The following is a 207,982-nucleotide window of genomic DNA, read 5'->3' as shown; positions in this document are numbered from 1 at the left end:
AATTAAATTTCTGATGTTTGTTTTTTTTTTTTTTTTGCCAGTCCTGGGGCTTGGACTCAGGGCCTGAGCACTGTCCCTGGCTTCTTTTTGCTCAAGGCTAGCACTCTGCCACTTGAGCCACAGCACCACTTCTGGCCGTTTCTATATATGTGGTGCTGGGGAATCAAACCGAGGGCCTCATGTATGTGAGGCAAGCGCTCTTGCCACTAGGCCATATCCCCAGCCCCGATTTCTGATTTGTTTTAGCATTTAACTATTAGAAAGTTTGAGCTGGGTGCGGGTGACTCACACCTATACTCCTAACTACCCTGGAGGCTGAGATTTGAGGATCATGATTTGAAACCAGTCTAGGCAGAGAAGTCCATGACACTCTTATCTCCAATACACTGTTCAGAAAAGGCTAGATGTGGCGCTGTGGCTCAAGTGGTACAATGCTAGCCTTGAGCACAAAGAGGTTCAAGGCCGAGTGCTGACAGTAATCAGTCCCTGGACCAACACACACACACACACACACACACACACACACACACACACACACACACACACACACACACACACACACACACACACACACACACACACACACACACACACACACACACACACACACCCAGAAGTGGGGTTAAGCCTCAAATGGCAGAGAACCAGCCTTGAGTGAGAAAAGCTCAGGGACAGTACCCAGGTCCTAAGTTCAAGCCCTAGTGCACAATAATAAATAATAATAAACAGTGGTAAACAAACACACACATGCAAATCTGGCTAGAGCTCTATTAATAGCAGAGGAACAGTGTGCATTTGGGGCACTGATTGACACTCTGGGCAAGTGGGAGAGAGGAAGGGACCATGTGAATGATCTTCTGAACGGAGGGTTTGTCTCTAAGCCTCACCTGCGGGTCAGGCCCGGTGAGATTAAGGTGAGTACATTATGTGTGGACCCTTCCTTGTGAAGCTCGGGTCAGGGAGACCACCCAAGGAGGCCGACCTCACTTCCAGATCTGTTCCTAATTTACTGGAGGATCCGTGCCAAAACCTTCTGAGCTCTCAGAAGAGAAAGCAGGCATGAACTCTGCTAACTTTGCCGAGACAGTAAAAAGAAAAATACATCAAAGAGAATTTGGAAAAGTCCAGCCGGGCACTGGTGGCTCACACCTGTAATTCTAGCTACTCAGGAGGCTGAGATTTGAGGATTGTGGTTCAAAGCCAGCCCGGGCAGGAAAGTCCACGAGACTGTGATCACCAACTAATCAGCAAAAAGGCAGAAGTGGAGCTCTGGCTCAAGTGCTAGAGCGCAAGCCTGGAGCAAAAATGCTCAGGAACGCTAAGTGCCCAGGCCCTGAGTTCAAGCCCCAGGACTGGCAAATATATATATACAGAGAGAGAGAGAATATTTTAAAAAATGTTATCTCCGGGGGCTGGGAATGTGGCTGCTTAGTGGTAGAGTGCTTACCTAGCATACATGAAGCCCTGGGTTCAACATATATAGAAAAAGCCAGAAGTGGCGCTGTGGCTCAAGTGGCAGAGTGCTAGCTTTGAGCAAAAAGAAGCCAGGGACAGTGCTCAGGCCCTGAGTTCAAACACCAGGACTGGCAAAAAAAAAAAAAAGTTATGTCCATGTCAAAATGACTTGAGTGACTTCTGTCTCAGTATTCTTCCTAATTAGAAAGAAGGTGAACGATTAGATCACTTGTAAATTGTATTTGTCATGGATTTGAAAAACGACATAAAGAACCTATCCACAACTTAAGAGGCTGAGCGAGTCACCCCTCTAACCACGCAGTCTATCTGTGCTTGATCGTTTTAAAAGGGATAAAGAGCTGGGTGCTGATGGCTCACGCCTGTAATCCTAGCTACTGAGGAGACTGAGAGCTGAGGTTCATAGTTCAAAGCCAGCCTGGGCAGGAAAGTCCATGAGACTCTTATCTCCAATGGACCACCAGGAAACGGGAGGTGGTGCTGTGGCTCAAAGTAGTAGAGCTCTAGCCTTGGGCGAAAGAGCTCAGGGAGGCGCTCAGGTCCTAAGTTCAAGCCCCATGACCTATGACAACAAAAAGGGGGTGGTGGTGGTTAAAGAAGCTGTGTTCCATTAGCTGAATAGATTTCCAAGCCCCCAGAATTTTGACAAATAAACTTCAGAGTGAGGTTCTTCCCCCTCACCCCCCGCTGCCCCCCGAGGCTGGGAGAGGGTGCTCAGAAAAAAAAAAAGTGATGATCATTCTGGAAACGATTCTCTAAGCTCAGAGAATTGTGGGCTCTCTTTAAGGAGGAAACACATGTAATTTTCTGAAACCTCAGTTACGCGTTTCCCCTTGGCTGCAAGCGCGTTTATCCCTGCCTCTGCCCATGACCAGCAAGCATCTTCCTAGTAAGTAATTCAATCTGGGGACGCATTTTGTGGGCCAGCATGGTGAAATCTTTCTCCTACACAAAAGCCTCAAGTGAAATCTTATGCAGACAAAAGAAATTAAACCAGAACGCCACCACCCACACCAGAACCCCTGCCTTGACTGTGTTCTCTGGCTCGGAGATTGGTTTCAGGTAAACAGTTTAGAACCAAACATCCAGGCTGGACAGTTGATCTTCTAGCCCTTCAAGTCTTTCCTTCAACTTGAGGGAACTGTTCCTTTTTCTAACGTTCACCAATACTGAAAGTGGTGTGTATGTGTGTGTGTGTGTGTGTGTGTGTGTGTGTGTTTCTGTTGGGGCTTAAAGTCAGGGGCTTTGCACTCTTACCTTTTTGTTTTTTTTGGCCAGTCCTGGGGCTTGGACTCAGGGCCTGAGCACTGTCCCTGGCTTCTTTTTGCTCAAGGCTAGCACTCTGCCACTTGAGCTACAGCGCCACTTCTGGCCGTTTTTCTGTATATGTGGTGCTGGGGAATCGAACCTAGGGCCTCGTGTATCCGAGGCAGGCACTCTTGCCACCAGGCTATATCCCCAGCCCCTTACCTTTTTGTTTTTAACGCATGCTTTATACTTGAGCCACATCTCCACTATCAGCTTTCAATTGGAGATAAAAGTCTCACAGACTTTTCTGTCCTGGATGGCTTCGAACTGTGCTCCTCCAGATCTCAGTCTCCCAGGTTCTAGGAATACAGGCATGGGCCATGTACCTGGCTTAGAATTATGTGTTTGCTTGTCTGTTCTCTGCAAACCATCTGCCTTTTTTCCATCCTTTCCCAAGTCACCACTTAGATGACATTCCATACAGATGTTGATAATTTTGATTGGCTTCCTGAAGTGTGTGGCAAAATGTTCTTGCGAGGGGAACACGCTTGTTTACTGATGAATCCCGTGTCTACCCCGTCTTGGATTCACTTCTTCTTGCCGGAAGGCTGCGTCTGCCCTGGTACCATTTTCAGGCTGGCAGTCCCGTTTCTCTCACTGTGGTTGCAGCAGGAGACTTGGGCTATCCGCACAGGAAACTTGGGGTCTGCACCTTGCCTTTGCCCTTCGTCTTCTTCACTTTTAACTGTGCTGCTACTAGGACTTGAACTCAAGGCCTCGTGCTCTCACTCTGCCTTCTCGCTCATGGCTGGCACTCTATCTCTTGGACCATGTCCCCAGTCTGACATTTTTGCTGGTTCTTTAGAAGATGAAATCTTGCAGACTTTTCTGACTGGGCTGGCTTTGAGCCATGAACCTTCAAACCTCACTAACCTCATAAGTTAGGACTATAGGCGTGAGCCAATGGGGTGCCCACCCCTTCAGTCCCACAAGTTTAAAATTTAATGCCTTCCCCTCCTCCCCCCTAGTCCTAGGGCTTGAACTCTGGGTCTGGGCACTGCCCCTGAGATTCTTTGGCTCAGGGCTAGCACTCTACCACTTGAGCCACCCTCGCAGAGATAAAAGTCTCGTGGACATTCCTGCCCAGGACTTGCTTTGAACTTGGGTCCTCAGATCTCAGCCTCTTGAGTAGCTACCCATGCCCACAGGAAGAACGTTAACCTGCCAGCCAATCCCAGGCCCACTGGCTGATGTGCATTCTCTATAGCTGCTCACTATGGATGGGGACACAGCTCAGGGACTTTCTACAACCTGTATCTATTTATCTGTGCTGCTGTTTCATCCCTTGGGATCCACTCATGAGTTGCCTCTGAGGAATCCCTTGCTTTATGTCACTCCCCCCAGCCCACGGGGCCACCTGCACTGCAGACAATGACAGGGCAGCTTCCGGGCTGAGGATATGGCCTAGTGGCAAGAGTACTTGCCTTGTATACATGAAGCCCTGGGTTCAATTCCCCAGCTCCACATATACAGAAAATGGCCAGAAGTGGCGCTGTGGCTCAAGTGGCAGAGTGCTAGCCTTGAGCAAAGAGAAGCCAGGGACAGTGCTCAGGCCCTGAGTCCAAGCCCCAGGACTGGCAACAAAAAGAGTCTCGTGGACAGGGCAGCTTCCAGCTCCCCGTCAGAGGGCCCCCCTGCCCATTATCCATGCCTCTCCCACAGTCTCCCCTGCTGCACCCCAGGAGGAGTGATCTTCACCACCCTCCGTGTCTGGCTTTCTCTGATAAGCCACCATCATCCTGGTTCCCATCGATTCCCCAACCCCTCCGTGCTGCAAGGGGCTTTCCTGGAGGCTGGCTTCCATGTTTTGTGCATTTCCCCTTTCCCCCAGGACCTTCAGCATGGGGTGGCCTCGCCCTCCACCCCAAGGAGCCACACACAGCCAAACTGTTCCTCATGGCTAGTGTTGCTTGTTCAACACTTAGCTCTTCCAAGTCTCTGAGCTTCCTGAAGGAAGCAAAAGAGAACCTTCTAGATGCCTCACGGTTCCTTTACACACCTTAACCATCCATCCACCATCCATATTTATTCCCCAATCTTATGTATGCATGTATGTACGTATGCATGCATCTCTCTCTCTCTCTCTCTCTCATATGCTGGGATTAGGGCTTGAACTCCAGGACTCTTATTCTCATTTTACTTTTTCTGCTCAGGACTGGTGCTCTACCACTTGAGCCACAGCGCCACTCCCACCTTTTTGGTGGTTACTGGTAGATAAAAGTTTCAAAGGACTTTACTGCCTACGTTGGTTTTGAACCTCAATTCTCAAGTCTCAGCCTTCTGAGTTGTGGGGATTATAGGAGTGAGCCACCAGCAGCCAGCATCTTTATATGATTTCAAAGCTCAGCCTTTTGTTCATGGATACCAGAGCCATCCCACATGCAGTAGCAGCTACGAGGGGCCTGACCCAGGGCCAGTCTGAACTGAGATGTGCACTGAGATAAAGCACACTGGACTTTTGAAGACTTAGTATGAAAAAACAGCTCAAGCTGGGCACTGATGGCTCACGCCTGCAATCCTAGCTACGCAAGAGGCTGAGGTTTGAGGACCGTGGTTAGAAGCCAGCCCGGGCAGGAAAGTCCATGAGACTCTTATCTTCAATTGACCAGCAAAAAGCTAGAAGTGGAACTGTGGTGAAGTGGTAGGCACAAAAGATAGTACCCAGGCTCTGAGTTCCAATCCCACAAAAAGAAAGAAAGAGAGGGAGGGGGGAGGAGGGGAGGGATGGAGGGAAACGGGGAGAGAAAAGAAAGAAAAGAGTTCACTAATAATATTAAGCCAGGCTCTAGTAGTTTATGGCTGTAATCCTAGCTACTTAGGAAGCTAAGATCTGAGTATCATGGCTCAAAGCCAGCGTAGGCAGGCAAAGCCCTGAGATACTTTTTTTTTTTTTTGCCAGTCCTGAGCCTTGGACTCAGGGCCTGAGCACTGTCCCTGGCTTCTTTTTTGCTCAAGGCTAGCACTCTGCCATGTGAGCCACAGCTCCACTTCTGGCCATTTTCTACATATGTGGTGCTGGGGAACCGAACCCAGGGCCTCATATATACAGGACAAGCACTCTTGCCTCTAGGCCATATTCCCAGCCCTATCCTGAGATACTTCTATCTAATTAACTTGCCAAAAGCCAGAAGTGAAGTAAAAATAAATAAGTAAATAAATATGGATGGGCTTTATATACTTATATAAAAATAAATATATTACATATTTATATATCAATGGGTTTAATTACACACACGCGCACACACACACACACACATATACACACAGAGTAGTCTTAGCTCTTGGGCTGTACCAATTAAGAGCAAGGAGAGGGGGTGTTGGCTTGCCCTGCCTTCTGACAGGAAGACATCATTGGCTGCGATCTGATGGAAGGTGGATCTGCCCTCTCCTGCCCCTCCCAGGTGGAGGGTGGATTAAATCCCATGCCAGTAGGCTGGGCTTCATGATTCTGCTTCGGGAGAGCTCTCAGAGGGAGAATAGCATCATCCTTAGACCCGCATATTAACGCAGTGTATCCAGTCTATCTCCAATTCTTTTTGGTCTATTGGTTATTTCATTTTGTAAAGTGAAAACTGATTCCCTGTGGCTAAGAGTTTATAATCATGGTCAGGAGGGTGCGGGGGTACATACCCGTTATCCCAGCTACTTGAGTAGGAGGAGACTGGAAAGATCTTAGCTCAAGGCCAGCTCAAATGGTAGGGAGCAAGACCCCTTCTCCACCAACAAGCTTGGAATGGTGGTGCACACTATAATCCCAGATTACATAGAAGATGTAAGTAGGATGATTGTAGTCCCAAGCTGGTCTTGGCAAAAGCGGGAGAGCCTATCTGAAAAATAAACTAAAGCAAAAAGAGGTGGAGGCATGGCTCAAATTTGAAAGAACTTCTCTAGCAAACACAAGGTCTTGAGTTCAATACCCAGTACTGCCAAAAAAAAGAAAAGAAAATTATTATCACTTACGTCAGATATAAGCTTAAGGTTGTGCTGAGAATTACATCACCCAGAATACTGGCTTAAGAACACTTCTACTTAACAAATGAGTCACACTTTTGTTTTTAAAATTAGAATACAACTTTATTTTTGGAATTGAGCTTTTTAAAAGTGATTTCATACTTTAAAGTAGGCAATAAGTTTTGATACATCAGGATGGATATATATTTAGGGTAGAAAATCTTTTTTTAAAAAAGAACAACAACAAAGATTCAATAGTTTCTAATTAAAGTAAATGGTTAAACTTGATGTTTATATGAAAATAACTTCAAAATTATAAATAAAAGATGGAAACAGATGGCATTTAAAATAGCATTTGTAATATAATTTAATGCACGTTAATTTGTTTTGTTTAGAGAAAAGTGTAGGTTAAAATACTTTTCTAGAAAAGTATGATGCCCTTGCTTTATTAAAAATAAAAATAAGCTGGGCACCGGTGGCTCACGCCTGTAATCCTAGCTATTCAGGAGGCTGAGAGCTAAGGATCATGGTTTGAAGCCAGCCCAGGCAGGGAGGCCCATGATACTCTTATTTCCAATTAACTACCAGAAAAAGCTGGAAGTGGAGCTCAACGGGTAGAGAGCACTAGCCCTGAGCAAAAAACAACACTCAGGGACAGCGCCTGGGCCCTGTAAGCAAGCCCCAGGACTGGCATCAAAAAAATAAAAATAACTAAAAATAAAAGAGAGCCTCTCCTGGGTGCACATTCCTGTTGGGGTAGTGTGGATTCATAGAAGTTCCCTCCAGACTGGCAGCCCACTCCTGGGAGACAGAGATGGCGGTGGGAGGGAGCAAGTCTGACCTCACGAACCCCAGGGTCTGAGTCACAGGTCATTCAAATGAGTCCATTGGTCAGATGAAAAGAAAGCTTGGTGTTTTCTGAACCTCTGAGAGCTACGCCTTTTCATAGGAGTGACATTTAAACAACCACAGAGCCGGGCACCAGTGGCTCTTGCCTATAATCCTAAGTACTCAGGAGGCTTGAGACCAAAGGATTGAGGTTCAAAGTCAGCCTGGGCAGGAAAATCTACGAGACTCATCTCTAACTACAAAAGCTGTGGCTCAAGTAGTAAAGCACTAGTTTTGTGCAAAAAAAAAAAAAAAAAAAAAAAAAGGCTAAAGGGCAGCGCGTAGGCACTGAGTTTAAGCCCCAGTGCTGGCACAAAAAAGAATTAAAAAAATAAAACCTTGCTTTCCAACAATGACTTTTACATTCCGTACTACATAATAAGCACATTTCCAAATGGATCGGCCCATATTGATATTACTTTGCTCTGGTGGAAAAACTGAATCAGGATTGTGACGGGTCCTAACACACACCCAGAGATGCGCACGTAGTATCAGCCAAGCCCCGACTTCCCCAATCCCCGATACACTTTCAACAGAAGCAATTCTTGGGGAGCACCTGATCTGACAGAATCTGATGGCTAGGCGAAAGCTTCTTCAGACTAGTGCTTTCCAAAGTCTTTTCTGATTTTTCTCCGGAACTTGGCATAATTCTGCATGGCCACAGGGCGGGCACTGTTCTTCTGATTGACAGATGAAGACAAAGGAGCCCAGAGGGGTTCAACAACTTGCTGTGGTTCACCCAGCCAGACTAAATAAAGGCGGTCCTGGCCTGGCAGCCCTGCTGGTTGACATGAGGGAGAGTGTACGATCCATCCAGGCTGGGAGGAAGTTTGGCAAGTGGCTTGCTGACCATGGTCAGAAATCTCCACCAGGGGATGGCAGACCCCAAACAAGCGTAAGCGAGTGGCCAGAGGTCTTTGGGATAAGTCTCTCAGAACATTTATATAGATTTCAGAATGTTTGTAACACATATTTACAATTATTCTTACATCACCGAGATAACCATACTGAGAAATAGGCTTAGTATTGTTTTTTGTTGTTTTTTTTTTAATCATAGCATTGTCTAGAATTTTTCTATATAACCATTCCAATATATGATAGGCAACATCTCCACACAGTCTTGGCACAATTTATTTTCTGCAGGTGCACTGGGACCTAGAGTATCTTTTCACTTTGTTCTGGCTCATTCCTATGACGGCTGGTTTGCAAATTCATTTGTACACATTTGTCATCTCCTTGAGGATGAACACTGAGCTACAGTTCACTGCTGTTCAAGGACCCTGATCCCAAGGGCTTACACAGCATTGTGCATACACAGGCACTCAGGTCACGTTCCCTGAATGCATGCATGCGGCGTGGCCTTTATGTACTTCCACAAAAGTAGATGTGAAGGCAGGAGTCCGGAAGGATTTTGGCTTTATAGCGATAATAGTAGTAATAATAACTCATCATTTTCATCGTAAGCAGTATTTTGTAGAAGGCCTAAGAAATGTGGTCACAAATGTAATAGAAATGATGCACTGAACTACTGAGCTACTCTTTGGCTATCTGAACAAATTATTTGGTTGTATTTTCTTGAATACGAAAGTGATTCTAAAAAATATTTTTAAAAAAAAATGCCACTACAGAAATGAGCTTAAATCTGTAAACATAATCAACCCTGTAAACATGGACATACTACATAATTGTGCAAGTGTAAGGGCAGCAACGATACAATGACCTCAGTTCTTCACTGTGTGTGCAAAAGCGGCTGTGATGTTCTCTCGTTGGAAGGAGGAATTCTAACTTCCTTCTCCATTAAAACGCCCAGGCCTGCCCCACAGGGCACACACTTCCTTATGAGCCACTTGGGGTAAGGCTGTGTACGAACAAGTGCCAAATACTTTGAAAGTGAAGAAAGTGCCGGGCGCTATGGCTCACGCCTGTAATCCCAGCTACTCAGAAGGGTGAGATGCGAGGATTGTGGTTCAAAGGTAGCCCGGACAGACAAATCCTATCCCTAATTAACTAGCGAAAAGCTGCACTGGGGCTTTGGCTCAAGTGGTAAAAGAGTACCAGGCTCGAGTGAAGTGAAAGCACGAGGCCCTGAGTTCAAGCTCCAGGACCAGCACGCACACACGCACGTGTGCACACACACGTGAAGAAAGTAAACACAATTTTTTTGCAATAGGTAACATACTTTCCAAAAGTTCTCCCAAAAATTCTGGCAATAAGGGGCATTAATTAGGCCAGTCTACAGAAGAATAAATACTGGCATTAACACTAAAGACAACTTAAACACGCCGGTGTTTCCTTAATATGAAAACAATTGTTCTCCCAACTTCAGTTTTCCTTCTCAAAGAAAATAAAATAAAATAAAAAAGCATCCATTTGTTTTTCACACATGACACTTATCACAGATACTTCACAGTTACGTTTTCAGTAGTTAAAAAACAAACAACTGCCTGGCAAATACTGCAAAAAAGAAAAAAAAAAGAGGTAAGTGTGAAGGAAAAAAACTCACTGTGTCAGGTTTCAGGACTTGTAAATCCTGGCGTGGAAACTCACTCGTAAAGACAGAACGAATGCTCTGAGACACGGTGGAAAGAGGAAAGTGGTGGCAAGCTGTCATGCTTTTCTTTCTAGTTTTTTCTTTCGGTAACTTTTCCTGCGCTAGCTGGGGGCCGACGCAGTGGCTAGGTTTTCAGTCTTTTCCCAGACACATGTAAGGTAAGATTTTGCTTATGAAAATTGCAGGGGGGGGGTGGGGGGAAGGAAGATACCACGGCTGGTTTGGCTTAATCAACTCCATCGAAACCCTGAGTGTTTTCGATCGCCATCTGCAGCTTATCCCATAATTCTTCAAAGGAGCCATAGGGCGGCAGGTCCAAGCGATTGAAGCTGAAAGGAGAAGACACGGAAGCGGGTTAGGAAGGTCTGCCCAGGAAACCCAGCCGCGTGGCTTCCACGAGAGAGGATGGCTGGGAGACTCCAGGGAAGCGGTGTGGGTGTGGGGAACTCTGCGGACTCCGATCTAGCAAGGGCTCAGACTCGCTCACCAGGTGTGTGCTCGGGGCAGCTTCTCAGGGGCACCCCACTGCTCCACCGTAAAGGACTGTGGTCCATTCGAGCCTGCAAGGAATAAGAGGTGCTTGCCATCTGATCCGTGAACAGCATGTCCCTGGTCCCCTGGAGCACCTTCAGTGTTGTCACGGGTGTCTGTCTTACCGCTCTTGAACACCACTGCACGGCCACCGGTGAGTTTTCCACAGGGGCACAGGGAAAATGGGTGTTCTTGGAATTTTCTGTTTTATTTTTTTATTTTTTTTTATTTTTTATTTTTGGCCAGTCCTGGGGCTTGGACTCAGGGCCTGAGCACTGTCCCTGGCTTCTTTTTGCTCAAGGCTAGCACTCTGCCACTTGAGCCACAGCGCCACTTCTGGCCGTTTTCTGTATATGTGGTGCTGAGGAATCGAACCCAGGGCCTCATGTATACAAGGCAAGCACTCTTGCCACTAGGCCATATCCCCAGCCCTGGAATTTTCTGTTTTAATGCTGGTCCTAGGGCTTGAACTCAGGGCCTGGGCGCTGTCCCTGAGTGAGCTTTTGGGCTCAAGGCTGGCGCTCTACCCCTGGAGCCACAGCTCCACTTCAAGCTTTCTGGGTGGTTAACTGGAGATAAAGAGTCTCATGGATTTTCCTGCCTGGGCTAGATCTGAACCACAATCCTTCGATCTCACCCTCTTGAGTAGTTAGGATTACAGGTGTGAGGCACCAGGGTCTGGTTTACATTTCTTTTTTTTTTTTTGGCCAGTCCTGGGCCTTGAACTCAGGGCCTGAGCACTGTCCCTGGCTTCTTTTTGCTCAAGGCTAGCACTCTGCCACTTGAGCCACAGCGCCACTTCTGGCCGTTTTCTGTATATGTGGTGCTGGGGAATCGAGCCCAGAGCCTCATGTATACAAGGCAAGCATCTTGCCAGTAGGCCATATCCCCAGCCCACTGGTTTACTTTTTTTTTTTTTTTTTCCCGCCAGTCCCGAGGCTTGAACTCTGGGCCTGAACATCGTCCCTGAGCTTCTCCGTGTTCAAGGCTAGCGCTCTACCACCTGAGCCACAGCGCCACTTCTAGCCTTTTCTGAGTAGTTTATTGGAGATAAGAGTCTTACGGACTTGTCTGCTCAGGCTGACTTCAAATTGCTATCCTCAGATCTCAGCCTCCTGGGATGAGCCACTGGCACCCAGCTACATTTTTCTTTTATTACAAATAATTCCAGAGACTTTTCTCTGCTCCTCGGTAGTCACAGTTCTTCATTTCTTTTCCTCCCTTCCTTATTTATTTATTGCCAGTACCAGGGCTTGAAGTGGACTTTCACTCAGACTTTTCACTCAAGGCTGGCACTTATACCATCTGAACCACAGCTTCACTTCCAGATCTTTGCTGGTTAACTAGAGATGAGTCCGTCAACTTGGTCTGCCTGAGCTGGCTTTGAACCTCCATCATCAGATCTCAGCCACCTTAGAAGCTATTATTACAGGTGTGAGCTCACTCTTGGTTGTTTTTTTTGGAACAGAGTATCAATACATAGATGAGGTTAGCCTTGAACTTGAAATTTCCTTGGGTTCTATCTCCCATGAGCTGAGATCACAAGTGTGTCACCATGCTCAATAATCCTTGTGTTTTTTTTTTTTTTTTCTTTCTCAAATTTTTATTATCAAACTGACGTACAGAGTGGTTACAGTATCATACGTTGGGCATTGGATACATTTCTTGTACTGTTTGTTGCCTTGTCCCTCATGCCTCCCTCCCTCCCCCCCTTTCCCTCCCCCCCCAGGTGTTCAGTTCACTTACGCCAAAGAGTTTTGCAAGTATTGCTTTTGTAGTTATTTCTCTTTTTTTACCCTGTGTCTCTCGAATATGGTATTCCCTTTGAATTTCCTACTTCCAATACCAGTAAACACGGTTTCCAATATACTCAGATAAGATTACAGAGATAGTTGTGTTTTTTTTTTAAGTTAAGCTAAATGTTAGTGCCGATGACAGAACCCTGAAGACATTACATGAGTGATGAAGAGCAAGCTGGCGCGGTCACGCTCTACGGGAAATCATTACCGTAGAGCTCGGCAAACCCGTTCATGGGCACCCGGGATGTGCCGGTGACGAACTGCAGCAGCCGTATTCTCTTCTCCGAGTCCATCATTAACACGGCCTGAGAGAGAGAGAGAGAGAGAGAGAGAGAGAGAGAGAGAGAGAGAGAGAGAGAGAGAGAGAGAGAGAGAGAGAGAGAGAGAGAGTCAGCACTTCATTCAGGAGACAACACTTGGGGGGTCGGGGGTGGAGGTGGGAGTCCAAAAGCTATACTGAAAAATATGCTGCTAACACTGACTTGGAGCATTAATCACCATGGACTAAATGGGCAGGCTGTTTTAATTAAATCTGTCTTCATGTATGTGGTTTATAAAGCTCTTGAAAGTCTTATGTCCAGGCTTCATGGAAACTTTTGAGCGTGCGTACGCGCGCGCGCATGTGTGTGTGTGTGTGCGCGCGCTATTACTGAGGCTTGAGCCCAGAGGCTTGATGCTGACCTTTAGCTTTTCACTCAAGTCTAGTGCTCTAGCACTTGAGCTACAGCTCCAATTTTGGCTTTTTGGTGGTTAATTGGAGATAAGAGTCTCACAGATTCCCCCCCCCCTCACCTAAGCTGGCTTCAAACCTCCGTCCTCAGGTCTCAGCCTCATGAATAGCTGGGGTTACAGGCATTATTAGGCACAGGTATCAAGCTAACCATGATCCTGCTGACAATCTGCTTCCTTAGTAGCTGGGATTACAGGCATGAGCTCACTAGTGCTCACCTCTATGGAAACTTGTTGTTGTTGTTGCCAGTCCTGAGGCTGGCATTCAGGGTCTGAACACTAGCTCTGAGCTTGTTTTGCTTAAGGTTAGCACTCTAGCATTTGAGGGACAACTCTATTTTTAGATTTTTTGTGGTTTATAGGAGATCACAGTCTCACAGACTTTCCTGGATGGGCTGGGTTCAAATTATGATCCTCAGATCTCAGCCTCCTGAGTAGCCAGGATTACAAGCATGAGCCACCAGTGCCTAGCCTATGGTAATTCTTTTTTTTTTTTTTTTTTGGCCAGTCCTGGGCCTTGAACTCAGGGCCTGAGCACTGTCCCTGGCTTCTTCCCGCTCAAGGCTAGCACTCCGCCACTTGAGCCACAGCGCCGCTTCTGGCCGTTTTTCTGTATATGTGGTGCTGGGGAATCGAACCTAGGGCCTCGTGTATCCGAGGCAGGCTCTCTTGCCACTAGGCTATCTCCCCAGCCCTATGGTAATTCTTTAGAATGGAATTACACCCTCATGAAATAGAATTTTCTTTTCCGATATAATTTACAGCTTAAAAAAATTACATTTATTGACATTACTGAACAGCACACATATTTTCAGGGAAATCTGAAGGAGCCATTAACAATGGAGAACCTCTACTTCAGTAGGAACTAAAGGCAGATTTATCACAGCCACAAACACTGCATTAATGCCTTTGGAACACACTGCTTATCTTTAATATGTATGAAGGATGGGCTGTGTCCAGAGAAGAGGGCCAAGTTCAATCACAGAGGGGTATTGCTCTGAATTATCTACATATAACCCACTAAGATGGTTCATCAAGAGTTCATGTACAGGGCTGGGGATATAGCCTAGTGGCAAGAGTGCCTGCCTCGGATACACGAGGCCCTAGGTTCGATTCCCCAGCACCACATATACAGAAAACGGCCAGAAGCGGCGCTGTGGCTCAAGTGGCAGAGTGCTAGCCTTGAGCGGGAAGAAGCCAGGGACAGTGCTCAGGCCCTGAGTCCAAGGCCCAGGACTGGCCAAAAAAAAAAAAAAAAAAAGAGTTCATGTACAGCCAGGCACCAGTAAATGGCTCACTCCTGTAATCCTAGCTACTCAGAAGACTGAGATCTGAGGATCGGGGTTTGAAAGCAGCCCAGGTAGGAAAGTCCATGAGACTCTTATCTCCAATTAACCACCAAAAAGTCAGAAGTGGCGCTGTGGCTCAAAGTGGTAGAGCACTAGCTTTGAGCTAAAGGGCTTAGGGACAGAGCCCAGGCCCAGAGTTCAAGCCCCATGACCAAGAACAACAACAAAAAGCTTAGAGACAGTACCTAAACCCTGAGTGCAAGCCCCAGAACTGGCACACACATACACACAAACAATTGACATGTATATGATTTGATCTTGCCCTGAGGAAGTGAGGTAATTTTCGATTACCTTCCAGAACCACTGGATGACTTGGTGATTGGCACAGTAGCCGTTTTTATACTTGGTGTGTTCTCTCCAGTCATTCACATCGACGTCCCCCAATCCACACATAAGGAGCTACGGCGGACACACACACAGGAAGGTTGGAAGCCAGAAAAAAAAAATCACCGGTTCAAAACCACGTTAGCACAAACAGTGCTTCTTATTCCTACCTCTAGTTCATTTTCATCGAAAATTTTGATGAGATCCTGTGGTATTAGTTCAAAAAAGCCCTAGAAGAAAAAAAAAAGTATTAATCTTGGTTAGCAGGCTCAAGGAACTGATACAGTTCCTACATGTCAACCAAGTGGGCTGTTCATAGAGCTACTTTTTTTTTTTTTTTTTTTTTTTTTGCCAGTCCTGGGGCTTGAACTCAGGGCCTGAGTATTGTCCCTGGCTTCTTTTTGCTCAAGGCTAGCACTCTACCACTTGAGCCACAGCACTACTCCTGGCCTTTTCTGTATATGTGGTGCTGAGGAATTGAACCCAGGGCTTCATGCAAGCACTGTACCACTAAGCCACACTTCCAGCCCCATGACAGAATTTTTTTTTAATATAAAAGTATAACTTGCATGGTTTTGTCAAGCCATGTATCTATTTTTCTAAGCTATAAGGAAGCCCGGTACTGGAAACTTAAGGACAGTACTTGGAAACTGTAGAAGAGCAAAAGGAAGAAAATGAAAGAAAACAAATACCTCTTTAAAAGCAGACATCTGCTTCTGGATTCGGTTGACAAACCGCCATTGTATTACAAGGCTAAACACAAAAACAAAAACAGAATCCCATGTTTGGGTATTTTACACATGAACCAAGGAAAAACAATCTTAAGACATCTTTATTCTACTTAGAAACAGAACATAAAGATGACCAAAGCAGAAAGAAGTTGAATATAATCAGTTACTATTACTAATATATCTCTTTAATATATCTCTTAATATCTATCTATGTCTTAATATATATGTTTTAAAATCTCTCTATATATCTATATAGATATAAAAACTAGCTATGCCTAAAGTAAAAACTGGAATATAATTACAATTCCTTAATATTATATCATTACTGTAATGAGTTACAATTATGAACTATAATTAAATTATAGAATTTGTACTATAATAAATTATGATCATTATATATTATTTTCTAATCATTACACTATTATACTAATATGTTAAGTACTAGCACATATTACAGCTAATATATAAGATATGTTATATATGTAACCAACAACATTAGTATTTAATAATATCCAAATGTACACAAATACATGAGAATGTAAGGACATATGGTACTAGGGATTGAACAAAGGGTTCTGCGCTTTGCTATATACTGTGTTTTCCATGAGAAAAAGAGTTTTGGGCTTCTGATGATAAAGAAGGAAAAAGAAAGAAAAATCCCAGAAGAAAGTACAAAATTATTTTGAGGAAAATACTTAGATAATAACATACTCACTAAATATATTCCTTTTTGTTCTTATTGGTGACCACGATTTCTGATCCGCCATTTTTCAACTCATGTTGATGTGTCTGAAATTAAACATGATACCTGGATATGTTATTTTAAGGAGAACACATTGAAAAAGTATACAGATGATGTGCCAGCACCTGGTGTTTTAATTTAAATCCATTAAAAACCCAAATGCTAAGAAAATCTAAATATTAGTTTTACTAAAATAAACCAAGAATGAGTCAAATGTTAAGGATGACACAAAGTCTGACTGAGGACAGCCTCTGTAGCCGGAAAACAAACGTAAAAATAGAGCCCAGAAATGTGCCTGAGTGTGTATATTCAGGCTTAAACTTAGGTTATGATTATTTAATAAATTCTATTTTTTTTGGTGCCAGTCCTAGGACTTGAATTCAAGGTCTGGACACTGTTCCTTAGCTTTTTCACTCAAGGCTGGTGTTCTACCCACTTGAGCCACACCCTCTACTTCCAGCTTTTTGGTAGTCAATTGGAGAGAAGCGTCTTATGAATTTTCCTGCCTAGATTGGCTTCGAACCCTGATACTCAGATTTCAGCCTCCTGAATAGTAAGGATTTTAGTTATGACCCACCAGTACCTGGCCTTATCTCAGAAACCCTGCAGCATTTGGAAATTCACACACCTGTCCAAAAAGTTCCTCGTCGATGATGAACCTGAGGTCCAGTTCTGTTGGATCATTTTCAAGAATCCATCTTAGCGAATTATAATATTCACCATCCTGGAAGGGGAAAATTGTTTTTTTTTTTTGAAAATTTGTGTCCAGTTATGTAACAGATTATTTTTGAGAATCTGAGTAACTAGAGCAAAATAAAAGCATGAGCTGGATACCTTTTCCATATGCATCTACACATAGTACATGTATACACAGATAATAGCGGAGTACAGTGGCTCACGCCTGTAATCCCAGCTATGTGGGAGGCAGAGATGAGCAGGATCGTGGTTCTGAGGCCACTATGGGCAAAAAAAAGTCAAGAACAATCCCCACGTGGCTCAGGAGTATATACAAAGGCCCTCAGCTTGTTCCCTAGCATTACAAATCATGAACAGGCGGCAACAACAGCAAATCCTAGTTCTGCAAACCGCGTGGCTGCCTGCTCGAATCATACTGTAAGTGAACTCAACATACCACTGACTCCATGTCATGAAGCGTTATGGGTTTCTGTAGCATCATCTTGTAGAAAGGGCGGATGAAGAAACCTTGCCAAGGAGGAAACGCATGAGAAATAAACACCCAATGAGAGAACACAGACAATGATGGACATTGAAAACCTTTTACAGCTGAACACTAACCATCTAAGAGTTTGCCATGATAAACAGCCATCCCGGCGACCCGACCAATGAACTTGAAGTAAGAGAGATGATCTTCGTTACACAGGCCCGAGTTAGGGTTTATCTGTAGGGTGTAATTATCCCTGTAAAGACAACCACATTGAAGTACAACTTGGGAATAATTTTGTTGTGTTTCGTTTGCTTGTTCTTTGGTTGGTCTTGGGACTTGAACTCTAGGCCTGGGCGCTGTCTCTGAGCTCTTCTGCTCAAAGGCTAGTGCTCTAGCACTTTGAGTCACAGCGCCACTTGCAGCTTTTTCTGTGATTAACTGGATGATAAGAGTCTCACTTACTCTAAAGACTGTAGCTCAAAACAAACAAAAACCCAACTTGGATATGGTAGCATGCACTTGTAATCTCAACACTCAAGAGAAGAATTGTGAGTTCAAGGCCAGCTGGGTCTACTTAGCAAGACTCTATCTCGAAAAATAAGAAAAGACACTTACGTAGCGGAATATTCAAACAATCCATAGTAGGGGTTAAACATTTCTTTTGAGATGAGGAAGAACCATTCTCTGGCGACTCCTCCATAGTCCAAGCCCTTCTCCCCATCGAACTCGATCCAGAGCCGAGCCTTGAGGAGGTCGGTTCTCTTGACACTCATCACTCTCCGGTAGGACTCCTCTAGAACCGTCGCCCGGCGGAGCTTCATTTCAAATTTGTTTGGAATGTCATTCTGCAGAGGCAGAGAAGAGGAGCCCAAGCCTCCAATCAAGCTAACAGAAGAGACATGTTCCTCTCTCGGGAAGTCCTGACAGGCAATGAACACCTCCTGTACCCCAGTCTCCTGTACTCTTTTTTTATGTGTGTGCCAATCCTGGGGCTCGAACTCAGGGCCTGAGCACTGTCCCTGGCTTCTTTTTGCTCAAGGCTAGCACTCTGCCACTTGAGCCACAGCGCCACTTCTGGACTTTTCTATATATGTGGTGCTGGGGAATCGAACCTAGGGTTTCATGCATGCGAGGCAAGCACCCTACCACTAAGCCACATTCCTAGCCTGTCCCCTCTAGATTTTTGCTTTTTTGTTTTATTCATCAATGATAGTGTTCTACTGATTTTAAGCCACTGCTTCACTTTTGGCTTTTTTTTTTTTTTTTTTTTTTTTTGCAATTAACTGGAGCTAAGAGTCTCCTGGATTTGTCTACCCAGGCTAGCTCTGAACTTCAATCTTCAGATCCCAGCCCTGTGAGTAGTTAGGATTAGAGGCATGAACCACCACCCAGCTGACACACTTACTCTTTAAGAAAAGTACTTAGGGGCTGGTACTATGGCCTAGTGGTAGAGCGCTTGCCTTGCATACATGAAGCTCTGGGTTCGATCCTCAGCACCACATAAGCAGAAAAAGCCAGAAATGGTGCTGTGGCTCAAGTGGTAGAGTGCTAGCCTTGAGCAAAAAGAAGGCAGGGAGAGTGCTCAGGTCCTGAGTTCAAGCCCCAGGACTGGCAAAAAAAAAGTATATAAATATTTTATTACAGCATCACCAATGTGAATTAAAAAAAATAAGACTATATTTCATTTTTGTTAACATTTTGGATGACTTGCCATCTCGAATCCTTGGCAAAGCAATCCTTGGGTTCAGAACCTGAGGAAGTGTAACCCAATGTAGCCACCTAGTGGTAGAATCCCTAAACTGCAAGGAGTGGGGAGCCAGAAAAGGAGCAGAGGAGGAAGGCATCGAAAATGTTGGTCAATAACCAACAGAAACCCAAGAGACCGGTGGGTGATAGATTCCATATCAAGCAGACTGAAGTTGTGATGCTGGGGGAGGTATACCGAACACACTGAATATATATATATGGAAAAAGTATGGAGGGCCATCCACTAAAAGTTCCATTCGTGTGTGTATGTGTGCACGCTTGTGTATATGCGTGTGCCAGTATTGGGACTTGAACTCAGAGCCGTCCACTCTGACTGAGCTATTTCCCCCAAGACCTGGGCCAGATTCAAACCACGATCCTCAGGTCTGAGCCTCCTGAGTAGCTGGGATTACAGACATGAGCCACCTACACCTGGCAGGAATTCATTTCTTATTTCTTGCGGTAGATATAATGATCATTCATAATTTGTATTATAAACATCACTAACCTGCTTCTTCAATTTTCTTCGGAAGAACTCATACTTTCTTTTGTAATCTCTGGAGTAAGGTACTGCCTGCAGGGGAAATTAGGGGAAAATAAAGAAGGTTTCGATTATTTTGATTCTGGAATCACTTTAGCAGTTCCCCCGTTGGTATTTTATGAAGGTAAGTTAAAAATACTAAAAGAGAATGATTTGGAAATTAAAAGTTTCATTTGAAATGAAACAAATATCAAGCTTTAATTTTTAAAAATAATTTCTCCGTTTAAGATAAAACTGTATTCAGAAATTCCTCTGGCTGTAACTTTCATCCTACAATAGTTTTGAAATGTGACACGCCAGAAACAGGACATTTCTTCCAAGGAGAGAAATATTAGAAATAAAAATTTCCATTACTAAAAAGGTATTTCAAAGTGAATCCTCCTAAAGGAACAATTTGAAAAATGTACTTTTTTCCTTGAACTGCTTTTTTTTTTTTAACCTAATATTTCAAAGACTACCCACTGAGAAATGCAACAGAAATGTATTTTTAAAAAGTTCCACGCAAGCTGTGGTGCTGCCTGTGTGCTCGTTGGGAGCGGGCCGGGGGCCTCTTTTGTGAAACGGCATCTGAGGAGACTCCGGCGCTCGCGATGGCCGGCGAAAAGCCCAAGGAAGGAGTCAAGACTGGGAACAACGATTCTATTAACTTGAAGGTGGCGGGGCAGGATGGTTCTGTGGTGCAGTTTAAGATTAAGAGGCATACACCCCTTAGTAAACTAATGAAAGCCTGTTGTGAACCACAGATGAGGCAGATCAGATTCCGATCTGATGGGCAGCCAATCAATGAAACACACCCGCACAGTTGGAAATGGAGGATGAAGATAGAATGGATGTGTTCCAGGAGCAGACAGGAGGTGTCTACTAAGAAAGGGAACCTGCTACTTTGCTCCAGAACTTTGTTCTTATAGACCAAGAATACATTCTTAATTAGAAAAAACTGCAATTTGGTTCCACCACACCCTGACTACTACAGTATAGTTTTCTCTATTCTTTCATTTTCCCCTTCCCCATTCCTTTATTGTACATAAAGTAACTGGTGTATGTGCACAAGCATATTGCTTTTTCTTTTCCTTTTTTTTTTTTAAACTAAATGGCCAGTGGTATATTTTGACTGACATCAAATGGAGATGGGATGGGGAAAAATACTGGTTCTGTGAAAATATCCCCCTTCTCCATTAGTGGCATGCTCATTCAGCTTTTATCTTTATATTTCAGTAAGTTATTTTGCTCTCACTGTTTCAACAAAAAAAAAGAAAAAAAAACAAAAATCCTTGCGTATCTTGTTTAATTGGAGAATTCTAATGTCTTCATTTATCATTGTAAAACCAAGGACAATTTTATAACTTTTTTGTACGTAGCTGTTATATGTAGGGCAATCTGTCTTTAAGTAGGGATAAATTACTCTTAAAAAAAAAGAATCCTAGATAGTTTTCCCTTCAAGTCAAGTGTCTTGTTGTTTAAATAAACTTCTTGTTATTTTTAAAAAAGTTCCATGCATTCTATTTTTGTTATTTTTTGTGCTAGTACTGGGGCTTGAACTCAAGGCCTAAGCACTGTCCCTTAGGTTTTTCACTCAAGGCTGTGCTTTTCCACTTGAGCCATGGCTCCAATTCTAGCTTTCTGGGGATTAGTCTCACTGGGCTTTTCTGCCTGGGCTAATTTTGAACTGTGACTGTGAGATTTCAGCTTCATAAATAGCTAGGATTATAGGTACAAGCCACGGGTGCCCAGCTTAATCTTATTTCATCTTCTTTTGTGAACTAGAAAACAAAATCTGCATTTAACAAAAAAAGGGACAACTTAATTACAGAAGAGAGGAAAACAGATTTCCCTACCATCATCCTGACTCAGAAGTAATATAACCATTCTACTAGGATGATAATCATTACACTTTGGTAATCATTTGAGAAGCATTTACACATTGGTGGTGCTATATGCAATAGGCTGCTTCTAGAACGTTCGCCAATCACTGAGTTGACAAGATGAGGTATCATATCTGGATGCGCCCTTCGCACCTTTCCTTTACATTCAGGGCTCTCAACACTCCCCTCTCCCCTCCCCCACAGGGTGGCAGGGACCACTGGCCCCAAACCCACACATCACCCGAGGCTGTGGGGGATGGTAAGGGTGATAGACGGTGACTTCTGGCGGTCCTATCAAGTAACTGGGGTTTGGAGGAGGGCAGTGGAGAGGAGACGGCCCAGCATGCCTTTCACCCAGCGCCCTTGAGTGTCTGAACAGGGACGACAGGGCAGGGTAATGCCATTGTAGGGCACTGACCCACACCAACTTACTGGTCCAGTAATGGCGACATGCTCCAAGCGAGGGTCTTCCCACTGGGTTCTTTTTATATCTGAAAGGAAAAAAAACAAACCAACAAACAAGTCATTCTTTCTCATGCACAAAGTCTTACAACACCAAAAATGATGTGCTAAAAGCTGGGTGCTGGTAGCTCATGCCTGGGATCCTAGCTACTCAGGAGACTGAGATCTGAGGATCGAGGTTCAATGCAAGGCCAGGCAGGAAAGTCCCTGAGACTCTCATCTCCAATTAATCATCAGAAAACCAGAGCTGTGGCTTACAGTGGCTACAGAGTGCTAGCAAAAAAGCTCAGGGATAGTGCCCAGGCCCTGAATTCAAGCCCCACAACTGACAAAAAAAAAAAAAAGTCATAAAAAACATACTGTGATTTATGTAGAAGATCCTTCCATCCGTGTGGGTCCTTTCTTCCCATCCTGGCTATAATTACAAATATATTTCAATTATTTTTAGGAGAGAGTTTTAGATGTCCCAAAGGGGGGGGGGGGGAACCCAGCAGTAGTTAGGGTTCCTTGAATTGGTTGAATTGAGTAAGATGAATTGTATTTGCTTTCTTGGAAGAAGACATTGATAATTTAATAATATGAATTATAGTTGTTAAAGAACTACCAAATCCCAGGGTAGGAGCTGGTGAAGGTGGACTGGGAGCAGGTCTGTGCACTTACAGGTAAAGGTCCTAGATCGTTAGGTGGGTCCAATGAAGGTTTCCCTCTCAGATGAGCTGGGATTTTCAATCTTGGATCTTCCTTTTTTGGTTGAGTAAAAATAAATAAATAAATAAATAATATACACACATTTGAAAAGAATGCAAATCAATATGCTACAAGGTTTTCTAATATCAATGTGTACTTAAAATATTCTTCTAGGGGCTGGGAATATGGCGTAGTGGCAAGAGTGCTTGCCTCGTATACATGAAGCCCTGGGTTCAATTCCTCAGCACCACATATATAGAAAAGGCCAGGGCTGGGAATATGGCCTAGTGGTAGAGTGCTTGCCTTGTATACATGAAGCCCTGGGTTCGATTCCCCAGCATCGTGTATATAGAAAAATCCAAAAGTGACACTGTGGCTCAAGTGGTAGAGTGCTAGCCTTGAACACAAAGAAGCCAGGGACAGTGCTCAGGCCCTGAGTTCAAGACCCAGGACTGGCTAAATAAATAAATAAAATAAAATATTCTTCTAGCTGTGTACCAGTGGCTCATTTGCTACTCAGCAAGATGAAATCTAAGGATCGTGGTTCAAAGCCAGCCCTGGCAGGAAAGTCTGTGAAACTCTTTTATGTATGTATGTATGTATGTATGTATGTATGTATGTATGTACTTATTTATTTATTTTGTGAGACTCATCTCTAATTAACCATTAAAAAGCCAAAGGTGGGGCTGGGAATATGGCCTAGTGGCAAGAGTGCTTGCCTCGTATACATGAATACATGAAGCCCTGGGTTCAATTCCCCAGCACCACATATATAGAAAATGGCTAGAAGTGGCGCTGTATCTCAAGTGGCAGAGTGTTAGCCTTGAGCAAAAAGAAGCCAGAGACAGTGCTCAGGCCCTGAGTTCAAGGCCCAGGACTGGCCAATAATAAAGAAAGAAAGAAATAAAAAAGCCAAAGGTGGATCTCTCAAGTGGTAGAGCACCAGGTCTGAGTTCAAGTCCCAGTAACGTCATAAAAGTTTTTTGTCTTTTAAAGTACATGTATACTTCATTTCCTTAACACATGACAATAATTTCTCTTAAAATCTGTCACGCTAGGTCTAGAAAAATGAGAAATAGGAAATAAACATGACAATCTCCAAGGTAACAGTAAAAAGAGTACCTCAAGTAACAATAATATTAAGAACTCAACATATTTTCAATATCATTTAAAGATGAGAAGGAAAGGGGAGGCATGGCTCAAGTGGCAGAGCACCTACTTAGCAAGTATGAGGTCCTGAGTTCAAACTCAAGTACTGCCTCCTACCCCAGAATGGCTGGTGAGGGACATAGCTCAAAGCAGTAGGTAGAGTACTTGCTAGGCCAGAAAGAAACAGCATTAAAGACCTGTAAGCGTTTGCTAGGAAAACACTCCAGGCGAGGAATTAGTTACCCAGGTGGTGGTTTTGGTGTTGTGGTCAATAAAGAAGGGCCTTCCATTTGGTGCATGGCGGACTTCCCAGCCTGTCGGAAGGAATCCTTGTTCAACTGCGGATGGTTTTGTCACTTGCAACACTGGGTCACTGGCAGGAAGCAGCGGCTGAGGGCCGGCAGAGCTCTGGCTAGTCGGCAGCTGACTGGTCTCCGTTGTGGCCTAGTGCATTGAATAAGTTGTTAGGGAAAAAAAAAATTATTATTGTGCTGGTCCTGAGGCTTGGACTAGAGGCCGGGGCACTGAGCTTTTTTATTTGCTTAGGGCTAGTGCTCTACCACTTGACCCACAGCTCCACTTCTGGCTTTTTTGGAAGTTAAGTGGAGATAAGAGTCTCATGGACTTTTCCTGCCCAGGCTGGCTTTGAACTCTGATTCTCAGATCTCAGACTCATAAGGAGGTAGGATTACAGGCAAGTAAGTACCCAGCCACACTGTATAATTTTATGGAGAACTTACAAAATAGCCCTAGTTACAAAGACAGCTTAACCAACACACACAGAATACACACTTGCAAATAGGCCGTAAACATTTGAGGCTTGTTTTCAAATGTGGTTATGACATAATTTTAATTTTTCCCTAATTTTTTTGGTGGGGGAGAGGGTTATAGGGCTTGAACTCAGGGCCTGGGAGCCGTCTTTGAGGTCTTTCACTTAAGGCTAGCACTTTACCATTATGGTTTTCTGGTAGTTAATTGGAGATGAGTCTCATGGGGACTTTTCAGCCTGGGTTGGCTTCAAGCCACAATCCTCAGATCTCAGCCTCTGGAGTAGTTAGGATTACAGGCGTGAGCCACTGGTATCTGGCTTTTCCCTAACATTTTTTATGACTTTATTCCTTGAAATTTTTTCCAATGGAGCATTTGGGTAAACTTTGTTTTTATTTTTTGGTTTTTATTTATTTATGTTGTTGGTCATGGGGCTTGAACTCAGGGCCTGGGCACTGCTGTCCTTGAGCTTTTTCACTCAAGGCTAGTGCTCTACCACTTTGAGACACAGCTCTACTTCTGGTTTTCTGGTAGTTCACTGAAGATAAGAGTCTCACAGGGGCTGGATATAATATGACCTAGTGGCAAGAGTGCTCGCCTCGTATACATGAAGCTCTCGGTTTGGATTCCCCAGCACCACATATATAGAAAAGGCCAAAAGTGGCGCTGTGGCTCAAGTGGAAGAGTGCTAGCCTTGAGCAAAAAGAAGACAGGTCCTGAGTCCAAGGCCCAGGACTGACAAAAAAAAAAAAAAGTCTCACAGACTTTCCTGCCCAGGCTAGCTTTGATCCATGAATCTCAGGTCTTAGCTTTCTGAGTAGCTAGGATTATAGGCATGAACCATTGGCACCCCACTTAAACGTCATTGTTTCGTTGTTGCTGCTGTTTTTTTTTTTTTTTTAAAAAACAATACTGTATGTTTTCTCAAGCTAATTCTCAACAGTAAGATAGTACTTAACCATCTTGTGGGTCTGTGTGACTAAGGAATGCACAGCCGGGGGGCAGAGCAGCTCCAGCTGCAAGGAAGCATGGCTTCTTGATACTTATGTCTAGAAAAGACACAGTTTCCAGAGAAGGAGGCCAGCTTTGCTCCCAGAGACTCACAGACCGAACATAGTAAGTGGCTTCAAATATTGGTAGAAAAAAGAAAATATGCAGTACAGGAAAGGATAACTGAGCTGAGCATAGTACTACATGCCTGTAATCCCAGCTACTTGAGAGGCAGAGACTGGGAAGATTATGGTTCAAGACCAGTCCAGAAAAAAAGTTAAGAGAGTTCCTATCTTACTATCTATCCATTAACCACTAAGATGATCTTTTAGCACACATACATACAAAAAGATCTTCACCTTTTAAATTACAAAATCATCCAATGATTTACAAGGTCTTCTCAATCTCATTTGAAACTTTTTTTTTCCAGTCCTGGGGCTTGAACTCAGGGCTTGAGCACTGTCCATGAGCTTCTTTTTGTTCAAGGCTAGCACTCTACTACTTGAGCCACAGGGCCACCTCTAGCTCCTTCTGTTTATGTGGTACTGAGGAAGGGAACCCAGGGCTTCATGCATGCTAGGCAAGCACTCTACCGCTAAGCCACATTCCCAGACCCTCATTTGAATCTTTTAAAATAACAAATGGTAACTTTCAGCTGTACTTGAAATCCTGGGGAATGGTAGACATTTAGCATCAGTGTCACAAACTACATAGACGATGACAAAAAATGTGCAGAATCAACTGAAAGCTATCAAATGGTGTATACAGAAAGGAGACAGGGAAACAAGTTAAACCACAGACAGTGGCTCACACCTGTCATCTGAGATCTAGAGGATCAAGATTCAAAGCCAGCCTGGTCCATGAGACTCTTCTCTCCAATTAATCAGCAACAAGCTGGACTAAAGGTATACTTCAAACAGTAGAGCGCTGGCATGGGCAAGCAAGAGTACAAGCTCAAAATAGAGAACTGGAAAAACAAAAGCAAACCCAAGAAAGAAAGAAAACAAGCTGACATGCAGGGTGTGGGTACCTGTGTGGTGGGCTTTGCCCAGGTGGTGGTTCTAGAATTGTGATCGACGTAATAGGATCTTCCTCTTTCATCTTGTTTCTCTTCCCACCCAGGCGGCAATCCGAACGAAGTAGGCAGAAGCTGAAGTGCAGAATACCAGAATTACATGGGGAGGAGGAACGAAATAAGAAGGGCCACGTGCTCTCTAAAGCTGAACTATGTTTTATTTTATTTGAAACTAAAAGTGCTGATTACAGTTAGAAAAGTAGACAAATGGTGCGTTTCAATTTGGGACCATGAATACCATTTTAAATTACCTAGCAAAGAATACAGAATGAAGCGTTTCGCCTTTCACTTAGGAGAAAAAAAATCACAACGGACAAGAATGAGGGGAGAAAACAATAAGAAAATGTGTCAAGTGTTAAGAGCGAAGCACGAAGTGCTGTATGACAGATCATGTCACTTAATCTATACATAAATCTTCTCAAATCTGCCAATACTGGGGCTTGAACTTGGGCCTCTCACCCCTGCTCAGCTTTCTTGCTCATAGTTGGTGCTCTATCACTTGATCTATGCCTCCAGTCCTGCTTTTTCGTCATTTGTGGGCTTGAACTCAGGACCTGAGTGCTGTCCTTGAGCTTTTTCACTCAAGGCTAGCATTCTACCACTTGGAGCCACAGTGCCACTTCCACTTTTCTGGTGGTAGTTAGTTGAGGTTAAGCGTCTCACAGACTCCTGCCTGGGCTGACTTTGAATTGCAATCCGTAGACCTTAAGACTCCTTAGTAGCTAGGGTTAGAGGTGTGAGCCACAGGTGCCTGGCCAGTCCAGCTTTTTGCTGATTAACTGGAGCTAACAGTCTCTTGGAGCTGGGTACCAGTGGCTCATGTCCGTCATCCTAGCTACTCAAGAGGCTGACATCTGAGAATTTGATTCAAAGCCAACCTGGGCAGGGAAGTCCGTGAGACTCTTATCTCCAATAAACCACCAGAAAACCAGAAGTGGAGGTGTGCCTCAGTGGTAGAACGCCATCCTTGAGTGGAAAAGCTCAAGGACAGTACCCAGGCCCTGAATTCAAGCTCTAGTACCTGTATGTGTGTGGGTGGGTGCGTGCGTGTGCCAACACACACACACACAAGAAATTAAAAGATGCTAAGTTACATTTTTTATGGATGACTAGGCAAGAGGATTATTCAAAACTCACCACAGGAAGTGTAGGCTGTTCCTCAAAAGAATAGGTTTGTAAACTGCCTCTTCTGCTGGAATGATTCTTGTTAAAAAAAAAAAAAAAGAAAAAAACAAGGAAATAATACTGTTAGGTGTGTTTTTAAATGGCAGATGAGAGAGTGGGAGCAGGCTCACAGGCGCTGAAAGGAAGCAGGTAAACACGGAGGTGAGAGATGGGGGCCAGCCCGTCAGTGAGCCTGCACCACCCCACGCCAGCTCTACGCAGCCCCGTTTTCCACCCAGGGCCCAGCACAGCAACTCCGCTGCCCACTATCTAGACCCAGCCACATTCACTTCCTTCTATCCGGTCTCTTTTAACTAGCTCTCCAATGCATTCAACTCTCCATGTTAGTACAGGTAGGCCTTTTTACTTTAAGAAAGGAAAATTCACGTTTTCCTTGGTTTGTCATCTTGATGATCCACAGCAGCAATGTCCTAGTAAGTTTCCCCAATGAGTTCAAGTCTCATTTCCTCCAGCGCGTGCTCTAGGATGGAGCCAGAGAGCCTTGTGTGACACAGGCCCTGGCCTGTCATTCTCTGGCTGACATCCTTCAAGGTCGGAAGACAAGTACTGAATGAAATCAGGATGTAACACAACAGTTCCTGAGCTGCAGGCCCCACCCCTTCCTGATCTCTTTGGCTACTTCCGGCTTCACATTCCCCCTAGATCACTTATTTCCTGGAAATCCCATCCTCTTCCTTTCCTTTTGCCTTTACATACTTGCTGTTGCCACACTATCTGAAACACTGTTAGTACTATCAGAAAAATCTTAGCTTTGTTATTAAATGGCATCAACATTTACCCTGCACATACATAAATTAAGTCAAAATATCCACTGTGGGATCATTTGAAGTAGCTGAGAATCGTAAACAATCTAAAATTCTGTCTCTATAGGAGACCAGCGCCCAAATGTCTTAAGGATGACTTTGTACAACATCAAGAGCTTGATGACTGTTTTTTATTTTATAAAAGGAATATGAAACAGGGTCTTCTTGGGGGCAGGGTACCCCCCGAGGGTAAGAGCTGCATGGCGAAGGTGAATGAGGGGTGAATATGACAGAAGTGCTTTATACACATGTATGAGAATACAACAATGAGGCATGTTGAAACAAGAAATCTTATTGCCCTCTGGGTGCTGTAGCACAAGTCTGTAATCATAGCTACTTGGGAGACAGGGATCAAAAAACTGTGGTTCGGGCTGGGAATATGGCCTAGTGGCAAGAGTGCTTGCCACGTATGCATGAAGCCCTGGGTTCGATTCCCCAGCACCGCATATATAGAAAATGGCCAGAAGTGGCGCTGTGGCTCAAGTGGCAGAGTGCTAGCCTTGAGCAAAAAGAAGCCAGGGACAGTGCTCAGGCCCTGAGTCCAAGGCCCAGGACTGGCAAAAAAACCCCCCAAAATACAAAAAACTGTGGTTCTAGGACATATCAAACAACAAAAATGTTTGTGAGACCCTATCTCAACCATATATATGCATACATGTATGTATATATGCAAATATAATAATATATATGTATTATATATCATTATATATTATATAAAACATATAATATACAACACACGTAATATGTATACATATATATGTATATGTAATATTGAGAATTATATATTATATATATATATGTAGATAATATAAAGTCCTGAAGCCATAAGAGAATCAAAAAGCGTCTTACTGAGCTGGACATGGGCTGGCTGGTAGCTGAATTGCCATACATGGTGAGTCTGGAATTCAATTCTTCTGCAAGGTGAAAGTGAGTGTCGGGGTTACTCGATGTCGGCGGTGATGGGAAGGACTGACCACTGTACATGGCGGCTTCATCTTCTCTTATCACTTCCCAGTTCTAAGATGAACAGAAGCAGCTTAAGTTATGTGTATTTTTTTTTCACATGAGTACCAGTACTGGGGCTTGAACTCAGGGCCTGGTGCTATCACTTGGTGCTTTTTGTTGTTGTTTTTTTGCCAGTCCTGGGGCTTGGACTCAGGGCCTGAGCATTGTCCCTGGCTTCTTTTTTGCTCAAGGCTAGCACTCTGCCACTTGAGCCACAGCGCCCCTTCTGGCCATTTTCTGTATATGTGGTGCTGGGGAATCGAACCCAGGGCCTCATGTATATGAGGCAGGCACTCTTGCCACTAGGTCATATCCCCAGCTCCTCACTTGGTGTTTTGCTCAAGGCTAGTGCTCTACCACTTTGAGCCACAGCACCACTTCAGGTTTTCTGGTGGTTCATTGGATATAAGAGTCTCATGGAGGGCTGGGAATATGGCCTAGTGGCAAGAGTGCTTGCCTTGTATACATGAAGCCCTGGGTTCGATTCCCCAGCACCACATATGTAGAAAACGGCCAGAAGGGGCGCTGTGGCTCAAGTGGCAGAGTGCTAGCCTTGAGCGGGAAGAAGCCAGGGACAGTGCTCAGGCCCTGAGTCCAAGCCCAGGACTGGAAAAAAAGAGTCTCATGGACTTTCCTGCCCAGGCTGGCTTCGAACCATGGTCCTCAGATCTCAAGCCTCTTGAGTAGCTAGGATAACAAGGCGTGAGCCACTAGTGGGCCTTGAACCACAATCCTCAGCTTCAGCCTCTGGAGTAGCTGGGATTATAGGTGTGAGCTACCAACACCAGGAGAACTTACACGGTTCTGACTGACAGAGACAGCAAGTCCCTACCCACGAGCCCCACGGGCTGCTGTACCTCAGAGGTGTCCCGAGGATCCAGGCCTTCCGCTTCTTCGGATATCTGCCTCCGGGTAGTGAAGGCTCGCTGTGCTTGCAGCTCCATGTCCCCGTCCTCAGCATCCGTTAGGTCATCCCTGTGTTGGGAGAAATCAGAGCCATTGGGTGCACCTCGAGATAGATGAGAGGAGAGTCAAGATTTGGGGGTTCCTTCAAAATGCTTAACAGCCATTCAATCGCAATAGGTTGTTTTGTTGTCTCATGTCCTGTGGACAGGCGGGCACCTTCGGGATATCTTTTATGAAACCCGTAACACGTCTGATATTCTCTGTCCTGTTCATTTTGTTAGCTCTGGGCCTCACACTCTCAACTCTGCTTTCTTGCTCATGGATGGAGCTCTACCATCGGAGTCATGCCTCCTGTCAAGCTTTATGCTAGTTAATTCAAGATAGGGTGTTGTGTACTTTTCAGCCTGGGATTGGTTTAAAACAACCATCCTCTGATCTCAGCCTACTGAGTGGCTAGGATTACAGGTGTGAGCCACTGGTGCCTGGCCTTGGTTTTAACATTAGTTTTAAGTTGACACTTAGTAATTGCATAACTGCCTTCTTGGGGACTGTATCATATTTGGGAACAGGTACACATGTGCAATAATCAAATCAGAAATCTAGCATGTGAATCATCATTTTTCTTTTTTGTGCCAGTACTGGAGCTTGATACTGGTTCTTGTTTGGCTTTTTCATTCGGGGCTGGTTCATTACCACCCGAGCCACAGCTGTACTCAGCTGTACTCCTGCAATCACACACACACACACACACACACTTTCTCAGCTGGATGCCAGTGTCTCACACCTGTAACCCCAGCTACTCAGGAGGCTGAGATCTGAGGATCACAGTTTGAAGCCAGCCTGGGCAGGAAAGTCCATGAGACTCTTAACTCTAATAAACTACCAAATGGCTGGGAATGTGGCTTAGTGGTAGAGTGCTTGCCTAGCATGCATGAAGCCCTGAACTCAACTCCACAGCACCACAAAAACAGAAAAAGCCAGAAGTGGCGCTGTGGCTCAAGTGGCAGAGTGCTAGTCTTGAGCAAAAAGAAGCCAGGGACAGTGCTCAGGCCCTGAGTCCAAGGCCCAGGACTGGGGGGAAAAACAAAAAGACCTGGGTTACAATAGTCTTGGCTTTCTTAGAGTTGATGGATCCTAATACCACTATAATATAACTATGAATTCATTCACTTCAGACATGACTTTGAAAAGAAAATCAACAGTCAAAATGTATGCAGGGGGCTGGCTGTGGTGGTTCACATCTGTAATCCCAGCTACTTGGGAGGTGGAACACAATAGGGAGCCCCATCTGGATAAAGCAGGTAGGCATGAAGTATGTCTGTGATACTAGCCCTGCAGGAGGATGAGTAAGGAGAAACTCAGGTCAGCCCAGGCAAAAAAAAGCCTAAGACCTTATCCAAGAACAATCAAGAGCAAAAATAAAAAAGGAATAGGGGCGTGGCTCCAGTGGTAGAGTGCTTGCTTAGCAAGCGCAAGGTCCTGAGTACCAACCCAGTACCACCCAAAAGAAAAAGGAAAAAAATTCTACCACCAACGTGGGAGCTGGCAGCACGTACCGCAGAGTTGGTCTTTTCCACTGTGTTCTCCGTGACGCATGGTTTACGTAGTAGGTCCTTCCCAGGACGTCCTGCCTCTCTTCCCATCCTGGGGGAAGAGGAGAAGGTTCTTGCTGCTGCTGCAAATGGCAGGCAGCGTCTGGTTGGTCCAAAACAACCCAGCCAGGCTGTAAAACAGAATAGGAACAATTAACTTTGTTGTTTCGTGGTTGGTCATGGGGCTGGAACTCTGGGCCTGGGTAATCTAGCACTCTACCACCTTGAGCCACAGCATCTACAGAGTAAAATTTTATTTCCCTGGTTTAATTTCAAAAGCAGGTGAACTGCATTGTTATGTTACTCTTTTCTGAAAGATTAACTTGATTTCTTTGTTGAACTTGATCGATTTTTTTTTTCTGTCAGATAAGAAGAGACATACTACATAGTGGGAAAAGGAATATAGAAATGTTCAGAGCCAGGAAAATAGTGCCTAAAGAATATTTCTTCAGAAGCTAAATCTCTTAGAGATCTACTTCATACTATCCAAATAAATGCAAGAAGAAATTTAAAAACTTCCATCTAATTAGGACCTCTATTTAAAAAAAAACACCTGTTGCAAATGCCATTTAGAATCACACTCTTCATTTTTCTAGACAGAATTCTTCCTTATTAAACATGAATTATCTACATTCTCCACAAAGTAATTCCTCCCTGTCCTTCTCCCTCTCCCTCTCTTCTGCATTGAACCCTGGACTTTGGCCAGGCAGGCACTCTACCACTTGAGCCATACCTCTATTCCTATAAAATAATTTTCTAGGAATCAATGACCTTTACTGAAATTACTTGTCATGCTGGGTGCCAGTGGCTCATGCCTATTATCCTAGCTACTCAGGAGGCTGAGATCTGAGGATCATGGTTTGAAGCCAGCCCAGGCAGGAAAGTCCCGGAGACACTTATCTCCAATACTCATAAAAGCCAGAAGTAGCGCTGTGGCTCAAGTGGTAGAGTGCTAGCCTTGAGCAAAAAAACGCTCAGGGACAGCACCCAAGCCCTGAGATCAAGCCCCAGCACTGGCAAAAAAGTAAAAAAAAAATACACGTATAAATAAATAAGTTACTAGTCTTAAAGCTAATACTCAATTGCCTAAAATTTAATGGGAATCCAAGAGAATAAGAAAGATTTCAGAGCTATGAGAAATGTTACATGCTAGTCTTGTAAAACACATCCAACTATCCCTAAAGTAAGCAAGGATATGAAAACCAAATGTTCAATAATTACACATTGCAGTCACACTTTACCAAGGAAGACAAACTGCCTAAGATTATTTTCTTCAAACAGTAAAGTTGACACATTTAGTCCCAAACTAGATGTCAGAGGACCAGACCAAGATTTATCTCCTCATTATATGCACAGATAAATAAGCACAAGTTCATGTATTTGAATTCCTAGGGCCTTTTTTTTTTTTTGCCAGTCCTGGGGCTTGAACTCAGGGCGTGAACACTGTCTCTGGCTTCTTTTTGCTCAAGGCTAGCACTCTGCCACTTGAGCCACAGCGCCACTTCTGATTTTTTCTATCTATGTGGTGCCGAGGAATCAAACCCAGGGCTTCATGTATGTGAGGCAAGCACTCTACCACCAGGCCATATACCCAGCCCTCCTAAGGGCCTTTTGTAAATAAATACCTACATGCTGAACAACTCCTGAAATCGTAAGGTAGACGCTGAGGAAGTCAAGCAGTGAAGCCGGGGACCACAACGAACTGTCCTGAGTTGGCTATGATTCGTGTGGGGGTGGGATAGAGGCGGCTGGTTGGAGCACGTTACTAAGTAATAAAATGTTCTTAATTCTTTTAAAAGTTACTAAATACAGGATTTTCTTCCTTTCCAGCAGACACTCTGCCTTTCACACAGAATTCCATTATGCAAGACACTCTTTGCTACCAGCATGCCAGGGAGAGAAATTGTAGTAGTAAATCTCTTAAATTTTCTTTTTTTAAGTAAAGAGCTTTTTAAATAGCCAGGCACTAGTGGCTCATGCCTGTAATCCTAGCTGCTCAGGAGGCTGAGGTCTGGAGGACTGGTAGTTTGAAGCCTGCTAGGACAGAGTAGTATGTGAGACTCTTCTCTACAATTAACCAGCAAAAAAAAAAAAAAAGCCAGAATTGGCTTCGCACTTACTCTACCTCTACATCCACACACATGCCCGGGTCTCCATCCAGACACGTGAACTGTCCTCTCCTTTTATCCTGTCCTCTTTGAATTGGGACAAATACCACTTGCTTCAAATAAATGTGGGTTTTTATTTGATCATTGGAAATCAAGTCACCTGAATTCTACTCCTCTCCCTTCTCGTCAGGCCCGTCTCGACCAGGACAGGAAGGAATAAGAACGGCATGTCAGAAAACAGTTTCTCATTGGTTGACTTTTTCATCTTTTTTTTTTCGGTTGGTTTTTTTTTTTGGTACTGGGGATCGAACCCAGGAGGCTATACTCTGTGTCCTCTTAAAATGTCCAAGTGACAAATATTCAATTCTTACTTAAAGTATATGACACAGTTTTAGAAATGTGGGACATGAGAAAGTTAATGATTTCATTAAAGAAATGATTTCGTTCTTAAACATTATAATCTCGTGTGTGTGTGTGTGTGTGTGTGTGTGTGTGCACGCGCGCGCGCGCCAAGACAGGGGCTTGAACACGAACTGAGCACTGTGCTATCCTTTTGCTCTTTCACTCAAGGATGGTCTTCTACCCTTGAGCCACAGCTCCACTTCTGGCTTTTTGGTGGTTAATTGGAAATAAAGAGTCTCTTGCCGGGGTTGGCTTCAAATCATGATCCTCAGATCTCAGCCTCCTGAGTAGCTAGGATTAGAGGCGTGAGCCACTGGGGCCTGGCTTACTTCCTAGTCTTTAACATCATTAATTATTCAGAAACATCCTTTTAGAGGAAAAGAATTATTCATGAATGCCTGGGTGCAATAAATGTTCATGTAAATAATATTTATTACACACATTTCATTGGGTAATTTTCCCCCAGAGTACAGTAAAATATCAAATTAGACATTTTATTTTAGTTTCTCCAAATATTTATAACATCTCACCTCTAATTCCTCTGCCTGTTCAGCATTATCTTCTTCTGAGCCGCTGGTTTTAGGTAAATAAGTCATTTTTAATCTCAGATAACCTTTCACTCTTGATTTATGACTGTAGGAAGAGAACAATTATTCACAAAACTTGAACAATAAAAAACAAAAGCATTCAATAAGTGAGTTTACTGAACACCTACATACATTGAGGGATTTACCCGGGAGATTCGAAGGCAAGATCTTCAGATCTCAGCCTCCTGATGAGGCCGGGATCACGGGCGTGAGCTACGAGTGCTCTGCTCAGAAGCCATTTTACATGAAAAAAGTTTACTGTAAATTCCCCACCTCACATTTTCCTAATGCATTCTCGAGAATAGAAGACACGATAAATACTGTTTAAAAACAAAATCTTATTGCACTTTGATTTTATATTACTGACCTTCTTGGGTGAAGAACAAAATCCTTAAATGTATATGGTCTCTCCATTCTTGGATTTTCTGTCTAGAATGAAACAGTAGGTTTTCAAGACATATCCGTAACATCAAAACCTTAGGGGGCTGGGGATATGGCCTAGTGGCAAGAGTGCTTGTCTTGTATTCACAAGGCCCTGGGTTCAATTCCCCAGCACCACATATACAGAAAATGGCTAGAAGTGGCGCTGTGGCTCAAGTGGCAGAGTGCTGGCCTTGAGCAAAAAGAAGCCAGGGACAGTGCTCAGGCCCTGAGTCCAAGGCCCAGGACTGGCCAAAAAATAAAAATAAAAAAATAAAACCTTAGGTACTTTTCAAGAATATTCATGAACTACGACCTAAGGCATCGCTGAAATTAAACATGACAAAATGGTCATAAGCAGTAATGTGACAACGCTTTTCCTTTCCTGCACAAGAGTTCCAAGCTGGATGCCAGTGGCTCACGCTTGCAATCCTTGCTACTCAGGAAGCTGAGATTAAGTCTGTCAGACTCTTATTCCTAATTAACCACCGAAAAGCTGGAAGTGGAGCTGTGGCTCAAGTAGTAGAGTACTAGCCTTGAATCAAAAGGCTCAGGAACAGCGGGTAGGCCCTGAGTTCAAGCCCCTCTACTGGTGTGAATGCACAGACACACACACATGAAATAAGTCAGTATGACAACACAAGTCTCTCTCTCTCTTTCACACACACACACACACAAAATAAGTCAGTATGACAACTCAAGTCTCAAACTAACTGAGTCAAAAAGCAAGACAGAGGACAAGCAGTAAGTAAAAGAATATGGACAGTGTCAGCATGTTGGCTTGGCTGAAAAATAATCAAGTCCAGGAGAACAAAAAATGTAAATAGCTTGGAAAGTAAGACTGGATGAAATAAATTACTGAAAACTAATGATCTCCAAACACTAGAGAGAGCCAGTTAGTATCTCAGATGACTGACAGTGAAAAGGTCTTTTCTAAAGGCTCAATAATTGTTAATTTTTTACAACATAAATAGTTATTGTCTATTTTAAATATTTACTTATTAATTAAAAATTATCTTTAGTTGTACCAAGGATTTTCAATAAAACACAAAACAATCATTTATTATTATTTTATTTACTTATTTCTTTTTTTTGCCACTACTGGGGCATGAACTCAGGGCCTGAGTGCGATCTCTTAGCTTTTTTGCTCAAGGCTGGCACTCAACCACTAGGATTATAGATTTCAGCCACCAGTTCCTGGCTGTATGTGAGGACATGTTACAGAAGAAATTGCAATGAGAAATTGAACTAAATTTCCATATGCTTAAGAAATAAACAAGCTGGGCTCTAGTGGCTCACGTCTGTAATCCAAGCTACTCAGGAAGCTGAGATCTGAGATCATAGTTCAAAGCTAGCCTGGGCAGGAAAGTCAATGAGACTCATCTCCAATTAACCACCAGAAAACTAGAAATGACACTGTGGCTCAAAGTAGTAGAGCACTAGTCTTGAGTAAAAAGAGTTCAGGGACAGTGAGCAGGCCCTGAGTTCAAGCCCCAAGACCAAAAAAAAAAAAAAAGACAGCAGAAAGAAGAAAAGACAGAAAAGAAGTAAACAGAACATATACTTCATAAATCAAATAATTACATTATTTTTTTATATATAAATTTTAAATGAAAAAAGAATACACATAAAGAACAAAATCATGGATCCTATACCAACCGGTAATGGATACAGAGGAACATCCACTTGACCTAGAAAATCATCTCTTGTCTATAAAAGAAAGAAGAAATAAGATTACTTATACACTCAATTTTATTAGAAGACTTTGATAACATATTGTTCTCCTTCACAGAAAAATGTTGGGTTTTTCTGTCCTGTATAAACTTATGGATTCAACATCAGTGGATTAAATCAGTCAGAGGATTGATTAGTGATAAAAATAATCAATGGGTTGGTTAAACACCCATCAATGGATTAAAGTGTCAATGGCAACATCGATGCAAAATAAAAAAACCATAACATGACACAACTTCTGATCATGATAAGCAATAACATTAAATTAGTTCTCCTGCAGATAATAATTATGGACTCAGACAAAATACAAAAAAAGCAACTATTTGAAAGCAGAAGAGAGTGACCAAAATCAAGCAGAAACTGGAGGGAAATCAATCCTTCACTAACAGGAAAAACACAGTTAGGATTCATAAATGTGGGTTGTCACAGGTAGGGTTGTATTTGTATCTTTTGTCACCTGGCATTACCCCACTGTCCATACGGAACAGAGCTCATCATGGGGCTGGGAATATGGCCTAGTGGCAAGAACGCTTGCCTCCTACACATGACAGTGCTCAGGCCCTGAGTCCAAGGCCCACGACTGGCCAAAAAAAAAAAAAAAAAAAAAAGAAAAGGAAAACAAGGTCTTAATGAATGACCAGATAGGGGGAAACTTATCAATGAAATTAAAATTATAAAAATGAGTCAAGGGGCTGGGCATATGGCCTAGTGGCAAGAGTGCTTGCCTCGCATACATGAAGCCCTAGGTTCGATTCCCCAGCACCACGTATATAGAAAATGGCCAGAAGTGGTCCTGTGGCTCAAGTGGCCGAGTGCTAGCCTTGAGCAAAAAGAAGCCAAGGACAGTGCTCAGACCCTGAGTTCAAGGCCCAGGACTGGCAAAAAAAAAAGAGTCAAATGTACACTTTAGCACAAATAAGTACCATATATGAAATCTTTAAAAATCAGTAAAGGCTTGGCATATGACTAAAGATGACTGGAGAAGAGTTCTATGAACTTGAAGCAAGATCAATAGAACTTATCCAGAATGAAAAGGAAAGAGGATTTGTGGGGACGTTCAAGCAGTCTAACACATGTGTAACTAGAATCACAGAAAAGGAGTGGTGGGAAGAAATAGACAGAAACTTAGTGGCAGCCGTGGGAGTGGGGTGGGGACAACAACCCAGAAAAGGCAAAGATTTTCCACATTTGGAAACACAAGCCTAGATATTCACTGAGCTTCATGAATTAGAGCAGGCTGAAGATAAAGGAACATGTGTAGGCACATCATTCATAAATGCTAAAGGGGAATGGGAAAACTCTGAAAGCAGCCAAATAGAAACACACAGGGGAACGATAATACAATAACTGACTACATGTAACAAACAATGGAAGTCAGAAAAAAATAGAATAGTATCTATTACAAAGGCGAACAAAAGTATCTTGTCAGGCAATTAATTGTGGCTCACATCTGTAATCCTAGTTACTCATAAGGCTGAGATCTGAGGATTGCTGTTTGAAGCCAGCTGAGGCCGAAAAGTCCATGAGACTCTTATCTCCAATTAACTACCAAAAAAGCTGAAGTGGTACTGTGGCTCAAGTGGTAGAGTGCTAGCCTTGAACACAAAAGCTCCAGGCCCTGAGTTCAAGCCCCAGGACTGGCACACACACACACAAACACACACACACACACACTCACACACAAATATACTGAATTCTCTAGTGAAAAAAACAGGAATCAAAACAAAAGACAGAAAGTTCTTCAGGCCGAACCAAAATGGCAACAGCCTGGAGTGAATAAAGTTAAAGGACAGTGACCAAACCCTAAGTTCAAGCCCCAGTACCCACCAAAAACAAGGCACCAGGAAGAAAATCAGATAGAAGGAAGGAACACCAAAAGTGGTGGATTATATGGATGTTTTTAAAACATTCAATCTCAAGGACAGATTGCTATGTAGAAAAAAAAAGTATCACTTTAGTATGAGTTTAAAACGTAAGAATGAAGCCAGGTGCTGGTGGCTCATGCCTGTAATCCCAGCTACTTAGGAGAATGAGATCTGCGGATTGCAGTTCCAGGCCAGCCCATGCAGAAAAGTCCTTGAGATTCTTTTTTTGCTTTCTGGTCAATCATGGGGCTTTGAACTCTGAGCCTAGGAGCCATCCCTGAGCTCTTTTTGCTCAAGGATAGCACTCTACCACTTTGAGCCATGGCTCCACTTCCGGTTTTTGAGTGGTTAATTGGAGATGAGTCTCCTGGGGACTTTTCTGCCCAAGCTGGCTTCAAACATTGATCCTCAGATCTCAGCCTCCTGAGCAGCTAGGATTATAGGCTTGAGACACCAGCATCTAGCTCGTGACTCTTCAATTAACCACCAGAAAACTGGAAGTGGTACTGTGGCTCAAAGTGGTAGAACAACTAGCATTGAGCAAAAGAACTCAGGGACAGCACCTAGGCCCTGAGTTCAAGCCCCACGATCAACAAAAATAAAAACATGAATGTAATGACACTCACAAAATACAAGTGGGATAAATAAATCTCCTTTTGTAAGACTCTTATGTTTTGCATGAAATGGTATGATTTAGGTAAATTAGCAATAATTGATTGCAGAGCTAAAACACCAACGGAAGAATTTAAATGCAGTATTACAAATACCTGATTAACCTAAAATAAGGCAGGAAGAAGGAAACAAAACCCAGATGTGACAAACAGAAAAACAGCTAAGTTTGAGACGTAAATCTGACCATATAAATATGACAAACAATAGTCCTTTTTGTTGTATGTGTGTGCTGGGGCTTGAACTCAGGCCCTGGGCACTGTCTCTTAACTTTTTGGCTCAAGCCTAGCACTCTACCACTTGAGCCACACCCCTACTTCCAGCATTTTTGCTGGTTAATTGTAGATAAGATGCTAACAGAATTTTCTGCCTGGGCTGGCTTCGAACTGCCATCCTCAGATTTCAACCTCCTGAGTAGCTAGGGTAACAGGTGTGAGCCACCTGTGCCTGACCTCAACGGCTGTCTTGTAAGTAATCCCATTCTTGTCTCTAGTACTTCTGGTATGGTAAAATACGTTCTAAACATTTCTGGTAACACATTATCTTCCGTCTTTAAGGCCAACGATCTGAACTGAGCTCCCTAACTTGCATATCCAATCGAATGATCCCAAAGCACTGTATTTTCCAGATTCAGGGTCAGAATGCGTGGTCCCGGCAGGAACTGGGGAAAGTCTGGGGCATGCGGTTGTTAGAAATCGAGGACAATTAAAGGTTCTTTTTCCATTTACAAAGGAAAAAAGTAAGAGCTTGAGACTCATTCCTGGGAGGCAAGTCAGTCTGTGATGTTCATTAATGTTTCCTTAGCCAACCAATTGTTCCAAATTCTGAATGCCAAGCATTTCTTTGCAACAGTTATTTCCTATGTTTGAACAGCTAACCGCTTTCTTCAGAAAAGGGCATTTGCATTCAGTAAAAACACAAGTTATTTAAGAAGGCCAGTCTGAAAAATCTGAGAAAGGATTGAGACTGAGACCGAGTGCCATGTTATTTTTTTTTCTTTTAAAACACTACATCTGTAGTGAGTGTGGTTAGGTTAGTAAATAGTACTTTTTTCTAATTGCTTAATTATATGAATTTCAGTTTCCTAAAATCTTTCTTTTTTTTTTGGTGCTGGTCCTGGGGCTTGAACTTGGGACCTGGTGCTGTCCCTGAGCTTTTTATGCTGCAGGCCAACACTCTACCACTTGAGCCACAGCTCTACGTGCAGCCCTTTGGTGGTTAATTGGAGATAAGAGTCTCACAGACTTTCCTGCCTTGGGCTGGCTTTGAACCGCCATCCTCAGATCTCAGCCTCCTGAGTAACTAACATTACAGATGTGATCTACTAGTGGCCAGCCTGAAAATCATTTTTAAAACATAAAAATGAAAAATAATTCAAATTCAATGTTTTTAAAACTACAGTTAGAGCAATAAATGCTCTGAATTGGGCTGGGGATATGGCCTAGTGGCAAGAGCGCTCGTATACTTGAAGCCCTGGGTTCAGTTCCCCAGCACCACAACACAGAAAATGGCCAGAAGTGGCGCTGTGACTCAAGTGGCAGAGTGCTAGCCTTGAGCAAAAAAAAAAAGAAGCCAGGGACAGTGCTCAGGCCCTGAGTCCAAGGCCCAGGACTGGCCAAAAAAAAAAAAAAAATGCTCTGAATTTAGGAAGAAAAACTTATTAACGTTGTTAGGAAAGAATGCTACCTGAAATACAGAGAAAACAAAGGAAGTAATGTTTAGCTTTAAAAATAGGCACGTGTGTTTCTGTGGTCAGATTTAAATTAATTCCTAGTATACGGACAATTGCACCTGTGAGTTCGGGTGTCAGGTGTTCAAAACCTGCCTGAAGTAGACATTGCACTGTTATTACCTATTATCCCACCCCATTTTCTGTGAGCAATGGGGCCTTCCCACCTCCAGTCATAAGCTCTCCAAATCCAGGAATAAGTTTCTCCACTTATGGCAGGCGCATATTCTATTTCGGATAAATACTTGCTAAATTAATTTGCTTTGAAGACGACTTGAGTTTCCATTAAGGGCTGTGACTCTTGAAGAGGTTTCAGCCTTGGTACAAAAGTAAAGGTCATTCACCGCTAAAACAGTTACTTGAAACTCCAGGAACCTGTCTGGGGGAATCCTACCTCTAGTTTGAAAGGAAGTTATTTTTATGAACCTATGATAAAAGCAAAATCGAATGGCTTTCCGTCTCAATACCACTTAGAAGTTCTTTGTCCGTTCGATGGTCTTTTTAAGAACACTCGATGTGAGCCTCTCCCCAGATTCGCAGCTCTTCAGTACCAGTTAGAATATGTAGGCTATGAATCAGACTCCACTGTGGAAACGAATCGTTGAGTCACGATCATAATATTCCACTGGCATCCGCCCCAGGGAGAAGGTATTCATTTGAGAGTGCCATTCTTCCAGGCACACGACGAAGGATCACCAGCCATCACTTCAATAGCCTAGTTTGGGTATCCACGCACAGCTCTCTGCTCGGCCTCTCCAGATCCTGCAAGCCTCTCTGCCCTGGGAGTTCCTCAGGGGCTCTGGCTTGGCTGGTTCATTTAAATACATACTTATTGACCACCACTCTTCTCCATCCTGGGCATATGCAGACACAGACGAATTAAGAGGATTGTATTCCAGCCGGTTCTAGTCCAGAAACGACAGCAACTACTACTTGTTTAATCTCTTCTCCTTCTCTGATCAATTCAAGAAAAATTGACATTTCCTCTGCCTGCTTGTTTGCCTCTCTACTTTCATACCCCACCTTTAACTTTTTTTTTCTTTCTTTCTGGTACTGAGGCTTGAACCCCAGGCCTTATGCTCTGACTTGGCTTTTGGCTCACAGCTGGTGCTTTATCATCCACGTCATGTCTCCAGCCTGGCTTTTTGGTGATAAACTGGAGCTAGGCTTTTCTGCCTTGGCTGGCTCTGAACTTCAATCCTTTAGCTCTCAGTCTCCTGAGTAGCTAGGATTATAGGTGTAAGCCCCTGGCACCGGATCCAAATGCTATTTTAATATGTCATTCTTCAATGGTGATCCTTCTTAAATGGTTAGAATACAGGCTATAAACAAAAACTTAACAGAAAAAGTAAAGAAGAAAACCAAAAGGGCAACAATCATAGATCATTTTAACAATATCATAAGATGCTCCATTCACCTTTTGTGAGGGAAAGGATAAAGGATTAAAAAAAAACTATGAATATTTCTGTACTTAATGATCACCTAAAACTGAACATAAGAGATAATATCCATGGCTCAATCAATATCCTATGGCAATTTTATTTTTGTGCAGTGGGGTGTGTATGTGTATAATTATCTTGAAGTAGTTATACAAAAGGATTTTAATTCAACAAATCAGTTTATAAGTACAATGTATCCTGATCAATGTCACCCCTTCCATTCTTCTCTCCCTTCTTTCCCAACCCCACAGTATATTTTTCTATTATGACAGGTCAAAACGTTCTACAGTGCTTGGTTTCACAATATTTCTAAGTTCAGTGAAGGGCTAGCCTTTCCTTCCGATGACACCCAAGAGCCTACCTGGAAAGGCCATGGATTTGCTTTGTTTAAGGTGCTCTTTGTTGGAACTGGCTCACAAGTGGAGCTACAGGATACAAAGACACATAACCTACTTGCTTTCCACCTGCCCAATGTCAGCAGTTTGATTAAATCTTAGCAAAAAAGCTCATGCCTGTCATCCTAGCTCCTCATGAGGCTGAGATCTGAGGATAAGATTTTGAAGCCAAACCAAGCGGCAAAGTCCACAAGACTCTTACCTTCAATGAACCACAAGAGCAAAACAACAAAAAGAAAACCAAAAACCCCGTGAGCCTCGAGTGAAACAAGGCTGAGAAACAGCAGTCAAGCCCTGAACTCAAGCCCCAGTAGCGGCACAAGGAAAAAAAAAAAAAAAGTAAGAGTCGCCTGGTCCCCGAGTAGTTTCTAGGAGAGGGCCTTAAACACAGGCTTGCTTTGGACATGGCTGTATTTTGTTTTGTTTGGTGCTTGGCGGCTGGGAGGGGACTGTGGAAATCACAGCCCTGCTGTCCCACGGGAGCTGGGACTATTCATAGGCAGTGTCAGGTTTCCAATTTTCTGTCTCCTTCATTTGATTTCCCTTCAGTTTTCACTGCCCAGATGCATGTATTCTACTGCCGCCTTTGATCAAAGCTAACATTCTACTTCTTTGAGTGCATTTCCAGTTTTGTGATGGGTCATCAGAGATAAGAGTTTCACAGACATTCCTGTTTGGGGTGGCTGTCATCGAACCATGATCCTCAGATCTCAGCCTCCTGAGTAGCTAGGATTGTAGGCCTGAGCCACAAGGGCCCAACCTATAGTGATTCTTAATATGAAAAGAATTTTGAGCCCAGGGGATGGATGACAATACCTGGAGATGTGTGTGTTTGTGTGTGTGTGTGTATGTGTGTGTGTGTGTGTGTGTGTGTGTGTGTGTGTGTCTGGGTACCAGGCCTTGAACTCTAAGCCGCATGCTCTCACTTGGCTTTCTTGCTTATGGCTGGCACTCTACCCACTGAGTCATGCTTCCAGTTCAATATTTTGCTGGTTAATTGAAAATAAGAGTCTGTGGACTGTTCTGCCCAGGCTGGCTTTGAACCGCAAGCCTCCAGGTCTTAGCCTCCTGATCAGCCAGGAGAATAGGTATATATAGTATATGGCACAGCATGCTGGTGTGTGGCTTGGTTGGCATCTGGAGGGGGGCGCTACTGGCATCGGGTGGGTGGAGGCCAGGGCTGTGCTCAGCATCCTAAAGGACACAGGGCTGCACTAGGACAAATGGGTATCCAGTGGCCCCCTGACCCCATAGTGCTGCAGGAAGGACCCCGCCCTGGAATTTCATTCTGGATGTTTCTGCCTGGCAAACTCCAATCCACCCATCAAGACTCAGCTTGCCAGTCACTTGCCCCGTGATGCTTTCCTCGGCTAGAACAGGCTCCTTCCTCCAGGAATATATCGTCCCACACTGCTCTTCTAGCACACCACACACTCATTAGAATGGAGACAATCCTCTGTCTACCCATGTGTCCCTATTACTAGGAAGAGAGGGCCCCCAGTATAGGTGGTCAACTCTATTTGATTATTTTATGTGCCAGTATGGCGGCTTGAAACTGTCTCTAAGCTTTTTTTTGTTTTGTTTTTCTTTTTGGCTCTGGCTTTTGGTGGTTAATTGGAGATAGGAGTCTCATGAACTTTCCTGTCTGGGCTGGCTTCGAACTGTGATTCTCAGCTCTTAGCTTCTTCAGTAGTTAGGAGTGCAGGCATTTGCCACCAGTGCCTGGGTTGCTTCCCACGTTTTGCTGGTTGATTGGAGGTAAGAGTCTTACAGAGAGACTGGGCAGGCTTCAAACACTGATCTTTAGAAGACCTCAGCTTCCCGAGTAGCTAGGATTACAGGTGCAGGCCACTAATTCCTGAATTTTAATGTTTTTATTCTTAGTGTTTGGCACTTAAATTTATGCCTGATGAATAAGTTAATGAAGAACTGTCTGTAGAGAATACAAAGTATTTCCAAGCAAACAACCCAGCCCCCTGAACCTCTCTGAAGTTAATATTATAATTCTCTAGTTTGAAGAAATACACATTTATATATGTATTTGTATTATATGGGAATTATATAGAAATATATATATAATCAAACCATATAATCAAATATATATTTATATAAAATTTATAAACCTGGTCATTGTTGCATCATTATGAATTACATTGCTTTTCCTAGGAAAGACTGAATGTGATTCACATAAACCTAACCAGATGTCTTAAGCTATTTGGCTTGATGACATAAAGTCCTTATAAAATCAAGAGTGAAAAAAATAATTGGACACTAAAATAGGTATATATTTAAGACATTTACCTTGGAAAAATAACCAAAGAAATGACTGGAATATATAAAGCTGAGATGAGCATTTTCCAAAAGTTCTACTCAGGAATAGGTAACAGATAATAAAAGGAAAAAATATTAAAAACACCTATGTAAGTAGAAGATAGAAGAAGTATAAGCTTGGGCAAAATTCTAAGGCCTTGAATGACATAGTCATAATATCTAACAGAGAACCCAGACCTTCACTAAACAACAAATAGGGAAAAGATACTCAGAGTAGGCTAAGTACTAGAGAGATTTAAGCCATACCCAGAGAAACATAGGCTCCATGGTTTCCCTCATTTGTAACAATTAGTATATATGCCTAGGATAGTCCTAGCAGAGGATCACAATAGCTCAATAGTTATATGTACATGTGACCATATAAAATGATCCTAATCGAAATGAACTCCAAGATATGGAAACAAGGTTTATTTGTTTGTTTTTTAATGTACTGGGTGAAGTTATTTTCTTATTCTTTCCTTTGTTTTTTGGTTTTTTTTCTCCCTTTGGTTTATCCCCTGTTGTCACTGTTTTTGACTGTGGCACCCTGTGTCGTGTATATATGTTTATCTTATTTGGCGAAGGAAAGTGGAATAACAAAATGGTGAGATGGGACAAAGGGTGAACCAAATGCAACAGTGATACTCACAAGACACTAGGTTGGAAATTAACTTGACAACTTGAGGGGGGGAGCTGGGGAAGGGGGGAGGGAAAGTGGGAAAAAAACGAAGGTGTAGGTAACAATGTTCAACAAGAAATGTACTCATGGGGGCTGGGGATATGGCCTAGTGGCAAGAGTGCTTGCCTCGTATACACGAGGCCCTGGGTTCGATTCCCCAGCACCACATATACAGAAAATGGCCAGAAGTGGTGCTGTGGCTCAAGTGGCAGAGTGCTAGCCTTGAGCAAGAAGAAGCCAGGGACAGTGCTCAGGCCCTGAGTCCAAGCCCCAGGACTGGCAAAAACAAAAAAAAAATAAAACAAAAACAAAAAAACAAAAAAAAAAAAAGAAATGTACTCATTACCTTACTTATGTAACTGTAACCCCTCTGTACATCACCTTCACACAAAATAAAATTAAATTAAAAACAATAGAAATCTCAATAGTAACAATCCTTAACCTATTTGTTGATTGAGCTGACAAACTATTTCATGCAATATTAAAACATGAAAATTCCTATTTGTAGATCAAGTCACTCGCCTGCCTTTAAAATGCAGTATTGCATTTGTAAAGGCATGCATTACAAACCTTATTCCCGCTATTGTTTCGGCATAAACATTCTCATGCAGACAGCCAAAGTTCTGTCTTCCTCCTAAGCTATAAATGCAGTACAGATTCTGTCTCCAATCTAGGTAAAATTTTTCATTAGATATGAAAACATCATCAACGAGCTGTTGATTATCAGGAGCTAGTCTGTGGTTATAGGCTGGTAACAAAACATAGAAAAGAATCTGTAGACCTTTCTAGGCCTTAGGAAGCAGTGGTCTCTGACCCACACAGTGATTTAATTTCACGGCTGCCGGGTACAGAGAGTTGACATGGCTAAATGCTACTCTAATATCAACTTGTTAAAAGTGAATACAGACTCAGCATATCAGAATACGAACCCAGACTCACTGGAGACATGGGAAATATTTTGGGAGCTGTTTATTTATAAGTGAGTTACAATATACCACTATAATTAGATTGATATATAATTATTGATAAACACAGGATTATTTCTACAATCTCATAACTGTTGCCACTGCTGTGTTTAGAAAAAGCAACTGTACTGTGACTCCCCAATAAAATAAGCTTTTAGTCATGTTTTAAAACTATTTATCAATTAGGTAAGTTTAGACTCAGCATACACTGAAGTTAACTGTTATCACATTGTTTATAATACTCTTAGGACAAAAAGTTGTTCAATTAACATGGAAAGAAGAACCAGTAGCCTTCCAACAAAGTGCACACTTCTAGACTATTCTATAATCCGATAATCTCCCCCCAAATAGAACTGGCATGAAACTAGTCCTTCAATTATTTGTTAGCTTACCTATGTTAAACTAAGCCCCATGAAAATGTATATTGGGGGGAATATAACAGGCAATTATTTCATTTAAAGCACATTTAAGCAAAACATGGATGTAGCCTTTTCTTTCCCTAAATGACAGAAAGAATAATAAAATGAAATCTAGAAGAATAAACTTGTAAAAACAAAAAAAAAAGAAAAAACACATAATTACTCTTGGTGAGAAGTATCAAGAAACTCAAAAATCAACTATTTCAAGGATATTTCTATAACTAATTTTTGCTGAGTTATTCCTTTCAGATTATTTCATTAAATGTAAACTAAATTTATAAGTAATAGTCATTCATTACCTGTTCCTTTGTTTCCTCCTAAGTACCAGTTAATTGGGAAAAAAGGAGGGAGCAGCTGAAGGCCTTACAGTCTTTTCCTTTAGAAGGTGTTTTAAATGGAATCAATAATTCAAAAAATATAGATTGGAATTTGAAATGTAATCTCTTTTTTTATCTTTAGTAATTACTTACATTGTCTGGGCATTTGTAACAACAACTATATTTATCAGATTTCAAAAGAGAGAAAAACAAACTACCAAGTACTTAGTATTCCTTTTGCCTAAGCTACTCACCCAGTTTTTCTCCCCCTTTCTTATCTTTAGTACAGACATTGAATGATACATAAATACAAATATTAAGTGATATATAAATACAGATAAGCAGGTAGAGCCCACTCTCAACTCTCTCCCCAAAATAAAACTATATTCTGCCAGCTAGGATAAATTAAGTCAGAAAAAATTTAAGTTTCCTGCAGTCTAGCAAGACTGTCTTCTAAACACAGAATTAAAAATGAAAACTATTTCAGTCCAAACTATTTTAAAGACTTTTGAAAGGCCAAATTATATACACAACTGCTTTGGCTAAGATTTAAATTACTACTATAATAAAGTTGCCCGAACAAGAAATTAATATGGTAAGTAGAAAATGATGGAAAATGCCGAGTGATTTCAGGCAAATTCACACATACAAAATTTAGAAATCAATATTGAGAGAGAATGACCTACATTTTAGAAGCCAGTATTAACTATTAGCTGAAGGAAAATAGGGCAGAAACAAAATTCCTGTGGTTGGGGTATACACAAATGCCAATACCATTTCTTTTTCTCTGTTTAAGCATGCAATTATAATAGTTTCTATCAATGATCTTATGTTTACATGCATGGTAGAGAAATATTCGTATGTGCCTTTATAACAAGATCGTCACTTCTTATATGCTTTGCTTCATATCTCAAATAAGCACTCTATATTTTACAATGAATAAAGAGAAAGGGAAAACTATAGGAATACTGAATATTATTAAATACTATTAAATTTTAAATTATAATATGTATCATTCCTATTTGGAAGTAGGAATAATATATGAATATATTAGTAATATATGAAATACTCTAATTGTGTAATGTTAGATATTTATAATATATATTGAATAACACATTAAAATACTGTGCAATGTTAAGATACTGTGTAATATTAACAGTATTACCAATGCCACTATTAATAATATATTAAAGTACTTCAAAGAAAAATATACCAAGATAAAATGTTACAAATTTGTTATTTAAATAGTTTTTTTTTTTATGCTACAGGAGCATTTTACAGCTTAAATCACTTAGGAAAGGTTTGGATTTTTTAAAATACATAATTTGTCCACTGAGGAAATAATATAGTGAAAACCTTTGTTTTGAGGAGGGGGTTCTCCTGATACCAAATGAAAAGTGGTAGTAACAAACTTTTTGAAAGCTAACCACAAGAAACCTCTATAAACTGCTGCTGTCATCAACTGCAACCAAACGTGCCATTCAACTATGCTAACACAAGGGAGCATTTCAACGAGACCCAAGGCAACTTACCTTGTAAGCATGAGGCAGTTGGCTGGTGAAATCTCTGCTGCTCCCTCTTGATAACTTATCCACTTTCACCTCCCTTCCAGATGCAAATTTTATATGTAACTGCGATGGTCCCCCCTTCGAACAACTGTGCCTCAGGCTGGATAAGCAGGAACTATTGGGATAGGACCCCCCCAGTGAAATACTCCTGTGCAGGGCGGCATGGTTTCTGTGCAGCTGAGACTTTGGTCTTTCCAACTCCGGTAGGCAGACGGAGGATGCCCTAGGCGGGCACTGGGGATGCCCGGGCTGGGGAGGAAACTTCATGTCCGGCCGCTCTGGTTTCCCATCCCCCTGCGTGGTTGCCGCTTCGCCCTCCGACGGGGTGGCTGGCTGCTGTTGGGTGAACTGCACCGACAGTCGAGCATAGGCTGGGGCCGGCTTCTCCCCGGCAGCCTTGTTGGGGGAGGAGGAGGCCTTCGTGTGCAGGGGCCGGACGTCTCTCACTTCTCCTGCGGGGGTCCCGGGGGTCTTGGATAACCGCAGGCCATTGACGGCCGTGGACAGGAATCCCTTGGCACCGGTGCCATCTTCCTGGTGCCCGGCGTCACTGGGAGCAACCAGCAGCTGGTGGGAGGTCTGGTAGGCTCCCCGGCCGGGGGGGAGCCGCAGCCCCGTGGTGGTGGGGGAGGTCGGCGGCGTGCTGGAGGGGCTCCTGGGGAAGATGACCAGGGAGGAGCAGCGTTTGAGGGGGGCCTTCGTGGTCCCGCTCACGGGCCGGGAGTCGTCGTCCCGGAGGAGGATGGGGACCACCCCGGGGCTCCTGGGGGGGACCTCGCAGGGGGCGGTGCGCCCGGGGGCCGGGGTCGCGCTCGGGGTCGACGGCGGGGACGCGCCCGCGCTGCTGTCACTGAGGGCGCCCGGGGCGCACGAGCCCGCGCTGGCCACGCTGGCCCACGACCCGTCGTCGCTGCCGTGGCTGCTGCCGCTGCCGCCGCTGCACGATCCGGGGTCCCCCAGGCTCCCGCTCCTCCGAGGGGCCGCGCGAGCCCGGAGCTCACGGTCAATCACGGCCAGCAAGACCACCTCCTCCTCCTCCTCCCCGTCCTCCTCCTCGTCCTCCTCCCCGCGGCCGGGCTGGAGACCTCCGCGGGCGTCCCGGATGGGCTGGAGCGAGATCTGCAGGCGGCTGGTCTTGGTGTGCGCCCCGTCGAGGGGAGGAGGAGGAGGGGGAGGAGGAGGGGCGCGCGCGGCGCTCTCCCCGGGCGTCGTCCCCGGGTCCGGCGGGCACCACGGAGCGGCGGCGCAGGCGGCGTGTCCGCGACGGGCCAGGTTCATCCGGACGACTGCGGGAAGCCCGCGCCCGTCCCCGTCCCGCGGCGGCTCGTCGGGGGCGGTGTGGGGCGGCGGCGGGGCCGCGCCGCTCCTCCCGGCCGCCGCGGTGAAGTGCAGTCGCAAGCTCTGCGCCATCTGGTTGCATTTCCGAGCATATTAAGGGCTGGGGAGTCCCAGCAAGGAGCTCTGCGCCGCCGAGGGGCCGGGGGCCGCTGCGCTCATCCAAAGCGGGGAGGACAAAATCATGCGTGGAGACTTAAAGGGAGAAAAATAAAAATAAAAATAAAAAAATGGGGGGGCCCGGGGAGGGGGGTGGGAGGGAGGGGGAGGGAGGGGGGAGCTACCCCGGGAGTAGTCTTTCTCCTCTTAAGTAAAACATGATCTCTCAGGGTCCAGGGAGAGAGGAAGACGGTCCATGCCGGAGACGGATATTTCCAGAATGTCTTTGAGTCTTCTTGTCGTCCAAATGCGACCTTTTCGGCTGAGCCCGGCCGCAGCCCTGACTCCACACACAGCCAACACTGTTCCAGGAGACCTTCTCCAATTTGCATGAATGACTAACACAGAGACAACAATCTTCTAGCATTTCAAGTGAAACACTTTTCTTTTTTTCTGTTTCTCTTTTGAACCCCGGCTCCACTAAATGAACATGTAAACTACCACCAAGCCAGCAGCAGCAGCAGCCCCCAATCACACTTCCAATACTTTCTCCAGCACAGCCTGGCCACTCATATTTTTCTCCAGAAAGGTTTAGAATTACAGGAAGTGGGTAGGAATGAAACTCCCATGTAATTGAGTATCAAATCGAAGATTAAATTTCCAAATAGGAGTCGTCACTAGGAATCGAGTCGGTCAGTTCACGCAGAAAGGGAATAGAAACCGTTTAAAAAAAAACAAAAACCTGTATTTAAATGAAATCTATTCAAACAAGTTGTATAAATGTGGAAGGAGCCAACACATCAGGGTGAATCAGGACTTCAGCATTAACCCAAATGCGCCTTATAAAAAGTGAAAGCTAACAGATAGAACTACACAAAATGATCCTCCTGAGGCTGCTTCCAGAATGGAGCACAGAACGGGGGAGAGAAAGGAAAAAAAAAAGAAAAAAGCTGAAGAGACGCTGTCACCAAGTTATTTTCTCCTGTAATTTTAAGACCTCGCACTGCCAACTAGAACAGTCTTAAATGATGCCATTTATATTTTGACTATTAAAAACTTTGCCAAGAAATAGCCAAAGCAAACATTCCATGAAAAACATATGCAGATGAGACAGGAAAACTATACCCCAATCTAGTTCAAACGCATTAGCTATTTTACTCCACTGTCTCTGCAATACATTCACTTAAGAGGGAGGTAAGTAAGGAATCTAAACAGGGTTTCACACATCAAATAAACATATCTCAATGCCAATTCTGTTCTGGAAAAAAAAAAAAAAAAAGATCCCACTTGGGAGCTCTTTGCTGCCCCCTACTGGTGCTTTGAAACAATCCAAGTCGCTGTTTGATATGTATAAAGAAATATAACCCATGCATATTCCTTTATATAAACAGAGTACATACTTGTTTACATTTTTTGAGCTAGCCTCAAGGTGGAATTACTTACCCATGTTGATAAAACTCTCACTGTAGGGAACAGTAGGCTGTTTGTCTTTCCAGAGGTTGGGATTTTGTATGTATATATATATATATTTTTTTCTTTTTTGGCTTTGTATTTATTTAACCTTTATTTTCAGTTTACTAGGGCAGTAAAGTTTAATATTTTAATTTCTCTCCCAAATGTCATAGACTAAAGTTGGTATTCTGTTTGGAAGAAACAAATTTATTTTTAAATAATACTCTAGGGTATATTTAAACCTCTTACCTGAATTTTATAGCTGAAAGTCTAGCAATAAATATATACTGGCTCATTCATAGGAAAGTAAAAAGGAAAACAGCTGAGTTGTTTACCACATGGAACTACACCCCACTTGTATTTTTCTAAGTTTTTTTCCCCCTAAGTAAAAGCAAATATGTAAAATATATACCCGTACTTTGTTTAAACAAGAAAATGGCTGAAGTTAGGTCTGTTTTTAATCATTTTTAACTGTACTTTTAATCAATTAAGACATGATAAAATATAAAGAGGAATTTCTTCAATTTTATTTGACTCAAAGGAGACATTTCTCTGTCTTAGAAGGTACATAATGGTTGTAAACTTAGTAATACACTTACTACAGTACTTTGGTTTTATAAACCCTATTTCCTTATGATTTTAAGGACTTCAATAAGTATCCTTTTTTTACATGAGTGTGTGTGTGTGTGTATCTGTGCCAGGACTGAGGCTTGAACTCCGGGGCCTGGATGCTGTCCCTTAGCTTTTCCCTGCTCAAGACTGATGCTACTATTTAAACTACAGGATCACATTTGGCTTTTTTTTTTTTTTTTTGGCCAGTCCTGGGGCTTGAACTCAGGGCCTGAGCACTGTCCCTGGCTTCTTCTTGCTCAAGGCTAGCACTATGCCCCTTGAGCCACAGCACCACTTCTGGCCATTTTCTGTATATGTGGTGCTGGGGAATCGAACCCAGGGCCTCATGTATACGAGGCAAGCACGCTTGCCACTAGGCCATATCCCCAGCCCAACACATTTGGCTTTTTGGTGGTTGACTGTAGATAAGAGCTTGTCTTAAGGACTTTCCTACCTGGGCTGGCTGTGAACCTCAATCTTCAGATCTCAGCCTCCTGAATAGTAGTTTGGATTATAAGCGTGAGCTACCAGTGCCTAATTGCCTTATACGTTGTCTTACAATTTCCAAGAAGATCCATTGCTGCTTCTAAAGAAATTTAAAAGAGGAGGAGGAAGAGCAGGAGCAGGAGGAGGAGGAGGAGGAGGAGGAGGAGGAGGAGGAGGAGGAGGAGGAGGAGGAGGAGGAGGAGGAGGAGGAAGAGGGGGAGAAGGAAAAATCCTCTGTAGTTAGACAAGAAGGAATGGTACTTGAAAACTTTAAGAGTTTCAGACAAGAAAACTTACAGTAAGGCAAGAGAATCCTACATATGCTCTAGCATTCCAGTTAGAGCTTCGATTCCAGAAAGGCTGAGTAGCCTGTCCTTCCAGGATCTGAACTACAATTAGTATAGTCACACAGGATATTGGAGCCTGGGGTAAAGGTCACCCCTCAGCCCAGTAGAGGCGGCAAGGTGAGTGGTGAACCCTCATCTCAAGGGTAGGTGACCTGGGCAGCGGTGATAACCCTCACCCAGGAGCATTTGTACTGGTCCTACAGAACTTCCTATTCTGGAATGAAAGCAGGTAAAGTCCTATTAGGCCTGAAGCTCATGGAATCCCCACTCTGAGCTGTTATTATTTACACAGAGAATAACATGATGAACTGCAAGATGTGGACAGGCTGAGCGCTTAAGTCAGCACAGAGCAACTAGATGAGGCCACGAGGCCTTATTCCTGGCCACATGTTAGTTTAGATGTTGCTCTGAAGGTATTTCAGAAGTTAAAATCAACAGCTAGGCACTGGTGACTCACACCTGTAATCCTAGCTACTCAGGAAGCTGAGATCTGAGGATCCAGGTTTAAAGCCAGCCTGAGTGGGAAAGTCTCTGAGAGACTATTCTGGGGGAGGGGAGAATGACAGTCCTGGGGGCATGAAATCAGGACCTGGACACTGTCCCTGAGCTGGGTTTTGTTGTTGTTGTTGCTCAAGGCTTATACTCTACCACTTGAACCACATTACCATTTCTGGCTTTTCTGTTGCTTCACTGGAGGTAAGAGAATCACAGACTTTCCTACCATGACTGGCTTTGAATCACGAACCACAGATCTCAGCCTTCTGAATAGTTAGGATTACAGGTGTGAGCCACTGGTGCCCAGCAAGAGCGTCTTATTTCCAATTAACCACCAAGAAGTTGAGAGTAGAGGTGTGGCTCAAATGATAGACTACCAGCCTTGATCAAAAGAGTCAAGGGACAGCTCCCAGGCCTTGAGTTCAAGCCTCAGTAAATCACCCTCTCCACACACAACCACAGATCTGATTAACACTAAAATCATCGCACTTGGAGGAAATTTGATAGTATTCCATAATGCAAGTAGGCTTCATCCAGTTAGCTGAAGGCTGTAAGTACAAGGAGTTTCCCGCAAATAAGCAATTCTGCCAATTGAGAAAGCCTGCCTGCAGTCCCAGATTCCTGGCTTCTCCTACGGGCTGCACACTTGCCAGCTTCACAAACACATCAATCAGGTCCTTAAAAATCTCCCTCTAGCCCTCTCCCTCTCCAACCCTAACCACGACGCAACCACTAAAACTCACAAGTGCAGTGGCCCCACCCAGAACCCAGGCATCTCCTACACCCTCCCAGGGATGAATGTGTGCAGGTGTATTTCTTAGAGCAGTGACCCAAAGTGCTAACTTCTGCATTGCTGAGATATTTTTAGGACCCACTGTTATGAAGTGGTACGCCTCTATAAACTCTTACGTCCACCACCAAAATGACCGTATTTTACAAACCTCAAGTCTTAAGATGAGAAAGGAGTTTATATATTTATATTGTCTTCTCTCTCTCTCTCTCTCTTTTTTACGAGTTTTTTGTTAGTCATGGGGCTTAAAAATCAGAGCCTGGGCATTGTCCTTGAGCTCTTTTGCTCAAAGCTAGCACTCTACCATTTTGAGACACAGCACCACTTTTGGTTTTCCGGAGAATTTTCACAGGAAAGTCTATGAGACGCTATCTCCAATTAACCAGCTGGAAACGTGAAGTGGCATTGTGGCTCAAAGTGGTACAGCACTAGCCTTGAGCAAAAGCACCCAGGCCCCAAGTTCAAGCCCCATAACCAATGCATTCGTTTACAGATTCACAACTTAAGGGTAAGGGTGATGGGCTTTGATAAGCAGGTGACCCTCTTTCTTTATCAAACATGCACTTCGCCACGACATCCTGCCTCACCGCAGGCCCAGCAGCAAGGCGGCCAAGTGAGCATGCACCGAAGCCTCTCAAACCAAGAACAAAAACAAACCTTTCCTCTTTTTTTTTTTTTTAAGGGTGGGGAGGGTTGGTCCTGGGGTTTGAACTCAGGGCCTGGGAACTGTCCTGAGCTTTTTTGTTCAAGGCTACTTATCTACCACTTGAACCACAGCTCCACTTCTGCTTTTTGGTAGTTAACTGGAGATGAGTCTCACAGACTTTCCAACTAGGGCTGGCTTCAAATGTATGCACCGCCTTACATATGAAACTGTAACCTCTCTGTACATCACTTTGACAATAAAGAAATAATCTTTTAAAATGAAAAAACTCCACAATCCTCAGATCTCAGCCTCCTGATTAGATATGATGACAGGCATGAACTTCCAGCACCTGGTTCAAACCTTTTCCCTTTTTAAGTTGATTTCCTCAGATATTTTGTTACAGAGATGGAAAGCTAATGTAACTTACATGCTCAAATCTTACAGATTTAAAATAGAAATGTAAGATGCTAAGAAAATGGTTAAAAAAAAAAAAGACTTCCCCAAGCCTGGTACTGGTGGCTCATGCCTGTAATCCCAGCTACTCAGGAGGCTGAACTCTGAGGATCAGGGTTCAAAGCCAGGCTGGGTAGAAAAGTCCATGAGACTCTTATCTCCAATTAAACACCAAAAAGCCAGAAGTACTGATGTGACTCAAGTCCTTAGACCACTAGCCTTGAACACTAAAGCTCAGGGAGTTCAAGCCCCAGAACCAGTGTGCACGCGTGTGTGCACGCGTGCGCGCACACACACACACACACATACACACACACACACAAATCCCAAGAGCTAGAATTAAGACATAGACCTTCAAAATAATTTAGGGAGCAGAATAATCATTCTATAAAAAGGAAATCAGGTTGCCTTTGCTTTTCGACCCCTGTAAGAGATGTCCTGCTCAGCAGAGTTAAGGTTAGAGAGGAGCAAGGTTGAAAGTGGATGTAGGTTATCTCAGGAAAAGCCAGGAACACTCTACAGAAGCTACTCGAGGTGAAGGCTCTGGGGCCCTGGCTACAAGGTCCAGGGATGACTAGGAGGGAAGACAAGATAAAAGGATCCAGTTGCTGTCATCCCCTCACACCACAGACCAAGGGCGAGAACTCATCACCTGATGAGAAAGAGAGGAGGTGATGGATAAGAGAATGAGCAAGGAAACGGGGAACACATTGTGTTTCCCTAAGCAGCCTGAAGCAGATCTCTCCAGATCTCTCCGCAGCTCTTACTCGGCTGGGCTGACCCGAGGAAGCCCACTCTTCTCCCGTCACACCCGTGCAATGAAACTCACCAATCGGTTTTCATCAAACACTTCAAAGAGGAGCCGGTGCTGCTGGGGATGGACCTAAGGAAGGGAGAATGAGAGCATCAGACCCCAGACACTGAGACACGCGCACTTGACCGCGCGGATTGCTGAATCCTGTGACTCGCGACAGATGAGAAATTCCACGCAGCACATACAACAGACATGGAACAGACCAAAGTTCTTCTTAATGTTATCACCGTTTGGCACAGACAGAAGATGAGAAGTCACAAATGTACAGAGAAACTGCTCCAGGAGAAAACGAGAAAGTTTAAGAAACAAAAGAACCAGGGGCTGGTGGTTCATCTAATTCTAGCTAACCTGAGACTCATAGTTTGAAGCCAGCCCCAGCAGGAAAGTCTGTGAGACTCTTATCTCGAATTGACCACTAAAAAGCCAGAAGTGGAAGTGTAGCTCAAGTGGTAGATCACCATCCCTGAGCAAAAAAGCTTAAAGGGAGGGTGTCCCAGGCCCAGAGTTCAAGACCCAGTACTGGCAAAAATTACAGGTAAAATAATATATATTATATATAATTACATTATATGTTATACATATGCACATTATATATACCTTATATAATTATGTTATATAACATACACATACGTTATATATAATTATGCATTATATATATATCATCTCTATATATTTCCAGGAAAACTAATAATGGAAGGAGGTGCCTCATTTTAGTTCTTTTAAAAATGGTAACACTATTAAAAAAAAACCCTCTGAGGCATATTTATGAATGTGCTAAATGAGAACTTCAGAATTTTAACCTATGGAGAAAAATATTTGCTTTTTTTGTTTTAACAGAATGAAATTTGTACTTACTCTGAACAGTATTTCTTCATTCCATCTTGGATTCAAAGACTAAAAGGTAATAAAAATTGTGTAACTAATTTTTTATAGCTTGTCATATTTTTTTAAGTGCATTGAAATGTTTTTCTGCATACTACTGCCAAGTTTTACCTTTTTAATGGTTTTTGTCTGCACACTTGTAAAAACTCCATTCATGGGGTCATATAACGTCACTTTCACATAAGGATCACTGTTAACATTTTTAAAAAGAAAAGGAAAAAATTAATTGTTATTTAGCCCAATCTTAGACTTATCCACATTATCCACAGAGTTTTCCTTGTGAAGAACTGTTTCAAGTATTTTCTCGACTTAAAAGTTGCTATTCTGTATGGGGGTAAGCAACTATAGCCATTTATACTCCGTTAAAAATTATCCCCAGTCGGGGCTGGGGATATAGCCTAGTGGCAAGAGTGCCTGCCTCGGATACACGAGGCCCTAGGTTCGATTCCCCAGCACCACATATACAGAAAACGGCCAGAAGCGGCGCTGTGGCTCAAGTGGCAGAGTGCTAGCCTTGAGCGGGAAGAAGCCAGGGACAGTGCTCAGGCCCTGAGTCCAAGCCCCAGGACTGGCCAAAAAAAAAAAAAAAAAAAAAAATTATCCCCAGTCAAGTATGGTGGTTCACACCTGTAATTCCAGCACTTGGTGAGGCTGAAGTAGGAGAATCACAAGTTGTAGGTCTCAAACAATAATTTAAGGACCATGTTAGTCATGGACAAAGTACTGGAAAGAAAAACCTTATAATTATAGAGCGAATAACTTTGAACTCGCAGCCTGGGTGCTGTCCCTGAGCGCTCAAGGCTAGTGCTCTACCACTTAAAGCCACAGCTCCTTTTCTAGCTTTTTTTGGTGGTTAACTGGAGAGTCTCATGGCCTTTCATGCCCAGGCTGGCTTTGAACCACGATTCTCAGATCTCAGACTTCCGAGTAGCTAGGACTACAGGTATGAGTCACTGGCATCCCGCTTTGAGCTGCTGGGTTTTTTTTAATCAACATGCCTCATCAGGTTTAAGACATTTCTCATCGGTTTTCAGTTTGCTAAAAACGTCCATCGTGAATAGGGGTTGAGTTTTGCCAGATGCTTCTTCTTTGTTATTGATTTTTGTCTTTTCTTTCATTGATTAATTTTTCAGATATTAAACCAAACTTTTCAACTTAAGTTTGCTCAGTAATTTATTTTTTTAAAATCATGAGTGGGTCTTGGATTTGTTAAATTATACCCCAATTGAATTTAACTACGTGATTTTCTTCTTCTATACAGTTTTTTCTTTACTATACTAATACAATAAATCCACCTTAATTTTTTTTTTTTTTGGGTGCAGGTTCTGGGGCTTGAACTCAGGGCCTGGGCACTGTCCCTGAGCTTCTTTTTGCTCAAGGCTAGTGCTCAACCACTGAGACACAGCTTCCCTTCCAACTTTTTTTGGTGTTTTAATTGGAGATAAGAGTCTCACAGACTCTCCTGCCTAGGCTGGCTTGGAAGTGTGATCTTTTATCTCAGCCTCCTGGATAGCTAGTATTACAGGTGCTCAGCTTCTACCCTAATTCTCTTCTCTTTTTATTTAAAAAAAAAATGTTGAACAGGCCAGGGTCTCGTGGCTCACGCATGTAATCCTAGCTACTCAGAAAGCTGAGATCTGAGGACTGTGGTTTGAAACCAGTGCAGGCCGGAAAGTCTGTGAGACTCTTTTATCTCCAATTAAACACCAAAAAAGCTGGAAGTGAATTGTTATACAAATTCAATGCAATCCCTATCAAAGTCCCAGCCACATTCTTCACTGAAATAGAGAAACCAATCCATAAATTCATATGGAACAGCAAAAAACCTAGAATAGCCAAAGCAATTCTAGGCAAAAAAAAAAAAAAAGCAGTGCAGGAGGTATCACAATACCAGACTTCAAGCTCTACTACAGGGCCATCATAACAAAAACAGCCTGGTATTGGTATAAAAACAGATCGGAAGAACAATGGATTAGAATTGAAGATCCAGAAATAAAACCTCACTCTTACAGTCAGCTGATATTCAACAAAAGAGCTAAAGACATACAATGGAATAAACATAGCCTCTTCAACTACTGGTGCTGGGAGAACTGGGAAGCCATATGCAGAAAACTCAAAGTAGACCCAAGCCTATCACCATGCACCAAGATCAACTCAAAATGGATCAAGGACCTCAATATCAGACCTGAATCCTTGAAACTACTGAAGGACAGAGTAGGAAAGACGCTAGAATTTATAGCACAACAAGTAGGGGAAAGACTCGACAAATGGGACTACTACAAATTAAAAAGTTTCTGCACAGCTAAGGACATAGCCACCAAAACAGAAAGATAGCCAACGATATGGGAAAGGATATTTACCAGCACAGCAATAGACAAAGGCCTGATATCTGTCATCTACAGAGAACTCAAAAAACTAACCCCCTCCAAGCCCAATAAACCAATTAGGAAATGGGCAAAGAAGCTAAAGAGAGACTTCACAAGAGAAGATATAAAAATGGCAAAGAAACACATGAGGAAATGTTCAACATCCCTGGTAGTAAAGGAAATGCAAATAAAAACAACCCTGAGATACTACCTCACCCCAGTTAGAATGGCCTATACTCTGAAATCAGGCAACAACAAATGCTGGAGGGGGTGCGGGGGAAAGAGGAACCCTTCTCCATTGTTGGTGGGAGTGCAAATTAGTACAACCACTTTGGAGAACAGTATGGAGGTTTCTCAAAAAGCTCAATATAGACCTACCCTATGACCCGGCCATACCACTCCTAGGCATCTATCCTAAACAGCAAGCCCCAAGATATCAAAACGACATTTGTACTTCCATGTTTATCGCGGCACAATTCACAATAGCCAAAATATGGAAACAACCCAGATGTCCCTCCACAGACGAATGGATCCAAAAAATATGGTACTTATACACAATGGGATACTACATAGCGATTAGGAATGGTAAAATATTGTTATTCACAGGGAAATGGTCAGAACTTGAACAAATAATGTTCAGCGAGACAAGCCTAGAACATAGAAAACAAAGGGGCATGATCTCCTTGATATATGACTGTTAAGAAAGGGAGACGGAGAGACAGTAGAGACCAAGTCTGTGAAACCAAAAACTGCTTGTCAAATGGTATTCCCCACAGGATTGGGGCAGCGACCCAACAGTATGTAACTAAAACCAAACAATTACTCAACATATAAAGGTCAAAAATTGACCTCTCAGTGGAATACAATAGCTCAAAAACTATGTATGTACGTTCATATAAGACTACTGTCAATATATTGTCTACTGTCGACATTACATTTAAAGCCCTAGGCGAACTTTCTTGGGCGTGGCCACGTGGCTACTGTATATGTTCTTGATACACTGTATATTGTATATATGTCGACCTGACCTAGAGAAGGGATAGAAAAACAGGGCGTAAGATATCACAAAAAATGTACACACTGCACTACTATGTAACTGTACCCTTTTTGCACAACACCTTGTCAAAAAAATTTGTGTTCAATTAATAAATTAATTAATTTAAAAAAAAGAAATATTTAAAAAAAAAAGGAAAAAGCTGGAAGTGGAGCTGTGGCTCAAGTGGCAGAACGCTAGCCTTTATCACACAAGCTCAAGGGACAGCTCCAAGGGCCAAGTTCAAGCCCCAGGATCAACACATACACACAAAAATGTCTAATAAACTGCATTCTTGGGGAAAAATTCCACCAGGTGACATGAAGATACACTGAACAGGGCTGGGAATGTGGCTTAGTGGTAGAGTGCTTGCTTTGCATGCATGAAGCCCTGGGTTCAATTCCTCAGTACCACATACACAGAAAAAGCTGGAAGTGGTGCTGTGGCTCCAATGGTGGAGTGCTAGCCTTGAGTACAGAGAGGCTCAGGGACAAAGCCTAAGGCCTGAGTTCACGCCCTAGGACCAGCAAAAAAGACAAAAAAGATACACTGATCAAGTTAAAATATTTCTGAGGCAAAGACAAAAAAGATACACTGATCAAGTTAAAATATTTCTGAGGCCAAGTGTCGTGGCTCATGCTTGTAATTCTAGATATTCAGGAGGCTGAGATCTAAGGAGTGCAGTTCAAAGCCACCCCAAGCAGGAAAGTCCATGAGATTCTTATCCTCTATTAACCACCAAAAAGTTGGAAGTGGATAATCTGTATCTATATTCATGAGGAATGTTAGTCTTTGGTTTTCTTGTGATGCTTTCTTCTGGTTTATGAGTCAAAGTTAGATGATCTAACAAAATAGCTTCAAGTATCTCTTATTTTCTGAGTTAGTTTTGCCTATGTATTTGATAGAGGTCTCCAGGAAGCCATTTTGCCTGGAATTTACTTTGTGGAAAAGCTTTCAACAAGTTTAATTTCTTTACTGGCTTACTAAATATGACTACCCAAGGTTCCCATGTATTCTGTAGTTAACCTTTATAATTTGTATCTTTTGGGAGCTTTACAAATTTCTGGAGGCAGAGCTCAATAGTAAATCCAACCACTATCACTGGACAAATGCAGAAATTCAGATACCAAAAGATTTAGTTAAAAACCACCAACACAGGAAATGTTACTATTCTAGTAAATTTTCACACACATTTACTGATAATATTCAAATTTTCATTTAAGTGGAGTTTAGAAAAAAGAAAATGCTAATCAACAGAGGCAAAGGTTTCAATCTTTGCAACCCATTTTGATATACTTACCTCGCTCCCAAGATATCTTTCTTAGCAAGGCCTATTCCGGCTATAACTTTCACTCTCACAATTCGTGAATTTTCCTGAAATACAAAAATTGGTAGTTTATTTTCCTGTAACTCAGCAGAAAAACCAGTAACTAGGTTAAAAAATCAGAGGAATCTTTTAAAAGTATTCATTGGAGAAGTGGGGTGCTGGTGGCTCATGGTTGGCTAAGATCTAAGGCTCGCAGTTTGAAACCAGCCCACGCAGGAAAGTTCATGAGATTCTCATCTCCAATTAACCACCAAAAAAATCTGGGAGTGGTGTTGTAGTAGAGTGGCAGTAACAAAGTTAAGGGGCAGCACCCAGGCCCTGAGTTCAAACCTCAGTGCTGATGCATGTGGACACACACACACACACACACACACACACACACGACCCGATCTCCCAATCTGAACATCTAGAAGCTACACTTTCTACTCATTTCCACCAAACAAGTTACAGAACACTCTTCTACAACCATGTATTGCAATATACATTATCTACATGATCATGAAAATTCATTATCTACATGACCATACTTGCAAAGAAGCCAAAGAAACAAAGCCACCCATTCTACTTTAGATTAGCTGCCCACATCTTTTTTTTTTTTTTTTTGGTGAGTTGTGAGACTTGAACTCAGAGCCTGGGAGGTGTCCCTGAGTCTCTTGGTGCACAAGGCTAGCACTCTTCCAATTGAGCCACAGCACCATTTCCAGATTTTGAGTGGTTAATTGGCGATTAAGAGTCTCAAGGGTGGGGCTGAGACTATGGCTGAGAACATGGCCTAGTGGCAAAGCACTCGCTTTGTATACATGAAGCCCTGGGTTCCATTCCTCAGCACCATATATACAGAAAAAGCCGAAAGTGGTGCTGTGGCTCAAGTGGTACAGTGCTAGACTTGAGCAAAATGAAGCCATGGACAGTGCTCAGGCCCTGAGTTTAAGCCCTAGGACTGGCAAGAAAGAAAGAAAGAAAGAAAGAGTGAGTCTCAGGGGGACTTTCCTGCCCCTGCTGACTTCAAACTGTGATCCTCAGATCTCAGCCTAGGATTACAGGTGTGTCCAGTGCCCGGCCCCACCCACATCTTAAGTAAGAGGGAATGGGGACTCTAAATCATATCCAGAACACAAATTACAAGTGTGGGCTGCATGGTGTTTAGTCTTCCAGCCTCTGCAGAACTGGAAAGTCTACTGGAAAGGATGCTGAATTTCCCTCTCCAAATATATCACACAATACACACACACACACACACACACACACGCTAATCTCAAGTGATTGTCAGAGCACATTGGGTGTCAAAAGAACAGCTAATGAATGCTTGAATGGCAAAAAGCTACATAGAATCAAGTGCTGGTGGTTAATGGTTGTAAAAAGAAAAAAAAAAAAAAGCTACATGTAGAGACTACAATAGAAAGTCCCATTGTGGAAGGAGGACTCAAAATCAGTGAAAAGTGAAAGGTATGAGGAGCTTTTTTTTTTTTTTTTTGCCAGTCCTGGGGCTTGAACTCAGGGCCTGAGCACTGTCCTTGGCTTCTTTTTGCTCAAGGCTAGCACTCTACTACCTCTTGAGCCAGAGCGCCACTTACGGTTTTTTCTGCTTATGTGGTGCTGAGGAATCAAACCCAGGGCTTCATGCATGCTAGACAAGCACTCTACCAATAGGCCACATCCCAGCCCTTTATTGGAGACTTTTATCGTGGACTTTCCTGTCTGGCCTGGCTTTGAACCATGATCCTCAGATCTCAGCTTCCTGAGTGGCTAGGATTACAGGCCTGAGCCACTGGTGCCCAGCTTTAAATTACAGTTTACTCTACATTCTATCCGTTTCTATTCATGTTTCACCTTGTTTCCTTTCAAATGTGTAAGAATCACCTCCTTTCGCTCTTACAGAAAAACTCTTTACTTTTCAGCAGCAGCAGAGGGCTGCCTATTCTCAATTGAGTCTTAGTTCCAGAGATGACCTAACTGCAATGTTTTCCTTAAAAAGCAAAGGGTGTGGGTGAGTGTGGGCTTGTCTTTGGAGGAGTTGGAATGTTTCATCATAAAGAAATAACAAATGCTTGACTGAGGAGATAGATAAGTTTAGCCTGATTTAAACATTCCACAAGGCATACATATATCAAAGAACACAGATTGCCCAATACATACATACAATGTTTATATCTTCCAAGGATCTTTTAACTGTGTGTGTGTTTGCCGGTACTGAGGCTTGAACTCAGGGCCCAAGTTCTGTCCCTGAGCCTTTTCACTCTAAGTTGGCACTCTACTACTTGAGCCACAGCCCTCCTTCCCACTTTTTTGGTGGTTAATTAGAGATAAGAGTCTCACAGGAACCATAAGGTGGTGGCTCACACCTGTAATCCCAGCTACACAGGAGGCTGAGAGCTGAGGATGACAGTTCAAAGCCAGCCTGGGCAGGAAAGTCATTAAGACTCTTATCTCCAATTAACCACCAGAAAAATGGAAGTGGTGCAGTTGCTCAAAGTGGTAGTGTGCTAGCCTTGACCAAAAAGGCTCAGGGATAGTGCACAGGCCCTAAAGTCAAGTCCTACCACTGACAAAAAGGGGGAAAAAAAGTCTCACAGATTGGCTATGCAGATTGGCTTCCAACCATGGTTCTCAGATCTCTGCCTCCTGTGTAGCTAGGATTAAGGCATGACGAGGTTTGCCTGTCTTTATCTTTATAGTAACAAAGATAGTGATATAGCCTCACCGTCATACACAGAACCAAGCAATGTTCGTTCTTTGCCCAGACAGTGAACTCCTTAAAGGCTCAGATAATCTCTTTTCTCTGTATGCCTGGGCCTACGTGGTGCAAGATACCCAGCAGAGAGTTAATGAATGTCAGCTGAATGAATAACCCAATTCAAAAAGAACAAGTGGAAGACTTTTGTCATGATGTCTCTTGTCTTCCTGTCTCACGTTCTTCCTTCATGTGCGGAAAGACATTGAAATCATGAAAGCAGCCAGATGTCATTCTGCAAATAGGGTATGGCCCATGCCATCATTTCCCAGAAGTTACAAATTCTTCAGCAAGTTCAGGAAATACTCATTCAAGGGGTGGAGTTTCTGGTCTCAGTTGCCTCTGGCCACCCATTAACTGTTAGTTTTAATTTCAGCGGGACAGGGAGGTGAAAAGAGATAATCGAGAATATAAGTCTGTTCCAAGAGCAAAATAATTTCTGTCTGTGATGGGTTGGATCTGTTGGAGGGAGGTGAGACAAGAAATGTGGATGAATCTCAGGTTACTCAGGAAGCTGAAATCTGTGTATCATGGTTTGAAGTTAGCTTAGGCAGGGAAGTTGGTAGGACTCTTATCTCCAATTAGCCACCAAAAAGGCAGAAGTAGAAGTGTGGCTCAAGTGACAGAATGCCAGCCTTCATTGAAAAAGCTAAAGGACAGTGCCCAGACCTTGAGTTCAAGCTCTAGTAAGAGCATAAAAAAAGAAAAGAAAGTTTTTTTAAACTCATATATGAAACAAACATCATACATATTTATGAGGCACTGTGTGACTTTGATACATGTATCCATTGTAAGGTGTTTTAAAGCAGATTAAACATCCTTATTGTCTCAAACAGTTATTATTTCTTTAAGGTGAGACACTCCAACTCGTTTCCTCCAACATTTTGAAATATATATGCACCCCAGAACTTGCACCCAGGCTTCTTTTCACTTCACACACTGTCTGTCTTCAATTTCCAGCCCTACTGCACATACACGCACATTCTGGGAAGGGGGAGGGTGGAGCTTTGAATGTCTTAATTCCATAAGATATTAAATTTGAATCGCAGCTCATCAACATTGTTAAAGTACTCTGAAGTTTGCTATGTGCATATCTAATTGCCCAGTGGTTTCCGCCTTCTCCAGAGAAGCACCAAAGGTAAGTTTTGAGAACATCAACTTGCTCAGCACAGACACTAAAACAACATCCTGAGAAGTCACCCAGGTCAGCAAAAGGAGGCAGGCCAGGGATTTCCAGCTAATTAGATGTCATCTGGAGAACAGGTACCCAGGAGAGTTTGATCAGCCACCGGAAACATACTCGTGGGATTTTTCTTGACTCAATCTTAGTCTTGGAATCCATCTCCCACTCCTATTTCTTTGGACCCAGCCACCAGCCACAGCTCACTTAAAACTAACCTTTGCAAAGGGCTTCGCCTTCCACACCCATAGGGGCACAATAACTACCCCATCAGTCAAGCTGGGAAGAGACAAGCTTTCTCCTCTTCAAACCCTCGATTCGAGCCTTAGTTTTCAAAGTGCACAGCATGCATCCTTGTTTTTCTGGCTTTCTATTTTTTAAACATCCCAAATTAAAAAAAGAAATTAAACAAAAAAAAAAAAGAGGGTGAACTTCCCACCGTTGGACACTTGTTGCTGAGTAGAAGAAAATTCTCTCTGCCTGCTTCCTTATCTCGGTCTCCACTTTGGATGATTTTAAAAAATAAATAAATAAATAACAACCACAAGAGCAAAGAGCTGACAGCAGGCCCCTTGGAAGTCTCTAGATCCGAGTCCCCTGGAGTTCAGGGGTGCAGAGCCCGGGGCGGGAGGCTGCGCCCGGGAACCAGGGCCCCGCCCCCCCCTCCCGGGCCGGCCGCACCCCAGGCGGGCGGGGGCGGCAGGAAGGCGCCGGGAGGGGTGGGGACGCCGACGCCCCTCCGCCGCGGCCCCTCCCCGACCCCCCCCCCCCCCCCGTTCCTCGCCGGTTCTCCGAGGAAGCCGCTCAGGGGGCCTGGGGGAGTCTCCACCGGGAGGACCCCCCTCCCTTCCTCCCGGGGTTCCCGGAGCCTTCCTGGGCACGGGGTGGAGGGGTGCAGAGAGCGGAGCCTGCAGGCACCTCCCGGTTCCTCCCTCGGGCATGGGAAGCCCGCCCGCCCCCCTCGGGGGGGGACCCCCGCACCTCGTCCTCCTGGAGCCCGAACACCTCCACGGCGCTAGTTGCCATTGCTTCCCGCAAAACCGGACGCGCTGGGCCAGCCCGGGGCTGGGAACCGTAGTGAGGGGGAGGAGGCGGCGGGGAGGGAGGCGGGAGACGCCGGAGGAAGCGGGGGAGGGCCGGGGAAGGGGGCCGGCCTCCGTCCCCGCCGCCGCCGCCGCAGCGCGCAGCGCCTCCCGCGGCCCGCGGGCGCCAGCGCACGGGGCCGCGCGGCGGGACAGGGCGGGGGGCGCACGTGCCGGCCGGGGGGCGGGGCGGAGCTGGTGATTGACGGGCCCGCGGAGAAATCCCTCAGCGCCCCTCTCACGCCCCGCCCCGGACATTTGCATAGAGCCGGTCCAACAACGCCGTTGGACTTCACAAGTCTCACGGCGAGATCCCACCCAGAGCCCGGCCTCCGGGGTCCTTCGTGGTGGCTCTTCTCAGCCACGTGGGAGGCGGAGCTAGGAGGCTCCCGGCAGGAGTAAAGCCCTACTAGAAAATTTTAAAGCCCCCTAACCCCCAAAGAAAGTGGGGTGGGGTTTGGAGGCGTGGCTCAAGCGCGAGAGGCGTGGCCATCGTGACGGTGCAGTGGAAGTGCTAGGAGGCGTGGTGAGGGCTCCGGGGCGTGGCTTAGACGGCGTGGGCGTGGTCAAAAGGAGGCGGGGCGTGGTTCCCGCTGTAGGGGGTGTGGCTCAAGGGGAAGACCGCCTACTTAGCAAAAGCAGAAGCCTCAGTTCAAACCCCAGGAGTGGTGCCATCGTGACCACCCTCATCTAATAAACCATCGTAATGATAAAAAGAACTCCGACTCCTACAAAGAGTCGTGTTTAGTCCCAGCCTAAATCCCGGGGTGAAAATTCCAGCCCTGCCATGGATTAGGCTGCGGAGTCTAATAGAATCAACTGCATGCTGCAGCAATGGGGCAGGCCCGACCCAGGCCTCCTTGCTCTTAAACTCAGGATTGGAACTCTCCCAGTGCTTTGTAAACCTACACAGACTCATGAACTATTCTGGTATGGTCGTCTTTAAAGCTAACCAATATTATCCAGTCTGGAAAATAGCCAAGAAGAGGGAGAATCATTTGGACAAGAGCCTCCTGTGCTGTGTTTGGTGGGCCTTAAGTCCTACCACGCTGCAGCAAGACCCCCATGGAAAAGACTGGGGAAAATAACTACCATTATTCAAGCCAGTGGGGGGAAAAATGAGTAAAAAGGCTAAGGAAATAGGTGAGGTCCTGAGTTCAAGCCCCAATACTGGCAAGTGAACATACACAAGAAGTGTAGAAAACAAACCGAGCATGAGCTCAATATTGCTGGAATGAAACAGGAACTCAGTTTTCAGTGTGTGCAGAAGTAAATGTATGTGTAAAATGGGACGTCTAAGCCAGGCACTGGTGGCTTATGCCTGTAATCCTACAAAAAAGTCTGAGATCTGAGGATTGCAGTTCAAAGCCAGCGTGGGCAGGAACGTCTGTGAGACTTATTTCTTTTCTTTCTTTCTTTCCTTTCTTTCTTTTTTGTGCCAGTCCTGGGGCTTGAACTCAGGGTCTGAGCACTTGAGCACTGACCCTGGCTTCTTTTTGCTCAAGGCTAGCACTCTACCACTTGAGCCATAGTGCCACTTGCAGCTTTTTCTGTTTATGTGTTGCTGAGGAATCAACCCAGGGCTTCATGCATGCTAGGCAAACACTCTACCAGTAAGCCACATTCCCAGCCCTCTTATTTCTAACTATCCAAAAAGCTGGAGGCTGGGCTGGGGATATGGCCTAGTGGCAAGAGTGCTTGCCTCATATACATGAGGCCCTAGGTTCAATTCCCCAGCACCACATATACAGAAAACGGCCATAAGTGGTGCTGTGGCTCAAGTGGCAGAGTGCTAGCCTTGAGCAAAAAGAAGCCAGGGACAGTGCTCAGGCCCTGAGTCCAAGGCCCATAACTGGCAAAAAAAAAAAAAAAAAAAAAAAAAAAAAGCTGGAGGTGGAGCTGTGGTTCAAGTAGTGCAGCTCTAGCCTCAAGCAAAACAGCTTGGCAACAGTACTCAGGCCCTAAGTTCAAGCCCAGGACTGCCACCCCCCCCACACACACACAAAGTGATGTCTATGCCTAAATATACAGATATATCTTCCCAGATTTTACACAGTAAGAAGGCCTAGGAGCAGTGGTATCCTAAAAGCAGTAAGTATGTAATACACCCAGATCTTTCTTTCTTTTCCTCAATTAACTAGGAAGAGTTATTTAATTAGTTAATTAACCTGGAAGAACGTCTGGGTCCAGGATAAGGACAGGAAAAGCAACAAATGAGCTTGAAATATTTTGTTATATCAGAAAATAATGATAGACACACATGAGTTGGCTCCAAGAGGCTTCCATTGGCCAAATATGTACCGACTTTAGCACCGAATAAATAATGTAACAGCAGGTTAAAAGCCAATGAATCAGTTTGGTGCCATGAGTTCATGTGGCTATAAACTGCAATCGGTGGGAAATTTCAAAGTTTGTCAACAAGTGAGTTTTTTTTCAAGAGTCCATTCTATCTTTGCACAAAACATTTACTAAATGTGGAGATGAGAAAGGCTGAAAGCTGGGTGCCAGTAGCTCACGCCTGTAATCTTAGCTACTCAGGAAGCTGAGATGTGAGGATCATAGTTCAAAGGCCCTGGGTGACTCTTATCTCCAACAAACGACTCAAAAACACAGAGGTGGAGCTATGGCTCAAAGAAGTAGAGCACTAGCCTTGAGCAAAACTACTCAGGGACAGCGCCCAGACCCTGAGTTCGAGCCCCACACTAACCAAAAAGAAAAAAGCTGAAAGACAGCAACGTAATCACATGGTGAGATGGACCACTGGAGAGGATGAGTCGAATCTTCCATTCCTATTGGATGTAGTGAGAACACAGCCTCTATACTTATCCTTGCCCAACCCAAACTCCGCCTGAAGGAACACCAGCAACTTGCACAAAGCAAACAACAACACAAGACCACTCCTTAAGTCTGACCTGTATTATTGAGCTGGATTTTGGGATCTCTTAGCTCACAGGGACCCTGGGAAATCAAGTGGATTTCAACTCAGGATTGTCCTTTCAAGAAAGGATGTTTCCATCCCTGATGGGCAGGGGTTGTGTCGTGTGTGTGTGTGTGTGTGTGTGTGTGTGTGTGTGTGTGTGTGTAGAATGGCTGCCTTGGCACTACAGGCATCTTGAATAGCAGGGAGGGGCCAGGGACAGAAAGAGAGAGAGTTTGGCTGAACAATAAAAACCAGTGGCTGCCAGGTTACTTCCCCACCAGACTAGTTGGTGTAACAGGACAGCAGTTAGTTGAGAGGACCAGAGTATAAGAGGGATCTGGTACACCTTCACATCTGCCCCTTTGTCCAATCAGCTCCAGCACCTTGAAGGCAGTGGTCAGCTTTTACCCCTCAAAAAACAAAACAAACAAAAACCCAATAACCCAGCAGGCTCTGGTGGCTCGCTCCTGTCATCGTAACTACTATTCAGGAGGCTGAGATCTGAGGATGACAGTTCGAAGCTGGCCCAGTCAGGAAAGTCCGTGTGAGTCTTGTCTCCAGTTAACTACCAAAAAATGTGTAAGTGGAGGTGTGGCTCAAGTGATAAAGTGCTAGTCTTGAGCAAAAAGACTCAGGGACAGCACTCAGGCCCGTAATTCAAGCCACACACACACACACACACACACACACACACACACACACACACAGAGCAAGGGTTTGTAATCGAAAGAGCAGTGTCCAGCATGTAACTGGTTTCAGGGCCATCACTGGTTAGGCATTTGCGAAAAGGGTCCTAGGGACTCTAGGTCTATTTATTCCCTTGGGATGCCATATGTCACACGACTGTAAACTGGGTGGCTTCTACAATATAAATGTGTCCTCTTACCATTCTTGAAGTCAAACATTCAACACCAAGGTGTCATCAGCCTGTATTCCTGCTGTCCCTTGCTTGTTCCCACTCTTGGTGGTTGCTGACATTCCTTGGGTTGTGGCTGCATCCCTCTCCATCCTGAGTCCACATTGTTCTCTCTTCTTTCACATCTCCTGTATCAAGATAGTTGTGGTAGCCTGAAGGGCCCACCTGAGGAATGGACAGTCATCTTAATATTTTTATGTAAATTCAGACCTGCAGAGGATACGCAAAGACCCTTCTTCAAATCACATAGTATTTGTAGGTTTCAAGGACTGGGACTCGACATCCTTAAGGGGCTGTTATTCAGTTTATGACACTGGGATTTCAAGGTTCTCAGCACTTCCAACCACTGTCCACCCATGAGCTCCAGGAGACCCAGGTCTCTTTAAATGCTGCCACGGGAGATGTCTACGAACTGCCGTTCTGTATTTTTACCCATGCTATCTCTCTGCTGGAAGTCAAGTCGTAGCTCAAATATCATCCATCCTCTGAAGCCTCTCCAAGCATGAGCTGCTGTTTTGGGTGTAATCACAACCTTCTATTTTCACTTTTCCTTGCTGTAATCAGGTTTCATTGTTCTAATAAAATCATTCACACCACCTTTATGGCACTTAACACACTGTCTTATAATCCCCTTGGGTAGCTCTCTCTGAATTACTCTTGGAGATCCCTGAATATAGGTATTATGTGTACTGTCTTACCAGGCAGCAGAGACATGGTAAATGAATGAAAAGTGGTGTGTGTAACAGGGTATTTTCCTCAGACAGTCTTTGTGTTTGTGGATTTTTACAGCTGTTTTCTTATTGCACATGACTGAGTTGTACCTATACTGTTAATACTCTGAAGCTCAAAACATTTTGGTTTTTTGCCAGTCACAGGGCTTGAACTCAGGGCCTGAGCACTGTCCCTGGCTTCCTTTTTTTGCTCAAGGCTAGCACTCTGCCACTTGAGCCACAGCGCCACTTCCCACTTTTTCTATATATGTGGTGCTGAGGAATCGAACCCAGGGCTTCATGCATGCTAGGCAAGCTCTTTACCACTGAGCCACATTCCCAGCCCTGAAGCTCAAGACTTTTGAGCTGCCAGGCACCAGTGGCTCACTCCTGTAATCCCAGCTACTCAAGAGTTCAAAGCCAGCCCAGGCAGGAAAGTCTATGAGACTCTTATATCTAATTAATTATCAAAAAGTCAGAAGTGGAGCTTTGATTCAAGTGGTAAAGTGGTAGCCTTGAGCAAAAAGCCCAGGGACAGTGCCTGGGCTCTGAGTTCAAGCCCCACGACTGGCACACACACAACCATGTCACGTAGTATGTCTTTTCTTTTTTGTCTCACAAACTTTCCTGTCTGGCTGACTTTAAATCTCAATCCTCAGCTCTCAGGCCCCTTAAGTCGCTAGGATTATAGGTGTGAGCAACCAGCACCGGCGAAGAAATTATGTTTAAGTAGCAGTAAGCCTCAAATCTCAAATGTCTAAGCTACTGAGAAAACTTTCTTCAGGTTTTCTTACCAAATACAGATTAACATTCCCGTTTTGCTATTATGAGATGGTGAGTGATGGAATGACTGGAGGCTTTTTGCCGGCACCCACTTAGAAATGAAGCTAAAGGTCCCAGCTATCTGCATGAACTTGTCTAGCTTTTGGTTGCAGAGACTCAAGAGCAGCTAAACTACTTTGCAAGCAGCTTGTTAAATAAATTCCTTGCATGTGAATTCTTCCTCCTTCTTGAGTCATTCCCGAGGCCCCACCTGGAAGCAGATGCTTTCGAGACCCACACATCATTCCATTTGGATGAACAGGGAGAAACAACTCAGCATCTCTATCTGAGAATATTTATAGAAGTATAAATAAATAATGAAGATGAAACCCACACACCTCTAGTCCAACATCGCTTTTCTTTAGGAAACCAGCCAGTTTAGGATTCAAATGTATATGATTCAGAGGCAAAAATTCATGAAGGCTTTGGAAAGCTTTTTTTCCTTTCACCGGTGGGGCTGTTCCCTGGAGTGCAGGTGACAGCAGCCAGCCCTGCCCAGGGGCCAGGAGAGTCTGACCCACCCCCTGACCAATGCTCCTCGTGAAGATGCGCTATTCTCTACTGAGCATCGCCCTGACTCCTGGTCCTTGTTGGCCTTGGCTTCTCGCACCAGGCTTACACCCTTCTCTACTGACTCCAGTCCTCGTGGGCCTCCTACGCAGAGGCACAAGGTCTTGTCCAGGACACCCTTAGCCCCAGAACGCCTAGGGAAAGCCATGATCCTGGTGTTTGTTTCTTTTTCGGCTCAGCCACCCCAGCTCACCATGGCTCTTCTGTTGGGCATTGCCATATTGACGCAGGGGTATTCTTTAAGGGGGTGCTCTTCTAAGTCTCCAGACAGAAAGTGCACCTGGGACCTTGGGACCCACCCTGAACCCCCAACTCCTGCTCTAGGAATCTCAGGCTCAAGCCTGGAGAATTCTAACTACCCGTCCCCAGTCTCCTCTCCAAGCTCCACCAGCCAAACCAGGAAGGGTTTTGATTACCTCTTTGTGTGGCAGGAAATTGCCATAAGCTCACGTCCTCAACCATACGACGGATACGAAAAGCCTTCAACTTACCCCTCGACAGATCTTGATAAAGAGAATGTCTTCTAAGTCAAAGACAGAACTAAACCCGTTGTGTGTGGGGGGTGGGGGTAGGGGTGAGCTGAGCTGATATCTCACCCAGCAAGTTCTGAGCCTATGCGTGCTGTAGATGGTTCCCCCTGCTCAGATCCCTGGCCCGGTCCCCATGCTCTCAGCCCCCATGTGATCAAGGGTGGTCCTGGGAGGTGAGCTGGGCTAGGTAGGGACAAGTGGAAGGGCCTGGTGTCTGACTGAGTGCTGTCTGGCAAACGACTGCTTTGTACATTTGTGGCTCCATCTTCGGTCATGACCACGTGGTCAAGCTCGACTCTCTAGTCCTGCTGATGTGGTCAGTGTCTGGAGCACTTCGCCAGCCCTTTGCTTTCCGCTCTTTCTCCATTCTGTGGGATCCGTCGCTCATGTCATTTTCTTCTGCATGTTTGTTGTTGTGGTTTTTAATACAGGGAACTGAGCTCAGGGCCTTGTACTTTAGAGGCAAGTGCTCTGCCCCTTGAGCCATGCCTCTAGTTCAGGTTTTTGCTGGTTATTTTGGTGATGGGAATCTCTCAGACCTTTTTGCCCAGGCTGGATTTGAACTGTGATTTTCTATATCTCAGCTAGGATTACAGATATGAGTTATGAGCATCTATGAGTTTCCATAAAGCATATGGTCTATCATGAAGCTGAACATGGTGGAGTGTACCTGTAGGTCCAGCTGAGGTAGGAGAATAATTAGAGCCACACAGTTCAAGATCAGCCAGGGCAACATAAGGATAGAAACACGAAAGTTTAAAAATTTGTAAATAGCTGGGCGCTGGTGGCTCACACCTGTAATCCTAGCCATTCAGGAGCCTGAGATCTGAGGATTGCGGTTCAAAGCCAGACTGGGCAAGAAAGCCTGTGAGACTCATCTCCAATTACCCAAACAGAAAACCAGAAGTAGTGGTGTGGCTCAAAGTGGTAGAGTGCCAGCCTTGAGTGAAAAAGCTCAGGGAGAGTGCCCAGGTCTTGAGTTCAAGTGCCACGACTGACAAAAAATTTTAAAAAACTTACAAATGAAAGCATAAAATAAATATTAAAAATATATCTGTTGGGGCTGGGAATGTGGCCTAGTGGTTGAGTGCTTGCCTAGCATGAATGAAGCCCGGGGTTCGATTCCTCAGCACCACATACACAGAAAAAGCTGGAAGTGGCGCTATGGCTCAAGTGTCAGAGTGCTAGCCTTGAGCAAAAAGAAGCCAGGGACAGTGCCCAGGCCCTGAGTTCAAGGCCCAGGACTGGCAAAAAATAAAAATAAAAAATAAAAATAAATCTGTTGCCTTGAATCGCAGATTCTTGCGTTCTTGTCTTTTATCCCTGCTAGCCTATGGGGATCTTTATGGCATTATCTGCATTACTCTGAAGTTACTCTCTCCACCTAGTGGTAACACTAGGAAACTACATGCAACTTTGGTCTTCATTTTGATGCAAACCTAGGATAATAATTTATAGACTGAATGCTTTACTTATGCTACAGGTTACTTCAACTTTAATCTATTTTTGACAGTGCACAGTGTTACCTTTCACACAGACATAAACCTTTCTTACAGCATTTGTGCGTGTATGTGTGTGTGTGTGTGTGTGTGTGTGTGTGTGTGTGTGTGTGCCACTACTGAGGCTTGAACTCAGCTTCATGGACTTTCCTGCCCAGGCTGACTTAGAATTGTGATGCTCAGATTTCAGCCCCCTGACTAGCCAGGATTATGGGCGTGAGCCACCAATGTGAGAATAGAGGTGAAAGTTATGAAGAAAAAGGGAAGGTGAGAGCAATAATAATAATTAAAAAAAAAACACACTTTGTAACAGAAACAAAAAAATGCCTTTAAGGAGGTTGTTGGTAAAAAGGATCTGAGGTAATAGAAAACTCCAAAACTGAAAAAGTAAATAGAATTATGAATGGGGAAAGAACACGACTGAATATCCAAAGACTATCTCTACGAGGTATAAGCATGAATATAGGAATGCTGGAAGGAGAAGAAAGACAGGAATACAAGAAATACTTGAAGGAGTATGGCTGTAGCTCAGGAATAGAATATCTTACCAGCATTCATGAAAGGCTCTCAGTTTGATCCTCAACACACACACACACACACACACACACACACACACACACACACACACAGAAATATTTAAAATAATAATGACTGAGACTTTCCCCAAATTATCAAACACTAAACCATAGATCTTAGCTACTCAAAAGCCTGAGAGCTGATTATTTAAGTTTTTGTTTTTTTCTTTTTGTCGGTTGTGGGGCTTGAACTCTGGGCCTGGGCACTGTCCCTGAGCTCTTCAGCTCAAAGCTAGCACTCTACAACTTGAGCCACAGTGCCACTTCTGGTTTTCTGGTGGTTCATTGGAGATTAGACTCTCACAGACTTTCCTGCATGGGTGGGCTTTGAACCATGATCCTCAGCTCTCAGCCTCCTGAGTAGCTAGGATTACAGGTGTTAGCCACCAATGCCCAGCTCAATGATTGAAGTTTAAAGCCCAGGCTGGCAGAAAAGTTTGCTAGACTGCATCTCCAAAATAACCGGCCAAGAGCCAGACTGGAAGTGTGGCTCAAGTGCCATCGTGCCAGCCAGGAGCAAGTAAGCTGAGCCAGAACTCAAAAGTCCTGAGTTCAAATGCCAGTATGGGAAAAAATTAAAAATAAAGGTGGAGACAAGACTACTTGTTTACAGATGGCCTAAACATCCATGAAGAAAGTATCAAATATCAATAACAACAACATAACCATCCAACCAACTCCAACAACCTTGAATTAATCAGCAATTATAGCAAGGTTACGGGATATAAGATCAATATGCAAACATCAATTGCTTTCCTGTATGTCAGCAATGAACCAATGGAGCTTGAAATTAAAAACACTACCATTTACATTATAGTACTCCACAATGACATACTTAAATCTTACAGAATACACACACACACACAAGAACTGCGTGAGAAAAGCTACAAAATGCTGATGAAAGAAACCAAGGAACCACCAAGTAAACAGGAAGGTATCCCATGTTCATAGATGGGAAGATTTTTATCAAAATGCCAGTGCTTCCCAATATGACCTATAGATTCACTGCAATCTCAGGCAAAATCTCAGCATATTACTTTTTGTTAGTATTTATAACACAATTAAAATTTATATGTACATGTAAAACAAACTGTAATGAACCCAACATTTAAACAATATAAGCCCAAAGCTGGAAGCGTAGCTCCGTGGTAAACAATATAAGCCCAGGTCACAGTGACTCATACCTATAATCCTAGTTGTTCAGGAGGCTGAGATCTGAGGATCCCAGGAAGAAAAGTCTAATGGACTCCAGTTAACCAGCAAAAGGCCAGAAGTGGAACTGTGGTTCAGGTGGTAGGGCACCAACCTTGACTGAAAAAGGTAAAGGAGAGTGCTCTGGCCCCAAGTTCAAGTCCCAGTACCAACATATACACTAAAGAATGTAAAAATATATTTGCAGAGCACAGTTTTACAAAGACTGCATATATAGTAGACACTATTCATCAGATTAAAACTAAAATTATAAAATACTTTATTTGACTTTGTTTTGATTTGAAAATGTTCCCAATCATTGAGTTACACAGTACAACAGTTGCTTAATCAAAATTTAGTTTAATGCAAATATCTGGCATCTGCCCAGGAAGACCATAAGGCCATTGTCAAATCAGTTAAAATTTCAGTTCCAAGCAGCAAGGGTGACCATCTGCTGTGGCTGGCAAAGAAAATAACATATTTCAAGATGCAAATGCACCTTCTTCTCTCCCTACAGTTCTCTCAGAAGGCTTGTTAGCTGAAGATAATTTGGATATAGCATCTAGCCCTTACATGAAACTGACAGATTTTCTGTAAATGACAAAATAGATAATGATAATGAATGTTATGCTTATTTGCTATTATGAAGGACCGTGATTTTTTTTGGTTTGGTGCCAGTCCTGGAGCTTGAACTCAGGGCCTGGGCACTGTGCCTGTGTTCAAAGGATACAGCTCTACCATTTTGAACCATTTCCAGCTTTTTGGTAGTTAGCTGACAAGTCCTACAGACTTTCCTGCCCAGGCTGGCTTTGAACCACGATCCTCAGATCTCAGCCCCCTGAGTAGTTACGATTACAGGTGTAAGCACCAACACCCAGTTAGGACCATAATTTTGTAGCTTAATACCCTGTGACTTCTTCAGAAAAATCTATCTTGTAGATCATTAGTCTTGACTTGGTTCATCAAAGTGGACTGTCCTTGCTAGGAACAAGCCATTAATTAAGCTTTGTGCAAACACAAAGCCTGTGCATTCAATGACAAGAATCTTTAAGGAGCTTCCAAATTAGTGGGAGACAGTGATCTATAAATACATGCTCAAGTATATTAAAAAATAACAACTATGAAACAAGCCAAATGAACTAGCAGTGAAATCTTTTTACTGGAACAGATAAGAGCCAGGCAATGGCTTCCCCACGGTGCACAGTTCCAGCAAGACTTAGATGCACAAACATCTATCACTACAGGTCGAGGCATCTGTGGAGGAACACTGAAAGTATTACAGAAATTCTCAAAACCAATTGTTAATGGGTAGTCGGGCACCCTTGGCTCAATGCTTGTAATTTGAGCTACTCAGGACTGTAGTTAAAGGCCAGCCCTGGGGGGGAGGGGGGAATTCATAAGACCTCCTTCTCCCCACCTTCTTGCATCTCAACATAAAAGCTGGGAATTGTGGTACATACCTCTCATGCATGGCAGAAAGCATAAATAGGAGGCATTCCTGCTCCAAGGTAGCCTAAAGTGAGATGCTAAGTTCAAAACTAACTAGCGTACAAAGGACGGGTGGCATAGCTTAAACAGTAGAGTCTATGAAGGATGAGGCTCTGAGTTCAAGCCCCACTAGTACTGGGAAGAAAAGAGTATTTCTAAATCTGCATATATCTGGTTCCTGCCTCGTGGCATTATTTAAACTTTATCTCCTGTATTTTAAGTGGATACTACCCAGGGTTTGTTTTCCCCCCATATTTATTAAAAGCAATTATTAATATTGCTCAATGTGTTCTGGGGGTGATAGCCTGCTTCTAAGATTTGTAACTCTACCAGCTAACGATTGGTTTCATCCGTTGATGGAAAAATCTGTTTCATTAGTGTTCACAAAGTGTTCATTTTCTATTTCTTCATTACTTACCATAATCTTTTTAAATTGTAAAAACAAACACACAGAAAGCCACAAAGAACTAGTTAATGGCTCAGTGAATTATTGTAAACAAGTCTCCATAGCCACCACCTAGGCAAGCAAATGGAACATTGGCACATGTCCCAAAAGCCCTCCAGAGTCCACTTATTCTTGCATGATAATAATTGCTTTGCTTATGTCTTGATTTTACCACCCACATGTGCATCTGTAAACATTGTAACATTGTACTTTACTCCCACCTGTTCATTTAATACAAACTTGAACATGACCTTGGTGGGTTTTTTTTTTGAGACAGGGTGTTGCTATGTAGCCCAGGCTGGACTCAAAACTCAAAATCGTCCTGCCTTAATGCTCCAAATGTTGTGATTACTGACAAACCCCAGCACACCCAGCTTAACATGACTTTCTTTTCTTTTCCTTTTTTTGGCAGTACTGAGGTTGGAACTTAGGGTCTGAGGCAGGATCCTCTTACCTAGTTTCCGAGAATGCAGTCTATGGTTGGTGCACGTGACTGACTGGACAGGGGCAACAAAAGTATGTAGCAAGGAGGATTCCTCACCTCATGGCAGACCGGAAGTGAGGAAATGAACACAGGAAGTGGCAGATAACACACTCACCGTGAGCTACTTCCTCCAACCAGGTCCCATTTTCTACTTTTCACCACTTGCCCATAAAGCCATCATATTATGAATTCATCCAAGAAAAAAAAAATCCATCCCTTAGGTCAGACTCTTGGGATCCAATTATTTTCCCCAAACCCATCAGCTGGCAACAAAGCCACCAAGGCAGGAGCGTATGGGGGACATTTTATATTCAGACAACAACAGAAGAACCCATCAAGAATTTCTGGCCAAGTGCTAGTGGCACATGCCTGTAATTCTAGCCACTCAGGGGGCTGAGCTCTGAGGATTGCCATTCAAAGATAGCTTGGGGCAGCAAACTGCCCCGTGAGACTCTTATCTCCAATCAACAGAAGTGGTGCTACTGCTCAAGTGGTAGAGTGTTTGTCTTGGGCAAAAGAAGCTCAGGGATAGCATCTAGGCCCAGAGTTCAAGGCCCACCACCAGCAGGAAAAAAAAAATGTTCAGGAATTTGAGGAGAGAAATTTCACAACTATTATGAGAGTAAGTTAAGGCTGTGGGAGACTAAATATTGTATCATCCAGGGTGGATTTGTGTTAGGTAAATGCCGTTTCAAACGTGAAGCCCATATATAAAAGGTCTCATGAGTCAAGAAATCTATGTTGGTATTAAATAAACATGCTCAGCTCTAGATGGTTTAAATTGAAATATTACTGCTCTGCTTCGTTTATGGCAGTTAACTCAAAGTCCAGCCCTCTGCCTATTTACTCATAATTTACTTTCTGATAGGCATGTGTTTTCATAAGTAAAACCTAATGTTTAAATGCTAAATTTCCAATTGAGATAAATGCCTTTTCTACAGGCATTTAAAAGACCTATACATGCTTGGATTTAGGAGTTACACGATGGTCTCAGATCTCTTTGAGGTTCACAGAAGGTTCTAGAAAGTTATCTGGACAGGGATTATTATTTTTTAGAATGCAGAGTAGTAGAATGACATGAGTTAGCTGGGCGCAGGTGGCTCGTGCCTGTAATCCTAGCTACTCAGAAGGCTGAGATCTGAGGATTGAAGTTCAAAGCCAGCCCAGGTGGAAAAGAACCTGTGAGATTATCTCCAATTAACCAATCAACAGTCAGAAGTGGCACTGTGGTACAGTGCTAGCCTTGAGCACAAAGAGGCTCAGGGACCCAGGCACTGAGTTCAAGCCCCACAGCCAGAAAAAAAAAAAAAAAAAAAAAGGACAAGAGCACATGCCTGTATTCCTAGCTATTCAGGAGCCTGAAATCCAGAGGATGGAAGTTTGAATCCAGCCTGGGCAAAAAAATCCGAGACTCCATTTCTAATCAAGCAGCAAAAAGTCTGGCTGGAGGCACAGCTCAAGTGGTAAAGCACCAACGAAGTGCAAGGCCCTGGGTTCAAATCCCATATTGCCAAAAAAACAAACCAAACCAAACAAAAAACCTGACAAGTACTGGGCCTTGGTCACAGATGTTCTTCTCTCTCTAGCCTGCAAGAGTCTTTTGTTTTTTACAGAGCAATGCAAGCACATGTGATGAGTTAGTGAAATAGAAGACAGGTTTATAAAGAGGTAAGGATTTGATTAAGTGAACTGGGTGTTTGTAAATATATGGAAACAGCAGCTTTGGATTATGCTTCCAGAAATGACTCCTGGAAGGAACAATGTGGTGGAGACAACTGAATTCATCCCTGGCTTTCCTCCCACACAGGAGACAGATGGAAGTTGCTAGCCTGCCACAATCATCCTCAGCACCCCAGATGGCCCTTTTACTCCCCCTTCCCTGTATTAAGGATTGCATTTAGAGCTTTCCGTTCGCTAGAGATCCACCCCTTGAGCCATGCGCCCAGTCCTTTCAGTTAAGTACTTGAGATAGGGGTCTCATGCTTTTGCCCAGGCCAGTCTCAGGCAGTGATCCTAACTCCACCTTCTGAGTTGCAGGGATGACAGGCATGCACTACCACATCTGCCCAGACTGCTAATTTGGCATTGGAACACAGAATCACAAGACCCTGGTGTGGCAGAAGTTGGGGGTGCATGAGCTTCCTTGCAAGAAACGGTCACGTGGAAGTGGTAGGAAGATGGCTTGTTTCCACAGCTCAGAGCTCCCAAAAACGAATCTAACAGGTGTAGCGTAATTCACATGCAGAACCTAAGCTGTGAAGTCCAGGAAATGTCATTTTTAGCTTTCCAGGCTCTACGTGCCAGGAAGAACCTAGAATAGAAATTGAGCAAGTCAATCCACATTTGCTGGACCATTCAAAACTGATGGGGGTAGGGGTAGGGGTGGGGGTGGGGGGAACAGTGAGCAGCCCGCAACCACAGTACACCATCAAGTGAGGCTCTTTCCTGGGGTCACTGCTGTAATTGGCAGAGCACATCTGACACCAATGACCAGAATGCTAGATTGCCTTTCAATTTGCCCCATTAATGCTCTTTAGCTGTTTAAGCAGCTTACAGCCCACCTAATCCCTTCCACCCCCAAGGAGTATTCAAATGCTGTGCTAAAATCAGGGTTATTCTAAGGTCATCGCTTGATTTATCCATCCCAATAATAAAGAGATGCACTCTGCTGGCCAATTTCTTGGGTGGAAGAGACAACCTCTGACACTAAGTGATCACCAAGCGCACCTAACATTCTCAATCTCCACTCCCTAGAAGCCTGCCAGTGGCTTTGCTGATTACAATTTGGGTTTCTCTTGAGGAACCAAAGACTCAAAGTAAAAGTAAGCATGACTTACACGGCAAGGAAATTGTTCTTTCTCATGAGAGATATCCAGCAATCAGGATTAGCAAAGGTTGCTTCCCTCACAAAGCCATCAAGTTCCTCTGTCCTGTCATGCCACTATTCCTAGCATGTGTTTGGTTTTTTTTTAACCTCAAAGTCCAAGGGAGCTGCTTGAGTTCTGTCAATTCTGCATTCCAGCAGTCGGGAAGGGCAGGAACACTTCAAAGGTGTAGCACACAATTCTTTTAATGGTATCCTTTTGGTTGAGGACTAAACTGTACACCAAGCTACAAGAGAAGCAGGTAGGGCTGGGAATATGGCCTAGTGGCAGAGTGCTTGCCTCCTATACATGAAACCCTGGGTTTGATTCCTCAGCACCACATATATAGAAAAGGCCAGAAGTGGCACTATGGCTCAGGAGGTAGAGTGTGCTCAGGCCCTGAGTTCAAGTGCCAGGACTGGCAAAAAAAAAAAAAAAAAAAAAAAAGAGAAGCAAGTATAGTACTTTCTTTCAGATGGCTGTGTCCAGCTAGAAACCAGGGGCTAAAGGTATTTTTAAAAATCTTTTCCTATCCTTTCCTATATTATAGCTACAGAAATGGCACTTCTTAAAAAATTTCAGGTTAAAGCCAGGCACCAGTGGCTCACATCTGTATGTCATCCTAGCTACTCAGGAGGCTAAGATCTGAGGATTATGGTTCAAAGCCAGCCTGGGCAGGAATGCCTGTGAGACTCTGGAAATGGAGCTGTTGTTCCAGTAGTAGAGCACTAGCCTTGAGAGAAAAGCTCAAGGAAAGCACCTAGGCACTGAGTTCAACTTATAGTACTGGCACATAACACACATTCAGGTTATATAGTAAGTGATCCCTTCTTCAAATGTGTACTTTAACAATTCACTTAACTGAATACATACATAAATCAACTTATTTCACATTTAATCAAAGGAAAAAATGTGGTCTTACAAATAGTAGCTGAGGAAATTTGCCCTTAGAATGGCCAACTTTTCAGCTCATGGAAAGGTGGCAGAGATCTAAACCAGGGCTTCCAATTAGTCCTTGCCAAAATGTTCTTGGCTTATCAGAAGGTAACTACTCATCTTGCCACATATCATATTTAGTCATATGTATATATACTAAATGTTATATATGATAAATACTAAATATATACAATGTTATATATACACATATGTATATGTAAATCAAGAAGCTAAACTACATAAATTGGCCTCAGGGTGAACATTTGTCTAGTGAGACCAGGAGGGTGTGTGAAATGCCTAGGGGGGACTCAGGACTTTTTCCCCCTTTTAGATAAAAATGAGAACTGTCTGTTGTAACTCTACTTGAGATGTAAAGGATACATTTGAGTTTTGGAAGCCATACTGTAACCATGAGGTAATAGGCACAGAAAAGTCAAGCCAAAGGTGATAGGACAGGCACAGCAAGTCAGATCTCACCCTTGCACACAGCCATTGAAGGGCCCCGTGTGTGTGTATACATATATATATATATATACATATATACACACACATATATATATATGTGCATTCGAGACATTGGCTTTCAAGAACGAGCATATTCCATGCCGGGTTTGGGTTTCACTACTTGGTAGGAATTGAAATTTCTGCCTGTCTGGCTCATGGAAATACCTGTATTGCATTTGAATAGAACTAGGCCTTTATGTCTCCTATGTTGTTATTATCTTTGGTGGTGGGACTGGGCACTGTCCCTGAGCTCTTTTGCTCAAGGCTAGCACTTTACCACTTTGAGCCACAGTGCCACTTTGTTTTCCGATGGTAAACTGGAGGTAAGAGTTGCACGATGTATCCTGCCTGGACTGGATCTGAACCACAATTCTCAGATCTCAGCCTCCTGAGTAGCCAGGATTACAGGTGTGAGCCACCAGATCCTGGTTCATTTCCTATTTTTCTATTATTTTCTATTCAGAGATTCAGATTTATGCCCACCGAGGCACTCCCCATGCCAACACCTGCAAGCAACTATCACGTGAGAAAGCAAAAGGACGGATGACTTCTTGGCCAACACAAGGCGAAAAAAGCAACAGAGAACCAATGAATGAAAGATTCATCAGTTCCCTGTGATTCATAGCAGAATAGATCAAGGCACTTTTTGTTGTTGTGTGGGTCTGTCATAGTGCTTGGATGCAAGGCCTGGGTATGTCCCTGAGCTCTTTTGCTCAAGGCTAGCACTCTACTACTTTTTTTTTTTTTTTTTTTTTTTTTTTGGGCCAGTCCTGGGCCTTGGACTCAGGGCCTGAGCACTGTCCCTGGCTTCTTCCCGCTCAAGGCTAGCACTCTGCCACTTGAGCCACAGCGCCGCTTCTGGCCGTTTTCTGTATATGTGGTGCTGGGGAATCGAACCTAGGGCCTCGTGTATCCGAGGCAGGCACTCTTGCCACTAGGCCATATCCCCAGCCCCTCTACTACTTTGAACCACAGCATCTCACACTTTCCTGCCGGGGCTGGCTTGGAACCATGATCCTCAGATCTCAGCCTCCTTGGTAGCTAGAATTAGAGGCGTGCGCCACCAGTCCCCTGGCTTGGCCCAGTGCCATTTTCATCTACACCCCCAAGTTTCATGAGGACAAGGGAAGCGTGGTAACACACATGTACTGTAAACTGGCATACAATATGCATCTCACAAAACACCTTAAGATCCAGTCAGTTTAATATAAAATGTTTTTAATCATCTTTGAAAACATTTAAAAAACAATTTTGAGCACTTTTAATAAAAAAAGAGAACTGAAATGCTACTGCAATATCAACTACTGTCATTTCAGCAGGTACAACAGACAACAGAACACTGGGGAAGTCTGACCTTTTGCACTCAATGAAAACATGAAACAGGGCTTGCTTCTGTCATTTATGGTGTAGTAAAGCACATTGTAGTACAAGACTATTATTTGAAACCTCAGATGCACTGCACAAAAAAAAAACCACTTTCCTTCTTTTCAGTTCAAAAGTCAGTGCTTATTGCAATTATATGCAAAATTATTTACTTCATGAAGTCTTATCATGATAAACAGTATGCAAAATGTCTGAAACATCAAAATGATGGAAATAATCTGAAAAGAGAATGTATTCAACAACTAAGCAGAATTAGTAAACATGAAAAAAAAAAAGGAAATAACTTGTGAATAACTATGCTCATCTGGTTAACTATGAACCAGTTTCAATACAGCCAGGGGGGTGAGGAGGGGAAGTGGTTACAGGAATTCCTAGTACTGTACAAGATAAATTGGTAACACTCATGCACATTTGTGAGCATGTATTTAACATGGTGAAGCAAACTAAACTTAATTCTTCCTGCTGGAATATTCTCGTGTAAGAGAATAAGAAATAGAAATATCTCATTGAGATCAATGCACATTGCTACATAAGACAATTTCATCTGTCACTTGGATGACATTTTGTCTTTTTCATAATGAAACACATTTAAAAAGTTTAATCTGTGGACTGTATTGGTTGCATTTATCCTAAGAGATGTGCCTACCACAGGTTCAACAAATTTAGTGCAATATATGAACCCCAGAAAGTTTGCTGGACGAATTCAGCCAAATTCAAAGAGTTTGCTGCAATACTACACATGGTGGGTAAAAATCCTCGTCTCTCTCTCTCTCTAATTTTTTTTATCAAAAAAGATTTTCATTATTTTTTATTAGTAGGAAGCTAATAATGTAAACAAGGGATTAAAATGGCCTCAAAAATCTCCTTATCAGAGTATCTCATATAGAAAGGCTCTCATCATTTGTTAAAAGAAGTCACACAGTTTCCTTTGGGTATTGCATACTTTGGTGCGCAGTAGTGCTGTGTCTCGATGTACAGTGAAGAAATACCTAGCATCTAGAAACAATCTAAAAAAGCATTAAATCAAGTTAACAGCGAACACACACAAATGCCAATAACTAGGACATAGTGACATATAAACCTCTGAGCCAACCCTAGCACCATTTATTTATCAAAATATGTTAATACCCTACCTTCCAAATTTATCCAGCAGTGAAACCTTATTAAATGAAACCCTTCATCACATCTATTAAATATTCATTGATTGTAGTCTTCTGATCAGTTTACGAATTAAGGTAAAGAAAAGCTTAGCTAGAGCTAGGTTCAAGGTAGTATATAGCAAACGGTTTAATGTTAGCTTTCAAAACTTAACGTCAATTAAAAAAATCTCTTTAGAGGTGATCTAGAAACTCACCTAAATGGAGCTGTCTACTAGCGAGGAGCTTTGTGTCAACATGAAATTCATAAATATTACTTATAAAACAAAATGGGAGCTATAGAGAGAAACATTTTAAAACAAATCCTGAGTGCTTTGCTTCTTTTGCAATTGTGTTTATCACAATAAATAAATTAAGCATGTAATAAAATGTTCCTCTTTTTTTCAAGTACTATTATTATCCCCTTTATCAGAGATACAGATTTGTGGCTTCAGACCTTAGGTGGTAAAATGTTTGTTTTCTTTTGCTTGGCTTTTAATGTTACCTCCTTCCTGCTTCTTTCTTTCTTTCTTTCTTTTTTTTTTTTGCTAGTCCTGGGGTTTGAACTCAGGGCCTGGGCACTGTCCCTGAGCTTCTTTTGCTCAAGGCTAGCTCTCTACCACTTGAGCCACAGCGCCACTCTTTTCTCCAGCCTTTTCTCTGAATGTGGTGCTGAGGAATTGAACCCAGGGCTTCATGCATGCAAGGCAAGCACTCTACCACTAAGCCACTTTCCCAGCCCTTACTTGCTTCTTAAACGGATCCCATAATCAAATTTTACTACTACATTCAGGAGGAACAAAGGAGTCAGTCAGCAAACCCAAGAGGAAAAAAGCTGGTTACTAAAGAGTAGCATAGTGAAAACATTTCAAAAGAAATCTTAAATAAAATTTCAGTATGTACATGCAGCCTTTGTGATGAAACTAAGAAAACATTTTTCTCTTCCTTCTAAAAACCCTCACAACTAGTAAATAATAAATCTTGAAACATGGAACAGTTTTCCAACATGTCTCTGCTCACTCTATTAAATGACATCTGGATGTGTGCGTGTGTGTGTGTGCGTGCAGGTGTGTGTGTGTGCACATTAGCTCCCATGTTAAAACCAGCATTTAAAAATCAGATTAATGCAAGGTCACAAATATAAATGGCTACTTGTTTTCCTCTTAAAAAATTTAGTGCAGTTTTCACTTTCCTTAAATTAGTATTTGATTTTTCCATCATCTTCTGCTTAAGCCCTTCATTGTGGGAGTGAATGGTACTGAAGCCCGAGAAAGTCCTACAGAGATTTTCCTTCTACAGTAGCTTTAATGCTTCAAGCCTCAATATTTCTAATCACCTGAATATTATCTGTGTTGAGGACTCGCTTGTCTACACTTCACGGGGGCTGTGATTTCATACCTACAAAACAATACTGGCAAGAGGAGAGCCTATACCTACAACTGATGCTATTGTCTAAATTCTGTGTATGCAACTGATGAATTAAAATGAACTTCGATAAAAGCCCTAGGTTGCTCTTGTAAAAGCTGGAAAGTCGATTCTTTACTAGCAAACAATGTGATTAAATGGGGGAACACCAGAAAATTTAAAACCTAATACTTGTTCTTCTACAGCCTACTGTCTTCAGAAACGTGTTCAGAACTGAGGCGAGTCTAGCCATTTCCTACTGATGAAGAAACCACTGCTGCAGCAAACGCTTTTAAAATGTCACAATTAATAGTAAGTGTTTCTGCTGCGGGAGGCACTTCCATTAAGACAAATACAATACATATGTCTTTAGATACAGTGTGCTACATATTATAAAACACAATTTAACCCAACATTTCAACAGCAGGATGGTCCTTGCTTTCTATCCATTCAAAGCCCGAGGAAGCCATTGAGTTTATGGATTCGTTGCAGATTTGTTGAAACAAGGGGTCATTCTTTAATTCTTCCAGTGTAGCTTCGTCGTCTTGTCCCTGCTGGCGACCTGGATCAAACAGTAGATTTGGGTCCAAGGTGTTCAAATCATTGATGCTGCCTGAGAGGTCAGAAGACAACCTGATGTCGCTAGAGAAATCTGACACAGTACTGCTGAGCTCAGAGGCTACCTGGCCTACCAGCTGCTGGTTGGTTTGCAAGCTGTCTCCACTCAACAGGTCTTTAACAGTACTATTGAAATCTAATGGTTGTTCTCCCATTTCAGATTGTGCTTGATTATCTCCAGGAGAAAAACTGATCTGATCGGTGCTATTACTTTTGGTGAGGTAAGATGGTGTTTGGAATTCATAAACAGAAGTGCTGGAGTCGATCATATTCTGTGAGTTGGCACTAGGAAAAACAGTAGAAGTTTCCAGAATCTGAGTGAGATTCATCCGGGCCGTGTAATTGGAGGGCATGTTGTTCATTCCCAAACCTCTCATTGCGTCGTCATTGTCGGAATCGAGTTTACTCAACAGCACGTTGGTTATTTTCTTACTGTTCGTCTGCTTTTGGAGAGCGTTTGGGAAAGCTGTCTGCATCATGACTGTCAGCGGAACCGACTGGCTTCTCTGAGCTATGTTGTTGGCACAGGCATCCGTGTGCGCATTTGTAAAAACATGAACCTCTGGAGTGACTGGACTTCCAAAGGGGGTCACATTAGATCGTGGGATATTAGACACGGGATAGAGGGTGCTTCCACTAAGGTTACGCTGGCGATGGACGGCAGGGCTCACGCTCCGACACCTGAAGTTGCCGCTGGCAGAAGAATTTGTTCCTTTGTTATCAAGAGGGGCGGGGACCGCAAAGCCCTCCTGCTTGTTGGTACTGTTCACAGTGGCACCTTGATGCTGCACAGGAGAGACAGGAGTCAAACGGCCAAAGTGAGTGTCATGATGTCGGGACTGAGACTGATAGGACTGGCCAGGCACGGCGAAAGCATGAGGCTTCCTGAAACGATCTTCCACGAGTTCCTGGTAGCTGGGGAGAATGCCATGGCCAGAAACCGATGAACTACCAACCCCACTATACCCATTATTCATCCATTCAAGCTTGGTTTTATCAGGGTGTGTGGCCATGGGCCTCTGCATTGGTTTCACAGGACTGCTGGAGACAATGCTGGCATCGTGATAGGCCATACTGGAGCTTATTGGGGTGAATGCAAATGGATTCCTGCACTCAACAGGGCTGGGGGGGACGCTGCTGCTGCAGTTCGAATGCGGAGTACCAATGGGCGTATGTCGACTGCTTCCTAAAGCACTATCCACAGGTGTAGTCTGGGCCAGCCTGGAGCACGGGCTCTCCCGCGACAGACTCTGAGACCCAGCAATCATCTCAGACGTTGGGGTCGGAGTCGGGGTTGGGGTTGGGGTGGGAGTGGGAGTGGGTGTGGGCGTGTGGATCGGAGTGCCATTGCTGTGGATCGGATGATAGAAGTGGGTGCTGGAGGCATGAGATGACATTGGAGCTCCGGGAGTAACGGACTGACTCTGAAGGGCCATTCCCAAGCAGTTACCGTAAGAGTGGGAATTGTTCATTGACATCTGCTGCTCCATAAGCACCAGCTCCTCCACAATGCTGTCTTGTGTCAGTTCATCATCAAAAGGGAAGTAGCTCTCATTTGTCTGGGAAACAGAAGGCTCAAACTCTTTCAGTTCAGACTGCAGAGGTAACTGATCTGAAGACTGTGCTTGTATTTGATTCAAAGAAGATTCTTGTATCTGGCTATGAAGCTGCTGGCTGTACGTCTCCTGCGGCATTCCTTCTAATTCCCAAACAGATTTCTCTAAATCATTGATATCAGAGTGCTCGGGAATTGTCATAACACTGATATCTTGCTGTGGTTCGCAGCTGCCAGACATAAACTCAGAATCCTTGGTGACTTGCTGCCATTCATTTGGATTAAAGCTGCCATCACGGTCCAAGAGAAAGACATTCCCTTCAAGTTTTATTTTTATATCTGGAGATGATGATGGTGTTATTTGCTGTTCCAGAGTGGAATCACCGGCAATAAGAGCAGAAGAACTCAACGGCTGATTTTCTACCACGTGTGAATCGACACTGACTGACAGTGTGGTAGGAATCGGAGCACCTGCTGTTGAACTTTCAGATTTCCCTGAATGTGGAACCTTTTGGTCCTTCTTAACACTGCCTGGTTTCTCATCTTCTATGATAACTTCGGAAAGCTGTTCCACGATTGGTTTCTTGACGGGAGGCACCTGGGACTCTTGCAATGCAGAAGACAGTCGTTTTCTGGGACTTCTAGTGCATAATTTAGAGTCTTTATTTATTGAGTCACCATTAGTTGGTGAGCTGGTGCTGGTGAAAGGTAGGTTCTGAATAGCAACTGAGAGAGTGACAGTGCTTTGATTATTGCCTGGTGAGGCGCCCGGCAGGGTTTCATGACAGCGACTTTTACATTTGGTCCTCTGGTCACAGGCCTTGGTTGCTGCTTTCCCCTCAGCGACACCTTCATTTGAGGGCTTTTGTCCTGTTCCATCTGCATTGCTTTTCTGCCCCAAAAGCGCACTGGGTGCTGTTTGGGGAGCTTTAGTCCCATCAGTGTTCTCTTGGCATGGTACGGGATGCTCATCCGATGATCCTTCAGGCTCCGTTTTGACTTCCACAGCAGAGGATCCCCCAGTGCCACTGGTCCTGGACCCAGGGGACTGAAGAGAAACAACAGAACCATTCTTGATCTGTGGGATGCTCCTGGATTCTTCTGTCGTTCCCGGAGCACTGCTGACTGAGGCAGAAGGCTTGAGAGGGGCATTGCTGCTGCTGGGTGTGAGGGATATTGTTGTCATTTTCACCACATTTAGAGAACTGACGTGCGGTGCAGGCACAACAGCAGTTTTGATGGGACTGCTAGTAAAGAGGACAGTGGTTGGAGAGCGGATGGTGAGCGCACTGGTGCTGGCTGGCTTGGGTAAGATCTGAGGGTAACGGTGGCGGGCAGAACGGTCCCCGCCTGGACTGGCCGGAACGTTCTGAGGGGTCTTTGGTGCCTGTTTCACAGACTGCATGTGCTGAGTGACCACCTGTACGTTGAGGGGGAGGACTTTGCCGTCAGAAGAACTCAATGGGTTTGGTGAAGTTACCAACTGCCTGGTCCGCTGGACCTGAGAACAGGAAAGGGGGGAAAAAGATCAGATTTATCTAGTCCAGGATAGAAATAGTAACACAGGGGCTGGAAATGTGGCTTAGTGGTAGAGTTCTTGCCTAGCATGCATGAAGTCCTGGGTTCCATTCCTCAGCACCACATAAACAGAAAAAGGCAGAAGTGGCGTTGTGGCTCAAGAGGTAGAGTGCTAGCCTTGAGGAAAAAGAAGCCAGGGACAGTGCTCAGAGCCTGAGTCCAAGCCCCAGGACTGGCAAAAAAAAGAAAGAAAGAAGAGAGAGAGAGAGAGAGTGATAAATATGCACACAGCATGAAGGCATTTATTAAATGTTAATGGCACAAGAAAAAACAGGCAGTTTGTATATAGATGAGACTCCTTTTTAGATCAGTTCTATTTAACCGGACACTCAAATGCTGATATGTAAAAGCTCAAAGCAACATATTTAGACAATGTAATGGTACACAAGAAGAAAATTAAGATAGTTTTCAGCTAATAAGACCAAAATCTTCAGACCTGGGACAAATGCTTGCTGAAAGAATGATTTTTAGGAAGAAGAGATAAAATGTGAAGATCACTTGATCAGGTATATAACGGTATCCATGCCAAGAAGAAGGCTTCACGCATGGGAGACAGACTGTCTTATAAAAGGGTCTACCTCGGACTTCAGTAACTAAGCCACTGTGGTTCAAGTCCCAGACAAAACTGGGATGGAGTGTGCTCTACAGTAAACAGGATGGTCAGCTGCTATTTAATGGCGTGAAAATGATGAAGGTAGGGATAAAAACAAGAAAAATAGACAAATACCTCCTTAATAACGTTATCAATAATAATGAAATTACAACCGCAGTTGTGAGACAAAAGGGGAGGAGACAATTAACTTCCACTTGTAGAGAAGGAAATGGACTGAGCGTAGCTATGAGACTTGCCCAATGTTCCAGCTCCAGCTAACCACAGAGAAGGGCCTACATTAAATTATCAACACATATTACAATTTTGATCCACCTGAGTCTTAAAAAAAAAAGAAGTTTAAGTCAAAAAGAGTTATAGTTTTACTTTCTTTTTTTTTTTTTTTTTGTGGCCAGTCCTGGGCCTTGAACTCAGGGCCTGAGCACTGTCCCTGGCTTCTTTTTGCTCAAGGCTAGCACTCTGCCACTTGAGCCACAGCGCCACTTCTGGCCGTTTTCTATATATGTGGTGCTGGGGAATCGAATCCAGGGCTTCATGTATACGAGGCAAGCGCTCTTGCCACTAGGCCATATCCCCAGCCCCTTGTTTTACTTTCTTAATTTGGCCAGGGATGAAACAACTCACTCTTAGAGCTCTGATTGGTTATATGTACAATTTATATATCTTGGATCTTTTTGTGTGTGTGTGCTGGTCCTGGGGCTTGAACTCAGGGCTTGGGCACTGTCTCTGAGCATCTTTGGCTCAAGGCTAGTGCTCTACCACTTGAGCCACAACTTCACTTCCAGCTTTTCCTGTGATTAATTGGAGAAAAGATGCTCATGGATTTTTTTGCCCAGGCCGGCTTCAAATCACAATCCTCAGATCTCAGGCTCCTGAGTGGCTAGGATTATAGGTATGAACCTGCTGGATCTTTATTTTTTATATATTTCTTGTTTTTTGTTGGTCGTGGAGCTTGAATTCAGGACCCAGGCATTGTCCCTGAGCTTTTTTGATCAAGGATAGCACTCTACCACTTTGATCACAGCTTCACTTCCAGTTTTTAGGTGGTTAATTGGAGATAAGTCTCCTGCCCAGGCTGGCTTGCTTTCTTTTTGCCAGTCCTGGGGCTTGAACTCTGGAAATGGGTATTGTCCCTAAGTTTCTTTTGCTCAAGGTGAGTGCTCTACCACTTGAGCCACAGCACCACTTCCACCTTTTCTGAGTAGTTTATTGGAGGTAAGAGTCATACAGAATTTCCTGCCTGGGCTGGGTTTGAACCACGATCTTCAGATCTCAGCCTCCTAAGTAGCTACGATTACAGGTGTAAGCCACCAGCGCCCAGCCCAGGCTGCCTTTGAACCAAAATTTTCAAATCTCAGCCTTCTGAGTAGCTAGGATTACAGGTATGAGCCTCTGGCACCTGGCTGGATCTTTATATTTTACTTACATTCATCTTGTAGCTTGCTATGTAATCAACAATATCCATTCTGAGTGAAAGACCATTCAGGGGAATCTTACATTAAAAAAAGCTTATGATTGTTTCTACACATATATTTGTCTTCTCCTCATCTGCCACTTTTCAGTAAATGACTGACTTCCCACCCTCCTAGGAGACCAACACTATTTAGTCATATTACCGGAATGGGGCTGGGGACAGCTGCCACAACAATGCCAATGGGCTGAGGAGAAAGGATCGCAGGGTTTCCATTGGGAAGATTAGCTACTCCATTGGTGGAAGTGCCTTCTGATTTTTTTGCTGGGGAGTCTCCAGGCAAAGGGGATTGTAGTTTCTGTTCTTGCTGCTTTTTTTGGATTTTCCGTTGCAATTGCTGCTTAGCATCAATCGGGGATGGCAAAGTCTTCACTTGAGGCTGAAAGGTATTACTTTCAGCTGTAGGTATAAAAGCAGAAGGCTGGGCGATTCCTTTAATTCCTGAAAATAAGCAGAAAGGAAAGCTAAAGTGATACATTCTCCTTTGTAGGAGGAAGTTACATATTCTTTGGAAATGTACGTGTCTACTGGACAAAGCTACTGAGACAGCCAATTTGAACTAGATTTCTTTACAAAGCTGAGTATCAGACTTCAGTTTATAAACATCTGTCAACACAGTTTTGACATCTTAACATACAGTTTGACTAAGGTGACAGTTTCAGTTAAATCAACAATAGCAGCTAAAAAAAGAGTAGCTATGTCATAAGTGTGTAGTGGTAAAAGAGAAATGTGTGCTGAGAGCACTTTTACATTCTGTCTGATATCAGTCAATATTTCTACCCTTTTTAATTAGAAGGAAGTTCATGCATTTTCATGACTTTAATATTCAGTTCACAAGGAATACTCAATAAGTATTTGTTCAAACAACTCGCTATTTTAGGGGAAAAAAAAGTGTGCAGGCCAAAGAAAATTTTTAATCTTAACAGAAATTGGCACCACCATTGTAATTGTTATACTATGGTATGATCCAAAATTCATGAAGCAGAATTTCATAGTAAGACTAAGGTTAAATTATTCTGGAAAGTGTCACTGAGAAATGTTTGTGAAAAGTAACAAGATAATGGATGTATTTGTATATCTATGTATCTATATAGAGGGAATATGATTCAGTAAGCAAGACATAGAATTGTTTTCCTTGGTGCTGGGGATCAAACCAAGGGTCTGGCTCAGGCTAGGCAAAGTCCTACAACACTGAGCTATATTCCCAGTTTCCAGTGAGATATGAATTTTAGCTTAAGAAAAATGAATTATATAATAAAAGTAATCTTTTCAAAAGCATTTTTCACATGCAGAGAGTAGCACCATCCTGCGGATGCTGCTAACTCTACCTGGCCTGCCCTAGCCCTTCTACCTTTCAGCAGTTCTAGGAAGCAGCAACAATATGGAGTGTGTGGGGGGGGGGGAGACAGGGGAAGGAGGGAAGGAAAAGAAGAATGGAGAAAAGGGGCTGGGGAGAAGACAGGGAAGAGAAGGAAGAAACCACAGCCCCTCCCACTCACTCACTCTCACTCTTAGGTCACTAGCCCCTGATCTCTTGGCCCTCTTTACCACTGAGTATTAGTTTGCCCTGGCCCAGCCTCAGCTCCACTTCAGAGCACCTGTACCCAGGAGTGCCTCTGCCAATGGCTCACAGCTTGGCTCTTTTCCCCCTGCCAGGGTTTCTGGACAGGAGTGAGTTCCAAGCAGCTGACTTACAAAAAGGACATTTGTAACACAAGCTGTCCTTAACCTGGAGACTATATTTACAAAAATCAAAATTTGCCCTCAAGAAACAAAACTCAATTTACTATAAAGGACATATATTTTTAATGAAATAAGGGCTTATAACAGCATTTCAAGGAACTGAAGAGCTATTTTAAGTAATAATAGAAATGATAAAAATGTTTAGTGTTCCTAGATAACTGCTTTTAAAACAGGAAAACACCTGTTTATATGTGTATGTTGTAGTGTTTTCAATAATAAAAAGCTGTTTATTTACACTTATGCCTTGGGAATTCATTCATTCTCTTCATTTACCATTTGAGTTAGACTTGTGAATAATGTGGGATAACAGATATTCCCTTGATGCTTCCTCAGTGTGTTCTAGTATCTTCTCAGTACCAACAGGAGGAGGAGAAAGAGAACAAGGAAATTAAAGGGCCCATGCCTTTGCCAGAAGAAAAGATAATAGATATAATAGTAGATATAAGCTAAACTTTGGAGATAAACAAAGCAAGACTCAAATCCTGGCTCCATCCCTTATCTGCCCACAGATAAGCTACTTAACCTCTTGAGTATGTTTTCTGATCTGCGTATCGGGAATAAACGTTTTTTGAGGAATGAAATGAGATAGCATATATGAGCTACATGGCTAGCTACATGTCTGACCAAGCATTACTCTGCTGATGTTTAAGTTCAAGCAAACAAACAGGTTTAGGACACACACACAGTTTGCATACATTCAGACAAAAGTATGACTAGCTCTTGTAAGTAACTATTTTTATGCAACTGGACCTCAGCTGATTTTAAAACAAGAGGACAGATTACACGCACACACATACAAATCCCAAAAAATGATGGACAAGATAAATCTATTGTAGATTAAACCTATTATAGACACTTAGAAGAATCATCTTGGCAAACAAGTTTCATGTTCATTTGAACTGATATTTTATACAAATATTAATTTAGGAGAGAGTCATATATGTATCAACCTACACAGTTTTATACTAAAACTTCAGTTTCCCTTTTGTGAGACCAAGTTACCAATCATTACGCTCAAAGACCATTTTACTTATAAGCTTAGTTTCTGGGATAGGAGTCAAGTATATATAACTTATAAATTTAATCTTATTTCACTTCCAATATGTAATCCAGTAAATAGATTCAAAGTACACATTTAAAAAACGGCAATATGAAGATAAATAATCAGTAGGGAGAGTCCAAATAGTTTCATGTTGCAGCAGAGCAATTATGCAAGTATTCGATTCAGCTCTACTATGAAAGGATTACTGTTTGGATTGCTGGCTTCACAAACCTATATGAGTTAAGTGTGAAGTGGAGAAAGAATGAACTCCAGTCAAACCTTTCAAGCACAGCAACCCATCACTTCCAGCTTAGCGGTCACTTCCTACCTGCTGGTGCTGCTGCCATGACAGTCAGTGCTGCCATTGACTTGGTACCTATATAGTGACTTTTTACAAGGAAGCGGGCTAACTCCAAGACTGTGTCGAATGGCTGGCTTAACACCTTCTGGGCCCATTCACACACAAGACGGCCAGCAGAAGACAGAACTTCCTCATCAATATTCTGAAGCTGCCCAGAAGGTTCAGTGCCCTCCAACTAAACAAAGGAAAAAGGAAAAGTTAACGTAAGGAAAAAAAAAAGTTCAGAGAGAGATAAACTGAAGCACATTAAAAGCACGCCATCTCAAGAGAAGAGACCATTTGAACCGGAAGGGTCAAACAATGGGAGTGACCTGGACCAGCACAGGGTAAACATAATGCTTTAAGTGGTTGTTAAACTTCTATGGGGACTCCCAGATGCTTTTGGTCTTTCTAAATTAGAAGCTCTGGCTCATGGGAAACAAATTATGTCAATAGCCACATTTTCTAAAATTTTATCCTATACATACTACAGTACAGCTATTTTACAACATATTTTTCTTCTTGAATACACACACACACTCACACAGAGTCAAGACCTGTCATGGACACATCTGTAAGACACAACTGTAAGTCTTTGTTCTCCTGAATTTCATGATGATGTAGGTCACACACACTAACACCTTGTATTGCTCAATTATTTGTAAAAGGCACACAGTTTCTGGTTTTATCCAAATCCAGCTGTGCAAGGTACATCTCAATTCTGATATAAAGGTTGAGATTCTACATACTGAAAAGATATGGTAGAATTCTTACCCCATCTCCAGTTTTGTGAAAGTCAAGGTTGGGCAGTGTTGGCATATGAACAAAAGCTTTTTTTCTTAGTCCACTGTAGCAATATGTAACAGAGAGTTAAGGTTGAAAGAACATTGAAGAAAATGGACTGCCTATAGAGATAGATATCCCTGCTCCCCTATACCCCCCCCCCCCCATGAGATAATACTTTCTAGATTCTTCTGTAAGAAAAGCTGAGTGTCAGAAAGTCAGGACAGAGGCTGGGAATATGGCCTAGTGGCAAGAGTGCTTGCTTCTCATACATGAAGCCCTGGGTTCAATTCCTAAGCACCACATATATAGAAAAAGGCAGAAGGGGCGCTGTGGCTCAAGTGGTAGAGTGCTAGCCTTGAGCAAAAAAGAAGCCAGTGACAATGCTCAGGCCCTGAGTTCAAGCCCCAGGACTGGCAAAATAAAAAAAATAAAGTCAAGACTTTTTTTTTTGGTTGGTCGTGGGACTTGAACTCAGGGACTGGGTACTGTCCCTGAGCTATTTTTCTCAAGGCTAGCACTCTACCACTTGGAGCCACAGCTCCACTTCCCATTTTCTGGTGGTTAATTGGAGATAAGACTGTCAAAGACTTTCCTGACTGGGCCGGCTCTGAATCATGATCCTCAGATCTTAGCCTCCCGAGTAGCTAGGATTACAGGGACCTGGCCTCTCAGAACACTTTATTTTTTATTTTATTTTTTTGCCAGTCCTGGGCCTTGGACTCAGGGTCTGAGCACTGTCCCTGGCTTCCTTTTGCTCAAGGCTAGCACTCTGCCACTTGAGCCACAGCGCCACTTCTGGCCGTTTTCCATATATGTGGTACTGGGGAATTGAACCCAGGGCTTCGTGTATACGAGGCAGGCTCTCTTGCCACTAGGCCATATTCCCAGCCCTCAGAACACTTTTTAAAACTGGAATTGTTCTTATAGAAAGTTCAGAATTACTGTTGTAAATTGATTTATTCTCATTTGTTACAAATATTGTGAATTAATGTTCCTAAGATGCTATTCCAGCCACCAGTAACAAACAGGTCAGAAGGAAAGGAATAGCCAAGACGGAAACCTGGCACAGGGAAGAGAAACTTTAGCTTGGGGCACTGGGACAAAAACAGCTCTTAAAGAGTGTCACAAGGGCCTTAACCTTTTCATTTCTCTTTTTCCACTGAATCACACAGGATTATCACCTGTAACATGCCAAAAACACATCAAGACTTTTTTTGTGTTCAGGACACAAGGACAGGCCATGTAGCAAGGGTTCAACACACCTGTAGAACTGTCACATTCTTCCTGCCCTTCCTCAGGTCCTCCATAGTAACTAAGCTTATGCTGAGATCAAGATCACAGACAAAATGAATACACTTCAAAGAACAGAGACTCTAGTTTACAATCTTCTCCCAAGAGTGGAAATATCTTTAATAAATTCTTAATTTTTATTTCCTTACTTCTGTCTGTTCCTGTGTGTGTCTTTTTGTTACAAGGACTTTACCTGCCAGGTGCCTGTGGCTCATGCCTGTAATCCTATCTACTCAGGAGGCTGAGATCTGAGGATCGCGGTTCAAAGCCAGCCCCAGCAGCAAAATCTGTGAGACTCTAATCTTCAATTAATCACCAAAAGCAACCCCCCAAAAAGGAAGGACCTTTTTTGTGCCCCTGTTTTAATTTTAATATAGGCCTTAAATAGCTGGCTGAGGGCTAGGAATGTGGCTTGGTGATAAGAGTGCTTGCCTAGCATGCATGAAGCCCTGGGTTTGATTCCTCAGTACCAAAAAAACAGAAAAAGCTAGAAGTGGCACTGTGGCTCAGGTAGTAGAATGCTAGTAGAGTGTGAGCAAAAAGAAGTCAGGGACAGTGCCCAGGCCCTGAGTCCAAGCCCCAGGACTGGCAGGAAAAAGAAAAAAAGAGCTGGCTGAAAAACACTAATTTTCAGCATATTCCATAAGAATTACTTTGAATGCATCATCTGCATCATCATCCCTATAACATTGTTATTACTAATACTGTCAAGGAAATATATATGTTACTAAATTAGAGGGGGGAAAGAAGTGAGGCTAACACATTTCTTGGCTTCTTTTAACATAATTGGCAATTACTGAAAATGTGTCATTTCTCTGTAATTTTTATTGTTAAAGCAAAGAACACCAACACTTTCCAGTCACAGAGAAAGGTAAAGTTTATGACTGTCTTAAGCAAACATTTTCCATTTCTTTCTGTACTTTTGATACTGACTGGAAAAGTAACATTGGAAGGTATTCTACTCCATTCGTTTGTCCCTCCCTCCCTCCCCCGTCCCTTCCCCCCCCTTCCTCCCCCTTCCCCCCTCTCTCTTGTCCTGTGGCTTAAACTCAAAGCCTGGGCACTGTCCCTGAGCCTCTCTGTGCTCAAGACTAGTGCCCTACCACTTGAGCCACAGTGCCACTTCTGTTTTTTTCTGAGAAGTATATTGGATCTGAGAGTCTCATGGACTTTACTGTCTGTGCTGGCTTGGAACTGTGATCTTCAGATCTCAGCCTCCTGAGCAACTAAGATTATAGGTATAAGCTATCTGCGCTGGGCTCAGTACCTTGTTTCTATTTGTTGATATCAATTTACTTTTAAATATAGGACTATAACAGTAGATAAACTACAATAAGGAAGAACCTAAGCAGCTACTGACAACATTCTGGTGAAGGATATTTAGATTTGCCTCTAGTGCCCAAACGCCGTGCCTTCATGTTTGGAAAGACGTTTTTCATGATCTTTCCAAAGTCAGCAGCACTTAAGGGATGGTAACCAAGATTGTCACAATAGCTCCTGCAAAAAGAAGGATGGACCAGGTGAGTGAGTGAGTTCATCATTCCACAGCATGAGAGAGTTCATCATTCCACAGCATGGTGCTACATACAATTTTATCCCTCTGAAAACGGGAACAATGAATTTTCAGTAACCTACCACAATTTATGGAATCACCACTCTTTGGAGACATGAACCATGAATTAACTTGGACTAGTTTGCTGGATTCACCCTACATAGCACTGATTTCAATAGTGCCTTGAAAGTTTGCAGTAAGACACAATATTGGTACAAGGCTTTCCAACCATACTCCTGTATCAGTACATCTAGCCCATCCCATAGGGCTCTAAGTTTCACAATCGTGAGGCTTACAACCAGGACAACTTTTAATAGAACATCAAGCATGAAGGGCATTAGATATGACTCCACTAGATGTGGAAACATGATACACTAGAACTGGATGGGACCTTAGAGATCTGTAAGAACTTTCTTACTTTACTGATAAGATTAAAAACAAGGGCAGAGGGCTGGGGATATAGCCTAGTGGCAAGAGTGCCTGCCTCGGATACACGAGGCCCTAGGTTCGATTCCCCAGCACCACATATACAGAAAAACGGCCAGAAGCGGCGCTGTGGCTCAAGTGGCAGAGTGCTAGCCTTGAGCTGGAAGAAGCCAGGGACAGTGCTCAGGCCCTGAGTCCAAGGCCCAGGACTGGCCAAAAAAAAAAAAAAAAAAAAAAACAAGGGCAGAGCTGGGGATATGGCTTAGTGGCAAGAGTGCTTGCCTCATATACATGAAGCTCTCTCTGGGTTCAATTCCCCAGCACCACATATATAGAAAATGGCCTGAAGTGGCTCTAGTGGCAGAGTGCTGGCCTTGAGCAAAAAGAAGCCAGGGACAGTGCTCAGGCCCCGAGTCCAAGCCCCAGGACTGGCAAAAAATAAAAATAAAAACAAGGGCAGAAATGGTCCTGAATATCTAGTGCTTTCCCTGCCCCTCTTCCCTAACTTCCTTAATTCTGTGAAAGCTTAGAACTGGAAATCCATTCAGAAGTTATATAGTTCCATTTCTTACCATATGTGGAAATAGTCACACTCCCAATAATGGGTCACACACACCTTAATACGAACACTTCCTTTGAAAGGACTGCTCTATGGTGTGAGGTGGACTATCTAAATCTCAGTGGTTCTAATTTTTTGTTGCCAGTCCTGGGGCTCGGACTCGGCCTGAGCACTGTCCCTGGCTTCTTTTTGCTCAAGGCTAGCACTCTGCCACTTGAGCCACAGCGCCACTTCTGGCCTTTTTGTATATATGTGGTGCTGGGGAATTGAACCCCAGGCTTCATATATATGAGGCAAGTATTCCCAGCCCAGTGGTTCTAACTTTTAAAGAAAAAGTATTCCGTGGTTAGAACCTCTTCTCCATTAGAAAGATGAACATATTCAATGATTCTGTTTTAAGTCTAATTTAGCAAGCATTTACAGGGTATCTCTTCATAATTTTGAAACTAGCACTCTCAGTTCAAGCCGTCGGTCATTTCAGGCCATGCAGAGACCTTCATTAGTTTACATCTCATTTTCCTGCTTCAGTCTTTAATTGCAGGTTGTTCACGAAAGATATGGTATCAATTAACGCTTCAACTCAGCATCAAATTATATTTATGTGACACTCAAAAAAAAGTAAGGAGGGCTGGGAATGTATGTGGCTTAGTGGTAGAGTGCTTGCCTAGCATGCAGGAAGCCCTGGGTTCAATTCTTCAGTACTACACAAACAGAAAAAGAAGTGGAATTGTGTCTCAAATGGTAAAGCCTTGAGCACAGAGAGGCTCAGGGATAGTGCACAGGCCGTGAGTTCAAGTGCCAGGACTGGCAAAAATAAAATTAAAAAAAAAGTAAGGAATAAAGAATGTTCTGTTCACAAGATAACTAGTACTCTGTCATTTTTAAATTATATTTTTCTCTTGTTATCTATTTTAAATTATGTTTTTAAAATGGAAGCAGGCCTAATATTCAACATGATCATGAGTAAGTCACTCAAAATCTGTGGTGGCAATTCAACCTTGTGCTTATTCATGTCATTTACACATCAGTTATGTAAGTTAAAGGTAAATATTGTTTAATGGTACAAAAACATAAATGGCAGGCATATTGTTTTAATGGAGGCATAAGGTATAAACTCATGGCCTCATGATCCATAGGGAGGCACTCTACCACATGAGCCACACATCAGATCTATTCTTGCCATATTTATTTTTCAGGTAAGGTCTTGAATTTTTGCCTGGGGCAAAATTAGACCATGATTTCCCTAACTAAGACCTCTGAAGTAGCTGGAATTAGAGCTGTGCCACATCACGTCCACTTCAAGGCCAGCGCTGGTTTTTAACAATGATCCTTCCAATCTCTACCTCCCAAGTAGCTGCAATTACAGATGAGTCACTTGCTCAGCCTATTAAATACACATTCCAGATGAAGAACTTGTATAAAGAAGGGTAGCTTTAGAGAGGATCTATCCGGTCAAATCTCATTCAGTTTTTGTACATACTTCTTTCTTTCTTTCTTTCTTTCTTTTTTTTTGCCAGTCTTGGGCCTTGAACTCAGAGCCTGAGCACCGTCCCTGGCTTCTTTTTGCTCAAGGTTAACACTCTGCCACTTGAGCCACAGCACCACTTGTGGCCTTTTTTATATATGTGATGCTGAGGAATTGAACCCAGGACTTCATGTATATGAGGCGAGCACTCTTGCCACTAGGCCATATTCCCAGCCCCTTGTACATACTTCTATTGCTAATGACTGTAAGTGTAATGAATGCCTGGGTTACAACCAAAACCATATCAAATATTTGTAAAGAGAAAAATTTATTAAGTGTTATCATTTCTCAAGCCAAAGCCCTTTTAACTAAATCCTACTGTGATTTTAGTAAAATCTTAGCATTCATGTAGTACAGATCCCAATATATGGAAATTTAGGGACATTCTGAAGATATGGGAGAATTATGTTTTCTTTAAGGTGTTAATCAAACAATACATATGGTGGATAGTCTGGAAGCAAAAAAAAGGTAAAAGTAATATGATCAAATAAAGAATTCACCAGTCCATTCAAAGTGGAATAGCTATTGAAGTCCTCCAAGATTTTTAAGGAATAATTAAGATTTTGGGACCCTGGAAAAAGCAAAGTCTGTAAGTATCTGGTCTTGACCCTAACTTTTGTCTTTGTCATGCTGCAACCTGTCCTGACATGTGGCTGGGGCCTGCCGAGGTCCCTTGGGCTCTGGCATTTGGTATGGATACGTGAGAACAGTGTCCCAGGGGTAGCATAGCTATACAAGGCTGCAGACACTGCTGCTTACAGTGTCCTTTACTTTAGGCCTTGATGAGGAATTCTTTTAAGGCAAGCTTAAACTAAGATCTGGTATTTACTTTTTGGTAACCACACAATGAAAAATATGTGGAAAAGGTTGCTTTGTTTGAAATCAACAAAGTTAGAGTTACAGTACTGTGTATATATTAAAAAAACCCTGTCATGTACAAGGCAAAATAGATCCAATATAAAATCTACATTACACACACATACACACATGTCTATACATACACACACTGGACCCCAGAGGACAAGAGCTGGGCTTCCAAAGGTATGCTTTCCATGTTGACTGTCAACAGGTAACAAAAAGATCACTAGACTTAAAAAGAAAAACTCCAACATGAAGAGAACAAAAAATGAAAAGGCTAATAAGAACAGCAATAAATGGGTAAGTGAAGACAAGGCAGGAAATGAAAAAAAAAGTCCCGTTCCTACATGTCAGGAAATTGCTACCCAAATTACACTGCTCAAGAACGCAGTCACTTCATCTTAGAATTCAGTCTCCTGAGATACTGAGTCTACATGCACTCACTCATGGCGTCAGCGTTTCTATTACTGAAGGGTTCAACACAATCAAAATGTAAGTCATTCCACATCTAAGCACCACAGTTATTAAGAATTAATTTTTTGTTATGGAATGATCATAGGTTATGGTGCTAGATGAAGAAATGCAAATACCAAAACATATAGCATGCTGCCAATTTGTGTAAAGAAAAGTAGGTAACAGTGTTTTATTTAGACACCATCACAAAATACTGCCAGGATAATACACAAGAAACGAGTTTGTTATGGGATGGCAAAGGTATGATGGAATTTCTTCCCTGTATATCTTTTATGCTTTCTGATTTTCAAGCAAAAACAACTGGTAAAAAGCTGTGGCTAATTTTTCTTCAGTGGTAGGGAATGAACCAGAGCCTCATGCATGCCCCATGCTTACTAGGCAAATGCTCTATCACTAAGCAAGAGCCCTAGTCCCCAAACCTGTAGCATTTGATCCAATGATTCTCCCTATAAGAGACTTATACTTCAGTATTACTTTAACAATATATTATACTTCAGCATACAAGTGCAAAAATGTATGTTCTAGATGGATCAACAATTATATTAATAGTAAAAAAAATTAGAAGCTACCTAAATGTCTATCAATACAAGACTGATAAAAGTTCCACCTGGGGGCTGGGAATATGGCCTAGTGGTAAAGTGCTCGCCTCGTATACATGAAGCCCTGGGTTCAAATCCTCAGCACCACATATATAGAAAAAGCTGGAAGTGGCACTGTGGCTCAAGTTGGCAGAGTGCTAGCCTTGAGCAAAAAGAAGCCAGGGACAGTGCTCAGGCCCTGAGTTCAAGCCCCAGGACTGGCAAAAAACAAAACAAAAAAGTTCCACTTGAACTTACTCTTACCATCCAATCAATAAAGCTTCCTAGGACTACTTAATAAGTAATATATATAATTTGTTTTCACTTCAAGTAAAAAGAATAAATGACAAAATTTACTAAAAATTAAAATATAGCTAATATTTAAATCCCACAGGGAATTGAAGGGAACAGAAAAGAAGTTAATTTGATGTTATACTTCCAATTTTGTTATAAAAAAGAATATACTTGCATATTATTTGTAGAAATAAAAATGAATTCATTAAACCCAACTCCCAAACCCTTCTGATGTATATTCACAGAGATGTGGGAAGACATTAATTACAACCACTGAATAGAAGGATGCTATGAAAAAATGAGTTTTTGAGAGTCATAAGTATCTGGCAGCAATAAATGAGTAATAGGAAAAAAATGGAAGATGAGGTACAGAAGAAAAGATGAGGGCAAAGAAAAGACAAAAAGGAGCCTCAAGGTTATCTTATAAAACTGACTGTCCTTCAAATCGGATTTGATATGCCCAGCTGTTGCCCCATTTGCATTCTAAACAGAAAAATTTAGTCTCTGAAAGACCTTTAGGAAAAAGACAAATTCAGAATACTATAGAAAAATATAACTATGTCTTGTGGAATTTTTTTGGAAAATAGGGGCTTTCACAGGCCAGGTTTAAAAAAGAAGATGCCATCTCCCTTGGTGATGTGAACAGTATATTTTGAATATACTGTCAAAATGTCATGAATTCATCTGCCCAAGTTGTCATTTGCAAACTAGCATGTCATTTGGATAGTTCTTTAAACTCATGCATCTTTACTTGGTTTCACAGATGATCCAACTGACAAGATGACATCTGTCCAGGCTAGATGGGCTTTCTGTGTTGTTGTTTTGGTTTGTGCTGGTACTGGGGTTTGCACTCAGGTCTTGGGTGCTATCCTTTAGTTTTTTCACTCAAGGCTGGTGCTCTACCACTTGAACCAACAATTCTGGCTTTTTGGTGGTTATTTGGTATCAGGTAAGATTCTCATGGACTTTCCTGGTTGGGCTGGCTCTGAGCCATAATCCTCAGATCTCAGCCTCCTGAGCAGCTAAGATTATAGGTATGTGCCACTGGTCCGTGGCTGGATGGAAAAATCCCTTTATTCAGTAATCCTGCCCTGTATTATATACTACCACAGAAGCTAAGAGCTGGAAGGAATCTTAAGAGATTTCTAAGTGAAACTCCCAGGTATCAGCTTGATATCCATCAGTGAAAAACAAAGCATTGTAGCTGTATGTAGTACTTAATTTATCAAAGTTCTTAATATATACTCTGATGTATCACAATCTGTCTCTCACACACAACACTTACTTGTACTCATCATAGACTTCCTGTTTGGGGAGGGAAGTCTCAGGATGTTCTTCCAGGGTATTCCGAATCCAAGAAAAGGCATGCATTTGCTGTGCCCGGCTCGATGACATGGCATTCTGATCACTAGTCAGAAAACAGAAACATATTTTAGCTGAACTAGATGTAGTTCACAACTTTTGAGTGAGGTTTACTTTATTAACACACTATGTATAAACACTATAAAATGACCGAGCAGAACTTAGTACATACTGAAGATACCAAGTGGCTGACATACAAACTGTCCAGCCGTGGCTGTGAGCGGTTTGTCACAACGGGGATCAGACTGCAGTTACTGCTGGCTGCACCCCTTCCATGACCTCTACGGCGGCAGAGTAATGACAACACTAGGCTTGGTTTTGATCAAAATGACTTCAAGGTGAATATTTATGGATTTACTTGATGGCTCATTTAACTACACTTACCAAATCATGAAACTTAAAAAAAAAATGTTTTTAAACAAGTGTCAGTGGCTCAGGGTGGATGCTCCTGGCTGGCTGCTGGTGGCACACGTCTCTCATCCCAGCTACTCGGGAGGCTGAGATCTGAGGAGCATGGTTCCCAGCCAGCTCAGGCAGGAAAGTCCGGGAGATTCTTACCTCCAAAAAACCATTCAGTGGAGCTGTGGCTTAAAGTGGTAGAGCACCAGCCTTGAGTGCAAAAGCTCAGAGATAGTGCCCAGGCACTGAGTTGAAGCTGTACACCCCCCCACCCCACAAAAGAGTTTAAACCAAATCATGAAACTTAAAAAAGTAAACATTATTAAAGTAAGTTTATTTAATTACTACTTGCTCAGCAAACTGAAAGAATTATACAATGCAGAACTATACTGAAATCTTATTAAATACTCCTAACTTCAGAGCAGAATTCATGGGAAAGGTCTTAAAAGGAAAAGCTATTATAAATCCTTCTGCTACGAGGCCTCGTGTAGCTGTCCAGGAAACATGGTGAGTTTTATGGCCTGGAAGTACAATTTGTAAACAGCCCCCCTGTTATGGACAGCAGAGGCAACAAAAGGAAGCTGTTGTGCTGATTCTCACTCTTATCACAGCTACCTTTATAAGAACACTGAATTCATCCTCAAGAAGATACTGCTCAGCATGTGCTTTTGTGTGTGTGTGTGTGTGTGTGTGTGTGTGTGTGTGTGTGTGCCTATTACATTGCCATTTCTTTTTAGGTACAATTTTTAAAAAGTAAATGTTGAGAATATTTATAAATGCAATGAATTCTGAGATACTAAAGGGCAAGGAAATGTTCTTAGTAGTACGACTGAAGAATGGCTTCTCTCACATTTTCTACATGAGATGTTTTAATGATGAAACTAAAGCAATATCAAGTACTTAAAACAACTTGGATTTATCATAAATTAATGTTCATTTTTCTTTTTCTTTACTTTCTGATGACCTGACAGTACTTGATTTCTTCTACTCCGTATATATTTCTTTTGTTTTCACAACCTCTCATGCTGCATAAATATATTTGTCTATGAAAAATAACCTAAATTGCATTTCACAGCACTTACCCAAATGCATAAACGAATTAGTAAAAACTGCAAATACTTGACTGGATTATAAAAGAACCTGTAATCCTAGCTACTGAGGAAGCTGAGATCTGAGGATCACAGCTGGAAGTCAGAGTGGGGAAGGAAAGTCCGTGAGACCCCAATTAATCACCAGAAAACTACAAGTGTCACTGTGGTTCAGCCTCGAGCAAAAAAGCTCAGGGAAAGCACCCAGGCCCTGAGTTCAAGCCCCACAACCAACCAACCAAAAAAAAAACAACAAAAAAAACCCCAAAACCTACTATTTTTCCTACTATTCTATTTTCTAACAGCTTTAGAAACTTTGTAAAATAGTAACAATGATAACACAAAATATATTCATCCTAGGGATGGCCAATAAATAGCATAAACATAGATGTACCTTTTCTCTCCATTGCTGAGACCAGAAGGCAGCTGAAGGTAGAGGTAGAGTTTCTCTAGGTCTGTAAACTTCTCAACTTCTTGCTAATTATAAAGAAAGATTAAGGTTTTTAATTTTTAATGTATTTATTTACTCACTTATTTATTTTCTATTTATTTATTATAGGTTGCATTTTGATATGCCTATATATCATCACTAAGCTTCCTTGTCATATTTTTACACATCTCCAGATAGAATATAATTCACCTTTCTCATATCCATTTGTTAAAATATGTTCATTGTTCAAAGGGGCTTCACCATGACACACGTATATCATATTTTAATCAGACTGGCCACCCCTCCCCGTATTTTAGTGATCCATTCATCATTTGTAGGGCTGTTTCCATAGATTGGCTATGTGAATGGTGGTGCAGTAAACACGAGTGTGTGATGTCTCCATCCTGACTTGCATTCTTCTTTGGGTAAATGCCCAAGAGTGATAGCACCACCTCTTATGGTAGTTTTACTTTTAGGATTTTGAGGAACTTCCACATTGATTTCCATAGTGCTTGCATTAGTTTACATTCCTACCAGTAGTGTATACAGGCCCTCCCCAAACTCCATATCCTCCCCAGTACAAGAAAAATCAGTATTTAAAACCCTTGTTTTGTTTCCCACTAAATTTACTATTATCTCCCATAAAAGATACTATCTAAATTGAAATCAGTTGAAATGAATTCACCTATCAATCAAAACTACATTTTTCTCATTTCTAAAATAACACAATGAAGCTGTTGGATACTTTTATTGCCTATTAAAATTGACAGAAAATAATGCTTCCTTATTATTTATCTCTCTTTTTTTGTGCCATTCCTGAGGCTTGAACTCAGGGGCTGGGCACTGTCCCCAAGTTTTTTTTTTTTTGCTCAGTGCTGGCACTCTACTGAGCCACAGCTTCACTTCTGGCTTTTCTGGCAATTAACTGGAGATAAGAGTCTCATAGACTTTCCTGCCTGAGCTGACTTCAAGTCATGATCATTCAGATCTCAGCCTCTTGAGTAGCTAGGATTAAAGATGTGAGCGCCCCCCCCCCCCCCCACCCACACACGCTCCCTATTACTTCTTAAAAGTACAAAGTCATGGATTAATACAAAAGTTTCTCATTTTAATTATGTTTAAAGAAGGCAGGTCTATCTGCATTGTAGGACTGGTATTCCAGGAGGCAAGAGAAACCTTAGTCAGTCTTAGCCTAAATATTAACTCCACCTCCTTATAATTGTAAACTGGATGAGGTGACTTCTAGGACCCTTTCCTGATTCTCAAATACCTACTCCATGTGTGACTTGTGTTGCTGCTGCTACCTGTGGATGGAATGAAGCTTAAAAAGTCTACTCTACTGTCCTGAAAAATGATGCACTTAAGATCACACATTACTGGAGTGTCTAACAACTGGATTACCTGCCTCCAACCTCTCCCCACTTTAATATGCCTTAAATGTGGTTCCTAAAATCCTTCAACAACTCTGCTAATCCCCCAGATGCCTACCATGTTAAACCAAGAAAGGTTTACAAAAATAACACATATAGCTGGGCACTGGTGGCTTATGCCTGTAATCCTAGTGACCCAGAAGGCTGGGTATGTGGTACTGAGGAATTGAATCTAGGGCCTCATGCATGCTAGGCAAGCACTCACCATGCCACAGTCCTAGCCCAATCACTATTGTATTAAAAATAGAAATATCGGGCTGGGGATATAGCCTAGTGGCAAGGATGCCTGCCTTGGATACACGAGGCCCTAGGTTCGATTCCCCAGCACCACATATACAGAAAACGGCCAGAAGCGGCACTGTGGCTCAAGTGGCAGAGTGCTAGCCTTGAGCGGGAAGAAGCCAGGGACAGTGCTCGGGCCCTGAGTCCAAGGGCCAGGACTGGCCAAAAAAAAAAAAAAGAAATATCTCAATACTTATAAGGGAACTCAGGATTCTATATAGTTTTCAAATGTTATGCATACATAACAGAGAAAGGAAAAGAGAGGAACTTCTAAAATCATGAGTACATTTAAGGAGATAGTCCATATTAGAATAGAGAACCAAAGAGATAACTTCAAAGATACAAAGGACTACGTTTTGGGGGTTCTTTTTTGCCAGTCCTGGGCCTTGGACTCAGGGCCTGAGCACTGTCCCTGGCTTCTTTTTGCTCAAGGCTAGCACTCTGCCACTTGAGCCACAGCGCCACTTCTGATCATTTTCTATATATGTGGTGCTGGGGAATCGAACCCAGGGCTTCATGTATATGAGGCAAGCACTCTTGCCACTAGGCCATATCCCCAGCCCCAAAGGACTAGTTTTCTAGGTCAAACTCAGTTTTGTTTTTCTCCTTATATCAAACAACAAAAATTTGTAAATATTATACTCCTTCTATAACTGTGATTTGGAGGCTCAACACACAGAAGAAAAAAATTGAATAATAACCCTAAAATTGGCAATATCAAAATTCTATGATGTAAAGGGTATGGAACAGGCTGAGTTTGTGCTGATGGCACTCTGGGGACCACAAAGACTCCTGGCATTGGATAGACTGTGTATTTCATTGCTCAATATGGCCTCCCAAACAAGTGGTCTATGCAAAGATCCTCACCTTGCTTGATTATCAAGACAAGAGCATCACATGGCAAGTATGTTAAACACCAGATTACTAGATACGCTTCGTAAAAATTTAAACGTCAGTAAGGGGTTGGGTGGTGGCATATGCCTGTAATACCAGTTACTGGGAGGTAGGATCTTCATTAGAGGGCAGGCCAGCCAAAAAGTGAGACTTCACCTCAACAAATAAACTGGGCTTGGTGGCCTGTACCCATAATCCTAGCGAGGCAGGAGGCATAGATAGGAGGATTGCTGTCCAAGACCGTTCCTAGCAAAAGTGTGAGACACTATCTGAAAAAGAACAAAAACAAAAAGCACAGAGGGAAACAGCCTGGTATTGGTATAAAAACAGACCTGAAGACCAATGGAATAGAATAGAAGACCCAGAGATAAAGCCGCATTCTTACAGTCAGCTGATATTCGACAAAGGAGCTAAAGACATATAATGGAAAAAACAGCCTCTTCAACTACTGGTGCTGGGAAAACTGGGCAGCCATATGCAGAAAACTCAAAGTAGACCCTAGCCTATCACCATGCACCAAGATCAACTCAAAATGGGTCAAGGACCTCGACATCAGACCTCAATCTTTGAAACTACTGAAGGACAGAGTAGGAGAGACGCTAGAACTTATAGGCACAGGAAGGAACTTCCTGAACATAGTCCCAGGGGCACAACAGACAGGGGAGAGACTCGACAAATCGGACTACTACAAAATAAAAAGTTTCTGCTACTACAAAATAAAAAGTTTCTGCACAGCTAGAGACATAGCCACCAAACTACAAAGACAGCCAACCATATGGGAAAGGATCTTCACCAGCACAGCAACAAAGGCCTGATATCTGTCATCTACAGAGAACTAAAAAAACTAACCCCCACCAAGCCCAATAAACCAATTATTAAATGGGCAAAGGAGCTAAAGAGAGACTTCACAAGAGAAGAGATAAAAATGGCAAAGAAACATATGAGGAAATGTTCAACATCCCTGGCAGTAAAGGAAATGCAAATAAAAACAACCCTGAGATACCACCTCACCCCAGTTAGAATGGCCTATACTCTGAACTCAGGCAACAACGAATGCTGGAGGGGATGCGGAGAAAGAGGAACCCTTCTCCCCTGTTGGTGGGAGTGCAAATTAGTACAACCACTTTGGAGAACAGTATGGAGGTTCCTCAAAAAACTCAATATAGACCTACCCTATGACCCAGCCATACCACTCCTAGGCATCTATCCCAAACAACAGGTCTCAGGATATCAAAAAGACATTTGCACATCCATGTTTATAGCTGCACAATTCACAATAGCCAAAATATGGAAACAACCCAGATGTCCCTCTACAGATGAATGGATCCAAAAAATGTGGTACCTATACACAATGTATTACTACATAGCGATTAGAAATGATAAAATATTGGTATTCGCAGGGAACTGGTCAGAACTTGAACAAATAATGTTGAGTGAGACAAGCCTAGACACAGAAAACAAAGGGGCATGATCTCCTTGATATATGACTGTCGGGGGGCGGGGGGAAGACACATTAGAGACCAGGTCTGTGAAACAAAAAACTTCTTGTCAAATGGTATTTCCTACAGGTGTGGATCAGCGACCTTACATTATGTAACTAAAACCAAACAACTACTAAACATAAAAAGGTCTAAGTTAGACCTCTCAGTGGATCACAATAGCTCAAAAGCTATATATGTATGATCATATAAGACAAGGAAAAGCAAACTCTATTGTTGATGTTATATTTAAAGTTCTAGGTAAATTTCCTTTGGCGTATGCCACGTGGTTACTGTATGTTTTTGGAACACTGGGTATTGTATCTATGTCTACCTGATCTAGGGAAGGGAAAGAAAAATGAGGGTGTAAGATATCACAAGAAATGTACTCACTGCCCTATTATGTAACTGTACCCCTTTTGCACAACACCTTGTCAACAAAATTTAATTAATAAAAAAAAAAAAGCACACAGGGTATGACTTAAGTGGCAGTGTACTCACCTAGCAAGTACATGACTAGAGTTCACAGCCCAGTATTGCAAGACAAAAAAGAACAAAACAAGCATAGAAGTTTTCTGTTCATTGCTTGTAAAAAAGAAGTGTATTTGGCTGGTTTTATGAAACAAAGGATAATGGTACTGTTTTTTTGAGCACTAGAAGACTACATGCATAAACTTTTTTTTACATGCATAAACTTTTAAGAATTATTTAAGTTCATCTGTAAAAGGAATTCTATAATATGGAAGAACCTTGAAAACCACATATATACCCAGAACAGAAAAAGATTTGACCTGAAATTTCCAGTGACATATATTGGTATCCCTACTCTTTCTTAAAGCAAAATTATTAAACAGTTTCAAGTTTTTTTGGTTTTTTTTGGGGGGGGGAAATGAAATACAAATACCAGTCATTTTACTGAACAAACTATGTGACAATTCCATACTAAAAACATGAAGATAGTAAAAGGGCTCCCTTCTCTAAGAAAAAAGGCTTTCATTCACTCATGTTTAGAATAATATTTAACTTAAGTTGAAATTTCAAATGGTATTAACCAAAAGTCTACTTGTGCTTATCAAGATGGGATGAGGGCTGAAGAAAGGTTGAAACAGTTTAGAAATGTGTAGCCTTAATGATCTCTTCCCTGGAACTTTAACTAAGAACAACACAGTGAGTTAAGAATTCAGCTCTATTCAGTTTTATATACATGATCATACCTATGATAAGCCTATTTATTCTACTCTGAGTCCCAGTATTTGCTCAGGAAAATGTTCAATTTATGCTCAATTAATCGCTATTTGCAGATTCTTTTTTTTTTTTGGCCAGTCCTGGGCCTTGGACTCAGGGCCTGAGCACTGTCCCTGGCTTCTTCCCGCTCAAGGCTAGCACTTCGCCACTTGAGCCACAGCGCCGCTTCTGGCCGTTTTCTGTATATGTGGTGCTGGGGAATCGAACCTAGGGCCTTGTGTATCCGAGGCAGGCACTCTTGCCACTAGGCTATATTCCCAGCCCTTTGCAGATTCTTTTAAAGAATGTTTTCCTAGAATCAGTTGTACTTTTACCCTCAATCAGGTTGAAGCTCCTACTTTGTATAAATTCAGTCTCCCAGATAGGAAGCACCAAAAAATATTTCAAACAGAGAAAGTAGGCATATATATGTCTCTAAATTTGAAATGACTTAAAGTCCAAAGAAGAATTAGAGTACAAATGCATTTGTTTTCTATCAGAGTATACTCTGGTATATCATGTCAGGCTTTAAATATAAAGACATTAATGAAAATTGAGTTTCTTCTACGTAGATTATCTAGGTATACTATCATATATTGTATTTCTCTTTAAAACAATAAAGTGAATTTGAGAGCTACTTGACAATGGCTAGGACATTCTTTATAATCATCAAAAAGAAAAGTTGCGGGGCTGGGGAGATAGCCTAGTGGCAAGAGTGCCTGCCTCGGATACACGAGGCCCTAGGTTCGATTCCCCAGCACCACATATACAGAAAAACGGCCAGAAGCGGCACTGTGGCTCAAGTGGCGGAGTGCTAGCCTTGAGCGGGAAGAAGCCAGGGACAGTGCTCAGGCCCTGAGTCCAAGGCCCAGGACTGGCCAAAAAAAAACAAACAAACAAAAAGAAAAGTTGCCTGTAATCCTAACTATTCAGGAGGCTGAGATCTGAGGATCATGGTTCAAAGCCAGCCCAGACAGGAAAGTCCTTAAGACTCTTATCTCTAATTAACCACCTGAAAACTGGAATTGGCACAGTGGCTCAAGTGGTAGAGCACTAGTCTTGAGCTGAATAGCTCAGGGACTGCCCAGGCCCAGAGTTCAAGCCCCATGACCAACAAAAAAAAAAAAAAAAAGGAAAAAAGAAAAGTTGCCAGAACTCCAAATTGGATTTAGTGACACCTTGCTCCACCAGTCCTCAACAGCAGAGAAAATCAAAACATTAATTGCTTTCCTCACATTTCTAAGAAAGGATAAAATAACTGAAACGTTTAATAGAAAATAAGGAAAAAAGGTTCAAGATCCCATGAACTTCTATGACCTTATATAAATTATTTTATTTTGTAATATTCAAAAAACAAAAACACGCTTCCTAAATCTAGCATCTTTTCTGGATTTAATGTCACTCAAGTAAGTTCTATGAAACTACTGGTTTTGAAAATCACCTATGTTGGGGCTGGGAATATGGCCTAGTGGCAAGAGAGCTTTCCTTATATACTTGAAGCCCTGGGTTTGATTCCCCAGCACCACATATGTAGAAAACGGCCAGAAGTGGCGCTGTGGCTCAAGTGGCAGAGTGCTAGCCTTCAGCAAAAGGAAGGCAGGGACAGTGCTCAGGCCCTGAGTTCATGGCCCAGGACTGGCCAAAAAAAAAGAAAAGAAAATCATCTATGTCTTTGACACCAAGTAACTGAAAGTGAAAGTCATATGCTGCTATCTGCACATCACAAGATAAACCTTACCCTAGAACCAAAAGCCTCTTTCGAGCCATGGTAAATTTTAACTAAAGGAAGTAGATCTGTGGCTCAAAGTGGTACAGCGCTAGCCTTGAGCAAAAGAGCTCAGAGACAGCACCCAGGCCCTGAGTTCATGCCCCATGACCACCACCAACAATTTTAACTAAGTACTGCAAAGGAAAGCTCAGTGAAGTCTGGGTCACTACAATGGCTTTGGTCAGCACCCAGCATTCATTTCAGCACAGATCTGAGGGAGATAGCATGTTTTCTCCTATGAAGAAGGAAAGGGAGGAAGGGAATCTTTTACTCTTGCAGTGTGTCTATGAAGGTTAGAGAGGAGGTGTGCCTTTTGCTCACTTTGAGTGAACTGAGTACTCAAATTGACCACTAAGAGGATGTCATCTCTCTCAGAAGACCCTGTTCTGGTATTAATTTGATGGTCAGAATGTAGACATCCTGTATCTTACCATCCATATAGCTTTCAGTTCTCCTGCAATCATTCTATCAATAAGCACAATAACAAAATTGGTTTCTCATTTAAAATACTGACCATGAGATAAACTTAGGAAGTTTAAAAATTAAATGAGACCATTCAGTCATTCAGCACTGAGTGCCCACTAAGCTCTAGGCAACAAACAAAATTTATCTGCATGATGAAGATAAATGCTGGGAATAAAAAGTATTGGGGGGTAGAATTTAAAACAAAGTGGTCAAAGAAGGTTGCAAGGTAAAATGAAAAGGCAAATGTTCTGCCTAACTTAGACTCTATTGTTCTTTTTTTTATTTTCTGGCCAGTCCTGGGGCTTGAACTCAGGGCCTAAGCCCCTGAGCTTCTTTTGCTCAAGGCTACCACTATGCCACTTGAGCCACAGCACCACTTCTGGCTGTTTTGTTTTGTTTACATGGTACTGAGGAATTGAACTCAGGGCTTCATGCATGCTAGTCAAGTACTCTACCACTAAGTCACATTCCTAGCCCGTCATTGTTCTTTTATATCTTGCTTTTGTGCAAGAATTGACAGCAGTGAGTACACAGTACTAAAAGATAACACACACCACTTGTCCTCACAGAGATGGCTGTGGCTCCCTTAACCCTACATTACAATGGCTCTGGGAAGATCATTGCTCATGAAGACTCTAACACAGATATCACAAACTCATAACGACAGACAGCTAATGGAGACCTGAGAGAAAAGGAGACTAAGGAGGTAAAAGCAGACTTAAGAAGGCTGAAGGGTGCATGTCAATCAGGAAGGGATAATTGCCACTGTCCACTGCTGTCATATAGAAAAAGGACTAGATGTACTAATAACAGAACCTCAATGCCTAATTTTTTGGGGGGGGGAACAATAAAATTTCTCAATTTGAAGATAGAGTAACCAATTGAAACATTTTAAAAATTATCAGTGTGGGTCAAACAAAACACTCTGTTCAATGGATCCAGCCCATGGGTAATCAATCACTTTAACCTCTCTGATTTACCTACAGTCAAAAGGCTGATTCCTTCCAGGGCATTAAGCACCAGGACATCCAATTTCTTGGCCCACACCTGTTGTTACTACCATCCAGTCCATATCTGAGCAACCATGTGTTTTAAAATCTAGGATCTCTGGAATACACTGCACTCTAGCAGTGAGCAAGCCATGATACTAGGATACTACAGTCTGAGATGAAACAATTCTAGGAAGCTTGTATCCCATGATCTATCTCACTATAGTGTCTCAGACATTACCTGCTGAGAATCCAGGTGCCACTGAAATTCCACATAGATAACCATAAGAATGTACTTCCTATAGAAAAAGGCTTTCACTACCTCCTTTCTGCCTGTTTCTAATCAACTTACTCTAAGCTGAAACTGGACTTTTCACATAGGATGATTCTCTTTTTAGGTTTTAGATTTTTTTTAATGAAAAACTCACCACCAGAAAGTTGGCTTTTTAAGGCTTATCTAATAATAGGATCTGTTGCCCACTAAAAAAATTTTGGAGACAGTTTAGTTCAAACATAAAACACTGAGACACTCAGAAGAGGTGGCAGAGAATAGAGTCTCCAAATGGTTATTTAACTGGTATTCAGAAACTAAGATACATGGAGACACATTCAGGTTTTCATATGTTCCCATGCAGGAAGCCCTCACTGAGAATTCTTCCCTGGAGGGAATCTGCTTTACTGCTCCAAAGAAAAGATGTATGAAACACTTTCACAGGCTGGGAATCTGGCCTAGTGGTTGAGTGCTTGCCTTGCATACATGAAGCCCTGGGTTCCATTCCTCAGGACCACATCAACAGAAAAGGCCAGAAGTGGCGCTGTGGCTCAAGTGGTAGAGTGCTAGCATTGAACAAACAAAAAAAAAGAAGCCAGGGACAGTGCTCAGGTCCCAAGTTCAAGCCCCAGGACTGAAAAAAAAAAAACACAACACAAACCACTTTCACATGAGAAACGGCCACACTCAGAGAAATCATAGAAGAACCAACAAACACAGAGATGTAGAAACTCATGCACCAGGACTCCTATAAATCCACTGTAATCTCAATTAAATTCCTGTAAACTGCTCTAAAATAGAAACTGAGAAGGAAAATCCTAAAATTTGTATGGTAACATCAAAGTCAATTTGAACTTTTCACACAGTTGGTATTAAGACTTGTATGAAGCTACAGTAGACAAGTCTGTGGCAAGGCCCAAAGAATACATATAACATTGATGGGGAAAGGCGAGTAGAGAAAGACCCATATCAAATGATTGCTGATACAGAAAGCAATTGGAAAGGATATATTTCTTCATAAATGGGCTAGAACAACTAGATATCCCCTAAAATGGTAAAAATCACATTAAGCCACAAACTCAAACTAAAAATGGTTCACAGATCTAAAAGGAAAAGTAGAAACTGTATTAATTCTGTAAGAAAATGCAATGGATTCTTCCTAGGAGGCTGAAATGTGTAGAAAGGTGAAGTTAGGATGGTGTCAGGCCCCTCTCCCAAAATAACAGTAACATGATACAAAATGGCCAAAGAAAACCCAACTACACGGGTCTGGAAAGTGACTAAAGGCAAGTGACATAGAAACTAGCCAAACTTTAGGTAGTAACTGAGAGTCTGCATTATTTTGCCATGAGTGCTCCCATGATTTAGCTCCTATGACCTGAACAGGAGTGATGCCAAATGAGACTGCCCATGTTTAAACATATGGAGGAAAACCCGGGGAAAATGAGTCAGATGGTAAAAAGTCTTAGTAAATATAGATACCAGATACAGAAAAAGATCATCAGAGAAAAAAGAACAAGCCTGGGAGATCAGCAGAATAGCAATAGTCATTTCAACACAAATGTAGGCCAAGTTTTGGAAGGGAAGTTAAGTTCAAGAACAGAAAAATTATTCCAGGAGATAATGATGGTAAACTCCACAACCATAACTAATTTACAAACCCTAAACAGGATACCATGGCAATCAGTACCAATACACTTAAGAGTCAAATTGCTAAAGCCAGAGTGAGCCCAAAAGATAACAAATACCAGAATAAACAAAACAAACACTGATAGTAACAAGGGAGAAATAATTTGTCATGTACAGAAAATGTGATAGAATTAACTGCTAACCTGTCATCAGAAACAAAGCTAAGCAGGCCACAGAGTAACACACTCAAAGCAACAAAGAAAAATGAAATATTAATTAAGCAAGAATTCTATACCCAGCAAAAAGTATCCCTCAAAATTGAAAGCAAAATTCTCAAATAAATTCACAAGTAAATCTACACTAAAAGAAGTCACTTCCTTTTTCTGTCTGAAAGGAAGTGTTAGAAGAAATGTTGCAGAACAAAGAGTTATCCTTGGTTCCTTGTTTCTCCTTTCACACTAAGGCCTGCTAGTTTTATATCCCAAAAATGTCTGGAACTCATCTTTTCAATTTACTATGCCATCATACAGAGCAAGGGTCTGAGTTCTGTACTGGGTTTCTGTTACAACTGTCAGTTTCTGTACTTTTGCTCAGGGCCGCTACTGTCCATTCTTCCAACAGTATGTTCTACAAGTCCGATCATGCTGTCCTGTATGGTACTCCATGCGCTTAGGACTGTCATGAGTCAACAGGCCATACATTAAGGACTATTCACCTGGCCTTTGCAGCCATTCTCTCCTCATTAAGTGAAAGCACACTGGGTCCTAATAGTCTTCAACTATCACAACCCCATTTCTATTTTGGAATTTTTGTGCAGCTCTATCTAGGGTGTGTCCCCAGACCTCTTCTCTAGCACTCTGCTCACTTACCATGTCTTCTATGAGGCTTTTTCTAAACACTCACTTCACCCCCCCTAGCCATAATCACTTGCCTCTTTTTGTCTTTTTTAAAATTCTGTAACAGCAGTTATTAATATCTTATTTATTCACTGACTTAATGCCCACTTTACCAAATGAAATGATCGTAAGGATAGAGATCTTACTCTCGTGTTTATAGTAACTAAACATACTGGGCCTAAGACAGTATTACAAATGTCACAGAATAACACACACACACACACACACACACACACACACACTACAATAATGTATAAACACTTCAAAACTCTTCAGAGGTGTTCTTAAAAAGCCCTTTTGTCAAGCTAGGCACCAGTGGCTCATGTCTGTAATCCTAACTACTCAGGAGGCTGAGATCTGACGATTGCAATTCAAAGCCAGCCTGGGCAGGCAAGTCTGTGAGGCTCTTATCTCCAATTAACCACCTGAAAACCAGAAGTGGTGCTGTGGCTCAAAGTGGTAGAGTGCTAGCTCTCAGTGAAAAAGCTTAGGAACAACGTCCAGGCCCTGAGTTCAAGCCCCACAGCAACAACAGCTAGAAAAAAACAACACATAACCCTCTGTCCTCAATTGATAATTTATAAATGTCTCTAAATTTAGTTATTTTTTTAGAAGTATTAGAGCTTTGCCCTTGCTCGAAAATGCTAAAAAGTTTTCTGTCATCTGAACCATGCCCGAATCCCTCCCTTTATTTCTTTAGTTATTTTTCAGACAAGGTCCATCATTCTGTCTGGAGTCAGCGTTGGACTTCTTATGGCTCCTCAGTAGTTGGGGTTACAGGTACTACTATATCTGACTTATCTTGCTGAAATGGGAATCTTGTTAATTTTACCCAGATTAGGTTTGATCTGCAATCCTTCTGATCACTGCACCCAAATAGCTGGATTACAGGTATAACCCCCTGACAGTTAAATGTCATGGCTTATAATTTATTTATACTACTCCTTTTCTGCCTCTCTATTCTCAATTATGAGGGGAAAAAAAAGAGTAGTCCTCCAATGGTATGCTCCTTACATGAATCATTAACAGACAAAAGGTCTTCAATGAATTTTTCAATGGAATTTAGGAGTACTAGTTACTTTTATTTGTAAAAAGGAAGTAATAAGATTACCTACTTTAGAAGGCTGTTGTCAGTCAGTAAAAAAGAAGGGAAGGAGGGAGTACAGGAAAGGAAAAAGAAAGGAAAGGAAAGGAAGAAGGGAAGGAAGGGGACAGGGAAAGGAAAGAATAACTCTAAAAAATCCTTTTTGAAGTATTTTTTTATTTTAGGAAAGTATAAGAGAGATGAGCTGGGAAGGTAGCGGTAGAGTGCCTGCCTTGCATGCATGAAGCCCTGGGTTCGATTCCTCAGCACCACATAGACAGAGAAAGCTGGAAGTGGGGCTGTGGCTCAAGTGGTAGAGTGCTAGTAGCCTTGAGCAAAAAGAAGCCAGGGACAGTGCTTAGGCCTTGAGTTCAAGGCCCAGGACTGGCCAAAGAAAAAGAAAACGTAGAAGAGAAAAGCCATGATCAAATTACTCTCTTATGAATCATTTTTATTTACTTACCTATCTATAAGCTAATAAATAATAATTGGTAAGGTATCACATACTTGTTCAGCACCAGGCACTAAAGATCAAACAAAGCCAAGTTAGCCTATATGTCTCAAACTACTGTAAGAGAAAGTTGTGCAAAGACAAGTAAGGAAAGAGAATTATGACACCTGCCACCACCTGCATAATGGAATGGTGCAACTCCACTGACTGCTCGAGGGCCTGGGGTGCAGCCTGGGGTACAGCCAGCTGGCAGACACTTTTGGAGAGAAGTCAGTGTCAGTCCAGCTGACTTCCTCCCCAGTGGTTGAGAGAAGACCTCAGGAATTACAAGTACCACCTATATTTAAATTATACATGTGACTTAAAACCTTAGAAGTTGAAGCCTAAAGATGAGAAGCATATTGTGGTTAAAAAAAAAAAAGTCTACTAATACATGAAGCCTGTTAAAAGCTTTTCTTTAAGCAAATTTTCATGGAGTTCCCTAAGAATAACTTTAATTTAAAACATTACTGTGGCTTAACTCCAAAGTCCAGCAACCAAATCATGAAAAAATTGCTATAACACAAGTAATACATCATATACATAAAATGATTTCATTAAACACATTCTCACAGAATTGGTAGAATAGGAATATAAATAGCTATTTTGAGTATGTACTTGTTTAAGAAATCTTTCGGTAAAGGCCAATAAGATTCACAACTATGCAATTACCTCAGATCGATTTCATTATTGATGATATACAGGAAAATAATGCAAGTAGCTTAGAACTAATTCATCCAACAGGGTTGCAAACTGTGTTCACTAAAGGTGAGTTATTTTGAGTCAATATTTACTAAGAAAGAGATTTTTATCCAGCGGCAAAAGTCTCACTATATAAACCAAAAAACTTTGGGTATTTCACTTACCAAAATGCAGTCCACTTTAGATTGTACAGTTTTGCTAAAAGAAAAAGAAAGTTTGGTTAGTAAGTGTACTAAATATATGAACTCTTCTTAGACAGATATAGTTATCTGTCCTGTTTATCATGGGGGTTAAGCTCCTAACTAACATTAGGCACTGTTATCTCCAAACAGGGTCTTTCACAAAGCAAACCAAGAATCTATGTCCCATTCACTGTGTTAAACTCAATTCTAAAGCAGGATCACAACATCTCAATTTACTCTTTTAGTCAACTGCTGTTACATGATAAATGTTTTGAATGCACTATTAAGTTTTTAATGGTATATAAATATAAATGCATCATTATTAGAAATAGGGTACAGATTTTAAAATAATTGTGGTCTGACCTTCCAACTTTGGACAATAACTTACTCAGCATTTAAATGCCATAATATCATCTACAGGTTTTAAAGACTTGACACAATTTTCTCCCAGCCACCAAATACACGCACATACACACACACACACACTCCTATAACAGAAATTCTTATACATGAAAGTAATAATAAAAATGAACTATTACAGCAAATTTAACCAAACTACCAAATGTAACTGAATTATTCATATATAGCCTAAGTGAAAGCTATCATTTGAATTTTGTTAGAACACACAGGCGCAAAGTGTAAGTTACACATAATGCTCAACAGTTTGCACACAATCTCATTACAAATCAAGTAATCTTCCATAAAAGGTCTTCAGCCAAATGTAGACAAAAGCTGATTCATTGCCTTTACATAGTTATACAGCTAAACTGTGAAGTAAAAAAAAAAAATCAGTATTTAAATTGCATTTGTTAAATGAAATTTCCAATCAGCACCAAAATTTTACACCTGCACCTAGATTTCAAGTTGGTTTTTTTTTTTAAAAAAAACAAAACAAAAAGCCCACAAAGTATAATAAGATTAAATTTAGCTGCAAAGTTCAGAATGCCTAAAAGAAGCAAGAACCCTACAGGAGTTTTAGGGGTGTTACAATCCCCTTTTGTGGTCATTTGCACAGGGCGCCTTCCACTGGCAGCTAACGTTGTACTGCTTTCCTTCTCAACAGTATCCCTGAGATCAAAGAGTAATCCCTAGACTAAGAATTGATCCTAAAAAGCAGTATATCCAGAATCTAACCATCTCTCATCACCTTGCTCTAAAACATGCTGGTTTCTGTGTTCTATTAATTACTGCCATCATGTTTATCTGTTTGGCAACTTTCCCACAAAGGTGTAGTCTTAACACTATTTTACAAGAAGCTGGTATGGTTTGTTTCCTGTTGGATTTCTAGAAGCATCTGGCAAAGATGTTTGTTCATAAGTCTTGCTAAAAGAAGTGCTCATGACTTTTTATTGCCTTTTGAATTCATGCTGTTAAAGTTGGATGAAGACACATCTTTCCTGTACTTCTTTGTTTTGAATAAGTATATTTAAGAAGGATTGTAACTTTCTAGTCCTGAAAAAAAAATTTACTAACTGTTCCTGCTGATTTTGTTATTCAATATTTTGTCTCATTGTAGTTTGTAATTTCCTGCATGTGAATGTATAATATGTGAACCTTCTACTTTTCTGTTTGCTTTTAGCTAAGGTCTCTCTCTGTTGCCCAGGCTGGCCTAGAACTTGGACTCTTCTAGATTCCACCTCCTAAATACTAGGATTATGCCTGGTTGCACTTTCTATTCTAGTTAGTTATTTTTATTTCAGTCAGGTGTTCATTTCATCATGGTTTTCATGACGTAAATTTCCTTTGGGACCCAGATCATAGTTGATTTCTTTCAGAAATAATCTATTCATATTTTAAATGCATCCAAATTCTCTTTTTATTTGCTAGAAGGCTTTCTTATATACTTATTTAATCACTCATATTAAGTATACTATTCAAATCATTTGTTGCCTGATTTTTTAATCTATCAGTTTCTGAAATATGCTAAACATCCAACTACAAATGGTCACTTATTAATTTCTCTTGGTGCCTATTAAATTTTGCTTTCTTAACTTCAAGACTAGATTTATATGATTATCATTTTTATACTTTCTTGGTAGAGTATTCCTTTTATGGTCAACCTAGGGGCCAAGCAACTTGCCTCAACTGGAGATGCCTGCTGGGTTATTCCAGCACCATTCAGCACTGCACTTCAACTTTCCTTATACCCATATGGTGTCCTTCTGGTCTATTCCTTTCCACAAACCTGAATCTCGGGGTTATTTTCTAATAGTTAGTAAAATATGCTTCCTGGATTAACAGTACAGCACACGTGGAAAATAGTTAGAAATACAGAATTGCAGCACCCCTCCCTGCTTTAGACCTTCTGACCAGAAAGCAGAAGCTCTGCCCCTGTGCAAAAAACTTGCTCGCAGCTTTTTGTGACTCAGTGTTAAGTATACTCAGATGAGGAGGTGAGAGAAAAGTACACAAGACAGATAAGTCTTGAAAAGAAAAAGGAGCAAATTTCTTGAAAGAAAAAAATACAAGAAGTAAAAGTAAAATCAAAGCTTCTCTAAGGGGCTGGGGATATAGCCTAGTGGCAAGAGTGCCTGCCTCGGATACACGAGGCCCTAGGTTCGATTCCCCAGCACCACATATACAGAAAACGGCCAGAAGCGGCGCTGTGGCTCAAGTGGCAGAGTGCTAGCCTTGAGCGGGAAGAAGCCAGGGACAGTGCTCAGGCCCTGAGTCCAAGGCCCACGACTGGCCAAAAAAAAAAAAAAAAAAAAAAAAAGCTTCTCTAAGGTAAAAAGATACTGCATTCAAGAAACAAAAATTGGGTGTTGTATACAAACTTTTTTTTTTGGCCAGTCCTGGGCCTTGGACTCAGGGCCTGAGCACTGTCCCTAGCTTCCTTTTGCTCAAGGCTAGCACTCTGCCACTTGAGCCACAGCACCCCTTCTGGCTATTTTCTATATATGTGGTACTGGGGAATCGAACCCAGGGCTTCATGTATATGAGGCAAGCACTCTTGCCACTAGGCCATATCCCCAGCCCCACTTTTTTTTTTTTTTTTTAAAAAGAACATTCAGGGAACTAAAAAGAAGGTCTTAGAGAAATTAAAACTATTGCACTATATTTTTTCTTATTTTAAATGTATTATCTTTAAGCAGTTGTACAACAAGGGGGGGGTTCCGTTCAATACATCAGTTTATGAGTACACTGCATCTCAATCAACTCCTTTCACCATTCTCCCCCCTTTCCTAACCCCACTCTCTGCTATATATTTTTTGATTGTCTTTCCAGATGCATCATCCATCCTCTGCAATAACCCTGGAAGTTGGCCTTCCGGCATCAAGACATCAGTAATGTCATCTCCTTTCCTTCTTCCCACAGTATTTGTCAAAAGAACATATGCCCGAGAAGGGAAGGGAGTATTGATTCTGCTCAGCTCTTTTTGAACACAGTGACTTAGTGGTTGGGGAACTTTGGTTTATTTTTAGCAAATCTTATAATAGCTTTTGACTCATTATATTATAAGTATCTAAAACTTAATTAATGAAAAGTAAATATATGAGAATTTCTCACAGTTAACAAGGAATGGAATTACTCGTGGATATAAGAGCCAGAGGAATATCTTTGGAGTTAGATATCTTTTTGACTACTACATTGACTAGTTAAGATTAAGAAAATGTTTCAGTAGCTTGAAAAATAAGCATAAATATATGCTTACCATTCAATAGGGAACCTTAAGTATACATCTAAGACTATACTTCAAAAAGAAGTGGGAAGGGCTGGGAATGTGGTCTAGTGGCAAGTGTTTGCCTCATATACATGAAACCTTGGGTTTGATTCCTCAGCACTACATATATAGAAAAGGCCAGAAGTGGCGCTATGGCTCAAGTGGCAGAGTGCTAGCCTTGAGCAAAGAGAAGCCAGGGACAGTGCTCAGGTCCTGAGTCCAAGCCTCAGGACTGGCCCAAAAAAAAAAAAAAAAAGAAGGGGGTAGAGGGAAGCAGAGCTCTGTGACTCATTCTTCTAATCTTAGCTACCTACTCAAGAGGCTGAAATTTGAGGATTGTGGTTCAAAGCCAACCTGGGAAGGAAAGCCCATGAAATGCTTATTTGCAATTAACTACCAGGAAAGCCAGAAGTGGAGCTGTGGCTCAAGTGGTAGAGTGTTACTCTTGAACAGAAAGCTCAGGGACTGTGCCCAAGCCCTGAATTCAAGCCCCAGGACCAACACAGAAAGAAAAAAAATAGACATAGTTCATAGCTCTTGCTTGTTCATTCTCAGAACTTTTAGGGGACATACAGCCATATGCTATATAACAATGCTTCAGTCAATGATGGATCACGTAGGTGGTCCTGTAAGATTATAACATTTTGTGACATTACAGCCACTTTAATGTGTAAGCATATTCTATGATGTTCATGCAATGAAATTGTCTGAAGACATATTTCTCAGTATTTCCACTGTACTGTACTTTGAAAGGAAACCACCCATAGAAGAGTGTTTCCCAATGGGGCATTCATTGATTCTTTGAATGGCATCTTCTTTACAGATGTCCCACATATTAAAGGATGTTTGGTGTCGAAATCTTTTCATCTACAGGTCATTTCAAAAGCTCAAAGTTGTTTAGGTATGGAAAGTGAGATTTTTGCTTTTGATACAGGCTATTATAATAAAGGCTTATTAATTTCATTCTATAATAAATTTTCTTGTTCTAAATATAAAAACTGCTTTTATCAGAAGAATGAACTTTGCAGTAGGTAACTTGTGATCTGATCACTGGTCATATTGCTAGAACTTTCAGACTCCTCAAAGTATTCCATTCACTGATTTAGTATTTCCTTTGCTCTTAATTTTTTAAAAAGTTTTTTGGCAGTACAAATACATAACAGGAAAAGGCTTACTCATATATATGATATATATATAATAGTCCATGCTATATTATATCATATACATGTGCATAAAGGTATATGTGTGTGCATGTGTATACAGACTTTTAAACATAAGATTTTTTCTTATTTAAATTAGTTTATCTAGTAAGAAACACCATGTATGTACCAGGATAAAACTATGATCTTTGGAATTCTAACTCACCAAGTACGAGCTGTATAGGTTCTTTGCACAGATGAGCCATTTTTTCCCTGCAGCACAGTATACCACCTCCAGAGCTCTTTGTAAAGATTAAACAAAAGGATTTCTTTAAAAGCCATTTTTCATTAAGTAGTATGAAATAGGCTCTTAATAAATGTTATGTGAAACTAAATCTAGTCTAAACTTCTCATTTGCAGAGATGGAGAGGGGATCAAAATAGTTCAAAGATTGTGAATGACGCATATAGCTTTTTACATGGCTGCATTATCCATTAAATTTGCCACAACTGAATCTGTAACCATGCCTCCCTTATACACCGGCCTTTTAATCAAGAGAACATTTTCTGCATCCATCTCACATTCACAATTCTGGAACTTCCTTCTCCATAAATTCACTATGTATTGCCAGTAAGTAAGCTAGATGAAGGCTCTGGATAGGGCCCAAGACATACACAGCTGAGTTTCAATGCCCTCTAGTGCTAACCTGCAGATGTAGCTCCAGGTTCCAAACACAAACTTACTTCATCTATAGGTCAGGCAACAGTCTCCATAAAAATATGAACTGAACATTAGGCAGGTGCAAGTACAGAGATCCATCTGTAAGGATGACTATTTTCTCTGAAAGATGAGATTTTTGAGGGTTCACTTTCATTTCAAACTGTTAGAAAATATTTTTACGACCTCTGTCACTGCTTAATTTGTGTGTGTACGTGCACACCCTGTATGCTTGCATGAAGGTTTAAACTCAGGGTCTCACACTCTCATTAGGCTTTCTTGCTCATGGTTGGCACTCTACCACTTCAACCACAACTCCAGCCTAGCATTTTGCTGGTTCAATGGGGATGGAGTCTTAAAGACTTTTCTGCCTGGCTGGCTTTGAACCAATATCTTCTAGTTCTCAGCCTCTTGAGTAGTTAGGAGTACAGGCACAAACCAAATGTGCCTGGCTAGTCACTGCTTAAATTTTATGAAAAACATAAATTTAAAACAAAACACAGGCAAGGTAAGTCCAGTGGAGGAAATACCTTTTCCTCTATCACATAGTTTCAGAAAAATAGTTGTATGTGGCTAATAAGACTAATCTTTAAATTGAAAAAAAAAAAGTAATGAATGAAAGTATGTGACCTCATTGTCTTTGGATATTCTTTTGGCACCATCAGTAGATGTGCTATGTAGGTACAAGTCTTTTTAAATTGAAAAGCACTTAAGAATATTCATTATCAGATGCTTAATGGATTATAAGAGAAGGAAAGAAAATTGTGAGTGCAAAAGGGCGCTGCATTGTAAGTGAAATCTCATTAGGTATACTTATGAGATATGACTTATCACTCTTTTATACAATTTATTAGGACAGAAAAGTTTGGCATCTGAAAATATGATCTGAAAAATGAAGTAACCATTTTCAATGTCTGTTCTCCACTTAAACTCAGGAAGCACAGTCCTTTCTCATAATGAAAGGCAAAATGTATGAAAACCAATCTGAAAGTTAATAGTAAAATTCCCTCCCACAAAGGATTAGGAGACTCAAGATGACTCAAAGGCCTACAAAAAGAGACTCAAAGGCTAAAAATGTTGTTCCAATCTATCTATATCCTACAAGGCTAAGGAGATCAAAGAAATTGTCAGTTAATTTCAATGATTAAATGCTGCTTTAAGAGAAGGTATCAAGACTGATGGCTGGAAAAGTGGCTTAGCGGTAGAGTGCTGGCCTAGCATACATGAAGCCCTGGGTTCGATTCCTCAGCACCACATATACAGAAAAAAGCCAGAAGTGCTGTGGCTCAAGTAGTAGAGTGCTGGCCTTGAGCAAAAAGAAGCCAGGAGGGGCTGGGGATATAGCCTAGTGGCAAGAGTGCCTGCCTCGGATACACGAGGCCCTAGGTTCGATTCCCCAGCACCACATATACAGAAAACGGCCAGAAGCGGCGCTGTGATTCAAGAGGCAGAGTGCTAGCCTTGAGCGGGAAGAAGCCAGGGACAGTGCTCAGGCCCTGAGTCCAAGGCCCAGGACTGGCCAAAAAAAAAAAAAAAAAAAGAAGCCAGGGACAGTGCCTCAGGAGCTGAGTCCAAGCCCCAGGACTGGCAACACACACACACACACACGCACACACACAAAACAACAACAAAAAAAAACCAACAGAAGGTATCAAGATTGCTATGGTTTAAAGACAGAATTATAGTTTGGAGCATAGCTCAGTTATCTGGGGTGTAGCTATGTGGTATGCACACCACAATACTTGCCTACTATGTGTGAGATCCTGGGTTCAATCCTTAGCACCACAAAGAAAGTAAAATAGCCATCAATGGAGATAAGTAAAACAATACATTTAAAATGTAGTTAGAAAGGTCTACATTTTTCATTTTTCTCCTGTGCCCAAAGCCTAATTCCATGCAGAATCTCTCCTTGGAATACTTCAGAGACATAAGGGATCAGCTTGCTCTAAGGTTAAAAGTTATAACATGCACAAACAATAATTTTAAAAATAGAATCTTTCCCTAAGCCAGAGAGCTTTATAAAAACCTCGACAATGGGCTAGGAATGTGGCTTAGTGGTAGAGTGCTTGCCTTGAGCACAAAGAGGCTCAGGGACAGGGTCCAGGTCCCCTGAGTTCAAGTCCAAGGACCAGCAAAAACAAAACAAAACAAAAAACCCTGGACAATAATGTTGTCTCTGAGCCTAAACATTTAATAAGAATCATGTCTATAGCACTACTATACAATAGATATGCAATGCAGGCCACATTAGAAATCTTAAACTACTGATGACAGTAAAAAGACAGAAAGGTAAAATTACCTTTACTAAAGTATCAAAACATTACCACCTCAATACATAGTGAGTACAAAAATATTTTAGCTTCCTGTTTGATGCTGTCTTTGAAGTCCAGTGTGTATGTTCATTTCAAACACATCCCAACTTGATTTAGCAATATTTTAAGTGATTGCTGGCCACATTGTTGGCAACTAGGGGTTACTGAACTAAATGGCACAGATCCATGGCACAGAATATCTATGGATATTTCCTGAGGAATGTATAAAAGTTTGAAGACTGCTTTGGAGGGAAGCATGCAGAGACTAAACAGGCCATTTGTTAAGTTTTAATTATAGTACTTTCATGTAAAAAATATACCTTGTCTAATCCACTTGTGTAAACTGCCACAATACATGCAGAGTAATTCCCTTCTAGCTTTTACTAGGACAGTAAGATGACCCATATCTTTTGGGTGAACAGATGTTCACCCAAAAAGTCACGAAGCTAATAGTCTACTGTTTTCCACTTTAAACCAACAGTCACAGGTACAGATAATAAAAGTCATTTATGTGTTGCAGTCAGTAAGGAATTATGACAGCACACAGGCAAAAGACAGATACAAAACATAATAAAGCAGGAAACTGCAAGGCACATACAGGTGTTTGACCACCTGGAACAGAGAGAGAATGATAAACTAACTGCAGATTAGTGCTAAGTACCATATTCTTTTTTTTTTTTTTTTTTTGCCAGTCCCGGGTCTTGGACTCAGGGCCTGAGCACTGTCCCTGACTTCTTCTTGCTCAAGGCTAGCACTCTACCACTTGAGCCACAGTGCCACTTCTGGCTTTTTCTATATAAGTTGTGCTGAGGAGTCGAACCCAGGGCTTCATGCACGCTAGGCAAGCCCTCTACCATTAAGCCACATTCCCAGCCCCTAGTTACCATATTCTAGAAGCATATTTTGTGAGGACTGTTCCTCCCGATACATATAGACACCCGTGGGAAAAAGTGTCTGACATGCAAGCAATTTCAGCAAACGTTGGGTTAAACAAAATCAAACAAGATTTTAATCTAATTTAAGGATTAAGTTTCTCCACCTTTATAGCACAGGATGGCTTGTGGAACTCAATATTCTAGCATGCACTGTGTATCTATCTGAATGCCAAGGGTTATCCTACGTATGGGATACTTCCCAAACTAAGTGAATGATGAACCTTTTACTTTCGTGACTATTGAGTACCTACTATCCCAGGTTGAGAAAGGTTGACTTAGAAGCACTAATAAGGACAAGGTTACTCCCTTAACTAGGACAAAACAGTGCTAGAGTACTCATGGGGGCTTTAAGAGAAGTACTCCCAAGCCCAAACTTGGAAGATCTAGCTCCAGAAATCATGTAATATAAGCTCTAAGAACTGAATTATCAGGAGTACCCCCCGCCCCCCTTTCCCAAATGAAGTGTAGGGGTTTAGACCCCAGGTCTCCTGCATCTAGACAAGTACTCTACCACTGACTTACATTTCTAGCTACCAGGAATACATTTAATTTTATCAAGAACAAAAGGTAACGATCTGAGCTGGGTACCACCAGTGGCTCTCGTCTGTAATCCTAGTTATTCAGGAGGCTGAGATCTAAGGATTCTGGTTCAAAGCCAGCCCAGGCAGAAAGTCCGTGAGACTCTCTATCTCCAATTAATCACAGGAAAAAAGCTGGAAGCGATGCTGTGGCTCAAATGGTACTATGCTAGCCTTGAGCTACAAGAGCTCAGGGGCAGTGCCCAGGCCATGAGTTTAAGCCCCAAGACTGGCAAAAAAAAAAAAAAAAAGTAATGATTTGTCTATAGAACTATAATATCCACTCCATACAATCAAGAAACAATGACTATGGAATGCAAGGTAAATTTACTTGAAATTCTACCTCCAAAAAAATAATCTTACTTTATTTTCTTATGTTCTTACAAACTAAAAAAAGTAACTTCATGAAATCAAACAGGAATGAGGGTCAAAAATTCATTTACAACAGGCACTTACAGATCACACCTACAATCCTACTCAGGAGGCTAAAATCTGAGGGCAGTGGTTTGGAGGCAGCCCAAGCAGGAAAGTTTCTGAGATTCATCTCCATGTAACCACTCAAAAGTCAGAAAGGAGCTGTGGCTCCAATGTTAGAGACTCTACCCTTGAGAAGAAAAAAAAAAGGTCAGGTACAGCACAAGCATCCAGGCCAAGAGTTCAAGGTCCAGGACGGACACCAAAATTTCTTTAATTAAAATTAAAATAAATAAAATTCACTCACATTCAGCTTAGGATGTCAGATAGCTAAGACTAAAAGTGTGAGCCACCAACACTAGCTTTATTTTGTCTTAAAGATAGGATCCCATTAATTTTGCCCTGCCTGGCCTCAAACTAGTGATCCTCTTACCTACTGTTGGGGATTCATCTTGGCCTTAAGGGGGGAAGGGCGAGGAGAGCCTCCTGAGAAGCTGCCCTTCCCCCAGCCCTGGGGCAGTGTGGAAGTGAGCCACACCTATCTCCTTCTGGGTCCAGAACCAGAAGGGGTAGCTTTGAGACCATCCCCCACCTTGCGCCAGGGAGCAGTGTGCTCTCCTTTCCCGGGCTTTGCCCAGAGGGCGGTACTATGGGAAGTGAGGTTAGCCAGGGAGGTCCTTGGGAGCTGCTCTTGGATGGACGAGCTCGCCAGCCTATCGCCAGCTCATGCTCAATCCTCGTCATCACTACTATATTACTGTGAGCCCCTCCCGATTAAATTGGATTGCTCTCCGAAGCGTCTCCGAGATCCGTCTGCGCCTGGCTTCCTTGGGGGGTAAGGAGGGAGGAAAAGGGGATCTTGTTCGGCCACGTGCACCTCAGGCTAGCCCGTGTCCCTTTGCTCCACCTTGGCTGCCCGCTGGTCAGGTGCTCAGGGGAGAGGGTGAAAAGGGGAGCACTGATAAGGGAGTAAGCTTAGCATCCCCGCACCAGGGGAGGTAAATCTAGCCCAGCAACCTACAACCCCCAAGGTGTTGAGACTATAGCAGTGTAGCACCATGCCTGGATTGGTGAATACACCTCAGACATTTGTCCAAACCTACAGAATATAGGATACCTACTGATAATGTGTTGGTGTGTATTTATAAACTTTAGCAAATACCATTCTAGCATAAAATCAATAACAAAGGAGGCTACATAGTGTAGAGTCAATGTTATATGGGAAATATCTGTGCTTTCTACTTAGCTTTCCTGTGACCTTAAGATGCTCTAAAAATATAATCTATGAAAAACTAGTTCCAAAAATAACCTTCAGGGGCTGGGGATATAGCCTAGTGGCAAGAGTGCCTGCCTCGGATACACGAAGCCCTAGGTTCGATTCCCCAGCACCACATATACAGAAAATGGCCAGAAGTGGCGCTGTGGCTCAAGTGGCAGAGTGCTAGCCTTGAGCGGGAAGAAGCCAGGGACAGTGCTCAGGCCCTGAGTCCAAGGCCCAGGACTGGCCAAAAAAAAAAAAAAAAAGAAAAAAAAAAAAAAAAAAAAAAATAACCTTCAGCCAGGTGGCTCACTCTGCAATACTAGCTACTCAGGAGGCTGAGATCTTAAAATCACAGTTCAAAGCCAGCTAAGGCAGGATGGTTCCCATGAGACTCTTATTTTCACTTAATCACCAAAAAAAATGGAAGTGGTGCTGTGGTTCAAAGTGGTAGAGTGCTAGCCTTGAGCACAAAAAGGCTCAGGGTCAGCTCCCAGACTCTGAGTTCAAGACCCACAACTGACCAAACAACAACAACAACAACAACAAATCCAAAAAAACAAAAACCACCTACAGGGTAAGAAAAACATTTCATATTTAGACTTGACAGAAGACTAATACATAGAATATATATTTTTAAAACTCTCAAACCTCACCAGCAAAATCTAAACAATCCAATGAGAATATATGCAAAAAACTTGAAGATATTGACCATCAAAGAGTATCTATATATGGTAAATAGCACAGGAGAAGATAGGCAACATGACTAACCACTATGAAAATGCAAACAAAAACCACAATGAATTACCATTACCTAAAACAAAAGCCAAATTCAGAGTGTTAAAACCAAATACTAGCAAGCACGTGGAGACATTGGATCACTCACTGTTGTTGGAAATATAAATGGTGCAATGACCCTGGAAAAGTTCTGTAACCTCCTAAGAAACTAACCAAGGAAATTCCATTTGACATAGCAATTCCAATCTCAAGCCTTTATCCCAGAGAAATGAAGATCATGTTTACAAAAAAAGAGATCTAAACTGGAAGTAACCTAGGTATCTTTCGGTGGGTTAAACGGTTAAATAAACTGTGGTCCGTTTATGGACTATTGTTCAGCAATAATTAGCGGACCAATTTGGAAAAATAACCACAGTGTTACATAAATAAGATTGTAATGAGCCTTTTGAGATTGGCTTTTTTCACTTGGAATAATTCTCTGGGTATTTACTGAAAAACCACTCCAGGGCCTCAAAGTTAGTGCAGATATCTATGATAACATTCCCAACTTCTCCATCCTGTCTCTTGTCACACTGGTATCATTCCTATCAGATTGTCTATGACTGCACAGTGCTTTGTCCAGGAATGCATTCCTGTGTTCATTCAATGAACAATAAGAAAAAGGAAAGATTTCATTACTGCTCTCCCTTTTGTAGTTCTGAATTTCTAACTATATCCCATTTCTTGCAAAGCAGGTCAACTAATGACAAATTCTCTTAATTTTTTTTTCTTTTGTTGGTCATGGGGCTTGAACTCGGGGCCTGAGCACCTGTCCCTGAGCCTTTTCACTCAAGGCTAGTGCTCTACTACCACTTTGAGCTCTTCCGATTTTCTGGTGGTCAATTGGAGATAAGAGATTCATGCATGGACTTTCCTGCCCAGCCTAGCTCTGAACCATGATTCTCAGATTTCAGTCTCCTGAGTAGCTAGGATTATAGGCATGAATCACCAGGACCCCATCACCCTCCATTTTTCTTTGTCTTTCTGTTTCTCCATCTTTTTAAGGATTTTGCTGGACACAGAAATAAGTTCATTTTTCCCTGCCCTTGCCTCAATACTACATATTTCATCTCATCTATTCTTTTTGCTTTCATGTTTTTAGAAGTCTGATGTAACTCTTCTCTTTAGTCCTCTGTAGGTAAAGATGTTTTTCTCTTCTGGCTTATTTTAAGATTTCCTGTCTTTAATTTTTTGTAGTTTGAATGAAATATGCCTACATGCTAGTTTTTTAGTATTTATTGTTTGGTTTTCTCTAAGGCTTCCTGGATCTATTGCTTAGTGTCTGGCATTAATTGTGAAAAATTTTCGAGCCACTACTACAGTTCAAGTATTTCTTCTGTACCACTTTGGGCCATAGTGCCACTTGATTTTCTTGTGATTAACTGGAGATAAGAGCCTCACAGACTTTCCTACCTAGGCTGGATTTGAACCGTGATCCTCAGATCTCAGTTTCCTGAGCAGCTAGGATTACAGGCATGAGCCACCAGTGCCCACCAAGTTAAGGAAGTTTCTACAGCAAGTTAAAGAAGTTTCTACTGACACCACCTTCATGCTTAATTTTCTTCCCCCTGGGTCACATCAAGTTTACTGATAGGCTCCGACTACTGAGGAGCCAGTCTGTTTGTTTGTTGTTGTTTTTTTGCCAGTCCTGGGCTTGGACTCAGGGCCCGAGCACTGGCTTCTTTTTGCTCAAGGCTAGCACTCTGCCACTTGAGCCACAGCGCCATTTCTGGCCATTTTCTATATACGTGGTGCTGGGGAATTGAACCCAGGGCCTCATGTATACAAGTCAAGCACTCTTGCCACTAGGCCATATCCCCAGCCCCCAGTCTAATGTTTTTGATTTGTACCATTTCCTGTGAATTTTGTTTCTGCTTTTCTTACCCATCTGTTCTATATGTTGTTCCATTAGGAGCTCTGAGGATATTAATCATTTTAAATACCCAGTCTGGTAATGCCAAAATGTGAATGTGTTATATCTGATTCCTATACTTGGTTTACCTCTTCCAGGCTCTCCTTCTGTGATTTTTTTTTAAAGGCAAAAATGATATGAAACTGAGATAAATCCTTTATGTGAGGTTAGGTGTTAGGCTGTGTTTACTATTTGTTATTCTACAGTATTGCAAGCTGATTTTTGCTAGTGTCTTTGTTTTCTTTTCCCCTATTGTCTTTAGGTTTCCTTTGAGACTCTTTAAATAGGGTGTGAGGCTTACAATTCCTCTAGGTATGATCCCCTGTGGTTATGCTGGAGCCCTACTAAGGTGGCTTAGGGTGTGGGGTGGGGAAGGCATTCTACAGTCTTATACAGCCTTACAGTCTTAGAGAGCCTGAGCTTATTATATTCCTTTCCCTTGTCCTGAATGAAAGGCTGCAGAGGGCCAAAGCTGGGCCCTTCCCTTAGCTAGGTTAGGCTTTGGTAGAACCCTTGTTGATCCAGCTCTGGTACAGTTTCCTTTGAGGGCAGGCCTTGTTAAAGAGAACAGACAACTGTGAACACATTTCAACATGGGTACTTTTCTCTTCCTGCTTGAGGAAGCACAGGGGATTTCTTTTTGCTCTTCACAGATCCAGCTGGCCTCCTTAAAGTAAGGAGAGCATGGGTCCCTGCCCAGCAAAGTTAACTCTCCTTGGTCCACACTCAGCCTGAAGCACTTTGCCAACAACGGTTTACAACATCTTCCTCACTCAGGCACAAGCTGTGGGCTTCTGCCCTGTGGAGAGCTGTGATTATACACACTGCCTTCTCTCCAGGGTTTAGCAGCACCTTGCCTTGATTTCAATCCTCTGAGGCATCTGAGGAGCTGCTGGCTTTCAGTAAGTTCAATGTTTTCCTTGCTGTGAAGGCCTGTGTGAAGTTCTTGATGTATTATTAGGGAATGAGTTCAGACTGCCCTGAAATATAACTTACATCTGCATATAGTCTGTGGTTTCACAAGGGAGAATTACAGGACAATTAACATCAAGCAGATAAATGACCCTCATCTGTTGTTTGCTGATGAACAGGAGAACAGAGTTCCTGTGCAGTCTGAGTGTCCCCCAGGGGTCCAATGTGATGAAAGGCCTGGTGTCTGGACAGTTGGAACTACCTAGTAGGAGGTCCTTAGGTCACTGGGGTTGAGGCAGATCTTGAGTGTCCCTTTTCTCATGAGAAAGGAACAGTCTGGCCTCAACTATTCTTTCTCTCTGTTCTATTGATTCTACAGGTATTTCTGCCACGATGTGCCACCACCCGCCATGCTAATCAGAGGACAAATCTGTCTCTGCCTTCTTGGACTTGGGAGTCTCTAAAGCTGTAAGCAAAAATAAACCTTTTGTCCTTTTAAATTAGCTGTCTCACATGTCTGTTATGGCAATTCAAAACTCACTAATCTAATCAGTGAGAGAAAAAGAGACCCCGTTACACATATTGTTTTGTTTTCTCAAAGGCATTATAAGAGTTCACAAACTACTGTTAGTGAAATGCAGCTGTACCCATTCATTTGTATATTGCCTCAGCTATTTTCCTAATAGAATGGAAAAGTAAAGAAATTACACCAGAGACCACCATCCCCTACAAAGCCAAACTGTCTGCCCTTTACATAAAAGTTTGCTGACTCCTGGGTTATACATCTCATACTGTCTTGTCCACAAATGGATCATTAGTAGTGTGTGTGTGCGTGCATATTCATCTGCCTTTTTAATAAGGTGAACCAAAACTGAACACACTGTATGTTTATTTTTTATTCTATTTATTTAATGTACAATTACTAAAATTAAAGATTTCAGTTTAGTAGAAAAGGCGTATTTTGACATGATATAAGTAAAGACAAAGCAGAATGTGATTCAAATACTAGGAAAATCAAAATAAAGGAATTATTAAAAAATACTGTAACTTTGCCACATTTGACAATGTTTAATTTTCATTTGTACAATTTTAATTACTAGCAATTTGATGTATTTTTTATCCAAAATCTGATTTCTATAAAAACTAAGATTTTTTTGTCCTTTCTATCAATGACCACCTTTCTTTTCCCTTAATATCAACACTCAGTAGCGGAACAGAAGGCATGTCAGTTTGGTACATCATTCAAGACACTAGTAAATGGAAAGAGCAAGTTGATCGATTATTTATACACATATCTAAGCTAAACAAAAGCAGAAAATTGACAGGCTTGAAACTGTTTAACTTGTCTTTCTGGTCAACAGAGAAGACAATTTCACCTGTTTTAAGTTATAGAAAGCAAAGAATTGGCTTCTTTCTGGAATGAGACAACAGTATTGGGACACCGCCATGTAAGAGGGTCTCAGTACTGACAACAAAAGCACCCTAAGTCTTTTGTGTACTGGGTATGGAAGACTTTAAAGAATTAATAAATAAACGCCAAAGCAGCCAGGCACCAGTGGCTCATACCTGTAATCTTATCTACTCAGGAGGCTGAGATCTGAGAACTACAGTTTGAAGCCGGCCCGGGCAGGAAAGTCCATGAGACTCATATGCAATTAATCATAGAAAAAGCTGGAAGTGAAGTAGGGTGTGTCTCAAGTGGTAGAGTAATAATAGCTTTGAGCAAAAAGGAGTTCAGAGACAGACTACCTAGGCCCAGATTCAAGCCGCAGGACCGAGAAAAAGAGACAGACACAGAGAGACACATAGAGAGAGAATATATTCAAAAGGGACCACAAAAATTATTTTTAGATTACAATTCTACATAAAAAATGTACCAGATTCAAAAGTCTGCAAGCCCTACAAGATTGAATAAAGACAAGAAACCCATTTCCCAGCACTGCTTCCATGGTTGGTAGAATACAAAAGTCTATAGATACCCTGCCTACCCAGTTAGTTCATCACTCTCCGAACGATCTGTAGGGCTTTACCTATAAATACAATTATACAAATATAAACCACAGTTGGTTCAATTAATCCTGTTAATAATCCTTGAGTTTGTTTTTTAATAGAATATTCTCTATAATAAACATACAGACTTTTGAATTTCCAGGTAGAAGTTTATCATCCATGTTACAGCCCTCATATCTTAGTATGATCTACACACACACACATACACACCAGCACCACCAGCAGTAGTGGTGGATTTCATCCCCTACCTTGCATATTCTAGGCAAGTGCTCTACCACAGAACTACACTCCAGGCTTTTTGTAACATTACAAACAGGCACGGGCTGGGAATACGGCCTAGTGGCAAGAGTGCTTGCCTCCTATACATGAAGCCCTGGGTTCAATTCCCAAGCACCACATATACAGAAAATGGCCAGAAGTGGCACTGTGGCTCAAGTGGCAGAGTGCAAGCCTTGAGCAAAGAGAAGCCAGGGACAGTGCTCAGGCACTGAGTCCAAGGCCCAGGACTGGCAAGCAAGCAAGCAAACAAACAAACAAACAAAAACACATTACAAACAGGCAGAAGAGATTGCAAATGTAATGTTTTCTATGCTATTTTTTTCCACTCTAATTCTATGATAGTTTCAAGTAAAGCTCCTTTTGAAAGAAAAGGAAAGCCTGGCACTAGTGCTCATACTTGGGCACTAAGTGGCTCACACCTGTATTTCTAGCTACTCACGAGGCTGAGATCTAAGGATCACAGTTCAAAGCCAGCCCTGGCAGGGAAGTCTATGAGGGTCTTATTTCCACTTAACTATCAAAAAATCAGATGTGGCGCTGTGGCTCAAAGTGGTGGAGTGCTAGCTTTGAGCAAGAGAGCTCAGGAACAGCACCCAAGTTCTGAGTTCAAGCCCTACAACCAATAAGAAAGAAAAAACAAAAAAAAAGGAAAGAAAAAAAAACCAATAATTTTTTGTTAAATACAAACTTCCATATACCTAAAAAAACCACACAAATACAAAGACTGAGAGATAAGAAGAAGCCTGCCTGCTTTGATGCCTTTTTAAAAGTAACCTTAAGGGGGTGCAATGTAAATGAAAGTTAGTAGTTAGACAAGGTTGAAAGGTTGTGTTGGTTACAATATGCGCGTTCCCTCCTTTAGAAAAAGGACAATGGAAGCCAGGCATGGTGATAAACACCGGAGATCCTAATACTTAGGAGGCTGAGGATGCAGAGCAAAACCCTATCACAAAATACAAAAAGAAAAAACATGGGTTTTCTAGTTTTGTTTCTATCAAACCAGTTGACTTCATAATTCCATTTAATACTAACATTCTGACAGCATATATATAGTATTATATATGCATATATATACATATGGTATTAAAACACCTTCAAAAAGAAATCGACTACCCAGGGAAAAGAGTGATTTGGACCTTTTGTCTATGGAATGGGAATGAGGAAGCACACACAAAGGCTTGTTCAACCTGAAGTTGAAAGTATTCACAGACTTAACACAAACCACACAACACTACTAAACTAGCAATGTCTTTGTTTTCTAAATTTGTTTTGTTTTGTTTTGTTTTTTGGCCAGTCCTGGGCCTTGGACTTAGGGCCTGAGCACTGTCCCTGGCTTCTTTTTGCTCAAGGCTAGCATTCTACCACTTGAGCCACAGCGCCCCTTCTGGCCATTTTCTATATATGTGGTGCTGGGGAATCGAACCCAGGACTTCATGTATACAAGGCAAGCACTCTTGCCACTAGGCCATATTCTCAGCCTTCTAAAATTATTTTTAAAAACATAATACTTCCAACTCTTCAAAATTAGTTTTTAGCCAGGCACCTGTACTCATGTCTATAATCCTACTTATTCAGGAAGCTAAGATCTGAGGATTATGGTTCAAAGCCAGCCTAGGCAGGAAAAAAATCCATGAGACTCTTCTCTCCAATTAATCACCAAAAAGCTGGAAATGGAGCTGTGTCTCAAGTGGTAGAGCACTAACTCTAAACACACATAAACCCTGGGACAGCACCCAGGTCCTGAGTTCAAGCACCAGGACTGGCACCAAAAATAAAAAACTTTCCAATCTCATTAAGGACAATCATTTCAACTCAGAACACTTAATCTTTTTGCAAAGACATATTTATTGCTTGAAATAAGAATGGAATACTTTTATCAAATAGCATTTTAGTTTAATAAAACAGAGTAACTTAATTGTGAGCCGAGATAATAAATAACTCATTGTTCAGCCAAAGGCCTACATCATATACTATATTTATATTTTGTAGAGTAGGAGGGCAAGTACAGACATGTTTGTAATCTGAAAGCCTAGTAATTTAGAAACTATGATCAACCTAAATACAAAACCATTTGATAATTTTTAAATGCCACATTTTTTAAAATCTAATTTTAAATTCTTTGTAGTAACAGTGCCAAAAGATGATATGGTAAGTTGTACAAAATAGAAGAGAGCTCAAGACATTATCAGATTATGAAAGCTGGGTGAAGAAAATATCACCTCAAAAGGCACAAAATGAAATATCTAAAGAATTGCAATTATATCTTCTAAAATGATTTAAATTTAACACACATATACCATTTCTTATGCACACAAGACAGTGAAGGAGCTTTCACCTTTATTTTTATGGTCACCCGATGAATACAGTAGCCCTCCTGTTGTGGAACTGGGGTTATGGGACTACAGAGTAAATATAGCCATTAAAGTGTATCATACACTTCGGAGATTAATCCTTTAGTCTAAATATACAGAAATAATTTTTGCAAATAAGATTTTTCAAGTTGAAAACTAAATACTAATAAATATACTATTATAATTTTAAAATAAGAATTTACATGAATTATTTTGTGATTAAGGTGTTTATTGCCCATTATTTTTCAAAGCAAGTACCAAAAAGTGAAATACACTAGACTTCAGAAGTTTTTCACAGGTGAAAGATAGCAATAAACTTGTAATGAATGTGTAACTTTTGATGACCAATAAATAAACAATGATTTACTAAAATAAATAAGTAAAATAATTAAACCATAATTTACTAAAACACAATCACAACAGAGCACTTCATAATCATTATTCAACCACTTTACTCAATACCCAGTTATCTTTTTTCCCCTGATACTGGGATTTGAACTCAAGGCCTCACACTCACTAGTGTGCTGGCTTGGCTGGCCTTCTACCACTTAAGCTGTACCACCAGCCCATTTACTCAGTACCTAATACAACTTACTCTTACTTTTTAAAATATTTTTTAAAAGAGCTGGTTTGGGGCCTGGGAATGTGGCCTAGTGGTAGAGTGCTTGCCTTGTATATAAGCAGCCCTGGGTTCGATTCCTCAGCACCACATAAACAGAAAAAGCCAGAAGTGGTACTGTGGCTCAAGTGGTAGAGTGCTAGCCTTGAGCAAAAAGAAGTCAGGGACAGTGCTCAGGCCCTGAGTTCAAGCCCCAGGACTGGCCAAAAAAAAAAAAAGTGCTGGTTCTGGGACTTGAACTCAGGGGCTGGGCTCAAGCTTTTTTTGCTCAAGACTACTACTGCTCTACCACTTGAGCCACGGCTCTACTTCTGGTATTTTGTGTGGTTAATTGGAGATAAGAGTTTCACAGACTTTCCTGCCCTGGCTTGTGTGGAATCTCAGATCTGAGAGCCTCAGATCTCAGCCTCATGAGTAAACTAGATTACAAGTTTACAGGCATGAACCACTGACACCTGGACTATTTATACTGTTGTTTGTTTGTGTTTTTTTAACAAAAAAAAAAGGAATATTTTCCTCTTACTCTTCTCATAATAAACTGAAATATACCTTATTAATTCAACTTGTAAGCTTTGGCTTTGTCACACGAGGTTTTGGTTTTTTTTTAGTCCTTTAACTTGGAGGTTGGTTCATATTCGAATGGAGATCCCAAAGAGTTGAGTTCAATTCAGTTATGATTTCAGATACTTTAATTTACATGCAGGGATTTAAAAAAATAACTTGGTTTTGATAGTTAAGTAGGAAACTATCTCTTCATTTAAATCATAGCCTTATAAAGGAGTTCTTGAAGGTTTCCACTGAAGAGTAAAATGTGCTCTCTGACACACACACAACTCCTACATATCAGACCTATTCAAGTTGCCACAACCTGACCAGTACCAAAGGCAAAAATATTCTCTTAAAATATTTAAACTTTATTTTAAAATTAAAACTGAAAGCAAGATCTCCCATGCCAACTATTGTTTAGTTAAAAAAAACAAACTAGTAAAGCCTGCACTGACCTACTTCAGATCATGCCGACATGGACACATGCCAAAACAATAATGGAAATTACTATACAATAAACCTTCATTTTGTATTTCAAATGTGTCACTGTTTTTAAATGAGTAAATACCATAAAAGCAATGCCAACTGGCTTTATGACATGCTGATTTTTAAGTGGCAATGTGAAAGTAAGCAGTTTTGATATTTTGTAAATCATAATCAATGACTGCCCAGCAAGATTCATGTTCAAAAAATCAAGACTTTTCTTTATTAACACTGCATTTAATTCTATTTTTAAATGTCTATGAAAAGCAACCTCTTGTACCAAATTCTAAATATTGCTTCCCACTTACAAAGGGTAGGTACACTTAAAAAAATATTTCAGTTAATCCTGCAAAACAATCCAAGTTCATGTTCAAAGAACATTGCACTGGCTCTTACAGACGATGGGTCTTAACTCAGTGTGTTTAATTATGAAGATTCCCACCAGAGTTATTTTAAGAGTTCAATCTAATGCTGAAATACTGGAAATTCTCATACAAGGAAAATAGAGACTAGCAAAGGGTATTTCGTTGATGTTTTTTTTTTTTAAATACACGAAATGGCAAGACGTTTATTTGATTCCTTATTTCTTAAAAGAAAACCTCCGTATAAACTACCTACCTTAAAATTAAAAAAAAAATTATAGTAATGAAGCAGTTTCTTCACCATCAATATACAAAGAACACACTCCCCAGAAGGGAAATCAATGTGAAAATAAAGGACACACACACACACAAACAGCAGCTAAGCCAATTGGAAGGAAGAGCCCCCTCAGCTTTTGTGCTGCCTATTAATATTCTTACACACAATGTGTGTTGGGTTGAAAATTCACAATACACATCTTCCTCCCCCCTACGAGAACGACGGCGACAAAAGGGAGTAAACACATTCTCCTCCCCCCTTTCCCAGTTCCAAAGCCAAGCTACCACCACCGTGCAGTGACTTCATTCTGACCCAATTCCTCACCGACCAAGCGAAAAGCACAAATAATTTGTTTATCTGCATCTACAATTGAGGGGGGGGGAAGAACACAATCTTATTGGGGGGGGCCAGAGGGCGAGGGGGTGGCTACAAAATACACACACACACACACACACACACCCCACACACACACCTCAAAGCTTCTACAAATCTGCACGGTGCAAACCCATAACTGAATGAATGCACACCACCTCCCCCATCCTCCCCCATCCTCCTCCCTCCCCCTCCTTCTCCTCGGCTCCCCCGCCCCCCCCACCCCTTCTGCAACAGCAGCAGCCTTACCAGACCTGTTTCATTTTCATTCTTTTTTTCTTTTTTACACACACACACACACACACACACACACACACCCTCTCCTCCCTCCCCCCTCCCCCCCCCCCCCAGCCATGGAGGATCCTCTTACCAGATGGAGTTCTTGATCTTGTGTTGCAGCGCGCTGGCCTCCGTCCCTGGCAGCCCGGGCACCAGAGCTGGCAGGGCCGCCCCCGAGTTGGGGGTGCCGGGGGGGAGCTGCTGATGGGCGTCGGGCTGTTGTTCTTCTGCCATCGCGGCTTGGAGGGCTGGGGAGGGGAGGGGGGGCGGGGGAGGGGGGAGGGGAAGGGGGAGGTGAGGGCGACGGGGGAGGGGGAGGGGGAAGAGGAGGAGGAGGAGGAGGAGGAGGAAGAAGAGGAGGAGGAGGAGGAGGAAGGAGGCCGGAGCAGCGTAGGCCTAGACCCCGGGGCTCGAGTGCGTGGCTCCGGCCGGCCGCCGGGGGGACATCACCGGGGAGACCGAGCGCCTCAGCCTCACCGCGGCAGAAGCATGGCGGCGCCCCGCAGCCCCCCGTCGCCGCCTCCTCCCGTCAGCGGCCGGGACTTGAGGGGGTGGGGGTCTGTTTGAGGGGTGGGGTGAAGCCGAGGAGGAGGAGGAGGAGGAGGAGGAGGAGGAGGGGTGAGGGGGAGCAGAGCCCCCCCCTAAATCCCCGGGCGACGCCGGCCCCGGGGCCCCGGCTGCTCGGCCTTCTTCCTTCCTTCCTCCCTTCGCGCCCCCCCACCGGGGGGGGGGGCTTCCTACTCCGAGGTCCCCACGCTGCTGCACCCCAGCTCCGCTCCACACCGCCGCCGCCACCTCGGCCGCCACCGCCGCCGCTCGTGCCCGGCCCCGCCGCCGCCGCCGCCGCCGCCGCCGCCGCCGCGGCCGCCGCTGCCCCGGAGCGGCCCAGCGCGCGCAGCCGCACTGCGGCCCGGCGCAGACGGCGCAGCACCGACCGCTCGGCCGCGGGAGGGGAGGGGAGGGGGGCGGCAGGGGGGGCGTGGACGGCCGGGCGCGGCGCGCGGGGGAGAGGGAGGGGGCCCGCAGGGGGGCGCACGGGGGCGACAGGGCCCCGCGGGGGCTGTGTGTGAGGAGGGAGCCCGGGAAGCCGCCGCCGCCGGAGATCCAGTCGTGGTGGGTGGAAGAGGACGGCGAGGGGGGGGGTGGGTGGGTTGGGAGGGAGGAGGAAAGCGTGGAGGAAGGGCCGAGGGAAACAACTCGCGCGCGAGGAGGAGGCGGAGATTGAATCCTAACCGGGCTTGCAAATGGCATTTTTTTTTTAATTTTTATTTTTTATTTTGCTATCTTCAAAGCGAGCCGAGTGGCATTCGCCAACGTGATTACCGCGCGTGCACACACACACACACGTGTGCACGCACACCCACCCCTTCGACTTGTGCACGAGGGAGGATTGATTTCCTCCTGTCTGCTTTCTCCCTGAATCAATGAAGCACTTGGAAGTGAGCAGGTAAGCACACGCCGCCGCCAGCACCCCCAGAACACAATAATCTCCTGGTTGGAACGAGCCACCCTCGGACCGGGGTGTGCAGCCGGGCTGAGGGGGGCTCCCTCGGTCGGGCATTCAAAGCCCTCCAAATCTGGCCCCACTCGAGCCGTCCAATCACAGCCGCCCCCCGTCCCCTGCAGGAACTCCCGGCGCCAATCAGGGGAGTCTCCATGCCATCCTCGATCGCGCAGCAGATTCTTTCTCCCCTCGTGCCTTGGCTCGCACGGTCGTGTGTCCTCCCCCCCCCCCCCCCGACTCCTGCCCACCCCACCCTGCTCCCCGGGAGTGCCCTCCTTTCCCCCCTTCCTTCCCTCCCTCCCTCCCTCCCGTAGACCGCTCCCCAGTCAGGCATAGATCAAGTCCTGGCTTGTCAGGGTCGCAGGCAGCCCTGGCCCCCCGCCTGTCTCTCTGTTAGAAACCCACATGGGCGAACGTGGAAGGGGAAGAAACACAGCTTCAGCCACCACGAGCTCCCCTCTCCTTGGGAGCCGGTGCACCCTCTCTCCTTACCTCCCCCCCCCACCACCACTACGAGGGTACCACTCTCTTCCCATTCATACTTTTTAGAGATCTGTGCCGTCCAGGTGGGGGGAGCCCCGTCACAAGTCAAGCCACACCTCTTGAAGAGCAGAATTGCCCTTTCTAGGTGGGGCTGATCTTGGGAGACCCAATTGGGTATAGACAAGGCCTCCGGCACCGGATGGCACAGCTGCCCAAGTCAGGCTGACCATTTTCCTGGGCCTGTCAGCTTTTACGTTTTCTGACATGGTTTCCATGAGGGTGTGTGTGTGTGTGTGTGATTTACTGCCACACTTCCTGGCCACCTTCCTGCTGTGCCTGGACTTTGAGCTGGGTATGAGGATCTGCCAGCTTTTAGACTCCTAGAGGGTAGTGAACCTGGTTGGCTTGAGTTGCCTGGCCTTTGAGATCTCAGTTCCCTGCTTTGGCCTGAGACACTCTTGTTTTGGGGCCACACTGTCCTCAGGGCTGGTTCAAAAACAGGCCCAGACTCACCCTGAATGCTTGCACATGGAGGTAGAGGGGTGGGGTGGGGTGGGGTGGCAGCCACTTGTGTGTGAAGGCTTGAAGGCACTGTGTGTGAAGGGAGGGTGGAAGGCACCTGTGTGTGTAAAACGAGGCTCCGCCATGAAGGTCCATGCCTCTTGGATTTTTTTCCGCCCTCTCCAGATACTCATTGTGTGGAATGTACTCCACAAGCGAAACCCCTTTAGCATAAACGGAGGTCACAATTAGTTGAGCCACTGTGAGAAACTGTAGGCTGTTCATGAAATTCATTTTGCTTATATACCTTTTTTTTTTTAAGACTAAACTGATACAAGCTTTGGAGATTAAAAATAGTGCTTAACATGTTCAGTGTGTGCTAGACTGGCACCTTTTACAGGTTATCTAAGATGTTCTGCTTTAAATCTGTACACCATAGTACTATTATGACCCTCCCTTTTTTTTTTTACAGATAAGTTTTAAGAGAGGTTAAATAACATTCTTAGTTGCCCAATTGCTAAATGTGAGAGTCAAGATTTCAATCTGGAGCCTACAGGTTCAAGCTTTATATCATGAGCAAAATGAAATAAAAAGACCTGGTGATCTTGGTAGATCCCAGGCCCTAATTTTTAGACACACACCACACACACACACACACACACACACACACATACACACTCCACCAGGTCCTAATTTTTTTCCCTTAGTACTAAGAGAGTATGATGGCTTCCCACTGCCACCCTGAAAGAGGGAGATCCGTAAGGGGACAGGGAACTGCCCTGAAGGGGACAAGTGGTAACTGCCACCTGTGAAAGGCCTTGAGACAAGGAAGCTGAGAACTGAAGATGTCTTCTAAAAAGTTTCCTCTGTCTCCACTGACTTCCTCATAGTGCAACTTGTGAGTTTTCAATGGGTTCCACGAAAGAGCCGCGTTACCCACAGTGGCCACCAGGAGGCGCAGCAGAGCTGCTTGCTGTCTATCAGTGGCTCTCAACGTGTGTGTGTGTGTGTGTGTGTGTTCCAGAGCAGACATCTGGAACATTGAGATTCAGCCTAAAGATGACACAGAGTCCAGATAGTATCAAACCAAAGAGACTGCCATAAGACAACCTCTCAGGAGGGCCCAGGCTGGAACACGCTGCTCACTTGACATTTGGGAGTCAAGTATGTATGATCTTGCTATCCAGTCTTCAGAGAAGACTTGACAATAAAAATGATGCCTCTGAAAGCTAGTGAAGTTGCCTGACATGTTAGGCAGAGACATGCCAAACCCAGAGACCCTGAGTCAAAGCACAAGTGTAGCCTCATGCCTCGCACATTGTGTGTACCCTCTGGTGGTGAAATCCTGTATTGAGGACTCTCAGTACAGCACTTTAAAAAAAATGTTATTATAAAGGTGATGTACAGAGGGATTGCAGTTATATGAGTCAGGTAATGAGTACATTTATTTTTTTGGACGATGTCACCTCTTCATTCATTCTGAGGTTTTCCCTCTAGTGCTAGCCTTGAGCAAAAGCTCAGTGACAGTGTCCAGGCCCTGAGTTCAAGCCCCAGGACTGGGGTAAAAAAAAAAAAATACCAGACAGTGCTTGGATTTCACTTAGAAAATTTCCATTGTACTATACACATGCTTATGTTGGAATCTAATATTCTCTTATATTAAAGACAGCTTAAATTAATATCATCTGTCTAAGTTCTTTTTTGGGGGGTGAGGGTGTTGGTTATGAGGTTTGAACTCAGGGCTTAGGTACTGTCCCCGAGCTCTTTTGCTCAAGGCTGTTATTCTACCACTTTAGCCTCAGTACCACTTCTGGCATTTTCTTAGTAGTTTATTGGAAATAAAAGTCTCGTGGACTTCCTGCTGGGCTGCCTCTAAACCATGATCCTCAGATCTCAGCCTTCTGAGCAGTTAGGATGACAGGCGTGAGCCACTGACACCTGGCTCTGTCTGAATTTTTTTTATGCCATTCCTTGGGTTGGAACTCAGGGCCTGGGCACTGTCCCTGAGTTTCTTTTGCTCAAAGCTAGCACTCTGCCATTTGAGCCACAGCACTACTTCCGGCCTTTTCTTTTTATGTGGTACTGAGGAATTGAACCCAGGGCTTCATACATGCTAGGTACTACCACTAAGCCATATTCACAACCCTCTGTCTGAATTTTGAAGGAAATGTTTACTATTATTTGGGTCCAAAAAAGTCCCAAGTAGAAATTTGATAGCTCAGAAATGCAGGGCAACAGCAGCTGTGAACAGAAGCAGGTTAAGGAAAAGCATATTTACCTACCCCTGAAAGTAACTGTGAAAAAAGACAAATGAAGTATGGGCCCAAGCAGTCTGAATCAAAAATCTTCCTTTAGTTATTTCCAGGCACATTTTTTTTGGGGGGAGGGCCAGTCCTGGGCCTTGGACTCAGGGCCTGAGCACTGTCCCTGGCTTCCTTTTGCTCAAGGCTAGCACTCTGCCACTTGAGCCACAGCGCTGCTTCTGGCCGTTTTCTGTATATGTGGGGCTGGGGAATCGAACCCAGGGCCTCATGTATATGAGGCAAGCACTCTTGCCACTAGGCCATATTCCCAGCCCCCCAGGCACATTTTAATAACCATTAATATACAAATTATTATGTGGGGACCTTCGATTTAAACATAATCAGTAATGAAAATGTTTGTGTATGCCTGACACTGGTGGCTCACACCTGTAATCTTAGCTACTCAGGAGGCTGAGATCTGAGGACCGCAGTTCAAAGCCAGCCCAGCAGGAAAGCCCATGGAATGCCACTAAACTACCCAAAGAAAGCCAGAAGTGGAGCTATGGCTCAAATGGTAGAGTGCCAGCCTTGAGCAACAAAAGAAGCTTAGGGACAGTACCCAGGCCCTGAGTTCAAGCCCTAGGACTGGTACACACAAAAAAATAAAAACAATTAAATACACCTTTCCACTTACAATTGGCGAGAGGCAATTTATCATCTTGGATCCCCCTGCGTGATGTTATCAGAGGAAGGCTGGAGTTTTCTTTCCCTGTCAAAGATACTTAGGATTTGTTTTGAAATGAAAACAGCAAGATCATAGGTTACCGCCCATACATTACATTTAACAGTGTTTTGAAAGAGTTAATTGAAAAATCCTGTGGCTGAAGATTAACTCAAGATGTCAGACTGCAAGAAACTTACCTCTATGAAGACTTAGCAAAATCACAGGAAAGATTGAGAAGACAGGAGAAGGGAAGGAGGGAGGGAGACTAGTGGATGACAGGCCTGAGGAAGAAAAGTACCCTCAATGTAGCAGAAAGGTTTAAGTGACATTAAACCTGTGGAAAAACAAACTAGTGCAACTGTACTACAAATACAGGTTGCAGGCGGCTGAGAAGGTAGAAGAAATCTGGGGGAATTGAAGTTCAGAAAGAGCAAATTCAGTGACTAGGAGAGCCTGCCGGAAGGACCAGAGTGATTCATGCAGAGACTGGGAATCCCCTTCTCCATCTGCTGCTAACGTCCACCTTAAAGTAACTCATCCGGGAGCCTGGGAGCGAAAGGAAAGAACCAGCAAGGAATCCAGAACAAGAAGGCTCCTCACTCTGAAAACAAACACACCTTGGCCAGGTGCTGGTGGCTCTTGCCTGTAATCCTACCTACTCATGAGCCTGAGATCTGAGGATCAAGGTTCAAAGCCAGCCTGGGCAGGAAAGTCTGTGAGACTTTTTTTTTTTTTTTTGGCAGTCTTGGGGCTTGAACTCAGGGCCTGGGTACTGTCCCTAAGCTTCTTTTGTTGCTCAAGGCTGGCACTCTACCATTTGAGCCATAGCTCCACTTCTGGCTTTCTTTGGGTAGTTTAGTGGCATTCCATGGGCTTTCCTGCTGGGCTGGCTTTGAACTGCGGTCCTCAGATCTCAGCCTCCTGAGTAGCTAGGATTACAGGTGTGAGCCACCAGTGTCAGGCATACACTGGAAGGCACATACGGAAGGCACCACTTCCGGCTTTTGCTGTTTCTGTGGTACTGAGGAATTGAACCCAGGGCTCCATGCATGCTGGGCAAGCACTCTACCACTAAGCCAACTTCCCAGCCCCTCTGTGAGACTCTTATCTCTAATGAACTACCAGTAATCCAGAAGTAGAGCTATGGCTCAAGCAGTAGAGTGGCCTTCATTAAGAACAAACAAATGAACAACCAACCAAGTAAGAAGGCAAGGCCCTGAGTTCAAACCCCATGATTGACCAAAAAAAAAAAAGTGAAAAGGATACAACAACATAAAAAATATCACAGTTCTATCAGAGCTCTATTGATGATGGCCCTATATCAATTTTGTATTATTGAAAGTTATGTTTGTCATGTAACTCACAAAGTTTAAAAAAAAAAAGCTGGCTGACAGAACTATTAACTAGGAGTGAAAATACAGAGCCATTTTGGACAACTTTAATATCTTCCTCAGAAACCGAGAGATCAAGTTGGATGAGAGTAAGAACAGAAAGAAATTTAATAACAATAGTAAAAACCCTTCACTGTATAAAGGACTTTGTACGCAATAAACACTGAATGCAATCTTTCCAAACACTTATGAAACATTAACTGCCTGCTAACACACAAAGAAAAATGTTCATAGAGTCTCAGATAAAAAAAAAACATTCAGGTCACACTCTTGGCTTACATTGGCATACAATTTAGAATCCATTATTGTATATATGCTGACCTGACCTAGGGAAGGGAAAGAAAAATGAGGGAGAGTGTAACAAATATGACAAGAAATGTACTCACTACCTTATTATGTAACTGTAACCCCTCTGTACATCACCTTGACAATAAAATTTAATTAAAAAAAATTTAGAATCCATGACCCAACAGGTAAAAGTCTTATAAACTCAGCAATTAAAAAAGAAAACCACACACTCCTTGAAGTAACTATAATAAAAGCAAATTTGAAACAAAGTGAGTTGCTTAGAGATGTCAGTACCTAAGAACCTGCTTTATGTTGCTAGCATGGAATTCCAAGAAATGGGTGATTTAGAAAGTAAAGAAGGCTATTGGAGGGGCTGGGAATATGGCCTAGTGGCAAGAGTGCTTGCCTCCCATACATGAAGCCCTGGGTTCGATTCCCCAGCACCACATATATGGAAAATGGCCAGAAGTGGCGCTGTGGCTCAAGTGGTAGAGTGCTAGCCTTGAGCAAAAAGAAGCCAGGGACAGTGCTCAGGCCCTGAATTCAAGGCCCACGACTGGCAAAAAAAACAAAACAAACAAAGAAGGTTATTGGAGTTGGGTGCTGGTGGCTGACATCTGTAATCCTAGCTGCTCAGGAGGCTGAGATCTGAGGATCGTACTTTGAAGACAGCCCGAGTATGATAATCCGACACTCTTATCTCTAATTAATCACCAGAAAATCAGAAGTGCCGCTGTGGCTCAAAAACCTGTTTTGTTTTGTTTTGTTTTGTTTTTTTTTTGTCATGGGAATTGAACTCAGGGCCTAGGTGCCATCCCTTAGCTGTTTTGCTCAGGGCTAGCACTCTACTACTTGAGCTCCATCTCCACTTCTGTATTTTTTTTTTTTTTTCTGGTTCATTGGAGATAAAGAATCTCATGGACTTTCCTGCCATGCTGGCTTTGAACTGTGATCTTCAGAGTAGCTAGAATTGCAGGTGTGAGTCACCAGCAATAAACTTTGTACTACTTTTTTTTTTTTTTTTTTTTTGGCCAGTCCTGGGCCTTGGACTCAGGGCCTGAGCACTGTCCCTGGCTTCTTCCCGCTCAAGGCTAGCACTCTGCCACTTGAGCCACAGCGCCGCTTCTGGCCGTTTTCTGTATATGTGGTGCTGGGGAATCGAACCTAGGGCCTCGTGTATCCGAGGCAGGCACTCTTGCCACTAGGCTACATCCCCAGCCCACTGTACTACTTTTTAACAGCAGCAACTGAGTTTCCAATACTAAACATTTTCTGTACGATGAGGTTTCTTTGTTTATAGGAATGTAGCACCAACAGCAATGTAACCGTCTTTTGTGGTCTCCTGGCTAATAGTGTCACCTCACTGCTTTGCTTTCCCAGCCAGGAGAGTGGTTGAGAAGCTGGGAAGCGATACCATGGTGATGACTGGGTGTGACCCAAACACTCAGAGAAAATGTACATTGGAATTTGAGTACTGGCAGATGTTAAACAAAAGGTCTGTTTCACTAAGGATTAGCTTAAGAACTGAGATAATATATACACTCCATCCAGGGAGTAGAAAGATAGACACAAAGGAACCAACACAGAGATTCACCAGGACAGACATTATCTAAAGATTTCTTTAATACTCATCCAGAAAAGATGGATTAAAGCCAGGTGATGGTGGCACATGGCTGTAATTCTAGCTACTTAGGAGGCCGAGATCTGAGGACGGAGGTTCAAAATCAGCCTAGGCAGAAAAATCTGTGAGACTCTTATCTCCAATTAACCACCTAATGAGCTAAAGTAAAGCTATGGCTCAACTGGTAGAGCGCTAGCCTTGAGCAAAGAAAAAAGCTAAGGGACAGTGCTTAGGCCTGGAATTCAAAACCCAGGACCTGCACACACATGCACACACAAAGGATGGATGGATTAGTGTTAGGACACCACAGTGGTGAGGTGTGTAATATTCATCTTAAGCTTACGTATATATGGGCTTGGAATGTGGCTTAGTGGTAGAGTGCTTGCCTAGCATGCATGAGGCTCTGGATTGGATTCCTCAGTTCTACATAAATAGAAAATAATAATCAAATTATAAATATATATTATCAATCATTGCTTAACTGGTAATAAACTATACTATTTTATTCCATAATAATAAACGATATTTCTTTTTCTTAATTTAATTTTAAAAAATTATTATTGTAGGGCCGGGGATATGGCCTAGTGGCAAGAGAGCTTGCCTTCCATACATGAAGCCCTAGGTTCGATTCCCCAGCACCACGTATACAGAAAATGGCCAGAAGTGGCACTGTGGCTCAAGTGGCAGAGTGCTAGGAGCAAAAAGAAGCCAGGGACAGTGCTCAGGCCCTGAGTCCAAGACCCAGGACCAGCAAAACAAAACAAAACAAAACAACAAAAATTATTATTGTAAATAATTTGTACAAAAGGGTTTGATCCTAGCTATGCAGGAGGCTAAGATTATAGGATTATAGTTCAAAGTCAGTCGAGACAGAAAAATGCATGAGATTTTTTTCATCTCCAATTAACTAGCAGAAACAAACAAACAAAAACAGGCTGGAGACATGGCCTGGGCACTGTCCCTGATTTTTTTTTTTCTTCCCTCAAGGCTAGTGCTCTACCTCTTTGAATCACTTCCAGTTTTCTGATGGCTAAGTAGAGACAAGAGTCTCGCAGACTTTCCCACCCAGGCTGGCTAGGATTACAGGCGTGAGCCACTGGCGCCCGGCTTGACCTTGCTATTCTATGACACAACCTGACACAACCATTTCTCATCCTGTCTCAGCCCAAGTTCGGGTCTCAGTATACCTCAGGGCCAAGCTGCTACAAGCATCAGTCCTGCTAAACACAAGCAGGTATTATATCTTTTAAAATGTTCACATGAGCTATATTCTACATCTCATATCTTGTAGAACTACCTGCTTTCTGCTTTATTATATGCATGCTTCTTTTAAAATCTTCTAATTACCTAATTATGTGACAGACATTTTAATTTGTTGCCGAATTTTGAGTTCCGTTTTGTTTGAGAGCCCTAGGAAAATTGCTCAAGTTGCTTTAATTAGTATCAATTTCGTTGTCAAATTTTCAAGAGGAAGCCATTGTGTTTCAGCCTTATTTAAGCTGGGGCATTAAAATTAGTTGGGAATGTTTCAAGAATCACTCATTATGACCCAATTTTCAAGTTATTTTAAAGGCAACATTGAAAAAGAATTATTAATAAATGCATATCCTATCTCTTTTAGCTATAGCATCACCAAGTCCTATAAAAAGTTAATTGCTAGCCAAAATTTCAATCCCTTTTCACTGCAATTGTCTGTATTGGGAGAAGCAGAGGTTGAGTAATTTAAAAGTAAATTATATTTGTCTTCAAAGTGCTTTTTCCCTTACATTTGAACACAGGTGAGTCTGACATCTAAAGAATTCATGTCAAAATAACAAAGCTATGTTATTAACTGAAAAAAAGTCGGGAAGTTTCTTTTTCTTAAAAGTTGCTTTCCTACTTTGAAAGAAAAGAAGCAAGCTAAGCTGAATTTAATTCCTTTTTGGCAAATTAGTATTTTGGATACAGGTGTTACATGACAGGTCTGAGAAGAATTTAGTAGTGTAGGTTCACAACTGTTGAAATAAGATAGTCACACCTGTAATTATAGCTACTTAGGAGGCTGAGATATGAGGATCGAAGTTCGAAGCCAGCTCAGGAACGAAAGCCTTTGAGACTCTGATCTCCAGTTAACCCCCCAAAATCTGGAAGCAGAGCTGCAGCTCAAGCGGTAGAGCACCAGCCTTGAGCAAAACAAAACAAAATTCAAGGACAGCACCCAGGCCCAGAGCTTAAGCCCCAAGACTGGCAAAAGAAGAAGCTAGCCTTGAGCACAAAAGGCCAGGAAAAGTACCCAGCCCCTGAGATCAAGTTTCAAACTGGCTCACTTGTGCATGCACACACACACACACACACACACACACACACAGAACCTAGGCATTGACTCAGCCTCCTGGTAGATAAAAGGCCTCACTAGTATCTAGACATCTCATTCATGTTGAATGTTCTCTCCATACCAGACGATGTAGACTTTCTGATGTGTTGCTCTCATCTCAGGCCTCACAGATTCTTGGCTCATTTTCATAGTGTGCAACAAATAACAATACTTGAGCTACCCAGAGCCCCCATCAGTGTCCACATTTTAGTCAGAAGCCTTTTCCTTCAACACCGCAAACAATTCTATGTTGGCTGTGTGGCGTTGAGAGGGGTGTACTTATGTCTGTCTGCAGGTCACCGTGGCTGATGTTCTATCCTTGGAGCCTTTAATCCACTTCAGTTTCCAACATAGTCTCCTGATGGAGACAGTCACAGTGGATGTGTTTATTTCTTTATTTGTGAGGGTACTAGAGCTTGAACTCAGGGCCTGGGCACTGTCCTTGAGCTTTTTCACTCAAGGCTGGCGCACTACCACTTGCGCCACAGCTTCACCTCTGGCTTTTTTTGTTTGTTTGTTTTTTGGTGCTTCCTTGGTGGTTCACCCCCCACATGGAGCATTTTTACACCGGGCTCCATCCAGCACTTCATCAATCTTCCGGTTCCTGGGGAGCAGGTCAGTGTAGTACCGCTTGTCGACCACCAGATGGCAGAGCCTCAGCTTTTTTTTTTTTTGGCGGGAGGCGTTCGGGAAGTTCGCGCGAGAAGATCCGCGAGGATGCGCTGTTGCCTAGGTCACCGCGTCGCGGCCCGCGAAGATGGAGGGACGGAGGCGCAGTGCGCGGGTCAGTTTGCACGGCCGGCTCCTGGCTGCGGGCGGCTGCGGGCGACGTGGACGTTCAAGGTCCCTTTCCAGTTCGGGTCTGAACGATTCTGCCTGTTTTCCAGGGAGGCGGCGGCGTTCCCGGGAATCCGCTCCCGCCCCGGCTGGCGCGGCCCGCGGCCCCGCGCCCGGACCTGCTGGCCAAGGAGGAGGAGTATAAGTAAGAGGCGCCGCGCCCGGGTCCCACTTCCTGCCTTTCCCGTTTCCTTTCGTGGACACCTGCATTTTCGGGTCTCCTTCCTTCCTTCCTTCGAAATGAAGCACAAACCGGATGTGAAGTTTTAGGCAGAAAGAAGTGCTTTTTGCTTTCGCTGCCCAGTTTTTATGTAGTAGCAGCAGCAACAGCAGCAGCCGCCAGGGTGATCTTTAGATTTGGTCATGCCAGCGTGAGCCAGACTCACACCTGTACTCCTAGCTACTCAGGAGGCTGACATCTGAGGATCGTGGTTCCAAGCCAGCCCGGGGCAGGAAAGTCCATGAGACTCTTTATCTCCAATTAAGTTCCCCCAAATCCAGAAATGGAGTAGTGGCAGGAGTGGTAGAGCTTAAAGCCTTAGATGAAAAAGCTCTGGGACAGCACCCAGTCCTTGCTCCATTCAAACTCTAAGGACGGGAACAGACAACTAGCCAACAAGAGCCAAAAATGGGCTGGGAATGTGGCTTAGTTAAGCATGCATGAAGCCCTGGGTTTGATTCCTCAGCACCACATACACAGACAAAGCTGGAAGTGGCGCTGTGGCCCAAGTGGTGGTACTTGCCTCAAGCAAGAGAAGCTCAGGGACAGTGCCCAGGTCCTGAGTTCAAGCTCCAGGACTGCCAAAAAAAAAAAAAAAAAAAAAAAGGCCAAAATGCTTTCCTGTTGTCCTTCAAGCTTTGAGAGCCTGAGCTCCTCTCCTTTATTGCCTAAAACTTTCTATCCTGTTTGTCCTTAATTTCCTCAAGCTTTTACTTTTCCTCAGGGAAATTACCTGTCCTTCTACCTGAGTGGCCTTCTTGGAGAGACCCCTTGCTGTGTTTTTCCATTGTTTTGTTCATTTTTCTTTGCAATTAGCACAATTTGTTATAGTAAATTCACTTAGGTTAGTTTCCCTTTTCTATTTGCTGTCTTCTCCACTGTACTGTAAGCTCCACAAGGACAAAATTGTCTCTGTTCTATTTGCATTAATTTGAAAGGATTGATTGATTGTACTGAGATGAATCTAGGGTCTTGAAGTATGGCATAATTTCAGGGCAAAAAAAGCATATTTTAAGTACTTGTTAAAAGTTGTGTTTTAGAACAAAGTAATTAGGAAACTGGCAGTTCCTTGTAGTTAGGATTGACATATCTGTGTTTGGAATTGAAGCATTAAAACTTGACTGTACTGGTTTTGTTTGCTTGTTTTTGCCAGTATTGGGGCTTGAACTCTGGGCTTGAGCACTGTCCCTGGCTTCCTTTTGCTCAAGCCTAGCACTCTACCACTTGAGCCACAGAGCCACTTCTGGCTTTTTCTGTTATGTGGTACTGAGGAATCGAACCCAGGGCTACGTGCATGCTAAGCAATCACTCTACCACTAAGCCACATTCCTAGCCACTGTGCCATTTTTTAAATGAAGCACACACAAGCCAGCATGCCCAGAAGAGAATGCCTGCTGCCCCTCTGCTTTCAAATCAGCCTTATTACCGTGATGAAGACTGCATTTAAGCAAGGAAATCTGTTGTCAGTTGTGCTCGAAACAAAATAGTTACTTTCCTTGTGAATTTTGTTGTCATTGTTTGGTGTTACTAGAGTTTGAATTATGCCCCCAGTTGCCAAAACAATTATTTTTACTACTAGTCACCAGATAGAATTAAATACCTTGCATGCATTAGGTGAACTGTTTGGTTATGTGTGAATATGTCTCCCAACTGCCCTGGTACTGCACTGGGGTTATTAGAACCCCTGCCTGCTAGTACAAACAATCCGCTAGTTGCGGTGTTTTCGTGGTCAAAACAGTTGGCAGTTTTCTGTACTCTGAGGCGTGCCTGTCTGAGACAGAGGAGCAGAGCGACTCTGGTTGGGCCTAATTTTTCTGGATCACTTCTGTGCCGTGCAGAAGAATAAAATGTGCATCCACTTTTCTAGGCAGGAGTGTGAGTTCCCCAGTGCTAGGTGCCACCCTCGCGTGTTAGTTACTCCAGGCAGTCTCCCGTCGCTCCTCTGGCTGCTTGTCTGTCCTCGAGGCTCTGGGCAGAGATTCTGCAGGTGTGGCTCTCTGTGACTCACCGCCCTCCCCAGCCCTCGGCTTCCAACTGCTATGCTGTTTGGCCTCTGTTCCTGTTCACTGTTTTCCTTTGAACTGTTGCTTTATTCTCAGTGCCAGGACACATCTGGGTGAGTCAGGCTTACGTGTGTGTGTGCGCGTGCGCGCTAGTCCTGGGGCTTAAACTGAGGGCCTTGGTTCAGTCCCTGAGCTTTTCTTTTTTTTTGCTCAAGGCTAGCACTCTACCACTTGAACCACAACTCCACTTCTGGCTTTTTTTTGGTGGTTATTTAGAGATAAAGAGTCTCATGGGTTAATGATCTCAACCATCTGTAAACTTTGTTTTTTGCCAGTCCTGGGGCTTGGACTCAGGGCCTGAGCCTCTGTGTGTTTAAGGTTAGCATTCTACTACTTGAGCCACAGCGCCACTTCTGGCTTTTTCTGTGTATGTGGTGCTCAGGAATCAAACCCAGGGCTTCATGCATTCTGGACAAGCACTCTACCACTAAGCCATATTCCCAGCACCAAACCAAGCAATCTTAAGGTATATTTCTTTTTTTTTTTTCTTTTGCCAGTCCTGGGGCTTGGACTCAGGGCCTGAGCACTGTCCCTTGCTTCTTTTTGCTCAAGGTTAGCACTCTGCCGCTTGAGCCACAGCGCCACTTCTGGCCATTTTCTTTATATGTGGTGCTGGGGAATTGAACCCAGGGCTTCATGTAGGGGAGGCAAGCACTCTTGCTACTCGGCCACATTCCCAGCCCCTCTTAAGGTATATTTCTTTTTTTATAATTAAATTTTATTGACAAGGTGTTGTGCCAAGGGGGTACAGTTACATAATAAGGTAGTGAGTACATTTCTTGTCTTATCTCTTACACCCTCATTTTTCTTTCCCTTCCCTAGTTCACGTAGGCATATATACAATATCCATTGTACCAAAATCATATACAGTAACCACGTAGGGTACGCCAAAGGAAATTCAACTAGAACATTAAACATAATGACAGCAATAGAATCCTCCTTCTCTTGGAGTTGTTTTTGCTTATCCTCATCTTATATAATCATGTGTACATAGCTGTTGAGCTATGTACTGATAGATCTATCCTAGACCTTTAAGGTATATTTCTTAAACCATTCAACTATTAAGGATACCTGAGAAGGTTTTAAGGCTTTGGTGCTGCCCGACTCCTTCTGGTCCTTGGGGTACAAATGGAGGTGCTCACATTACTTCTGCTTCTCCTGCCTGGAAAAAACAAGCTCTTTGATGTGTCTGCTTTTTATAACTTCAGAAGAACCATATGACCAGGTACTGGTGGCGTACACCTATAATCCTAGCCACCAGGAGGCTGAGATCTGAGGATCACAGGTTGAAGCCAGCCTGGGCAGGAAAGTGGGTGAGACTTTTATTTTGAATTAATCAACAGAGGGCCGCAAATGGAGCTCAGGTACAGCGCCCAGGCTCTGAGTTCAAGCCCCAGTACCCAGTATCTCTCTCTCTCTCTCTCTCTCTCTCTCTCTCTCTCTCTCTTTCTCTCTCTCTCTCTCTCCAAAAAGTAAAAGTATCCTGTTCTCTACTAGGTCCCAAGTAGACTGGGCGGAGGGGAAGGACAGGCAGGGGTAGTCAGATAATTCCCCTCTTCTTCTGATGAGGCTGAGATTTGAAGTTCAACCTACTCAATGAACTGCAGCCCAAGCTCCCAATCATAGCAACAAGCTAGAACAGAGCAGTCCCCCTGCCATCCCCTCCACCCTGGCCGTGCTTGGCAGGGTGGAGCACAAGGCTGGAATTAGGTCCTGCAGGTGGGGCAATCCTGGAACTGAGTTGAGCATACCCAGTTTCTTCTTCCTGAATCTTCCTTAGCTAAGTCATTTCCTCAGGGCTTGGGCAAGAAGGCTGTGGAAAGGCCAGGACTTGCCCTGTAAGTTCCTGCACAGGTAGGAAGACTTGTAGAAGTCGGGGCTAAATACTGATAATTGTGTTCAGGTTTGGGTAAAAATGTCATGTGCATCTTCTGGTGTTGATTAGATCACTTGGTAAATTGTAATTGCTGATGTTTATTTTTTATTGGGATGTTAGCCTAACCCTGTTACTGATTCTCTGGTTTTAGGCGTCTGAATGCAGAATTGGAGGCTAAAACAGCTCGCGTGGTTCAGCAAGCTGAGGAAGTAATCGTAAGTAGATATACTCTTACTCCCTATGGGTGCAAAGGTTTTCACCTTTTTTTTTTTTTTTTTGGCCAGTCCTGGGGCTTGGACTCAGGGCCTGAGCACTGTCCCTGACTTCTTTTTGCTCAAGGCTAGCACTCTGCCACTTGAGCCACAGCACCACTTCTGGCCATTTTCTGTATATGTGGTGCTGGGGAATTGAACCCAGGGCCTCATGTATACGAGGCAAGCACTCTTGCCACTAGGCCATATCCCCAGCCCCTTCACCTTTTTTTTTTGATACTGGTCCTGTGGCTTGAACTCAGAGACAGAGTGTTGTCCCTTAGCTTTTTTGCTCATGGCTGGCACTCTGCCACTTGAGGCACAGCTCCACTTCCAGCTTTTTTGGTGCTTAATTGGAGATAAGCATCTCATGAACTTTCCTGTCCAGGCTGGCTTCAAACTGTAGTCCTCAGAGCTCATCCTCCTGAGTAGCTAGGATTACAGGTGTGAGCCACCAGTGCCCTTTGTAACTTTGTAATTTGAAGTATACCATACATATACAAGAGTACCCAATACACAACACCCCCAAGTACCCAAGGTGTAAACGTTTAACTCAACACATGAGCACAAGATATATACCCAGGTGCTGGTATTCTGCATATGCTTTTGGTAAATATACATTTTCTAAAAGCCACTGCAAAATGTTGTCTACTTGGATTTAATAAGGACATAAATGTTAACAATATTTCATCACACCAGAACACTAATATTTGAGCATATAGAACCAACACTGATAATTCAGTAAAGGATAGTTGAAATAAAATGGGTTCTAGATAAAAGTGGGATGAATGATAGTTGACTCACTAGAGCAAAACTGGGATCAGCAGAACTTCCTTTTCCTGGGTAGCATTTCTGGATCAGTGCTTTGCTGTGGGGAGTGGGGAGCTTGAGCACAGAGGCCTGGGGTAGATGCTAGGTTTGTGCAGTGTTTTCAGTAGTACATACGAATCACTTTTACTCATTCCACTAGAGAGGCCAACAGGAGGTACAATCCCAGCCTTTATCAACACACATCAAATCTTGTGAAAAAGGAAATGCCAGTTCAAGGTGAGTACAAGGGGACATACCATTGCTATTTTTTTTTCTGTGCCTGGGACTTGAACTCAGGGCCTGAGCACTGTCCCTGAGCTTTTGTGCTCAAGGCTAGCACTCTCCTACTTTGAGCCACAACTCCATTTCCAGACTTTGGTGATTCATTAGAGATGAAGGGTCTCATGGACTTTCCTGCCCAGGCTGGCTTTGAACTGTGATCCTCAGATCTCAGCCTCCAGAGTGGCCAGGATGACAGGCGTGAGCCACTGGCGCTTACTCCACTGGTATTTTTATGTTCAGTGGCACGTGTGGATCTTCTTCCCTGCAAATGGTGAGAAACTAATTTGAAGAAAAGTAATATCACACGTAAAATAGTAACTAGAAGCTTTTACTTGTCACTTACAAGGCAAGTACTCTACAAAGGGATTTCAACTCCACAAGTCAGATTATGAGGACAGTGCATCTTGCTCATTGTCACCCCTTCCTTCGTCCCCCCATCTCGCCCAGCCCCATCCATACCCTCATTACACTGTTCAGTTTCTACATAGCACGCACTGAACACAGTGGCTGCATTTGCCCACCCTCCATTTGGTGTGTCCTCCCCATCTGCTCCCTGAAAAGCATGTTTCACTTTGTTAACGGTTCATCAAGTTGTACAGGGGACATGCACATTGGATTCCTTCTCTGACTCTACCATGTTAATTTGTTACCCAGGTTTTTATAGTCTCTCATATATAATTATTTTATCACGGTCATTTGTTGTTAATCTTTTCCTGTGTTGTTATACAAGTGAAACTTTACCATAATTGTGTATGTGTAGGGAAAAAACATAGTTTTACATGTCGCTGTCATGGTTTCACCTGGGAGCCTGGGGCATGTCCTTGGCAGGTAAGGAGACTTTTTTTTTTGGCCAGTCCTGGGCCTTGAACTCAGGGCCTGAGCACTGTCCCTGGCTTCTTTTTGCTCAAAGCTAGCACTCTGCCACTTGAGCTACAGCGCCATTTCTGGCCGTTTTCTGTATATGTGGTGCTGAGAAATTGAACCCAGGGCTTCATGTGTGCGAGGTGAGCACTCTTGCCATTAGGCCATTCCCAGCCCAAGGAGACTTCTTTACAGTAAAGAATTATAGGCAGGTGCCAGTGGCTCATGCCTGTAATCCTAGCCACTCAGGAGGCTAAGATCTGAGGATTGCAGTTCAAAGCCAACCCAGGCAGAAAAGTCTGTGAGACTCTCATTTCTAATAAACTATGAGAAAACAGCTGGAAGTGGTGCTGTGGCTCAAGTGGTAGAGCACTATCCTTGAGAATAAAGAGACTCTGGGACAGTGCCCAGGCCCTGAGTCCACCAGGACCGGCAGAAAAAAAAAATTAGTTTTGGAAAGAACTGGAGTCAAAATAATGGAACCAACTAGATCACATAGGCAAAATATTTCCTAATTTTTGGAGATCTATGCCAGCAAAAAAACCTTAGAGATTAAAATTGTTTGTAGGTACCAAACTTAAAATTCTTCAGTGTCTAAGGTCAAGAAGCAGAAGATGAGATCTACATAGCACTAAGTGGCTGTAATATTTAAATACTTTACTGAGCTCCGAAGCAAAAAAAGGAATGTTACTAAAGTGGCACTTAATTCATTTTATGCTTGAAATACAAGGACATTATTCATTCGCTAAGAACTAGCTATTGCACTTAATCTAGCAAGTCCTGTCCTAGATATTTATCTTAGACATAAAAAAGACATACTAAGAAAAAACTTGCATATAAACATTTATAACAGCTTTATTCATAATTGTCTCCAATATCCATGAAATGGTAAGTGGTTGAACAAGTTATGGCCTATTTACAAGATGGAATATTCGGCATTAGACAGCATTGGACCACAGGTGGAATGGGGCATGATGCTAATTAAGCGAAGGACTGCAGACTCAGTGCACCCAGCATCTGTTTCCACGCATGTTTTGATGATGGGGCTGTGCTCTGAGAACAGCATGGCCGGTAGCTCCAGCCGTGGGAACCTCCCCTCCCACAGAGTGTGGATGGGTGGGTGGTGGGCATTTTTCAGTTGCTGTAATCCTGTGAAAACTGCTCTTAGGTATGAGGCCAATCCTTGATCCAAATGTCACTGTGGGGTTCATGATAGTGCTTGACATTCTGGAAAAGTCGAAACTAGAGCCAAGCTGGATGCCTATGGCACAACGTCTGTCATCCTCTGGAGGCTGAGATCTGAGATCTGAGGATTACGAAAGTCTGTGAGACTCTCATCTCCAAGAACCCACCAGAAAGCCAGCAGTAGAGTTGTGGATCGAGTGGTAAAGCACTAACCTTGAGCAAAAAAGCTGAAGGACAGCACCCAGGCCCTGAGTTCAAGTCCCGAGACCGGCACAAAAGCATGTAGTGGTGAGGACATTTCTTTTTTCCTGGGTCACATGGAGTTCTTCATGCTACTGTTTGTTCAGGTCACTGTTACTGTGTGGAACATGACACAGTGTTATTATATGATTGTGATTATGTGGTGACTATCCAGAGATGGGGGTCCATTCTGTAAAGAGCCCATCCATTTCAGGCTGGGACTGTGACACACCTGGAAACCAGTTACAACCAACATGCTTGTCCTAGGTCCACCACCGCAGTTACTCTCAGAAAAGATCTTCCTGTAGTATCTTACACGTCCTCCAGCCGGAAGCAAGGCTCACCCTCCAAATCACTTCCCTTTACAAAAGGCCTTCATGGGAAAGTTCCACAGTAGTCAGCAGAATACTGTGACACTCTGTTTACATAGGAGTACACTACAAAATCATACCCCCGTGAAAGCCCAAGGACACAGGTAGCATTTAGATGTGTTAGCTGATGAGACTGTGTAGGCATGGGGTGTGGGCATGAGTGTGGGAAATGAGTGTGAGACAGCGTAAGACACAGAGAAGAGAATGTGCTAGGAACGTGGCAGCCCTACATCTGAGATGATGGTAATGACAGAGATATTAAATTGGTAGACTATTTGGAGACATTTTCATGTCATGTGTGAGAATGATTCTATAACTAAAAAGTGTCTAGGCTAGAGGTTTTTCCTGTAGTTCTTTAAGAAGTTTATTTTGTTGGTCATGGGGCTTGAACCCAGGGCTTGGGTGTTGTACCTGAGCTCTTTTGCTCAAGGCTAACACTCTACCACTTTGAGCCACAGCTCCACTTCCCATTTTCTGGTGGTTAATTGGAGGAGATAAGAGTCTCATGGACTTTCCTGCCCAGGCTGGCTTTGAACTGCGATCCTCAGATCTCAGCCTCCTGAGTAACTAGGCCTGAAGCACTTTTTAATGACTAATTTATTCCAAATAAATTAACATGAAGAGCCAGAATTATAGAAAACATAATTCTGTGTACATATATGCTTTATTAAATGTAATTATAGCAACATAGTTCTATACAAAATGTATATAGAAATGTATTATAGAGAGATCAGATTAACACATGACTAACTAGAATTAAAGCAATAGTTGTGGTTTGCCTTTAAAAGTTCTGTTGAATTTCATGGTGTCTCGGCTCTGTGTCATCTAGTATTAATGTTTATTTTTGGTCTGTAGAGGCCTGTTGACATCTGAAAGGCTAGCTCATCTACATTCAGAAACCAAGGTATGAAATCAAACTTTCTGTGAATACAGTTACATTATGTAGAGGCTAGTTTTTTTTCTTAAGACTTAGAAAAAAATGAGGACTTATTAGAAATGGGTTGTAAACTTAATATTCAGAAGGAATGCATTCATACAAGTGTTGCTGATGAGTGGAATCATTTTTATCTTATAATTTCACTGAATGGAGTAGTGGACACAATTCTAAGTAAAATGAGTTTGTAATATGAGGCTTTTTTTCCTTTTTTTGGTTGGTCATGGGCTTGACTGAACTCAGGACCTGCTCTTGTCCCTGAGCTGTTTTTCCCAAGGCTAGTGCGCTATCACCTTGAGCCACAACTTCATTTCCAGTTTTCTATGGGTTAATTGGAGATAAGAGTCTCATGGACTTCTTTGAACCGTGATCCTCAGATCTCAGCCTCCTGAGTAGCTAGGATGACAGGCCTGAGCCACTAGCGCCTGGCTGGCTTTTCAGTTTTTTTCCCTCAGAAACTTAATCTAATAGAAAACCTGAAAGAGAAAAGCATGCATATCCAGAGTGTGGTCCCTTCGTTCCTACTTGATGCGGTGACCCCCTCTCTCAGGTTCTGGGTGTCTGCAGCTCTTTCCCCCACCTCCCTCCTATGAAGATACAGCCCTAGGGAGCAGCGCTGCCCAAGGCAGGCCTGGGAGCAGCCCGCTCAGGGGCTGAGGCTCAGAGAAGCGTCTTCCTTGTTGCTTAGTTTCTTCGTCCATGTGATGTCAGGTCCAGCCAGAGGATCTCCAGCTATTCGCTTCTGGGATTCCTGAACAGAACAAATAGTTCCACAAATGTAGCCATTCTTAATTTGTAGCAAAATAGCTATTCCACATGTGACTGAAGTTGCTTTCCTTGGCAAATGATTAGACTCTGATTAATTAATATAGTTTTAATTCTTTTCATGTAGCCAAAGGCCAAAAACATTGTTCCTCTAAAATTGGTTCAAAACAAACCACATTCTGGAGATAAAGGAAGGAAAACAAACTCAAGGTATTGTATAGTTCAGGAAGTATGACTTTCTTTTTTAGTTTTATAATTCATAGTACTCTCGTTCCTAATTGAGTTCTCATACCTTTAGTAATAAGGTAGACAACATACACCTGCTCCACGGCCAGGAATTTAAACCATTTCTACTCAGAGAAGTTTTACCGTACATTTACAGAACATTTTGTGATACTCTCCTGAGCAAAATCACTATACTCCAAAAAAGTTTTTTTATTCTGGTGCTGGGGCTTGAACTCAGGGCCCTGAGCACTGTTCCTGAGCTTTAGTGCTCAGGGCGAGCGCTCTACCACTTGAGCCACAGATCCATTCTTGGCTTTTTTTTTGTAGTTAATTGAAAATAACTACCAGAAAAAGTTATGCATTTTCTGCCCAGGCTGGCTTTGAAGTGTGATCCTCAGATCTCAGCCTCCCGAGTAGCTGAGATTACAGGCGTGAGCACCTCATCGTGCATTCCTTGTTATTTTGGTAATACTAGGGTTTGAGCTAAGGGTAAGGCTAGGCTGGCTCTACTGCTAGAGCCATGTCCCCACCCCACCTCTCTTTTCCATTGCTAGGGCCTGAACTTAGGCCTGGATGCTGACCCTGAACTTTTTTGCACAAGGCTAGTACTCTGTTACTTGAGCCACAGCTCCACTTGCAAGTTTTTGATAGTTCATTGGAGATAAGAGTCTCATAGACTTTCCTGCCTGGGCTAGCTTCAAACCTGGATCCTCCCATCTGAGCAGCTAAGATTACAGGTGTGAGCCACAGGCAGCCAGCGTGTTATTCTTAGGACAGGATCTCACGCGTGAGCTATGATCCGACCACTTGCACTGACCATGTCCAGCTTCCCTCTGTGGAGCCGGAGTCCCTGGCTGGCCCGGAACCTCAGCCCTGCCATCCCGTGTAGGCTGGGATGAGAGGCACACATCCTTGCCCCCAGACCGTGGGTTGAGGAGTTTGGCAAACTTTTTCTCACCAGGCTGGTTGCAAACCAGAATCCTTTCTTATCTCAGCCCCCCACGTAGCTGGGGGTCCAAGCTGGAGCCACTGGGGCCCAGCTTCTAGCTGTTATTTCAGAGCTGAGCCACTCATCCTGGTTCTCTCAAATAGTCTGGTCTTGTATTTCTTGAGTATTTGACAGACCGGCATACATGATTGTATACCGTAAGATGAGAATGATTGACATAGTCTTAGACTACATTATAACTAATTTACATTCAACTTTTTGGTGAATCAAATTCAAGTCCATTAATATTTTAAGTATAAGAGGATCCAGCTGTGTGCCATCACACTTGTAATCCTAGCTACTCAGGAGGCTGAGATCTGAAGATCACAGTTCAAAGCCAGCCTGGGCAGGAAAGTCCATGAGACCCTTATCTCCAATAAACTACTCAGAAAAAGCCAGAAGTGGCGCTGTGGCTCAAGTGGTGGAGTGCTGGCCTTGAGCACAAAGAGGCTCAGGGGAAGCACCTAGGCCCTGAGTTCAAGCCCTGAGATCTGCCCCCCCCCCAAAAAAAAAAAAACAACAACAGCTGAGGGGGATCCAAAAGACTTTCTAGAAGGGGAAGAGGCCTGGAGTGTACCAAACAGCTCCTGCTTATCAGGAGGTTATTAAATTTACATGTCTGTTACTTAAGAACATAAATATGATTATGGGGAAATCTTGTGTCTTTTAATTGCTAAAAACTACTTTAAAAAATAACAGGGAAGAAAAGTGAGTGAAGTGTTAGGAAATCATATAAATTCAATGGAAAAGTATGTCTGTGCACCACCGGAAACAAGTTACCGTGTTTTCTTTCACATTTGCTCTTTAAGTAAAATAGGGTTATTCCAAGTAGAATTCTGAAACCCTCTTTTTTTTCTTTTTGGCCAATCCTGGGGCTTGGACTCAGGGTCTGAGCACTGTCCCTGGTTTCTTTTTGCTCAAGGCTAGCACTCTACCACTTGAGCCACAGCGCCATTTCTGGCCATTTTCTACATATGTGGTGCTGGGGAATCGAACCCAGGGCTTCATGTATACGAGGCAAGCACACTTGCCACTAGGCCATATTCCCAGCCCTTTTTTTCCTTTTCTTTTTCTTTTTTAGATTAAGTAGTTACATAAAGAGGTTACAAATCCCAAAGTCAGGCTATGAGTGCAGTGCATCTTGGTGAGTCGCCCCTCCATTGTCCCCGCCCTTTCCCTCTTCTCAAGTGATACCATTCCATTTTTTACAAACTATACATTGAACATAATGACTACATTTGCTCACCCTTTCTCCCTCCATTCAAGTGTTTCCCCATTGTTCTTCCCCCCAAATATGTTTCTGCTTCTTGGTGTTCATATATATATATATATATATATATATATATATATATATATTTTTTTTTTTTTTTTTAGGTAGTTCATTAGTTGTTCAGAGGAGTTATACCTTTGGACTGGATCTTTTATGTGTTAAAAGTTAAGTTACTGGGCAGTGGTGGCTCATGCCTGTAAGCCAAGCTACTCACAAGACTGAAATCTGAGGATCTCAGTGCTAAGCCAGCCTGAGCAGGAAAATCCATGCGTCTCTTATTTCCAATTAACTACCAAAAGCTGGAAGTAGAGCTGTGGCTCAAGTGATAAGAGTGCTAACCTTGAGCAAAAGAAGCTCAGAGACAGCACATAGGCCCTGAGTTCAAGCTTCAGTACTGGCACCAAAAAAAGAAAAGAAAAAGAAAATGGCTGTTGGAACTATGGAATTATTGTGCCAATGTAATAGACCCAGCTCATTCTTCAGTACCTTTGGAAATGACTTGGATTTCATATTTTACTTAACAAAAAAATAGGGTCCATGAAAAGCTGGTGATTATTCACTCTAGCAGTGTTGTTTAGTAAAGTATTACTCTTGGGTATTTGCAGAATTCTAGCAAGGCCAGTGCTAGTTTTTACAGATACTGCCCGGCAGCATGTAAGGTTAAAACCACCAGCTAGATTCTGATGTAATAAGAGGTCAAGGTCAGTCCTTAGTTTTGATGTACACAAGTTAGGAGGAAAGTTCTAGGCCACATGACCTCACACAGCCTTCTCCAGCTCTGTGGTGTGTGATTCAGAAAGATTGAAAGTCTTTTAAGCCTGTGTGTGTGTGTATGTGTGTGTGCGTGTGCCAGTACTGAGGCTTGAACTCAGTGTTGGTGGTGCTGTCATTCCACACTGGTGCTCTACCACTTGAACCACAGCTCACCTCTGGCTTTTTGCTGGTTAAGTGGAGATAAGAGCCTCGTGGATTTCTCTCCAAGGGTTGTCATTGAACTGTGATCCTTAGATCTCTGCCTTCTGAATAGCTACAATTGCAGGCGTGAGCCACCAGCACCTGGCTACCAAGCCCTTGAAAGTGTCAACTGTAGATTTCATCCTAAAATTTAAGTTTACCCTAATTTGGTCTGTGTTATTTAGAGCCATAGCATCTTTCTCCCTTTGTATTCCTTGTGTGTGTGTTAGCATTAAATGGAGGTCCTCCAGCGTGCAGACAGCCAGCGACGTGGCCCTGCCCGAGGACTGCTCGGACTTTTCCCTTGCAAAGACCATTAGCAGAATTGAAGGGCAGCTGGAGGAGGAAGGCTTTCCTGAGCACGCAGACGACGACGTTTTCTCCAGCCTGAGTACAGGGATTGGGACAGGTGAGGTTTTTTATTTTGCCTTTTCCTTTTTTTTTTTTCCCTTCACAAATTACTTAGAAAAAGATATCTCTGGAACTGCTTTTTTGAACTTAAACATTTATCATGTGAGGATGTTTCAAAGAAACCTCGTACTCTCATTGTAATGTGGTGATGGGAGGAATGAGTAGGATTCTGGATGAAATAGAGGCCTCGATCACCAAGGCACCCGTGGCTCATGCGTGAAATCCTAGCTACTCAGGAGGCTGAGATCTGAGGACTGCAGTGTGCAGCCAGCCTGGGCAGGAAAGTCCACGAGACTATTTCAATAAACTACCAAAAACTGGAAGTGGAACTGAGGCTCAAGTGGTAGAGCTCAGTGACAGTGAATAAAGCCCTGAGTTCAAGCCCCAGGACCAGCACAAAAAAAGATAGGCTATGATCAATCTTTACTGAATATATATATATATATATATATATATTTGATGTTTTCTATCATAAAATAAAAACTAAGGCTAATTTTTTTTATTTATCAAATAGTTTTTAAGTTAAATGCAAATGCAAATGTGCAGTAGCAGCTGGGCCTGAGAGTGGATGCCTGTAACCTCAGTCACGTAGAGACTGAGCGAGAGGCTTGTGACTACATGCTGAGACCCTGGCTCAAAGAACCCCTCCCCCAAATCCATGGGCTTATCATTCACACAGAAACAGCTTCTCTGCCTTTTATTGATTTATTTTTTGGCCAGTCCTAGGGCTTGGACTCAGCGCTTAGGCACTGTCTCTGGCTTCTTTCTGCTCAAGGCTAGCACTTTGCCACCTGAGCCACAGCGCCACTTCTGGCCATTTTCTATATATGTGGTGTTGAGGAATCGAACCCAGGGCTTCATGTGTGCTAGGCAAGCACTCTCCACTAGGCCACATTCCCAGCCCCTGAAATTTATTTTCATTAGATCTTATCTATTATACATCGATATATGAAAAAGGAAGAGTGTAAACAAAAGAAAGAAAAAGGAAGAGTGTATCTGTTGTAGTATCAGGTACAATAATCAGGTGAGTTTCCTAACATGGACTTCCTAATAGAATCTCAATTTTGAGCATTTTCTCTTCATAAAATATGGTCTGGTTTGCTTGAGATACTAAGTATAATCATTTCAATCCACAGAGGCACAGATCAGATTTCTAAAGGCCAAACTCAATGTTATGCAGGAGGAATTGGATAAAGTTGTATGCGAATGCAATAAAAAGGTAATTTTTAAAATATCTCAAAAGACATGCTTTACAATTCAAAGACTTCTGAGGGACAATTTCTACTGCATTTAAAAAAGGTAGCCATATTCAGATATAACCCACAGTTTAAAAATTGTATATAAGGGCTGCGAATATGGCCTAGTGGCAAGAGTGTTTGCCTCCTACACATGAAGCTCTCGGTTCAATTCCCCAGCACCACATATATAGAAAACGGTCAGAAGGGGCGCTGTGGCTCAAGTGGCAGAGTGCTAGCCATGAGCAAAAAGGAGCCAGGGACAGTGCTCAGACCCTGAGACCAAACCCCAGAACTGGCAATTCTTTTTTTTTTTTGGCCAGTCCTGGGCCTCGGACTCAGGGCCTGAGCACCGTCCCTGGCTTCTTCTCGCTCAAGGCTAGCACTCTGCCACCTGAGCCACAGCGCCCCTTCTGGACGTTTTCCATATATGTGGTGCTGGGGAATCGAACCGAGAGCTTCATGTGTAGGAGGCAAGTACTCTAGCCACTAGGCCATATTCCCAGCCCAGTTTTTTTTTTTAAAACTGTATATAGATACTGAACTTTATTCTGAGATGTTGAATTATCAGGGGTAAAGAATTTATAAACATTACATGAAACTTGTTACATACATTTTAAATAAACTGTTGTACAGAATAAAAAAATTTTATAAACTTACCGAAAAGGTAAGTGATGAAACACAAAATATCTTCCATTTTTATAGTTTTATTTGTTAAATAGGTATAAATATCTTACCAAGAACCATATGAAGCTTCTTTTTCTGTTTTCTCCTGTTTTGGTACTAAATCTTTTGCATTTTTCACGTAATCTATAGGAGGATGAAATTCAGGATTTAAAGTCACAAGTGAAAAGTTTTGAAGAGGATTGTTCGAGACAGCAGAAAACAATCACTACACAAGCGTCCCAACTAGAAAAATACAAAAATCTTTTTGAAGAAGCGAACACAAGATGTGATGGGCTGCAACAGCAGCTGTTGGCAGTAGAAAAGGTAATCATTTTACATCTTCAATTCTGTGATGTGCAGAAGCTGTTAAAGCCACATGTTTGTGTCACTGTTTGTTAGTATTTACTAAGTATGCTCCCTCCCCTTCCTTACATATATGTGGGGAGGGGTCTTACTCTGGGGCTGAGCTTTTGTGCTCAAGGCTAGTGCTCTGCCTCTAGATCTGCCAGAGATCCATTTCTGGCTTTTTGGTGGTTAACTGGCAATAAGAGTCTCACAGGCTTTCCTTCCTGGGCTGGCTTTGAACCGTGATCTCAGACTTCAGCCTCCTGAGTAGCTAAGATTACAGGTCCCACCCCCTTAAAAAAAAAAAAATCTTAGCCCCTTGTCCCAGACACTTCTCATCATGTCCATATCCATGCCCGAGTTTTCCTCATCTGGATTAGATGGCGCTCTTGTTGACTGCAGTTTGCCAGTGTTGTGGTTGCTGCATGCCCTGTGTTCCTGTCCTTAGGCATTTTCTGGATACTGTAATCTTTTTTTTTTTTTTTTTTTTGGCCAGTCCTGGGCCTTGAACTCAGGGCCTGAGCACTGTCCCTGGCTTCTTTTTGCTCAAGGCTAGCACTCTGCCACTTGAGCCACAGCGCCACTTCTGGCCATTTCCTGTATATGTGGTGCTGGGGAATCGAACCCAGGGCCTCATGTATATGAGGCAAGCACTCTTGCCACTAGGCCATATCCCCAGCCCCACTGTAATCATTTTGAGAAGATGGTAAATTATTTTCTTTTGAAGCTCATAATATTTGAGTTGTAGAGTTCAATCTGACTTTTTTCAGTGCTTTTTAGCTTCTTTCACAAGCAATGTAAAATTCAGGACTTGAGACTTTATATTTGTTTGTGTGTCCGCCAGTACTGAGGCTTGAATTTGGACCCTGGGCATGGTTCCTGAGCTTTCTTGCTCATGGCTGGCGCGCTACCACTTGAGCCTTAGCTCTACTTCTGGCTGAGGCTTTTCATAAAACTTTTTTGTTTCGTAATTTGCAAACTGCTTAACTTTTTTAGTAGTAGATTTTTTTAAGTGACTAATTTCAAGATGCTGTGATATCCTTTTGTACTTTGGAAAAGGTACCAGAGTATGACTATAAAACAAACAGGGTTAGATGGAAGGGATGGGGAGTGGGGAGACACTGGATGGAAGGAAAGGCACTTGTGACTCATGTCACTGTAACCCCTCTGTACATCACCTTTATATCAGGTCACAGTTTAGACATGGTGTTCCCTTTTGATTTTCCCACACCAAACTTTCCCGCTTCGCTGTTGTCCTTGCCATCCTCCCTTCCCTTTGTCCTGCTTCCCACGAGTGGGGCAGCGTGGATTCAGGTGACCGTGTCACGTGGTGATGTAGCTCCAAAGTCACTGGCAGCAGATGAGGGTGGGCTTCCTTCGTGTTCTTGTGACAGGAGGGGGACACGAGGCGGCCCCCGCCATGGATTTCCCGGCTGCGGAGCGGATTTGCTTTGTTCACGGGCACAGTGACTGAGTCACGTGAGCCCTCCGTGTCGCGGTGCAGAGCCTGCCAAAGCAGATGGCGTCCACGCACAGCTTGGCTTGTTTAGAAACGCACAGGAAGAGCAGCATGTGTTTTGCTGTTTTGTTTTCTTTTCCCCCTTAATTACTCAAGCCATGTAAGTCTGTATTCAAAGACGATGCAGGGATACAGCCAGGAAAAAGAAATAGAGAAGAACACAGACAAGTGCGTTTTTCAATGTATTTCCTATCTGGAGTGTTGACTGAGAACCTGCTGTGGAGAAGGCTCAGAACACCTTAGGTTGTAGGGATTGTAGGGTTGTAGAGTGGGCAGGCGCCCATGGCTCACCCCGTCATCCTGACTACTCAGGAGGCTGAGATCTCAGGATCCAGGTTCAAAGACAGCCTAGGCGGGAAAGGCTATGAGTCTTTATCCCCAATTAACCATCTAAAAAGCCTAAAGCAGAGCTGCAGCTCAAGTGGTAGAGCACTAGCCTTGAGCAAGCAAAAAGAAAAAAACATCAGGGTCAGCTCCCAGGCCCTGATTTCAAGCCATAACCAATTTCTTTTTTTTTTTCTTTTAAATCAGGGTCAAGAATTCCCTGGCATTTCTCTCTCTGCAAAATTTGAGAGAAACCAAAGACTATAGAAATGAAAAATGTAAAAGAAAAGGAATTTAGAATATTTAAATATTGCAAGTTTTTTTTCACTCCATAGGATTTAGAAAATAAAAGGCGACTACAAAAACAGGCTGCTACTAGTCAAAGCGCCACGGAGGTTCGCTTGAACCGAGCCCTGGAGGACGTGGAGAAGTACAAACTGGAGCTGAGTAAATTAAGGCAAAGCCAGAAGGTGAGCAGACTCGGATAGTGCTCACCACCAAACACAGCTCATGCCACGATGCACCTGTGCATTCCCAACACGTTCCCATCACACCCTGTGACTGTTACATCACCGGGTGGCCGGCCAGCTCTGGAGGCTTCCTTCGTTCCACGGGTGGGGAAGCAGAGGCAGCACGTGGCCTCCGCCCTCTGGGAGTGGCGCTTGCTTGCGCAGGCGCAGGCATTCCCTTGGCCGTGGCCGCCCAACTGCTTTGTAGCTCTCTGGGCTGCTTGTGTGTTCAGCACGTCAGTGGGAAAGCCAGGGCCTACCTTCCCTGCACTTCCAATGCGTGTATTTGCAGTACGTTCCTTCTGCATGAACTCCTTTAGGTACAGCCCTTTCCACACTTCCTTCCAGTGGCCTGCTGGACCGTGGCAGCCTTTTCCTGCCTTGTCCAAACTGGAGCAGAGCCACACCGCAGAGCATACCTTCTCCCCTCCGCAGTTCCTCTCTCCGTGCTGTTTGTTCACATGCCAGCGACGAGCACGCGGGGTTTGAGGACTTACCTTCTCATGCTTCAGCCGCGTGAGAGGACCGCCGTCTGCGAGGGCTGAGTCCCTCATGACAGAGCTAGCTGAACGTGGACCACAGCTAACATGCCTTAGCTTTTGTAAGATTCTCCATAGTACTTCCAGATACTGCTTAGTATCACTAATGCATCTGTGCCTTCCAATAGATTTTAACTACTGGACCCAAAGTTGATGATATCCGTGTAATGTAAGTTATTTTATCATTGGAGTTTTTTTTAAACCCATCTTTTTAAATGGCAGAGACCTCATCATGGTTAAAAGCTATCATAGCAGGGCACTGGTAGCTCATACTTGTAATCCTATCAAGTCTCAGACTTCTCCAATTAGCCAGCAAAAACACTGGCTGGAGGCATGGCTTAAGTGGTAGAACACCAAACTATGAATAGTAGGAAAGCCATGCAAGAGCTTGAGGCACTGAGTTCAAGTCCAGGTACCAGCATCCACAAAAAAAAAGTTATCCTATGTCCTTTAGTAATGTAAGCAAGTTTTTATGTACAGGAACCTATATTCAGTTGATATGTGATTTTTTTTTCCTTTATAGGATGTGTCAAATGAAGAACTCAAAAAAATTGAAGTGTTAAAATCAGAAAACAAAAAGCTAGAAAAACAAAAAGGAGAATTAATGATAGCATTTAAGAAACAATTAAAATTAATTGATGTTTTAAAAAGGCAGAAGGTGAGTCTATCATAAAATGAAAGTTGAACTGTATTTTTTTTTTTTTTTTTTTGCCAGTCCTGGGCCTTGGACTCAGGGCCTGAGCACTGTCCCTGGCTTCCTTTTGCTCAAGGCTAGCACTCTACCACTTGAGCCACAGCACCACTTCTGGCCGTTTTCCATATACGTAGTAATGGGGAATTGAACCCAGGGCTTCATGTATACAAGGCAGGCTCTCTTGCCACTAGGCCATATTCCCAGCCCATTGAACCGTATTTTTAAGTGTGACTTTTATCTGGGTAATTTTTTTTTTTTTTTGCCAGTCCTGGGGCTTGAACTCAGGGCCTGAGCACTGTCCCTGGCTTCTTTTTGCTCAAGGCTAGCACTCTACCACTTGAGCCACAGTGCCACTTCTGGCTTTTTCTATATATGTAGTGCTGAGGAATCGAACCCAGGGCTTCATGTTTTCGAGGTGATCACTTTTACCACTAGGCCATATTCCCAGCCCTATCTGGGTAGTTTTACACACAAAATTTTGTGTAAATCAGTCTGTGCTGTGAAACTTACTGTCTTTACAATGGGATGGGGAGACTAAATGTGGAGACTGTCCCTCCCCCCCCCGCGGGGGGGGGGGAGGGTCTCCCTCCCTCTGTGCTATGTTCAAGGCCATCTATGGGGATTATTTTGCTTTCACTCCTTAGGATCAAAGTTTTGTTTTTACCAAGGCTAGACACTGGAATACTGAACCACTCTTTCAGCAGTCGATGAAGTACTGCTGTGGACAAGAACTTTGCTAGGCTAGTCCTGAAATGGATTTGCCATTTCAAATATTGTGCTTCTTGGAACTAGAATATTCCCACAACAAACTTGGATTTTGCTATTGTCCACACACTTCTTGCACTCTTCATACTAAACCAGATATTCATTTTTTTAAAAAAACAGATGCATATTGAAGCTGCCAAGATGTTATCTTTCACTGAAGAGGAATTTATGAAGGCACTTGAATGGGGAAATTCCTAGGTGATCTCCTTCAATTATGTGAGGTTTTTAATTAAGCTGTAATTGGGTTTGAATCGTCTTTGCTCTTCCAATGCAATGCAAATATTTGTGGAAAATATTTAGTTGTGGAAAGTATTTGATTAATAGGGTAACAAAACTTCTCTATTACAGTTATAGTAATTATTAATAAAAAAGGAAATGTAAAACAGCAAGAATTTTATAATTTTTTTCTTATAATCTACGCTTGAAAACATTGTATATTCTGGAAGAGGAAGGCAGAATAGGGCTCTACGAGCTATAGCTTAGAATTCAGATCTTCCGGTTATCAGTATAAAAATTACAAAGTAAGTTTCCCAACAAAGTAACTTTAATTTTTATCTCACAATGGTTTTTGAATTAGGAAATATAACAAGGCACAATGGATCTGCACCGCACTGAGCTGTAACATACACCTACAGCGACACTTAGTGGTTGCACACAGAACTGCATTTTACCAGATTCGGCGGGGTTTCAGTTTGCTTCACCGAATTCACTTTTTCTTATACCTATTCCCGAACTCTTCACCAAGCAGGTCGAGATCATCTTCTTTTTTAAATACTCCCTACAAGAAAGACGTGTTCCGTTCAAATGCCAGAACATTTTACTAAATGCGTTGAACATGCTAGTAAAGTTAACTTGTAATCTATTCAAGAGGATTGGTTAATTTTCCAAGAATTATGACTTGCTGCATGTATGGCACACTCTTAGGCTCACTCAGTCTTCTGACTGAGCAGCCCTAGGGTAGAAATTGGTCATGGGGATTGGTGCTCTTCCCCTTCATGCCTAGAAGGAAAGGTACTAACAGACTCATGCCTTGTGTGTTAGACCGGCTGTGCCACCTGCTTGGGGGGGGGGGGGGCGGTGGAGGGAGAGGCTGAGCTTTGCTCCCTTCCACACTCCAGGTTTGGAGTGAAGCATTTCAAAGAACCTGCTTTTTCTTTGCTCCTTCAGAATACAGCAAAAGACTCTTTCAAACAAAATCAAGTGTTTACTTACCTTGCAGCCTAAAGGATTTAATGGATAACCTAGGTCATTTGGGGCCACTGGGACCTAAAGGCTTAAGGTCATTTGGGGACTTGAAGTTTGTTAGGTCCTTCTCTTCCTTCCCAGTTATTTCCTCCACAAGAACACTGGAGGGGCTGGGGATATGGCCTAGTGGCAAGAGTGCTTGCCTCGCACACATGAGGCCCTGGGTTCAATTCCCCAGCACCACATATACAGAAAATGGCCAGAAGTGGCGCTGTGGCTCAAGTGGCAGAGTGCTAGCCTTGAGCAAAAAGAAGCCAGGGACAGTGCTCAGGCCCTGAGTCCAAGTCCCAGGACTGGCCAAAAAAAAAAAAAAAAAAAAAAAGAACACTGGAGTACAAGGAAGCTCCTATTTTAATCTTATCAATCACATGTGGATTTTATTACTAGTACATTGCTTTCTACTGTATGTAACCATTAGATTCTAAAGTCCTGTGGCCAGGAAATAAATACTCATAATACTCCAGTGCTAGGAATCCAAAATACACACTTGATTCAACCAAATTGATTTAACATTTTTGTACTTTATGGTAACTTTAAGTGCCTAGATGTTTGGTGGTATATGAAACTCATTTTATTTTTTATTGGTCATGGGGCCTGGGCCCTGTCCCTGAGTACTTTCACTCAAGGCTAGCGCTCTACCACTTTGAGCCACAGTTCCACTTCCAGCTTTTTGATGTTTAATTGGAGTCTCACAGACTTTCCTGTCCAGGCTGAATTCGCACTGCAATCCTGATTTCAGGCTCCTGAGTAGCTAGGATTACAGGCATGAGCCACCAGCTCCTGCTACAAAACTCATTTTCAATAGTGATAGTGGGTTCAAGTATCTATGAAAAGTCACTCTTCTGCAGTACTGGGCTACCCAGGACCCAGTGACTCCAGAGCAGATGTGTCTCACTCAGTTCTCGCCTATGGCTGACCCTGGCATAGCGATCACGATGCCTCCATGTGGAGCACGATGCTCTAGAGTGGTGTATTTTAGTTCTTCTGTGCTAACAGGAAAAAGAGGAGAACCTCACAAATACAAATGCAAGAAACGGAGCTCACGTGCACCTCTAACCGTGTGCCACAAGCAGCTGCATTCGGGAACTGTTTATGAAAGGGACCCAGGGCGGCTCAGCGCCCGGTGAGGACCCGCTGCTGCTGCAGACAGGGCCACCAGCTAGGCGCCGTCCATGCCCTCAGCCACCACATTTGCTTTCCTGCTAGCGTCCCGAGGATCGCACCTCCAGCTGACTCACTGACCTTAGGGAGATAGCCCAGCAGTTTGGTAGCATGCTCTTTGAGGAGTTTCAGCCTTTCTTCTTCAACGATGGCATTGATGCAGCCTTGCCGACTCTGCTGCAGCTGCCACTCCTCCAGCTCCCGCCGCTGTGCGGAAGAAGCGCATGCGTCAGCGTCACAAGATCCACTGGCCGCTCGGCAAGTTTTATAAAAGTATGCTAAGTGTTGATGGTTCGAGGATACCAGTGTGTATCTCTGTACGTTGTGGTACATTTCATTTCATTTGCGGGAGTGATTGCCAGGCAGTGGGGCTGGTGACAGCGACTCTGTCCCTGCGTGCTTCGCATGTAGAGCTTTTCACACGTCAAGTGCTTACTTACCGTCTCATTTCTTCAAGCATGGCTGCCCCCCATATGAGTTCTCTCATTTCATCAACGAAACCCAAACCATCTATCAATTTGCCTCACACTTAACAAGGACAAACTATTAAACATCCCTTCTTCAATATCTACTTGCATAACTACTCATTGCCTATCACTGACTTCATAGTAGTTCCTAGGAGTGGCCTCTGCAAGGTGTTAGCCTCTGCGAGGTGAGGCTAACAGTCTCACCACCTGCCATGTAGTGTTTGGTGACCGATCAGCACAGCGGGCTGTTGTTCAAAGGTAACCCCCCACCCCCCCACCTCTGACCTTGTCCTCAAGGAACTGGTTGCGCCGCTCCTCAATCAGTTTCTCCACCGCCCGCTTGTGTTCCAGCTGCTTCATCCTCTGCTTCTGAGCATTCATTAGCTCTATGCGGTCGTCCTCGGCGAGCTTCGCTAGCGTGGCTTTTCTGAAGTTCTCCTCTTCCTCTTTTGCGGCTTGTAGTATAAGTTCTCTCAGTGCCATTTGGTCTTCAAAATCTTGCTTCATCTCTCTCTGCTTTCTCAGTTTGTTTTCTGCTTCCTCCTAAACAAAAAAGTTAATTTGGCTACCGTTTCCTTGCGTTGTATTTATATGGGAGGAGCAGGAGAGGCTGGGTGTGGTAGTGCATGCCTATAGTCCTGGCATTCAGGAAGTTAAGGGAGGAAGACCTTGGGTTCCAGGCCAGCTTTGGCTATCTAGTGAGTTCAAGGCCGGCACAGTTTGTAAAGAAAGACCCTGTGTTAGAAATAAAAGTGGGACAGACTTTTCTACATTGAGCGAGCAACTTCTTTGTCTCCAGCCCCATCTACATCCTCTCTTTTGGCCTTCTCCAGTCAAGCTCACTTCACCTCCTTCTAGCCTTGTAGCTTACCAGCAGTTCATTTTCCCATCACTTGATTTTATTTCATGTGTATGTGTGCCTTATCTCCTCCTCAAAATAAACTCCCAGGGGACACGGGTTTATTTTTCCTTTCTTAGGTACTGGGTTCATAGTACTTAACATTTATTTTTGTGCTGGTACTAGGGCTTGAACTCAGGGACCTGGGTACTGGCCCTGAGCTTTTTGCTTAAAGATAGTGCTTGAGCCACAGCTCCATTTCCAGCTTTTTTTGGTGGCTAACTGGAGACACGAGTCTCGGGCTTTCCTGGCCCGGAACCTCAAGCCTCAGAATTTAGTCTCCTGAGTAGCTAGGATTACAGGGCGAGCCACCGGCGTCTGGCTCAAACTTACGTCCTGTCTCTGGTGCTCATCCCCCAATCGTGGAAACTTACTTTGAGCTTCCTCTTGCACATGTCGGCCCACTCTTCCTGGTACAGCTCTTGCCGTGCTTCTTCCAAATCGTCACGATGCCGCAACGTTTCTTCCAACTTCTGAGCTGCCTATTAAAAAAAAATTCTAGAACTCAGCTTCTACAACTGTTTCAACTGGCACATGTGCCAGTCCTGGGGCTTGAACTCAGGGCCTGGGTGCTGTCTATAAACTGCTTTTGCTCAAGGCTATCAATCTACCACTTGAGCTACAACACCACTTTTGGCTTTTCGATGATTAAATGGAGAGAAGAGCCTCACAGACTTTCCTGCCCAGACTGGCTTAGAACTGTGATCCTCAGACCTCAGCCTGAGCAGCTAGGGTTACAGTCAGAATTGGTTATAACACCAGTACCTGTTTCTGCAGCTGTAGCCTTCTCTCCTCATGCTCTTGAGCTTTTGCAATTCGTTCTTGTTCTCTCTGCTGCTGTATCTTGGCAAACTCTAGGATTTTTCTGTTTTCTTCTTCCATCTCCTCACGTTTCTTATTTCTCCACAGAGTCTGCTCTTTCTGAAGCTCTTCAATATACTTGCGGGTTGCGTTCATTTTCTCTAACTTGTGTTGTTTTTCCCTTTAAAAATACAGGGTTAGAGTTTCATAGTTACAGAAATGATAAAGTAAAAAATAATTTTCAACAATAATGGGGGAAAACATCTTTCCAATTGATAATCTATTCATTTATTGACGCAATTCCCATTTTGAATACCTACTATGTGCTGCTACATAGCATGTGAGCCCTGGGTTTTCTCTGGGAAAATCCTACTAGGCCTCTACTCTAACCTGCTGAGGCGAAATTTTCAGCTTCTCATTACAGAAAGACCACAAGACCACAGCATAAACCTCGTGACGCAAATGTCCCAAGGGAAATTCACAGAAGACCTGTCCTCCGGCCTGTAACGTGGGCACATGTAGTAAACCAAGTCAGTCACTGAACAGCACGTAGCCGGTTATCACCTGGGCCTAGGAGGAGGAGCTGGGCTCCGTGCGCATGCGCAGGGCTGACCCGTGGAGGACTTGCTACACACTGACCTTCACAGCACACCCAAGACCGTGCGCACGCAAGGCAGACACAGGAAGAACTCACAGTTCATCTTCTTCATAGATCTTCCTCACGATTTCATCGATCATGAGTTTCTCCTTCAGCAACTGCTCATAAGCGTCTTGCTTTCTTCTTTCCTGTTCCTCCAGCTGTTTCTCCAGGTCAAAATGGTACTGAGCCTTTTCTTTGTTCCGCCGGTCCTGGGCGGCACTCTCCTCGGCCAGCGCCCGCTCGTGTTCCTCCTTCATGATTCTGTGTATATCAGCATCACGTTTCTGGTATTGAAGCAAAAGGCATTTTTCCATGTGTAAATGTGAGCACGGGGTGGCACTGTTTTATGAGGATGCATCTGAAGAGATCAGACTCTGTGGCAAGACAGAAATGCTTTCCTCTGCCTTTAAGATCAAAGGCTGGAACGGAAAGGGACGAACAAGAAATCGGACCCTTGGAGCTGTGCTATAATCCAGAAGCTCTCTGGGGGAGTCATACCAGGAAGGGATATGAGTCCAAGTTCAAGTTAGTAAGTAACATTGGAACTCCAGTATGTCACCATTTAAAGTCAATCCTAGCTACTCAGGAGGCTGAGATCTGAGGATTGCAGTTCAAAGCCAGTGCAGGCAGGAAAGTCCATGAGACTCCATCCCCAATTAATCAACAAAAATCTGGAAATGGAGCTGTGGCTCAAGTGGTAGAGCACCAGCCTTGAGTTTAAAAGCTAAGAGATGGCACTCAGGCTGTGAGGTCAAGCCCCAGAAGTAGTAGATACAATTAAAAACAGATTTAAAAATTGTAACATTCTAAAATAAATTACCATGCTAATTATTTATACACTATCTGGGTTTGTTACAGAATAAGAAGTGAGGGCTAGGAATATGGCCTAGTGGCAAGAGTGCTTGTCTTGTATACATGAAGCCCTGGGTTCGATTCCCCAGCACCACATATATAGAAAACGGCCAGAAGTGGCGCTATGACTCAAGTGGCAGAGTGCAAGCCTTGAGCAAAAAGAAGCCAGGGACAGTGCTCAGGCCCTGAGTCCAAGCCCAGGACTGGCAAAAAGAGTAAGAAGTGAGCATACAGCAGTCTGGGAGCTGCCTGGGGCGGTGGAGGCTCTGACATTTAGGTGAACGTGGTACGTATGCAATCACTGAGATGTGTGATAAAGATGGAAAAAGTGTAGGAGGACTTAATGGTTCTCAAAGACGGAAAAACAGAGTGAGTGAAATCACATTACCATTTGCTCGTATTTTATGGCGTCCCTTTCCACAATCTGGGCTGCCCTTTCTTTATTCATATAAGCCGCTTTTAATTTCTTCTCCAATTCTCGAAGCTCAAGACTGAAGGAAAAATATGACTTTAAATTTGAGGATAAGAGAATGAAGCCTCCTAGAAAGTTGACTGTAATTCTTATTTTCTCAAAGATGGTCTACAACCAGTACCATTCACAGGAGAAGCAAGTTTATTATGTTTCACGGGTCCCGTGGGACCACGGGGGTGTAAGCTGTCTGCTTTCAGATTGCTCTTTTTTTTGTTTGTTTTCTGCTGGTCCTGGGGCTTGAACTCTGAGCCTGGGCCCTGGCCTTGAGCTTCTTTTTGCTCAAGGCTAGCACCCTACCAGTAGAGCCACGGCACCACTTTCAGCTTTTTTGAGTATTTTATTACAGATAAGAGTTTCATGGAGTTTCCTGCCTGGGCTGGCTTTGAACCACGATCCTCAGATCTCAGCCTCCTGAGTAGCTGGGATTACAGGTGTGCAACACTGGAATCCAGTTCTGCTTTATTACTTTTATGACTTTTTTAACATTTGTAGATTTCAAAAGTTTGATGAGGCTCAGCTCTAGACTAATCTTCATCATATACTGTGTCATAACCTGTGGCTTTAAAAATCCCTGGCCAATAATACTTTAGCATCGTCCACTTTCACCTCTTCTACCACCAATAAAATGATATACGTTAGCCAGAACTTTCCACCATGGGCCATGTGAGACTCAGGTTCTCCTTTGCATTTTTCTCTCCTTTGATCTCTACATGCATTGCGGATACTTTACAGTTATGGTTTAGTGTGCATCTATTCAACTTTGTCTAACTCTATAGATTTTTTCCCCCCACTAGTCCCAGGGCTTGAACTCAGGGCCTGAGCATTGTTCCTGGCTTCTTTTTGCTCAGTGCCACTTCTGGCTTTTTCTGTTTAATGTGGTGCTGAGGAATGGAACCCAGAGCTTCATGCATGGTAGGCAAGCATTATACTGCTAAGCCACATTCCTAACCCCAGTACTGTAGATGTTTACACTCACTATTACTGAAGGACAACATGCACTATTTTACGGAAATCTCAGTCAAAAGATTGGAGAACTGAGCGTGCTCAGTGGCCATGTTCTCCTTTGCTTAACTCTCAGCCATTCCTCAGACAACAGCAACCACCAAGGGCAGCACAGCTCCAATGCCAGGCTCCCCATGCTGCTTTCCTTCCACTCCTCGTTCTTAGTGTTGCACCTTCTCCAGAGATTCTGCTCCTGAAATATGGATCTCAGTCACCTAGTCTGCAGTGCTAGAGCAGAACACGCAGCGAGGGACGGTAGCTCACACTACCATTCTAGCTCAAGAGTGTCACCTGCAGAATACACCTTCAAAGCCAACAGAAAAGTCTCTGAGACTTTGAGATTTTAAGGGGGATTTTAATTTCTTCAAATAAGGATTAGTAATCTCTTAAAGAATTGGACTGATCTATCTGCAGAAAAAATAAACCACAAGGCCCAAAACTACTGAGGCTCGGGGCTGGGGATATGGCCTAGTGGCAAGAGCACTTGCCTCATATACATGAAGCCCTGGGTTTGATTCCCCAGCACCACATATACAGAAAATGGCCAGAAGTGGCGCTGTGACTCAAGTGGCAGAGTGCTAGCCTTGAGCAAAAAGAAGCCAGGGGGCTGGGGATATGGCCTAGTGGCAAGAGTGCCTGCCTCATATACATGAGGCCCTGGGTTCGATTCCCCAGCACCACATATACAGAAAATGGCCAGAAGTGGTGCTGTGGCTCAAGTGGCAGAGTGCTAGCCTTGAGCAAAAAGAAGCCAGGGACAGTGCTCAGGCCCTGAGTCCAAGGCCCTGGACTGGCCAAAAAAAAAAAAAAAAAAAAAAAAAAAAAAGCCAGGGACAGTGCTCAGGCCCTGAGTCCAAGGCCCAGGACTGGCAAAAAACAAAATAAAACAAAAAAAAAACTACTGAGGCTCAGCAGGTTCCCACACTATTCTGTAGAAGTCCTACACAATTCAGACAAAATGTAACAGACCTCAAAGTAGATTGCCAGCATGTTCAACTGCACAAATACAGGACAGGCATCTTGTTGGCCCTCAGTTTCTACCAACAGTGTGACATGGCTGCCCAACACAGCATTAGGAAATCAACTCTAGGATTCTACAAGTCTGTTTTGTAATAAGAGGTTATTTCAATTTATGCTTAAAGGGAGGGGCAGATGGTCTGATGTTTTGTTTTCACTGTAAACGTTTACACTTACTTTCCATGAATGCAGTGTGTTTTCTCAAATTGTTTTGGACTTAGTACAACATTTCTAGGGAAAAATACTAAGTGAAATGATACAAATACACTTGCTAGACAGCTGCCAGAGGCTGATAACTGTAATCCTAGCTACTCAGGAGTCTGAGATCTGAGGACTGTATTTTAAACCCAGCCTAGGCAGACACACACATCTGTGAGATTCCATCTCCATTTAACCAGCAAAAATGCTAGGTAGAAGGTGTGGCTCAAGTGGTAGTGCATTAGCCATGAACAAGGAAACAGAGCACAAGTCTCCAAGTTCAAGCCCTGGTATGGCACAAAAGTATGGAAAAGAATAAAGAAATCCATGAAAGTTACAAGTACAAGGAAAGCAGAATGAATGGAAACCAAGCTACCTGTTCTCTCTCACTTGCTGCCGCATTTTCTCATCCTTCAAGCTCTCATGTTTCAGTCTGGCCAGTTCCTGAGCCAGTTTCTCTTCTTGTTCAAGCTGCAGTTCCCGCATTCTTCTGTTTTCTTCTGCCTGGATAAAAGCGAGACGTGTTTGTCCTCTCACATCAGACCACAATGCATCCCAGCCCACACTTCCATCTCAGCCTTGGGAGACAGAGCCAAGACTAGCTACCTACATACATCATGCTTAGATTCTGCTGATCTGCAGATAATAAATGGAGTTATTTTAAGCCACCGAGACACTTTTCACAATAGCCAAGTTATGGAAACAGCCCAGGTGCCCTACAATGGATGAGTGGATCAAGAATATGTGGTACTTGGGTTGGGAATATGGCCTAGTGGCAAGAGTGTTTGTCTCGTATTCATGAAATCCTGGGTTCGATTCCTTAGCACCATGTATATAGAAAAGGCCAGAAGTAGCGCTGTGGCTCAAGTGGCAGAGTGCTAGCCTTGAGCTAGGGACAGTGCTCAGACCCTGAGTTCAAGCTCCAGGACTGATAAAAAAAAGAATATGTGATACCTAGACACAATGGGATTTTATTCATCTATTAGAAATAGATGGGGGCTGGGGATATAGCCTAGTGGCAAGAGTGCCTGCCTCGGATACACGAGGCCCTAGGTTCAATTCCCCAGCACCACATATACAGAAAACGGCCAGAAGCGGCGCTGTGGCTCAAGTGGCAGAGTGCTAGCCTTGAGCGGGAAGAAGCCAGGGACAGTGCTCAGGCCCTGAGTCCAAGGCCCAGGACTGGCCAAAAAAAAAAAAAAGAAATAGATGGACCTAGAAAAATTATGTTAAGTCAGTCTCTCATATGTGGAAGTTAGATCAAAAACAAAAACATATAACTGGGTACCAGTGACTCACAACCTGTAATCCTAGCTACTCAGGAGGCTGAGATCTGAGGACCGTGGTTTGAAGGTAGCCATGGCAAGAAAGCTCCAATAACCAGAAAACCACAAGTGGTGCTGTGGCTCAAGCGGTAGAGTGACAGCCTTGAGTAAAAAAAGCTCAAGGACAGTGCCCAGGTCTTGAGTTCAAGCCCTACAACTGAGAAAAAAAAAGTTCAAGAACAGCACCCAGGGGGCTGGGAATATGGCCTAGTGGCAAGAGTGCTTGCCTCATATACATGAAGCCCTGGGTTCAATTCCCAGCACCACCTATACAGAAAATGGCCAGAAGTGGCACTGTGGCTCAAGTGGCAGAGTGCTAGCCTTGAGCAAAAGAAGCCAGGGACAGTGGTCAGGCCCTGAGTTCAAGCCCCAGGACTGGCCAAAAAAAGAACAGCACCCAGGCTCAGAGATCAAACCCCAGGATACATACACAAAGATGCATTATACTAATAACCTGAACTATGGAACTGTAACCTCTTTGTACAACTACTTATTTAAAAAAATCAAAAAGCATCACTGGGTTGGATACCATAGCTCAAATGACAGCCTATGCAGCCTTGAGTTCAGATCTCAGTATCACCAATAGTGTGCATGAATTGCCAAAGGACAACACAATCTGAGCACCAAAAATAATAAGAAATACAGTTTATAAGTATATAAGGCCTCATGAGTTCATAAAACTTATTTTTAAAAAGAAAAAAAGCTGAGCTGGGGGCTGGTGGCTCATGCCTGTAATCCTAGCTACTCAGCAGGAGGCTGAGATCTGAGGATTGAGGTTCATAATGAAATACATAAATGCGGGGCTGGGGATATGGCCTAGTGGCAAGAGAGCTTGCCTCGTATACATGAGGCCCTGGGTTCGATTCCCCAGCACCACATATATACAGAAAACGGCCAGAAGTGGTGCTGTGGCTCAAGTGGCAGAGTGCTAGCCTTGAGCAAAAGGAAGCCAGGGACAGTGCTCAGGCCCTGAGTCCAAGGCCCAGGACTGGCCGGAAAAAAAAATACATAAATACTCATGTTCTATCATTTAATAGTTGTAATATTAAAAAAAAAAAAGAATAGTTGTGGGGCTGGGAATATGGCCTAGTGGCAAGAGAGCTTGTCTGGTATACATGAAGCCCTGGGTTCGATTCCCCAGTGCCACATATATAGAAAATGGCCAGAAGTGGCGCTGTGGCTCAAGTGGCAGAGTGCTAGCCTTGAGCAAAAGGAAGCCAGGGACGGTGCTCAGTCCCTGAGTTCAAGGCCCAGGACTGGCAAAAAAAAAAAAAAAAAAAAAAAAAAAAAAAGAATATATCCAAAAAAAGAATAGTTGTAACATGTTTAACTTCAGTATGTTAAAAAAAAGGCATCCTTAAATTTTGTCCTCAGAAGTATATGTTAAGTAATATGACTGTCCTTATTCAGTGAAAACTGTGGAGGTTATGTTTAAACAAATCTGAATGCTATATGATCCTAACTACTCAAAAGGATGAGATCTGAGGATCACAGTTTGAAGCCAGCCATGGAAAGTTCTTGAGATTCTTATCTTCAATTTACTGCCTTGGGTAGGTGGAAGGGGAATTGTGGCTTCAAGTGGTACGATCATTAGCCTTGAGCAAAAATGCTAAGGGGTGGCACCTAAACTCTGACTTAGCTCTAGTCCCAGGACTGACCCCCCCCAAATTAAATGCCTACCAGCCAACCTGTGTTATAGATGAGGCATAAAAAGCAACTTAGCCCAGGTTCTGCAGCTAAGATCCAGTAGTAGTCAACTCAAAGACAGCCAGCTAGCTCCAAAGCCAGCTCTCTGCCACTATCCTGGCTTCCCTCACCCAAAGCTGTCTCCCTCTACTTAATTCCACCATTAGCAGGTTTAAATTTTTTTTTCAAGCTATAAATAAGTGAGGAAAATATAACAAGAAATTGTAAAACTTACATTCTGGATAGCTTCTTCCATATCCAACTCAAACTGTTCATTGTGTAACACTCGAAGGAATCTCTTGCGCTCAATTCGGTTATCGTAATCATTCTTCACTCTTTGGTTCCTGATTTGACGTTCTACTACTTTCATTGCCTCAATATTCAACATTTTAGAGTAATTTTCCTCTACTAATTTCTGGTGCTTTTCACTAAAACTCAAAGTTCTTTTGTTCTCCTTTGGGGCCTAGAATGGGAAAACAAAAATATGCATACTTCAATATGACAAGGTTGCATTCCGATAACGCGCACAAAAGTAGGCAATAGTAATGGTCTAGGGCCCTCTAAGTCCCGATTATACCTAATAAAAGATCCGTATGTTGACGTGTCAGTTAAATAGATACTGAAATTCTCTACTTTATAGATGAGGCATGAAAAGTAAAATTAAAGGAGGGTGGCTCAAATGGTTGTCTTAACAGCTTGGCCAGAACCTGAGTTCAGATCCAATTTACACACACACACACGAAACAACAGTAGTCGTTCTCAAAGGCGGATCTGTGCAGACCCAGCCTTTGGGGACAGCTCAGGAAAAGCGCCTCGGCTCCTCCCTAGGCCTCGCACCCTCCCACTCACCGGGTCCTCCGGAGGCCGGTCGGGTTTCCTAACGTAAATCTACTAAGCTCCTAGGCTAACGCTCTCCTGGGCTTTGCTTTCCACCGTGTCCTGTGAAGGTTCCCACTCTACAGGGTAAAGATGGCGGGGGGGGGGGGGGCTTGAAACCAACACAGCGCCCCCAAGCCAGCAGCCTCCCGGGCCTCAGGAAAACACTTAAACCTCAGGCCAGGCCTTTCAAAGCTCCCTGGGAGGCGGACCCACGGGAGCCCCGGCCCCAGCTCACCATCCTGGTCGAAGCAACAGTCCCGGCCCCGAGTTCCGCCTCCTCCATGGCTGCCGCCCACCGCGTCGGCTCCAGTGTTTACACCGTGTCCCGGCAACGGCACCCGAGAAGGACGCGGCCTCCCGTTGGACGACGCCACATCCAATCGGCGTTGAGCTTCCTTGGAGCAGCTGCTTCCTATTGGCCGAGGCCGGGCGGGCGGGAAGTTCCTGCGGGGCGGCCTTCCCCGGGGCCTGGGCGGGCAGGCCTTCCCTGTGGGGAAGCTTTGGGGCCCACGAGAGCCCCGTGGGAACGATCTACAAAGGGTTAAGTTTCCATGCGTCCGGCATCCTCCACGCCTGTTCTGCAGCCCTGGTCCTGGTTCATCTTTGCTGAGGCACTGCGGGTAAATCTCTTACCGGATCTTGTTCTACCACATAGTCCAGGCACTGATGAGAACAGAAGACATGATTTATCTGGCCCTTTAGACCAGTGCAGTCCGTTTTAAATGGAAAAATTTAAGATCGAGAATGGATCCCAGAAAGTAGTCTGATACACTGATTTTGGAGAGGATATATTTGGAAAATCTTGCCTACGTTAAATTTGGTTTTTTAACGTTCTTTTCTCTCACATCCTTCACAATCAGAAGAAAAAAAAAAAGTCCAACTGAAGAATTCAGGACTTTTTTGGACCCATAGTAGAATTGAGGGCACAGGCTAAAGTCACATTCTGAGATCTGGAGAAAGAGGAGAATCCAGAGTCACAGGCAAAAATCTACTTTACCTAGACAGAAGGCTTGAAGTAGTGGGAGCATTTCAATGTTGATGTTGAGAAGATGTTATGGGTTGAGTGAAGACTAGCATGAGAGAAACTACCTGCTCAGTCTGAAGGATCCCTATCCTTACACATGCTGTAAGGTCCACCTTTGGGAGGGCTCCATGCAGATGCCCCCCACCTGTTTAAATTCCTGAGTCACCTAGGTAACTGACACACCTGGAGGCAGTTAACCTCCTCCTTCTCTGAGGTCACATCCAATCCACCTGGCCAGCCCACCTTTTCCTATACAATCCGGCTCAACATGATCCCCCCTCTCTTCTCTGTCCTTTTCTCTCTTTTTCCTTTCTTCCTTTCCCTGTCTCCCCACGACTCCATCTTGTGTGGGCTGGCAGTGTGCTTCCCCCCCCCAATAAACTCCTCTGACTGCACCATGTGGCCGGTTTCCTTTCTGGCGAACCTTACATCTGGTGCCTGACTCAGGAGGGGAAGGAGTCAGGAGTCGCTGGATCCCCTCCCTCTGCTCTTTTCACCGCCCCTCCTCAGACCAAACTGCCAAAAGCCAGAGGAAACTCATCTTGGACTTCTTGCCTTTACCATTGCTGACTACGCATCCACCACACCATGTCCTCTCTACCTCTGTTACAGCCCCTCCCTCATGAGACTTCTTCCAGGCTTCATTCAAGGACTGGCACCAACACCAAGGGACAGCTGCTGCCTGCCTTCTGGAGGGGCCACATCTCTGCCTTGTACCCCTAATGTCAATGGCCCTTGCCAGTAGGAAGTAGAGTCAGCACCCTTTTTCATTATTATTAAAAGGCGGGAATGTAAGGTCCACCCCCAGCAGGGCTCCGTGCAGATGCCCCCCCCCCCCACCTGTTTAAGTGTGTGCCCAGTACCTGCATTAGCTACGTAACTGGCACACCTCTAGAGGCAGTTACCTCCCCCTTCTCTGAGATCATATCCAATCCACCTGCCCGTATCTCCCACCTTTTCCTATAATAACCCAGCTAGCTCAACACGAGTCCCCACTCTCATACCTTTTCTCTCTTCCCTTTTCTCTCTTACTCTCTCTTTCTCCTTCCTTCCCCTCTGTCTCTCCATGCCTCCATCTTATGTGGACTGGCAGTTTGCTCCCCCCCTCCAGTGAACTCTTCTCTGCCTGAACCATGTGGCAGGTTTCCTTTCCAGAGAACCTTACAGTTGTGTCTCTAGACTCTACACTCCCAAAGGGGAAGACCCATGAAAGGTTTTCTGTGGCTCTGTAGAAGATACCAGAGCCGAACATATCTGACTACTGACACCTATAGCTTTCCTGTAACAGTTCAGTGGGAAAAGTAAAGACCATTCATCTTATCTATAAACATAAAATTATAATTATCCCTCAGCTCTGATTTAGCTGCCCCTTGCAGATTTTGATACATTGTATTTTTACATGCATTTAAAATATTCAAACTTCTTTGACCCTGGAGGGTTATTCAGAAATGTTTTTCTACCAAGGCTGGCACTCTACGATTTGGGCCATAGCTCCACTTCTGGCTTTTTGGTGGTAAATGTTGATATGAGCCTCACAGAGCCGGGCACCGATGGCTCACACCTGTAATCCTAGCTACCCAGGAGGGCGAGGGCTGAGGATCGCAGTTCAAAGCCAGCGTGGAAAGAAAAATCTGTGAAATTCTTATCTCAAACTACTCAGAAAAAGTGGGGAAGTGGCACTGTGGCTCAAGTGGTAGAACACTAGCCTTGAGCAGAGAGGCTCAGGGACAGAGCCTAAGCCCTGAGTTCAAGCACCAGGACCAGGAAAAAAAAAAAAAAAAGACTTTCCTGCCCAGGACTTCAAATTGTGATGGTCCTCAAACCTCAGCCTCCTGAGTAGCTAGGAGTACAGATGTGAGTCACTGGTACCCACCTGACAAATAATTTTGATCACAAAGATTCAAGTCAACCTTTCTTTCTTTTTTTTTTTTTTTTTTTTGGCCAGTCCTGGGGCTTGGACTCAGGGCCTGAGTGCTGTCCCTGGCTTCTTTTTGCTCAAGGCTAGCACTCTGCCACTTGAGCCACAGCGCCCCTTCTGGCCATTTTCTGTATATGTGGTGCTGGGGAATCGAACCCAGGGCCTCATGTATATGAGGCAGGCACTCTTGCCACTAGGCCATACCCCCAGCCCAACCTTTCTTTCTTAGAATATTACTAAACTAATAAAAATAAATGTCTCCACAACATCAACAAAGTATTTTTTTCACTGTTTAAATTTGAAAGGGTAAATAATAAGTTTTGTTGAATTTGACATTATATTACTTGCACAATGGACACCTAAATCATACTTACATATTTTTTGCTAGGAAATATTTGTAACTTAAAGACAGTTCAGTTATCGAATATTCAAAGTACCTCAACTCATCAATATAAAGATTATTTTATCAAGCATTTTATATATCAATATCATTTGCTTCTTAAAAACATACATTATATGCCCCAATTTAGATACATTAATGATCTCAATTCACCAATATTTGTTTAGCCTGGAGCTCTTGACATAATATAGCTTAACAAATCCACAATGAATGGGTAAGTATACATTTGGGATAAAGTTGAGAGGAGTAAGTTGAGAGAAGGGTAATTCAGAAGCAAAGTCTATTGTGTAAGACAAGGGAAAGGCAGCAGAAATATCATAAAGGGACAAAAATCAGGCAGGTCAGACAGAAGTTATGGAGCCAGAGACAGAGAAGGTGAATTTTTAAGGGACAGGTGTGACATGGATTGAATCGGTGCAAATCCGAGAGTGAGGAAAACCAGCAACTCAACAGGATTCTGACCAGGGAGAGCTAGTGTTCTGCTTGGGCAAAGAGTGTTTGCATGGGACCAGCTGGCTTTAGCAGAAAGAACTCTCACATGAAGGTAAAGGCACTACAACAAAGAGAAAAGGTGCAGGGAAGGCATATGGCCACTCAGTGGCCCTGGTGAGCGGTGTGAGGAAGCAGCCTGTGTTGAGAATGGGGACTGGAAATGGGTCCAGGGCACGTTCTAACCCACATTCAGTGAACAACAATAATTCATAATAACCAACAGTAGCCTTGCAAAGCATGTTAGCTCACGTATGCTTTCTTATTATTTGCTTTGCCTCGCCTCTAAAGGGAATGTTAGTGATAGCTCCTTATTTCCACCTATCTGTGGGAATTATAGAAGGATCTTGGTAATTTATTTTTTCATTATTTATTTATTTTAAATAAGGATCTTAGTAATTTAATAGGTAGGATTTCCAAGGGAAGGATCTTGGAAAGAGGAAAAGCCTAATCATTATGTTTTTTAAGTTAATAGATATTTAAGACAGAATACGGTTTACAGGAAAACTGGAGTCCACTGAATTTTCCTGTCTCCCGGTTTGCCCTATTATTTGCATTACACATTAGTGCAGGACCTGCATTATCGCTGATGATACATTGCAGTCAAGGGTTAACATTAGAGGTAGCTCTTGGTTCTCTCCAGGTCTTTGGTTTTGACAAATGCATGGAGTCATGCATCCATCATTACAGTAATATCTGTGATTTTCACTGCAGTACAAAGCCTCTATGCTCTACCCTTTTCCCTCCCCAGTCTCAAACCTCTGGGAACCACTCACCTTCTTCCCATCTCTTCTATACTCCTGCCTTTTCCAGTCACATACTTGAATTAATAGAGTAGGCAGCCTTTTCAGACTGGCTTCCTTCCTACAGCCATATGTATTTTTTAAGCTTCTTCCATTTTTTTTGTGGTTTGATAGCTCATTTTTTTAATTACTGAGTAATATTCCATTGTATGGCACTTTACAAAACATTCATTACATTTAAAGATTATTTCTACTGGTAAATTATTATTGTCACAAATGGTGCTTATTGTTAAGAGGAGATTTATGTCCTTCACCAGCATGAAGGTGAAATCTTTGGTTCATTTTTCTTTGAAAAATGGCTTTTTACTTAGAGATATCTATTAAAGGTCTAGAGTACAGAAGAGAAAAAAAACTTTCTGAATACCAAAGGATGGGTTATTGATGAATGTTTTCCGAAAGTTATAACACAACAGGGCTGGCCCTATCAGAGGTGGTGGTCTGACATAAAGAATGTTAGTAGGTATATGTTATAACTTGTTTTTAGACAGTGAACACTCTTTCCAAAATTGTATTGCTTTAGAAAAGGAAGCATTTAAAACAAAAGCATTTTTTCCCTCTTTCATTCAGAAAAATGCCCCAATCGAATCTAATTTCCTGCAGCTGGACTCCACCTGCAGATGATGGTTTAAGTGCTTTGAACATGACACACTTATCTCTTACATATTGATAACGCCATTTTTCATTTCCTCGACATGAAATCCCACAGGGAATAATTATGCTAATAAACCTTAATGATTCTCGCAAATAAATGATCAAACCAAATTGCTACTGTTGATTTATATTAATGGATGCCTTTAGGATGAGATTTGCCAGTACGGCACTGCGCCTTGCATCTCAATTTATCTTATTTAGCTGGAGACCGTACGCAGTGTGTTAAATGGATGAAGGGTTTCGAATATAATGTGTTTGTGCAGTTTTTGCACTTCATAATGTTCAAGCACTACCATTTTGCCTTGTGGCAAATCTGCGCTTAATGGTTTCATTGGAGATAACTTCCTTTGACTTTTAATCTGTCCTATGCAAGTCGAAAGGCAAGACTTTCTAGTTGATTCAGAATAAGTCAATTTCCATGTGTTGAAATCAGATTAATTCATGAAGGCAATACAGTCTGTTCCAGGAGATTTTAGACAGCCATAATCTGGAATTCAGATTGACTATAGGATTCTGTGTCCACATGCTACATCATAGTTTGGAGGGCAAAAGGACATGGAGAAATGGCTCATTTGTCACTAGATTAGTGACATGGCCTTGTGGTTCTCATGGTCTCTCTTGTTCTTATATCCTAACTAAACCTACAAGGCTCAATAAATTCTAAAATAGCATTGGAAAAGAATGATGCAATTGTTAGACCTTTATTTCCAGGCTTGGGGACTTCTACATTGCTCCCCATCCCCCATTAAAAATATTAGGGGCATTTAAGGGGTATCTTCCTCAGTGTCTCAGGATCTCTCTACCCTATGTGCCTTTCTCAATCATTCAATCAAATAGGCACTTTGAGAGTATTTTCACCAGACTGTACCAATCTTCCCGATGAGGGTAGCCTAGTTAACCAAAGGCACCCCCTCCTTTACGCTTTCCTGGCACACCCCACTGTGTCATCTTATTAATGACAATAAAAATATATATTAATGGTATACCATAGATATATAACGCCACATACAATAAAATATGCAAAATGCTGATACATCATGTATGTTCTACATGGTATTTATAGAATAATTACTAATTGAATGCCCAGGTACGAGTTGGTTTGTGTTTAGATCAAGAATAATTACATTTTCTCACAGGCAGGGCAATGCTAGGGGAAACTGAGGCTGGCCCAAAGGTAATGTTTAGAAAGAAAGGCAACATAGTTTTGACCTTACTATTAGAAGTAATTGATGCCAAGAAACCCAGCTAGATCAGCAGGTACCTTTATGGGATACAGGGTCCATTGATGTAGCAAGCCTATCTTCCTCCCTGGAGACAGTTGGTAAAATAACTTGGTTTTTCCACTTGGTGACTTCTGATCATTTATCAATGACACGTTAAACACAGAGTGAAAACCTTGCATATTATTAAAACTTCATTATCCTAAGTGTCTCATTCTAGGAGGTATTGTTAGGAGGAAGACAGAGGGCCAATACAAACTGAGAGTGGCCTAGAAGGAAATATCAGTTATAGAAGCAGTTGTGGCCATGCACCAGTAGCTCACACCTGTAATCCTAGCTACTCAGGAGACTGAGAACCAGAGGACTCAAGTTGAAAGCCAGTTCAGGCAGAAAAGTCTACAAGACTCCACCTCCAAACAACCAGCTAAAAGCCAGGCTGAAGTGGTGGAACACTAGCCAAGGGAGCAAATACAAGGCTCCCAGTACGCCCCCCAAGAAAAGATAAATTTTTTCTTAAAGACCGAGAGCCACAAATGATAATAAGAATAAATAAACCGTGATAATGGCAACTATAACAAACTAAACCAAAAACCACTGCTGTCAAGTCTTCACCAGCAGAAGAGCTAGGTTCTTTCTCTTCCCTCCCCACTTCTTTGGCATCCGCGAGGGTCTCGTTTCTGAGATGGAAATGCCCGATCGCATTGGGCGGGTGGTGGAGAGATGAAGGCCGAAGGGAACAGGAAGGCCATACAGGTCTGACACCTGTTAAAGGAGGCAGCTCAGCCCGCAGCACAACTGTGGGAAAGTCTCTGCCCGTGGAGAGACTTCTCATGGGAAAGGTCTTCTATTGGGCCAAGATTCCTGGCTCTCACATGCTGGCTGTGCTCCTTCAATGGCTGGGGGGGGGGGGGGGCGCACAGGGACAGCTTGGTCTCAGCAGGGACACAGCATGCACCCAGATGGGCAGCAGAACATTCCCCTAAGGGCACACTTGAGCCACGAGATGTACCACCATGCTTCCCACCTGTATGCTGGCCGCCATTTCCCCCATCCGCTCAGATGTCACCTTGGTTATGACTGCTCCCCACCCCCCACCCCCAGCTCCTAGAAATGCTCCACGTGCCACCATGCTCCTCTCTCATCTTAGCCCGAGGCACACAGAGTGCTCAAGGGCTGGCACACCGCTGCCAATCCACAAGTCCAGTTTCCCAGGCGTCTATGCGCACGGCTGCGGCCCAGCTCCCAGGTCAGGAATGCAAATCAGGACACATTCTTTCCCCAGTCCCTCTCGGAGGCCCTCACTGGGAGACTACAGGACAGAAAACGCCTCAGATTTGAACAGTGAGGAATGGAAACTCTTGCGAGGAAACATTCCTGAGGTGAATATCCAGGTGTTTTATGAATGGGCAAAGTGTTCAAATAGCATTTCACAATCAAACCCACAGAGACTCATAAAAGCTTTAGGATGCAATATTGAATCAATTCACGGGTGCAGTGACAAAAACAGACCCTAACTTTGACCTTGAAGAAGTGATTTAACCTCCCAGACATTTCTTTCCTCCTCTATAAAAATGAAGAGGGCGGGCTGGATGATCCTTGAGGCCTCTTAAGCACTAACATTCTATGAAATAAACGTCAACTTGGAGATTAATTGGGTTTCTGAGCCTGGAGCAATTAATTACACTGTCGCTGCCCTTTAGCAGAGCCACCTCAGAAGAAAATTAGATGCAACTGACAGATTGTCATCGGCACCAACTCATGGTAATTTCTAAGTCCAACATTGTTTTTGAAGAGTTGCAAATTAATGCTTTCACAAAAGAGGTTCAATAGCGTTTAGGGGCAAGGAATGTGACCTGCTAGACAAATGGCAATGCCAAATCCCATGCTTCCCTTTTTTTTTTTTTTTTAATGCTGGTCCTGGGGCTTGAACTCAGGGCCTGGGTGCTATCTCTGAACTGGGAGAGTGCTCAAGGCTAGCACTCTACTACTTGAGCCACAGCTCCACTTGTTTTTGTTTTTTTCCTGTTTGGTCATTTAGTGGAGATAAGAGTCTCATGGACTTTCTTGCCCAGACTGACTTTGAACTGTGATCCTCAGACCTCTGCCTCTCAAGTAGTTAGGATTACAGGCATGAGTAAGAATAGTTCTAATAATATTTTCAAGTGATTATGTGGGGGAAGTTCCTGGGGAGGGAGTATAATCTGGAGAATAAACTGTCTAAACAAGAGAACATGTTAAAGTACAAATGCATTAATCTTATCTTTCTTGTGACTGTTAATAAATGCATAGTGTATGGTACTTGATATTCTCTTGGATACAATGCTCAGGGATTTGATTTCGCTGTTGTCTGAATTTTCTGCTGTCTCAACATACGGCGATTATTTAGCTTTCTGTAACTCTCACAGTGAGCTCATTGTTAGGGAAGCTTTGGTTATGGGAACACTGTGAAGCTACCTTGCACTTAACATTTCCCCAGGGTTTTTTTTTTTTTTTTTTGGCCAGTCCTGGGCCTTGGACTCAGGGCCTGAGCACTGTCCCTGGCTTCTTCCCGCTCAAGGCTAGCACTCCGCCACTTGAGCCACAGCGCTGCTTCTGGCCGTTTTCTGTATATGTGGTGCTGGGGAATCGAACCTAGGGCCTCGTGTATCCGAGGCAGGCACTCTTGCCACTAGGCTATATCCCCAGCCCTCCCCAGGGTTTTTTGATGGTGGTGGTACCAGGATACAGCTATGTAACTAACTCAGGACCACTTTATTTTATTTTTTTTGGCCAGTCCTGGGCCTTGGACTCAGGGGCCTGAGCACTGTCCCTGGCTTCCTTTTGCTCAAGGCTAGCACTCTGCCACTTGAGCCACAGCACCACTTCTGGCTGTTTTCTATATATGTGGTGCTGAGGAATGAACCCAGGGCTTCATGTATGTGAGGCGAGCACTCTTGCCACTAGGCCATATTCCCAGCCCCCTCAGGGCCATTTTCTAAATGCTGATGCTTAGGCCTGATTTTCCTGTTCATTTGAGATTATCTAAGACAATCGGTAGATGGAAAGAAAATAATGAAATTAGGAAATAGAAGCAGTATGCGTAACAATTATGTTTTAAAGTATCAGAAGTTAGTGAGCATATCTGGTTAGCAGATGTGAATTTTATACAAATATGTCTCTGTGCATGGCCCCTTAACCATTTTAACACATGGACATGTGATACCACTGACATGATATAGCAATTCGCAGAGCCAGAAACATCTGTGCAATTTTAGGTAGAAGTTGCAAAGGGTTATTTGTAGTTAGACCATTACCTTAAAACATTGAAAAAACAACAACAACAAAAATCGGTGTCAAATATACGATAGGCTTAAACATGAGAGTTAAGCTTTCCTCAGCATTGCCAGCTGCCGGAGTACTGAGGGACACCGAGTTGGGACTAAAAGTACCTGGTACCAACTCCTAGCCCCAACCACAACGTTAGAATTTTAGACAGGAACAGCTCTGGTAAGAATCTGTGATTTACCAAATGCTTGCTCAGATATGAGCAGACTTTACTAAATTTAACCCCTTGCTTTTTCCTGTCTATGATTTTGCAGAAAGATAAGCAACACGAGGTGCAACACAGTCTTATTTCGGAGATGAAACTAGCTATGATGAAAGAACTCTGTAGAAAGTGGGTCTGTTTGTGTTATCTGCTGCCCAGGCCTGAAAAATAAAACTCAAAATTGCCAGGAGCTGGTGGCTCATGCCTGTAACCCGAACTATTCAGGAGGCTGAAACCCGAGGATTGTGGTTCAAAGCCAGCCTGAACAGGAAAGTCTGTGGGACTCTTATCTCTAATTAAACACCAAAAAGCTAGAAAGGGAGGTGTGGCTCAAGTGACAGAGCACTAGCTCTGAGCAAAAGAAGCTCAGGGATAGCACCCAGGCCCTGAGTTCAAGCCCCAGCACCGGGACAGAAAAGTAAAAATAAAATAAAGCCCACAATCATGTTCTTACTGTGCTACTGGCATAACTAGAATCCATTTTCCCCTTGTGGACTGTCTCAGTTTTATTTCCCACATGAGCTGCATACAGAACACATTAATTTTCAATTATGCTTACTCAGGGCTCCAATCTGCAATTCTTACCTAGGTAAAACTATAATGGGAAGTCTGAATAATTAGTTCCTGCAACATTATCCAGGATGAGGGATTTTGTTCACTTCAAAGAAAACTCATGGGATTTCAATGAGTCTGTAACATTAATGAGAGTAGGATTTCATCTTTCTGATTAGCCAGACTGGTCACTGCAGATGGCTAAGAAACAACCCCAGGATATTCTATGAATTTGTCACAAAATGTTAAATAAGAACAGGAACAACAATAACATTGAAAAACATGTTAAGCCGGGCACTGGTGGCACACACCTGTAATGTCAGCTATTCAGGAGGCTGAGATCTGGAGTACCGTGGTTCAGAGCCAGACTGGGTAGAAAAGTCTGCAAGACTTCAATCTCCAAAATGCTGGACTGCTGGTGTGGCTCAAATGATTGAATACCAGCCTTGAGCAAGAAAGCTGAGCAAGAAGAGCACAAAGTCCTGAGTTCAAGCCTAAGTACTGGCACAAAACAAACTCAAAAGCAAACATAAAACAAAGAAACAAAAACCTGTCACCTGCATATTATAGCACATATTAGAAAAAAAGGAAGTGTCCAAGAGAAGAGCATTAAGAAGGGAAGATTCCTCAGCAACAACTCCAAGTCAATGGAGATTCAGTGGAGAACTTTTCTATCGGCTTTGCCTTAGATGTAGTTGCACTGGATAAAGTTAGAAATGAAGAAGTGATGTCACTATGGAAACACATGTCATGGATGCAGTTCCGAGTCAGAGGCCTTACTTTCCTAGATGCTGTACACACTGTCTGTCCACAGCCCTGAGTTGTTGACCACATCCAGAAATTACTAGTGGAATAATTACTCAAGTTGTTACATATTAGGGACATAATGTCAGGTTGGCAATTAAGAGCCCAAGTCTTACCTGTGAGTTGATCTGACATTTCACAGCTGTCTCCTTAGGAGCTGGACAGATGAGAAAGTCTAGTCCTTCACTAACCATTCAGAGTGACCGAAAGATGGGCTGTTCCTGGACCTCCCCGTCCCTAGGGTCTTGGGTCCTCACCCTGCCAGGCCTGGAGTCAAGCAGCTGTTCATTACAGTTTCCAACCCCAAGCTGCTGGGACTGATGGTGACAAAGATGACACCCCACCAGTCTTTATACTCCATCCACTACCACCGAAAATTCTAGGCAAGTAGTTGTCAAAAAGAACCCAAATGGCCCACATCTGTAACCCATCTCCTCAGGAGGCTGAGAACTGAGAATCGAGGTTTGGAGCCAATCTGGGCAGGAAAGTCCATGAGACTCTCATTTCCTATTAACTACCAACAAGCTGGAAGTGAAGGCGTGGCTCAAGTGGCAGAGCACTAGCCCTCAGCACAACAGCTCAGGGACAGGACTCGGCCCTGAATTCAAGCCTCTGACTGGCAGCAAAAACCACATTGAGATTCCATTTTTACCCCAGTAAAAAATGGGCATCATACAAACAACAAATATAGCAGGGATGTGAGGAAAAAGGAACCCTGTTATACTACTGGTAAGAATGTAAACTAGTACAACCTCTCTGGAAGGATGTATGATTCAGCCATCACACACTTGGGCATCTGCTCAGAACATTACAAGTCAGGATACTGTTTGTTTTGTTTTTGTTGCCAGTCCTGGGGCTTGGACTCAGGGCCTGAGCACTGTCCCTGGCTTCTTTTTGCTCAAGGCTAGCACTCTACCACTTGAGCCACAGCGCCACTTCCAGCTTTTTTCTATATATGTGGTGCTGAGGAATCAAACCCAGGGCCTCATGTATACAAGGTGAGCACTTTACCACTAGGCCATATTCCCAACCCCAAGTCAGGATGTTGTAAAGACACTTGCACATCCATGTTCATTGTTGCACTTTTCACATAGCCAAGTTATAGAAATAGCCCAGATGCCCTACAATGGATGAATGGATCATATATACACATATACATATATACATGGAAATATAAATGTGTATATATATATGAAATTTTACCCAACCATCTGGAGAATAATATTGTTATTTGCAAAGAGATAGATATACCTGGAAAAAATTACATTAAGTGAACTAAGTCAAGCTCAGAGAGACAAATGGCACGTTTTCTCTCATATGTGGAACTTAAATTATAAAGACATATAAAATATACAGGGTCGTATGCATATACACACAAACAGACTACAGTATACTGTACTCCGGAGGATTCCAACAGTGTTAACTCTTCTAACAACTAAGGGCTTGACAATGAATGTCAGGAAGTTGAAACAGTGTTGGAGAAATCAAGGAGCCTTGGCACACACAGAGGGCTGTGGTGCCCAAGGTCTGTTGTCTGGGCGGCTCAGCCCATTGACTTTTTTCTGAAATAGGCCCAACCAGACTTCTCCATAGGAAGGGAGAGGTGGCAGCATGCCTGATTCCTCTTCAAGGGCAGAGGGTGAACCTGAAAAGGGCAGGAACTGCGTGTGTGTGTGTGTGTGTGTGTGTGTGTGTGTGTGTTGGGTCTACAGGTGTGCCTAACATGCAAAGGGTAGGAAGTGTGTGTGTGTGTGTGTGTGTGTGTGTGTGTGTGTGTTGGGTCTACAGGTGTGCCTAGCATGCATGGTCCAATGCCACATGGGGTCATTCCCATCTTCATCTGTCTCTCGCAAGCCAAACTGGACGACTAGAAGCTTCTCTGTACGTGTGGGGCTGAAGGCTAAGAGAGACTTAACAGGAGACCAAGAAACAAGAGACAGAACTCTTGCTGGGGGTGAGAGGTTGGAGGTGTGGGGCTGGGGTTGTGGGTGTGGCACTGGGGTGAAGGGGCTGGGGGTGTGGGGTTGGGAGTAATGGGCTGGGGTGTGGGAGCTGGGGGGAGGGGCCTGGGTGTGAGGTTGGAGGTGAAGGGCTGTGGGGGGAGGAGTTGGGGGTGTACCTGGGGCCGGCCCTGTCCAGAGGAGCTGTGGGTCCAGGGGATGGAAGGGCCCTTAGGTAGTAATCCCTGGGAGGCTGAGTCTGAATCCATTTTGTCCTGCTGCTAGCAGAGCACCTGAGACTGAGTACTGTGTAAGGGCTGGGATATAGTTCCCACAACTTTAGAAACGGAAAAATCCAACATCCAAGAGCTGTCGCGGGGCCGCGCAGCTCCTGCCCTGAACACAGCAGCTGAGGGCACCAGCGATCCTGGAGGAGGAGGCCGGGCTGAACTCTTCCTTTTGTAGGGAACCAACTCTCGCGATAGGGAAACCAACTCTCGCGATAGGGAAGCGTCTCCCAGGATAGAGTACCAACTCTCACCTTCGAGGCCTGAACCTGGCTCCGCCTCCACGATGTCCTGAAGCCCTCGCCTCTCCGCACCGCCTCCTCAGTGGGTCCCTGAGCTTTTTGGCTCTCCCTGAAACCCCCTTGCTGGGCCAGCAGGGCTTTCTCCACAGACATTGGGCCGTTTTGTTTGTTTGTTTGTTTACTTATTTGGGGTGGGGGCGGTTGGAGTGAGTCTTGGACTTGAACTCATGGCCTGGGCACTGTCCCTGAGCAATTCAACTCTAGGTTGGCACTCTACCACTTTGAGTCACAGCTCCACCTCTGGTTTTCTGGTGGTTAATTCGAGATAAGAGTCTCCAGGACTTTCCTGACCGGGCTGGCTTTGAACCTCGATCCTCAGATCTCAGCCTCCTGAGTAGCTAGGAATACAGGCATGAGCCACCAGCACCCAGCTTCATCTCTTTTATATCTCACTGAAAGGTCCCCGAGACCTGGGCCTATCCCTTTGAAGCCTGTGTCCCCTATAGCCCAGTGACTTGAAAGTGTCATTGGGTTCTTGAGACACAGAACAGCCGTTCTCTGAATCTGTCTCTCCTGTTAAACAGGGAAGCTGCATAACTGTTGACACCAACGCTGGTTTCTGATTCCCTCCATGTAGAGGAAGTCATGAACACCTACAGCTTGTCTGATCTGGAGTTTCTTGTGTCCAGGAACGTGAAAGTCACAGATTTTGTGGCGATAACAACGTACAAGGTAGGACCAATTCGACTTTGAGACCGAATAGAACTAACTACTCGCTGTATATGGCCAGAGGAGCTCAGAAACAGGAAAGCGACTGAAGTCCAAATAGGAATGGTGTGTATGCCGGTGCTGGGGCTTGAACTCAGGCTCTGGGTGCTGTCCCTGGGGCTTTGTTGTTGTTGTTCAAGGCTGTGCCCTACCATTTGAGTTACAGCTCTACTTCTGGCTTTTTGGTAGTTCATTGGAGATAAGAATCTCATAGACTTTCCTGTCTGGACTGGCTTCGGTCCTCAGATCTCAGCCTTCTGAGCAGCTAGGATGGCAGGCGTGAGCCACCAGTGCTGGGTTTCAGAAGTCTTTTCAGAGTTCCCATCATCTGGCTATAGAAAACCCGATTCCAGTACTCCGCTGGTGGTCACAGGACATTGACCCAGGGATCCCAGATGCTAAGCTCCCTCCTTTTCCCTCTGCCAGGACGATCAATGGGTTATTCTCCAGAGTCTGGCTAATGTGTGGTTGTTACATGGATGCATGGGTTGGAAGCACAGTTTCCAGCGTGAGATGTGGGGAGGTGGTGGAACCTTTAAGAGCCGGGGCCTAGTGCAATGCGATTAGGACAGATGAATGACACAAAGCCAGCACAGCCTTAAAGGTACCAAGTGACACCCTGATAAACCTAAATACCCTCTACCAATCATGACAGTTGATCTGAGCGCCCCCCACCCTTCTTTTGGAAGGGCATTGTCGGTGGTGAGATTGCCCCTATCTGTGTCAGTTACCCTATTTACCAAACTGAGATGTGTCAGTGGGGGGAGGGGCCGCTCGATGTAATCTGTTTACCTTAAGGAGCTCAGAGTCTGTTTTATCAGGATGAAGGATGCTCTCTGGAGAGCAGACATCAGGACAGGCCCAGCCCAGATGACAGCCAGCCCTACAGAGAATGACTTTAATGAAGCACAGAATAAACAGGAAGATTAAGAGGGTACACAACTCAGTGCTCGGAGTTCATCTCTTGCTTGGAAATGAAGGCTGAGAGCTACACATGGGGACATCTGCTTGGTGGCTATCCAAATCAGCCTGTGTTAGGCACCCAAAGTTTCCTTTCATTTATGGACCTGCTTTTGTACATTCTGTTGACACTCACCCACTAGGCTATTTCCTTTAGAATGAGTAGAAAGGTTAGATTTAAGAAGATATTGACTAGCCAGGCACCAGTGGCTCATGCCTATAATCCTAGCTACTCAGGAGGCTGAGATCTGAGGATCAAGGTTCAAAGCCAGCCTGGTCAGGAAAGTCCTTGAGATTCTTATCTCTAATTAACCACCAGAAAGCCAGAAGTGGAGCTGTGGCTCAAGTGGTAGAGGGCTAATCTTGAGCTGAAGACTCAGGGACAGCACCCAGGTCCAGAGTTCAAGCTCCACGACTGGCAAAAATAAATAAAATATTTACTAGACCAAAAATGTTACCCTAAAAAGTGTGAATGTTAAAAAAAGTGACAGAACTGAGTTTTAACAGTATTTAACTCTGTACCTGAGTTTTAACTCAGGGCTTTGTGCTTGCTAGGTAGATAATCACTTGAACCATGCCTCCAAGCCCTTTTCGTTGTAGTTATTTTGAGAGAGGGTCGTGCTTTTTGGTGGGGCCAGCCTAGACCGTAATCCTCCGATTTACATTTCCTGCTGTAGCTAGGATGACAGGTGTATGCCACTTTGCAGCTAGCTATTGACTGAGATCTTTTTCCTCTGGAGTGGCCTCCAACTACAATCCTCAAGATCTCCACCTCCCGAGTGGGAAAGATCACAGGCATACACCGACAGCGACTGACAAAGACAAAAACAAAACCTAGCCTCCTTCATAAAGCAATGTATGTACATAAGAACTTAACGATATGCAAACTTCACATGTACTTTTCAAGAAATAGGAAGAAATTTACACCTATCTTTTGGAGATGAAGGTTTTTTTTTTCACTCAAGGCTAGCCCTCTACCACTTGAAGCACAGCTCCACTCTCTATCTTTTGCTCATTAGTTGGAGATTAGAGTCTCATGGGCTTTTCTGCTTGAGTTGGCTTTGAACTGTAATCTTCAAGATCTCAGCTTCCTGAATAGCTAGGATTACAGGTGTGAGCCACTGGCTCCCAACTTCACTGTTGTGTTATATTAAAAAATCTTACTAAAGTGTGAGTGAAGTATTGATTGCAAAATAGTACAATATTACCAAACAGGAGGTCTGTCTAATGTGTGTAATTGCATATATGATTATTAGTAGTACTGTGGCATGTATTCCAGTAGATGGCGCTGTGGTTCAAATTAATAGTCTCCCCTTGCAGTACTCTCTAACTAAAGTGAAACCAACACTGCTTTGAATGGGGAAGAAGCAACAGGAGACAGCAAGTAGTCATTCTAGGTAGAACTAGCCTCTAAGAGACTTTTCTTTTGTGCTGGTCCTGGGGCTTGAACCGCACTGGCCACTGGGCGCTGTCCTTCAGTTTTTTCTTTCTTTTCTTTTTTTCTGATCAAGGCTTAGCTCTCTACCTCTTGAGCCACAGCTCCATTTCTGGATATATATATATATGTATATATATATATTTTTTTTTTGATGCTTAATTGAAGATAAGTCTCATGGACTTTTCTTCTCAGCCTGGATTCGATTCTTGATCCTCAGATTTCAGCCTCCTGAGTAACTAGAATTACAGGTGTGAACCACCAGTGCTGGCTTGTATGCTTTTATTGATTTATTTTTCTAATGAAGAACATAAGACAAGATGTAGTGTTGCATGCCTATAATCCTGGCTACTTTGAGACGAAGGGGGAGGAGGATTACACTTAAAGCCAAAGCACAGGACCCTTTCTGAGATGCAAACCAAAAGCTAAAGGGATGGAGGTGTGGCCAAAGTGATAGAGCAAGCACAAGGTCCTGAGTTCCATCCTTAGTACTGCCAAAGGGGTTGGGGTGGGGGAGGGATATAATACTCAGAAACAGTAAAGAACTTGCACAGTTTCCCAGCCACTGAAGGGCAAAGCAGAGATGGGCATATGGTTCTGGAAGGAGCCCAACTTCTTCCCTTTGCTGTACACACTCTCTTTCAGAGGAGCCTCAGAGCTGCCTCCCATGGACTTAGAACCACAGTCCTCAGATCTCAGCTAGGAGAGTAGCTTGGATTCTAGATGTGAGCCACCAGATTTGTTTTGAGAACCACTCTCCATCTCTCTCCCTCACCCTGCCTTTCCATTCTGGAACACACCATGAACATGTGGATCAGCAAACATGGCACTCTACATTTGGGGAAGGTCTGGTTTCTGAGCTTGATTTATGTTCCATCCCGCCCCCCTCCCCAGTGCCTGTGATTAAGTCTATTCAAAACCAACACAGCTCCTCCGGTACCTTCGTCACGTCACTCACTCAAGTGCAGAGGGGGCTCAGGATGCCAGAGTCTAGAGAGCTCCAAACACAAGTGAAGAACTGGCTGTCACAAGATGATAAATGGTATGGCCCTCTGAAGTCTTCATTTGGATCCTAAATGACAGCATTGAC

General features: G+C 43.1%; 4 protein-coding genes, 1 long non-coding RNA gene and 1 pseudogene across 10 annotated transcripts; 2 read left to right on the top strand and 4 right to left on the bottom strand.

Annotated features, from left to right (window-relative positions):
- Positions 1–7,850: 7,850 nt before the first annotated feature.
- Positions 7,851–68,064, bottom strand: Nedd4 (NEDD4 E3 ubiquitin protein ligase). Of its 5 annotated transcripts, XR_007208771.1 has the most exons (30): positions 67,948–68,064; positions 63,029–63,102; positions 58,441–58,519; positions 58,303–58,341; positions 57,463–57,516; positions 37,489–37,539; positions 35,777–35,838; positions 35,353–35,455; positions 32,277–32,443; positions 30,672–30,789; positions 29,659–29,826; positions 27,959–28,024; positions 26,777–26,896; positions 24,232–24,432; positions 22,813–22,893; positions 22,513–22,567; positions 22,123–22,181; positions 19,796–19,861; positions 18,157–18,386; positions 17,673–17,794; positions 17,509–17,579; positions 17,005–17,100; positions 16,350–16,423; positions 15,596–15,656; positions 15,074–15,133; positions 14,871–14,978; positions 12,710–12,806; positions 10,659–10,731; positions 10,124–10,500; positions 7,851–9,035 (listed from the first exon to the last, which is right to left on the bottom strand). XR_007208771.1 is itself a non-coding variant. In XM_048332169.1 (29 exons), exons 1-29 carry the CDS (start codon positions 67,990–67,992, stop codon positions 10,398–10,400), a joined length of 2,703 nt encoding a protein of 900 aa, XP_048188126.1. In that variant the 5' UTR covers positions 67,993–68,064; the 3' UTR covers positions 9,234–10,397. The 5 variants fall into 5 exon arrangements, 4 of the variants coding, with proteins under 4 accessions (XP_048188126.1, XP_048188128.1, XP_048188127.1 ...); XM_048332169.1 differs by lacking the exon at positions 7,851–9,035 and having other exon boundaries at positions 9,234–10,500; XM_048332171.1 differs by lacking the exons at positions 7,851–9,035; positions 57,463–57,516; positions 58,303–58,341; ... (1 more) ...; positions 63,029–63,102; positions 67,948–68,064 and adding an exon at positions 42,221–42,816 and having other exon boundaries at positions 9,234–10,500.
- Positions 20,419–20,757, top strand: LOC125340518 (annotated as a pseudogene).
- Positions 68,065–88,182: 20,118 nt separating the features above from the next.
- Rfx7 (regulatory factor X7) lies at positions 88,183–145,600 on the bottom strand. Of its 2 annotated transcripts, XM_048331873.1 has the most exons (9): positions 145,075–145,600; positions 122,770–122,803; positions 108,968–109,050; positions 107,010–107,132; positions 100,839–100,955; positions 98,157–98,241; positions 97,371–97,578; positions 94,403–94,698; positions 88,183–92,099 (listed from the first exon to the last, which is right to left on the bottom strand). In XM_048331873.1, exons 1-9 carry the CDS (start codon positions 145,215–145,217, stop codon positions 88,830–88,832), a joined length of 4,359 nt encoding a protein of 1,452 aa, XP_048187830.1. In that variant the 5' UTR covers positions 145,218–145,600; the 3' UTR covers positions 88,183–88,829. The 2 variants fall into 2 exon arrangements, with proteins under 2 accessions (XP_048187830.1, XP_048187831.1); XM_048331874.1 differs by lacking the exons at positions 97,371–97,578; positions 98,157–98,241; positions 100,839–100,955 and having other exon boundaries at positions 145,075–145,183.
- Positions 132,847–134,139, bottom strand: LOC125340354. The gene is made up of 3 exons (XR_007208754.1): positions 134,099–134,139; positions 133,564–133,855; positions 132,847–132,979 (listed from the first exon to the last, which is right to left on the bottom strand). It is a non-coding gene; the product is annotated as an uncharacterized LOC125340354 (long non-coding RNA).
- Positions 145,601–156,847: 11,247 nt separating the features above from the next.
- On the top strand, positions 156,848–177,550 carry Tex9 (testis expressed 9). The gene is made up of 12 exons (XM_048332826.1): positions 156,848–156,875; positions 156,979–157,073; positions 161,239–161,302; positions 162,309–162,385; positions 165,943–165,991; positions 166,914–166,996; positions 170,454–170,632; positions 171,771–171,853; positions 172,686–172,859; positions 175,059–175,193; positions 176,295–176,429; positions 177,351–177,550. Exons 1-12 carry the CDS (start codon positions 156,849–156,851, stop codon positions 177,426–177,428), a joined length of 1,179 nt encoding a protein of 392 aa, XP_048188783.1. The 5' UTR covers position 156,848; the 3' UTR covers positions 177,429–177,550.
- A 96-nt stretch (positions 177,551–177,646) lies between these two features.
- Positions 177,647–190,156, bottom strand: Mns1 (meiosis specific nuclear structural 1). Its single transcript, XM_048332825.1, has 10 exons — positions 190,109–190,156; positions 189,230–189,457; positions 186,360–186,487; positions 183,683–183,785; positions 182,497–182,726; positions 181,767–181,983; positions 181,376–181,483; positions 180,389–180,646; positions 179,718–179,843; positions 177,647–178,008 (listed from the first exon to the last, which is right to left on the bottom strand). The coding sequence occupies exons 1-10, from the start codon at positions 190,154–190,156 to the stop codon at positions 177,937–177,939; spliced, it is 1,518 nt and encodes a 505-aa protein (XP_048188782.1). The 3' UTR covers positions 177,647–177,936.
- Positions 190,157–207,982: the final 17,826 nt, after the last annotated feature.

The sequence above is a fragment of the Perognathus longimembris genome, chromosome 23 (assembly GCF_023159225.1).
Source record: "Perognathus longimembris pacificus isolate PPM17 chromosome 23, ASM2315922v1, whole genome shotgun sequence".
Lineage (NCBI taxonomy): Eukaryota > Metazoa > Chordata > Mammalia > Rodentia > Heteromyidae > Perognathus > Perognathus longimembris.
This window is presented reverse-complemented; position numbering and strand designations above follow the sequence as displayed.

Coding starts and splice junctions, on each gene's coding strand:
- Nedd4 (XM_048332169.1), bottom strand. CDS start 67,992: ATGGCAACTAGCGCCGTGGAGGTGTTCGGGCTCCAGGAGGACGAG. Junction 26,897..27,958: donor AACAGCCTACACTTCCTGTG/GTGAGTTTTGAA, acceptor TCTGCACTTCAG/CTTCTGCCTACTTCGTTCGG. Junction 22,894..24,231: donor ACACCAAAACCACCACCTGG/GTAACTAATTCC, acceptor CAACCAAAAAAG/GAAGATCCAAGATTGAAAAT.
- Rfx7 (XM_048331873.1), bottom strand. CDS start 145,217: ATGGCAGAAGAACAACAGCCCGACGCCCATCAGCAGCTCCCCCCCGGC. Junction 94,699..97,370: donor CATGGCAGCAGCACCAGCAG/GTAGGAAGTGAC, acceptor GCTTATTTTCAG/GAATTAAAGGAATCGCCCAG. Junction 92,100..94,402: donor CTGTCCCCAGCCCCATTCCG/GTAATATGACTA, acceptor TCCTGTTCTCAG/GTCCAGCGGACCAGGCAGTT.
- Tex9 (XM_048332826.1), top strand. CDS start 156,849: ATGGAGGGACGGAGGCGCAGTGCGCGG. Junction 156,876..156,978: donor GACGGAGGCGCAGTGCGCGG/GTCAGTTTGCAC, acceptor CCTGTTTTCCAG/GGAGGCGGCGGCGTTCCCGG. Junction 176,430..177,350: donor ATGTTTTAAAAAGGCAGAAG/GTGAGTCTATCA, acceptor TTAAAAAAACAG/ATGCATATTGAAGCTGCCAA.
- Mns1 (XM_048332825.1), bottom strand. CDS start 190,156: ATGGAGGAGGCGGAACTCGGGGCCGGGACTGTTGCTTCGACCAGGATG. Junction 183,786..186,359: donor CAGCAAGTGAGAGAGAACAG/GTAGCTTGGTTT, acceptor TTTTTCCTTCAG/TCTTGAGCTTCGAGAATTGG. Junction 178,009..179,717: donor TGCTGGGCTATCTCCCTAAG/GTCAGTGAGTCA, acceptor TCTTTCTTGTAG/GGAGTATTTAAAAAAGAAGA.